Below are 269,461 nucleotides of genomic sequence, written 5' to 3'. Positions count from 1 at the left end.
AAAAAAAAAAAAAAAAACTTGTGTCTGGGCTTCACCCAAAGATTGTGTCTGGTCTGGGGTACAGCCTGGGTACTGGGACTTTTTAAAGCTCTGGCTGCCCGTTAGAGTCATGTAGGGAGTTTTTTAAAACACTGTTGTCAAGGCTCCTTTCTAGACCAAGTAAATCAAAATGTCTGAAAGTGAGACCCATGCATGGGTCATTTTTAGAAAGCTCCCTCCCTGGGCTAGTCTAATGTTTAAACAGGTTGAGAACTACTAAATAAGAATATCCGTACACAAATGTCAAATCATTGTGTTGTACACCTGAAACTAATGTTGTATGTCAATAAAAAAAAGATAAAAAAGAAAAGAATATCCTATACCTAAAAGTCTCAAAAGAGTGGGAATTTTCATTTTTATGCAGACAACTATTAGCAGCAGTGCCGTGTGCTGTCTTTATGGATGGATAGCTTCTGGTAATTATACAGTCTTACAGCTACATCACTTACCAGATCATTCCTGCGGCAGTTTTTTGTTCAGCCTCTTTACTCCTACAGCTGTTCTAACATGCCTCTTTTCTCTTTTCCTGGAGATTCATCCTCATGACATACTTTGAGGCAAAAATACTCATTGGAGCCATTTGGGGTTTGGTAGAATCACCACATCAGTAACAGTTTGGGGACATGCTGCTTCACAATCCTTTGTTTGAAAACCTAGAGCTAGTTGTGTTTTGGAATCAAAATTTTTCAGATTTTAGAAAAATGATAGGGTACCTATAAAATATTTTACTTAAAAATCCCAAAAGAGGGCTTCCCTGGTGGCGCAGTGGTTGAGAATCTGCCTGCTAATTCAGGGGACACGGGTTCGCGCCCTGGTCTGGGAGGATCCCACATGCCGCGGAGCAACTAGTCCTGTGAGCCAAAACTGTGGTGAGTATATGAATACCACCAGTAAGTGTGTGAATTAAAGACTATGAGAGCCTCAGATCAGGTCAGATCAGTTTTTGTTGCAGAATTTAGGAAGAAACTTTCTGTTTTCAGAGCATTTTTGGATATGATAATTGTAGATTTTTTTTTTAATTAAGCACTTTTTAAAAAAACATATGTATCTTACTGAAACAGTAAACAGTTTGTGTAAAAAACACTTTTCATGGAAAGAGCTCCATGTAGCTATATAATAAAATAATATGTACTACTGCCTACCTAGGCAGCTTACAGGCATATATACTACTTCTTGCTATACTGTCACACAGGAGAAAAGAGCAAGGTGTATGTGGCTCAGGGCAGCTCCCGAAGGAGATCTTTGAAGACTTGTCAAATGGAGCCAACAGAACAGTGAACTGCTACAACAGGTCATTCCATTCCTAGCTTTTCTCATTACTTGAGTTATCTATGCCTCAGCCTAGGGGCATATGTCTCTTTCTTATGTCTATCTGCTTTACATGTAGGATGCTGGCTTCAGAAGTGCCAACCTCATCCCAATTAGGTAGAGGCCTAGTATAGAGAAAAATCATGGGCGGTGACATATTGCAGACTTTGCCACATGCCTGCAATATGAACAGCTGCCTCATGTTTGCACAGTGGGTGACCTGGAGCCCCCATCATCTCATGTTCCTGATGCCATCGCAACGAGAAAAGACTGTACTTAGCTACCAAATCCCAGGTGGCTTGCACTTGGTTTAAACATGAAAACACAATTATGCAGCTTAACTATGGAGTACTGTTGCTATAACTCCAAGTGGAACATTTGGAAACCGACCTGAACATTTTTAAAATATGTAGGTGTTTAATATATGTTTGTTCGTTAAGTTGTTTGACACTAATCAGTTCTCCCTTTAAGAATCACTGAAAGTTGATAATCAGGAACATATTTCTGGAAGAAAATTTAAAAAACAGTTTAGCTACCTGAATTTCAGAGGACTGAGATGACGCCAACATTTCTCAATCATGTGATGCAGTTTTAATGGCTTTGGAACTAAGGAGGCAGGAACTGATTGTGGAAGGAGTGAGGTTGAGACCAGGGTAGCAGGGCAAGGCTCCTGAAGTTATTTTCCCTGCCAAGACTAGACATGTTAATTCTTTTTCGTTTATCATAACCACTCCCTTCAAAACTTATTTTATACATGTGGCAACTCTTGTTTTAATGTTTGGATTTTTTTCTCTTTTTTTTAAATGCGTAGTTAATACCCAGAATCTATCCTTCTTTTTAAAAAATTACAACATTAAAGGTAAAACTAAAATATGCTTTGCCTCCACTTCTCAGCAAACCTAGCTTTCTCCCACCTTCCCCAAGATAACTACTGCTAGAAATTTGAGATATTTTCCACATAACATTTGTTTTGAGTGTACTTTAACATACATTCTTCTTAATCAGTGAAATGTTGTTATAATTTGTACTATCATTTTGCTGCTTCAAGTCAGGTACTTACACCCAAGAAAAACTTGTTTCGGAAAAAAGATTAGAAGGATGTATACCGAAACATTAATGTGTTATCTGTTAAGATTACAGATGATTTTTATTTTTGTTAAATAATTTTAAGTTTATGGTATATGAATTATATCTCAATAAAACTGCTATTAAAATACTTATACAAAAATAATTTTAAATACTTTCCTAAAAAGTCTACAGTCAGGGCTTCCCTGGTGGCACAGTGGTTGAGAGTCTGCCTGCCGATGCAGCGGACACGGGTTCGTGCCCCGGTCCGGGAGGATCCCACGTGCCGCGGAGCGGCTGGGCCCTTGAGCCATGGCCGCTGAGCCTGCGCGTCCGGAGCCTGTGCTCCGCAACGGGAGAGGCCACAACAGTGAGAGGCCCAAATACCGCAAAAAAAAAAAAAAAAGAAAAAAAGTCTACAGTCAAACATGTTTCTTCTACAAATCAAAAAATGCTCAAAGTAAACAAAATAATCTCTGGGAATAACCCCTCTTCCCCACTACCCTTCCCCATTGTTATTTTAAATAGTATTCCTTCTCTTTATAAAAGACCTTATTAGCAATAAATTTAAAAGTAAAATGGGGTTTAGCGCAACATAAATCCAGTGCAACATTCTCTTGGTGTCTCTATGCCTTAGGCACTGTGTCTGAAGCTGGTGAATCAAAGCTGAATGAGGGCTTCCCTGGTGGCGCAGTGGTTGAGAGTCCGCCTGCCGATGCAGGGGACACGGGTTCGTGCCCCCGTCCAGGAAGATCCCACATGCCGCGGAGCGGCTGGGCCCGTGAGCCATGGCCGCTGAGCCTGCGCGTCCGGAGCCTGTGCTTCGCAACGGGAGAGTCCACAACAGTGAGAGGCCCACTTACTGCAAAAAAAAAAAAAAAGATGAATGAGACAAGGACTGTGCCATCCATGTGCGATAAAAGTGGGGAAGACAAATGTGTGTAGCATGTTGAACAAATATGACATGTGGTCTGTGATTTTTCAAACTGACCTTATTTTTGTCTTCTACTGGCCCTTTAAACTTCCCATAACCTTATATAAAAACTCCAGCAAGCCATGAACATTTCTTCTTATTCTTAGAAACAGGTAGGCGAACAGGTGAACTGTGAAAGAGCAGAGAACCATGTTCCCCTTTCCCACTGCAGGCTTCCAGCTAAAGCAGGTCCAAGGTGAGGGTTGGGATTTAGTTTTTTTTGTTTTTGGGTTTGGGTTTTTTTGGCTTTTGTTTTTAACCCAGGTTTGGCTATTCTAAATGCTGAATTGAGACTCAATAAACTAAAATTTTGCTGATGCTGGTTGACTGTTTGCCCCCAAAATTCATATGTTGAAATCCTAACCCCCCAACGTGATGGTGTTAGGAGATGGGGGCCTTTGGGAGGTGATTAGGTCATGAGGTGGAGCCCTCATGAATGGGATCAGTGCTTTATAAAAGAAACCCCAGAGAGCTCTCTTGTCCTCTCCACCAAGTAAGGACACGAGAAAATGGCCATCTGCAACCCAGAAGAGGGCCTTCACAGAATCTGACCTTGCTAGCACCCTGATCTTGGACTTCTAGCCTCCAGAACTGTGAGAAATAAATATCTGTTGCTTATAAGTCACCCAGTCTCTGGTATTTTTGTTATAGCAGTCGGAACAGACTAAGACACTGCTGTAGAAGTGGGAAGGGAGATAGAGGCAGGAAGAAGATAAATCTGTAATGATACTTTTGCCTCTCCAGGCATGGCAGATGGCAAAAGCTGGTGTTATTGGATGAGTCTGGTATAGAAGGTTAAAATTGGTATTAGCTTGGGGGTGCTTTTGTGGGCTATTTGGAGGTTTCCTGCTGAGCCCCTCTTTTACAGTTCTTCTTACACCAGCAGATGCATCTCTAGTTCAAATGATTGCTTGCATCAGTTATCTATTAATGCACACCACCCCAAAACTTAGTGGCTTACAGCAAAAACTATTTATTTTCTCAGTTTGTGGCTGGCTGTTTGGGTTGGGCTCAGCTGGGCAATTCGATTTTAAGTGATGTCAGCTGGGCTCACTCACCCATGTTTGCAGTCAGTTGACAGGTCAGCTGGGGGGCTAGTTTTGATGGCCTCATTTGTATGACTGGCACCTTGATGCTGACTCTTGGCTGGGCTTACGTGACCCATCTGTCATCCTCCAGTAGGCTTCTTTACTTGATGACACAGGCGTTCCAAGAAGGATAAAGTAGGAGCTGCAAGTTCTCTCAAGGCCTAGACTTAGAAGTCTCATGATTTCATTTCTGCTGCAATTATTGGTCCAAAAAGTTAAAGGGCTACTTAGATTCAAGGGGTGGGGAAATGTATTCCACCTCATCATGGAAAGAGTAGTAGAGTCACACTGTAAAGGAGAAAGGTGACAGATGTGATGCATTGGGGGCCATTATTCTAACAAACTACCACTGTTACTTCTCAGCTCCTGGGCATCTAGCCTCTTTCTGCTGTGGTGCTCTCACCTCTCAGGTAACTGTATTGGATAGGATTCAAGACAACCTCATGATAAGGTTTCACCAGGTGAACTTCATGTACTCCATGGGGAAAATGCCTTGCTTTGACAACCCCTGAAAGTGCTAGCCAATCTCAGTGCAATCTCTGGCTTTACCGTCCAAGAGGAGTCAGGCACTTTCTTGCCCCCTGGAGTCCCAGGTAGGAGTCAGCCCCCAGGATGAATGTTGACTTTAACTTTCTCAGGCATGAGTCAGGCATGGGCCATCTCTCTCTCTCTCAACTAAAGGAAACACTCTCCAAAGGTGCACTTGAAATTTCGTCCCCAGTTTGGGGACTCACAGCCCGGCTACCACTCCCTCTACTCACAGAAGCTTTCTCTTCTCTGGCCCCATTTTATAACTCTGGTCTGGCTGAGGAGCCTAGGAGTTATGCAACAGGTTGTCAGGTTCTCTATGGAAGGGTGTGTGTGTTATCCTCACTTTAGTCTCCTGATGTCAATCATAGTAGCACCTCCATCAAAACCAGGCAGTTAGAATCACTTGCATCCTAACACCGTGTTCACATATGTTATGATGTGTGGCTAGTGTATAGCAAGAGTATGACAAAGGCAGTGAGAACCCTGCCACTAGCTGCTTGGGTGACGTGGGAACACCTGGCAGAGAACATTAAGTGGGACATTACAAGATGGGTAAAAGTTTGCCAAGTCAAGATGGTGGGGACTCCCTCCCAGAGGGTATGACAAGACATCCAAATACTGAATTGCAAAGGGTGTGACATTTTTGAGGGGAAAAAAAAAGTTCACTGTGACTAGAGATTAGGTAGAGGGAAGTTGTATGAAATGAAGACTAGAGAGGTAGTTTGAGATCCATTTGTAGAGGGCCCTAATACTAGCTATATGACCTTGGGGCAAAACATAGTCTTTCTGTATGGAAAATGGGCATACTTAATAGGCATACTTCAGTTTCACATATTGTTGATATCAAATCAGTCAATGTGAGTGAAAAGCCTTTGAAGAAACCATGTGTTGTAGTCAGAATAATGGTCCCCAGAAGATGTCCATGTCCCAGTCTTTGGAGCTTGTGACAACCATACCTGGCAAAGGAGGCTTGCAGACGTGATCAAGCTTAAGAGCCTTGAGGTCGGGAGATTATCCTGGATTATCCTGGTGGATCCAGTCTCCTCACATGCGTCCTCAAAAGTGGAAAACCTTTCCTGGCTGTGATCAGAGAAAGAGATGTGACAACAGAAGGAGGGTCAGAGAGATGCCGATTTTGAAGGTGGATGAAGGGGGCCACAAGCCAAGGAATGTGGGCAGCCTCTAGAAGCTGGAAAAGGCAAGGAAACGTGTTCTTCCCTAGAGCCTCCAGAAAGGAAGGTGGCCCTGCTGACGCCTTGATTTTAGGACTTATGACCTTCGGAGCCGTAAGGTAATAAATCCGTGTTGTTTTAAGTCACTAAGTTTGTGGTAATTTTTTCAGCAGCCACAGAACTAATAGACCATGTCAGCTTTGAAAGACAGCATAATGCAGCACAGGCTCGGAGCTAGACTGCCTGGGTTCACATCCTAGCTCTGCCACTCACTAGCTGCATGACCCTGTTTACTTAACGTCTCTGTGTCTCAGATTCTTCATCCATAAAATGGGGCTATTGTTGCTGTGAGGATCAAATGAGTTCAGTCTTCTGACATATCTAGCACAGTCTCTAGCATATAATATGCAGTCCGTAAATGTTATCATTACTATTTGACACATCTAAAGTGCCATGCAAATGCAAGTTGCTTCTACTTTTATATTTGGTATTATTGTTACTATTCTCTGAAAAAGATAACTCCCAATATTATATGAATGAACTGGGTTCATGTAATTCATTTTGCATGAAGAAAAGTATATTTTTTTACATCAAAATATATTAACCAAAACCTCATTCTTAAACTTTTGGGATGATTTTTCTCCTAATGAGATAATGGGTGCCTAATAGTGAGTACAAGTCTCCCTATGCTGTTTAGACTTATTAACGGTTATTTCCCTTCTCATGCTTCATGCATCTGGGCCATCTGGACTATTAATAGTCCCAGAATATATCCTATGCTTTTCGGTATCTCCATGTTATTCCACACATTCTTACTAGAGGGTTATTGCTTCTGTTCTGGCAGGAAGTTCACTGGCATCTGTGAGAAGACATATGTACTTCCACATGATAAATTAGATCCTTGAGTGACAGGATTATGGAAAATGACCTCTGTGTCCACTTTCCAAATTCCTTTACTCTTTTACTTAATTTCCACCTCATATTCCCACCCCCAAATTCGTACCTTTAGAGCCTTTGAGGGAAGAAACAAGAACTATTACAAAAAGTAGGAGGTGCTGTCTAAATATCCAGATCACCATGGTCCCTGCTGGGCTTCCATCTGATAGAAGAAGAGAAAAATCAACTGGCTTGAGAGGAAATGTCTTTGAGCCATCTTTGTGTCATACTTGCTGTCCCACTTTCCTTAAAAACTGGATGGCTGTCACCAACTTTTACATAATGACAGGTTAAAATGTGCTCTTGGAAGATTTTTCTCACTGCCCACCTCCCACCACCAGATTTTTGTGTTCCCAGTTATAATCAGGGTTGCTAAGATGACTTAGTGTGCAATTCATAATGCAGCCTTCACACGACACAAATGCTCTTATAATTAGCACTGTAAAACAAGAGAAGCGATAAACTTTTACACAAAGCTAATTACACGAAACAGTTTGGTTTTAGGTTTTCAACTTCTACGTTTGGGATTTTCAAACACATACAAAGTAAACAGAATAATATAATGAGCCCTGGTATATCCATCTCCCAGCTTCAACAGTTATTGACATTCTACCATTCTTGTTTCATCTATACTGCCACTCACTCCCAGTCTTCACCTGATTTTTTTCTTATGGTTCTATTTTTTGAAGTAAGTCTTTCTACATTGGAACACAAATATTTTTAACTGTATAACTTTGACAAATGATACACCCATGTGAAGCACACCCTTTCAAGATATAGAACATTTCCATCACCCCAGAAATTCCCTTGCGTCATTTCCTGTCAATTCTTCCTCTTCCCAGGGGTAATAACCACAAAGTAGTTTTCCTGTTCTAGAACATCATACAAATTGCATACAGTGTGTACTCTTGTGTCTGGCTTTTTTTTTTTCCATTATAATGTCTGAGGTTTATCTATATGGTTACATGTGTATGTAATTTCTTCTCTACTAAAAAGTATTCCATTGTATGATGTCATAAACAACCTCTAAGATGGCCCCTGGTTTAGTCCCCTTTCATATTGAATAGAGTTGGCCTGTATTATCAATAGAATATGGAAGAAATGACAGTATGTGACTTCTGAGGCTAGTTCATAGAAGACATCACAGCTTCAACCTTGCTTTCTTTTGGATCACTCATTTCTGGGGAAAGCCAGCCTTCATGTCACAAAAACACTTAAGCAAGCAGTGGAGAAGCCCACATGGAGAGAAATTGAGAGCTCTTGTCAACAACCAGCACCATGTGAAGTAAATCCTCCAGTACTCTTCAAGCCTTCAGCCTGGCCAAAATTTTGGCTGCAATTTCATAGGGACTCCACCTAACTAAGATGCTTCTGAATTCCTGACCCACAGAAACTATGTTCTTGAGAGATGTTGGTCTGTAGTTTTCCTTTCTGGTTTGGTATTAGGGTAACGCTACCCTCATCGAGTAAGCTAGGAAGTGTTCCCTCTGCTTCTATTTTTTTGTAACAGGTTATAGAGAACTGGTATCTTTTGTTCCTTAAATGCTTGGTAAGGTTCACCAGTGAAACCGTCTGGGCCTGGTGCTTTCTATTTTGGAAGATTATTAATTATTGATTCAATTTCCTAAATAGATGACCTATTCAGATTATTTCTCCTTGTGTGAGTTTTAGTAGATTGTGTCTTACAAGGAATTGGTCCATTTCATCTAAGTTATCAAATTTGTGGAAATAAGAGTTGTTTATAATATTCCTCTATTATCCTTTTAGTGTCTATGAGATTGGTAGTGATGACACCTCTTTCCTTTCTGTTATTAGTAAAAGTCTTTCCCCATGTCAAAAGCTAGAGGAGGCTGGAGTTGGGTATTTCCCCATCCCCAGGAGGGTTAGGCTTGGTGAAATCAGTCACTTAGGCGCTAGTAAAACAGTTTTCCTTGAGGGACAACCTTGGTAAGGAGAACTGAAAGCTCTGGGCATATTTTAAATGGTTACTTTTCTCCTCCCCCTGGAGGGATTTTCTCTGATCTTTACAGTGAGAATTTGGTATGGCTCTTGGAGGTAAAATTCAGGAAAGTATGGGGCTTCCCTAATCCGGGGCCCCCTAGGAGTTTTTAACTCTCAAGGCAGTCTACACTGAGCTTCCAGCAGTTTGTTAATTACAGTTTAAAGTTTTTCTATTTATATTGGCTCCAGCTGCTGGCTTTTGCTCCTGGGCTGCTGCTCCCTGTTAGCTGTGATTCTTTGTATCCACCTGTCTGTCTCTCCAGTTTGGGGGGAAGCAGTTTGCCCTGTGACCTTGGTTCTTTGATAAATCAAAGAAGAGTTGTAGATTCTGTTAGTTCAGCTTTTTCCTTGTTGTCAGATGAGAAACTGGAATCCACCAATGTGGTTTTAACCCTTATGTTAACCATTTACAAACTGTGATAAGCCTAATTTTCTTTTTTAATAAATTTATTTATTTATTTTTGGCTGCGTTGGGTCTCTGTTGCTGCGTGCGGGCTTTCTCTAGTTGTGGCGAGCAGGGGCTACTCTTCGTTGTGGTGCGCGGGCTTCTCATTGCGGTGGCATCTCTTGTTGCGGAGCATGGGCTCTAGGTGCACGGGCTTCAGTAATTGTGGCACGTGGGCTCAGTAGTTGTGGCTTATGGGCTCTAGAGCACAGGCTCAGTTGCTCCGTGGCATGAGGGATCTTCCCGGACCAGGGCTCGAACCCGCGTCCCCTGAATTGGCAGGCAGATTCTTAACCACTACACCACCAGGGAAGCCCAAGCCTAATTTTCTTATCTGTGAATAGTTACTTTGCAAAGTTGCAAAGAGATTTGGAGTTCATGTATGCAAAGCACTTGTAGAGGAATTTAATGACTGGTAACTTTATTATTGATTGATGGTACACTTTTCTGAGGAACTGGGCACGTTCCAAATAGTAATCTAGTCTGAACTAAAGATTAACAAACTTTCAGAACAATTAAGCCTTTAGTCACTTATGCTTTCACTTGAAAACTGAAACTCAGTTCAGTTTCCAGTATCTTCTAGTACTCACTTTACATTATTGTACAGTAAAAATTGTTTTTCTGAATGATGACTGAATTAAACTTTCATTCATTCCATATATCTAAATTACTTTCTTGATCCTCTTGTTTTATATCTGCAGCAGCAAATCACTTAATGCTAGAAAGTTCACTGGACTGAGAAATGGGAGAAATGGGACCAAATCCTAATTCTAGCACTAATTAGCTGAATGATTTTGGGCAAGTCACTGTAATGCTTGAGTGTCAATTTCTTTATCCAAACCACAACCTATTTGAAATGGATGATCAAAAACTCCTTTCAGGACCAAATTTCATTTATTCATTTATTAAATATTTATTCATGAGCTATTGGTTGTACAGATCTTCCTTGACTTATGATGGGGTTACATCCTAATATACCCAATGAATACTGAAAATATCATAAGTTAAAATGCATTTAATACACCTAACCTACCAAACATCATAGCTTAGCCTGGCTTACCTTAAACGTGCTCAGAACACTGACATCAACCTACAGTTGGGTAAAATCATCTAACACAAAGCCTATTTTATAATAAAGTGTTGAATAGCTCATGTAATTTATTGAATACTGTACTGAAAGTGAAAAAACAGAATGGTTATCTGGGTACAGAATGGCTGTGTCAGTTGTCTACCCTCACAGTCGTGTAGCTGCCTGGGAGCTTCAGCTCACTGCCACTGCCCAGCAACACGAAAGAGTATTCTACTTCATATCGCTAGCCTGGGAAAAGATCAAAGTTCAAGGTTCGAAGTAAGATTTCTACAGAATGTGTATCACTTTTGCACCATGGTAAAGTAGAAAAATTGTAAGTCAAACCATTGTAAATCAGGGACCGTCTGTATTGTACAGTATTAAGCATAAAGCATTGAGACAAGGAAGTAGGACAAAATAAACATAAAGCTTATAGTCTAGCTAGGAGTTTAGGCATTAAGCCAATAATCCCACCAGTAAATACGTAATTACACATTGTGATAGGTGTTGTGAAGGAAACTATAATGTTGGTGAATGATTACAACAACGGGACCTAGAAGGACTGATTGTATTGGAAAGTCAAGAAATATTTTTCTGAGGAAATGATATTAGGCAATGGCCAGGTTAAAGAAATGGGGAGGGGCAGTGGGGGGAGTAGAGAGCATTCCTGGAACAAGAAACAGCCAGCAGAAAAGCCCTGAGGCAGAAAAGAGCTTGCTTGGCCTGTTAAAGGAGGACAAGGTGTCTGGCCAGGCTGGAACGTAGTGAACAGTGGGGAGAATGATTCAAGGAGGATGGGTCGAGCCCCCAGCGGACAGGGACTGGACCTCCATAGCGCCTTGCCTTGTCAGACTTTGGATTCTATCTCAATGCAATGGAAAATGACTGCAAAGTTTTTCCAAATTTCCGTGATTCTGAAATTTAGCCTTACTCTGTAGTCCTCTGTCTAAGATCTGTATTCTGCAGAGCAAAAGAATCTGAGGAAACTCATTTGCAATGACTAATACATGAGGAGATCAATCTACGAACACTGAATTTTCTTTGGTGTAGGAGTTAAGGCAATGTTTTCAGTGTTGGCTGCAGAGTGAAATCACCTGGGAAGTTGTGAAAACTATTGCCTTGTTTCTCCTATAGAGAGATTTGATCTAACTAGCCTGGGGTACAGCAAGAGAGTTTCTAAAAGATTCTCTGTGATTCAAATGTGCAGCCAGAACTGAGAACAATTGAAAGGGAACGCTAGAAAGCTCAAAGTTTTAACAGTTCTTGTTCACCACATATGCATCTATTTTCAGAAGGAATTTTAAAAAACAACCCATATGCTTGCCAGGAACTGTTCTCAGTACTTCACAAAAGTAGACTCATGATTCTCACAATAAGCCCATAAGAATACTCATAATTTTCCCCCTTGGATAAATAAGGAAATTGAAACATAGAGTGTGAATAATTTGCCCAAGACCACATCACTAGTAAACAGCAGAGCTGGTATTTGAGCTGAGGCAGTCTGGCTTCAAAGTACACATTCTTATCTGCTTTGTTGTAAGACCTCTGTGGAGTAAGAGGGGTGACAACTTGCCTGCTTTCTACACCGCCAGTGTCAACTGAAAGAAAAACACACAACTTAAAAGCTGTAGGTTAAGTTTTATTCAGGGCCTCACTGAGGACTATAGACTGGGAAATAGTCTCTCAGTAGCTCTGAGGAATTACTCCAAAGAGGTAGGGGAGTGTATATATATATATATACACATACATATACATATATATATGTGTGTGTGTGTGTGTGTGTGTGTGTGTGTGTATGAATTTGTTTTTGGCTGGGAAATATATTTGGTTACACATAATAAGATTACTGCTAATCACAAAGAACTCTCAAGTTCTAGACAGAGGAAAAGAAACACATTCAAGAGAGAAAAATACCTAATTTTGTAAATTAAAAAGGCTCCCAGAATTCCAGGGCCGGCTGAATTGATAGAAAAGACACATGCACAGTCTGGTAAAATTCCTGAACTCTAAAGAACAAATATTATTTGCTACCATTTAGAAAGAACAAGCTGCTGAAAAAAAGAATCACCTTTGCATTGGACTTCTTATCTGTAACACTAGTAGCTCCAAGGCAATAGATTAGCATCTTTAGAGAGAGAAAAAGCAAGATTCTTTACCTAGCTATGATACAATTAATCTGTCAAGTGAAAGAATGATCTTTGAGAATGTGCAATAATTCAGAGAGTAGATCATTCCCATGCCTCATCTAGAAAAATATTAAAGAAAAGACAACAAATTAATGTGCACAAATGCTTCAAAATAGAGACAGAACGAGCAATACACATTGCTATGTATATGCACAGTTACATGTAAATAGATAAGGATAGATTGGGCATGTGTAAAGTAAATTTGTAATAGAAATAGAAAAACTTGAAAGGAAACTCTAAGAATCTAGAAGTAAAAATATGAAACTCTTAAAATCTAAGAGGGTTAGTGGAAGAAGAGAGGAATTAAAAACTTCCAAGACCTCATGGACAGAGGGAAGAAGGAGGAGAGTGAAATTATTCTAAAGACCTTAACATATTGGTAAAGAGAAGGAGAGGAGAAACAGAGAACCAATTTAGCTCCACTGCTAAGATGGAACCTCTGAGATCTCTACTGAATGACCCATTTATTCAGTGAGGTGTGTTCACTCTGTCTGATGGGCACTAGAATGATCCCAAGTCTTGTGTGAGATCTAGGAATTTTCTTGCATCACAGCTCCTCTATAAATATTCCCTCCTCAGCAGTTGTTCTTTGCCCCACCTCATGGAGTTTTACCTTTCACACACAAGACTGGAATTTAGTCTGAAAGAATCAAGGAGGGACATCTGTGAAAAAATTCTGGAGTTCTTTTTCTAGTACCTTTCTCTCCTATTCACTGTCCCACACATTTTAGCTGTCTTGGCATCCCTGAACTTTAATCTCTATCTTCTCATCTTTTTTTTTTTTTTTTTGTGGTACGCGGGCCTCTCACTGTTGTGGCCTCTCCCATTGCGGAGCACAGGCTCCGAACGCGCAGGCTCAGCGGCCATGGCTCACGGGCCCAGCCGCTCCGCAGCATGTGGGATCTTCCCGGACTGGGGCACGAACCCGTGTCCCCTGCATCGGCAGGCGGACTCTCAACCACTGCGCCACCAGGGAAGCCCTATCTTCTCATCTTAATGAGACTTTCCTGCACTGTGATGAAAATCGTCCTTAGGGAGAAAGCCTGGGCATTCCTAGTGCTCACCTACTTTGTTTCCCTTTGCTGAAAGATCACAGTCCTCTGCTGCCTGTTGTCCAGTTGTTTCATATTCCCCCCCCCTACTTTTTTTATCCCTACTTTTCTAGTTGTTTACAGTTAGCGGGAGGGGAGTCCCAGAGCAGCAGAAAGCTAACCTTGACTTAATATTCAGACTCTTTGTAATAGTCCCTATGTTCTTAAAACTTAACAGTTACAACATCTGAAAATGGTTGATGAAATTTCCTTTGCCCCTAAATGTGGAAAAAGCACATGAGGATGGAAGCAGTAAAGACGCTATTAACGCTGTCAAGTCCATAGTTTACGGCAAGGTGTTTTCTAATGAAAACCACTCTGGGGACTATTACAGGTAGTAATCTTGTTAATTTCTTTTTCTACAGAGCATCCTAAGGGATCCCATTGGGGAAGAGAAGAATGCCAAGCTTCACCTCCTTCTTAATCAATCATAATAACTAACGTAGCTCATAAAAATCTGTGCCTTTGAGAGTTTTTTGTTTGCCTGTGTAGAGGTGGCAACAAATAACATACTCGTTATCAGTAAATGGTTTTCAATTATTCATTGATTTGACAAAATATTTTTAAATGCCTACAATGTGCCAGACACTACAGTAGACACTGGGCATACAAAGATAAATAAGAAACCGTCTCTGATGTCAGGGGGCTTATGAGATAGTGTGTAGACAAACTCCTGAACATTTAATTATGGTTCATTATATAACCACAAAAATGAGAATGTATACAGGGCATCACAGGGGCACAGAGAAGAGACACCTAATCCAGTGTAGAGGGGAGTGGTTAATAAAGTCAAACGCAGCAGAGAAGGCCAGACAGTTAATTGAGAAATGCCTACGGGATTTTGCAATATGGAGATCATTGTCAGTTATACCCAAGGAGTGCTATAGAAGCAGCTGGAGTGGTTTGAGTACTGAAAAAGTGGAAACAATACATGAAGACATCTTACTGAAAATGTGGATTTGAAATAGAAAACTCGTTTAAAGATAGAAAGGCAATATACTGTGAGATTAATATCTGTAGCCATACTGCTTGCATTTGGAAGCAGGCGCTAATTTTCTTTGTGTAACCTTGGTCAAGTTACTTAACCTCTCTGGACCTTGGTTTTTCTTTTCTGTACATTGAGTATAATGCTAATAGTGTAGCCACCTCATAGCATTGTTATTGGGATTAAATTAGTTAATAAGTGTAAATAGAACTCTGGTACATAGAAAGTACTGAATAATTGTAGCCATTCCCATTATTATTAAGTAGGAGTGTTAGAAGTTGAGGAAGAACATACCCATTGACCTAGTTTTTAGTGATTTAGAAGGCAAAGTCATTTACTGAGAGTACCTGTTGTAGTTGTCATTAGAACCAGGAATGCCAATTAAAAGACAGAGATTGTCAGACTAGATTTTTCTTAAAAAGCAAGACTTAACTATTCACTCTATAAGAAACCCATAGACATAGATTAAAAGTAGAAGGATGGGGCTTCCCTGGTGGCGCAGTGGTTGAGAGTCCGCCTGCCGATGCAGGGGACACGGGTTCGTGCCCTGGTCTGGGAAGATCGCACATACCGCAGAACAGCTGGGCCCGTGAGCCATGGCCGCTGAACCTGCGCGTCCGGAGCCTGTGCTCCTCAACGGGAGAGGCCACAACAGTGAGAGGCCTGCATACTGAAAAAAAAAAAAAAAAAAAGTAGAAGGATGGAAAAAGATATACCATGCAAACACTAATCAAAAGAATTTTATAAGAGCTATATTAATATCAGACACAGTAGACTTCAAAGCAAGGAATAATATCAAGAATAAAGAGGGATATTACATAATAACAAAGAGGTCAATTCTTCAAGAAGACATAAAACAGTCCTAGATGCGTATGCACCTAACAACAGAGCTTCCAAATACATGAAACAAAAACTGATAGAACTGAAAGGAGAATTAGACAAATCCACAACTGGAGTTGGAGATTTCAACATAGAAGTAGTAGACAGAAAATCAATAAAGATAGAGAAGATCAAAATAACCCTACCAATTCACTTGACCTAGTTGACATTTATTAAAAACTTGACCCAGCAATAGCAGAATATACATTCCTTTCAAATACACATAGAATGTTCACTGTAGACCAGATTCCTGGTCATGAGACAGATTTAAACAAATTTAAGGAATAAAATCATACAAAGTATGTTCTCAAACCATAATAGTTAAGTTTATAAATCAATAGCAGAAAGATATATGGCAAATCCTCAAATATTTGGAAATGAAATGACATTTATAAATAACTGTATCCATTTTCTATTGCTGCTGTAACAAATTATCACAATTTTATTGGCTTAAAATGAAACAAATTCATTATCTTACAGTTCTATAGGTTAAGACATCCAACATGGGTCTCACTGGGCTAAAATAAAGGCGTTGAAAGGGCTATATCCCTTCTAGAGGATCTAGGGAAGAGTGTGTTTCTTTGTTTTTTCTGGCTTCCAGAGGCCACCTGCATTCCCTAGTTCATGATTCCCTTCCTACATCTTCAAAGTTGGTAATGGTGGATCACATCACCCTGACCTTGTTTCTGTCATCACATCCTTTCTGTTTCCTGCTTGCACTTTTAAGGATTGTTGTGGTTACATTGGGGCCCCCTGGATAATCCAGGATAATCTCACTATTTTAAGGTCAGATGATTAGCAACCTTAATTCCATCTGCAAGCTTGATTCCCCTTTGTCATGTAACTTAACAGGTTCCAGGAATTAGGCTATAGACATTTTGGGGTTGAAAAGAGGGAGAAAAGGGACATAATTGTGCCTTCCACAATTACCCATGGGTCAAAGAAGAAATCCCAAGGGAAATGAAAAAATACATATAGATATATATTTTTTAACAGAATGAAAATGAAAATATTCAGTGTTAAAATTTATGGATGCAGCTATTATAAACACTTAAATAGAAAAGAATAAAAATCTCAAACCAGTAATCTAAGCTTCTACTATAGGAAGCTGGAGAAAAATAGAGCACATTAAACCCAAGCCAGCAAAAGGCAGGAAATAACAAAGATAAGAACTCAGTGAAGTTAAGAACTGAAAAATAATTGAGAAAATCAATGAAATCAAAGCTGATTCTTAGAAAAATAAATAAATAAAATTGATAAATTTCTTGCCAGACTGACCAAGGAAAAAACACAGAGAATATATAATAACCAATATCAGGAATAAAAGAGGGGAAATCACTGTTTATGCACAGAGACTAAAAGGATAATGAGATACTATGAACAATTTAAATTAAGACCAGAAGTAAACTGAGGAAAGTTTGTAATAGTGATAAAAGGGGGTGGGAGGAAGCTGAAGCCAGAAAAGTAAAAGAACTGACAGGTAGCCCAAGAATGAAGTTGATGACTATGATTCTGTATTGATGCACATAATCTAGGTGGCTCAGAATAATTTTCCAGAAGTTTACTTGAAGGCTAGTGCTCTGTGATGATGCAGTAGACATATAAGGATATAAGAGAACCAAGAATGCTGCTAAGAGAGAGTTTAGATGCTCAGTAAGGAGTCCAAACATAGTGATGGAGGAGAGTGGGAATATGAGGTAGCTAGAAGTAGGGGGGATAGAGAGACCAAGAGAAAGCTGATAGATGGACTGGGAAATGGGGGTGAATTTTCTGCATTACAGCTCCTCTGTAAATGTTCCTTCCTCAGCAGTTGTTCTTTGCCCTGACACATGGAATTCCACCCTTCACACACAAGACTGGAATTTCATCAAAAAGATTCAAGAGAGAGACATCTATGCAAATGGAGGTTGAGAATTGGTGACAGATGGAGGTTCAAGGAATTGGAGGTTTGTACAAAGGCAAAAAAACCTTACTGAAAATGAAGGCTTAAGAGAGCTGGTATTTGGGAGGTTTGGTCAATTTTTTTGTATCTCCCATGTTCCAGGCATTATTCTGGACACAGGATATAATGGAGAGCAAGGCAGACAGATCTTTACTACCATAGAGCTTACAGCTTTAGTACTGATAAATAAATAGGTAATTGTAATACTCAAAGATACATGCTATGAAGTATTTAGAAAGTGGTATAGAGGAATGGTAAGATTTTAAATGAGACCGTGCAAGGCAGGAATGAATAGCCAAGAGAAGAAAACACTCAAGCAAATGGTACTGAGTGCTATAATCCTCAGCATTTATGTGTACTACTTACGAATTTCCCATTAGACCATCCACAGCTATCAAAAGGCTCTCCATTCTCAACATCACAGATCTCCCATTAGAACCCTCAGCCAAATTATTTCACCAGGGCAAAACAATTTTTCTAAGAGGCTTTTCTGTCTTTACACTGATTTATTTCTCAAGAAGATGGGAAAGGACAGTCACTCAGACCTAGTTTAAGTGGACAAATCTCTTCAGAATTTCCAGTTCCATTTAACTACTGACATCTAGTTTTAAAAAGTGAGACTGACTCAGACTGCTTGCTACCTTTCTGAATGGAACTTTTTAGTAGGGTACTTTGGTACACACTGCTGGTACACAATTCTATTGCCAAGTATGTCAAACGTACACTTCCATCTGATACAACCTGGTATAACCTGGTTATTTCAAAATACACGTACAATTTATAAATAGTAATATAAAATGCACATTACATTTAAACTCTTTGACTTCTTTGTTTGCCTTCCCTTTTTAACTCGAGATTGTATATTTTTAGTATAAATTGGTAAGTTCTGAGAATCTGCAAGTTTGGCTTAAATTCCTTCTTTGACAAGAATATGTAAAGTTTCTTGAGACACTTTTTTTTTTATACAGTAAGATACATGTTTAATAAAGACTAGGTACATGGTATTAAAAGACATCTAACAAGTCTTGGGCTGGGAATAGGAGGGAAAGCTCCAGGTTGGTTTCTTTTCTTTTTTTAAAAAAAACATTTTTATTGGAGTATAATTGTTTTACAATGGTGTGTTAGTTTCTGCTTTATAACAAAGTGAATCAGCTATACTTATACATATATCCCCATATCTCCTCCCTCTTGCATCTCCCTCTCACTCTCCCTATCCCACCCCTCTAGGTGGTCACAAAGCACCAAGGTGATCTCCCTGTGCTATGCAGCTGCTTCCCACTAACTATCTATTTTACGTTTGGTAGTGTATATATGTCCATGCCACTCTCTCACTTCGTCCCAGCTTACCCTTCCCCCTCCCCGTATCCTCAAGTCCGTTCTCTACATCTGCATATTTATTCCTGTCTTGAGACACTTTTAGTTAACATTGACGCCTTAAGGATAAATGGCTCCCCTCCCTAGCCTATATGTCCCTTGGAATATTCTTGTTTTCTACAACTCAGAAGAAAATCTACTTCTAAGTCATAGTCTTGAATGTACTCTGGCCAACCTGGTAAATTTCACCGAGCTGCTTGTGCCCCTTTGTGGCCAATACTTACAATTACAGCTCGGTTTTGTTTGCCAGGGAGAATCATTTGAATTGCTGCTTCACATGCATGAACAGTGGCCTCTAAAAGCTAGAAAGAACCGCAAGGAGATGAGATCAGAACCAACCGGAAGCTAGGGGCACATGGCTGCACAGGAGAGAGTAGGTGAGCAAGGACCAGATTTTGATTGAAAGGAGAAGAAATTGTGGATGCTGGGATGGCCACTACACCTCATTGTAATTGTTTCTGTGTTGCCTCCCACACTAGAATATGAGCTCCGTGAAGGCAGAAATATCTTGCCTGGCATTCAACAAAGGTTGCTGAACAACTAAGAAAATAAAGGAACGAATGGGTTTAGTTCACAGAAGTTTCACAGTAGATGATAGCTATTTTTCTTTCTATTGCTAATTATTCTTATTAGATGCTTAACATGGAAAATGCTTTGATGATTTTATTTAACAAAGCCCCCTATGTCCAAGAGCATTTCTCAAACCTCAGTATTTTATAGGCTTAGCTTTATTTATTCACTTGCTTTGAATTAATAAATATGAATTGAGCACTACATTCCAGGATCTGGAGATACAAAAATGTGACAGACATAGTTCCAGCCCCCAGTGGAAAGTACATCAGACTATTATATTGAAAATCCCTGTCTTGCTGCCAAGCACCAAATTTCAGCTCCCTTTGCTCTGGCAGCTGCAGGAATAATATCTTATTTTTGTTTCCTCTATTTCCTTTATCTCTCTTATTGTATCCCTGTTTTTTCCTCCACTTTATCTCCTAATACTCAATATATTCTTTCTCAAATGATTGCATATTATAGTATATTAAACCCAAACTTTTTTTAAAGTTTTAAAAAATAAATTTATTTATTTAATTTATTTATTTTTGGCTGCGTTGGGTCTTCGTTGCTGCTCGCGGGCTTTCTCTAGTTGCGGCGAGTGGGGATTACTCTTCGTTGCGGTGCACGGGGTTCTCATTGAGGTGGCCTCTCTTGTTGTAGAGCACGGGCTCTAGGTGCACAGGCTTCAGTAGTTGTGACACGTGGGCTCAGTAGTTGTGGCGCACGGGCTCAGCTGCTCCGCGGCATGTGGGATCCTCCCGGACCAGGCCTCGAACCCATGTCTCTTGCACTGGCAGGCATATTCCCAACTACTGCGCCACCAGGGAAGCCCAAACCCAAACTTTTTGTATTTGTAGAAAAGCTATACAGAAACAGTGCATCTATACTAGAATTTTCTATTGATATAAGTAGTTATAGCGGTATTTTTGAATTCCTTTTTTGTCCCTAAAGAGAAACCTAATTAGAATAAGAATGTATTCCCTGTAACAGTTGCTAAAGGAAGGAATGTTCATGGAGGATTATAAATGCCTTGGGGCATTTATCTGGAAGTAAATGAAATCATGTAGAACCTTGAAAGTCATGCTAAAAATTTGGGGCTTTATCATAAAAACAGTGAGAAGTCCATTAGGACAGTATGACACAAAGTGTGGTCTGCAGACCACCAGCATCAGCTGGAAGCTTGTTAGAAATGCAGATTTTCAGTCCCCACTCTCACCCGCCCCCTTAAATCAGAAGATGATTCTACATGAAGAAATGGAGCTGAGAAAACACTTAAATGATTGTTTAAAAGATATACATAGATAATAGTGGCAAAGTTGGAAATAGTTTCCTCAGCTCTTGAGTTTCTCATTCTTTTACTACTTGTTCAGCCATGCTTTCTGTTGGCCTCAATAATATAATACACCTAGGGGATTTATAATTATGATGGGCTGCGAAAGTATACATACTCTATTAGGCTAAAGCAGGGTTTCTCAACCTTGGCATTTTGATATTTAGGGCAGGATAATTCTTCGTTGGGGCAGGGAGGGGAGCTGTCCTGTGCGTTATTATAGAATGTTTAGCCTCATTTCTAGCCTCTTCTCACTAAATGCCAGTAGCTAAAATGTCACCAGATGTTGCCAAATGTCCCCTGGAGAGCATAATTACCTCTGGTTGAGAACCACTGAACTAAATCAACTATTTTCAGTTAGTTCCTAAGCATTACAAGTTTAATTCAACCCCTACCTATTAAAACTGTTAAACCAAGATCTCTAATTACTACATTGTAGCTAAACCAGTAGGCACTCACAGGTCCTTATTTAACTTGATTTCTCCAAAGCATTTCATGATTCCTTCTTTTTTAAGACATTCTCTTCTCCTCAACATTGACTTCTAGTTTTCCCTTTACTTCTTTGGGTAGCCCTTGCAGTTCCTCTTTCTTTGCCCATCCCTTAAAAGTCAGTACTTTCAGGGTTCTGTCCTAGGCCCTGGGGCCGCTTACTTTTATACACTTTCTCTGTGTGATCTCATCCACTCCTGTGGAGTCGACGTCCCTGTCTATATTGATGACTCTCTCATCCTTGCCTCAAGCCCAGATCTCTCTCTTATGCTGTCAGCCCATATAGCCAGGTATAAATACTAGGTGTTTCTATTTGGGAATTTCTCAGAGCTTCAAAATAAAAATGCCCCAAACTAAAAGAACAGAACCAATTTTTTTTTTCTTCTACTGTGTTTCTTATTTCAGTGAAAGGCATCACCACTTACCAGTTGCCTAAGCCAGAAATGCAGGGCTCCAATTCCTCTTTGTCTCTCTTGCTTTGCTTAACCATGTCTCCTAAATCAGTGCTTTACAAACTTTAGTGTGAATAAGAATCACAAGGAGGATTTGTTAAAACTCAGATTCCTGGATCCTGCCCCCATTCTGATTTAAGGGGGTGGGTGAGAGTGGGGACTGAAAATCTGCATTTCTAACAAGCTTCCAGCTGATGCTGGTGGTCTGCAGACCACACTTTGTGTCATACTGTCCTAGTGGACTTCTCACTGTTTTTATGATAAAGCCCCAAATTTTTAGCATGACTTTCAAGGTTCTACATGATTTCATTTACTTCCTTACATTCATTTCTCACCATGGTCATCTCATTCCTGGTGCTTGTTTAATGGCATGCTGTGTCCTGAAATCTGAATGTTTATCTCTTTGCTTGGCTGATTCCTACTCTTCCTCCAATGTTCAGATCATTTATTTATTCTGTAGAAGGTACATGATCTTTGTCCACAAACAAGAAATTTAATTTTTCTAAAACTGAATTTATTTGACTTCTACTAGATAATAGAAACTAAATCTCAATGTGCGTAATCTTAGTCAGTTCAGAGTGTCCTTCACATCTTGCCCAGGTCGTATCAGTATTTGACCTACTGTTACCAAATCGGTTGACTGTACCCACGCCGGGGTCCTAGCCCAGGCTGAGACCCATTGTCTCAGCTTCTTTTTCTGCTCAGATTTGTACAGCCAATAAAGAAATTGATGCTGAGACTGGAACAGCACAAGATTTATTCAATAGCCAAAGAATGGAGAAGCAGGAACTTCGTTCTCAGATCAACTTCTCAACCCGATTTGGGCAGAGACACCATATATATAGGAGGTTTGAGGTAAAAGGGAGGGAATTGGAAAGAGAGGGAGAAATATTCATAACTTATCCAAGAACAGGGGTGTGATTTGGACCTGAAACTGATGCAACACTCCTTTTCAGTCCTGGTATGGGCTTTTCCGGTTGCTGTCATGACAATTGTCCACTGTCATGGTGCTGGTGGGTGTGTCATTTAGCATGCTAATGTATTACAGTGAGCGTATAATGAGGCTCAAGGTCTACTGGGAGTCAAATCTTCTGATATCTTGGGCCTACTTGGCTCTAACCAGTTCTTGTTTTTCTCTTTGCAACTTCCTCCTGAAATTTAGATAAGAGTAATTGGTTTCCATTCAAGGGAGGGGCAGGGGTACAATTCTGGGGCAACAGACTTGGGTAACACTATGAAATTTGGAGATGCTGTGCTTCGGGGTCTCAGTTATCATCATCCAAACATGCTGGCATCTGTCATCTATTGCATTCTCATAGCCACTTGGCCCTCAAGTACTGCTGTGTCCTCCTTGTCTTAGCCACAAAATCTCTTCAAGTAGGGTGACCAAGAATTCTGGTTTGTCCAGGAATGAGGGGTTTCCCAGGATGTGGGACTCTCAGTGCTCAAATCAGGAAAGTCTTAGGCAAACTGGGATGATAGATCACCCTATCTCCAAGTCCAACTCTATCAGTTTTCCTCAGTAGCTTGTAGAAGCATTTGAAGACTCTCTTTAATACTGGCATTGAGGAAGCTCTGTAAGTTTATTTCAGGCTTTCTCTCTAGACAGTCGATGCAGCCACCGCTACTCTATAGCTCCATGTCCATCTTAGATACAGGTGAACTTTACAAAGCTTGTTACGTTCTCAGGCTTTGTTGAGGAAGAGAGAAATTTGTTTCCTTCGGTCATAGATTCCCCAAAATTATCTGGGATGCTATCATTACGAATATATTGGGCTGCAAATAACAGATAATTATACTACAGTGGATTATATAAATTAGGTATTTGTGGATTAGGATGTCTATTCAAGACTATTTCTAACTTACTGCTCTGCCATCTTTAGTACATGATTTTGATCCTCAGAGTTGTAATATAACTCATAACTCAAAGACTATTAATTCGAGTGTTTCTCTTCTTATCTCTGTAGTAGAGGAAGACAAGACAGAAGGGGTTGGAATGTTGGAGAAACATCATTATCTGCCACAGGAATACTCACCAATGTCTAACTCCCTTGCTTTTCCTCTAATTCTCCTTGACTAATACTTATTAATCAAGCAGTGACTCTGATTGCTTATACATTCTATTTTAAAAAACAAACAAACAGGGCTTCCCTGGTGGCGCAGTGGTTGAGAGTCCGCCTGCTGATGCAGGGGACACGGGTTCATGCCCTGGTCCGGGAAGATCCCACATGCCGCGGAGCGGCTGGGCCCGTGAGCCATGGCCGCTGAGCCTGCGCTCCGGAACGGGAGAGACCACAAAAGTGAGAGGCCCGTGTGCCGCAAAAAAAAAAAAAAAAAAAAAAAAAAAAAAAAAAAAACAAAACCCAAAAAAAACCAAAAAAAACCTTTAAATACCAGTGGCTTGGGCTTCTAAAAATCAAAATGTAAAAATTAAAATCTTTGTTGTACTGTGTTCTGCTGTCCCTATCTTTCCTTGGTACATAGGAAGCCTCATGGCTTATGGAAATACTAGGGGGAAATTCCCATAGGTTAAAATATCAAGATATTATCCTACTTCAATCCATGCAACAAATGTTTATTGAGTGACCATTATATGCTGGGCACAGTGTTAGGCCCTGGAGACTCAATGGTATGCCAGTCATCAAGGTATCTGTTCTTATGGAGCTTATAAACATGGGAACTAATAAATGTTAGTAGTATGACAAAAGTATTGAAACTGAGCAGGACCTGTGGGGCCCTCCTGGGTACAAATCCTTTCTGTGTCCCCTGTTTCTTGTTTGCAGGAAAAAGGCTTCAGTCTCCTACACCTTCCTTGAGTTCCAAAGAGCATATTCAAACAGTTACTAATCAGGGAAGTGAGGGAATACAGAAGCAAGGGAGGAGCAGTCAAGAAAAAATAGTGCAGGATGGGGCAAGGTCCTGGTTCCTCCTCAAGGAATATATATAACAATATCTTTGAGTTCTTCTGCAGGAACTAAGACCCCCATCCAGGTGGAGGATGGCAACTTCAGGCTGAGGACAATATTCCTAGAGCACCACCCTGTTACCTCACCACCAACCAATCAGAAGAAACTCACACACCCTGCAGCCCTCACCCCAAATTTTGCCTATAAAAACTTCCCTGAAACTGGAGAGTTTGGGGTTTTATGAGCATGAGCCACCCATTCTCCTTGCTTGGCCCTGCAATACACCTTTCTCTGCTCCAAACAAGAGCCGAGAGGCAGGTAAGGACTAAGCCTATAAGACGATCAGAATGGAAGCATGTAAGACAGGAGCATAATGATAGGAAGAGAAGATTGGATGAGATGAAGGTGGCAAGTCAGGCAACATCCTGATTATGTAGGGACTTTATAGGTCATGGTAAGGAATTTGAGTTTGTTTGTTTATTTTTAAATTTACTCTGGCAGCTGTTTGAAGAATAGATTGCAGTGGGTAATAGGGCAAAAGTAGAGGCAGGGGGACATGTTAGAAGCCTATTGTAGTAGCCTAAGAAAAAGTTGATTGTGGGTTGGACTAGGGTGGTGGAGATGGAGAACTGATGGATTCAAGATCTGTTTTAGAGGTACAGTTGACTAGATATGGTAGTGGATTGGATGTGAAGGGTAAGAGAAAACAAAAAGATATCAGCTAGGTTTTAGCCCTAGCAAATAGATGTATAATAGAACTCTTTATCAAGACAGGAAAAACCAGGGGAGGAACAACCTTTGGAGAGAAATTGAGGGATCCATTTTAAACTATCGTGTTTGATATGTCTATTTGACATTTGAGTGATGATGTTAAATAGGAGTTGCCTATACGTATCTGGTGCACAGGGGAGTGATCGGGAGTGAAAGATGTACATTTAGGAGTGATGAAGATGTAACAGATATTTCACGCCAAAGGACTGGGTGTGATCACTTAGAGGGAGAGTTTTATTGGAGACAACTGAATCTGGAAGCCCACTAACATTTAGAGGTTGGGAACAGGTGGAGAGGCAAGCAAAGAGATGGAAAAGAAGCAGCCAATAAAGTAGGGGAAAACTGGAAGATTGTGATGACCCAGGAGCCAAGGGAGGCACACATGCCACAAAAGAGAGAGTGGTCAGCTGAGTCAAATCTGCCCAAATACTGAGAAAATTGAAGATAAAGGAATGTATCCATTTGATCTGATTTATCTTGTGGAACAGCTGGGTTAGTTGCTATTCCTATGTGGTTCCATAGCTCCTTGTACCTGTCCTATAGACCATTTACCATACTTTATTGTAACTGTTTTAATTATTTGTGGTGCCCATTAGACTATAAATTCCATAAGGGCAGAAGTCATGTCTGACAGGATTACATTTGTAGTACAGTATCTGACACATAGTAAATGCTAAATAAATATTTGTTCAATGATGAATGAATGAACAAAGAATGAATGAAACAAAGAATTCAAGGATGTACAAAAGGCCATCAACAGTCACCCTCCCTCCCAAATGAACAAATAAGCATTACCTGACTCTTCAATACTGGACAGGTCATCAAAATTCAACAATTGAGAGCCCCAGGTAGTCACACTAGAGACCATGAGGTTGGTCTTAATCCACAATATAGTATAAGAACAGGGAGAGAAAGAAGGGGCCATTAAAAAAACTAGGACTTACAGACTTTAAAAGTAGTCCATAAACTCAATCTGATAACCACAACAAAACTGGTGGGATGATTCTTCCCCTCTTACAGAAGCTGTTAGAGCTACACGTTACCTTTCTGTGGCAACTTTTCCCATATGATACTGTACTACACATTCATGGTTAAGTAGATTTCACCTGTATAATTATGCTTGGGGTTTGGGGTTTTTTTTTGGGTGGGTGGGAGAGGGAGGCAGGAAGACGATTGTTTTTGGTGAAAAGAAGCTATATGCTTTGGAATTTGCACCCTACCATGCCTCAGCCCTCACCAATCAGGAATCTATTTTGAGATACCTACTGACTGAGGAGTCCTCACATTTTTGTAGCTCCCATCTATGAAGGAACTAGAGTTCCAGTTTTTTGTGTCATCTTCTATCAAGTTTATACAGACCAATCACAGTTGACTCCAAAACTGATCTAAGTTCTTATGAGCACACAAGCTATCTCAGAATTAGCCTGAATTTCTTTCAATGCTTAGACTAATATAAGCCACTTGTGTAGCTCCAGTATACTTATGTATTAGTTTCCTATGGCTTCTGTAACAAATTATCACAAACTTAGTGGCATAAAACAACATATATTTAGTCTCTTCCAGTTCTGGAGTTCAGGAGTCCAAAATCAGTTTCACTAGGTTGAAGTGAATGTGTTGGCAGGGCTGTACTCCCTCCAGAGACTCTGGGGGGGAAATCTATTCATCTCTTTTAGCTTCTGGTGGCTGTCAGCTTTCCTTGGCTTGTGGCTGCATCACTCTAATCTCTGTCTCTATGGTCACATTGCCTTCTCTTTTGTGTGTGTAGCATCTCCTTCTGCTTTCCTCTTATAAGAATATTTGTGATAGACTTTGTGCCCACACGGATAATCCAAAAAACTTTCTCCATCTCAAGATCCTAAATTTAATCACATCTGAAAAGACCCATTTTCCAAATAAGGTAACATTTACAGGCACAAGGTATTCAAACCTGATGTCTTTGAGGGGCCATTACCAACCTGCCACAACTTACATCTATATTTACCCACTCTGTGCTCAAAATTATGCCAAACTGACTTATTATAATCTGTGAACATTTGGAACACATTCTTTAAATCCCAGTGTAAGCTAAACCTGGAAAATTGTTTTAACTTTAAACTTATTTTATTTTACAATGAAAAAATTTGCATTGTTTTTCAGTGATAAATACAAAGTACTGCGTGTAGATTCTAAGATGATCAAGCTATTAAATGATCTGGGATCCATATCATTTGAACAGTGGTTGAGAGCATTGGCTATATTGAAAAGAGAAGGGAAGAAAAAAGAAGGCTTAAAGGAAGATCAGACAGCTTTCTTCATATGTATAAAGATGTTTCACAAAGAATAGAGATTAGATACATGTTGTGTAGGTTGAATGAGGAACAATTAATTGCAGGCAGAGAGAGGCAAATTTCAATTCAATATGAAGAATTCAGAATGGATAATGGAAAGGGCCCCATTCAAAATGAAGTTTCTTCCTTATTCTGGAAGAATTCATGAATATGCAAAGACCCTGAGAGGAGGAATGCAGAGAGAAGTAGAGGCTATTTTTTTTAAAAAACATAAGGTCTCTTTAATGGCTGATTCTAAATAAATTGAAGTAGTATTATCCTTCTCCAATCCATTTTTCAAATTACAGCCAGAGCAATCTTTTAAAAATCAAATCTGATTATATCAGCCCCTTTAATTAAAACTCTTCATTTGCTGAAAGGTCCTTTCAGTATTGATTCCTGGTTTCCATGCCAGTCTCATCTGAAGCTCTCCGTGCTCTTCTTGCGCTTGTTTCTCATCTTTAGATGCTCCTTCCTACCTCAAGGCTGTAGGACATGCTATTCTCTCTGCTGGCAAAGTTATCCTTCCTTCTTGCCTAGGTTACTCCTACCCAAATGTAGCATTGGGGATATCAAAGGTAGCATACCAGGAGCTTTCCCTAGTATGCTAAACCAGTTGGGTCCCCATATACATTTGCAAAATACCCTGAACTGCTTTATCAAGATGAAAGCATTCTATCATATAATGACCATGTCTGTCTTTCCCGCTAAAGAGTAAGTTCTTGATGACAAAGACATTGTATCTTTTTTTTTTAACCTCTTTATTGGAGTATAATTGCTTTATAATGTTGTGTTAGTTTCTGCTGTATAACAAAGTGAATCAGCTATACATATACATATATCCCCATATCCCCTCCCTCTTGCGTCTCCCTCCCACCCTCCCTATCCCACGGGTCTAGGTGGTCACAAAGCACCGAGCTGATCTCCCTGTGCTATGCAGCTGCTTCCCACTAGCTATCAATTTTACATTTGGTAGTGTATATATGTCCATGCCACTCTCTCACTTAGTCCCAGCTTACCCTTCTCCCTCGCATGTCCTCAAGTCCATTCTCTATGTCTGTGTCTTTATTCCTGTCCTGCCCCTAGGTTCTTCAGAACTTTTTTTTTTTTTAGATTCCATATATATGTGTTATCATACGGTATTTGTTTTTCTCTTTCTGACTTACTTCACTCTGTATGACAGACTCTAGGTCCATCCACCTCACTACAAATAACTCAATTTCGTTTCTTTTTATGGCTGAGTAATATTCCATTGTATATAGGTGCCACGTCTTCTTTATCCATTCATCTGTCTATGGACACTTAGGTTGCTTCCATGTCCTGGCTATTGTAAATAGTGCTGCAGTGAAAGACATTGTATCTTGTTCAGCACAGTACCTGGCGTTTGGTGGGCACCTTCAAATATTTGTTGAATGAATGAGTGGACTATCTGGTTTGACATGGAAAAGGAGTCTCATGAGAAAGAATATGTTTACCTAACTGACATCACATTTCTAGTTGCAAACTTTAGAAACACTAGTATGGTTTCTTGGAAGAGTGTATTTCATGAAAGAAAGGGGAGGCAGATGAAGAAATATAAGTGATCATCAAACAAGCCAGGTCTGTCAAGGTGGAGTCAATATGGAAGGTCAGAAGTTTAAGGGTAGGGGAGCGGGAAGCTTCATGGAAGGCAGAAAAACTGGGAAACCGAGGCCTAATGGCTTAAGATGTATCCTTTACTCATTCATTCCCAAATATTTATAGAATGCCTCTTATGTGCCTGGCACTTGGAGTCAGAAAGTCAAAGCACGTCTCACCTAGTTCTTGTCCTTAACAAATCTACAGCCTAATAAGGAAAGACAAATATTCAGCAAAGTAATTTCCATGAAGCGTGGTAAGCGCCGCTAGACAAGGTATACCAGTGTTATGAAATACCTAACTTGGGTGGGGAGAGTGATGGAACGACAGAGAGAGAAGGATGGGTGGTCAGGGAAGCCTTTCCTATTTAAGCTGAGACCTGAAAGATGAGGAGTCCAGGTGGTCTGGGGAACTGAAAGAAGTTCAATAGCTAGGATTTGGGATCCCCCAGAGAAACACTGTCAAGGTACTGAAGGACACCTTGGCAGATTCAGTTTACGGGGACCCCGGATGGGAGAGGTCATTAGCCTTGTGGACAGTCCCTGGGCAAAAACGAGAACATTCTGCACTTCAATATTCCACCTGAGCTGGGCTTGCCTCTAATTATTCATTCCTTATTCCCGCAGGTTCCCACCAACTGCAGAGTGGTGGTGGCCCGCAGACGGCCTAGCTCTGCGGGAGACAGCCCAGACGAGGTCCCCGCGCGTCCAGCTCGCCCCCGGGAAGAGGCGCTGAAGCCCCGCCCACGTCCAGGCACATTCTCCTGGGCCGAGGCCCAGGGGCCGCGGCGGTCATGTGACCCGAAAAGTGTGACGTAGGAGGAAGGAGACGCCATTAGAGGGAGGCGGAGGGGGATCGCTGTTCGCCGTTCATCAGGTTCCTGACGTGGTGGCTGGGGCCCTTCATTCTCGGACTTAACCTCGGCCTTTCCAGGCTTCGCCCGGAGGCGGGAGTGGAGACGGCGCCCGGAGCCGACAGCTTCGGTGCGGAGGGGCTGCGCCGGCCGCGGCTGTGAAGGCGCTGCGGCGGCTGTGGAGAGCTCGGCGCTGCTCTAGGGCTCCGGCGGCGGGGACGCGACGGGATGGCTGCGGCCGGCGGCGGCGGGGCGGCGGCCGGGCGAGCCTACTCGTTCAAGGTGGTGCTGCTGGGGGAAGGCTGCGTGGGAAAGACGTCGCTGGTGCTGCGCTACTGCGAGAACAAGTTCAACGACAAGCACATCACCACTCTGCAGGTGCGGGCCCCGGGGAGCGGGAGGAGGCGCCTCGGGGCCCCTACTCTTCCGGGGCTCTGAGGACTTTGCTGCCACCGTCGTCTGGGTGTGGGCTCTCAGATCTCAGGCCTGTCACCTCCGCGTTCGGATTGCCTTTCCGAATTCGCCCTGGGAACACGCGTTGTTGGGGCAGCCTGGAGACGTAAGGACAGGCTGTTGGGAGGGGAGTGGAAGGGCCCTGAAAAGTCCCCAGTGTGGCTGCGCGTGTCGTGGAATCCCCATCCATGGGCTGGTGTTTCCCCTTTGATTTGCTTCCGCTTGGGCCCTCGGTGCCTTCACCCTACAGTCAGTCAATCGAGTGTCAGTCCTTTTTCTTTCTGTCGGAATTAGGAATTTAGCAGCGGATTTGATTTTGCTAACTAGGTGATTTGTAACTTCAGCGCTTACTGATGACTAAGTGTTTGTGCAAGTTCCATTTTGTCCTGTCTTCGAGTAACGTGCTGATTGGCAAGACATTCCTCTCCGGAGGGTTTTTGAAATGACCGCTTGCCCGTGTGGGTTACGCAGTTCCATTGCTGCCTGCGTGGGTCTGACTTGTGGGTCACATATTCGGCGATGTGGGTCGACCCATATTCACATGGAAACGTCATGTGAATACTGGCCAACAGTTGGTCCTCAAACTAACAGCTTAGCTTCTGCTGCTATTTATTTTCTTTGCTTGTAATGTAGGGCCGGCTTTCATCTGCAGGTACGTGATTGTTAGTCAGAAAATGTTAAAATGTAATCATTAATTGGGCGTGAAGTCAGACCTTTGAGGTTGTTGGAGTCTCCCCCTCTTCCAAAAAATCAGTTTTCACGTATTAGAAGAAATATCCAGCGAATCTGCCTTGATCAATTCAGTCAGAGGCAGTCAAGTCTAATGAGTTTTTGAGCCTGATTGTCTAGGTTCATTTCGCACCTCCATCCGTTTAAACTAGTTGTGTGATCTTGGACAAGTTAATTAACCTGTCTGTGCCAAAGTTTCTTCATCTGCTAAAATGGCCATAATAATAGTATCTAGTTCATTGGGTTGTCAGGACAAATATACATAAAAGCACATAGGAGCTGGTCCAGTGTAAGCTCTCCATCATTATTATTATCCTAAATTGCACAATAGATCTTAATTAGTGATTGTGTAGTGTTTAAGTACATGAACACTATTTAATAGAATGCACAGTCTCCTAATTGTTGTGACATTTGATGTTTGATGCTATTATTAAACCACTGAGTCTATAATTTACAAAGATGCTCTGGTTCTGATTCCATGTTCTATTTTTACACCTCTGTTTTTACTCCTATATAAAGCATACTATCTGAAAAAGTGAATGTCAGGAACCTGCATTTCCCCCCTACATTCTTATACAAGGTCATTTAACACAATTTTGATAATTACAGTTGAGTGTTATTAGTGAGATCAAGGAAATTCTTAGGGTAAATACCTATGCTCAGTTGGAAATTTAGAAATTCATTTAGGTAAAGTGATAACAATAGCTAGCATTTAGTGAGTTCTTACTGTGATGAGTATTTTACTTTTCTTCTGTCTTTTAGTTCTTATGACAGGCTTTGAGGTGGATAGTTTTATTAACCTCATTTTACAGGTGGTGAAACAGGCATGGTTAAGTTGAGTAATTTGCTGGCTATCTTATTGCCACAAGTCTTGGTGCCCAAGCTGAAATTTGAATCTAGTTATGACTTCAGATTTTGAGCAATAAGTCACACTATCTCTGGATATTGGTAAACCACCCCTTAGTGGTTTCTTTTGTGCTATAGACCTTAGAGAAAAGAGAAGACCATTGTAATTGAGCTCTTAATTTTTTAAAAGATAATTTAGCCCTTCAACCTAAAAATTACACTTTCATTATACATTCCAAAAACATCCTCGAAGCTAAAAGCTGGCTAAAGATTTTAAATATCTGAGAGGAAACCACTGAAATTTATTGATACATAGGAGAGAATGAAGTTATGGTAGATCTCTGGTATCAAAAGCATAGCATATAACTGTCATCACAAACGGTATCTGGATTATGTTCCAGAATTGAGGATTTTGCTGCGTACCAATGTATGGAAACAGCATTATATTCAATCTCCTTCTCTTAGATATCAGTTCATTTCATCTTTTTAAATAATGTTTTCAGAGAAATTTGACTTCCATGAGACCCATAAGACACAGTCTTGTACGCCTTTCATTTCCAGATGGAGAGGAGCTAATGCATCATAAGATATGAGGGGAAGAGTTTCCCTTTTTTCTTGTCAGCGGAACTACCTACTACCTATCTTTGTAAAATATTTTATGCTTTGCAAAGTACACTCTCATGCATTCCTATTTTAAAGACTGAGAGGAACCCAAGATAATTTATGGTTCACTAATTCAGTCTTTTGTTTAATATTTCAGTCAAGTGATTGTCTACTTTAGTCTGAACATCTTGGAGGTGAGATGAACTGTTATAGAAGGTGGAAAACTATGTTCTGAGGTGGCACATTTCATTTTTGGACAGATCTACTTTTCCAATTCATTTTTCTGTGTCTAGGGACAAAATCTCTTTCCCTGCCCTCTGAATCTTAGTCACACATGGCATCCCTTCTGATAGTTGAAGATGGCTGTTACATCCCCTTGAGTCTTGTCTTCTTTTGGGTAAACAGCTCTGGTTCCTTTTAGTGGATCTCTTATAACATTGTTCTAAATCATATCACTATTTTGACACTTCTTCTAGACACTCACTAATCATTGTCCACTTTTCCTAAAATATGGTACCTTGAGCTGTAGAAACGATTCCAGGTGTGGTTTGAACTGTGCAAAGAAGTGCAGGCTATCACCTCCCCTGTGGAGAATCCTTTTCTAATACTGAAGAATTACAGAAAAGATTCTTTGAGCTTTTGGGCGGCTGTCCCATTGATTAATATTGGGCCTGCTGTCTTAGACTTATTTGCTGAAAAAAAGAGACAGAGGGAGGGAGAGAGGAAGGAAGGAAGGAAGAAAGGGAGGGAGGGAGGGAGGAAAGAAGAAAGAAAGACTTTATATCTGTTCATTTTCCTTTGATTTTGCAGTTAAATCTTTTTTTCCCTAATGAATTTGATCCATTAAAGTTGGCTTTGATAAACTTGCTCCAGTGGTTAGTGTCTGTTAATATCCTTTTGAATTTTGATTTTGTAATTCAAGAAACATTGATGGAGCTCCTGTGGGTCAGCCGCTAGGTTGGGTCCTGGACATGCAAAGAAAAATAAGGCATGGTCTCTAATGCTGGATTCGCAACTCATTTTAACTGTCACCTGAAGATTTGGTAAGAATGTCTTCAGTGTTCTCATCAGTCATTAACAGACTCTGAAAGAAAGGGGAGAGAGAGGGCCAAGTACAAAGCTCTTCACAAGTCTCACTATAGTCCAGTGACACGTGACCAGAGGTTTATTTCTCTTTAAATATGCAGAATCTTAGGGTGGGGCTTTTTCCAGACCATGCACAGGCCACAGTCCTCTTTCCTCTTGCCTGAGAAACAGTTATAAATGGAGTGTTATACATATTAATGGTAATGGAAACAGGAAATAAGACTGACTGCTGTGGGCTACTACCTGGTGGACAAGAAGCCTTTAATGAAAATGGCTACTCCAGCGTTACAAATCTCCTAACTTTTTTTGCCCTAGCTACATCAATCTTGCCCATAGGGGATATCATGAGATACTTTGTCAAATGCTTGCAGAAGAACAAGATACATTGTTGTTTCTGCATTAGGAGGCCATATGATGTAGTACAAAGGGACAGGACTTTGAAGTTAGTTTGAATTTTTGGCTCCTGATTTTTAGCTGTCATGATTTTGGCAGATTATTCTACTGTTTGTAGCTGGCTCTTTATCCATGAAATGGGAGACTCTCACTCATAGGATTTTTATGTGGATTAGAGAGCCATAGTATTTAAACCTCCTGGCACAGTGTTTGTTTAAGGAATGTTTGCTGTTTGATGAATAGATGGTGCTTAATTTGTGTTGGTTTCTTTCATAGTAACCCAGTCAAAAAGGTAATGGGGTTAATTTGACATGAATTATTTTGAGAATGCATGTGGTCTGAGGGACTGCTACATTTTATATTTTTATGCATGCATATGTATTTGTTTATTATCCATTCTAGAGTTTTGTCTGGGATTGACATTTATGGAAAGTCACTTCTTTTTTGAAAATTGTGATATTTGCTATGCTTTGGTGTTTTAGTACTGCTCCCTTTTTGCAGACGTCCTCCTAGGTTACTGATAATTATGAAGTAATGTTGTAGGTGAGCTCTCTGAGAACTCAAGATCCTTTACCTTGCTTACAAAGAAAACTTGATCTTATATAGAGTCCTCAAAGCTTTCTTATGAGATTTTCTCATTGGTTTGGGGTTATGTTAAACTTGACAGAGACAAGAAAGACAGTTGGAGTGAGGGGCTTACTGCTTTTTCTCTGGAATTAGCTGCTGAACCTAAGCAGTCAAATTCAAGAATTGTTTATTTCATACCTGTTACATGTCAAACATTGTGTCAACGGGGGAATATAAAGATGAATAAGGTCCAATAAAGATGTTAAAAAAAAATAGAATTTTGGGTAACTTACCTTTTAATATAAATAAGGAATTCCCTCCTCAGTTCCATTTTTTAACATTTAATATGTAATTAATTAAAATCATAGTACCTTCACCAGTAAAAAAATAAAATAAAATAAAATAAAATAAAATAAAGATGAGTAAGGTACTTTAACCAGCTGTTAGCTTTCTTTATTCTTAAATGCTTGCGCCATTTTGATGGTCTTTGGTTTCTCTCTCTATATTTGTGCTCCTGGGTGATCACTTCCTTTTCTTTAGCTGAATCCTCTTTTTCCCCTTATTGTAAGATTATGCACTCTAATTTAAATGTCTTCTATCACTTTCAACTAGTCTCCTGTGTAAAAGTAACATTCTTTATAATCAGAACCATAAATCATCTTCTCTTTTAGAATTCTAACTGGAATTCCACCTATCTGCCTCCTGAAGTCTAGGGTAGGTACCTGTCATTTGATTAGCAAAGCAGTGCTGTAAAGTTGGCTGGGAATACAGATAGTATGCTAGCAGTTTGGCAAATGAGGAAGCTAAGACTTGGATTAGATTTCTGAGGTCCCACATATAGTAATGGTGTACCGTTTTTTCTTAAGCTAGGTCAACTACTTTTTTTTTCTTCCATACACCTTAACTTCCTGAGCAACACTTGGCGTTCAGGTTCTAGCAGTTGGTTTTATACTTGGTGTCACAGTCCCCTGGTCTAGGAATCTTAATTTCCTTATTTGTAAGATTAATGTTTTGAATGTCTGAAGTATCTTCTGAGTAGTTCTTGAAGCCACTTTAGTGTTGATTCAGCCAGTTTGATTACAATATTTTCATAAAATACAGTAGTTGAAATCTTTCCCTTTTCCCTTAGTATTTTTTTTTTTTTTTTTTTTTTTTTGCGTTACGCGGGCCTCTCACTGCTGTGGCCTCTCCCGTTGCGGAGCACAGGCTCCGGATGCGCAGGCTCAGCGGCCATGGCTCACGGGCCCAGCCGCTCCGCGGCACGTGGGATCCTCCCGGACTGGGGCACGAACGAACCCGTGTCCCCTGCATCGGCAGGCGGACTCTCAACCACTGTGCCACCAGGGAAGCCCTTCCTTAGTATTTTTACTAGAGTATGTGGGCTATAGAAGGGTGGATGATTTTTTTATTTAAGAAGGGTTTTTCTGAATTATGGCTTTGAACTCCTAATATATAAATATTCTATATCTGTCTGCTGTTTTCTGCTTTGTGTTTTGAGCTAGTCCTTAGAAGTGATTTTTTGACTCTCGTTTTCAAAGTATTTACTTGGGCTCTAAACTGATTATAATACCTCTTTTTAGAAACAAAGGACAAGAAATGAAGTATTCAAGCACCCAGCTTAGTTTTCTTTCTTTCTTTTTTTTAATTAAAATATATTTGAAGTATAACATTGTATAAACTTAAGGTGTACAATATGTTAATTTGTTACATTTATATATTGTAATGTGATTTTGCCATTGTAGCAATTCATCTTAGTTTTTTTTTTTTTTTTTTTTTTGCGTTACGCGGGCCTCTCACTGCTGTGGCCTCTTCCGTTGCGGAGCACAGGCTCCGGATGCGCAGGCTCAGCGGCCATGGCTCACGGGCCCAGCCGCTCCGCGGCACGTGGGATCCTCCCGGACTGGGGCACGAACCCGTGTCCCCTGCATCGGCAGGCGGACTCTCAACCACTGCGCCACCAGGGAAACCCCATCTTAGTTTTTTGATAGCTAATTTTTATTGCCTTACTACAGAGGACTAATTTTATGAATTATCTTGCTGAATCTTTTCTTGTCCATGTCTTAAGTTGAGAGTAGTTAATAGATACTTTTTTTTTTTTCCTGCTTGCGGGATCTTAGTTCCGCAACCAAGGATTGAACCCAGGCCACGGCAGGGAAAGCGCCGAGTTCTAACCACTGGACTGCCAGGGAACTCCCAATAGATACTTTAAATACTTAAGCCTGAAACAATGTTAGTAACTGTAGCAAAAATAATGTAACTGTTTAATTATATACACACATATTGTTATTATTATTATTTTTTCATACTGCAGGTTCTTACTAGTCATCAGTTTTATACACATCAGTGTATACATGTCAATCCCAATCGCCCAATTCAGCACACCACCATCCTCACCCCACCTCCGCTTTCCCCCCTTGGTTTCCACACGTCTTTTCTCTACATCTGTGTCTCAACTTCTGTCCTTCAAACCGGTTCATCTGTACCACTTTTCTAGGTTCCGGATACATGCGTTAATATACGATATTTGTTTTTCTCTTTCTGACTTATTTCACTCCGTATGACAGTCTCCAGATCCGTCCACGTCTCAACAAATGACTCAATTTCGTTCCTTTTTAGGGCTGAGTAATATTCCATTGTATATATGTGCCACATCTTCTTTATCCATTCGTCTGTTGATGGACACTTAGGTTGCTTCCAGGACCTCGCTATTGTAAATAGTGCTGCAGTGAACATTGGGGTGCATGTGTCTTTTTGAATTATGGTTTTCTCATGGTATATGCCCAGTAGTGGGATTGCTGGGTCGTATGGTAGTTCTATTTTTAGTTTTTTAAGGAACCTCCATACTGTTCTCCATAGTGGCTGTATCAATTTACATTCCCACCAACAGTGCAAGAGGGTTCCCTTTCTCCACACCCTCTCCAGCATTTGTTGTTTGTAGATTTTCTGATGATGCCCATTTTAACTGGTGTGAGGTGATACCTCATTGTAGTTTTGATTTGCATTTCTCTAATAATTAGTGACGTTGAGCAGCTTTTCATGTGCTTCTTGGACATCTGTATGTCTTCTTTGGAGAAATGTCTATTTAGGTCTTCTGCCCATTTTTGGATTGGGTTGTTTGTTTCTTTAATATTGAGCTGCATGAGCTGTTTATATATTTTGGAGGTTAATCCTTTGTCCATTGATTCGTTTGCAAATATTTCTCCCATTCTGAGGGGTGTCTTTTTGTCTTGTTTATGGTTTCCTTTGCTGTGCAAAAGCTTTGAAGTTTCATTAGGTCCCATTCGTTTATTTTTGTTTTTATTTCCATTACTCTAGGAGGTGGATCAAAAAAGATCTTGCTGTGATTTATGTCAAAGAGTGTTCTTCCTATGTTTTCCTCTAAGAGTTATGCACACATATTATTAATGAAAGTCTATTGAACTTAGATAAAGACAGGAAAGTATTTGTCCACAGTCAGTTACTGTGCTGCATTAGGTATTTTGCTTTGCCAGTGATTAGCAAGAACAAGTGATCTGGCTAACAAAAACAGACAAAAAAACATTAAAACATTGATGAAACAAGTTATGAAAAGACTTTCACTTGGCTAATGTACTTTGTTCTTATTTTATCTCTCCTATAATCTTACTTTTTTTAATAGAGATTAAAAAAATATCCACTGTGATTTCAGTTAAGATGTTGGGTAAATAAGCATCAGGTGCAGATGACAGATGTCTAATGAGATTGTTAAGTCTGTCAGTACCCCTAAAGTTTGGACGATGAAATCATTGGAATTAGAAGAAATAGTGGTGCTGTAGCTCCGGGTTTGGAGGAGTAAGGTGGGAAATGTACCATTACTTTGATCCTCATTACTTTGTGCCTACCCTGAGAATATTCTGGGAGATGAGTTGGTGTCCAGGAACACTTAGTGTCCAAGTGGAGGAGTGCCAAGTTAAGAATGTGTGTATGTTTTGGAATAGGCAGCTTTGTGCAATGGAAAAAGCACTGTTTAGTCAGACAGGCTTCCACCCACTGCAGTACCTGACTGAGTTGGCTGACCTTGGGTGAGTCACTGTATTTCTTTAAATCTCATGTTCACAACTGTAAATAGGGCTAATTACCTACTTCACAGGGTTGTTACAAAAAATAAATGAGAAAGCCAAAGCATGGTGGCACACAGTATGTACTATTTTTTTTCCTTCCCATATTCCTAGAACCTTTGAATTGACGTTGTTTATGCCACTCTCCCCTGCTCTTTCTAGATGGGGTTCTTCACTGAGATATTAAAAATATAAATTTATAAATCCCTTGGGAAAGTGTGTGAAAAAAATTTAATATGTGCATATGAGCAGTTTTCTTGAGAGTGAGTGGGTTCATAGCTTTCATCAGATTCTCAAAGAAGTCTATGATCATGCCTCCCTCCCACTCTTACTACCATGTAACAGAATTAAGAACCTCTGCCCCAGAGTAAGTATTATATAACCATGAATGGTATCAGTAGTCTGGCCAAATTAAGTATGCATCATAGAGGTAGTAGGAAAAAAAGACCAAAACAGATTTCAACCATTTGATCGTTTGCTGCTGTCTTGTTGTTACATAAAATCTTGCAGCTTTATTCTCAAATATAATTGTTTTTGTTTTTAAAACAGATGCTTGTTCTTTAAGAAAATATCTAGAAAATATTAAAAACTTAGGCTGTATGTAAAATGAGATGATTTGTATTACAGAAGGACTCTTTCCATATAGAGTGGGACTTAAGTTTTTTGTTATGAAGGAAAAAAAAGATACAGTGGGGACCCTTATGGTAACGTGCTTTACTAATGCATCAGATATTTGAGTTAAAATAATTTGGTTTATAAGGAAACTTTTAGGAACACATCTTTTATGTAAATTGAGTTATACGAGTCACATTGTGGATATGTTTATCTACATTAACAACATTTGCAAGTCTGCTGTGGGCAGCACTATGGTTCCCCCTGCCCCCTCTATTAGAGAAGAAGTGTTAGCTCACATCTCAATCTGGGAGGTACCATAGCGTAGTGGTTATGAGTCATGTCTGGAGCCAGACTGCCTTCATTTCAAATCCTACTCTGTCACTTGCTGTGTGACCTTGGACAATATACTTACCATTCCTTTGTCTCTGTTTCCACATCTGTAATATTTGGATAATAATTATATCTAATCACAGAGTGTTACGAGAAGTGAATTAATATGGAAAAGCTTTTAGAACACTGCCCATTTCATTATAAGCACTGTGAAAGTGTTAGATAAACAAAAATATGTACTCTGGTTAACAGAAGACTTATACCCATGAAAAGTTAACTTAAAATACAAGGTGGTATATGCTGTATATTACAAGATTAAGTTCCCTAAAGTTCTTCTGCATAGAGAAATTCACTGTGGGTTGTCTGGGTTGTATGAGAAAGCTTAAAAATTCAAGGAAGAAGAGTGTAGGTCATGAACTGGTCTTGATAGGTGAGATCCAGATAGAGAAAGAATAGGCCCAAATTAGAGAGGAATTTTATGAACAAACAGAATTGGAGGGAATGTATAATATAGACTATATGAGTTTCTGAGTAAGTAGAGAAATACTGGAAGCTTTCTTGGGAAGATAGATGTGGACAAATGGTGGAAGTCCTTGGATACAAAGATAGGCTTTGAGACTTTTATTTGTAGATTAGGGCTCCCTGACTTTTATAAAGGAGAAGCTTATGAATGATTTTGTAAAAAGTGCATAGCACAGTACTTGGTGGAAGGTAAGCATTCAATAACTGTTAGCTAGTATTAGCAATAGTGGTGGAAATGGCTGCATAGTGTCTCACTGTATGGATGGACTATATTTGTATATTTAAAAAAAATAGCCTATTGATGGACACTTAGGTTATTTCTTGTCTTTTTCTTCTTCTTTCCTTTTTTCTTTCTTTTTTTTAAAATAATCATCGCTGTAATGAGTGCTCTTTCCATAAAATTGTTTTATACATCTGTAGTTCCTTAGGAGAGACTTAACACTGTCACTGAACTTACCATGGGAGAATGATGGTAAGTTTCAGAGGGAATAGTAGAAAGGAAATGATGGAGCTTTACCAGCTATAATTCACTCCCCTCTGCTGAGAAATCCCCACAAAACTCATGACAAAAAGGCTATTATGGTATTAGCTGCCAGCAGGGATGTAGTTCAAGCATACTTATTAAAAATGATAACTTATTAGAGAGCTCAGCTATGGATATGATAATGGTTTTTTTGTTTGTTTTTAATCATGGGGGCTTTGGGAAGATAATTTAGCATGTAGACTAGAGAACCAGAGTGTGAGGTGAGACCAAGGTATTTATATTATGACATAATATGAGACTGGTGGTCACAGAACTCCAGAGGAAATATAAAAACAAGGCTTGGTAGGTTTTTTTAGAATATGGGATGACAGGGGAGGAAGAATATTCAGTGATGATATTCCTAAGATTCTAAACCTCAGTGGCTTGGAGAATGTGATCAAAATACTAATGTTGGAATGGAAAGCCGATTTTGGAGGGGAGATCACTTTAACTTTAAATATGTTTGAAAGAAGAGAGGGAGGCATTTAAGTTTACTTACCTATTAAATATTAGGATAGGAGTCAGGTTTTGAGTTTCTTTATATAACATTGATATTGAAACAGAACAAATAGTTGAGTTCAAATAAATTATACAGCTAATAAGTGGCAAAGCCAAGATTCAAATCCAAAGTTCTGCTTCAAAGTTGATATTCTTCACCCTTATGCTATGAGTGGGAAATAGTCCTTTATTCATATTTTTCGTCATAACATGTACTTGGTCTTCTCATATTGCAAGTTATTTCTTTGTCATTTTGCCATTGAATTTATTTTATACCCTTTTCTATATAACCTCTATGTTTTTTTTTTAAATCAATGTATTTATTCTATTTATTTTATTTTTCTTTGGCTGCGTTGGGTCTTCATTGCACACGGGCTTTCTCTAGTTGCCGTGAGCGGGGGCTACTCTTCGTTGCGGTGCATGGGCTTCTCATTGGGTGGCTTCTCTTGTTGTGGAGTACATGCTCTAGGCACGCGGGCTTCAGTAGTTGCGGCTCACGGGCTTTAGAGCGCAGGCTCATTAGCTGTGGTGCACGGGCTTAGTTGCTCTGAGGCATGTAGGATTTTCCTGGACCAGGGCTCAAACCCGTGTCCCCTGCATTAGCAGGCGGATTCTTAACCACTGTGCCACCAGGGAAGGCCCCTAACCTGTGTTTTATTTAATATCTTGAGTGTAGCTTGGGCTTTGAAGGCAGACATTCCTGGATTTGACCTCAGCTCTGCCATTTGTGTCTCTGTAGATTCCTTAGTTAATCACAAAATCTAGTGGCCTTTTCTGAGTTTTAATTTTCCTTGGTATACATACAGCAGAAATCCTTCCTGAAATCTAGGTTCCTTCTCCTTCAGTAATAATTCACCATCCTAGCCTTTTATCTGTTTACTTTCCATCTCTGCACTTTCTTCTATATATATATATACTTAAATGTGACTGTCTTTGCATAGCTTTGAAGTTGGCTCTTTGTTCCTTTTTTAAACAGGTCAGCTGACTCTCGTTTCTGATTATATTCCCTCTTCAATTACTTGATTCGGTTTTCTCTCTTCTATCCTCATGCACTTAGTTCAGGCCCTTTATGTTTTTCTTTCCAACTTTAAAATAGACTCCTGTCTTCCAGGTCTAGTCCTGTTCTTTCTTCCTATTGTAGTCATTCTCTTAAAATATAGATCTTGTATGTCCTCACTGCTTAGAAACCCTTCATTGATAATCCATTGTCAACAGTATTATTTCCTAACACTCCTTTGGATGAGTTAGGTGTTTCTTTAGGGAAAAAGAAGTCAAATGAGTTTGGGAAATGCTTGTATAAATGCAGTTAGTCAGTCTTCCTTTTGGCAGAATTTTAGTGTGCTAATGGGTACTGTGAATGCACAAAGGGGATATAGAGCAATATACGGCAGTCCCCAAATATACCTGACTGTAGTATACATTAAAAAACAAAAAACTTGTCTAGTGTCTTGGAACACGTTTTATTGAGACCCACAAGGTAGATTCCATAAGCTTAGATATGGAGTCAGGACTTTTTTTTCGATTAATTCAACCTTTGCCTGTCTTTGTAGTCTCATCTCCAGTGTCCACCAGACCAACTTGGAGTTTCCCATAGGGTGGGGAGTTATGTGTTTTCAGGCTTCGGTGGCTTCACCCATCTGTGAGGAAAAACCCCTACTACTCCTAAAGGGGAGATCATTACCTTCTTTCTGAAGCCTTCTGTGACTTATCCAAGCAGGCTTTACACTTCCTTCCTCAGCATTTTCCTTATAGTATACTTGGCAAGACCGTCCATTTTAACGAATATCACATGGCATTTTAATTCTTTTTATATTTTAGTTTCTGCAGTGGACTATAAGCTCCTTGAAAGCTGGAACCATTTCCTTTCATTTCTGTGACATTAGTACCTAGGGCAATTATTAGATATAGTTTAAATAATTGAACTATAAAATAATTGCAGGAAAATTTCCAATAATAATTGTATTCATACAGTTAACTATCAATAAACATTTCTTTTATCTCATCTTAGAAGTCTCTTAGATGCTTTCTATAATGAGTAGGTAGGTGGCATCAAATTAAATGGGAAGAAAATGCTGTAACGAGGAAAAAACTAAGAAAACATATTTTCCCATTTTTTTGTACTTTTCATAACTTGTAATAAAACAAAATATCTTTTTCTTAGATTAGAGTAAAGATAATGTTCTGTCTTCAGTGGAAATAATGTTTAATCATTAATAAAAACTCAGTGATTACTTTTTCTCCCAGATAACTTATTTCATATTGATCTGATTCATTCATCTGTAGTTTTGAGAATAAAAAAATGTTATTTTATGTGAAACATTGTTTAATGTATATCTCTCTTTTCTTAGGCATCATTCTTAACAAAGAAGTTAAATATTGGTGGGAAAAGAGTAAATCTTGCTATATGGGTAAGTTAACCTTTTCAACTGTATGAGTGAAGGCCTAGAGTACCTACTCCTGGTTCTCTCATAACTAAGTGACTCAAGAATTTCTAGATTTATTTTAGTTAACTGAAGTTTAGCCAAAACCTTTTTTTTTTTTTTTTTTGGCGGTACGCGGGCCTCTCACTATTGTGGCCTCTCCCGTTGCGGAGCACAGGCTCCGGACACGCAGGCTCAGCGGCCATGGCTCACGGGCCCAGCCTCTCTGCGGCATGTGGGATCTTCCCGGACCAGGGCACGAACCCGTGTCCCCTGCATCGGCAGGCGGACCCTCAACCACTGCGCCACCAGGGAAGACCCAAAACCTTTTTTAAATAAACATTTTTTTCTAAAATCTGGCTAAGAATTTTATCTTGCATACAATTGTATACATGAATAGTTCTTTCATAACTTTTCAGCTGGAGAAGGGTCAACTCAGAGGGATTCCATGTCAGAGAAAGGGGTGGACAGCCTGCCTGGCCTTTTTTCCCCCATCTCCATATTCTAATCCTCCAAGGGAATGGCCAGTGGAGAGTAGGGCAAGGATAATGCAGTAGTGTACCTGTTGGCAGCTGGTCCTGGTGCATGCTCTTTCTCCTTGTCTCCTCTCTCTGGGGAGAACCTAAATTTAGCGCAAGGCCTGTTCCTGGCTTATAACGTCATTGTGGCCCATTCTGACCCTTTGGCAACTGAAATGGTTTTTTAATGAGGGTGGGAAGATTGCTGAGGAGGAGGAAGGTTGGGGAGGGGAGAAGTAATCTTTATATACAGTAAAACATTAAATATTGATTATAACTTGACTTAAAATTTTTATTTGTAACCTGTTTTGTTTCTTTTAACAGTGTTTTGGGGTTATCTATAATTTTATACACCACTTTCCAATTAAACAAAAGTTCACTGTAGTTACAATAACATGTATTTTTTCTTCTGATCTAATAAGAGTTTATTGCTCTATTTAGGATACAGCAGGTCAAGAGAGATTCCATGCATTGGGTCCAATTTACTACAGAGATTCAAATGGAGCTATTTTAGTTTATGATATAACAGATGAAGATTCGTTTCAGAAGGTATTCTGTTTACTTATGGGTAGATGACTTAATAGAACAACACTGATTTTTTCAAGTCTGCATTAACATGCTTTTGTTTACTAATGTGATTAGCCTTGGCTTTAAAGTTAAAGTATAGTTTGTGCATAAATGATGACCACTCATATTTTTTAATGGAGTATTTAATTCTTGTTAATAATATGGATATCATTTATTAATAGTTTATTACATGGCTTTCTCAGATATTAGGAAAGGGAAATAATCTGAAGTAAAGCTTCAGAAAAATATAGAGGCTTTTTTTCTCCCTATTAAAGAAAAATCACATACATTTTTTTGGTTCCATACACACTGGCCACCTGATAACTTGGTATGGCTGCATGGGCAGGTTCCATAATTGTGGGGAGGAAAACGAAGAACTAAATCAAGTTTAAGCTCTTCTCACTAAATTTCCTGGAGGATATAATATAAATTTTAAAAGAACAATCTAGGTAGTGTTCATTTTAAAGCTTCTCCATTTTTTTTAACCCCTCTTTAAACATTCACCAAAAATAAAGAATTTTTATAGTTGTTTGGGACCAAAAATGAGTGACCGTTCAACTTACCTCTGAATTCTCATCACAATTAGGATTGTGACTAGTTACTTATTTGACCTTTTCTTTGAAAGCCCTTCTTGGAATAACTTTGTGAAGGATATTTAACTAAAGGGGGTAATTTCCAAGGTAGAAACTTTTCTTGCCTTGAGTTACAGGTTTGTACTTGTTGAAATTACTTGCCTTTTTAGTTTTATTTTATTTCCTAGTATTTAACTGATGAAGCAGATGTACAAGTTAGCCTTTGGATTATTAATGCCATGTAGAAAAACTTAGTCCAAGGAGTAGGAAAATGAAGCAATAGGTAGCTTTCAGATTTAATGACATTTTAAAAAGTTATATATTTGGGGTGCTGTTTGTTATCCCTTCCTGCCTTTTTGGCATAAAAATAAATGGTTTAAGTATTCTGTTGCTTAAAAGAAGGTGGAGTCTGTTAGGTTGAAAAGTGACCACTTATCTCTGGCTGTATAACAAAACCCCCAAAATTTGGTGACTTAAAACAACGATTTATTATTTCTCGTGGTTTTTGAGGGTTGACTGGGCAAGTCCTCTGCTCCATGTGGTGTCAGTGGAGTCACTCATGCAGCTGCATTGAACTGGGGGTTTGGCTGGGTGGGAACCTGGATCCAAGAGGGCCTGGTTTTCCTCCACATGGCCTCTCACTCCATTTGGTGTCTCATTCTCCAGTACTCTCTCCACATGCTCTCATTATTCCATATTCCAGCCAAAGCTTCTTATGTGACAGCTGGATCCCAAGAGTGTAGCTGCCTGACCTTCCTAAGGCTTTAGTCTGGAATTGGCATGGCATTAGTTCTGCCACATTCTCTTGGTCAAAGCAAGTTACAAGGCTAGCCCAGAGTCAAGGAGGAAATACTCTTGGCAAAGAATTGGTGACCATCTTTAACTTATTACAGAGTGTATGGGTGTAATGAATAGGATGCCTGTGGAGGGGGATCTGATTGCACATGAATAACAAATTTTTAAAAAATTGGTTAGATTTAGTAGGTCGTGATACTATATGTACAGGGAGTAGGGTAATAACATAATTGGATTCTGGCATGTTTCCGTTGAAGTGATGAGGATGTACATTTTATACCAGTACTGTCAGATTTTTCTTATATGAAATCAACTAAGGGTGGAAGTTAAATGCTTCTCTGAACATGTCATACATATATGTGAGTGAAACAAAAAGATGAGACTGTACTGAGAAAAGTGTAGTTCAGTGCTATTATAAATTGTTGATTACCTTTGTTTTTATACAGATTTTGTGTTTACTACAGTTCCTTTGCATTCTTGCAGAGAATAGGCGTGTGAAACTGTTACTTTGTGCGTAGGAACATATGCACAGTAAATGCTTACCACACATATTTAATGTAATTTTTGTTATTTGTAGATGTGTGTGTATTTTTTTTAGGAAGGTATATAAGTCCTGTGTCATTTGATTACATACGTACTAAATTCCATTACACAAAAATGAAAGTAGGTATCCCAAGTTGGTTCTTTATCCTGTTTTATTGTAATCAATATATTTAAAATCAGGAGTTCAAAAGATTACTTAATTTCAGGGACTTCAGTGGTTAAGAATCTACCTTTTAATGCAGGGGACATGGGTTCAGTCCCTGGTCAGGGAACTAAGATCCCACATGCCGCGGGGCAACTAAGCCTGAGCGCCGCAGCTACTGAGCCCGTGCACTCTGGAGCCCACGCACCACAACTAGACAGCCCACGCACTGCAGCGAAGAGCCTGTGTGCCACAACTGAGACCCGACACAGCAAAAGAGAGAGAGGGAAAGAAAGAAAGGAAGAAAGGAAGGAAGCCCAGCATTTAAAAAAAAAAAAAAAAGACTTAATTTCAGTTTACTCCCAACGGTGCCTGCTGCTCTGCTCCATCCGTAGTGAAGAATCAGTTTGCCGCTGGAGTCATTGTGCACCAGGGGCTCTCCACCAGGGGGCAGCAATGTCTAGAGACATCTTTGATTGTCACACCTGGAGGATGGAATTGGTATCTAGTGGGTAGGAAGCCAGGGATACTGCTAAGCCTCATACATTGCACAGGACAGTCCCTCACAACAAAGAGCTATCTCAGCCAAAATATCAGTAGCGCTGAACCTGAAGAAACCTATCCTACACCAAAGGATGAAATTTTATATTACTCTTTTTGGTACCTATGTACATTTTGTTTTTCCTTTAAATGTGTGACACAGAAGCTCCTATGCCCTCTATTTGGGACCCAGTTGGGGTACAAAAGATTTTTAATTAAGCCCATGTTTTCTTAAGTCCAAAGTGATTCTCTATAAGCATCTATTATCAGAGGCTAGAATTGACATGCTTTTGCTTTGGTGAACAGCTTTGCTTGGATTTATGGGCAGTTATGAAAGTTTGTAATTAGAGATGCTTCTGTTTATTCTTATGTGTAGGTATAGAGAGAAATCTTTCCATTGGATGTTTGTGTGTGTGGTTTGCGATATAAATGATCCTACAGTGAATCATTCCTAGTAATAACTAAATACATGGACTGTGAGACAAAATTTTGAGGTATTTTGACAGTGTTGAGTTTTGGGGTGTTGTAATGGTACTCATTGTTACAGGATTTGTTTTAATATTTACTCTTTTGTGTACACAGGTTAAAAACTGGGTCAAAGAATTACGGAAAATGTTGGGAAATGAAATCTGTTTATGTATAGTTGGTAAGCATCATTACTTTTTAAAAATGTCCTTTGTTTCCTTAACACTTTATTAAAGAATAGTAAATAAGTAATTTTCATTTTAAAGTTACATGAGAAAAGAAGAGTGGTATTTTAGTATTTAATATTTTAGTATAATTTGGGATTTGGAAGTGATCTTTCAGGAGATTCAGACATCTGTACTTCAAGGAATGCCTTTGGGGAGCAAGTGGGAGGCCCTATACGTGTAGGGCTTCAAGTCCCCCAGCCTTGCTTCAACTTGACCTTTGGTTTTTCATCATAAGATTATTTTAAAAAAGAAGAGTTCAGCAACTACTTTACAATATAATTTCAATCAATGACTTAAGCTGTGTTCTTGTTCTATATATTTAACGATACACATTTTTGAGTTAAGAACAAATTTGACTCCAAAGATATAAATAGATCATGATATACTAGACTGGAGAAATATCTTAAGAGGTAAAGTAAAACAACTCTAGAACTCACTCTTGGACTTCTGGCGTTTCTCTTTGGTTTCCTTTTTCTTTAGAGTCTTATTTCTACGATATAACAGCTAATTATTGGGCAATAAAGTGTTCCAGACACTATGCTGTGTACTCAGTGGACATTATCTCATGTAATCTTCACAGCCCTATGAGGGCTTTGTAGAGGAAGCTGAGCTCTGTAGATACTTGCTCAATATCATGCAGCTATCAGATATGGGATTCAAATTGAAGTCATTCAGTCTCCTCTGCTTATGATATTAATCCTATGAATAGCCTCAGGCTGTTTTCTCTCTTCCTTTTTATGTAACTGATAAATGGCTTGGGAGAAACCAGGGTAGTTTTAGTGGAGGACATAGAATGGAGTAGTCACCGTGGGCAAATTCTGCTTTTAGCCGTAAGAATTTTTTTGTTTTAACCTGAGTTTACATATCTTACATTTTGTCACCATTAGATTGGTAAACTTTACAGGTCCAGATCAGGGTGCAAGTTTTGGGAGAGGAACAGGAGCTGATCTGCCCTGCTTTTTAGTCTAGGTGCTAGATGTTAGGCTAGATGGTGGGAATATTTCAAACAAGAACACTGGAGTTGTAGACCACATAGGAGTTTGGGACCAAAGCTGCAAGCTAGTCATTAGTGAGTTTGGCCTGCTTTTGTCTGTCTGGTATATCGGACTTACTGGGAGTAGAAGTGGTCACAGTAGGTGAATGACTGAAGATTTGATGATTTGGGATTCTGGTTATCTCTCAGAAGAGAGGAAGGAACTAACACATTCTAAGAAACATAGCTAACATATTCTTAAGAAAGTCAAAGAAGGGATTTCCTTGGCAGTCCAGTGGTTAAGACTTCGCCTTCCAATGCAGGGGGTGTGGGTTCCTCCCTGGTTGGGGAGCTAAGATCCCCACATGCCTTGGGGCCAAAAAACCAAAACATAAAATAGAGGCAATATTGTAACAAATTCAATAAAGGCTTTAAAAATGGTCCACATCAAAAAAATCTTTAAAAAAAAAAGAGAAAAAAGGAAAGTCAAAGAAACCTCAAGAACTTGTTGCTTGACCAAGGTTACAAAGTAACATTTAAAAAATTAGCTGGGTGGGAATTCCCTGGTGGTCCAGTGGTTAGTGCTACGCACTTGCACTGCAGAGGGGCATGGGTTCTATCTCTGCTATGGGGATCTAAGATCCCACAAGCCTCGCAGCACGGCCAAAAAAAAAAAAAAATTAGCTGTGTGAATAAACTTAGGATAATTAACTTAAACTTTGTATTCTTCATGTTCATATTCTAAGAAGGTTTAGTAATATTGAATCTGGTAGCTTACTGCTCCCAAGTAGGGTTAGATACGTCTCATTTCATGTTATATAATGTTTATTAATGTTTGGTATAAAGTATAAAAAGCTCTCACTCTCCCTTTTCCGTTGGCAAGTGTGACATGGAATTCTATTTGTAATTCAGAGTTGGAAGAATTTTGAGAGCCCATTTACCACAAAAGGAAAATTTCACGAAGTTACCATATCTGTGTAACCAGTACGTTAGAAGCCCCACCAGTACATTGGAAGCCCCCTCCCTTTTTTTTTTTTTTTTGTGCTCCTTTCTCATCCCAACACTACTGCAGTTGCCTTTTCCTCACCATCCTCTACCCCCAGACATAATCCTGACTTTTACTGCAGGGACTGGTTTTGTTCTGAATTTCAGATAAATAGGATCATATGTGTATGGGAGCTTTTTTGTCTGTTTTTTGGGCTTTCCATTATGTTTACAAGATTCCTCTATGTTCTTGTATATAGTTGTAGTTCATTTTACTCTCTTTGCTATCTAATACTTAATTCTATGAATATTCCACAGTTTATCCTTTTGCTGTTGATGGACATCTGCATTATTTTTTCCACGTCTTGATTTTCATTTCATTCTATATATGTTCAGTGTTTATTTTCTCGCCTGTTTTAAAACTAACTTCAAAATAATACTACCTCATAGGATTGTGATGAAGACTAAATAATGATTTGGAAAACACTTGGTATAGAGTAGGCATATGACAAATATTTGTTCCTTTCCCTTTACACAAGACAGTCCTTCAAACATTTGAAGCCTACTTGGATGGTTCACCTAAAATCTTCCCTAGGTTTTCAACTGTTTGGGCTAACTTTCAGACATCCTCATCATCCTGATTATTTTTTCCTAGGTTTATTTCAGTGTATCAGTGTGTCTCCTACACTTGAAATCCAAACATTGTTGAGTCAGTGTATACCATAGCTCTCTCTGTTTTTAAATCTTCTTACTGTTCTTCTACCATCATTGCCCAAGATTGCATATACTTTTTAGCAGTCATGTCAACTCAATTTCTCTTTTACATAGATTATACTTAACAAAAATCAGAATTCCTTTTTTATAAGTATTGGTCTTCTGTCAGGCTTTCCCCATCTTCCTACATAACGAAATTATTTAAACCTATGTGTAGGAATTTCAACTTGTCATATGTTTCTGAATGTTTATGTTTGATATATAATCTACTAGCTTTTTCATGTGTAAATTAGATGCCAAACCTTCTAGGTCCTTATCTAAATCACTGATAGTGTGTAAAGCAGGAAGAGAGAACTCAATACTTCCGCTAGCAGAGAGACTTTTCCCTCGAGTTTTAGTTAATCCATTGATCAGCACTCTTGGCTGTGGTTGCTCTGTTTAATAGAGTATTTTGTTTCTAGTCTGTCCTTAACATTTGTATGTTTGTTAAACAAATATTTATTATTAATAATAGTTACCACTTATTGAGTGCCAGGTACTATTCTAAGAACTACACACTTATTTAAGCCTCCTGACAACACGGCAAGAAGGCATTGTTGCCATTTCCATTTTACACATGAGAAAATGGACTTAGAGAGCTTGATACTTCCCAAACTACATAGTATATAGAGATAGACCTGGGATTTTAATTTAGGTCTGTCTGCTACTTCAAGCCCATATACTTAACCAGTAATATAGATTACTGGCTATGTACCAGGCTTTGAGAATAATGTAGTGAATAAGTTAAAAAATAGATATGGTCCTTGTCTCCCCAGAGCTTATCATGTAGGGTGAGAGAGAAAAACAAGCTCTTGTTGTACATTATGATACATGCTATCAAGGGGTTGGGGGTGTGCTGTGATAGCACAGAAGCAAACCGAACTAAATTGGGGGAGGGGTGGTTAAGGGATTTCTGAAGCCAACCAGGGTTGTTAGGAAGTGTGTTAATTATCATGGGTTTAATTCTCTCATAACAGTATTGATGTTCCATTTGATCATTCACTGTGATCATTTTCCATTTGATCAGTCACTGTGATCATTCACTGTGATGGCTGAAAAATACTCTATTGAACACGTCCTACGTGCTAGGCTTTTTACATATATCTTATTTTCACATCAACCTTGCAAAGTTTATTAGCTACATTTGCACAAAGTGAGACTAAGGGGTTAAGTAATTTGCCCCAAATCTTACAGTTTTGAAATGAGCCAGGACTTAAAAACAAGTTTTATCAGATTTAAAAATTTCTTTCCACTAGGCCACACACCATCCAGTCTAAGCAAAATAAAGTTCTAGCTCTTTATTGCTATTAGGCCGTCAGCCCTTAGCAATGGGTATATCCCTTCCATGTTCTTAATTCAAATAGGTATTTTTATTTATTTATTTATTTTATTTATTTATTATTATTATTTTTTTTGCGGTATGTGGGCCTCTCACTGTTGTGGCCTCTCCCGTTGCGGAGCACAGGCTCCGGACGCGCAGGCCCAGCGGCCATGGCTCACGGGCCCAGCCGCTCCGCGGCATGTGGGATCCTCCCAGACCGGGGCACGAACCCGTTTCCCCTGCATCGGCAGGCGGACTCTCAACCACTGCGCCACCAGGGAAGCCCAAATAGGTATTTTTAAAGAAGATAAAATTTTTAATATTCTTAGCAGGATAACCTTTTCCTCTCCAATAGCTTCTGTCAGTTTTCCCCCCTAGCCTTTATTGTACTATACTTTCAAGTAGGTGCTTACTTTGTTGGTTATTCTTATTTTCAGGTGTTGTAAGCCTATTAGAAAGTTCCCAGTGTGGCTGCACAGTAGTATTGAAACAGATATGAGCCTCAACCGCAAGCTTTAGCTCTCTTGCTTTTAAAAGAACATAGCTAAAAAGGTCTTGAAAGGTGTCAGTCACTGACAGGCAGTTTTGTGACTTGGTCTGTGCTGTTAATCCATTATGAGCACTTATTGTTCAAAGAAATAGTAGTTATTTAGTAGAGGGATTTTTTTGTTTAAAATATTAATTATGTTATTAAAATAGTTAGCCATTTTAATAATAACTGGTTTTAGGGAACTCCCTGGCAGTCCATTGTTTAGGACTTGGCACTTTCATTGCCGTGGCCCGGGTTCAATCCCTGGCTGGGTAACTAAGATCCCGCAAGCCGTGTGGTGTGGCCAAAAGATTAAAAAACAAAAACAAAAACAAAAAAATACTGGCTTTATTAAAGTTTAGTTAAGTTTAAAATGCTGTTAAATAATAAAGCAGTGTCAATTATTTTCCCCAAATATTCATTTGAGGCAACAAGGTGATTGTCTACTTTCCCTATCCTCAGTTTTTAAAAATAGATGTTGGTAATTATGGTGGATTTTGAAAAAAGAGACACTAAAGCTCTAACAAACCAACTCATAGGGTTTTAGTTAATTGCAACAAAAGTCTCCTTTGATCTATAGGAGTCTGTTTTACCTTTTTACAGTGGCAGAATCTTGTGCCTGTTTGTTGGAGCTGCCTGCCACTGGGTGGTGCTTTGTGCATTCTTCATAGCATGAAACAACTTACTCCACTGGTGACTGTTGGATATATTGGTTGTAATATTTAGCAAATTAAAAATTTTATTGATAAAGTATAATGTGGGAAATCAGAACTGATATGTGTCTTCTTGCTGAGATAGGCTGATAACTGTTCAAAGAAGGAAGAGTTTATTACTGAATTTGTTAGTACCTGCTGAGCTTTAGTATGTCTGCTTCCCTCCCTCAACCTTAGGCTGTGGTGTCAGATCATTGCTTAAAGCTGCGCATGATTAGGTGCTCAGATTATTTGAGGTCTTCATATACAGAACCTCTGGGTTTGTACCTCTCAGTTCTAAGCATCTCATCTTTCATTGGGTGCTTACTTCAATGCTTTATCTGAAATTGTCTTCTAGACTCTCTAAGGTTCCGAGAAAAAATGACCTTATTTACAAGGTTTCCTTTTTCACCCCCATAGGTCATAATAGAAGAAATGAAAATATTTGTTTAAAGTGTCCTTTCTTAGGGTATTTTCCCCCTTTCCTGTATGTTATTTCCCTTGCCTTTAGCACTCTGTCCAGCCTACTTACCTTAATCTCTACTCTGTATATAATAAGGAATCTGCATTTTGCAGTTTCTACACTTTTGTCCTGGTGGCTTTATGGCATAATCTCAGTTTGGTTCCATTGTTTAAGGAGAGCTAAACTTACTTTCAGTAATTTAAAATCTGTATGATGTTCATATACTAAGTTGTCTCATGTTTTTAAAACAAACAGTAGTTTCTTCCCCTGCAGCGGTGAAGTACTTCAAAAGCCATATATTTTAATGCTTTCTTTAACCAGTTCATATCATCCAGAAAACCAAAATATTCTTAGGATCCAAGAGGTTAGCCTAATATATTTTCATAATTATTGATTGGGGACCATTTACACTTGGCTAAGACTCATAGGTTTATCCTTAGGATTCCCTAGTGAATTTTAGTCCCATTTATACCCTAAGTCAAAAATAGTGCTTATCTCTTTGGAAAAGTTATTTTCTCTGACAGAGGCTGCAGCTTCAGGAGGGATGTGCATTGAGCCATTTGAGGGAGGTTGAGGCATTCACCTTGACAGTCATGATCGGCCCTCATATCCTTATATCCAAATGTCCTGAAACCTTACAGTTTCAGGACATTTAGAAGTCTGGTGGGGATTTGTATTATTTTTCCAGATGATTAAAGTGGCAATTGTATATTTAGAATTGGCTTAATTTCATTATAAAAATGAATCAATAGTAAAGACTGGCATTTACATTTTCAAATTAGGTAATAAAATAGACTTGGAGAAGGAGAGACATGTTTCCATTCAAGAAGCAGAATCGTAAGTGTTATCCCTTCTCCTCTTCCTTCCTTCAGTCACTCTCTGTAAGAAGTCTTCCTCTTTGCACAATGTACTTTACCATTTAGTTATTACTCAAACCTCTTAATATAGATTGAGCTAGTGGATTCAGTGAAGCGTGTTTACACTGGCAATTTCTGGCTTTTGGTGACATTTAAAGTTATTCTACTTTCACTTCTCTTTCTAGTTTCAGTAAAAAGTATAAGAGTGATGCAAAAGAAAACCGTCATGGCCAAATAGTCAGTGAGTCACAAAAACTAAAGTATTTGGGTTGCAAATTAACTTAGAATAAAAGTCTTGTTTTATTCTTATTTAAAAGTTGATTCAATATATAGAGACGTCAAATGGTATATAATCTTAATTTCACTAAACCTGGGTTAATTAGTAATAAGTCACTAAAATTGCTATTGTAAAAAAAGTTCAAATAGCACTCATGACAAAAACATGAAACATATTTTTACGTCAATTACTGATGTTACTTTTTTTTTTAAGGTATGCAGAATCTGTGGGAGCAAAACATTATCATACTTCAGCCAAACAGAACAAAGGAATTGAGGAACTTTTTCTTGACCTTTGTAAAAGTAGGTATATGGCTCTTTTTAAAATATTGGGAATATTTCTGGAGTGATTTTTGTTTGTTTTTTGTTTTTAATTTATTTATTTTATTTATTTATTTTCGGCTGCGTTGGGTCTTCGTTGCTGCGCACGGGCTTTCTCTAGTTGCGGCGAGCGGGGGCTACTCTTCATTGTGGTGCACGGGCTTCTCATTGCGGTGGCTTCTTGTTGCAGAGCATGGGCTCTAGGCGCGCGGGCTTCAGTAGTTGTGGCTCGCGGGCTCTAGAGCACAGGATCAGTAGTTGTGGCGCACGGGCTTAGTTGCTCCACGGCATGTGGGATCTTCCGGGACCAGGGCTCGAACCCATGTCCCCTGCATTGGCAGGCAGAATCTTAACCACTGCACCACCAGGGAAGCCCCTGGGGTGATGTTTTACAGTTTCCATTTTGACCATATTGATGATTTGTCGCATCAACCACTATTATTATTTACTTAATATCTTTAACTCATTTTTTGAAGCTTAAATACCTTCTTTAGCCCTATTTCAAGTAGTAATCAATGGCTATGAAATCTTATGTGTAGTATTTGCTAAATACATATTAAAATATATGCATTACTATTAAAAATAAAAATGGAAGGGGAATGGACAGAATAAAACAGATTTAAGAGTTGTAACAACCTGTTGTAGTGGATGGACCTTATTTGGATCCTAATTTGACAAACTAGTGAAAAAGAACATTTGTGAAAAAATTGGGACTATATGAACACTCACTGGATATTGATGCTATTAAGAAATTAAGAAATTATTGTAAATCTTTTTAGGCGTGGTTATTGCGTAGTGGTTATGCTTAAAAAATAATTCTTATTTTTTAAAATGTTTTTATCTTTTAGAAATCATATTAAAATAATTTATGAATAAAATTATGTATACATAAAATTATGTATCTGGGATTTGATTTAAAATAATCAAGTAGGGATGATTGCCAAGTATGGATGAAATTGTGTGATGGACATACAGATTTTCATTATGCTCTTCTTTCTACTTTTATATATGTTTGAGCTTTTCCGTATTAAAAAAAGAGAAAGGAAAATGTTTATTATATACAATCTGAAAGTCATTTCTCGTATCACCAATAGAATGCACACTAAGGAAAACCCTAGTCTGTAGAATAATGGATTGAAATGATTTTGTCAAATTATATTCCTTGTAGTTATAGACCTCAGAATGATGGCTTTTTGCTCTAAAAAATGTACATATACACAAACTTTGAAGTAAATTTCAGTTTTATGTAAGCTTGAAGATCATTCATAATTCTTCTAGAGCATTAATTCTCTAAATGTGGTCCCGTAATCAGCAGCATTAGCATCACTTGAGAGTATGTTAGAAGTGCAAATTCTTGGGTCTTACCCCAAACCTACTGAATCGGAATCTCTGGAGGTGGTGCCCAGAATCTGTGTTTTAATCCCTCGTTATGATTCTGATGCATACTAAAATTTGAGAACCACTGCTGTACATATCAGTCACTAAGAGATCTTGTTAAAATGCATAATTTGATAAAGTGCGTCTGATGTGGGCCTGAGCTTCTCTTTACTAACAGACACCCAAGCGGTAATGACACTAGTCCTCAGACCATACTTTGAGTACTAAGGTTCTAGATCAGTGGCTTATAAGTGTTAAATATCATATCTTTATATAAAAGAATTGAGGGCTTCCCTGGTGGCGCAGTGGTTGAGAGTCTGCCTGCCGATGCAGGGGACGCAGGTTCGTGCCCCGGTCCGGGAAGATCCCACATGCCGCAGAGCAGCTGGGCCCGTGAGCCATGGCCGCTGAGCCTGCGCATCTGGAGCCTCTGCTCTGCAACGGGAGAGGCCACAACAGTGAGAGGCCCGCGTACCACAAAAAAAAAAAAAAGAATTGAATATTCTCTATACGTTTATTTTAAAAATTATAGAACATGTACAAGTACTTATGATTTTCCATATTGTAAAATATACATTAAAAAAATAGAAATTTTGAAAGGTTAAGGAAAAATAAATTGAACGTTTGTCTAATTTTACCTCAGCGGATTATCCCGTATACCTCAATTTGGAAACCATTGTTCAAGAGCAATCTCTGGACCCAAGTTTAAGAAACCTTACTCTGTTTTAAGGACTCTCTTTTCTTTCCTCATCTTTTCAGATATGTAGTTTGCAACTATTTACTCGTAGTCTGTGTCTTATACTCTCATTTTTCTTAACTGTCTCTCAAAGAGCTGAAGTTCTAAATTTTAATGAGGTCTGATTTATCAGGTGTTCTGTATGAGTCATGTTTTTCTGTCTTACGTGAGAAACCTTTGGTAACTCAAAGTCATAAAGATTTTCTTCTACAGAGATTTCCTCCTGTGTTTTCTTCTAGAAATTTTGTTTTACATTTAAGTCTGTAATTAATTTTTGTTAATTTTCACATATGGTGGGAGATATAGATTGAACTTTTATTTTTTACATGTAAATGTCCAGTTCCAGTACTGTCTCTTGAAAAGATTGTGCTGGACCACACAATCACCAGTATCTCACTGTCATCATTCGAGCAACTTCTGCTGTATCTTTAAATCAAATAGTGTGAGTCCTCCAGCTTTGTTCTTCCTCTTTCATCTTAAACTCTTTTGTTCTTTCAAATGTTATTTGGTTAAAAGTTTACATGACTTATTGAAGAATAAATCTTGTACCCTAAATATTGCTTGTACTTGGAACAATTTGACCTTCTTTGACGTATTTCTAAGTATACTTGGAAAATCTTAAGGATGACACTTGTATACAGTCATTTGTTTAAATAAAAAACTTTTTTTCTCTGGTGATGTCACTGTGGCTGTTATACAACTGGACAAGTACACTTGCTATTAATTTTAGCTAGTTTCCTTGTTGGTTGAAAGTCAGAAATAGCTATCATGGTGGTAAACTGAAATTATAGAAACAGAAAACGCCGATTGTGGTCCTAAATAATTTCTGCTTTCTCCCTCTCTTAGGGATGATAGAAACAGCACAAGTGGATGAAAGGGCAAAAGGCAATGGCTCCAGTCAACCAGGAGCTGCAAGGCGAGGTGTACAAATTATTGATGATGAACCTCAAGCCCAGAGCAGTGGCGGAGGGTGCTGTTCTTCTGGATAACTGGTCACCCCTAAGGAATAAAAAAACAAATAAACTGTGGATCCTTGCCCTCAACACAAAGACTGCCATATTCCAAGTCACATTATTTTACCAATGGAATTAGAGAGTTAACAGTATTTTAAATTACGTTTATAACACTGCAGAGACCTTAAGTGCTAAACTTAGTGGGGTTCGTGACCAGAGAATTGGCATTTTCTACACATGTTAACAAAGCAATTACCAATGGCCTTTTTACATATTTTTTTTCTTTAACAAGGAGTAATATGCATGTAGAAAAGACCTACTTAAAGGTTTCATTTATATTCTTTTAAATCAAATCTTTATTTAATAACTTATATATGTTGTTGGAATGGTATACATTTTTGCAGTCCTTTGTATTTTGTGGTAGTTTGAATTGTATCACTTCTAAACAGCAAACTGTTTTTGTTTTCTTTTTTTTTAAATTGGCAGATACCTGAAGTACTATTTTTGCAGGGTTTGCACAGGCCCCAACTGTCTACTACACTTTGATATAATCTATATTCATCCTGTATGCTGAGCTGATAAAATACATTGTAAATTACATATTAAATATTTTATCTGCTTTTACAAGCGCAAGGTGCAAAAATATATACAGTAGTCTCATTGATGACTGTAAAGTGAATTAACATTTGGTGATAATGTCTAAGCTTTTTGACTCTGATCATAGTTCCCCTTCACTTTTGTCTTAACTTGAAAGTGGCGTGTTTAAATTTTCTCATATACTTTACTTGAATTATTGCTGTTGTCACATTTTTTGCCTCTGTAAATCCATCTAATAATTGAGCAACAGCATTTGCCTTTTGGTTTGGGTTTTTTTGTTTGTTTGTTCTTTTGTGGGTTTTTTTGTTTTGTTTGTTTTTTGTTTTCTGTTTTTTTTTGTTTGGATAAAAGAAAGAGATGACTTCTGCTGATTTTGCTTTAGAATGGTTACCTTAGAAGTATTTAAGTGGAGCATGCTGAGTTTCACTGCTGCAAGGCTTTAGTTTTCTCTTAGGCTTTATGTGAGATGGACTCATTGGTATGAGAAGAGAGGAAAAAGTCCCAGATAGTAGCCACTCACCAAGACTCATTCATACAGCATGTTAGTGGTAGTTTCTCCTCCACAGGCAGTACTTTTAGATCCTTTGTGAGCAAGCTGTTTCTGGTCACTGCTTGCCAGAGATGAACACAGAAAGCTTTGTTTCATTTTATAAGAGCTATCCTTCTCAGTTTCTTTGAAGGGAAACATTTCATGTAATGAAGTTATAGCGAACACTGGAAAGATTTATTATAAAATTATATTCTTGTATACTTTGTAAATTAGTCTCTCATTAAGTTTTTTTTTTTTCTTTAAGCATAGGACTGATAGAATAGAATCAGGCACTGCTCATAGGAGGAACACAAATTGTGGAAATTAACATAAATTGTTCTTGTTCTAATATATATATTTTTCCATTTCTGTCATGCTTGGAAAACTAGTAAATGTTATGTCAAAGATAAAATGGAATGGTCCCTGGATTTACTTCTTACAAGATGCAATAGTATACAATAAAGTTGTTAGCATGAGCAATTAAAAGAATATAATGAGGTTATAGTTACTAAAGAAGTAACTTTCCCAAATGGGTTAAAGTTGAATAAATTGACACCTTGATGTTATGATATTAGAATTTTAACTTAGTATTAAGTATTCTATAAGGCCTCATTTTACCTTCCTTAATTATTGTCCTTGTCAAACTCAACACACTGCTTCTCCACTGTGTGTGTTTAGGGAGGGCAGGGTGGAAAAAGAGTCTTCAGGAAGATAAGCTAAAATTGTCTGTGTAGTCTCTTGGTTTCCTGTGAAGTTACTGTTTATGCAGGAGGTGGAGGGAGGCAGGGGAAATCATGAGTACAGATAAAAGAAAAAATTGTTTTTGCCCTCCTGGTAGTAAAGAAAGCCTTGCCATTTCTACTGTTGTAGATGTAGATGGGAAAGAAGCTCTTCTCCATTGGAGTGAAGTATGTTTTTAAAACTAATTAGACATGAAATTGAGCTTTATTCCAAAAAATAAAATCATAAAGCCTGATAATTGGAGAGTTGTACTCTCGATTTTTGACCCTATATTAATGATATAAAGTCCAGATAGAAACCTCTGCTCCAGAGTTGCCAGATAATTATTGATATGGTACAACCACTCTAGATGTTTTTTTTTTCTTTTTCTTTTCTTTACTCTTCTTTGGTTTCTATGTACCTTTCTTTCTTTTTTTTTTTTTTTTTTTTTTGCGGTACGCGGGCCTCTCACTGTTGGGGCCTCTCCCGTTGCGGAGCACAGGCTCCAGACGCGCAGGGTCAGCAGCCATGGCTCACGGGCCCAGCCGCTTCGCGGCATGTGGGATCTTCCCAGACCAGGGCACGAACCTGTGTCCCCAGCATCGGCAGGCGGACTCTCAACCACTGCGCCACCAGGGAAGCCCTCTATGTACCTTTCTTAACCTCAGTCATTTCATTCTTCTTTTTTTAACTTGTAATTTAAACTAATTGAGTAGCAACAATAGATTATATGGTATACCTGACCTTACTCTGAAGCCCAGAAGGTCTTTAGATAGGAATAGGGTGAAAGGGTAATGAAAGAGGACCAATCAGTTGCAGCATGTATACAAAGGAAAGATTAAAAAATGATAAACCAAGGCTGAGGAAGTTTTTCTGATACTTTCTTCACCTTTCTAATACCTACCTTTTGTGTTCCTGTCCTTATAATTGTGCTGTTAGGAAGAAGACACAAGTTATCGTGTTGTGTATTAAAAGTAGTAGGTAGGTAGAACCAATATATTTTTCAACTAGTAAGTGTATACTCTTCATATATATAATTAAAAATTGGTTTAAGATAGTCATTAAAAAGGTATCTGAATATTTAAAGTATACAATCACTGTTTCTGTAATGATGCGTATTCTGCTTCTTGTTTTGCGTTGTGATTATAGAGGAAGATTATTGTTTTTAAAAATGTATATTGCAACAATTTTGGGGTAAACAGTAATCTGAAACGAAACAAGCATCACGTTACCATATGAAATATGAGTGTTTGAATTTCTTTTCTTCTGGGGTTATCTCCTGAAAATAGCCTAAAGCTATGGCTGTTACAGCTAAATTGAAATCTTTTTAAAAACATTAGCCATATATTATTAGTGATTACTTTTTATTTGGCATTAAAATAACAGAAGAATGATATTTCATTTTTAGATTTTCAGTAAGAAAAAGTAAAATTTGAGAAATAGAGAAGGAGCGTAGTAAGAAGTAGAATGAAAGGTAGATAGGAAATTCTACAACCTGACCATTTTAAAAATCATTTAAAATACTACATTACTTTTATCAGATGGCTTCTAAATAAGGCAAGTTATGCATTGTGCCAAATATTTAGAACATTAAAAAATGAATTGTTACACTGTTTATTTCTTGTAATGCATAATTTGCAATTTTCTGTATTATAAATGCTACCAGGGGTCTAGATCATTGATCTTATATTATTTTCAGATAATATAACCTACATTTATAATTACCACTTATGTCTAGAAGGGTTCGACTTGTGTCTTTGACTTTTGAAATTTATCTTTTGACTTCTGTTTGCCATTATAGTTTTCACAGTCTTTTTTTTTATATAGTTACAGTGTGACAAAGAGGGAATACATAATTTGTGACCATTTAAAATGTTGAGATCTTCTAGAAAAGGGTTTAGATAGTAATGACCAGCAAGAGCCTTACAGTAATTTCTAAAGATATAGAGACTAAGTAGATCCTTAAGTATTCTTTTCTAAATTATAAAATGCATTACGTAGATTTTAATAATTAAAAGCTGGGATTCATTGAACATAACACATTTATTTGATTTCATAGTAGGCATTGATTCTAGTAAGTTGCTGTTCTGTAGTTTTTTATCAGCCAAACAGAGGAATATATTTGGTGTTGTGGACTAAAATTCATGCTACACATACGTCTGACTTCGATGGCTTTTCCCTTTTCAAGAAAACAAATTAATTACAATTCTGAGCAAACTTTCCTAAATGTAAGTATTTTAGTATTAATCATATGTAATGAAAAAAATTTAGAAATACTCTTAAGAGTTTCCAATTTTAAGCAAAAATACTTTGCTTCTAAACAAATATCACTTTGATAGATCTTTAGCATTGCTTGGGCTATCTGGGATTTATATATCATCTCTTTTCTAAGGAAGCTGAGTGTGCTTTTGAGTGTTAACCTTTCTGCAGTAGATAATGAACATGGCCTGTTACATGGTCCACCCAGAAAGAATCTTAAAGCATCTTGTCCTCTCCAGAATACTGCACATATTTCCAAGTACATTGCATTAAAGCCAAAGGATGAGCCTGCCTACTTAAATGACCTTTATTCCCACTGTATCAGTTCTCTCTTTGATTTTGATACTTCCTGGCAACTGAATCATTTCTTTATTATTAAATACTCAAGAAAAAGTGAATATGATTTCCTTAAATTTGAACTTACGTAGAGCAATGAGAGAAAGGTGAGGGACAGCAGGGATAAAGTATGATGATGTTGAAAAACAGAACAGTGGTATTTGCTAAACTGTATCTTCAGTGGTAGCAAGCTCTTTTAAGGAAACCATCATATGTAGTACTTCCTAGAAGTATAAAAGTTCCTCAGTTTGTGTTTAATTACCTAAGACTATATTCTAGGAAAAAATAAAAAATACAGATTATTATAGAAGTGCCCCTAGTGTACCCCCCCAAATGGTAACTATTGCTCTATAGTGTATACTCTTCAATCACCTTTTCTTTAGGCATTTATATACATATATATTTACCTATAGAAATACATACTTCTGTGCATTTAAAATTTTTACATAAATTGTGTCCTACTATGCATATGTCTTTCAACCTGCTTTTTTTCTTACCAATATGTCTAGGAGCTCTTATGTGAATATATACACTTTCATTTCTCCCAGATCTCTTTGGGTGTATTTTGCCTTTTTATATAACTTCTGACTCTCCATAAAACCTTCCCCAGGGACTTCCCTGGCTGTCCAGTGGTTAGGACTCCATGCTCCCAAGGCAGGGGGCATGGGTTAGATCCTTGGTGGGGGAACTGGGGTCTCACATGCCACGTGGCCTAAAAGGAAAAAAAAAAAAAAAAAAGCTTCCCCAAAGGAATCTGGTCAATTAGGTGGAGTTCACTGGAATCATAGAATTTAAATGCCAGTCAGTGCTTACCTTAGAGCCAGGGTCTCTCTTAAGCATGTGAATCAGGAAATTAGAAAGGCATCTGCCTACAATTCATTTGAAGTATTTTACTTTTGCCCCCCTGTTGACTGATTAATACATAAAATTCAGGAATTTAGCAGATTTTTCTTTATTCAGAATAGGTTTTTACTTGAGGGAAGAAGGAAAAAGAGGGAAGGTATAGTTGATAGGAAAAGAGGACAGGGCAAACTAAAACGAGTCTTTATACAACTTTGAGCAGTTATGTAACACAAGACTTCATGCTACCAAAAATTAAGACTTGTTTGATCTGTGCCTTTAATATATAATAAAAAATGAAAGCCCCTCTTCAGATGTCTCCCCACTATCTCACATCCCTCTTAGACGGATTGTTAACAATTTGGTATGTGTCTCTATCTCATACATAAATGTTTTATATTTAGCCTTTATAAAATTTCAATTCCCTGAAAGCAATTTCTACCCTATGTCAAATTCTGTCCTCAATCAACTGACCAACTTTGCAAGAACAAACCTGAATCATACCTTTTAAAAAAAAAATAATTTATTTTTGGCTGTGTTGGGTCTTCGTTGCTGCACGCGGGCTTTCTCTAGCTGCGGCGAGCGGGGGCTACTCTTCACTGAGGTGCGCAGGCTTCTCGTTGCAGTGGCTTCTCGTTGTGGAGCATGGGCTCTAGGCACATGGGCTTCAGTAGTTGTGGCACGCGGGTTCAGTAGTTGTGGCTCGCGGGCCCTAGAGCGCAGGCTCAGTAGTTAATGGTGCACGGGCTTAGTTGCTCCGCGGCATGTGGGATCTTCCCGGACCAGGGCCCGAACCCGTGTCCCCTGCATTGGCAGGCAGATTCTTAACCACTGTGCCACCAGGGAAGCCCAGAATCATACCTTTTAAAAGAAAGTTAAATCAGTGGTGACATTTCTTGAACTAGAAGTTAACTACCTGACTCTTAAGATGTTTTATGTTTATTGTAAATTAACCTTAAGGAGTAACTGTAGCATTCTGGGGAAGTCAAATCAAATTTTCGGTTTCTGCCCCTTATGGAAATGGTGCTGGGAAAAAGGGGTGAGGAAGTCCAAAGTCCTTGATACCCATGTAATTCTGGGTTGGCGCCTTCTCTTGGCATATTTTCCTGCTTGGGGAGCATTTCAGTGTCCTCAGCAATTACTTTATGAGTACTCTGCACTGTCAAGGCTATAGCCTAGCATGTGAGTGCTGTGACACAAAGTTAAATGTATGTGCTCCAGAACAACACATTTATTCATATTTGACTTTTAATGAAAATAATTCAGAAAGCAAGTTAAGCACAAGTTTACATGATTTTGTTAATTGTTTCCATATGGTATTTAAAAAAATTTAAAAGATGTTCTGCTCATCATGACTGTTCCATCAATTTCATTCATTAATTGAGTGCCCAGAGCATACACAGGGGAACCAGACTTCCTTTACAGTGAGAGCTTGGAGATGGGGAACTGATTACCATTGCCCATAGTCTAGGATGTAGATAGTTTATCTGTGGATATGAGGTCAGCCAAACACACATGTTCACATTCTACCATTGCCCATAGTCTAGGATGTAGATAGTTTATCTATGGATATGAGGTCAGCCAAACACACATGTTGACATTCTGTATTTGATCACATAGATATATACCAGTCAAACTTTTCAGGTGCAGTAATTAGAATGACAGTAGTTGAAATTGCTAGTGAATTTGATGTAAAGCTAACCAGACTGATTTTGAGTATTGCAAAATAATACATTTTCAAGCCAGATTAAAATAGAATAACTTGTTTTCTAGCCTCAAGTGGCAATTAAATGATCCTCAAGTCCAAATTGCTTTTCCAAATTTTGGTGTAGCACTGAAGAAACAGATGCCTTTTGCTTGTTTACATAGCTGCTTTTTTTAATCTATAAAAATGCATTTAAAAAAGCAACTATATTGTTTTCTTTGCCTTTGACAGATGTTGCCTTGTTGCCAGATAGTAACCCAGGACACAATCCATTTCTGAGTCATAGTAGGCTCATTTGGGGGAGTGTAACATGATGTAACATGTATTTCTAAAGGCACTTTCCAATTTGAGAGTATGGGTCGCCTTTTTCCTACCTGAAATTGAAGATATAGGCCAGAAAGATAGCTTAATGAATATCAGGATTTCCTAATAATCTTTCCAGTGCCTTTTAAGAATATTTTTGATATTACAGTGTATTTTTAAAGTTAAATTATCCAGGTCCCTTCTTGGTCCTTTTGGGAAGGAAATAGAGGGAAATCATTGGGTTTTTTTCTTAAACTATTCCATGAACCAGTTATCAAGAAGTAACTTCTATTCATCTGCATTAATTCATCTGCATTAATTCACAAAAGGTGAATACTTCTAATGATCTAGTGACAGCCCTTCAAAATGTAAAAAGCCTGTAAAGGAAAAACTATATAGTAAGAACAAGATGCTTTGAGGACTTTTGGCTGTCTCCTGGGTGACAAAGTTACTCCTCTTGTCCAAAAACTATACAATGTAAGCTCCCCTCTCCCCATATTGAATCCCATATTGCTGTTTTTAAACCTGGAAATGTTCTTTAGCTGAAGAAGTGGCATTTAGTAGTTCCTCCCTATCAAAGATCTTAAGGCCAACAGTAGTGGCACAAGAAATTTATTTATTAAGGACATAATCCTGGATGAGCTTTATTGAAGATTGTCAGGTATGGCATTGTTAATTTAGTGAGAACCTATCTTTGGTACATTGCCTTGAGGTTGACATTTGACAGTCCTAATTCCTCAACATTTGGTTCACTGTTTTGCCACAACTACAGTTGTGCTGCTGCCTCTTCCAATCAAAAATGTAAAAAATTATTAACTGGATGTAGAATTATTTACAAAATAATCACTATATATAAGCAGTTCTCATCTATGGAATGTTTAACAAGGTTATAATTCTAAAATATGGGGGTGGGGGAGGGGGAATTTCCTTAAATGCAGAACTAAGAGCTAAAGTTCAAGAGTTGTGGGTTGAGGGCTTCCCTGGTGGCGCAGTGGTTAAGACTCTCCCAATGCAGTGGTCCTGGGTTCAATCCCTGATTGGGGAACTAAGATCCTACATACTGCAACTAAACCCATGCACTGCAACTACTGAGCCCACGTGCTCTAGAGCCTGCATGCAGCAACTAGAGAGCCCGGGTGCTGCAACTAGAGAAGCATGTGCGCTGCAACAAAGACCCAGCAGTGCAGCCAAAATAAATAAATAAATAAATAAGAAGATTAAGAAGGTCACTGAGCTTCATTGTGGGGAAAGGATTAGAAGGGAACAATATATTAGGTAGGGAGTACAAGGCAGTTGTTGCAGTTATTCATGGGGATGACAGTGGCCTTAATTATAATGGATAACTATAGAGCTATTACTTTTCAATTGCCTAAGGGTTAAACAAAATTTTCAATCCCGCTGTACATATGGTGTTGCAGACATATAGGCTGTCTACCCAACAGCCATTTTTCCCCTTTTAAAGGGGACTGCTAACTGGTTGCTAACTGCTTTCTGATATTGAAAGCCATTTATTCAGTGCCCTACTACATTTCCAGAGCCATACAATTTAGGAATGAGAATGAGATGCAGTTCTGGCCAATATGGTTTGAGAGAATGACTCCTGAGGTCTTTTCATTAGCCTCAAAAAAGGAATCCATGAAAGAAACTTTCTTCTGGCCTTTGCATGTTTTTGTAGAAGGATGTGATTAATGGGGCTGCTGTAGCCATTTTGAGATTCAGTGGACAGTTTAGGACAAAAGCCAACATTCTGAAAATGAAAGAGCAGAAATACAGCAAGAGGCTGGGTCTTTGATGACCAAGTTGGGGTGGTGAGTTAATCAACCCTGATTATCTTTTGAATTTTTGCTATGTAAGACAAAACAAAATCCACTTATTTAATACATTTTTATTTGAATTGTTTGCTACTTGCAGCCAAAGGCATCCTAACTGATATACCTGTGAAAATAAACAACTGAATTAAAAAATATCTAATATACACTTTGGAAATTTGCAAAAAATCGTACAGGGAATTTCCATATACCTTTCACCCACTTTTTCCCAATGATAATATTTTATATAACTGTAGTACAATATCAGAACTAGGAAATTGACTGATACAATCCACAGAATGTACTAGATTTCACCAGTTTTACATGCACTTATTTGTATACATGTGTGAATAGTGACTAGAGTATGCAACTTTATCACATGTAGATTCATGTAACTATCAGTATGACCAAGATACAGAACTGTTCCATCACCACAAAGCTTCCTTGTGCTATCCCTTTATAGCTACTCCCATCCCTTTTTCCTTCCTCTCTAATCACTAACCCCTGGAAATACTAATCTGTTTTCCATATCTATAATTTTGCTATTTCAAGAATATTATATAGATGGAATCATGTAGCATGTAACCATTTTGGGATTGATTTTTTTTTCATTCAGCATAATTCTCTTGATCCATTCAAGTTGTTGCATATATCAATAGTTCATTTTTATTGCTGTGTAGTATTCCATGGTATGGATATGCCAGTTTGTTTCATCATTCATCTGTTAAAGGACACTTGGGATGTTTCCAGCTTTGGCTATTACAAATAAGGCTTCCATGAATATTAATGTACAAGTTTTTAGTTTTTTTTAAATTTTATTTTTGGCTGCATTGGGTCTTCGTTGCTGTGCACAGGCTTTCTCTAGTTGCGGCAAGCGGTGGCTACTCTTCATTGCGGTGCGTGGGCTTTTTTTTTTTTTTTTTTTTGCGGTACGCGGGCCTCTCACTGTTGTGGCCTCTCCCGTTGCGGAGCACAGGCTCTGGACGCGCAGGCTCAGCGGCCATGGCTCATGGGCCCAGCCGCTCTGCGGCATGCAGGATCCTCCCGGACCAGGGCACAAACCCGTGTCCCCTGCATCAGCAGGCGGACTCTCAACCACTGCGCCACCAGGGAAGCCCGTGGGCTTCTTATTGTGGTGGCTTTTCTCGTTGCTAGCATGGGCTCTAGGCATGTGGGCTAAGTACTTGTGGCACACAGGCTCTACAGTGCAGGCTCAGTAGTTGTGTTGCACGGGCTTAGTTGCTCCACGGCATGTGGGATCTTCCTGGACCAGGGATCGAACCTGTGTCCCCCGCATTGGCAGGCGAATTCTCAACCACTGCGCCACGAGGGAAGTCCACTGCACACGTTTTTGTATGTGCATAGTTTTCATTTCCCTGGGATAAATTACCAAGGGTACAATTGCTGGGTCATACGGTAAGTGTATGTTTAGTTTTATAAGAAACTGTCAAAGTATTTTCCAGAGTGATTGTACCATTTTATATTCCCACCAGCAATGTATTAGTGATCCAGGTTCTCCACATCCTTATAAGGTTTGGTGTTACCACTATTTTTTATTTTAGCCATTCTAATAAGTATGTAGTGATACCTCATTATGGCTTTAGTTTGCATTTCCGTAATGATTAATGAACATCTTTTAGGTGCTCATTTTGCCATCTTTATATCTTTAGTGAAATGTCTGTTGATGTGTGTGATAGGAAGAATAACTGCCTCCCAAAGATATGACATAGTCCCCAGAACCTCAAGAATATGTTAACTTTACACAGCGAAGGTACTTTGTTGATGTGATTAAAGGTCACCTTGAGATGGGGAGACTGTCAAGAATTATACAGGTGGGCTTAATCTAATACCATGATTCCTTATACGGAGAACCTTTCAGGGGGAGACGTGACTAAGGAAGAAAGGTCAGAGATGCAGAGATTGCAGAGAGATGGAATATTGCTAGCTTTGAAGATGGAAATAGGGGGCCATGAGCCAAGGAATACGGGTGACCACTAGATGCTGGAAAGGCAAGGAAATAGATTCTCCTTTAAGAGCCTCCAGAAAGGGCTGTATTCATCCTGCTGACACCTTGATCTTAGACTAGTGAGATCTGTGATATCTAACTATAAGAAAATAAAAATGTGTTTTTTTCCAGCAACTATTGTGGTAATTTGTTACAATAGCAATAGAAAAATAATGCAATCTCTTTTACCCATTTTCTAATTACACTGTTTCTTTAATGTCAAGTTTTGGGAGTCCTTTATATATTCTAGGTATTTGTCCTTTGGGATATGTGGTTTGCAAATGTTTTACCCTGTCTGTAGCTTGTTTCTTCATCCTTTTCACAGAGTCTTTTACAGAGCAAAAGTTTTAAATTTTGATAAAGTCCAATTTATTGACGTTTTCTTTATGGATCATGATTTTGATGTTAAGTCCAAGAATTCTGTTAACCCTATATCCTGAATTTTTTCTCCTATTTTTCTAATTATTTAAAAAACTGTGGTATAAAAAACATAACATAAAATTTATTATTTCAGCCATTTAAAAATGTACAATTCAGTGGCATCAAGTACATTCACATTTCTGTGCAACCATCACCACCGTCCATCTCATCATCCCAAAGTGAAACACTGCACCAATTAAACAATGATTCTTATTCTCCCTCACCAGCCCCCCACCCCTAGACCACTATACTACCTTCTGTAACTATAAATCTGACTATTCTAGGTACCGCATATAAGTAGAATCATACAGTATTTGCCATTTTGTGGCTGGCTTGTTTCACTTAGCATAATATTTTCAAGGTTTATCCATGTTGTAGTATGTATCAGAATTTCATTCCTTTTTAAGACTAATATTCCATTGTATGTATACATGACATTTTGTTTATCTATTCACCTGTTGATGAATTTTTAGGTTGTTTCAAACTTTTGGCTATTGTGAATAATGCTGCTATGAATATTGGTGTGCAAATACCTGTCTCTGCTTTCAATTATTCTGAAAATATATCTAGAAGTGAAATTGCTGGCTCATATGGCAATTCTGCTTAATGTTTTAAGGAACTGCCATACAGTTTTCTACAGTAGCTGTACCATTTCACATTCCCAACAGAAATGTCCTCTTTTGCATTAGACCCCTGTGTTTGTTTCCTGTTTTCGAGATTCCATGTTGCTCTCTTGTAATTAACTGCCTTGTTTAGGTGTGACACAGCCTCCATTTTCTTTCTGAGAAAGGGTGTGTAAGAGATACAATTTTTTTGAACTTGTGTGTCTGAAAATGAATTGTTTTGCTCTCACACTTATTTGGTTGAGTATAACATTCTATGTTAAAAATATTCAAATTGTTTACTCCATTGTCCTACAGCTTCCAGTGCTTTTACTGGCAAGTTCAAAGATATATTTATTCTTGTCCTTTTCATGCAACATGGTTCCCCCTCTGCTCCCCGCCCCCGTGCAAGTTTTTACGATCTTCTTTTGATTCCCATTGTTCTGAAATGTCACAATTATGTCCCTTGCTGTTGGTCTTTCTTTTCCACTATGCTGGGCACTTAGTGCGCTGATACAGTTTGAAAATGCACATCTGACATTTCTGAGAAAAATTTTTGATTATTTTGTTTAATATTTTCCTTTCCTCCATATTCTCTGCTCTCTCTCCTTTATTTGGATGTTAGATATCCTGTTCTGATCCACTAATTTTCTTAACTTTTCTCTTATTTTTATAGCTTTGTCTTTTTGTTCTACTATCTGGGACATTTCCTTGGTTTATCTTTCAGTCCACTTATTGACTTTTTCATTTATGTTATCATGTTTTTAATTTCTAAGAGCTCATTTTGGTCCTCTAAATATTCCTTTACATGGGCTTTTTTTGGCTGAGTTGGGTCTTCGGTGCTGCATGCGGGCTTTCTCTAGTTGGGGCGAGCGGGGGCTACTTTTCATTGCAGTGCACGGGCTTCTCATTGCGGTGGCCTCTCTTGTTGCGGAGCAAGGGCCCTAGAGTGCACGGGCTTCGGTAGTTGCGGCACACGGGCTTAGCTGCTCTGCGGCATGTGGGATCTTCCCGGACCAGGGATCAAACCTGTGTCCCCTGCATGGGAAGGTGGATTCTTAACCACTGCACCACCAGGGAAGTCCTGACATTTTATTTTTTCATGGATGCAAAGTTTTCTCTCATCTCTCTAAAGAAATTAATTATAATTAAAACATTTTCTTCTGTTCTCTGCATTGTTTGTCTTTAATTGCTTGCTGTTGGTTTGTTTATTTTAGTCTCTGCCTTTCTGCTTAAAGATTTTCTTCAAATGTGGAGTGATCCATGGTTCTCTGTTCATATCTAAGAGACTGGAATGAAAAGCTGATTGGAAGTTTTAGGTATATAGGTGGGGCTTGTTGATCTTTGTTCTTCGTGGTAGAAGGACATGCTTGGGTTATTTCAATGGAGATTCCCAACTGTCAATACTGGTCTGATTTCTTCAGCTGGTCAATTTATCCCAAGAGAACTCCAGCATTCTCTTGGCTGTCAGCAAAGTCTATGCTTTCTTCATGGCACTACCTTGTATAGTTAAGCACTAAAACAAAGTTTTTAGTCTGACTGCTGTAAGGGTTCAGGCAAGGTAGGGATCAACGAGTGGCAGCAACGTTGGGGGAATCTTAATAAATGATGTGTGACGTGGGATAAGCCCTGAAAGACAGGTCAGTCAAACTGAGGCGAGAGAGAATCAAACTGAACAGTTAATAAATGCTGTAGTTTAAAGAGGGGAGTGATCATTTTCAGATGATAGTGTAGCACAGCTGACGAAGACACGTATCTCAGTGAAGTCTCTATTCAGCCATAAAGCAGCTCATGACTTTGGCAAACCATTAATCTCTAACAGCCTCAATTTCTTTAACTGAAAAACCTGGGAGACTATCTCTAAAGTTCCGCCCAGGTCCAGAGTTTCTTTAAGGTACTTCTTGAGATTCTTTTCCATCATATGACTTTTTGAGTGATAAGTTATAATTAGTGAATGGCCATATAGTTTATGGGAGTGAACTTAGAAACTATAAAATTACTCACTTCCATGAAAACAGTCATTATTTTAAGTTACAGGTAACTTGACTTTATTTATATTAAATTTATATGCATGTGGCTTTAAAAAAGCTGTCAACTTGTTATATGTAAGTGTACTATGATTTCTTTCCTTCTATTGTAGCAAAAACCTAAAACGTGAAACAAATTACATTGAAATCCTGACCTTCTTTCTTCCCTTTGCCTATAGACAGAGGATATTATTGAAAAAGGAAAATGGTCTCTTTCCTCTTGAATGTAAAGTATAACTGTGCTATTTCTAATAGTGGGGAAGGGGAATTAGTTGACGTTAATTTGTTAAACCAACACTTATTTAATGTCTGCTGTGGGTCAGGCATTTGTGCCAGCTGCGGTGGTTGCACATATAAAAAGCATAGTCCCTGCTTTCCAATAATTCATAGCCTAGTAGGGAAAGGAAGGCAGTTCAGTAAACCACTAAGTATTTTACAGTGTGACACCATGAAAGTGCAGAAATGGAACCTCTGTAATTGATGTCTCGCTCAGCAGCCACTCCCCCTTTTTTCTGGAATGGTTCCTGGAGTTTCCCCTGGGAATTATCCTTCCTCTCATTCTGTGTATTTTGACTGGAGCTGTGGGCATATAATTCAAATCTGGCCAATCAGAACATCATATACTTTGGGCCACTGTGATTGGTTCAAGGATGGTTCCATGATCCAAGTCAAGCTAATCTGCTACAGTGAGAAGCAATCTTGGGACACAGTATGGAACAGTCAGGGAACAGCAGTTATTTGGCTATGGCTGGAGAACTGGGTCTGAGTTGGGAAGATAAAGCTAAAATGGTAGGCAGCAACAATTTATGAAGGACCTTCTATGCTACACTGGAGAATCTGTACTCTTTCCTGAAGAGATGGGGAACCATTAATGGATTTTAAGCAGGGAGTTCACATGATCATGTTTATGCTTTAGAAGGATTAATCTGGTAGGAATATAAATGATGGGGTAGGGGGGAAGATGAAGCCAAAAGCAAGAGAATGAATTAAGATGCCACAGTAGTTGTCCAAACCAGAGGTAATGAGAGACCTGAACCATAGGAGTGGCAGTGGGGATAGGAAGGAGAGACATAATAGGGATGTTCCCCAGAAGACACATCAAAAAGGGGTAACATGATAGCAACACTTTCCTGGAGAAATTGTGGTCTGACTGCATCTCTAGTTGAGCAAATGGTAGTAATTTTCAGAGAACAAAAGCAAAATTTAAGTTTCATTTAAGACCGTGTTTCTCAAACCTTAATGTGTACACAAATCACCTGGGGGTTTTGTTAAAATGCAGATTTTGATGCAGTAGTTCTGGGGTGGAACCTGGGATTCTGCATTTCCAAGAAGCTCCCAGGTGATGATGGTGTTGCTGGTCTGCAGACTACACTTTGAGTAGTAAAGATTTAGGATTTTTTGAGGTGTGAGTGGGTCATTCAAGTAAAAAGGGGCAGTAGGTGTAGGCTCTAGATTTTAGGAAATAAAGAGAGACTTGGGCTTGAGATATTTGGGAGCCATCAGCAGTTAGGAGGTGGTGATATCAGAATATGAAGATAATAGCCCAGGAATAGCTTTTGGAAAAAAGTAAAGAAGTCTAAGGATAGCCCATGAGTAGCACCAGAATTTAAGGGGCAGCTGGAGGATGAGGCTTAAGAATCTGAAGTAGCAGATGAACCTAGGGTGCCAAATTTTCAGTGAGAAACCTTTAATTCCCAAGCTTATTATATAAATAATAGCTACCATTTATTGAGTATTTTATTCCTAGTACTCTACTAAGGGCTTCAACTTTTCTCCAAAACACAGGGCATAAGAAACGTCATTAAAACTTTTCTGTAACCATACCCTGTTATTCTGAGCTGGCGGAAAATTTATCCTGAGTCATTATCATGGCTCTACACATCACACCTAAGATTGCATGAAAGTTCTAGGGGGTCATACTTAGTCCAGTACATTTGGGGAAGGCCCTCAAGTCTTCATTCAATGTTGGTTACCGCTAATATGCTCATTTCCCCAGCTGGTTTATCCTTTGCAGGTGAGCTGTTTTGCCAAGTGAATGCCAAGCTTGGGCATGGGGTCTTGGCTATGGTTGAAATCTCTGATGCAGCCTTCCTAGTAGTACTACACATCCATTCCCATCTAAGGTTTTGCCACCTCCTTCACCCATTAGGTCCCCAATATTCACAGAACCAGCAACTCTCCTCTTCTGTTATTCCCTTCGGTTGCCACTTACTCAACCAACCTCGAAAGCTTCTAACCTCTCTCCACTGTGTGAAGAGAGAAGTACTTCAATGGGCACAGGTGTTTTGGTACAAAGGGGCCTTTTATTCCGCCCTAGGGCAAGGGAAGTCCCAAATCTTGTGCCAGAGGTATCAGGGGTAGTACCAGTCATTCTTTTACAGCACTAACAAAACGAATTATTATCTTAATATATCAACAAATCATCTTACCACATATGCACTGTCCCATGAAATCTTTACAACCACTCCATGGGTAATTCTCATTTTCCATCCTGAAGCTTGGATAAATTTAGAAAACTGTTTCCAAACAGCCATTAAGCAATTGTGTAGGAACTGTGAGCTACGTGCGATGGACTCTGGAGCAACGAGGGCGTGGTATCATCACAGTTCCTATCAAAATACCTCGCTCTTGGTCATGTGTGAGTGGCAGTTACCAGACTTACGTTCAGAAACTTCACATAGATGCGAGAAGTCTCTGTGTGTGCGCCTCGGATAGAGGGCTGGGGCTTCTTTAATCTTCACCACAGCCTTATCTCAATTTCACAGATGAGACCCTGAGGCTGAAAGTGTAAGTGACTTGCCCATGGCCACAAAGCCAAGATCAGGTTTGCTGGGTCCCAATATGCTGTCCTTTCCATCATACCAAGCTGAAGGGGCCTGCGAACGGCTCGAAGTCTCGCCCCCAGCCAATCCCCAAAGCAAAAACACTTCAAATTACTTACCCTCCTAGGAAGATAAACTGGCACATGCGCAGTTTGCACCAGCGACTCCACCCGAGAGGCCTCCGAGGCGTACTCAGTGCACATGCGTCAGGCGGCTCCTTCCCGTCCCCGCCCCTCACTCCTCGCCATTCCCGCCACTCCCCGCCCCTTTCCCGCCCGGATATCAGCCTAGTTTTGCCGGATGTTGTTGTGAGTCGGGGAGACACGTGAGGCGCTGCTACGTCATCAAAGGCACGCGCAGGAAACATGGCGGCGGCGGGGGTTGTGAGCGGGAAGGTAGGTAACGGCCCCGGGAAACGTTCCTGTTTTTCTTCGGGATGGGGCTGTTTTTGCTGCTTGGAGGCCGGCCGGAGAGGGATGCGAGGGCCTTTCTGTATCAGGAACAGCCTGTGGAGGATGCAGGAGAAGATGACTAGGTGGTGTCAGCTGTTTTCTCGAGAATGCCGGCTCAGTCCGGGAATTAAGAGACCCGGCTCCTGCTCCAAGGCCAGCTAGGCCTCGGCGCTGTTCTGGTCGGTTCTGTCCCAGGGCGAGGGGCTTTTATTTGTATTGCCTTCTTAAGAGACAGGTGGTTGCCCCGTTGCTTTCTTTTTCTGGCTTGATTTTCTCTGACTGTAGCTCTTTATGTCTGCTCTTCGGACTCCAGGATTTTTTCTCTTCCTTCTAACTCGCCTCTGCCTTCCTCTGCTTCACTCTGGTGAAGGCATCTTTGTCCTCTTCGGGAAGAGCTGAAAACAGGTGCTTTGCAGCTGTGCACTTAGAAGAAGAGTGTATTGGATCCATTTTACCAGGTCGCCGAGTTGGTTGGTGATGGTGAACAGCGGGGCACGTTTCCCCTCAGGGAGCTGGAGATTTACAACATCGCACGCTTGTCTGGGAAGGCCTTAGTTACGGTATTTATTTCCTAGACAAATCTGTGATGTTCCCGTGGGAGACTCTGTGGTACCGTCTTACGGAGGTGGTCATTGACCCCGTCGTGATAGTTCGTTAGGATTTAGGATTAGGTGCGGAGGATAGTTTATCGCAGGTGCGGAGGGTAGTTTATCGCATAGTGCCTGTTCATGTTCCGAGGACACATCTTAATGCTTGTTGGGTAGGACTATCGTGGCATGCTACTGGAAGCATTTCCCATTGCGCGAGTATTTCGAAAACAGTTGGGTCGGGTAGTGACTCATCTAACACCAAGGACTATTTACTTTTTGCAGATAGCTTTCTCCGTTCCTTGAGTTTCACTCATTTTCTTTATGCTGCCCTCTCCATCCCATTTTGAATTATTTGACAGCGTTTGTGCTTTAGTGTATGGACCACTAGCCAGAATAACACAGTACTGTTACTCTGAAGGGTGACCTTGGGAAATTGAGCAAGCATGAATTATCCGTCCTTCATTTTCTTTATCCCCAGAATGGATGTGGTGCCAGTCATTATTTCTTGTATTGGAGTTGCTAAGATTACATGAAATAATAAAATCTGTATTAAAAAAATTACATACTTCTCCATACTGAGTATTTTAAATGATTGGTCATCGTTCTCAGATTTTCACGGTCTTTGGTTGTCTTGTCAGTTTTGTCTTCAGGGTGGATGCTGATCTTCTGCTTGGCTCACTACATATTTTAAGGTTATCTTGTTTGATTTTTTTATCTAGGACTTTCCAAGAAGGGATCCTTTCTATTTGAACTACACTTCACTCTTTCAGGTGTGGATTGATTTTGATAGAACCCTTGAGATGAAGCAGAGTTGTAAAATATAAGACTTTTCCCACCCTTTCCTTCCAGTCATTGCTTTTCATAATGTGACTTAGTCTTTTATTTCTTAGCTCTACTTCGTCACCTCATTTATTCTTACTCACTGCAAATTTATACCCATTCTCATCACTCCATCTAAATTATTTTTCCATGCCCAAAGCTGCCCTTCTCCCAAATAATTCTATGATGACCAGCAAAAGCCACTTATTCTTCCCTCAGCAAGTTCAGATCTAGTTTAATGGCATCATCATTCACCTGGTTGCATGTAAAACAAACCTGGAGATGTCCATTTGTATAACAACATCTAAGCAATAACCAAGCCCTACCAGTTTTACCTTAAAGAGGTTCCTTAAATTTGCTGCATCCTCTTCATTGTCAGTGCTTAGTTCATTCAGGCATTTAGTCTTGAGCTCTTGGCTGATTTTTCTCCTTCTCTGCAGTCTCTTTGCCCACCGTCTCCTCTACACAACCACTGGAGTTATTTTCTGATGCACAAGTCTGATTGTCTCTTGCTTTAAAAAACAAACAAAAAATCTTAATTTTGTTATTGTCCCCATTGAAATAATACTCAAGGCTGGTTAACATGGCATAAAAAGCCATGCTGTCTTTCTGGCTTTGTCTTATGCTTCCCTACTTCCCAGTCTTGTTTCTTTGGGACAGGGGAATAGCAAAGAACACACACACACACACACACACATATTTATGAAAGAGTGTGTATATGTGTGTGTGTGTCTCTCTGTATTTATTTATTCGTCACCCCCCACCCCAAAGGTTCAGCTAAGACCTGTCTAATTTAGAAACCTAGGGCAGTGAATGTTGACCAAGACTCGTAAGACTCACATGTGGTACTTTTAAAGATTATAGGTGCTGGGCCACAACCCAACTCTGTTGAATTAGAGCCTCTTGGTATTGAGATCTAGGATGTAGAGTAACTTTTCTACTAAGTCTACTTTGCTTGCTTTGAACTTTGAGTTTAGGAAGTGATGGGGGGAGGAAGTTAATCTCTGTCATAAGGAGAAGCAGTGTAAGATAACAGTTAAGAGCTTGGACTCTGGAGCCAAACAAGTTTCAAAAACTAACTTCACACTTGCTAGTGACTTCAGTCAAATTATTTAACCTCTCTATGCTTCAGTTTCCTTATCTGTAATATGGGGATGATAATAGTACCTACTTTATGGGATTTTTAAGGTTAATAAGTAAATGTATTAGAACAAAGCCTGGCACGTAGTAGATAACTGTGTAGGTGTTATTCATCATCTTAATTTCCCTGCAAGTCATTGGTTGGGTATGGCAGAATTTTAAAGGTTTAGAATATGGTTTTTGGTATGGGTGTGAACTTCATTTTTGAAATTACTTCAGTTCTAATTCAGTGTTATTTTAGGATTTGAAAAATACCTTGTTTTAGAAGTCACGTAGTTTTGATGAATGAAAAATCATCACAGTAGGGCAGCGGTTAAGGAGATGGGAATCTGATTGCTTGGGTTCAGAACCTAGCTCCACTGCTTTATAGCTGTGTTAATTTGGTCAAATTTCTTAACTTTCTGTGCACCAGTTTTCTTATTTGTAAAATGGGGGCTAATAATTATTTTCCATCATGGAGTTGTAGAGAGGATTAAATGAGTTAATATTCGCAAAATATTTAGAATACCTGGCATCAGGTAAGTGCTTACATTTTAGCTGCTATTATTACTAATATTAAGGAAGATCTTTCAGACGGTCTTAAAGTTGTAAGGTTATTATTGATTTGGAAATAGTTGAATGTTTATTTTTGCTGCCACTTTCTACAGAGAGATTAAGGCCGCTCACAAATATTAAAGCACTATAGTTATGTAAAATAAATTAGAGGGAAAAAACGCAAAAGGAAAGTGAATAAGGGTAAGAAAGGTAAGTGGAACTGGAAGTACGATTATTAAATAAACTGTATGCTTTAGTGGGCTACAGTTTTGCCAAAGAGGGGAACCTGATCAATAATAAGAATTACAGGATCTACAATAAAATAAAACCAGGAGCAAAACCCCAAAAAACTAGTTTCTGAAGATTAGATCCGAGGATAAAATCTTATGTAGATTCTTTATACTATGTACTGTAATGAATTTGATTATATAGCCTATTGTATCCTTACGGTTAAAAACCCCCACAGCCCTATAATGCCCATTATTAGTATTCTGATGGTTTTATACCAATGGCTAGCTAAGTAGTTCAGTAAATACAGGGTACCGATTTGATGTATTTAGGTCTCTGATGATTTGACTGAATTCAGGGGTAGGTTGTTGTCAACATGAGTGGATGGATTCAGTGTTTCATATATGTATATTTTTCTTAGCTGAGCCTGTGAAAGTGGGTTTGAGTTTGGTTATAAACCCTGATTAGTTCTTGGAGTTCAGCTATTCTTTGTTGCTATGTATATATAGAACCATATGTTTTAACAGTCAACCAAATGGGGGGAAAGATTGACATTCTGTTGTGAATTTTTTTTTTTACCTGGCTGTGATCTTTATTTCCCGCAGTTTTATTGAGAAATAATTGATGTACATCACTGTATAAGCTTAAGGCGTACAGCCTATTGGTTTGATTTATATATATTGTGAAATGATTATCACAGTAGGTTCAGCTAACACTCATCTTCTCATATAGATCCTCCTGTGAATTTTTAGGGGAGAAATAGGGACACTGACTGCAAAGGCTATCCTGCTTTACGATAATTAATGGAATGAGTTGAATTAATGGAATGAGTTGACTTACTGCAGAGAAGGTGGGAGAAAAGAGGTAGTCTGAAATAGGTTTTGGCCTTATACCCAGTGCCTCTGATGGTTGCAGTTTACTTTTATTCATTTATTCAACAAATATTTATTAAGCATCTGCTTTCTTCCAGGCACTGTTTTAGGCACTGGGGATACATCAGATAGCCCCTCACTTTGGAGATTACAGACTTCAGTTCTTCAGAAGGAAAACATTCACTAAAAACCACTCCCTTGTTTAAATAAGAAAGTAAATATGAGTTTTAGGTCCTTGAAGTGGTGCTAATTTTAATGAATGTTCGTTTTCTTGAGACTTGTAGACTGATCCTCATGAGGGCAGGGCCTGAAATGTTTTACCTGTGTCTGGCAGACATTCTGGCATATAGTAGGTACTCAGTGAAGAAAAAAGAGCAAGAAAGTGGGAAAAAATGAAGGGAGACTAGAGGAAGAGAGGTGTGTTCACTAATAGCACTCTTGTTTTGGAGTTAAGAAGTCCTGTTTTAGTATATTTGCATTTCACTCTAGGTCTGTGTTTTTACTGTGGCTGTGTTAGAATTTGGTTCTATTGAAAATAACTTGAAACAATTGGGAAATGACCTGTTATTTTTCCTTTGAGTTTTTTTTATGGCATTTTTAGTAAGAATTTATTTTGTAGCTTAAATTTGGTCCCTTCCAGTTCCTTTTAGATATGCTTGTAGTCCTGTGAAACCCCTTGCTTAAGAAAGATGATTAGTATCTAGCAGATTTTCCTGGAGAATTTTCTTAGACTAGATCTTGTAACATGGTAGTAACCTTCCTCGTGTAGGATATAATATGAATATGTCTTCTTTATTTTTCTAGCATTCTTTAACAAACATTTGAGTACCTTCTGTGTGCTGAGTCCTTTATTCTTGACACAGCACAGTAGTCTGCAACAAATCATTTCAATTTGTGATTTAATAAAAACATGACTTTTTGGGGAAGAATTCAAATATTGTTTGCTTTGATGGGACATAATGAAAAATGCTGCTGAGACTAAATGAAAAGTTGTAACCCAGCCTTTTAATTTTCACTTTTTGGTGGAAGGAAATGCTTATGAAATCCATTTACTGTTTCTTGTGCAATCTATGGTGTGTCTGTAGTCGTTGGTGTAAGAGAAGTCATTTGTTTAATCCTTGTTATACCTTCCATACTGCCCTCCTGTCTGACATTGTTTGGCACACTGATGCCCTTAAGATGCAGTAATAGTTCTGCTGCCTGCTCTTTATTGAGAATTGTACCATCCTCAGTATCTCAGTATCTCCCTGTCTTCACTCTCAAAATTTGTGTGGTTTGTTACCCTTAAAACCACCTGTGTTCTACATTTCTTTGAGTTACGCAGTCATTACTGATTAACGCACCCCAAATAAAACTCATTGTTTACTTTCTTCCTTCTGTATTCTGTCTCTCGGTGAATAACCGCATACACTCAGTTTTGTCCTTGACTCCTTTCCCTTCACCTCCCACATCTAATCAGTCACAAAGTCCTATCATTTTGACCTTCTAAATATCATTACAAGCCATCTGCCTTTCTTCATCCCTCTGCCACTGCCTTGGTTCAAGCAGCCATGAATCGCTTCCTCCCTGGATTACTGCAGTTGTTCATTCTTGGCTCTGCAGCCGGTGTGTTGGCTTAGAAAAGGCAGGTCTGACATAACCATTCCCGTGCAAGAACTTTCTAATGACTTTCTAGTGGCAAATAATCGTCTTCAGGGTAAATTCCAAACCCCCAAATTCCTGAGCATGGCTTAAAAACCCGGTATGATCTGATCTGGTCTCTACTCTTGTCTCTAAACTCTTAGTACTGTCTGATCTGGGTTGCAGCCATGCACTGAACTACTGCTCTCTGTATAGAACATACAGCTTCTTCCAAGAACATATACCCTCTCCTAGTTAAAATTGCCATTCTTCAGGTCTCAGGCTATATGTCACTCTAGTTAAAGTCTTCCTGATTTCTCATCCTGCCTGAGCCCCTTACATCTAGGTTAGCTATAATTTATTAGGGTCTGCTGTGGCAGCCTTTTCAACCTCCGTCATATGTTGTAATTGTCTGTTTTCTTGTCCTAATCCCCAATTAGATTGCTATGAAGGCAGTGACTGAGTCTTATTTATTTATACCTAGAAGCTTACTCTGTGCCTGGCACATTGTTAGGCATTCACTGTACATCTATTGAAGAAATAACTGAAATTGACATCTCATACAGGATCCTGTGCATACTTCTATCACACTCTTCTGTGACCATTGATTTACATGACATTACTAGTTTAGTTAGACACTTTTTATGATGTATGTTTTTCCACTAGCACCTTTTACTCCCCACATCTAGTTGGTGCTTAGTAAATGTGTATGAGTAAAGAAACTTCTAAATCAGATTAGGTGGAATGGGGGTGATTGGAAGTGTTTGGATGGGCTGTTACTTGTGTTCTTTTGAAGGACTTCATAGAAGTTGTTTGCAGAGAGAAGGTATAAAAGGGTGTTCTAGGTAGAAGGAACAGAATGTACACACACAAAAAGGCACAGGGTTTTGAGGGAACAGGTGAGTTCACAGGGGCCCAAGGCAGGAAGTATTGGGGAGTGTCAGGTGTTGCATAGCTGTAGATGTAAAGTGTGGTGTCAGAAGGATTTTAAGCTCAGGTGTGGTATGGTCAGATGTACATTTTATTAAGATCATTTTTGGCAGTGGTTATACATTATACAGTTTACACAGATTATTGGAAGGTGATTAGATTGGGAAGAGAGACCAGAATGTTATTTTAGTAACCCAGGCTACCTATGATGAGGGGTCAGTGTCAGAGAAGATTTGAGGGATTTAGGAGGTACGATGGGTATGATGAAAGAGGCGTTTAGGATACTGCGTGGATGGAATGTCTTAGAGTTGGGAATATCAGAAGAACAGATTTAGGATAAAACGTACTGAGTATAAGATGCCTGTGGATTATTCAAGTGGAGATATCAAGTGGCTGCTTAGATATTTGGGTGTAGAACTCATTAGAGTTTCAGGGCTTACACTGGCATTTCCTGGTGATACTGTCTCTAACCCAAAGTTTAAATTATTTATGTGCTGAATGATTTCAAAGAAACTGAATTTTTGTAACTTTCTTGTTGTTAAATTTAGCATATAAAGTTCACAGTTCCTAAGGTTCAAGCATGTATGTTGTGTATGGTAGGTGTTGGGTTTCCAGGTTTGGACAGAGATTTAAGGCAAGAATTTTATCCCTAAGCCTAAGAGTAAATTTCAAATATTTGGGTTGAATGTTTTCATTTATCTTTAGTTTTTGAAAATATTATAATAATTATAACACAAATAAAAATCCAATCCCACTTAAGTGTAGGAGCAATATAAAAAATTATCTGCTACTATATTGTGCAACTTCATTCTGACTTTTGCTAAATTAGAGGTCAGTAAGTTTATTCTAAAACATTTGCTGTGGTCCCCAGAGCACCTTTAATGAGTTATGTCGGACATGGTTCCTTTGGGAAAAAAACAATCTGCATTTTCTATTGCCATCAGCAGGCTGTCATTGGAAGTTTTATAAATATAATTACCTGCTTATGCATCTTAGCAAATATTTAAGAATAAAGGAGAACTTGAAGGGCCTGAGACAATTTTATTCCAAATGGAGAACTTTTTTCCTTTCTTTAGTACCTTTACACATTGTTCTTTTTTTTTCCTCCCAAGAGGGTGGGGAGCAGTTTAGAATATTCTAGCTTGTGTAAAGATTTTATCCTTTTTATAACATTGCCAGATACATACAGGCAAGGAACTTTATCTTATTTATTTTTCTGTTCTCCATGGTGTGGCGCATAATAAGTGCCTAAAAAAAGTTTGTCGACTCAAGTTTAGATAATTAGTTTAGCACCACCAAGTGGCAAGTGTTTGAATGTCCTTGATAGTTTTTGCTCCCTATGGACACTTAATCCACAATGAAAAACAGATAGAGTGTGATTTTTAAATTTTTTTGAGGCAGAATCAACTTCTTTTTCTTTTTTCTTTCTTTTCTGCTATTTTTTAAGTAAAATATCTTTACTTAACATATTTACTTTTATACAGGGTTTTGCAGTTTAAAAAAATAGAGTTTTCCTGTAAGTTATTTTTTATACAGCTTTATTGAGGTGCCACTTGACAGTAAGTTGCACATAGCATGTATAATGTGCCAACTTTTGATGTATATGTACACTATGGAACCATCAACAGAATCGAGATAATGACATGTCTACCACTCAGAGTTTCCTCCTGACTTATTATAATCTATCACTACCTTCATCCTGTCCACAGACAAACACTGAGCTGCTTTTTGTCACTATAGATTAGTTTGCATTTTCTACAGCTTTATATAAATGAAATGATATGGTATGTACTCTGTTTTTGGTCTTTCTTCATTCAGCATAATTATTTTGAGGTTCATTCATGTTGCTGCATGTATCATTAGTTAATTCCTTTTTATTGCCACGTGGTATCTTGTCGTATGGGTATACCACGATTTGCTTATCCATTCACCCATTGATAGACATTTGGGTTTTTTCCACTTTTGGCTGTTACAAATACAGGTGTTGTGAACATTGATGTATAAGTCTTTGTATGAGTATGTGCTTTCTCTTTTCTTGGGCAAATATCTAGGAGTAGAATAGCTGGATTGTAATGTTAGTTGCGTGTTTAGCATTTTAAGAAACTGCCAAACTATTTTCCAAAGTAGATGTACCACTTTACATTCCCACTGGTGGTGTATGAAAATTCCAGTTGCTCCACATCTTTGTCAGCATTTGGCATGTTGGGCACTTCCCTGGCAGTCCAGTGGTTAAGACTCAATGCTTTCACTGTGGGGGGTGTGGGTTCGATCCCTGGTTGGGGAACTAAGATACTGTATGCCACATGGTGCCCAACCCCCCCCCCCAAAAAAACACTTGGCACGTTTGTTTTTAAAATTAATAGATGGCTTCAATTTGCAGTTCCCTAATGACTTATGATGTTGAGCATCTTTTCATGTGATTTTATGTCATCCCTATACTTTCTTTGGTGAAGTGTCTGTTCAAACCTTTTGCCCACTTTATTTTATTGAATAAATTGTTTTCTTCATTTTCTTGTCACTGAGTTTTGAGAGTTCTTTTTATCTTCTAGATACAAGTCCTTTATTACATATACAGTATGGTTTGCAAATATATTTTCTCTGCCTGAGCCTTGCCTGAGCCTAAATTCACTTAGTTTTAGTAGCTTTTTGGTAGATTCCAATGGCTTTTCTACATAGAAAGTCATGTCATTTGTAAATGAGTTGTTTTACTTGTTCTTTTCTAATCTAGATGCCATTTATTTCTTCTTTTTTGTAGTGTCTGAAACCTCAAGTAAAGTGTTGAGTAGAAGTGGTAATGGTGGACATACTTACTTTGTTCCTGATCTTAGGAGAAAGCATTCAGTCTTTTAAGTATATGATGTCAGCTGTACTAAGTGTTTCATAGTTGCCCTTTATTAGGCTGAAGAAGTTTTCCTTCTATGCCTAATTTGCTGAGAGTGTTTGTCTGAAATAGATGTTGGATTTTGTTAAATGCTTTTTCTGCATCTTTTGAGATGATTTATATGGTTTTTCTTTTTAAAAGTTTTCATTGTGGTGAATTATAGTGAGTGATTTTTTAATATTAAACCAACCCTAAGAGTAAACCCCACTTGGTCATGAAGTATTTTCCTTTTTACATACTGTTGGATTCAATTTTTATTTAAAATTTTTGTACCTAAGTTTATGTGAGATATTGGTCTATAGTTTTATTTTCTTGTTTTTGTCTGATTTTAGTGTCAGGGTAGTACTGGGCTCCTAGAATGAGTTGGGAAGTATTCCTCCTCTTCATTTTCCTGAGTTTGTATAGGATTGGTATTACTTCTTTCTTAAATATTTGGTAGAGCTTACTAGTAAAACCATTTGGGCCTGGAATTTTCTTTGTGGGAAGGTTTTTAACTAAAAATTCAGGGAATTCCCTGGCGGCCCAGTGGTTAGGACTCCGTGGTCTCACAGCCAAGGTCTCAGGTTTGGTCCCTGGTCGTGGAACTAAAATCCCACAAAACCTCGCGGTGCGGCCAAAAAAAAAAAAAGTACAGCAGAAACTAACACAACATTGTAAATCAACTATACTCCAATAAAAATTAATTTAAAAAAATTGAATTTCCTTAATTTATATTGGGCTACTCAGATTATCTTTTTCATCTGTGAGTGTTGGTAGCTGTGTCTCTTAAGGAATTTATTTGTTTTGTCTAAGTGGTCAATTTTTTAAAATAAACTTATTTATGTATGTATGTATGTATGTATGGCTGCATTGGGTCTTTGTTGCTGCACGGGCTTTCTCTAGTTGCATCGAGCAGCGGTTACTCTTGTTGCGGTGTGCGGACTTCTCATTGCAGTGGCTTCTCTTGTTGTGGAGCACGGGCTCTAGGCGTGCCAGCTTCAGTAGTTGTGGCTTTTGAGCTCAGTAGTTGTGGCTCGCGAGCTCTAGAGCACAGGCTCAGTAGTTGTGGCGCACGGGCTTAGTTGCTCCGTGGCATGTGGGATCTTCCCAGACTAGGGCTCAAACCCGTGTCCCCTGCATTGGCAGGCGGATTCTTAACCACTGCGCCACCAAGGAAGTCTGAAGTTGTCAGTTTTATTAGTCTAAATTGTTCATAAATTTTCTTAGTATCTTTTTTACTTGTATACATTTATAGTGATGTTAAAGTTCTAATTCCTAATATTGGTAATTTGTGTCTCTTATTTTTTCCTCATCTGTCTGGCTAGAGTTTTACCAGTTTTATTCTCAAAGAACTAGCTTTCAGTTTCATTGATCTCTTCTGCCCTCCCCCATTTTTCTTTTTTCTATTTTATTGATTTCTACTCTGATTTTTCTTTCTGCTTACTTTGGGTTTAATTTGCATTTCTTTTTCTAGTTTCTTAAGGTAGATGCTCAGGTCATTAATTTGAGGCCTTTTTCTTTTCTAATACAGGCATGTAATGCTATGTTTCCCAGTAAGCACTGTTTTAGTGGCCCTACGCAGATTTTAATACGATGTGTTTGCATTTTCATTGAGTTCAAATACTTTCTAATTTTCCTTTGATTTCTTCTTGACCCTTGGGTTATTTATAAATATGTTATTAATTTCCAGATATGTGAGAATGTTCTGAAGATATTTCTATTACTGATTTATAACTTACTTCCGCAGAATATACTTGAATTCTTTTAAGTTTATTGAGATTTGTTTTATGGCCCAAGTTTTGATCTGTCTTGGCAAATGTTTTGTGTACATTTGAAAGAATGTGTATTCTGCTGTTGTTGGGAGGAACGTTTTGAGTGTAAATTAGGTCCAGTTGGTTGATGGTGTTATCAGGTCTTCTGTGTTACTACTGATTTTCTGTCTATCGTTTAATCAGTTATAGAGAGGGGTTTGAAATCTCTGACTGTAATTGTGGACTTGTTTATTTTTTCTTGCAGTTCTATCACTTTATGCTTCATGTATTTTGAAGGTCTGGTATTAGGTGCATAAACATGTAGGATTGTTAGGTCATCTTGAGGCACTGACCATTTTATCACTATGAAAATATCTTTCTACCTAGTAATATTTCTTTGCTCTGAAATATATTTTTGTCTGATAGTAATATAGCCATTCTAGCTTCTGATTAGTGTTGGCATATCTTTTCATCTTTTAATTTTTAACCTATTTGTGTCTTTATATTTAAAATACTTTTCTTATAGGTAGCATAGATTTTGGGCTTTTCTATTCAGTCTGATTATCTCTTTTTAGTTGGAGTCTTTAGATGCTTTATATTTAATGTGATTACTGATATGGTTAAGTTTAAGTCTATCATCTTGCTATTTGTTTTTTATTTGTCCCATCTCTCCTTTGTTCCATTTTCTTTTTCTGTCTTCTTTGTGATTAGTCAAGTAGTTTTCATTATTCTGTGTTTATTTTTTATTTCCTTTGTTGACTGATTCACTCTAACTCTGCTATTTCAGTGATTGCTTTAGGGCTTACAGAGTAGTACATCTTTAGCTTATGACATTTACATTCAAGAGTTGTTATACTACTTTACATAAGGTATAAGAACCCAGAACAGTATACTGTCATTTCTCTTCTGGCTTTTGTGCTATTTTTGTTACTTTACTTTTGCATATATTACAAACCCCACAAAAAACATGTATTCATTTATCTGCTTGTTTATGCTTTAAAGAAGGGGATTTGATTAACAAGAAAAATATATTTATCCACATAGTTACTGTTTTTGGTGGCATTCATTTCTGTATGTAGATCCAGATTTCCTTCTAGTGTAATTTATTTTGCCTGAAAGACTTACTTTAATGTTTTTTGTAGTGTAGGTCTGATAGTAATGAATTTTTTTAGATTTTGTATGTCTAAAAAGGTCTGTATTTTACCTTCTTCTTTGAATGTATTTTCTCTGGGTATAGAATTGTAGGTGAACAGTATTTTTCTTTTGTTTTGTTTTCATTACTTTAAAGATGTTGCTCCAAAGAGGAAGGAGGAAACTTTGGGAGGTGATGGATATGTTTGTGGCTTGATGGTGATAGTTTCATGAGTGTGTACTTACTCTCAACTTATCAAGTTATATATATTAAATATGTATAGCTTCTTATATGTCAATCATACCTCAATAAATTAGAAAAGTATTGCTCCATTGTTTTCAGCCTCCATTGTTTCTAAAAAGGAATCTGCTGTTATCATTATATTTAATGTTTATTCCTCTGGCTGATTTTCAGATTTTCTGTGTATTACTGATTTTGCATAATTTGATTACAACGTGCCTGTATCTAGTTTTCTTTGTGATTCTTGCTTTCATTTTGGAGTTCATTGGTTCATTGGTGTTTATATCTATGGGTTTATAGTATTAATCAAATTTGGAAAAACTTCTGCAATTATTTTTTCAAAAATGATTTTTTTTTCTGTTTCTTTTTTCCATCAACTGTTTCAGGTACTTCAGTTATACATATACTAGACCACTTGAAATTTCCTTGCAGCTCATTTGATGCTTTGTTAAATTTTTTCTCAGTCCCTTCCCCCTCCTTTTTGTATTTTGTTTTATATAGTTTTTATTGCTGTAACTTCAAGTTCATTATTCCTCTGCAATGTCCAATCTGTCATTATCCAATTCAATGTATATTTCATCTCAGACATTGTAGTTTTCATCTCTGGAAGTTCAATTTGGATCTTTTTTATGTTTTTGATGTCTTCTCTTAGCAAGTTCTAACTTTTCTCTAGTGTCCTGAACATATGGAATTCAGTTATAGTAATGTTTTAATGTCTTTCTCTATTAATTTTATTATTTGTGTCATTTTGGGTCATATTTAATTGGGTGATTTCCCTCCTCATTATGAGTCATATTTTTCTGATTGTTAGCATGTCTGTTAGGTTTTTTTTTGTTTTTGTTTTTAAGCCAGATGTCAGATATTGTAAATTTTATCTTTTTAGGTGCTAGATATTTCTGTATTCCTATAAAATGTTCTTGAGTTTTATCCTATAAGGCACTTATGTGGAAACAATTTGATACTTTTGGGTCTTGCTTTTAAACTTTGTTAGATGGGATCAACACATCATTCATTTATTTATTTATTTATTTATTTATTTATGTATGTTTTGATTGGCATATAGTTGATTTAAAAACTTCTATTAGTTTCTGGTGTACAGCAAAGTAATTCAGTTAATGTGTATATATATATGTATATATATATGTATATGTACTTTTTCTTTTTCACATTCATTTCCATTATGGTTTGTTACAAGATATTGAATATAGTTCCCTGTGCTCTGCAGTAGGACCTTGTTTATCAGCACAGCATTTGATGTGAAGCTAATTTTGCCCCACTGCTGAGGTAAGACAATTCTGAGTACTCTACCTAGTGCTCTGTGAATTATGAGGTTTCCCACACTGATGGGAACAGCTCTGTGTGAGCTGCAGATTGTTTCTTCTAATAATTTCAGGTGGTTTTCCTCTGGCCTTAAGTAGTTTACTGACGCACGTGCATTGATCAGTACTCTGCTGAATACTCGGGGATGTCTGCAGATCTCTTGAGTTCTATCTGTGTACTTTTCTCTGTCTGGTACTCTGTCTTGGCCTTGCCCAGTTCCCAGCTCTGTGTCCTCAACTCAGGGAGACCACTGGGCATCTTCTGGGTTTTCTCTCCTTTGTCACAGCAGGGAACTCTCTCAAGACAATAAGCTAGGGCAATAGTATGACTTACCTCATTTGTTTACTTTCACTCAGCAGTCACCTTCCTTCATTACCTGATGAAAACCATTGTTTGGCCTTTTTTTTTTCCTTGCGGGAGGGTAAATCCAGTCTCTTGTTAATCCATCTTGGCTGGAAGCGTTAGCTGTTACAGAGTTTTTTTCTGCTCTCTCTCTCTCTCTTTTTTTTTTTTTCCCTTGGCCCCACTGCGCTGTGCTGGATCTTAGTTCCCTGACTAGGGATCAAACCTGTGTTCCCTGCAGTGGAAGCACAGAGTCTTAACCACTGGACCGCCAGGGAAGTCCCTTTTCCTCTGTTTTTGGTGGGATTCTTGGCTGGAAGTGTAAGCTGTTACAGGGTTTTTTTCCTCTCCAATTTTGGTGGGATTCATACCTATCTCTTCTGTATGCATCTTTTATTTCCCCCTCCCTTCAAGATCAGGCTGAATGTTTTACCTTATTCCAAATTTGTTTCCTTTGTTGTTACAAACTTTGAGATGTTTTTTTTTCTTCCAGAGTTTTTTTTTTTTTCCTTCGGTACGCGGGCCTCTCACTGCTGCGGCCTCTCCCGTTGCGGAGCACAGGCTCCGGACGCGCAGGCTCAGCGGCCATGGCTCCCGGGCCTAGACGCTCCACAGCATATGGGTTCTTCCCGGACCAGGGCACGAACCCTTGTCCCCTGCATCGGCAGGCGGACTCTCAACCACTGCGCCACCAGGGAAGCCCGTCTTCCAGAGTTTTTGTTAATAAATATTTCTTTCTTGTTGGTCTGTATTCTCTTCTTTACCTTCTGAGAGGTGACATAGTTAGCAAGACATTCAAGAATTTTATGAAATGCTAAGTATTTAGAGAATTCCAATAGATATTTGGGTAGCTGAAGGTAGTCATCACATTTATAGAATGGGTTATACCAGTTTGTAATTTATATTAAAGTTTCTTTTTTCCCTGTTCCATTGGTAGTCTCTACAACAATAGCATTCCTTCCCCTGTCCCTGCCACCACCCCGCCCCCCACCAATTTTTTTTGGGGGGAGCGGCAGAGACACTTAGTAATAGTTGTGCTTTTCCCTCAAATCTTCTACTTGATCTATCCTTCTTCTCTTTCTTCTCCTCAAGACCTGTCCTTCCATTGTTGAATTCATGTCATGATTTGCATCTGACAGTATCCCTCTGTTATCTTTGAGATATGGTTTAAATTCTGTTTAAGACTTCACATTTTGTGTTTATCACCAGTAATTTTTGGCATTTTGGTTGTGAAACAAAACTTATATACAGAAAATCACACTCACATAACTTAATGACTCATAAGGCAAACGTCCTTGTAACCACCATGGTGGTCAAGAAATAGACTTTTGCAGGTACCCCTCTTCCCCTAAGTAACTACTACCCAACTTTTATAGTACTTACTTTCTTACATTCCTTTATTAGTATTAGCATTTTTTTTAAACACTGCTATCCTGTTTTTTTTTTTTTTTTGTCCTCCTTCTCTGTCCTCCACTTAGTATTACTAGGTACTTCTTCCAGTTTTGTTTTTCTCAGTCAGTTGCACCTTTGTCTTTCATGGTATTTGATATCTTATTTTTCCTTGAATCACGTTTGAATTTAAATTCCTTGTATCAAACACAGTACTTTTTGATTTCAAAAGATTGGACATACAGGAATCATCAAAAAAAATAAACCAAACAAAAAGCACACCAAACCACCCAAATCCTGATTTTTGACAACAGCTGTATGTCATGTTGTGTACAGTTTTCATACTGAGCTTTCTCTGCCATATGAACGGGAAGATAAAATGAAAACACATTTTTGTTTCCATTAGAGATATACTCCAGATATGTTTTTGCCATGTAATTTGTTCCCTTGTAAAGTATCACAAATTAATAAGTTGTTAGGGTTGGAGAATTTGACATAGACTTTTAGTAATATCTTGGGTATATATGCTAGAGAATTGTTTAGACTGTTTTATTTTTACAGTTAGTGCCTTTGTATCCCTAAAGTAACAATCATGGGAAGTCTTTACTGCCTATACATTGTCTTGCTATTTGGGATGTTTGGTGCTGATAACTCACAGAATCTGGATTGTTCGCAAAAGGAGTCTCAAACAAGTTGTACATCTCTAGTAGTGCAGACTTTCATTTCAGTCTTTTTCTTCTCATAGCTTTCCATTTGCCAACTTCCTGACATTAGTTTTTATTGCCCTTGACCCCCTTGGAATATAATTTTTTTCTTGTCTGTCTTTCTGACTTACATATTATTTTCCTGTTATGCCTATGAACTCTTCGTCTCCCCTCAAATCTTAGGTAGTGGAAAGAAAGAGGCATTACTGATGCCCTTTCTTTGCTTCCTGTAGCACAGAGGACCTACTCATGTAGCTAATTGGTGACTGCTTTAGATTGGAATCTGAGCACATAGGATACTGGAACAATGTTGTCAGTTCCACATATGCGAAGCCTTAAGTTGATGGCCTTTTACATTATGTACTGTTTGGACAAATAAAACTTATCAGAGCAGACCTGAGTCTGAACCCCAAAGTAATGGGAGAACCTTGATCAAATCACTTAACTTCTTTGCATTTTTTCCCTCAATTAAAAGTGGGAATGATATCACATATCTAATTGAGTTTTGAGGATCAAATGTGATAATGTAGAAATGCTTTGTAGAGTAATGCATTATAGAAATATTACATGGCCAGTAATAGCATTTGAACCTTTCTTTTTATTTTGCATTAGAGATTATGAACAAAACCAGAGTAAGGAAATTGGAAGCCTGTTTTACTGAAAGTATTATCATAGATGAAATTCCTGATATCATAATTGTTCCCTGTAGCAAAATAATTTTTCATTTCAAACAAGCTTGGAGATAGCTTTTCAAGTATTAATCGTTACCATTGATAAATGTAAGAAGCAGAATGTCCTATGGAAGAATGATACTCCTTAGGAATCAATTCACTGTAGAGTTAGTTTAATGAAGAAATATTATCTTCATGCTATTGTTATAAGATCAAATTTTTTTTTTTTTTTTTTTTTTTGGCCTGTGGGAATAAGGATCGAACCCGGGCCCTGGTGGTGAAAGTGTGGAGTCCTAACCACTGGATTGCCAAGGAATTCCCTGAGATCAATTTTTTTTTTTTTTGCGGTACGCGGGCCTCTCACTGTTGTGGCCTCTCCCATTGCAGAGCACAGGCTCCGGACGCGCAGGCTCAGGGGCCATGGCTCATGGGCCTAGCCGCTCTGTGGCATGTGGGATCTTCCCGGACCAGGGCACGAACCCGTGTCCCCTGCATCGGCAGGCGGATTCTCAACCACTGCGCCACCAGGGAAGCCCCTGAGATCAAATTTTTAATTGGACTTATGTTTCTATATTTTGAGCTGTTTCAAGTAGTTGATACAATTGTACTTTATTATATACATGTATCCACAGACTGTGGTGATGAACATATATATGCTATGAATAAAAAATAAGTAAAATCATTCCCTGTAGTATTAAAATGAATTATTCAAACCAAGATGCTATAAAAGGGACTAAGCTTTTTCTGTGGAATGTTTAGGAGTTCAGATGGGGGAGAAATTAAGGATTTTTGTTGAAAGGCCAAATTGTTAAATAGTTAGCTGCTGTATTGATTTATAAATTAAAGCCACTTAAAAATTGTTTTTAGGGAATTCCCTGGTGGTCCAGTGGTTAGGACGACTCGCTCTCACCGCTGAGGGCCTGGGTTCAGTCCCCGGTTGGGGAACTGAGATCCTGCAAGCTGCGTGGTGCAGCCTAAAAAAAAAAATTGTTTTTAGTCCTTGAAGCAGCATTATTTTGTACATCTAAGCAATTTCAGAAACCACTTTCCTCTAGGGAAGCCATGTAGAATTTTTCTGGTAGTTTTTGAGACAGTTGAGACTTAATGGGTGAAGATGCCAGGAAATATGAAATCCATTCCTTCCTTTGATGTAAAGTCACTGAACAGGTCTGTGTCTCTGTATTTTTCTGTAAAATGGACGTAGAGGTAATGAGATCTATTCTGACTCATTCAGTTTGGCTGTGAGGATTTAATGAGATCAGAGTGCTTTGAAAACAAAGTACTATTCAGTTAAAACTTATTATTATCTTATATTTGAAATGAATTATGTACTAATACAGCTAGTGTGTGTGTGTGTGTGTGTGTGTGTGTGTGTGTACCTGTGCGCCTTTAAGTCTTACAAGACTTCATAAGGTTTAGTAGCACATGAAGGTAAATTTACAGATTTTATTCCTTCTGCAGAATTAATTTGTATTGAGCATGTAATATCTCAAGTGTGTAATATTGTAAGAGCATGTAATATCACACTCTTCAAATCAAAAAGCTGAACATGACCGCTTTCTAAGGACAGTACAAGTCTGGGTTTGGGATTGTGAAATTTTGGCCATGTAATTTGTCCCTCAAAAAGTGCTAAAAAGTTAAGAACACAGAACGTGAGATGAGTGCAGTTTTGACTTTTTGTGAGGTACCTCGTACTTTAATACTTTTAAAGATATTTTCCCACCTAAATTACTTCAGAAACTCAACTTTTTCTTAAATGAAAAAGAGAATAAGGCAACACTTCACTAACATATGTATGGGGAAGGAAGAGCTGCTTCATGTGCTTCAGTTACGTGAAGTGTTTCATTTCCTTTAGGGTTCATTTATTTCATAAAGGCTCTGGAATCTCTTTAGTATTAATAGTACCACAGAATCTTAGATTGTACTGTTAATGATACCAAGCTTTTCTTGGCAAATGAGTGTCCCTTTTTCAGCTATAGAGCTCTTGATTGTTCTGATAGCTGAGTATTAGGTGAAAATATGCTAAAGTGAATTTTCTGGATATCTTTTGTCAAAGAAGCTTGAGATTTTAAGGGATTTTTTTCCCCATAGCCTTTTCATACTTCTGTTTTGTGGCCCCTGTTTTATACATGGATAAACGAAAGTCCAGGGCTTCCCTGGTGGCACAGTGGTTGAGAGTCCGCCTGCCGATGCAGGGGACACGGGTTCGTGCCCCGGTCAGGGAAGATCCCACATACCACGGAGCGGCTGGGCCCGCGAGCCATGGCCGCTGAGCCTGCGCGTCTGGAGCCTGTGCCCTGCAATGGGAGAGGCCACAACAGTGAGAGGCCCGCGTATCGGGGAAAAAAAAAAAAAAAGAAAGTCCAGAAAGGTTATAGTTTATACTTCTGGAATTCCCTCTTTTTACTTTACTCATTAAAATTAATTTTTAATTACTGAAGTAATATATAACTATATATTTGTACTTCGAAATTTTCAAATAAGTTCAGCATTAACATAGAAAGTTACAGTTCCTCTTTCAACCTTTCCCCATCCCATTATCTTTTTCAGAATTAGCCTTTGTTAACATTAAAGTGTGTCCTTCCAGAGCTTGTTCTCTGGATTTTACACAGATATAGAGAAACTTTTAAAAGTATAAGTGTCATCATATTATGTATAATTGGAAGGTTTTTCCATGTATGTCTGTCTGTTTAATCTACCTCTTAACTTCTGAATAGTATTCTCCATAGAATGAATATTGCAGAATATATTTTATAATTTTCCTCTTTGTGGTCATTTAGATTCATACCTTCCTTTTCCTCCTTTCCTACTCTACCACCCACCATGTTATAAATAATACTGTTGTGAATATTCTTATGCATATCTTTGTGCATATGAGTGAATAAATCTGATTTTTCATTTCTATACAAACAGTATAGAATTGTTTCTCACCACTCCCCAACTCATACTGTCCCCAGTCTTTGCCTTCTGCTTAATGCTAGTCTTGTGTTTAACAACTATTGCATTGAAGGCCATCTTAGGTTTTTGAGATCAGAACTTCTCTAGTGATCTTGATTACTGGAAGGACTCTTTCTTGACATGATGTAAGTCTATATCACAAGTGGTTAACATAACAGGAGAGGCAGTAAAAGTAATGTGGGAGCTTTGTAGTGCAGTGGCTAAGAGAACAGTTCTCTGGTGTCAGACTGCCTGGGTTTCAAACTCCACACCATCCCTTACCATTTGTATCATCAACCTTAGGCAAGTTATTTAACTTCTCTTTCAGTTTTCTTGTTCACACAGATGGGCTCCTCATCCTAATGATGTAGTTATAATGATATAGTTATAGAACCTATGGTCTTGGGTTATTGTAAGGATTAAGCTATAACGTGGAATTCTTAGTGCATAAGTGTTCCACAAATGTCAACTGGGGGGCGATAGTGATGGCCTGTGCTGCTTGTCCTGCGTTCTTGGTCCCCATGCTATTCTGAATAGAGATGTGATTGTATTAATAAAAGGTTTACATAAATAGAAAGTACACTGTATTCCAAACTTATGTCAAAATTACATAAGTTTGTAATGTCTGGAAGTGACTATTTTATTTCCCTTTTACTTATTTTCATAATGAAAAAAATTTTTTAATAGTTTGAAATTGGTCCCAGGAGTAGAATCTTTTTTTTAAATGTTTATTATATATGTTACAAATATTTCTTCCCCATTTGTTCCTTATATATATATATATATTTGTTGTTGTTATTATTGTTGTTGTTTAATCCCTTGACCACGCCGCACAGCATGTGGGATCCTAGTTCCCCAACTAGGGATTGAACCTGTGCCCCCTGTGTTGGCAGCGTGGAGTCTTAACCACTGGACCACCAGGAGAGCCCCCTAGAATCTTAATATATAACATGATGCCTTTAGAGCATAAGGCTTAACTTTATAAACGTTTCAGTTTACTCAGGAATTTACTTAAGTCTCCCCTGTATTCCCATAGGACATTGTTCAGGGACCATGTCTTAGTCATATTCTTACACCTACAGTCTTACATGCTTTTACATATAGAAGCACTCAGGGTTTGTGAGCTTGAACTAGTTTAAACTAGTTTTTCCAAGAAGTCCTCATCATTACTTTTTAATATTCCCATCTTATTTTCAATGCCAGTGAGCTACAAAAGCACACCAAAATAGACTTACGTGCTGTTATGAAATAGTTAGAAATCATTAGTTTTTCATTATATTTCATCTGTTCTTATTTTTGGATATTTTCAGTTTGAACCCAATACTTTGCTTAATGTTTGTTAAAAATATATGTTAAGTGGAATTTGCATATATGGTCACATAACAATTAGCCTGACATCTTTGTTTAAGGAGAAGATCAAGATCATGATTATCACTAAACCAAAAAACTTGCATGCATAACAAAGCAAATTTACTTCTAGTTTACCTTTGTTTGAAGTGCTTTTAAGTCTGAATAGTATTTTTAAGATAATACATTTTTATATGAAATAACCAGAAGCTTGGTTCAGGCATTATAGGAAAACATCTCTTAATTTTTTTTAAAACGTTGAAATAGTATTGAATAAAAATGGTGTGATTAATCTTATTTTTGCCATTCCAGATTATATATGAACAGGAAGGGGTGTATATTCATTCATCTTTTGGAAAGACCAGTGACCAAGACAGCTTGATTTCAGGAATATTACGTGTTTTAGAAAAGGTATGTTTCTAGTAAATGACTTTATTTAATAATTGTTTATGTTTAAATAAAAAATAATTTGTATTTAATAATTGTTTAAATAATTTAATAATTAATAATTGGGACATTATCAGCAGGCTTGAATTTCACATGTAAGATAATTATGTAATTGAGCAGTGGTTGTAAATTTAACTTGGAAGTGATGCTAGAAGTAAAATACTTTAGATAAGCCAGTAAAATGGTGTGGAATATTTTAAAACTTATGTAGAAGTTACAGTAATATAATTTTTTTATAATGAAAGGCAGAGTTTAAAAATCTATACATTGTTGTCAAATAGTGGTTTACATATGATATTCCATATTTAACGTGCTGATAAATTTAAGGGGTTAAAAATTTCATTTTCAGTTCAGGGAATTAAGTATAGGTGACTAAAAATATAAGATATTGCTGAATAGTAAATATGGTTAATAATTTCTTTCTCTAGGATGCTGAAGTAATAGTGGACTGGAGACCATTGGATGATGCATTGGATTCTTCTAGTATTCTGTATGCTGGAAAGGTATTTAAGAAAAAAATGTATGACTGAAGGAATGCCATTTTTTTAAAATAAAAGCTTTATTGAGATATAATTCATATACCGTAAAATTCACTCTTCTAAAGTATATAATTCAGTGTTTTTAGTATATTTACAGAGTTGTGCAACCATGTGACTGGCTTCTTTCACTTAGCATGATGTTTTCAAGGTTCATCCATGTTATAGCACCTGTCAGTACTTTGTTTCTTTCCTTTTTTTCTGAATAATATTGCACTTATGGATATGTACCACATTTTGTTTATTCATTCATCGGTTGATGGACATTTGGGTTGTTTTCATTTTTAGGCTTATGTAAATAATGCTGCTGTGAACGTTCATATTCAGGTTTCTGTGTGGATAAATTTTTCCTTGAAAACCCAGGAATGGAATAGTTGGATTAACTTATGTTTGACGTTTGTATCATGTGTTGACATCTCACTATGGAAGGTAGAGATTTAGCTCTATCTTTTCTCTAATTCACCTTGAAACTATGGCCCAGTTGTCCACATTTCTTCTCAAAATATTTAATCACATAGATGATCTTCCAGTGTCATCATCTTAGAGACTTTTCTTCCAGAGCCTTCTTACAAGTTCCTTCTGAACTGGTTGCTCTTTTGGCTTGCTGTGCAGCAATTATCCTGGGGATTCTTTGTGCCTCTTTCCCATATTTTAATCCCCATTTCCTGTATCCTCTGCTATCTTATATTTTGGTTTACTCCCTAGTTTTGGTGCACCTTCAGTGCTTCCTGAGAAAAAGGGTGTATGAGAGCAAAAACATTTCTGTTTTCAGACTTTTCTATCCTTATTCTGAATTGATAGCTGGCTGGCATAGAATTACACTTTGAAAATAAATTTCCCCTCGTAGTTTTGAAAGTTACTGTCTCAGGTTTGACTAATTTCCTTTATTGATGTTAAGTCTGCTGCATTCTAATTCCTGATCCTTGCTATGTTTTTTTTCCTCTTTAGAAGCTTTTAGAATTGCCTTTTTGTTTCTAGTGTTCTGGATGTTCTGGAAATGTTGTGCTCTTGTGGTCTTTTTTTATCCACTGTGTTGGGTGCTTGATAGGCTTTTTTTTAACGTGAAAACTTGTGTCCTTTAGTTTTTAGGAAATATTCTTGAATTATTTTAGTGATGATTTCTTCTTCGTCTCCATTTTCTATTTTCTTTCTTTCTGGAACTCTACATGCTTTGGACTGGTCCTGTAATATTTTAATACTTTACTATTTTTTAATTCTTTGTGTATGTGTATATTATTTTCTAGGAAATTTCTTCAGTTTTATCTTCCAGTTCTTCTATTGCCTTTTTCATTTTTGCTGTTTTTTAGATTTCTAATACATTTTGTTATGTGTCCCCTTTCCCCCCTTTTAAAAAATAGCATCCTGTTTTTCATGGATGTACTATTCTTCCTTATTTCTGAGGAGTTGAAGGATAGTTTTTTAGATGTTTTCATCTCTGTATATAGTCCACCTCCTCTAACTGACTTTTTTTTTCGTATTTCATTTGGACTTTATCTTTTATGTAAATACTTGCCTTTGACATTTGGTGATCTTTGTATTGTGGTGCTCATATTTAACAGCAAATACAAAAAACTGATTATACTCTCTCTATGTATGGGTAGGTTTGTTAATAGTTGGGACTCAGGGTGACTTGGCTAGGCTGTTTCCTTGGGGAATCCCCGATATTGAAACCTGGGTCTTTTTTTGTGGACTAGTCATTTGTCAGAGAAGAATCTACAGATTCCTGCCTGGAGAGGGAAAGCTGGATTCCACTGTTCTGGGAACTGAGTGGAGGAAGAGAGCTGGGAGTCTTGCCAACTTATAATATAGATGAACTTTCAGTTAATTCTCCTGTTTTCAGTGTATTATCTCTTTGCTCAGTGTCCCTGGTTTCTCCTAATCCGCAGATAATCTGTTTTACCTTTTCCAATGAATAAACCTTCAGTCTTCTAGACTCTTGTTAGTAGTCCTGTTTTCAGCTTAACCTTTATCCTAGTTTCCAGAAGTACCTGATTTACTAGTTCCAAGCCTTTGTGTGGCGTGGGGTTCTGTAAATGCTGCTTTGCTTTCCCTGCTATTGATGGGAAAGTTGGTAGTGATGGTGGTAAGGGTTGGTTTTTTTTTTTTTTTTTTTTTTTGCGGTACGCAGGCCTCTCACTGTTGTGGCCTCTCCCGTTGCGGAGCACAGGCTCCGGAGGCACAGGCTCAGTGGCCATGGCTCACGGGCTCAGCCGCTCTGCGGCATGTGGGGTCCTCCCAGACCGGGGCATGAACCCGTGTCCCCCGCATCGGCAGGCAGACTCTCAGCCACTGAGCCACCAGGGAAGCCCGGGTTGCATTTTTTTAAATTGGGCAAACGAGGAGGGCTCCCTGAGAAATAACATCAGAGGAAGGACTCAGAGGAAAAAACACTCCACTTTATAATTTCATTCATTCAGTTTTTCCCCCTATTCTTCAGTCTGTTTCTATTTCTTATTAATTTCTTTTGTTTATAATATATTCCTTTTCCTATAAATCTTCGTTTTTCCATTTTTAAAAAGAATTACACTAGCAATATATGAATACATTCTTGTTGTAAAAATTCAAATAATAGAAAGTTGAAGTCCTCCTTGACTAGAACCCTGTCCCTAATCTGTCCCTGTTTAATGTATATCTTTCCAGACTTTTATCAGTACACATTTCCTATCATATCTATCTATCTATCCATCCATCCATCCATCCATTCATCCCTGGTTTTCTCTAGTGTGTTTCTAATTACATATGTTCCATGTAGTTGTTATACTGCATACATTGTTTCTTAACTTCGTTTTATTTACTATTACATATTGAACATATATACACATGAACAGATATCAGTCTTTAAACTTCTGCCTAGTATTTTATTGACTACCCTCTAGTTTATTTACTTATTCCTTCATTGATGGATGATAAGATATATTCAGCTTTTCACTTTTACAAACAATTCTGTGATGAAAATTCTTGTATCTGCCTCTTTGTATACATATGTGAGTATTTCTCTAAAGCAGATGAGAAGAGAGTTATTGTGGTGAAACACATGCATATTTTGAATTTTAATAACTATGACTCAATTGTACATTTGAGTCAGTACTAATTAGCACTGTCATCAACAGTGTGAGATACAGCATTTCCTCACACTGTCTTCCATATTTTTATTTTTTAATTGAATGGGCCAGAAAAATTTAAATTCATCTTTACTTGCTTTTCTTGGGTTGTTTCTGAAGTTGGACATCTTCCTTTGTTTGTCACTTCATATTTCTTTGATTTGCTTGTTCATACCATTTCCTTATTTTTCTCTTTTGATGTTTGTTGATTTCTCAGTAAATTGGTAGGAGTTGTTTTTATATTCTGGATGTTTTTCTGTCATCTTCCATATGTTTTGGAAACATTTTCACACAGTTTTGCTTATCTTTAACTTATGTGTGGTATCTTTTGTTGAATAGAAGTTAAACTTTTTGATTTAGTCAGATTATTAACATAGCATTTTAGACTTTTGGTTTTATTCTCTTTTAAAATAGAAAGTTCTTTAGAACTGAACATGTAGGTATGGTATTTGTAGCTTTTAGCTAATTTTGATTAAGAGACATGTGCAACCAATAGTGGTTTAAATAAGTAACCACCATTGGGTATGTTCCTCAAATAACCAGAAACCTGGAGGTTTGGAGCTATTTGCAGTGTTTGTCTTTATGATCATAAGGTGGCTATTATGTTTTTAGGCAGCATAGCTGCATCAAAAGCAGGAAATAGAGAAAAAGGGATGAAGCTTTTATTAGGGGAAGCAAAAGCATTTCCAAGGCCCTACTGTTGACTTATGCTTATATTTCATTGGCAACCCTAACTGCAGGAGAATCTGGACAAGGTTTTCTTGTCTTTTTGGTCAGCTGAGCAAGGGAGAAAAGGATAGGAAATAGTGTTTGGCTTTCCCACCAGTGATATCTGCCACAGCCTACAAACTTAATTTATATAGAAGCTGAGAAGACATTATTGATTGAAATGAAGTTCTACTCTTAGTCCCTAAATATTTTATATGTTATAATTATTTTAGGACTCCAGTTCAGTCGTGGAATGGACCCAGGCCCCAAAAGAAAGAGTTCATCGAGGATTGGAACATCTGAACAGTTACGAAGCAGAGTGGGACATGGTTAATACAATTTCATTTAAAAAGAAACCACATACCAGTGGAGGTATGAATTAAATCGTTTGAAATCTTAAACTGATTTGCTACTATGTAATATAAACAAAAGTGCACAGAAAATTCTTTAATGTTTCTTAGAAGAAGGATGAGTTGGTGCTTTGATTAATATGTATAATTCCCATTTTATTTATATTCCTTTTTCATCTTTTTGTTGCTTTGTTGGCTGTGACCTCATAAAAAGGCTTTAAAAATATTTGTTCTGTTTTGTAGTTATTAATGGCAGAAAATAGAAGCACTTAAAAAAATTGCTTTGGCTATCTCTCATGCACATTTTTCTTAATCCAGTAGAATAAAAATAAAAAAATCATGTTATTTCATCCTAAAGCACCAGGGGGAGATGAAGTATACCACTAAACCATGCCGTTCTAATTTCAGTGTTTACTGGTATCTTCACAGCTCATTGCAACTCCCCTTTGTATGTGTTCTGCGACTGTTCTCCTTTATATGTACATTAAATTTATGTTTGCTGTGTGGTGACTATCTACATGTAGATAACAAAAAAGAGCCAACCTAGCAATCTGATAGAACACGTGTACTACCCCAGATATGATCTAGCTAGCCCACCTGTGATGTGGCCAGCCTATTTGCGATCTCTTTAAAAAATATTAAACACTGTATAGAGTTAAAATTTTTTTTCTATTGATTTCTTTGTGTTTTATAACTAATAGGATATTTTATCTTTCAGTGATTTTGATCTCAGTTTAGGATTTATCCGCATTTACCAGATTCAAAAAGTCTAGCCTAAATTGACTAGAATATGTATTGCTACGTTTATATAGCATTGTTACTAAGTAAAATTGATTTTCATGTGTAGCCTGGGGAATCATTCTCATACAGTAGTTATACTTTGTACTGTATCATTTCTTGGGAACAGTGGCAATTAAGAAATAGTAAGTCACAGACTTTGGATAACAGTCAGCTCGTGCATATATGTGTTTTTTTTGCTGTTTTGCATTCCCATTCTAGGGAAGGTTCTTAATGAGAACAATGCAAAAATGTTAAGAGGAAGGATAACCACAGGATTTTAGTATTTTAGCATGTGAGGGATTTTTTTTTTTTTTTTTTTTTTTGCCATATGCGGGCCTCTCACTGTTGTGGCCTCTCCCGCTGCGGAGCACAGGCTCCGGACGCACAGGCTCAGTGGCCATGGCTCACGGGCCCAGCCGCTCTGCGGCATGTGGGATCCTCCCGGACCGGGGCACGAACCCGTGTCCCCTGCATCAGCAGGCGGACTCTCAACCACTGCGCCACCAGGGAAGCCCAGTGAGGGATTTTTAACTTCTCTAGACTGGATCTTCAGGATTGGTTTATGTGAATTGCTATTTTTTGTTTGCCTAATATTGTTAAATCCTTGAAAATGAAAAAGGTTACAGAAATGAGCAAAAGGAGTGAGTTTTCAAAATTTCATAAAAGAAGCATTACATGTTTGAGAAAAGCATAATCTGACAATAAAAGTCTTTTTAGATTAATGGTTTTTAGCTGGCTGCACATTGAAATCACATGAGGAAGTTAGGCTTTTGAAAAAAGTACCAGTGCCTGGATTTCATCCAGCAAATTAAATCATACTCTGGAAATGGAGCCTGGGCATCCCTATTTTTCTGTATTTTTCAAAAGCTCTCCTGGTTATTTTAGTGTACAGAGTTGAGAACCTCTGTGTAGCTGCATAGCTTAGCAAAAAACCCACAGATCTAAATACTGCTTATGTATCTTGGCATTGCATTATGCCTTGTAAAGAGCCTTTATTTAGTAATTATTAAAAGTTAAGGACACATTTCTTTTTCTTTCTTTTCTCCACTGTTTAAAAAATTTTATGATAGCAGTAAGAAACACATTGCACAGTATGGCCCAGTGTGCATACACATGCACATATTTAACACAACAAGGAGTTAATGAAGTACATTTACTCTGTTTCATCTCATCCCATTCCATCCCATCTTATCCTAGACTGTCTACTTCATCCAATCATATTTCATCAAAACTCCTTAAAGAAGACATCTTCTAAGCTTGATGTTTCAGAATTTAAATTTCTGCCATAACTTTTTACATTTTTGAAAAGCATTTTTTCAAATAAAATTTTTATTTATTATTATAAACTTCACATTTTTAAACTTTTTACCTTTTTTGTGATTCACAGAGCAAAATGGGGACAAACCTTTAAAAAATTGACTATTGAAGACCTTTTAAACTTTATATTTCTTAAATATACTGCTAAGTCCTTTTTTTTATATATTAGATCAGATGTTTTGAAAATATATCTTCCCGGAACAGCAGACTGCCGTGATGTTCTGTAAACCCATTCAGATAAAATGTCATGTCCTTGCTGTTAATTCTGTTCAAGACACATGTAGACTTACTGAATTGTTTTGTTTACTTTTTTTGTTTTTACTTTTTTGCTGTTGTGGCCATTTTTCCCACGTCAGTTGGAGTTATTTTTTACATATATTGGGTAACACAGTAAGTTCATCAGAACTAATTAGCTTTATTTACCTTTCCTTAAGGAGAAAGAAGGAAATTTTGAGTTAACTGTTGGATTCTGTTAAGTTTTCCTTTGTAACAATTTCTAGTTCTGGTTAGCTATTATTGGTAGACCAAATTGCAGATTACTTTTCTGTTGACTTGGTTAGTAGATTATTCATTTATTTAACACATCTTTGACTACCTACTATGTGCTAGTCACTCTTCTAGGCACTGGGGATATAGCTGTGAACAGAATTAAGTTCTTGTTCTCATGAAACTTATACTCTAGAAAAGGGACTTTTGGGATTGACTTGTAATGTTTGTGTCATTGTTTATCAGAGCTTTAAGTAGGAAATGTGTGAGGAATTTTCTTTTGTATTTAATATGTTACATGTCTCTTTCATTAACAAGGGAAAAATCTGTGTAAATTTTTTACATTTGAATATGCACAAACTTCTGATATGCCTGCATATATTATTTAATATTCTTCATATGAATTTCTTGCATTACTTTGATTAAATACTTTTTGTGGAATTTAAGATAAAAAAATTGTATCTGGTTTTTCATTGCTGTTTTGCTGTGAAAATATTTTTGGTCTTTGCAGATAATCTAGTAGTATGTATCCTTTCTAGGTAGTCCAGGTGCATTCACACTTAAGTGATTCATAAAATGTTGGAATTCTAGAATTGTTCTCACTTTGATATTAGCTTGTAATGGTGTTATGAGCTCTATATTATAAATTGCAGTGAAACATGATGTGTTGTAAAGTGAGCACGTGGTACTTAATCTGGTACCAGCCTTAGATATGAGTTCACCATCTGAACCGGTGTGGAAGTAGGCAGGGCACTGCATAGATAAGTTACTTAGCCTTTCTGGACTTTGTTTCAAATGATAACTTGTTAGTGTCCATGAAAGAGTAATGGTGTCTGCATTCCTTGCAGTTAGAGGTTTCTGTAAACTGTAGGTTTCTGTGTCAGTTTAGGAGATTTTGTTGGAGGAGGTGATGGAGCTGTAGTGTTCTGACTATATAGGAAGGTGACATACATGCAGGTCAGTACTGACTGATATACCCTTTGAGTAAGTTCTATAAGCAGATATTATCTATGCAGTTTATCTTTGTGGAATTGATAGTGTTGGGACGGAATTAATAAAGATTTTCAATAACAGGATAGTATGACACTTCTTAGGAAACAACATTAGAGAAAAGGTCTTTTAGAATTTCAGAGACATGACATGCTTAAGTCTGCGTTAATATGTTCAAGTAAAATAACATTTTTAGATTAGAAATTAAATATAAGTATTAGATAACTTTTTTCCCTTGTTCTTTAAATTTTTATTTAAATAGATAATCTTTACATTGCTTGTTATCAATTGCAACATTATTCACAAACCTAGGATTTTAAGCTTCTGTAAACAGCCCACACACACTAGGAAATGCTTTATTTTACATAGCTATAGTTTGGTTTGAACTGAGGTCTTAATTTAGTAGAAGGTTGATTTAGCAGGAAGATTGAACGTATTCATTCTCTTTGAAGCATTCACAACTTAGTTACCTTTTCATCCTCAATTCCCCAGTGTTCTTTGGGTTTTTGCAAATGTCTGTGTACTCACTCTAATGTTACTTTTTTAAAATTAGTTTTTATTGGAGTATAGTTGCTTTACAGTGTTGTGTTAGTTTCTACTGTACAGTAAAGTGAATTGGCTATACGTATACATATGTCCCCTTTTTTTTTGGATTTCTTTCCCATTTAGGTCACCACAGAGCACTGAGTAGAGTTCCCTGAGCTATACAGTAGGTTCTCATTAGTTATCTATTTTATACATGGTATTAATAGTGCATATATGTCAATCCCAATCTCCCAGTTCATCCCACACACCCCCCCGTTCTCCCCTTACTTTTTATACTGGTATACCTTTACCTTCACTCAATGTAATCTAGTAAAAATAATTCCAAAGGGAAGTGAGGAATAAAGGTTGGTTTTGTTTTTTTTTTGTTTTTTTGTTTTAAATGACTCTCCAAATGCATCATGCCATTTGTATTTGAGGGAAGTGGAAAAGATGAATATTTATTGAATATTTACTATATACTTGGCACTGTACTCATTAGTTGACAAGTATTATCTCTTTTAATTCTTAGAATAACATTGGGAGGTAAGTATAATTATCTCCATTTTACAGATGAAGAAACTGAGGCTCAGAGAGATTCAATTATTTGCCCCAAATCATTCAGTTAGTAAAATGGTGGTTCTGCAGTTTGAATCTGGCCTGCTTGCTTCCAAAGCCATGATCATTTTGGGGCAAAGCTGATATTTTAAATAAGGGTAGTATTTTTTCAATTTGTATTCAGTAAGATAATTATTTTAAAAACTATTCTTTTAAGAAAATGTATGTTGCCATTTCTAATACAGATGGAAGCCATAGTAATATCAGTGCTGTAGTTGTTCCCTAGGTTCAACAAATATCTGTTAGGCAGTCATGAAGAGTGCTGTCAGTACCTTTTAAAAAGGTGAACAAAAATATTTTGCCCCACTTTCTTGTTTTTAAAGATGCTCCAAGTCATAGAAATGGGAAAAGCAAATGGTCATTCCTGTTCAGTTTGACAGACCTGAAATCAATCAAGCAAAACAAAGAGGGTATGGGCTGGTCGTATTTGGTATTCTGTCTAAAGGATGACGTCGTTCTCCCTGCTCTGCACTTTCATCAAGGAGATAGCAAACTACTGATTGACTCTCTTGAAAAATATGTGGTATTGTGTGAGTAAGTATCAAATTATTTCCTACTTATCGAAACCGGATTGTTGTGTTGGTCCCAAGGCAAACTATTTTTACTTGTCATTGGGTATCAGTGACCTATGTGCATATTAGGGCTCAAGCAGCTTTGTTTATTCTGGAATATTGACTACTTTTGATGAGTGACTGAACAAAATTTTGCCATTTTAGTAATTTGGAACTGCAACTTATCACCTTATTACTGTTTTAAAGAAAAGAATGAATGGTTCAGTATTTTAATACACATTCAAATGAATGATGATACATCAATAATTTATGGATTATATATTTACCAATTTTATCTTTTATTATGTAGTTTCTGTTAAACATAGAGTTTCATTTGTAATGTTACAAATTTAAGTCAGGGAAATCTAAATAAAATTATTGTAAGTGTGGAAGTTAGGGCTTTCTCACTTTCCAGAAATCTTGTGTCTTCCATTTATTTACCCATGTGCATTTGTACACACATACTCTTTCTCGCTTTCACTCTCAACAAATACGATTGTGGTATCTATTAAGTTCTGAGCACTGTGCTGGTTGTTTGATATTTAGTAGTGAACAAAACAGGCATGTTCTTGGATATCTGAGAGTTTATGGTCTTGTGAAGGATGCTGACCAGTAAATAGCAATAAACTCAAGAAATAAGGTGGAGGCAGTACAAGGAAGGGAGGAAGGTACTTCATTCAGACTGGGGGTTGGGTAGGGGTCAGGGAAGACTTTCTGGAGGAGGTAACATCTAGGTTGAGACTTGACAAATGTGTGAACGTTAGCATGAAAGGGAAGGAGATATTTAGACGGAGAGATGTTTTAGATAGAGGGAGGTATATAAAACATGATGTAATCACAGAACAGAGTAGTTCAGTATCACGGGTCTGCATAGTGGGGGAAGGGAGGGTACAAGACTTAAAGATGAAGCCAAAGAGCTGAGTAAAGGCCAGAGCATGAAGGATCTTGTAAACCATGTTAGCAGGTTGTTCCAGTCATCTAGATGAGCTTGTAGTAGCATGAACTAGGGGAGTGACAAGAAAGAAGTGTTGGAGGAATATTTAGTGTTAGAGTTTGTGATTGATTGGATACGTGGAGGAGAAAAGAAGGGAGAAGTTGAGATTTTTAGTTTGAGGAATCGTAGGGATGATTGTTAACTTCATTAATAATGTCCTCACTTTAATAGAGTAATGTCATACCTAAATGTAGATTATATAAAGCTAGGAGTAATGCAAAGGTTGAAAGATATTGACTCTATGTTTTTCAGCATGAAATTCTCTTCCCTTACCATGTTGACCACCTCTGGCTGGCACTAGGCATGCTGATTATTACCTGTAATCATAAAGTCAGATCTGGTTGGTAGTATGTGGGTCTTGGATCTTGAAGTGAGAAGCTGTGAATAGGCTACCACCTACGGGGTTAAGTAGATTTCAATAGGAGCATTTATCATGACTGGGGCATAAGGCTTGGCTGTTGAATAGCAGCTGTTAAAGACTTGGGGGTCTTAGCATCATAGCAAGCTCAGTATCGATCAGTGTTGTGATGTAACTCTTACAGAAGAGCTCATTTATTCTGAGACTGTTGATTAAAGCATAGTATCTAGAATGAAGTGGTAGTCCCTCTCTACTCTTTACTGATAAGATCATATTTTGGAGAACTAGGCTTAGTTTTAAACACTGCATTTTAGATGTGTTAGACTAACTCTACTACATGGAAAAAGATGGCTAGTGTAATGAGAGGGATCAAAATGGTATCATGAAAAACATGTGGGGATGTGGCGATTTAACTTGAAGGAGTTGTGGTGAACCATTAAATAAAACCCAAGCTGGGCTTCCCTGGTGGCGCAGTGGTTGAGAGTCCGCCTGCTGATGCAGGGGACATGGGTTTGTGCCCCGGTCCGGGAAGATCCCACATGCCGCGGAGTGGCTGGGCCCGTGAGCCATGGCTGCTGAGCCTGCGTGTCCGGAGCCTGTGCTCCGCAACGGGAGAGGCCGCAACAGTGAGAGGCCCGCGTACCGCAAAAAAAACAAACAAAGAAAACCCCCAAGCTTCTTACAATGGTCAGTGAGGGCCTGCCCTATCTTAGCTCTGTTTATTTCTTAAACCTCATCTCATGCCATTCTCTTCTATATTCTAGCCACATGGTTTTCTTTCAGTTCCTGAAATGCCCTAAACTCTTTCTTGTCTTAGGGTCCTATATGTATTTCTTTTGTCTAGAATATTCTTCTCCCTTTCTTATCCCTGAGGTCTCAGTTTAATGTCACTTCCTCAGAAGGGCTTTTCTGGATGCTTAGTCTCCCATTTAATGTAGGTTCCCACCCCCATTCCTTTTTGCTTTCTCATTCCTATTTGCTTCCTTCATGGCCCTTAACAGAATAAAATCATTTTGTCTGTTTACTTCTGTTACGTTTTCCTCTAGAATATAAGCCCATAAAGGCAGGGATTGCATCTATCTTGTTTACACTTTCTCCTAAATTCCTAGCCAGAGTGCCTAGCACATAGCGTTTGTTCAGTAAATCTTAGTTGAATGAATAAATGGCATGGTACTTATCAGTTCTACGAATAATTTCAAAAGGATTGTTAAAAGAAATAGACTAGATTTGTTTTGTATGACTCCAGAGATAAATTAGAAGGAAATAGCTCGAGGGGTAGAAATTACAAGGAATTAGCTCATTAGGTAGAGAGTTTTTTGTCTTGGATGGGTTCAAGGATAGACTCAACAATTACTTAGGTGCTTATAAGAGACTATGTACCTTAAATATGTGTTGGTGATGTTTTAATGAAGGTTGTAAGTGAAACTGTTTCCTTTTCTGTATTGGTGAGGCTTAGATATGTAGCATCATAATAATTCAGCCCAAATTAATGTTGAAGTCATCCAGTTATCATTTTTGGACAACCACAGGTCTCCCTAGTGAGGGCAGACCACTTAGGACATGCATGAGAGCATACTAGAAACCACCTTCTCTGTTGGCAGGCAGATCCAAGAGATAAAGAGAGCCTGGAAGGGGTTATGCCATGCATGCACCTTACTCTTTCCTGATCTCAGCAGTCAGATGTGTCCCTGTGAAGATTTCCTTTAATAAGAGTGCATATTTCCGCCTGGAAACAAGAAGCCATGGGAATGGTGTTCCCCTCTCTCTACTTTTTCATTCAACAAGTATTTTTTTTTTGAGGACCCACTATGTTCTAGACATCATACTAAGTGCTGGAAAGGAGCAGTCAAAAAAGATATGGTGTCTGCCTTCATGGAGTTTGTACTATTGCAGAAAAGAAAAAGATCACTTATACAAATAATCATAAGTTTTCAGCTGTAATAAGTGCTATGAATCAGGGATATAGCACCACGAGAGCATATAATAGGATAATATGTAGGTTTGTGTGTGTATGTGTGTTAGTAGTAATTGAAGCTCTGAGAGAGAATGAGATTAACTAAGAAGAGGATAAAATGGGGTAGAATGTAAGCATGTGATTAATTATAGCCTTTAATGACGTGGTCAAAGAGAAGAACCTAGCAGAGGAGTCTGACTTCCTACACTTTGTTTCCTCTCTTCCCACTAGGCTTAATCACATTTATGGTCAACCAAGGATGTGGCTGTTTCTGGGGGGGAGGAGATAGCTGTGTAAAGTGAGCTTTAAAAGCTTCATCCTTAGTACCAGCCACTTCTCCATTGTGTATTCTCCTGTGACACTGAGGGGCCAGTTTATTCTTTGCCCCCTGAGTAGTCTGAAATGTGTAAGAATAGTACATCAAATATTTTATCCCCAAGGCCCCTCTGTACACTAGGCAGAAAATAAGCACCCCCCCATCCTCTTTCCCATCATAAATTATGCCCAACTACATGGTGTCATATATGCTGAGTCCAGGTGGTAGAATATAGATATTCCAGATAAACAGTCACCAGTATAAAAATAAATCCCATATTTGTATAAACCATCTTCCATTATCAGATTCTTAGGGAGATGTTAAAGGTTCTTGTTTTTTATGTTCATTACTTATGATCTAAATAAATGGAATTCACAACTAAGTCCAAAGAAATGAAAAGTCCCAAATATTCCCCATTTTTTACTTTATTAGGTATCATTTCCTGTCTCGGGAGCAGTTATCCTAAGCAAAATGGTACTTCCAGAGTCATGTTCCTATGGTTGCAGATAGTTGTGGAGAACAGAAGAAGGGTAGACCAGGAAAACCTTGGCGTCAGCAGCTTCGCTGGGATCTCAGCCACTCTGTTCCTGGGTCATCCTTCTTGTGTTTTCTGAGTTCAAAACATCAATAGAGGGAGATTCAGACCACATTATCTTTTTTTCTCTGATTAACCTAAATTGAAGAATGTGGCTTGCATCTGTGGCCATGATGTCTTCTTAACACTCCCTGTAACGAATTAAGGGTTTTACCATACAGACGAACAGAAATTGCAGATTTGCTAGGGATGTGCAGCCTTGAAAGATCGAGGTAAAGGTTGGGTAACTATGCACAGTTCCTTCTTTCAGTCTCATTAACTGGATTAGTCAGTGCAAAATAGGCCAGCTTCTTGAGGCTTATTATTTCTCAAATGGTTTTCTTATCTACTGCGACAAACAAATTGTCCTATTCATTGATATTCTTTAGTGTTCTTTGACTTATCACCATTTAGAACATGGTATTCAGTTGGGTAAAAGAATGAGCCACAGATACATTTTTGTTACATTTCTGGAACCAAGTTGGTTGCTAGGATATGAATGAAAGTTATTGGTTCTGTTAAAATTATTTTATATATTGGGCCATTTTAAAACTAATACATAAATATCCAAGCAGTAAAATATTTCCTTAAAAAGCCAAGTTGGTTGTATCATTTTATAGCACTAGTCATTTATGAGATTAGGTCCTAGACCCTCATTTATTCCCTTTGTGAGATACATATATCCACACACACATACATATATACATACACATACACACATATATATATGTGTAAGTTATATGGATGGGAATAAACTATATAGTTTTGTTGTAAATATTCTGTACTTTTTATTTTTTATTAACCTTTTTGGCTTTATATCTTTTGCAATGATATTTTTATTTCTTTAGCTTCCATATTGGTCTTCTCGGTAGCAATATAAAATAGTTACTATTACATCTCAGTGCACAAAAATTCTTCAACTGTTATAATTTCTGAATTCTGAAGCTTTTGGAAGAGGCTCACTCCAAAGTACTTCTGAATTTTTAGTAGTTATGTGTCTGTAGTTGTGATATTAGACAATGGTTTTCTTTAAGCACTTTAGTAGGATCTAATAGAATTGCTGATGTTAGCATCATTAAAAGTTCTGTCTTACTGCTGCAATGAGGTTTTTTTTTTTTTTTTTTTTTTTTTGTGGTACGCGGGCCTCTCACTGTTGTGGAGCACAGGCTCCGGACGCGCAGGCTCAGCGGCCACGGCTCACGGGCCCAGTCGCTCCACGGCATGTGGGATCTTCCCGGACCGGGACATGAACCCGTGTCCCCTGCATCGGCAGGCGGACTCTCAACCACTGTGCCACCAGGGAAGCCCTGCAATGAGTTTCTGAAAGCCTTGAATAATGTTGTCATGAGTGATCAACTTCCCAGAATCCATAATATCCCCAGAATATATAAATATAATATTTAATCTTCCCAGATTAAATCAGTGTGGTAACCTGGCAGGTGGAAATGTAACAATATTCTGGAATGCCAGCCCTCCTTTTGGTGAGCAACATTATTACCTGTCCTCTTACTGATATACTTTAAAAAATGTTTTGTTGATTTCTTCAGTGCCAACCAAGTCTAATGTGACTTCCCCTAGCCCCTCATCACAGAGCATTAGATACAAAAAAAAGAAATCCTTCCTTTTTAAAAAAGTATCTGTGGTTCTTTGTTGGTTGAGCAGTCATTTCTTCTTCCCATCTCCAGCTTTGTGACCATAGTCTTAGATCTGAAGCCATAATATTTGTCTGGGCACAGATAACTGAAGGTTGCATATGTGTTCCCCTTTAGCATGCATAGCCAGTGTTTTGACTTTCATGATCATTTTTTAATTTGTAGTTTAAAGAAAAAATTTGACTTAATCTATTTTTAGAAACAAAAAATAATAACCATAGCACCAGCAGCAAGCACTGTGTTAGGAAAAAAATATGTTTCTATACTAGTTACTTTTCTTTTTCTGGTGCTATGTTTACAGGTTGACCTATCATTAAGAAATGCCTTGTGAGAACCTATAGGTTTTCATGTTAAGCAGGACCCCCAGAAGATGTTCAGAAAAATGGTGATTAATGAAAATTGAACTTTAAAAAGTTATTTTCTTCCTACTTCAAATGACTCAACCTTAGCTCTTTTAAGAAGCTAAGGGGCTTATTCAGCTACTGTTGTCTTCAATGATCGAGTGCTGTTTCTAAGTAAGAATAAGATCCTGTTTTGGATTTCATATCCCCCCAGCATTGCTGTTGCATCCTGTTATGTTAGAATTGAGAAGAGATAACTGTTATTAAAGTTCTTATCTCAAACATTTATAATAAACTAGAAGTAGATAGCAGCAAAATAATGCATTTAATTTTTGTTTTTAAACACAAAAGTTGTGGATTTATTACAGCTGACTTACTAAATTATAAAACTTTTTGAACAGAAAAAAGACTGGATAATTCATTTGATTACTTCAAATTAGATGTCTATTTGGAAAGCATTTTGTTTATTCTGTAGTTATTAGGAAGTGTGGAAAAAAACATATCTGGAGCTCAATAAGCAAGAACTAAAAATATACTGTACCTGAACTGTACATTACAACCATGTGTGTTTATAATAATGGTTAGCATAATTAATGATCTTTAACAAATAATTAAGACATTGTATCTTGTATTTTTAACATCTTATATTGCAGTACTACCAAGCTGTGGAGTGAAGTTGGAAACCATTTCAAAATAGGACATTTTCCTGTAGTGTACATATTATATATACTGATGAATCCTAAAGTGTGTTTCAACTTTCTTTATAAGAGAAGATATATTCTTATAATGGAAGATATATTTGTAAGAATTTTCTACTATAATTCTAAACAAAAGTTTGGGTTCATTGTAATTTAGTCCTCTTGGCTTTACCTAGAATAAAAATATACTTCATCCCTTTTATATTTGTTAATTTAATATTTAATGTTTCATGTAGTTTTGGAACTCAAGATAGTTACTAAGTACTTGCTAATATTGAATTAATGGGAAACAGTTCTAGAACTGGACATTTAAGGTTTTTTGTTGTTGTTGTTACGGAAAAATAACTGCATTAGTAATTATTTAGGTAGTCATTGATGCAGAGTGCTACTGTTTTCTACAAATCCCTTCTTTTTATTACAGATCTCCGCAGGACAAAAGAACACTTCTTGTGAATTGTCACAATAAGAGTCTTTCACAGTCTTTTGAAAATCTTCTTGATGAACCAGCATATGGTATAATACAAGTATGTTTCTTTAGTCTATATTATATTAATCTGTTTGTCTGACCCCATTATTTTATATGCATCCTACCTCTCACTTTCTCAGAGATTATACAGAATGAGGCAAGTGCCTCTGCATGTGTAAACCTTATGGAACTATTCCCTGTAATTTTATAGAAAGAATAATATGTGTCATATTATTTGTAAGACTCAGAAGCTTCCTTGGTTCTTAATTACTCTTACAGCAATTTTCCCCTTTATCATAATTGAAATTGGACATCAGATTTTTATTATCATCGCTTGCACTGATTAGGTGAAAAATCACTGGGTAAGCCACTTCGAATTAATCAGTGATAAGCTGATGCAAAAATCTGGTTTGAATTTTTATTTTATGTTTTAAGTTGGTTCATTTGGGGTCAGTTTAGTCTAATTCCTCTTAAAGTATTCGGGTATATTCTTGCATTTGGCTAAAAATGTGCCCTTAACACAGGCAGAAATAAAGATAATTTATTTTTCACTCAGGTTGCTATGTAAACTAATGACATTTTTGTTTACTCATTCATTTATTCACTTATTCATTCAACAAATGTTTGAGTGCTTCTTTGTTCCACATGGTATCTCTTTTTGGTTCTGAAGATAAAGAGGGAACTTTTTAGGAAGGAGGACAAAAGAGCTAAATACTGATTAAAATAAAAAGTGAGGGAACTGTTTTTCTTATTGTGAAAATAATCATTTTAAAGATAGACCCTTAAGAAGTAACTATTTTTGCTAAATATGAATAAGCAGGCAGTTTGGGATTTAAAAGTAACTCTAGCAGTAGAAAAACATTTTTACTGTTTTCTAGGACAGCATTGTCCAGAACAAATTACTCTTGTTGGCATGATTCACCAGTTATATAATTAGATTAAAATGTCAGCTAATATTTAAATATTGTGAGCGTTTAAACTTAGCTATCAAATATTTTGTGTTAGACTAGTGTGGTACTACCCACTTCAGGAAATATTTTTTTCTGTGAAGGCAGGACTGTTAGAGAGAAGAAAGCTGTTGTGGGCCGTCCATCAGTGGAAAGTAAGCACTGCAGATATTTCTGGTGTGTGCAGATTGAATGAAGCCTGCAAATCATGTGTTTATCTGCAATTCAATCAGTAGCATTAGCTTGCTATTTAATGTACTATTTTAACCAAATGAAAAAAATTGGCTTAGAAAATTTAAATTTTTCTTCCCAGAAAAAAATAAAATTTTAAAATAATCTTAGAATGCTCTGTTTTAGTTCTGATCTCCCCCCTTTAAAAATCTTTGCCCTTTTGCCTGTCATGAGGTATTTTTATTCTTTATCTGAATTAATTTTGCCAATATTTTTCTTTCTACTGCATAGAAGATTAAAAAGGACCCTTATACAGCCACTATGGTAGGATTTTCCAAAGTCACAAACTACATTTTTGATAGTTTAAGAGGCAGCGATCCTTCTGCACATCAACGACCACCTTCAGAGATGGCAGATTTTCTTAGTGATGCTATTCCAGGTTTGAAGATAAATCAGCAAGAAGAACCAGGATTTGAAGTCATCACAAGAGTGAGTGGGGTTTATATTAATATAGCTCTTGTATTTTAGCAGGAGAAATGCTTTTTAAAGTGTACTGAATGTTATAGAAATAGAAACTCAATTTTGGTCGTACCTGCCTCTTTCTCACAATCCTTCATAACTTTTGCTCACTAATATATCTAACAACTAATGCTTGTCGTGCCACCAAATTCCTGGTTTCTTCTTCATCAACTACTACTTACACTTCTCTGTTCATCAGTGTTGGATCTCTTTTCTTTGATTACCTTTTGATAGTAATGAACAGGTTTTTGTTTCATTGAGTGTATAGCAGTGAGTAAATAGTAAGCCTTGCATGTTGCCCCTAGTTCTGTTCCTAATTTTTGTTTTCTCAGACACTGCACAGGCAGCTAGTCAGGACACTACTCGTGGGCTTTTATTCTTATGTGAATCTTTTCTTTTTTAAGTAAGATGGATTTTGGCCTTGAATTATGGCAAATCTTTATATATGCTCAACAAGACTTGAATTTGCTACAATTCTAGGCTGCATATAGTTAGAACATAATAAAATATCTAAATTGTAGTACTTAATTAAAGGGCTTATCTTGCAAATGGCATTTTAAAATTACCAACATCTGTTAATTGAATGAAAACCTGTAGAAAATGCCAAGTAGAGCTAATGGATCATGAATCAATTCTGAGAGCTACAAATTTTAGATTGGAAGAAAAGCTAATTTTAAATATGATTAATGGAATAATACTCTTTAAATAATACGGCATACCATTTAGTGTGAAGGGTCTCTTTTAGAATTTACATGTTGAATGTTCCGTACTTATGTAATTGAAACCCAAAACAACAAATGTTTTTTTGTTTCTGAATTTATAACCCAGTTATTTGTGTGTTTAGTAGGAGGGTAAAATGTATGGAATGCTATTGCAGTTTATAAACTAAACATTGGAAACTAAGGAAAAATATTAGAAATGTTAGAACTTATGTCTGAGTAATAGTATTTTAGTTTTAGTTTCTATATACCTTGATTTCATTTCACTTGTTAAAGGTGTACTCTTTATTGCTTATCTTTTTATTTTAGATTGATTTGGGCGAACGACCTGTTGTTCAAAGGAGAGAGCCAGTATCATTGGAAGAATGGACTAAGAACATTGATTCCGAAGGAAGAATTCTAAATGTAGATAATATGAAGCAGATGATATTTAGAGGGGTAATTACTTCAGTATATTAAACTGTTGGTATTCAAGTTTTTGTTTTCTTTTGGGAGGTGGGAGAGATGAACTCCTTTTTGATGAGTGTTGCCTTAAAATCCGTGTAGGACAGAGTGAGGTGTTTGTGATGTCCCCGAGGGTTGGGTTGGAGGGATATACCACTAAGCCTATGGAAGGGTATTCTTTCTTACTTGAAGTTCTGTGCATTACATGAAGGAGGCATTTGTGTTTCTCAATGGTAGTTCCCTTACCTAGTAAGGATTGGGTTTAGAAAGACTAATCAGTTCCACTGTCTGCTATACAGTCTACTCTTCGTTGTTTACGCTTTCTGGCAGCTGCTTACATCTTCAGAATCTAGAAGTCAAAAACAAGGTAGTTTTTACTGAATTGAGTTATTTTTATGTACAGGCATACCTCGGAGGTATTGTGGGTTCGGTTACAGACTACTGCAGTAAAGTGAATATTGCAAATAAGCGAGTCACTCACACATTTTTTGATTTCCCAGTGGATATGGAAATTATGTTTGCACTATACTGTATTAAGTCTATTAAGTGAGAAATAGCGTCATGTCTAAGAAAACAGCATATGTATTTTAATTAAAAAAATAAAAAACCAAAAAAATAATAATAACATCAAAGATCACCGATCACAGATCACCACATCAAATACGATAGTAAAGAAAAAGTTTGAAATATTGCAAGAATTACCAAACTGACGTGGAGACATGAAGTGAGCAAACGCTGTTATAAAAATGGCACTGGTAGACTTGTTTGGTACAGGGTTGTCACAAACCTTCAATTTAATAAAACATGCAATACCTGAGAAGTGCAGTAAAGCAAAGTGCAATAAAATGACGTATGCCTATATAAAACTATCTCTTAAATAGTAGTTTTTCTGTTTATGTATGAGTTTTGTGAACTTAGTATTGCATTCATTTTTTACAAATGTGTTTAATATGCATGTTTTCTTCAGGGACTTAGTCATGTATTGAGAAAACAAGCATGGAAATTTCTTCTGGGTTATTTTCCTTGGGACAGTACCAAAGAGGAAAGAACTCAATTACAAAAACAAAAAACGTAAGTAATGGTCTTTTGTGTGCTCAGTAAAGAAATCCAAGTAACTCACCCATATAAAGTGGAATAGACTAGGGTAAGGGAACATATTTTTATTTTCATCTTTTTAATTTAAATATTGTGAACACTGTAGTTAATTTCAAACCAGAAACACTTATTAGAGGGACTTCATTGCAGTTACATTGGTGAATATGTAGAATGATGGTAAAAAAATTCTAGTCCCCTTGTATAAACATTTTAAGCATACTAAGATATAGATTTTTAAATATATCTCATCTTGATTCATTTTTACAATTTATTATGAAATTATAAAAATGGCTCATAAGTGTATTTGCTATTTAGGTTAATTACCTTTAAGTTATTTTCCTGGTGCTCTTATAACATAAACTGGCCTTTTTTTTGGAAATGTGTTTCTATTTTTAAGTAATTATCAGACTTGAAAAGAAACAGACCAACTTCCCAGGTATACTTATTCCCAGTTTGTCAGTCTAACCTTTTATTTAAAGCTCACTTTCAATCATTATGTGTATATTCAAACTCAGACAGTCCTTTCTCTTTTCAACATGTTTGCCAGTCCTTCTAAGACATTTTCACATCAACAAGTTTCTGTAGTAAACTGGTTGGAAAATGTTACTCTTATGTCACATTAAAAAACAAAAAATCTCATAGGTTTGTATTTGTAATTATTCAGAAACTTTAGTGGCTAAAGTATTTAATGACTGGAATAATTTTAGGTCTGATATTAAGGACTGAAGTAAATGTTTCCTTAAAATCGTACCTAAATTATTCTAGTAGTTTAAATAAAGTTTATGACATGTATAAGTTTATTTTATTTTTCCTTTGATTATAACTTCAAACATTTCACTATCATATTTATAAATTTATGTCTCACTAGCACCATAAATGCTTTGATACATTAAATTTGTTTTTTAGGTGTTCGAATAACCTTTTTTGGTATAAAATTGTTTTCTATAGTGATGAATACTTCAGAATGAAACTACAGTGGAAGTCTGTCAGCGAGGAACAGGAGAAGAGAAATTCGAGGTTAAGAGATTATAGAAGTCTTATTGGTAATTTTTTCTTAATTTTGACAATGCATGAGGGTTGCATGAAAGTGTTGATACGATTTAAGAAATGCAGGTATATACTACAGAGTTAGGGCCCAAATGAAAAATCAGAGGCTGGTGGCAAAGATTCTTACCACGAAAATACCTAGAACCTCCTAGGGCAGCCTTCAGAATGTGATTTGGGCACTCTTTCTAGCTGCAAAGCCTCTATCTGGCTCTCTAGCCCTCCAAGAAAGCTGACATTGTTGTGAACTTGGGCCAGATAATAAAAGTTGTAAAACTTTCTCTCAGAGAGGAGGAGATCAAGATGGTGGAGTAGAGGATGCAGAGCTCACCTTCCGCCACAAACACATCAAAAATCATCTACATGTGGAACAATTCTCACTGAAAACTAACTGGAGACTGGCAAAAAGACTCCTGTACAGTAAGAAAGATAACACATGATACTGAGTGGGAAGGAAAGAGAGGTGATGAGGTGGGGACCTGTGTCCCTGGGAGGGGACTCAGAGGAAAAGGGAGATTACATGGGTGGAGAGCCTCCTTGGGGAATGAATGGTCTGAGCCACATATTGGACACCCCAGTCCTGGGGTCCAGCAGAGGGAAGACAAGCCCTCTTGGCTGGTTGGAGGGCTGTGAGACTAACAGGAGGGCTGTGGGAAGCCTGGACTCTGCTCTTGAGGAATGTGCACATGCTTTCTTGCTCCTGAGGCAGGGTGGAGGGGGTGGATTGAAGACTGTACAAGTGGCTGGTTGGTTTCCTGTGATCGCCCCAGTGCACACCCTGGCTTGAGCTAAGCAAACACCCCAGCCCCGCTTGGGAGATCGGCTGTGAGACACAGAAGCAGCTCAGACCTGAAGCAGCATATGAGCAGGGTGGGGACAGCCATTACTGGCACTTACACAGGCAGAACATCAGAAGCAGTGTGAATGTCTGACCCTTGCTGGACCACCGTAGCCCATGCCCCTACACACTCGGAATGCCCACACCAGCCCTTCCTGTTCCAGCACTGTCTCTGGTGCAGGAGATACATGGGGGTGCACACTCAGAGGGAAGGAAGCGAGCTTGGACCTGGCCCTGGCCCTGAAAGGGAGGTGACAGCCACCAAGCAGACGGGAAGCCCCAGGTCACACCTGGCTCTGGCCCTAGGCCCTTCATCTCCAACCACACCTCCTACCAAGGTGATAGCTACCAGCATGCTCTCAGGAAAGATGTGACCTGTGTTCAAGTCAAATCCAGCTCTCCCTCCAAAGCCACTGGGCACACGCTAACTCTATAGGGATTCTCCCACATAATGACACCCTTAAACGATTTCTCTATGAAATTAGGTGAAAGTTAAGCAAAATGAGAAAACACAGGAATTTGTCTCAGTCGAAAGAGTAAGAGAGAACCCCTGAAAATAGTCATGAAATAGAAATAAACAATTTACCAGATAAAGAATTCAAAGTATTAGTAATAAGAATGCTAACTGCAGTAAGGAAAGTAATAGATGAACATAGTGAGAATTTTAACACAGAGCTAGAAAATATAAAAAAAGAATCAGAACTGAAGAATACAGTGACTGAAATGAAAAACACCCTAGAAGGAATTAATAGCAGACTGGCTGATATAGAAGAACACATAAGTGGTCTGGAAGATAGGATAATGGAAATCATCCAATCAGAACAGCAAAAAGAAAAACAAATTTAAAAAATGAGAACAATTTAAGAGACCACTGGGGCAACATGAAGTATACCAACATTTGCATTATGGGGGTCCCAGAAGGAGGAGAGAGTGAGAAGAGGTTGAAAATGTATGACATTTTTTCACAAAACTAGAACAAATAATCCTAAAATTAATGTGGAACTACAGAAGACCCCAAAATGCCAAAGCAATCTTGAGAAAAAAGAATAAAGCTGGAGGTATTATGCTCTCTGACTTTAGACTATACTACAAAGCTACAGTTATTGAAACAGCATGGTACTGGCACAGACACAGACACGTAGATCAGTGGAACAGTATAGAGAGCCCAGAAACAAACCCATGCACTTACGGTCAGTTAATCTACAACAAAGAAGGCAAGAATATACAATGGAGAAAAGACAGTCTCTTCAATAAATGGTGCTGGGAAAACTGGAGAGCTACGTATAAAACAATGAGATTAGAACATTTCCTCGTAGCATATACAAAAATAAACTCAAAATGGATTAAATACCTAAATGTAAGGTGTGAAATCATAAAAATTCCTAGAAGAGAACATAAGCAGAGTACTCTTTGACATAAATTGTAGCAATAATTTTGAATCTGTCTCCTAAGGCAAAGGAAACTAAAGGAAAAATAAACAAGTGGGACTAATTAAACTTGAAAGCTTTTGCACAGCAAAGGAAACCATTGACAAAATGAAAAGACAACCTACTGAATGGGAGAAAATATTTGTAAATGATGGGATCGATAAGTGGTTAATATCCAAAATATATAAACAGCTCAAAAAAAGCAGGCAGCCAATTAAAAAATGGGCAGAAGACCTGAGTAGACATTTTTCCAAAGAAGACATACAGATGGCCAACAGGCACGTGAAAAGATGCTTAACATTGCTAACCATTAGAGAAATGCAAATCAAAGCCACAGTGTGATACTACCTCATACCTGACAGGCTATCATCAAAAAGACCACAACTAACAAATGTTGGTGAGGATGTGGAGAAAAGGGAACCCTTGTACACTGTTGGTGGGAATGTAAATTGGTGCAGCCACTATGGAAAACAGTATGGAGGTCCCTCAAAAAACTGAAAATAGAACTACCGTATGATCCAGCAATTCCACTTCTGGATGTATATCTGAAGAAAATGAAAACACTAATTTGAAAAGATACATGCACCCCAATGTTCATAGCAGCATTATTTACAATTGCCAAGATATGGAAGCAACCTAAGTGTCCATCAACAACAACTGAATTGGTAAAGATGTGGTATGTGCGTGCACACGCGCGCGTGCACACACACACAGCGGAATATTAGCCATAAAAAAGAATGAAATTCTCCCATTTGCAACAAAGTGAATAGACCTAGAGAGTATTACGCTTGGTGAAATAAGTCAGATGGAGAAAGACGAATACTCTGTTATCGATTATATATGGAATATAAAAAAATACAATGAACAAATGTGTGTGACAAAACAGAAACAGACTAATAGATATAGAAAACAAACTAGTGTTTATCAGTGGAGAGAGGGAAGAGAGGTGGGCCAAGATAGGGGTAGGGAACTAAGAGACACAAACTACCATGTATAAAATAGATAAGCAACAAGGATACATTGTACAGCACAGAGAAATATAGCTGTTATTTTGTAGTAACTTTAAATGGAGTGTAATATATAAAAATTTTATCACTATGTTATGTTATATACCTGAAACTAATGTGATACTGTAAATCAACTATACTTCAGTTAAAAAAAAAGAAATCAGAATGGAAAGTACATTAAAATGTGTGTTTAATATTCTTGGTCGTTCCTCTCCCAATAGGAATATGAGTTCAGTCAGTATAAATACTGATATATTTCATTTTGAGTTCTAAAACATGAATTAAAAAAGAAGTGTTTAACCTTAGTTGTTAATTTTCATTAAGAAATTATTGTATTCCCCTTTATAGAAACATCTTGTGTTTATTATAGAAAAATTAGAAACTATAGATGAGCAAAAAGAAGAAAATAAAAATGTTGTTTCTGTCATTCAAAGATAACAACTATGGTTAAGAGGCTTTGGTTTATATCCCTCCAGACCTTCTCTTAATATGCATATATTTTATTTTTAATTAAATAAATGACTCCAGATAGTAAATTTTTTATCAGTATTTAAGAATTGAGTAACTATTTACCTGGGAATATCTATTCTCTAAAAAAGAGATACTTGATAGAATTTTACTTTAAAAGAATTAGACTTATTACTAAATAGTTACTGGGTTGCCTGGCTCTTATGATAAAGGCCAGGTTGGCATAAGTTACTGAAGGTATGCATAATTACTGCTGTGTATGTCTACCTGATAACCTTCATTAAACAGATAAGAAAATTGAAGCATTGAGAGCATAAATGATTTGTCCAAGTCACATGGTTAATAAGGGCAGTACCCAGTATTAACGCTGTTAAGTATTTTACATAGCCTCCATATAATTTTAGGATAGTTTTTGATAGTAGTGGAACTTATTTGTAAAATTCTTATACTGTATTTGGTTTTGTATATCTATAGCTTTATAAATAAAGATAGAGGGGTGTTTTTATCACCACGGTCATCACCACCATCTTATGGAAGAAAAAATTCTGTAAATCATAGTTAGAAATCCTAACATAACTGAGTGATTTGGCAGCTTTTGTGTAGACATAAAGACAAATTTCAATTTTCAGTAGAAAAATAACTTTTTTTCCTGAAAAATAAATTAGACCAGAATAAACTATGTCCTTCCTCTGGTTAAGACAAAAGGTTGGGGATCTTGAGGCATGGGGTCATCTGAAGTTTCCAACTGAAACCTCCTGTTATTTTCTGTTTCAGTAGGGAAAATGGTAATGGACTGTTTCTTCCTGCTTGGAAGTATTGGGCTTAAAGAGATCTTAGAGATAAACTAATCCAGTATTTTAAGCCTTTTCCTTCCACATTCCATACTCTCTTTCCTTTTTGTCAAGCAACAGCAGTGATGACTCTGATCTCAATCTTTCTTGTGTCCTATTTTCACTGTTTCCATGAGATTGGAAGAAAAATTTAGATGTTTTATATGCCCATTTTATAATTTGAATTGAGACAAAATTAAGTCCAATTTTCTCAGTTTTAGCAGATAATAAACTTGAAGCTCAGAAAAGGTTAGTAAATTGTCTTAAGTCGTCTATCTAGTTAGTTCCATAGCGTAGACTCCTTCATAATCAGATCTGATTATTAAGTGGCCTTTCAACTATACTGTGCTTTCTACTAATAGAAGTATATATACATTCATTTTAAAACATTTTTTTCCTGTAATATTTTTTCCCAAAAGTATTCTTCAGGAAAAATTACCAAAAGCTTTTTGTTGCTGTTTTTTTGTTTGTTTGTTTTGGTATAAATTCTCTGTATTGAAAAAAAAATACACAGATAAGCTGTGTATTTTGGATCATGCCAAGAAGTTGACTGTTAAGTATGAAGAGGAACTATTGGAGTATTTTAAGTAAGATCATTATATTTTAAAGTCATTTTTTCTGCTCTGTGGAAATTGGATTGAATCAAGGTAAGAGTAGGAACAGGGAGACCAATTAGTAGGAATGACTCCAAAGCAAGAGATGGTGGTGGTGGAGATGTAGAGAAGTAGATGGATTCAAGTTATATTTTGGTGATAAAATTGATAAGACTTTCTGATGTATTAAATGTGGGTTATGAAGGGGAAAGAGAAATCAGGGATGGGACTACATTTCTTGGCTTGAGAAATTGGTCATTTGGTGGTGCTACTTACTGAGACGCCTGAGGTATAGTGAAATTGAATTAGATGTTATATATATACATATATCGTAAGGTGAGATATACAAATGGAATGTCAAGTAGCTAGTTGAATAATCTGGAGTAGTCTGGGTAGGATATATAAATTTGGGTATTATCAATATAAACATCCATGGGAATAGATGATGTCACCTAGGGAAAAAAGAGGTAGATAAGAAGGCCCAGGAATCCAAGTCTTTAGAGCGCTGTTTCCTAACTTTGGCTGCATGTTAGAGTCACCAGGGGTCTTTTTGGAAATCACATTGATTATTTTAATCATATTTTCATTCATTTAATAAATATTTACTTAGTGCATATTATATACGAGGCTCTCCTTTAGGCACTGGGAATTCATCAGTGAACAAAACAGACAAAATTCTTGTGGGGAAGAGCAGACAGTAAACAATATAAGTAATATCTGTGGTATATTAGTGATAAGTGCTAAATAAGAAAAATGAGGCAGGGAAGATGGTTAGGAAATTTAATGTGTGATGTTGCAGGTTTAACTTGGTGACGAGAGAAGGCTTTTACTGAGGATGTTATATTTGAGTAGAAACTTGAAAAGGGGAATGAGTGAGCCATGCAGATATCTAGGTGATGGGCATTCCAAGCAGAAAGGAACAACACGTGTTAGACTTGTTTACATTACATTCCAGCGTCTCTGCATGTTTGAAGTACAGCTGGGAGGTGTGGCTGGAGTGAGTTGGGGTAGAGTATAGAAACTGATGAGGTCAGAGAAGAAACAGTGGAGGCATAGGTACAGATCACATAGAGCCTTGTAGTGTATTGTAAAGACTTGAACTTCTACTATGAGAGAGATGGGAAGCCAGTGGAAGATTTTGAGCTGAAGAGTAACCTAATCTGACTTGTTTTTAGCAAATCACTCTGGCTACTATATGGAGAATAGCTCTGGGGGGCAAGGTGAAAGTAGAAAGACCATTTGAGGCTATTGCTGTAATTTAGATGAGAGATGATGGTTGCTTGAGCCAGGTGGCTAGCGCTTGAGTGAAATTTGAATAGAGACTTAAAGAAGCAGAGGGTGTATGCTCTACCACTATCTGGGTGAAGGACATTTTGGGCAGAGGGGAACAGCATGGTCTAGACTTGTTTCTGCTTTAGGACCTCCACATGTTAGAAGAAGAGCAAGGAGACCGGTGTGGCTAGAGTGGAGTGAGTCAGGGTAGGGGGTGGAGTGAGTGGGTGGGAGATCTCAGTGTTGGTTTCTTCATGTATTTTGGAGGTTTAACAGATACATCAGTGTCAGACAAGAGAAGCAAATACTCAAGAATGACAGAGTTTTTAAGGTGAGCGACTGGAGGTATAGAGTTGCTGTTTTTTATGACAGGGAAAACTATGAGAGAAGCAAGTTTGGAGGGGAATATTTGGAGTTTAGTTTTGGACATATTAAGTTTGAGAAAGCCTATTGAATGTCCTTAAGAGTAGGAAGTGGATATATAGGGCTGGAATTCAGAGGAGAGCTAAGGGCTGGGGATAGAAATTTAGAGCTGTTATCAACATATAGATGGTAGGAGACTAGATGAAATTGCCAAGGGAGCGAGTGCATTTAGAAAAGAAGAGGTCTGATAACTTGAGCCCTCAGGCACTTTAACTTACAAGTAGGAACAATTAGGAAAAGAGACTGAGAAAAGAACCAGAGAAAAAGGAGAGAAAACATGAGAGTTTGTCCTGAAGTCAAGTGAAGAAAGTATTTCAAGAAGGAGTGACTGGGATGTCAAGTAAAATGAAAACTCGGATTGACTGTTGAACAGAGTAATAAGGAGATCACTGAAGATTGTGATTAAAAAGGAGTTTTGGTGGAGTGGTGGATGTAACAGCCTGACTAGAGTGAGTTCAAGAGGGAATGGGAGTAGAGGACATGGAAACAATGTATACAGCTCTTTCAAGAAGTTTTGCTGTAAACAGTTGGGGAGAAAATGGGGCAGCAGTTAGAGGGAAAAGTGAGGTTAAGAAAGTTTTTTATGATGATGAGAGAAACAATGGTATGGTTGAATGCTGGGTGGTAATGGTCCGGTAGGAGGAAAAACTTGTGAAACTAGAAAAGGAGGCAAGAATTAACTAGAGCAGTGTCCTTGAGTAGCCAATAGGACATGGATTTCATGCACAAGAGGAGGTATTTGATTGTAGCCACAATCATGGAAGCTCATGTATAATGATAGGAGAGAAGGGAGACTTTGGGTACAAGTGCAGTTATGTGGTTAAAATAGTGGGCATCTGTGGAAGTTCTCTTTGGATAACTTCTGTTTTCTCAGAAATAGGAAGCAAGATGCTCAGAGCTAAGGTGTGGGAGAAGATAACATGTTGGAGGCTTGAGGAGAGAGGAGAAGATGTAAAACAGCTATATGAAAAGAGAGAGGGAATGCTGAGGGAAATAGAGCATGATTGCCAGGCAGCATTAAGGATCCGCTTGAGGTTAGTGATAGTGAATATAAAATGTATCCGTCAGCATGGTTGTGCTTTTCTTCAGTCTTTTTTAGCTACGTCAAGTTAGATAGAGAGTTGGATTTAATAAAGACCTTTAAAAAATTTCAGTGCTCCTTTTCTTTCTAGGAATAGTTTCTAGAAATATTACTTCACTTATTAAGATTTTTTTAAAATTTATTTTTGGCTGCGTTGGGTCTTTGTTGCTGTGCGCGGGCTTTCTCTGGTTGCGGCGAGCGGGGTCTACTCTTCATTGCGGTGCACGGGCTTCTCAGTGCTGTGGCTTCTCTTGTTGCGGAGCACGGGCTCTAGGCGCATGGGCTTCAGTAGTCGTGTCTTCCTGGTTCTAGAGCACAGGCTCAGTAGTTGTGGCGCACGGGCTTAGTTGCTCCACAGCATGTGGGATCTTCCTGGACCAGGGATCGAACCCTTGTCCCCTGCATTGGCAGGCGGATTCTTAAACACTGCACCACCAGGGAAGTCCCTTTATATCATTGTTGATACCTTTTTGTTTTCTGCCTGGCATGTCAGTACTAAATAACTATACAAGAGGAAAGAGAGACAGATAGTTCATGAGGGCACAAATAACTTTTTACTGTGTTTAAAACACCTATTAAGGCAGATATTCTATATTGGCATTATGACTATATAAATTGTGCTTGAGTTAATAAAAAATAACTTATCATGTACCTCTATCAGCTATGATATGAGAATGAAACATTTTGGTGTTTTTAAATAAAATTTGACATTTATAGCATGATTTTTTTGGTATTGCTTTTCCTTGTTTGAAAAATATATTCACAGTTCTGTAGATATATGCTATATTTATATTTATTAAGCTATTTTAAGGTAGCTTAACAAAAAGCTAGAAAATTGTCCTGCTGATTTTTAAAATGCTCTTATAGAATCTAAACTCATGTCATGTTAGATTTTGCTTTGTTGTAAAATACCTCCTCATCTCTTCACAACAATTATTGAGAATGTTTTCAGATTATTCAGTTTAATGGGGGGAGAGGACAGTTATAACTTTTAAACAAAATTGATTATAGAGTAAATTAATCACTCTAAATTTCTTTAAGTTATTTTTTCGTAATTTACTGAGGGATTGAAGTTTGGGGAATGCCTTTTTAGTTGTAAAGTCTTTCACAAGATGCATCTAGCAGGTATCAGTGTTTGTTAATTGAATTGTCAGTATAACTTGAGATACACTCCTGGTGATGTTTCTAAAACTGTTTTTAATGTCTTAAAATCATTTCCAGAAAAATGTGGATTTTCTTTTTTTTTTCAAACTTAAAATAGATTGCTTATTTTATATGTAAACTATTTATTTATTTATTTTATATGTAAACTGAATAATGTCTATATGAGAATGAAGAAGTAATTTGTCCTGAAGATGATTATGGAACATGACAAAGAAGTTGACAGTACTTCTCATAATGAATGAAACAATTATGAATGAAACAAATCTCTTTGATTACACTTGATTGCATAGTAACTTTTTTCATTACTGTTTTCAAATAATACTGCCAATCACATGTATTCATGACTGGCATTTTTTTATATATAAATAAATTTATTTTATTTATTTATTTTTGGCTGCTTTGGGTCTTCATTGCTGTACAGGCTTTCTCTAGTTGCAGTGAGCAGGGGCTACTCTTTGTTGCAGTGCCCGGGCTTCTCATTACGGTGGCTTCTGTTGTTGCAGAGCACAGGCTCTAGGCACTCAGGCTTCAGTAGTTGTGGCTCGCGGGCTCTAGAGTGCAGGCTCAATAGTTGTGGCGCACGGGCTTAGTTGCTCTGCGGCATGTGGGATCTTCCTGGACCAGGGCTCAAACCCATGTCTCCTGCACTGGCAGGTAGATTCTTAACCACTGGGCCACCAGGGAAGCGCATGACTGGCATTTTTATTGCTAACTAATGTGAACTATTACTTGATGTTGGTTTTAATTAATTGAATGTATTTCCTGCTATTCAATTAAAAGATTTCTATGTTTAGATAAAAATTGAAAAATATTTAAAAATATACCCAAGAGGAGGTTGACTGACTTTGGAAAAAAATTCCAAAATGGTACTTTATTGCATATCTGAAATGGAATTTGATGAATTTTTTTTTCATTTTAAAAGCTTGGCAGGAGAGTAAGATTAATAACAAGAAGAATAACTCTGTACTTGTAAGATGTGAGCTTTATAAAAATCTGTTATTCTAAAGGTTTTCAAATATGTGATGATTTTCTTCCTCAGAAAAAGATGTTAACAGAACAGATCGAACAAACAAGTTTTATGAAGGCCAAGATAATCCAGGGTTGATTTTGCTTCATGACATTTTGATGACCTACTGTATGTATGATTTTGATTTAGGTAAGTTCTCCTCTAACATCCTAATTTAAAGATATTATGTATGTTTATTTTAGAATTTAAATTTATTAACCTGTTAGGCACATGTAAATAGTTCTGTGGCCTAGTTTTTATAGGGGTGTTCCACAGGGGACTGGAAACTTAAAAGGCTGTGGTTCCCAAATTGTGCACCAAGGAGCACTGGGTTGCTGCAGCAAACTCATGGGGACAGTGTGGGATATTTTAAATATTTGAGGGAAATATAGTGACATCTGTAGGACACTGCTCTAACTACTAGCTGGAGTAGTTCAGGGTTTCATCATTAGATCACCAGACTCCTTCTGATGAAGTTACATCTTTACAAAGCAGAGTTTTTGGCCTTGCTATGATAAGCAAGTACTGTGTGAAAATAGATGAGGATGGTGGTATCCAGTTGGATTCCAAGGTTTGAGTAGTGTAGTGCCCAACAGGTGCTAAGTTAAAGAGGATATAAATATTAATTAAGTTGTTTGGATCTGTTTAATAAATGGAAATTGTTAGTAATACTTTTGAGCCTAGGGATGCCTTGGAAAACACTTCCTGAGGCTCTAAGGGTACTGTGAATTGAGAAAGTTTGGGAACCTTTTTTTTGATAGGCTTTATCCTTTGTGAAGAAAAATGCTGATTTGATATTATAGACAAATGGTGTAGATAATTATCTAGGGCGTGTGGAGCTTTGCTCTCTTTTCTTGGTTAGTCTGTTTTCTACCAAGAATAGGTTGGAAAGACTGGGCTTGGTGGTGGGAGTGGGGGATTGTGTGGGGAAGTGATGCTAAGGGATAGAAAGCCTAAGGAACCAATATTTTAAGGGACAAGAGAACTTGAGCTGTTTCTTTAAAGGACCAATAAAATCCCTAAGCATCAACCTTTAAATAAGTATAAAGAATGGAAAAGTTTGCGTTACCTACTGATGTTAGTGACTCCCAAGTAGAGGATAGTGAAAGTAGATGTTTTCCAGATTACCTTAATAGAGCTTGATACATCTTTTGGGGCAGGTAATTGGGTATTTGTCATATTAAATCCAAATGAAACTTGAATTATGGGTACATTTTCTTCACTGTTTGTATCTATGTGAATTCATTTTGTATTCTTATACGTAAGTTAGGGGAAGATGTAAACTCTGTTGTGGATCTTGAGGCATCAGCCTCTGGTGACAGTAGTTGAATATCACAGATTTCTCTTAAAATGTGAAATGTAGCCAGTCCTGTCTATCACACGTATAGTGAGCCTCAAAGTGGATTGTTGAAAATATTAGTAGAGTGCTTCTCATGTTACAGAGTGCTGTTTTTACTCAATTTTGATTTCAATTTTGATTCTCTTAGAAGCCTTTTGAAGAAGTGGGAAAATAATCCCTACTTTATAAGTAAGGTTATATTGATTTAGACAGTGACTCAGGGTTGTACAAGTAGTAAATATTGGACTGGGGGTAGAGACCCAGGTCTTTATTGCAGCCTGGCATTCTTACCTCTACACATTCAGCACCCTGACCCATTGCCATTTTCGTTTCTTTTAGCCACTGTGGAGAATAGGGCTGTCATCCTAGGGAATAAGAGGCATTTCCCTGTACTCTCAGTTGGTAATTTTGAGATAGGAATTAATGCATATTCTCAGAAGGAGTTCCTGAATGCTCAGTTTTTTCAGGAACTGAGTCCCAGACCAGCTATTTGGATAAATTGCTGTTTCCGTTTGTCTATATTAACCCCACATTCTTTCCAGTCAAATACTTTAAGTTATTTGAAACATACCCAGGGATTTTATTAAGAACTCTGGCCTTGGGAGAAGCCAGGGTAGTTTTCATAAAGCACTGGACCAAATTTCTTGCTTTTTACTCATAGCAGAGTAATCCGGGCTGTAAATTTACTCTTATAGTTGATTCTTTCCTATTGAGTTGTTTGGCTTCTTAGCCCATAGATGAGGTGTAGGTGTATTTGTGTTGAATATAGTTTCATTAATAGTGAGGAAGAAGATAAAAATTAACAAAAGCAGCCAGAAGAACTCAAGGAAGAGTAATTTTTAGTTAGTGCAGACATGCAGACATATCTAAGTTGTTTCTATGGGAGGTATCTTTTTTTTTTTTTTTACAGTGTATGTTCATAATCTGATCCTGAATAAGCAGTAAAAGGTTAAATTATACTCAAAATGTGGTATGTAAGAAGGCAGGAGAGTGTCTAGTTAAAAAAAAATGATTTTCACCTCTTAAGATTTAAAAAATTAAATTGATCCTCTAATAACTGAATAAGCTTCAGTTAACCTGGAATGTTGACCTGTATATAGATGAAATTTTTCTTTTCTCTTTAAGAATGTGTACACTAGGATGGTAAGGAGTTCATTTCTCACACCTCCACACTGAAACAACTTTGCTATGAAAATAATTTTGGGGAACTACCTCAGAAATTGTAGTAGTGCTGATTAAGATGTACATCAGTCAGCACTAGTGCAGAATCTGAGCATCACTGAATGCTAATTTAAACAGCTTTAATCTTTCTTTAATTAAAAGGAATTTGTACATTAATTCCACACCCACAACTCATGACATACCCCAAAGAACATCATGTATAAAATAAAATAGATTAAAAGCAACAAGAATATGAAGATTAATTTGACTGCTTGCTTTAATTAAAACTTTATGGTAGTGATCCCGTATGAAAGCTGAAGACTTAAAGGATTAAATTAGCTTCTTAGAAATTTTTATTCATTATAACTTTATAATAAAGCACTTTTTCCCCCCCAGAGGAAAGGTGCTTTGTAAATCTTTCGAACAGCATGCTTTGAAATATTTCTGTTACAGACTATATGTGGTCAGACCCAGGAAAGTGGTACTCTTTTCCACTTCGTTGAATTCACATAAATTTCCTTCATGCTTTAATTGGTTTAGCCTTTATATTTGTTAGTGCTTTCACTGTGTCATTGCCATGTAGGAAAGTTCTGATGATAACAATCTAGTCTTCCTTCTAACCTACTTATTCTTTCTTAAAAGTGTTGTATTAGTCAGGGAAAGAAGTAAAGAAAAAGAAAGATTTCTTATAAGATACTGGCTTATGTGATGATTATGGAGACTGAAAAGTCCCACAGTCTGCCATCTATAAGGTGGAGACTCAAGAAAGCTGGTGGTGTAGTTTAAAGACCTGAGAGCAGGAGAGCCAGTGGTGTAGTTGCTAATCCTGAGTCTGAAGGCATGAGAACCAGGAGCATTGAGGGCAAAGCGCTGTCTCAGCTCAACCAACCAAGCAGAGAGCAAATTCAGTCTTCCTCCGTCTTTTTATTCTATTCAGGTCCTCAGTGGATTGGGTGACGCCTACTCACATTGCTGAGGGCCATCTGCTTTAACCAGTTCACCAATTCAAATGCTAATCTCTTCTAGAAACACCTTCACAGCTACTCCCAGAAATAATGTTTAACCAGACATCTGGGCATCCTGTGGCCCACTCAAGTTGACACAGAGTTAATCATGTCGTATGTACTATTTTAAAAACATCTGCAATAAATTTGTATAAATGCTTACATTTAGATATCATGTCATATGCCATTTTTTCTAGCACTTTTCTCTAAATGTCTTGGTAACTCCATTGTTTGGTACTGTAATAATTGGATACCTGCCATGGGAACCTAAGTTTTTTTGTGTGTGTGCTAACGTGCGTAGAGACATACTTTTCCGCAGGGCGTAGTGTAGACACAGTGAGGTTGGGAGGGATTGGGCGTAGCAGTAGATGATAGTATAACTGAAAGTGGGGTCCGGCTGCTCATCGCTCAGAAGCCACTAAAGAGGCCAGGTTGACGGAAGGGAAAGTTTGTTTTGCTTTGGATGCTGTCAGTGTGGGGGTCGGGGCTTGGGTGGTAAGGGCTGACATCTGTCCAGAGGCCGACTCCCACCACTGACAGTCAGTGGGCAAGAGCTGTTATAGACGGAGGGAGGGGCTACGTGCAGAAACAGCACAGTCAGCTCTGACTGTCTTGAAATTGGTCATCAGTGGTCTGACCAGCATCATCTTGATCGTTTTAGGTACAGTTAATCTTCAGTTCTAGGGTCGGTTTGTTTCCATTTCTTTGAGGCCAGTTCTCGGAATTGTGGCAGCTCATGGCTGCAGCCTGGTCATCATGTAGTTAACTTCTTCCACCTGCTGGGGGTTTTAGTATCTTTAAGACAGCTCACAGGATATGGCTCAGAATATTATCTACAGCCCTTAAGAAGGAACTAAAGGGGCTCCCCTGGTGGCGCAGTGGTTGAGAGTCCGCCTGCCGATGCAGGGGACACGGGTTCGTGCCCTGGTCCGGGAAGATCCCACATGCCGTGGAGCGGCTGGGCCCGTGAGCCATGGCCGCTGAGCCTGCGCGTCCGGAGCCTGTGCTCCGCAACGGGAGAGGCCACAACAGTGAGAGGCCCGTGTACTGCAAAAAAAAAAAAAAAAAAAAGAACTAAAGGTCCTTGACTGTGCTTAATGACTAAACTATTATTATTTGGTCTCCTTTGACTGTTTTCCTTTGTTTCTGCATTTTCTCACTTCTCTGATTAAACTTATTCTTTGGCTAAAGTTTTTCCACAGACAAAAGGCAGGTTGAGGATGTGGGTGGCAAGGACCGTAGGATCCTGCTCCATTTCAACAGGGTAGAGGCTAAGAGCAGATAGAGCTAAACTTTTATGTGTAAGGAGATCCTGAAGTGAACTGTCTCTTTCTGTTATACTTTTAATCTGAGTTTTCTCAAGAGACTTTGGCTTACATGCTTCCTGGGGTCATTTTTAAAGTTGTCTTCCAGAATAGGAAGAGTGATGTAAAATTGTGTATAACTGCAGGCAGAAATATCCCCTCCCTTTTAAAAATGTATACTGTTTTAAATGGCTTCATTGCACACAGATATTGGTGAATGATAAGAATGTAAGTGTTGGTTCTGCAAATAAAAGACTGTATGTTTTCCACAGACTTCCCGAACTATCACTGGGGAAAAAAATCTCTATGTAACTTTAATGAATGTACAGAAGTTACCAAAGTTGAATGATATGTATGTGAAAAGGCTTAGTAAGAGCTCTTGTCCTTTTGTTGATTCAAGAATCTGTATCTTAAGTCTGAAACCTAATTGTAAAACAATTAAGAAAATTGAGGATTTTATAAGATGGAACTAAAAAATAAGATGTTTGACATGGTCAGGTGAAAAGCAAAACTAAGATTTTTTGTTTGTTTTTTAAGTGAGGGGCCTGATTCTTTAACTTTCCAATGTTTCTTTTAATCTAGGGCTGCAAATTAGTGTCATGATGAGAAATTATAAGAGCACAAGAGAAAGGTGGTTAAGATGGTAGTTTTAGGTACAAAATATTGATTGGATTAAATAAGCCCATTTGCTAGCATTGGTTGGGTCTAGAGTAACAGCAAAAGGAAAAAAAAAGAGAGAACATAAATACAACCACTTAAAAGAGGTAATTTTATTGTGATTCCTTTTGGGTAAATTACCAATGTCTGGTTGCTAAAGCAGTTGGACCCTTTTTAGTTCTTATTTTACTGGGCTTATTCATCGTAGTTTGGTGGTGGTTGACTACTCTGGCCTTGCAACTTTCTTCCCTTTGACTTTTTTTTTTTAATTATTAAATTTGATATTCCTCTGGGTTTCCCTTCACCCCTCTTCTTTATCATAATGCTTTTGCACATTATTTTTTAATAATATTACCCTCTCTTGATAATGATATCTACACTAAGACACATACTAGCAGTTATGTATCTGTTGACATCTCGGTACAAAACAACTCACCTTTCTCACCTGATTGATAGATTTCCTCCTCATTGTTTACAAACATCAGTATCGACCAGTTTCTGAAACCAAGAAAAAAGATGCAGTTTTAAGTGAAATGGTGGTGATATGCACAAATGGATACATAAAACTTAGGTTTTTAGAGATATGATTAGTTTTTTCTGTTCTTCTTAGGATATGTGCAAGGAATGAGTGACTTACTTTCCCCTCTTTTATATGTGATGGAAAATGAAGTAGATGCCTTTTGGTGCTTTGCCTCCTACATGGACCAAATGGTAAGGTTCCATTCCAAACTAATTCTGAAAATTTTAGTTGTATAATAATCTTATTATATAAGATTGATGTTTATATTTAGCCAATTATGGTAGAACTTAAAAAAAACTGCTCTATGTTGTTTGTTCGTTTGTTTCTTTTTTAAATAGCCTTTTCAAGAGGCTTGGAAACGCTGGTATTGTTTTTAATACAAAAAGTAGATAGTAAGTGCCTATAGAACAGGAATAATCAGGATTTAATATTGGTAAATTCTTATGATCTGCAGGAGAACCATGAGTCATTACAGAATATTGATGAAATAGATGATTTCAGTTCTTGTGAAGTAGTTGAACTTTCATATCATCTGTTTCAGAGATAAAGCTTAGTCGTGCCAAGTAATATCCTTACCTTTTGTGAACATTTTGTATTTTGTCATTATAGTGGCTGATTTTTCTCCAGATGTGTTTGAACTATTTGTAATGTTGACAGCTTCTTAGCTTTTTCCTAAGCATGCGATTATTAGAGTTGAACTGTGTCTATATATACATATTATTATAAGGAACATTTTATCTATTATCATTGATATATCTTGGAGACAGAGTTCTAGGACAATAGTACAGTATTAACAGGAAAACAGTCCTCTCAAGTAATCTATTAGAAAGGGGAAAAAAGAAGCAAAGGGGCTAAGAGCATATAAAAGCATATGAAATCCAAAGACCTGACTACATAGGTCACTGTACTGTTTCAAAATAAAATAAATATACTTGATGCTGGGCCTTGATGGTTGGATATTGAAATGGCTTGCTTGCAAGGGAATAAAGATTTGAATATGTAGTCATATAAAATGTTTCCCTGTAGTGGAGAGTCTGTGATACAGATGTGAAATTTTTTGATTACTTCTATTTTTTGATTACTTCTATTCTTCCTCTCTTGCTTGCCTATTTTTTATTTCCCCTTGTAATTTGTCCCAATTTTATCTGTTTCCTCAAGTCTCTTATCCATGGTTCCAACTCATCCTCACTTCTCCTAGTTCTTTTCCATACTTGATAAGATACCATGAATTAACGTTTTTGGATTATTTGGAAAGATTTTTAATTGCAGTAATATGGTAATACCATAGTTTGCATTCCTTACCTTTTTGATTGATTGATTTTACCTGCCTTCTTAGTTCCATTTACTCCCAGGTGCTCTAGAAACCTGAGGCATTTGTTATAAAGGTCTGTACAACTGATAACTAATTGTGTACAAACTGTTGTCTGCTTTCCTTGTGTTTTTGTTGTTTATCCTCTTTTCACTAGAGCTAGTATGCACCTTGATAAAGGGGTCATGTCTTTGTTTAACTATTCTCTGATATGCTTCCAGAATTTTCCTAATGCCTGCCATGAGGTTTTTGTTCAACAGATTTTTGTAGAATAAACACATGAATATTTCCCCAGTGCTTAGTTTAGACCTCTACTTACAGTAGGTGTTCCAAGAATTAGCACAAACATATGGCATTTAGTGTTTTACAGTAATAGTTTTCATAAAACTGAGCTAACATTGGCATGTTCAAATATATTGGCTTGTGGTGCCAAATACATACATACATGCATACGTGTGCATGTATTTAGGTGTCAGATGTAAAGACTACTTTCTGAACATCTGCAGTGTACCACTTCACAGTCTATTTGTCATTTTTGTGTATGAAGGTTCAAGTTCTTTTTTCTGTCTCGTTCACAGTAAATGTTCTCTGTTTGCCTTTTCCATTGAGAATGGTCTGGGGATTTTTCTAGTCTTTATTCTAAAAAGATCTCTTAATATATTGTCTACTAACATCTTTTGCTTCATAATATTTGAATGAAAGGGCAATAAGTTACAATCAAAATAATCCGCACAATTATTTTTCACTGCATTGCTATTGTTTTGGTGTCCTTGAATCTATGCTGCTGTTTGACTCCTTTTTGTTTTATGGATTTATTTAACATAAGTTTTAACTAGTGAGGCTGAATTCAGTGTCTGTAGATTTACTTTTGTTGATATTTACTCACATCTAATGTAGGTCTAGGCATAGACTTTGTTTTCGAAATATAGAAATATTTGCAAAATGCCCTGATGAGCTTTCTTATAGCCACCATTCATTTTGCCATATAGTTTTGTCTCACCCTTCCTTCTCACCCGCATCCATATATATACACACACACACACCTGTATAAATGTACATGTACATATATGTATACATGCATATGTGCATACCTATGTATATGTATGCACACACATATTTATTTACAGTTACACTTGATGCCCTTTGTATATCCACTGTTGACCTCATTTCCCTTTCTCCAGGAGTAGCTACTTTTCTGAAGTCAGCTTCTGTCATTTTGGGAGTGCTGCTTTTTATAGCAGAGTGGGTAGCAGTGGCTATGCCATGTTGGTACTTCCAAACCAATTTTAGCTTTTGGTCATGTCACAACAAAAATTATGCTGTTAATCAGAGAGTTAATTCTGCCTTTCCCTTACAGTTCCATGTGGGGAATGTGAAGAAACTATATCCCAAAGGCTTGCGTTAGTCTGTTAAACTATTTCATTCACTAATTAAACTATTTAAATCACTGAAGAGAAGCCATTTTATTGAGAATCAGTAGCCCTTAATTTTCAAAATTTTTTTACCAGGAATGAATGGTTTCTAATCAGATGGATACTTCTAATAAAGCACTATTATTGTCTCAGAAACGAAAAAAGAAGTGTGAGGGAGGGGGTGTTGTTCTTAGGCTTTTCACAAAGGTTAGGGCAGTAGTTCACCATAAAGGGGTTAGAACACTAGGGTTAAAGGGATCAGAATCATCTAAGAAGCCTTTATTTTGGTGCACTCCCCATCCCCAAACCTTGACTGAAGTGTTGGTAGGGAATCTATTAAACTTCAAAGATTATTTAAAACATGTAACCACAGTAGTTCTCAAACCGTATGATCTCAGGACCCCTTCACACTCGTAAATATTATTGAGGATTCCAAGAGCTTTTGTTTATGTGGGTTATATCTATTGATGTTTGTCATATGAAAAATTAATGCTAGGAAATTTATAAATATTTATTTATTCATTCATTTAAAAATGAGAGTAAACCTGCCACACCTTGGTATACATACATTTTTTTAAATGAAAAGTAACTTTTCCGAAACAGTTTAGTGAGAAGAGGGATTATTTTCCATTTTTCATTTTCTTTAATGTTTAGTTTAGTAGTTTAGTTTAATAGAACACAGCTGACTTGCATATCTGCTCCTGTATACAGTCTGCTGCAGTATCACACATCATATAGCCTTTACATTTATGGGGGAATTTAAAGTGCAAAATGCATAGATTGTTTTAGTGTTGTTATGAAAATGGTTTTGACTTCATAGATTCCCTAATGTCATCAAATCTAAGAAATAATTAGCTAATTCTTTAACATGATATGTTAAAGCTAAAATTAATTTTATTTCATATGTTAATTTGAAAAAAATATTTAACAGTGAAGTGATTTGATAGAAGTCTATTTTCCAATGTGTGTTCCATTCACCAAGTCTCTTACTTGACGTAAGAAATAAGTATTGATATATCAGTCAGTCTGCCCCTGCTGTTTCTGCATTATTCTTTATCTAAAAAAAAAATGAATAGAGGGAAAAAGTAATTCTTAGTTTGAGACCAGAGATTCTCTTTCTTCCTTTTTAATGTTGCTTTAGCATTTTAATTAGTTGTGATTTTAAAATATAACCAGTGTGGTATAAATCCAGCATTTGTCATTATATTCATGGCATAGTTATCAGTGATTATGTACTGTAAAATATTTATTAAATATAACTTATGTGATAACATTTATTTTTTTAAAGCATCAAAATTTTGAAGAACAAATGCAAGGCATGAAGACCCAGCTAATTCAGCTAAGTACCTTACTTCGATTGTTGGACAGTGGATTTTGCAGTTACTTAGGTAAGTTTAATGAAACAAATCTATACCCAGCGAATTGTAAGGTAATACTAACAGAGAAAAAATGTAAAGAGCTCTTTTAAAGATGTATATACTCTACCAATGTTGCCTGGGTTCCTCTGAGGAATAAAAGTGTGGGACCAAACTGTCCTTGTATAATTTTGCCTTAAAACAGTTTGTTTATAAAGTGAATTATAGTTGTCCCTCATTATTTGTGGGGGATTGGTTCCAGGACCCACCCACCACCCCTATACCAAAACCTGAGGATACTCAAGTCCCTTACATAAAATGGTGCAGTATTTGCATATAACCTATGCACATCCTCCTGTAGACTTTAGATCATCTCTAGATTATTTATTGTACCTAACACAATATAACTGCTGTGTGAATAGTTGTAAATACAATGTAAAGACTATGTAAATAGTTGCTAGGCAAGGCAAATTCAAGTTTTGCTTTTTGGAACTTTCTGGAAATTTTTTTTTTTCCAAAAATTTTCCATTCATGATTGGTTGAATCCACGGATGCAGACATGCAGATATGGAGGGTCAACTGTATTTGTTGTTATTTGGTGGTTTTCTTTTAAAGAAGTTAGCCTGCAAATTTAAATTGTTTCCTTGAATTAGTAGAAAGCAATTAAATTTATAGGACTTTTAATAGCCTAAGATGAATAGAAAAATTTGAGTTTGAAATAGGTCACTGTATTCTGAGATAATTAGCATAAGAGTAAGCCATATATATATTTTTTTCTGTGTAGAATCCCAGGACTCTGGATACCTTTATTTTTGCTTCAGATGGCTTTTAATCAGATTTAAAAGGGAATTTAGTTTTCTAGATATTCTTCGATTATGGGAGGTAAGTTCTTAAATTATTGTAAAAATTAATATTTTTTATGGAAACATTTTGTATCTGTAGAGTGTAAATGGATTATAATATCTTGACTGAAATTTCTAAAGCGGTTACATTCTGAAAATTCTAATGGTTTGTGGTCTCTCCTTAAAAATTAACCATCTTGAACCGAATGTGTGGTCTTTGGAGCTTTTTTCTGTAAATCAAATCCTTGTGCGATTGGGTGCCAGTGGGTTTCCCAGAACCAGTTCTCTGGACCACTTGTGCCTGTGTTCTTTCCTTGGAAGGCTTGACTTTATGTGAGGCTCTGCCACATTTGGGTGTAGATTTGAATAGAGCTAAGGAAGTTTTGGCAGGCCAGTCAATTGAGATAGTACTTTATTTGTAGTCTGAAATATTGGGAGGGAACTGACTTGTGTTTTGCTTTTTTAAAGAAATTTAAGTTAGAGCAGAATACTAAGAATAATATAACAAATATCCCACTATCCACATTTAACATATATAAATATTTTGCTGTATTTACTTCTTGTTTCTTCTCTTTCTTTCCAAGACAAAAAATATTTAAAGATATAGCTCATATCTTTAATCACCACCCCAAGCCCCATTTCCCTCTTCCCCCCTCTAGAGGATATTCATGATCATGTTTTTGGTTTATATCCTTTTATTCCCTCTTGCACCCAGGGCAACTCTTGATGAAAAGCAGAAAATTATTATTTTCTTCTTATACATCTGTTAATTGTTAAGTTAACAGATGGATGTGCTTTTGAAATAGAATATTGGCATAATGATTGCTTGATGCCTTATCTTTATAAAAGTAAAGATGGCAGAAATATTCCCAAGGAAAGAATGGGGGAAATAATCTGTTTGGATAATAAATAGGCTTGTATACAGTGGACACCCTGAGGCTTTTGCACCTGGAAATTGATTCCTGTACTTCTGGTGACTGTGCTGCCATTAGAGAAGGTGATGCACCGATTGAAGGATCACCGCTTTATGGAGGATCACTTTCTTTGTTTGAAATTAGAAGGAAAACTCACATGTTCTTGACCTAGAATCATATTTTAAAGTTAATCAATTTTATTAAATTGTTATCTCAACTTTTTAAAAAAATTACCAACATAGCTGTAATAACTCCTTAGTCTGTGTTTACCAAATAAATAGGAACTTTTAATGAAACTTTTGAGGTTAATTGCATTGTAATTAAACTTCAAGAATTGGATTTAGTCTGAAACTTATTCTACTTAATTTACTTCTGGTAAAAGCGTAAAAACATTAAAGGTATGCTTTAATAGTAGTGTTTACATGGCTCTTTTGATCTTACTAAAAAAGATATTAGGTACATTAACCAGGGGGAAATTAAGAACTTAAGTTTTAGGGCATTGGCTATACTTAGGAAGAAGTGCAGCTATTGATCAGATGTTTTATACATTTGGGTATAAATTTTGGGTGGTCAATTCAGTTTTTGTCAGGGATATTCTGAGTTATATAATATGATGTTTAGAATGTAGAGCTACCTCTGGGTGTTTTTAATTTCATGCAGTGTGTAACTGAATCTTTATTCCCATGATTTAGCTCCCCTGTACCCTTCCCCTCCCCCCACCGAGACTGAAGATGATTTAAAAGTGAAAAACTGAAGGTTCAGAAAAATACTGAAAATGCCTCTGACCCTTACAGTTTAACCTCATGACTGTGGCTCCTTAGTTAATACCATTTATCATACTGGTTTCGCTCAGTGTTACTGTAGTTACCTAAAGAGCCACATTTGGAACTCATCATATTCATATAATAGTTAATATTATATTAACTATTAATATAATAGTTACTTCGTAGGTAAAAGTAAGACTTTCCTTCCCCACACCTCATTTCTTAACTAGAAAAAGAGTAGACTACCCCATCTAGGCAACTCGTGCTTTGCACAGAAGTCATTCAGAGTTCGGCATTGTATCTGTAAGGAAAATATTTTAGAATTGATAGAGTTTACTAAATAGGTGTTCTATTTTTTATAGGTAATGTGGACTGAACTACCATGTAAAAATTTCCATCTTCTTCTCTGTTGTGCTATTCTGGAATCAGAAAAGCAGCAAATAATGGAAAAGCATTATGGCTTTAATGAAATACTTAAGGTAGTTATTACTTTAACTTAAATTTTAATATTTTGGCTCTTTCCTCTTTTTGGTGGTATTGATATATATACATTTCCTTGGAGCATTATTGAATCCCTCAAGTAACTTAAATTTTATCAAAGACAGTCAGTACTAGGACTGACTCTCTGAGAATGACAGTTCAGCCAGTACATATTGCCAGTTATTTTTCCTAGCTAATTAGGAAGAAAAGGAAATTCAACAAGTGCTCTTTTATATAGTTTAATTTTCTAAAAAAATAATTCTTTTGCTTATAACTTGAGATAGTAGACTTGGGACAACTGCTGGATTTAATGTTCTGTAAGCTTATTAACTATTCTTTAGCTTTAAAACTTGAAATGATCTAATGAAAGCTACATTAAATTTTCGGTTTACTTGAAGTATGAGGGTGTTTCTATTTTAAGGATTTTATCTACAGTGTAATATAACTGGTAATAAGTTGTATAGTAGAATATAATAGTGTTTCAGTTATTTTATTTTATTGATTTATTTTAGCATATCAATGAATTGTCCATGAAAATTGATGTGGAAGATGTGCTATGCAAGGCAGAAGCAATTTCTCTACAGATGGTAAAATGCAAGGTATACAGTGTTTTAAGTAATTGCAAGATTTTTTTGTTCGTATGTTTTTGGTGGATTGAGGTCAAGAAAGAATTTTTCCTTTCAGAAGTAAAATTGGCAGCAAGTTGAAGGCAGACACAAGGCATTGGCTAGCATTTGTTTACCATTATAAATTTACAGCACTTAATTGAAAACAATTGGTTAATATGCTAGATAGGAAACATATAATAATAAGGCAAAATGACAAAAGTAATGAAAACAATAAAGAAGCTGCAGAAGCATTGATAAATTACCTAATCAAAGAACACAGAATAGGACCTCATATTAAATATGTAGTATCTTTAAGTAAAGACAGATGCTAATCAGAAATAATTAAATGAAGAATATTTGGTCTATGTCATTACATTTGTATCAGTCAAACTCTTAAAAATTTCTAAAAACAAGACAAAGTTGATGTGTTATGTTCTGAATTTAAACCAAAGTATTCTTCTAGGGAAGCCCTAGACTTTTGATGTATTTTGGTTTTCATATTTTTTATGAGAATTCTTATTTGGTCTTTGTGTCATTTGATCATGGTTCCAAATATTTATTTTGGTTCAGTTTTACACACAGTTATTTGATAGCTGTTCTGTTCAAAACCTGCCAGTGAGGGCTTCCCTGGTTGCGCAGCGGTTAAGACTCTGCCTGCCAATGCAGGGGACACGGGTTTGAGCCCTGGTCCGGGAAGATCCCACATGCCGCAGAGCAACTAAGCCCGTGTGCCACAACTATGAGCCTGGGCTCTAGAGCCCGCATGCCACAACTACTGAAGCCTGTGCGCCTAGAGCCCGTGCTCCACAACAAGAGAAGCCACCGCAGTGTGAAGCCCATGCACTGCAACGAAGAGTAGCCCCCGCTCGACAGAATTAGAGAAAGCCCGTGTGCAGCAATGAAGACCCAATGCAGCCAAAATAAATTAAAAAAAAGACAACACAAAAAACCTGTCAGTGAGATACTTCTCATGTTTAAGGAACTTCTGTGTATTGAGGGAGAAAGATGGTGTCAATAAGGAGAATGAAATAAATGCAAAATATTAGAAAACAATATGCTTGTGGGAGTGGTGGGATGGGGTAGAGAGTGGCTAATTCAGAATAGAAGGTCAGAGAACCACTTACTAAAAAGAGTGGTTAGGGTTTCATTTGGAGTGAAGAAGGATGGTTTGAGAGGGTGCATAACAATTACACTGTTAAAGCAAATGCTTAGATGTAGTATTAAATAGAAGTGTTAATTTGTGATTACTTTTCCTCTATGGTGAATGATGATTTTATATTTGATTTTTCTTATTCAGGAGTTGCCACAAGCGGTTTGTGAGATCCTGGGGCTTCAGGACAGTGAAGTTACAACACCAGATTCAGACAATGGTGAAGATGAAAATGTTGGCATGACTAGTTGTCCGACATCTGCATTTCAGAGTAACTCCTTGCCTGTACTTGCTGCCAGTGGAGCCAGAGATGACAACCCAACAGAGATATCCATGTCCCCAAATGTCAGCAGAGTAACACCTGCATGATCATTCTTCATGCTTTTTGAAGAGACACTTAGTTGCAGCTTCTTTTCAAGTACTGGAAAGGTGGAAATTTAAAATCTTGTTATTGATCATGCTTTAAGGTTTATGGAAAGAAAGTGTACTGATGTTCTTGCATTAAAGCTTTACGAAGATTTAAACTAATTATTTTTGTAGTTACTTCTACCAAATAGCCTTTCCTTTTCAATAACATTCCTTAGTATTTTTATAGCTAAGTACATTTTATTTTCTCGCTGATGAACTGGAATTGGATAAATATTACAAGTGGATGAGTTAGAAATTATGCACTTGGAAAACATTCACTTTGTTTACTCCAAGTTCAGTGGGTTTGGATTTGATTAAATGTTGAGCCTTTCTATAGCATTCTAAGTTGAGAAGTAGATTGTTACCCAGTGACGAAATAAAAGAATTTGTTTTTCTCTTTTGTTTACAACAGTACAGCTTAAATATTTATGCTGGTTGAATGTGATATAAATTGGACATTTTCATCAATGCAGTTTAATGTGTAGATAAAGAGCTATTTCAACCATAAGAAGTGGATTGGCAGTATATTTTTTACACTGAATTTTTCTTCACTTGTATATAAAGACTGTATAAGTACTTATTTATGAGTATAAGAAAGGATAGGCATATTTTCTTTAACTGAATAAACTTGACTATTGATTTATATAACCTGATTTCACAAAGTTAATACATAGCTTCAATATGAGATCTTTTTCAAAACTATTTTCTTAACCAAACATTTATTTCACGAGACTACATCCAACCCTGTATCTGGTATAATTTTCGAGTTAATTGCTTGTAGTCTCACTTTACTAGTAATGTTTACTATCTTTCCTAATAATGTATTAACTGATTAATCAGGTCTTTAAATTTTTATGAAATACTCTTTACAAAAAGCTTATGTCAAAAATTTCAACATACTGTCATGAGTCTCAAAATAATACTTTTTTGTATATGAATGAAGCTGTTGTTTTTACCATGCAGTGTTGCATGATATTAAGTTATGTGTAATTAACATAACTGATTCCATTTTAATTGTAATTTGTTAAGTTCTGTACATATCATTAAAATAAATTTGAAGTTGAAGTAGTGTTTTCAGTTAAATTACACCTAGAAATAATCTGCTAGTTTTTCATCAGAAGAAAAAAATCCAAGATGGGCCCCAGTGCATCTTATATTTTTATGTGATAGAAACAATCATTTGAAAGAGTTGTGGAAATAAGCAAGAAACATGACCGTTTATAGAACTAAAGAAACTTTTCATTAGCATGAAATTGGGCATAGTGTTGCCTTGGAGGATATAATTATCTGAATCAGTAAATCAGCTTCCTACAATTGATGTTAATAATGTAAAATAAAAGCTACACAGTTCTAAAATGGTCCAGTAGGTAGATTTTTTTTTTTTTTCCCCAAAGAGCTAGGGAACCAAAAGAACTTTTTTCTTACTTGAGCATTAACTGACAGTCATGATAGTAGAACCATTAGATTTTTAGTTTTTAATATCATATGTGTGTTATCTTTCATCAGTTAATAATGAGTAAGCCTATTCAGAGAAAAAAAAAAGTAAACTGATCAAAACCTTGGCATCTCCAGCCTTTCATTTCCTGCTGTTGAGGAAATTGCTGAGAACATCTTGATGTCCTTCTTGTTCTTCCTGGACAGGGGCTTTTGGGGAGTTTTTTTTCTACTACGTAATATAATATCTACTTCAGAGTTTTAAAAAATCTTAATACATTTAGTAAGTTGAACTTTTGTCAAGTTCTGTTATTTTAAAGCTACTTGTTAAAAACATTTTTACTAAACAGTCTGAATTTCTCTTTAGACCATTTTTTATATGGAAATGATACTAATGTAGTGCTAAGTAAAGTCTTACTTTAATTAGAGTCCTCAAAATCCAGTTAGCAAATACCATGTGAACTTGAGCTGTTTGATATTGCTAAAATAGATAGTCAAATGTCTTAGTTTAACTTTTTAAAGATTTGTTTCAGTTTTCACAAGATGCTCTGTCCATGCCGATAACATGTAAAATATTGTGTGCTATATCATGTGATATTTAAAGTTAAAATTCAAGTAATTTAGCTGGAAAACGTATTTTCAGTTCTGACAGGAGTCTATGGGAAACCTTTTTGCATTGGAGATCATTCCTATTTTGATTGTTTCATGTGCCGAGGACTCTTCACCTCTTTATAATGCTAGAAACTTGGTGATGACTAAAGCTTTTTTGAGTAAGGAAAACAACTTTTTGAGAATGATAGTGATTCTTGCTGAACCTGACCTTTCCAAAGGTTTTTATGGATGCCAACTAATTCTTATGGGAAATTGATGTAATTATGCCCATTATCAAAGATACTTTGTATAAAGTAACCCAAAATGTTTACTGAAGAACCTAGAATTTCACTTGACTTTGTGTGTAACTATGTAATAGGTAACATCATTCCAGCTTGCATTTCTTTACTTGGGGTTTCAGAAGATGCATGAACCTCTTACTGTATTTGAAATCTTGTGTGTATACATGCATATTTTGGTGGAAAGGTCATATAGTTTCTCAAAAGGTTCTCTGATTTTCCCCAGAAGTTGAAAACCATTGTTACAAATTGTATAATGTGAAGATAATGACGTAATTTGACCCACGCTAATGATTTCATGTGCTGAACCTCCATTAATTAAAATATGTTTAGAGTGCTCATTTCCAAATTCTTGGTCTGTATTGTCAAAATACATGTCCAGGCTCTACTTCAGAGCTACAGAATCAGAATCTTTGGAAGTGAGGTTAAGGAATCTGCATTTTAACAGGCTTCCATGTGGTTCCTGAGCCTCCCTGAAGTTAGAGAACTGGCATTATATAGTGTATTTTATAGTTTAACATTTTGACTTATGGTCAGGTAGGCAAGTCCTTAAGTTGTTAGAAAGTAGTTCCTTGATTTTTCTCAGGTGGAATTTGCCCTAGTTCTGGTCACCATTTTTAGTAAAAAGTGATGACAGTCATCTTAGCCCATAGGTTCCCCCTCCGTTCTTACATTTTGAAGACAAACTTTCAGTGTCATTTTATTTCTGAACATGAAACAGGATTAAATTTGAGATGAATCTGAAAGGTTTCCATCAGTATCATAATGTGATTATCTAGTACTAAACATCTGTACTTATTTGTACTTTCGATGTGAATACTGCCATTTGAATGATACAATGTATTTGGCCTAATCTCCCTTTCGGTCCTTATAATATGTGAGTTTTAAGTTGTAGATTTTTGAGGATTGCTCTGATTGCAAGTATTTTTCTCACTGTTTTATAAATAGACTCCTATTTTTCAGGTTATGTCTTGACTTAGGGAAAAACAGTGTGTCATCCTTAGATGCAAAGGTGGGGTGGGGTAGGGCAGTGCGATTGGACATACTTCTATAACTTTTGGGATATCCAAAAGCACTCTTTTAGCCCATGGGAAACTATATTGTTAACAAAGTCACTGTAAAGAAAAACTGATTGTAATCTAAGTCTCTTCTTCAAGAGCTATCCGGAATCAAAAATATCATATTTGCCTAATGTAGTTCAATCCCTAAAGTTAGAATTGAAGTGTTAGAATAATAGGTCAGCTGTTAAATATGTTTCTCCTCAAATATCTATGTGGTGTATTGTTCCTCACATCTCTCTCTATGTGAAAAAGTAGACAGAGTGAAAAGAACAAATTCCAGTAAGCTTAGCTGTGATCAGTGAGCAGTCCAGTTCTCTTTCAGCTCTTTTTAATTAAGAAGACTATTAACTTCAGAAATGGGCTTTTGCTGTAATAGTCAATAATAGATATTTCCAACACCACACTAGTCTGGAGGTACCAGACCCAATGGGTTAGTAGATTGCTTTAAAAAAAAAAAACTAGAGCTGTTTTTAGATTGCTTTAGATGTTGTATGGCCAAATTGTATATCTCTTTTCCATAGGTGTTGCAGGCTCACTTTCATCTGCTGTAGTACGGGTTGAAGTGGTGGAGGCCACTTGAGTTGATATAGTGTGGAGATATTCTTCATGTGAGCACAGGCTCATCCCTCACTCTGACTATCATGGCATAATCAATTTTATGAAGACTTCTCATTCAAAGAGTGGTATCTTCTAAGGTCTCAGGTGAGCCTAAGGCTTTTTTCCCCGTACTGCTGCCTTTTTTTTTTTTTAATTCATTTGTAGATACTTAAAGTTACAGGATAAATGACAGCTTCATTAACTATGTACGTGACATTGGTTTGTGAATATGTTGAAAAGAAAATGCTGTTATGTAGAAGCCTGCTTGAGTTTCTTAAAAGTTAGTCATGGCAGGCTCATTTCATTTCCTTTTATTGATAGTGTACTACCAAATCAAGAAAATACTTTAGCCATGGCATAAATTTATTTTGGTATGGTATCCATGTGGTTAGGTTGGAGGAATTAGGAGTGGATGGTAGTAATAGTGAACAATTCCTGCCGAAGAACCTAAAATGTACCCTGTAAGCTCTAGGAGTCAAATGTCAATGGGAAAAAAAATCCAACCAAACTGATTGTTAGGTTGGTTTTGTGCTATAAAGTTCAGCCTTTTCTCTTCTCCTATTCAATGTAGTTTAAGCATAGAAGGCGTACATATCAAATCTGCTTGTGACACAAACTTGATAGGCTGGAATGATGGCTTAAAACCAGAAAGACAAGCTACTTAAGGGAAAGAGATCAGACTTTTTGTTGATTCCCAATCTCAAAGTAATCACTATTGATTTTTTTCCAAATATCTGCATACTCTCGCATCCCATATCTATCCTTTAATAACTTCACCTGCCTTCTCTGTTCACCTTGGGGAATGACCAGGAGAATTCTTTCTTACTTTCAGTTTATTTCCTTTTATCCTTCCCCTCAAACACATTTCTTTACATCTCTGAAGCTTAGCTTTCCTTTGATGACATTTTATTCCCAGTTGGATTTTTATTTGGCCAGGGTGGTGAGGGTGAGTGGTGAGGGAGGGAGGGAAGAGTAAGAAGTCCTCGGGGTCTCTCATCTTTTGCCTACAAATGGAAGTATGTGTGTGTAGTGGGGGAAGTTGATAGGAGTGGAAAGATTGGTCTGACCTAATTGTGCACTGTGGATACTCCTTTGTTTATTTATATCACCTTTTCCATATCTTTTTTCCTAGAAGTCTTCAGCCTCCTAGGATCTACTTCCATTTTCCAGGTGGTTTAAGGACTGGCTTATATTATTTCTCTCTTGTTTTTACAACTGTCTTCAGTAGGACAGATACCTACGTTGAGGACTCATTGATGTCCTTAACATAAAACTTCCCTAATTTCGTGGACCTTGTCTCATCTGTCAGCTGTTTATCAGCATGGCCATTCACGAGCACATGTCCCTCTTTCATCGGTAAGATCTTGTGTTTGAAGGTCTCCTTATCTGGCAATATCTCACCTTATACTTTCCTACTTTCTGACTCTTGGGCTCTGTAACTGCTTGGTCCAAGCCAATTCTGTAGGCTTTTCTTATGGCTGTTGGCTGCCTGGTTATCATGGACTATAAGGACAGTCACTTCATCGAAACCTAGGTGTACGTATCTCTTTAATTTCTGCCAAAGATTCCAAACCAGTTCCCCTATTTATATCACTCTGGCTTCAGAATCAGTGAAGGATAGGGAGATAACTAACACTTTGAGCATTTAATATCTGCCAGACACTGTGATAAGCACTTTATACACATCCAATTTAATCGGCATAATAGCCCTATAAGATGTAGGTATTGAGACTTCCCTGGTGGCGTAGTGGTTGAGGATCTGCCTGCCAATGCAGGGGACACAGGTTCGAGCCCTAGTCCGGGAAGATTCTACATGCCGCGGAGCAGCTAAGCCTGTGTGCCACAACTACTGAGCCTGCGCTCTAGAGCCCACGAGCCACAACTACTGAAGCCCACGTACCTAGAGCCCGAGCTCCGCAACAAGAGAAGCCCCCGCAATGAGAAGCCCACACACCGCAATGAAGAGTAGCCCCTGCTCGCTGCAACTGGAGAAAGCCCATGCAGCAACAAAGACCCAACGCAGCCAAAAATAAATAAATAAATTTATAAAGAAAAAAAAATGTAGGTATTATCGCCCTGTATTACAGAAATGAAGGCTGAGAAATGTGATGTAACATGTCCTCAAACACAGCTAGGTAAGTGGCAGAGCTAAGATTTAAACTCAGGTTTATCAAAACCAGTGCCCTATTTCTCTGCAGTATAGTTTATTTTTAAAAGTTTTAATTTTTGTCATCAACATCACACATGCACATGGTTTCCACAAGATTTGTTATGAGAATTTTTTTTCCTTTTCCCTACCCTCCAGTTCCTCCTCCCAGTGGCAAGACTTTCCACTTTCAGCTGATTCTTTTGGTGTTAATTTCTATATCTCTCAATGCTGTGATATGCTTGTATTGCTCCTACTTTAATTTCCAGTTGGAGGAATTATCCATTGACTCCTTGTCTTCAAAGATGGAGACTTAGCTTTCTTCCCCTTCCCCTCAGTTCCCACAATATACCCTTCTTTATTGTTCCATCTTCCATATAGTTGATATAATATTGGTTAGGGCAATGCAGTTCTTAGCTGAGACATGTCTTTCTTTGGCCCTTTCATTTTTCTTTGGGGGTTAATTCTTATTAAGGTTTTTTGTTTTTGATTTTTGGGGGTGTTTTTTGTTGCTGATTTTATATATAATTGTCACTAATCCAGTCTACCAAATGTTTAAATTGGGGCTTGTCAACTATGGGGGCTTTACCATAGGGTAATCTGATTGCTCCATTTTGTTCAGAGCTCTTAATGTATTTTTAGGTTTTTCCTTTTTTCCTGGTCAGAGTCTCCACGCTTTTCCTATTACCTGGCTGCAGGGTAAATGCCTGGTTCTCAGCCTCTTGTGGTTTGAGTCTCAGTATCCAGGGCATACATTCATTTAATCACTTTCCTTTCAGAGTGATACTATTCTCAACCACGTCTAGTGCCCTTCAAACCAGAGGCCCTCTGTTTTACCGTTCCCAGAGAATAAGCTCCATTCATCTACCTGGGGGCAGGAGGGGAAGTGGCTTGGCTATGTAGAATAGAAGGGAATATGGGGTTTTAACTGCCTTTAAAAAAAACAACAGTTTCATTAGGATATAATTTATGTGCCATAAAATTCACTCTTTTAAAGTGTGCAGTTCACTGGTTTTTAATGTATTCACAGAGTTGTGCAACTATTCCAATATCTAATTTTAGAATATTTTCATCACCGTCAGAAGAAACTGTATGCGGAAGTAGTCATTCCTACCTCCCGAGTCCCTCCAGCCCCTGGCAACCACTAATCTACTTTCTGTCTGTCTGTCTGTCCTCTCCCCCATCCCTTTTCTTGTTTCTTTTTACCTCTTCTAGACATTTTATATAAATGGAATCATACAATATGTGGTCTTTTGTGACTGGCTTCTTGTACTTAGTATGATGTTTTCAAGGTTAATTTATGTCCTAACACATTTCAGTTCTTCCTTTATATTACCATTTATGGACATACCATGTTTTGTTTTGTCTTTTCAGTAGTTAACATTTGAATTACTAGGAATTTTGTTTTTTGGTTATTATGAATAATGTTGCTATGAACATTCACATACAAGTTTTTGTGTGGACATATGTTTTCATTTTAGGTGTATACCAAAGAGTAAAATTGCTGAGTCATGGTAACTCTAGGGTTAACTTTTTGAGGAAATGCCAAACATTTTTCCAAAGTGACCACACCATAGTAACATACATCTAGGAGTAAGATTGCTGGGTCATATGGTAACTTGATAGTTAACATGTTGAAGGACTACCAAACAAAGTGGCTGTATCATTTTTCAATCCTGGCAACAATGTATGAAACTTGCAATTTTTCCACTTCCTTCCAGTACTTGTCTGTCTTTTTTATATTAGCCATCCTAGTGGTTTATAAAGTGGTATCTCTTTTTGTGTTTGATTTGCATTTTTCTAATGACTAATGATGTTGAACATCTTTCCGTGTGCTTATTGTCTGTGTAGTCTTTGGAGAAATGTCTGTTCAAATGCTTTGTCCATTTAAAAATTGGTTTACTTGTTTTTTCATTGTCGAGTTGGTAGAGTTCCTTATATATGCTGGATACTGTCTTCTTTGAGATACATGATTTATAAATATTTTCTCCAGTACTGTGGGTTGTCTTTTAATTTTCTTGATGATGTCCTTTGAGGCACAAAGTTTTTAATTTTGATGAAATCAGACTTTACATTTGGTTGCTTATGCTTTTATCATATCTAAGAAAAAATTGCCTAATCCAAGGTCATGAAGATACTCCTATGTTTTCTTACAAGTGTTACAGTTTTAACTCTTAAATTTAGGTCAGTGATCCATTTTGAGTTAATTTTTGTGTATGAAGTAAGGTAGTGTAACTGAAAGCGGGGCCCGGCTGCTTGCCGACTGCTCTCTGCTCAAAAGCCAATAAAGAGGCAATCTTCAATAAGTGGTTCCGGGAAAACTGGACAGCTATATGTAAAAGAATAAAATTAGAACGCTCCCTAACACCATACACAAAAATAAACTCAAAACGGATTAAAGACCTAAATGTAAGGCCAGACACTATAAAACTCTTAGAGGAAAACATAGGCAGAACACTCTATTACATAAATCACAGCAAGATCCTTTTGGACCCACCTCCTAGAGAAATGGAAATAAAAACAAAAATAAACAAATGGGATCTAATGAGACTTAAAAGCTTTTGCACAGCAAAGGAAACCATAAACAAAGACAAAAAGACAACCCTCAGAATGGGAGAAAATATTTGCAAATGAAGCAACGGACAAAGGATTAATCTCCAAAATATACAAGCAACTCATGCAGCTCAATATCAAAAAAACAAAAAACCCAATCCAAAAATGGGCAGAAGACCTAAATAGACATTTCTCCAAAGAAGATATACAGATTGCCAACAAACACATGAAAGGATGCTCAACATCTCTAATCAGAGAAATGCAAATCAAAGCTACAATGAGGTATTACCTCACACCAGTCAGAATGGCCGTCATCAAAAAAATCTACAAACAGTAAATGCTGGAGAGGGTGGGGAGAAAAGGGAACCCTCTTGCACTGTTTGTGGGAATGTAAATTGATACAGCCACTATGGAGAACAGTATGGAGGTTCCTTAAAAAACTAAAAGTAGAACTACCATACGACCCAGCAATCCCACTACTGGGCATATACCCTGAGAAAACCATAATTCAAAGAGTCATGTACCAAAATGTTCATGGCAGCACTATTTACAATAGCCAGGACATGGAAGCAACCTAACTGTCCATTGATGAATGGATAAAGAAGATGTGGCACATGTATACAATGGAGTATTACTCAGCCATAAAAAGAAACGAAATTCAGTTATTTGTCGTGAGGTGGATGGTCTTAGAGGCTGTCATAAAGAGTGAAGTAAGTCAGAGAAAAACAAATACTGTATTCTAACACATATATATGGAATCTAAAAACAAAAAACAGAAAAAATGGTTCTGAAGAACCTAGGGGCAGGCCAAGAACAAAGATGCAGACATAGAGAATGGACTTGAGGACGTGGGGAGGGGGAAGGGTAAGCTGGGACGAAGTGAGAGAGTGGCATGGACATATACACACTACCAAATGTAAAACAGATAGCTAGTGGGAAGCAGCCACATAGCACAGGGAGATCAGCTTGGTGCTTTGCGTCCACCTAGAGGGATGGGATAGGGAGGGTGGGAGGGAGACACAAGAGGGAGGGGATATGGGGATGTATGTATGTGTATAGCTGATTCACTTTGTTATACAGCAGTAACTAACACACCATTGTGAAGCAATTATACTCCAATAAAGATGTTTAAAAAAAAAAGACTAAAAAAATTAAAAAATAAAATGAAGCAAGGTCAGTGGAAAAGAAACTGCTTTATTTTGGATGCTGGCAACTGGGGGGTGGGGGTGGGGTGTAGGATGGACGTCTGTCCAAAGGCCAACTCCCCCCCACTGACAGTCAGTGGGGAAGAGCTGTTATAGGTGGAGGGAGGGACTACATGCAGAAACAGCACAGTCGGCTCTGACAGTCATCTTGAAATTGGTCATTGGTGGTCTGACCAGCATCATCTTGATTGTTTTAGATACAGTCAATCTTCAGTTCCAGGGTTGGTTTGTTCCCATTTCCTTGAGGCCAGTTCTTGGAATTGTGGCAGCTTACGTCATGGCTGCAGCCTGGTCATCATGTACTTAACTTCTTCCACCTGCTGGAGGTTTCAGTATCTTTAAGACAGCTCACAGGATATGGCTCAGAATATTGTCTACAGCCCTTGAGGAGGAACTAAACGTCCTTGACTGTGCTTAATGACTGAACTATTATTATTTGATCTCCTTTGACTGTTTTCCTTTGTTTCTGCATTTTCTTACTTCTCTGATTAAACTTATACTTTGGCTAAAGTTTTTCCACAGACAAAAGGCAGGTTGAGGATGTGGGGGGCAAGGACCATAGGGTCCTGCTCCGCTTCAGTAGGAGTCTGACTTCATTGTTTTTCATGGGGATATCCAAAGTTATTCGTTCGCTATTGAATTGCCTTAGCACTTTTGTTGAAAATCAGTTGACCATAAATGTAAGAGTTTATTTCCGAACTCTAAATTCTATTCCATTTACCTGTATGTCTGTCGTCTTGTAGTACCACACTGTTTTGATTAGTCTAACTGTTGTTAAGTCTTGAAATTGTTTCATAGCTTCTTAAACAGTCTTTGAGCCATTCTTTTTCGGTCTCCTCCATTTACCTCAACTTCTAGAGGTATTTGATCCTTTAGGGGATTCGACAGTGTTAGCTGAGTTGCTTCTCAGTCTTCATTGATAGCTTCGGGTTCAGCTTTCTCATGTCTGCAAAGTCTTTGATCACTTGTTCATCTCCTTTTAAGCTTTCAATTTTTTGTTGCTATTGTTTCTCCAATTTATGCTACTCTTCTGTGCCTTAAAAAGGAAAGGAAGTCTTTTACTGTTGCTTTAGTAGGATTTCTGGAGGGAGCAAAAATAGTGAAATCTACACTCAATTAGAAAGAGTCCTTTAAAATCTCATACACATGATCTAGACCTATTGCCTACACCCCGGCACGCACACCCTTTAACTCCTGTAATCTGGGTTTTATTTTCTCTCTCTTGTTAAAACTGCACTCTTTAAGGTCACCAGTGACAGTTTCATCACCGAATCTAGTGGTCTTTCTGTAGTTCTCATTCTTTTCCTCTCCTCTGTTCTAGTTGAAACCGTTGACCACAAGTTTTATCTTATCTCCTTTCTATGTTTCACCTCCTTTAATCATCTTTTTACTTTGATGACTTCTCTTATTCATTCTACCTTTAATTGTGAGCATCTTTTGTGGTTTAGTTCCTGGGTTCTCTATTTATATATTTATTATTTGAAAAAATTTAGATTGTGGTAAAATGCACATAACATAAAATTTACCTTCTTAACCAATTTTAAGTGCATGGTTCAGTGGTGTTAAGTACATTCACATTGTTGTGCAACCAACCTCCAGAACCTTTTATCTTGCAAAACAAACTCTGTACCCCATTTTCCGCTCCCCCCAGCCCCTGGCAAGCTCCATTTTGCTTGTGAGTTCAACTACTCTAGATACTTCATATAAATGGAATCATACGGTATTTGTCTTTTTGTGACTGACTTATTTCACTTAGCATAATGTCCTCAAGGTTCATCCATGTTACAACATTTGTCAGAATTTCCTTCCTCTTTATGGCTGAATAACATTCCATGGTATGTATATACCATGTTTTGTTTATCCCTTCATTCATTGATAGACACTTGTGTTGCTTCAACCTTTTAGCTCTTGTGAATAACAATGCTATTAACATGGGTGCAGAAATATCTCTTTGAGTCCCTGCTTTCAATTCTTTCAGAAGTGGGATTGCTAAATCGTACGGTAATTCTGCTTTTATTTTTTTTAAATAGATTTATTTAATTTATTTATTGGCTGCATTGGGTCTTCGTTGCTGTGCGCAGCCTTTCTCTAGTTGTGGCGAACGGGGGCTACTCTTCGTTGTCTTGCGAGGGCTTCTCATTGTGGTGGCTTCTCGTTGCAGAGCACAGGCTCTAGGCGCACAGGCTTCAGTAGTTGTGGCTGGCGGGGCTCTAGAGTGCATTCTCAGTAGTTGTAGCGCACGGGCTTAGTTGCTCTGCGGCATTTGGGATCTTCCTGGACCAGGGCTCGAACCCGTGTCCCCTGCATTGGCAGGTGGATTCTTAACCACTGCGCCACCAGGGAAGCCCCATGCTTTTACTTTTTTGAGGAGGCGCTTTACTGTTTTCCACAGTGGCTGTACCATTTTATGTTTCCCTCAATAGTGCAAAAGGGTTCCAATCTCTCTAGAGAGGGTTTTTCTCTCTCTATATTCTTTTATCTGGAGAGTTCATGTCCTGCATCAGCTAACATCACTGAATTACTCTCAAATTTCTGTTCCCAGCTCTATTTCCCAAATTCCAGTCTCACATTTATAATTGCATGCTATTTAAAGTCACTTGATAGTACTGCAGTCAACTCAAATTCACTGTCCCTAAAACTCCTGGTTTTTTCCCAAAACGTATTCCTTCTTCAGAAATAGTGGAAATACTACTGTTTACAACGTGAAAGCTTGATAATTTAGTCTGTTTCTTATATGGGAATTCACCTATTTCAGAAGTAATTGGTCCTCGCCCCGCTCCCTCCCGCTCCGCACCCCCCACCCCCCCCCCGCCTTTGCCCTGCGCTCCCCGGCTGCAAAATGGTGGCGCAGCCGCAGGACCGAGAGGGTAGTAGTGTGTCGCTGGCCAGGCCCGGGCCCATGGTGGAGGCCGAGCCCCTGGGCTGCTTCCAGTGTCCCGTGTGGCTAGAAGCCAGTTCAGGTGCCGCGTGAACACGTCCTTTGCTCTGCATGCCTGCAGGAATGCCTGAAACCAAAGAAGTGTGGAGTGTGTCGCAGCACTCTAGCACCTGGCTTCGGAGCCCTGGAGCTCCAGCGACAGATTGACAGCACAAGCGCAGATACTTCTTGCCATGACTGCCCTAAAAACGTCTTCCCATCCAAGATCTGGGCGCACGTGGCTACATGTTCCAAATACCAGAATTACATCATGGAATGTGTGAAGACCACAGCCAAGGATGCATCCCTTCAGCCAAGGAATGTCCCAAACCGTTATACTCTCCTTGTCCTTACTGCCCCGAGAAGAATTTTGATCAAAAAGGACTTGTGGAACACTGCAAGTTATCCCATAGCACAGACGCCAAACCTTTGGTTTGTCCAATATGTGCCTCGATGCCCTGGGGAGACCCTTTTGTTCCACTACTTTCTGCCGTTTTTTTCAGGCAAATTCATAGTTCTGTTTTCCCAAAACTTTTTATCTTTTTGAGCAAAGAACTGTTCCAGGTGCCATTTAGTCTTCCAGGGAATTGAATTTTTTTCCATTAAGAGAATTTTGTAAAGACCGAAATAAATGGAAATCCGAAGGTGCAGTGTCTGGTGGATACGGCGGATGAATCAGAACTTCCCAGCCAAGCTGTGACAGTTTTTGCCTGGTCATCAAAGAAACACGCGGTCTTGCGTTATCCTGACAGAAGATTATGTGTTTTCTGTTGACTAATTCTGGATGCTTTTCGTCGAGTACTGCTTTCAGTTGGTGTCACTGGGAGCAGTACTTGTTGAAATTAATTGTTTGGTTCTCCGGAAGGAGCTCATAATACAGGACTCCCTTCCAATCCCACCATATACACAACATCATCTTCTTTGGATGAAGACCGGCCTTTGGTGTGTTTGCTGGTGGTTCATTTCGCTTGCTCCACAATCTCTTCCATTCCGTATTATTGTACAGTACCCACTTTTCATCGCCCGTCACAATTTGTTTTAAAAACAGAATGTTTCATTACATTTATTCGTTTTGGTCTTTTAAAATTTATTTATTTTTGGCTGCATTGGGTCTTTGTTGCTGTGCGCAGGCTTTCTCTAGTTGCAGCGAGCGGGGGCTACTCTTCGTTGTGGTGCATGGGCTTCTTGTTGCAGTGGCTCCTCTTGTTGCGGACCACGGGGTCTAGGCACGTGGGCTTCAGTAGTTGTGGCATGCAGGCTCAGTAGTTGTGGCTCGCGGGCTCTAGAGCGCAAGCTCAGTAGCTGTGGCACACGGGCTTAGTTGCTCCGCGGCATGTGGGCTCTTCCCGGACCAGGGCTTGAACCCGTGTTCCCTGCATTGGCAGGTGGATTCTTAATGGCTGCGCCACCAGGGAAGCCGTAATTACATTTAAGTAGAGAATCACATGCATAAATACGGTCAAGGAGGGGTTTTTTTTTGCTTATGTGGAACCCAAACATCAAAGCGATTTAAATACCCAAGCTGGTGCAAATGATTTTCAGTGCTTGATTTGGATATTTTTAGTATTTTGCAGGCTATCTCCTGCATGGTATAATGTTGATTGTTCTCAATTAATGTCTCAATTTGATCACTATCAACTTCAGCTGGTCTACCTGACCGTGGAGCATCGTCCAGTGAGAAATCTCCAGCACAAAACTTCGCAAAACACTTTTGACACATTCAGTCAGTCACAGCACCTTCTCCATACAATGCACAAATCTTTTATTGCATTTCGGTTGTGTTTTTACCTTTCTTGAAATAATAAAGCATAATATGCCGAATATGTTGCTTTTTTCTTCCATCTTTAATGTTAAAATGGCTACACAAAAATCCACCAATTTTGATGTCTTTTTAAAAATACATGCTGATATGACAGCTGTCACATACAATCTAACAAAATTGTTTTGAATGAAGTTAAAGACAACTAAGTGCTACTACAGCCATCTTGTAGAAAAAAACCGAATGAAACTTTTGGCCAACCCAATACCTTAGGGGAGTTGAAAGAGGCTTCTAGGGGGTGTTGCCCGAGCTGAATATTTAAAAATAAGTTTGTATTTGTTAACTGGAATGGAATGGGAGATAGTAAGGAGGTGATTCCACGTAGGGAGAATTAATATAAGACAATATATAGAGAACTGTTGTTGCTCAACAATGATGGAGTGTGGGTTTGGGGCAAGGGTGCCAGTGAAAGATAAGACTGAAGAGGAAAGTGGGATCCAAATCCTGATAAACCTTGAATGGCATTCAGTGGGCTTTTCACTTTATCACCTTATCCTGTAGGGGAAAGAGATCAATTGGAAGGGCTTTGTGCAAAGCAATAGCATAACCATACTGGTATTTTAGAAAAGTAGCAGCTCAGAGGAGGACTTTAAGACTGAAGGCATAAACCACTTAGGGGTTAAAATATAGCCAGGAGATTATGACCTGGATTAAGGCAATAGCATTAAGCATGCAGTGAGAAGAAAAAGTGATGTTAAGGTGTAAAATCCATAGGACAACATGTCTACTTGGATGTGGGAACAAATAAAAAGGTGCCAGAATAACTCCCAAGTTTCTGACTTGGGGGACTGGTTAAATTATTGTGTCATTCATTGAACCAGACCACACATAAATAATAGCAATTTAAGAAAAAAAAAACTCTTCGAAGTTAGATCTTATACATATTGCCTGTGACTGGCCAAGTGAAGCTGTCCAATAAGCATTTGAGTATATGGGTTTAAAACTTGATATGAGACCTAAGCTGGTTATAAAGATTTAGGTATTGTCAAATAACTGAATCTATGTGCTATAGCTTCACTCACAATATATTGTTTGAGAAGAGAGTCAAGAATAAAACCCTGGGGAACACCAAATTTAAGAAGCAATTTAAAAGAAAAACAAACAAAAAATTTTAAAAATTTCAGAGAGGTGGAAAAAGGAACACCAAGGGAAGAAAAGTTTTTGGAAGACAACTATTAAACTTGAAAGACAGATTGAAGGACTGATTATTTGGAAATTTGAATGCCAGGATAACAAATTTATATTTTAAAAGGAAGCATTTATTATTTTTGTATTGGGACTATAGCCTAATGAAAATGATGCCTTAGTAGGATGTAGTCTAGGCAGGACAGTCTGTTAGAGGGAAGAAAATTGATAAAGGCTTCAACTAGAGTGGTGGCAGTTATGACTAGAAAAAGGAATGTCAATAAGAATCAACAAGGATTTGGTGACTCACTGAATATTATTTATTTTTTTGGATAAATTATGAAATTTATTTATAAAATTTTTCCTTTTTTTTTTTTTTTTTTTTTTTTTTTTGCTGTACGCGGGCCTCTCACTGCTGTGGCCTCTCCCGTTGCGGAGCACAGGCTCCGGACACACAGGCTCCGCGGCCATGGCTCGCGGGCCCAGCCGCTCTGCGGCATGTGGGATCTTCCAGGATAGGGGCACGAACCCGTGTCCCCTGCATCGGCAGGCGGACTCTCAACCACTGCGCCACCAGGGAAGCCCATTTTTCCTTTTAAAAGCCATAACAGGGCTTCTCTGGTGGTGCAGTGGTTGAGAGTCCTCCTGCCAATGCAGGGGACGCGGGTTGGTGCCCCGGTCCGGGAAGATCCCACATGCCGCGGAGCGGCTAGGCCCGTGAGCCATGGCCTCTGAGCCTGCGCGTCCGGAGCGTGTGCTCCGCAACGGGAGAGGCCACAACAATGAGAGGCCCGCGTACCGCAAGAAAAAAAAAAAAAAAAAAAAGCCAGAACATAACAAATACCACTTTCTGGAAACTCATCTTATTAGAAATATCAATAACATTGAGCACTGTGTCCTCTGTGCTTCTAATGTCTTCTGCAGAGGATTCAATGTATTTTATTTCACTTATTTATTTGCACGTATATTTCTTTCAGCTAGTCTGTGATTTGCTTGAGGGTAGGTACTGTATCTCATTTATCTTTGCATCCCTAGGCTAACAGAGTGAGTGCTTAGCAAATCTTTACAGCTTCCCCAAATTACACAGCTTCCCAAATCCTGTTCTAGCTGAAGTAATCCATGTATGGTTTCTTGAGCCTACCTTGAGGGACCTTGTTACCTACTTTCTTGAAAGTACTTTTTGAAAGTTACCTACTTTCTTGAGTTACCTTGTTTGGCATACTCAAGGGGCTGTGTAATGTAATAGTTGAGAGCATGGATTTTGGAGCCAGACTGCCTGAACTTAAATCCTGCCTCAGCCACTTTTTAATTGTGTAAACCTTTGGCAAGTTACCTAAATTCTTTGTGCCCCAGTTTCTCCTTATATCAAATGGAAACAATAGTTACTGCATTGTAAGTGTTGTTGTGATGATGAATCACATTTTTATCTAAAAAAGTGTTTAGAATAGGAATTGGCAAATACTAAGCACTCAGTAATATTAACTATTATTATTATTACTTCAATCAATGTAGTTATTTATTTATTTTTGGCTGCGTCGGGTTTTCTTAGTTGCGGCACGCGGGATCTTCATTGAGGCGTGCGGGATGTTTCGTTGTGGCATGAGCTCTTTGTTGTGGTGTGCGGGCTTCTCTCTAGTTGTGGCGTGCCTCTTCTCTAGTTGTGGTGTGCGGGTTCCAGAGTGCGTGGGCTCAGTAGTTGTAGCACGCGGGCTTAGTTGCCCTGCGGAATGTGGGATTTTAGTTCCCTGACCGGGGATCAAACCCTCATCCCCTTCATTGTAAGGTGGATTCTTTACCACTGGACCACCAGGGAAGTCCCAATCAACGTATTTAAACTTCACTTTCCTATTAGGTTATCAGAGCTGATTTTTAGAGGAAATTCAAGCCAAATATTTAATATTTCAAAAATTAGATCAAGTAATAATTATGTCCCCTCCAGACTCCAGAAACAATTAAAATCCAGTTAATTTTTGTTCATCCATTCCTGTTTTGAAAAAGTTTCATCCTGTTTTCTATGTAGACAAGTACTGCCAGTCCTAGGTTTTGTTTAGTTTTACAGTCAAACAAGTCCACTTGGTCAAGAGTCTTCCATCCTTCAGGAGGCTAGTAATATTTTCCATGGTTATTTTTTGGCTCACTAAAGTTTGAATAGTAAGTACATCAACTAATCTGTGCATTTCAAATTGTTGGACTTGTTCTAGTTTCAAGTCATCAAAGGAATGACTATATGGGCATTTCATTTCCTTTTCCTTCCCACTTAGGAAGATTCTAGGGTTAGTGTCTCAACTGTACCTATATGTGGCTAAATCACAGCCTCACATTTCCTTTACAATACAGTTGCCTGAACATCATTGCATAGTGGCATCACATGATTGGAAAGCAGTGCATTTTATGAACGCCATCACACACACAAGTGCACACACACAGTCATAACACATCAGATCAGAAAAAGCTTATTAACATAAAGTAAAATGGCTTAGGGATTCTGCATTGCTGATCTTTCTTGAATTATTTTCCTTGGAAAACTTTGAATTCATAGTTACCTAAAGGCTGAGGTTAACTTGCCAGTAGCAGGTTTGAGAGATGAGAGCTAATGTCAGGGGATAGATGTTTTCTTTTACAAATAACACAGTTAGATATTGTTCTCCACCACCCATGCCCAAACTGCTACTCGACCTATGAAACAAATAGCACCACAAACACAGATAACCCCAGGCTTCAGGTCTGTAATCTGACTGTGGCCATCGGCAGCCAGAAATGAGTTCCTTTCTAATCAGCCTTCCATCAGTGCGCAGTCACTCATATAAAGGAGCCTGAGGAGGGGAAGATTCACATTGCTTTTTCTTCAGCACCAGGGTTCTGGGCAGCGCCCTGAGAGGTCCACTGCTCGCACGCCTCTTCCTCTCAATCTGCACCAGCGCTGCTACTGCCCCTCTAGTCCCCCCTGCTGCAGAGAGAGAATTACATCGGAATCCATGCAGCCGGCAATGATGATGTTTTCTAGTAAATACTGGGCAAGGAGAGGGCTTTCTCTGGATTCAGCAGTGCCCGAAGAGCATCAGCTGCTTGGCAGCTTAACAGTGAGTACTGAGTAGCTGGCACTCTCTAGAGGAGTGTTTTCTAGGGTAGCAATAGTTATCCTTGCCATTTGGACACCTGCTGTAAACACCTCAATTCTTTCCTCTATCATCTGTCTAACCTGCCTCCACTCTTCCTTCTCTCTCCATGAAGTAAAGCGTGTGTCCTGATCGCTACGTGCTAAACTTCCTTTCCTCAAAGTTTATAAGTTGAAAGTAAAGAAGTTCCCAAACATTATGAATGAGAGGCTGTATAAACCAATGTCTTATATCAAAACTGAAAAAAAGTGTGCAGAATTTTGTAAGTCCATTTATTATGAGTTGGAACAGGGAGAAGAAATTAAATAGATTTCTATGGTTCCTGCAAGATTATTGTGTCTTCTGTACCCCCTTCCATCTACAAAACCTGGTCTTTAAACACAAAGTAATATTTTCTGTTTTTGTCTGTAGGTGCTGGTTATTGGAATAAGAGAAAGATCAGATTCCTCTCAAAAGTTTTCCTGTGTTCCTTATTACTCCATTATTTTTCGGTTTAACTGATGGAGTAATGAAAGCAATGCACCACTTATTTCAATGTTTAAGGCAGTTTCTGTGTTTAAATAATAACAGAATAAAAAAGTAATATTTTGCAGGATTTTAGATCCTGATATGGGGTAATAGTCATAGGATTTAATAAAAAAGATAGTGAAAGAAAAATGTATTCAGATTTCTAGTTATTAAAAATATTAAATGATATTTCATTACTGTCTACCAGAGTTTATCAACCAATTGCAATTCAGTCTGTATCATAGAAAAATCTGTTTTAGTATTGTAGCTCCGAATATGTGCCAGAGGGTTGTATTGTATTGGTATATTATTACTCCTAAAAATGTTGAAAAGTAATCAGGGCAAGTTTTGGAGAACTGTTTAAATCAGTTTGCAAAAATGAGTCTAAAAACGTACGTAGGTTTTCTAACATTTAAATACCATGTATATTTGAATGCGATATTACAATGAGGAATTCTGAAGCCATAATGAACTGCTAGAAGGAAAACAAGGAAAACTCAGAGTTATGGTTAATGTATAATAATACTTTCATATAAAAAATGCTACTTAAATATATAAGATCTGTGGCAGATGTTGAGAGTACTACATTTGAGCTTTTAATGACTAAACATACTGTCAAGTGCCAATGCCTATATAAACTTCTTGTCTCCCTCAAGTCATAAATTATAAAATATTTATTTCTATGACATATAAATCTAGTGAATGAGGCAATAGTAACTGTGTGAAAATAAAGCCAGTAGAGAAATCAGAGGAAGAAAATGGCAAAGCACTATTCACTGGGTTCCATATCAAATAAACATTTTTCAGTTTCATGAGGAAGTAATAGATTGGAATGACTGCATTCTATTACTCTCTGCCAGGGAGAAAGTTCTGTTTGCCCAGTTCTTCATTTGCGTATAAAGAACACGAAAAAGTACACTCTAATTTGATTTGTCTGTTAAGTAAAAGTTTCCAGCTTTTTAATTGTGTATTTCTGGCAATGCGATCTGAGTTTCTGGAATCTGCCGTTTTTGTCTTTAGCCAATAGACTAAGAGTCATTACTTAGTCATGTATTATAGTATTTGACTGGCCAATGAAGTGGTAATCTTTTCCAGTTTCTCATTTCTACTCTTGGATCCTGATGATGAGCTAGTTCTTTCTTTCTTTTCTTTACTTTTTTCTTGTGGCTGAATTTTAATAGCCACTTTTCAGATATCATCTGCTGACACAGATGGCCTTAATTGAATACACTCTGTGTGGCGAACTTCTGCAGATAGATTCACATTGACAGTGTGGATCTAATTACAGAATGTAAGGTGATCAGTTTTAGTGCCTGTCCTGACATATTTCAGAACAAAACGAATATTTTGTTTTTAAGATTTAATCGAAACAAAAATTATTGTGAAAAATATATGTTTAGTCTTAATTTTGTTACGTTTAGTAATTAATATAACTTCTATATGATTCAGCTAGGCTAACATCAAATTTCATGCTGTAAAATAAACCTAGAAAGAAAGACAGGAATTATTCATACATGATACTTTATACTTTATGATGATGAGATTTTTGTTGCTCTTAAAGTGAAGCAAGTATGATTCCCCTTTAATTTCAACCACTGGTGATATCTTTCAGCATTGGAAAATACTGTCCCTGAGTAAATTAGACTTGTACTTACGACTGAAAGTTATGAGTGACTTGGCAACTTCTCCTCGAGCTTGTGTGATTGCTGGGGCTTCCAGCGTATGAATGGAATGTCTGAAAAAGAATCTAGTTATAGAGAACTCTGGAATCCTAACTAATACTTTTGTGTGTGTGTTTCTACGTTCTTGAAGCTAAATAAAACCAACACTGGCAAAAATGATGATAAAAAAGGCAACAAGGGAAGCAGCAAAAGTGACGCTGCTACCGAGAGCAGCAAGATGGCAGTTGTATTCTCCTTGAAAAATGAAGTTGGTGGATTGGTCAAAGCACTGAAACTCTTTCAGGTGAATGTAAAATATCATTATCTAACTTTAAAAGCGTCTGTGTGCCGGGTTACAAACTTGTCACCTGTTATGAAATATTACTGAACTATTTCTGGATAATGTGTTGCAAGTTTCAAAGAAACCAAGCTTCATGAGGCTTTACAAGACAAGTTGGTCTGTCAAACAATGAAATAAGCAGATTTGTGGAAACCGTGTTTTATTAATTCAGCGTCAGCCTATTAGTAGTTCTGCAGACTGTTGCCAGGTGAGGAAGTCAGTAATTAAAAAGTGAGACTCACACCTGGAAATGCAAACACAAAAGCGGTCAAAGAGCGTATCTTTAAACATCAAGAGCCTGCAGCATGATTTGATTTGTTCACATTTGAATCGTGCACATGTCCTAGAGCACATTTATTGCATAAAATGAGATATATTAGTATAGGTACTCGATATTCCCTGAAGCCTCATTGTTTCAAGAACTTAATGTGTCTTTTGTAAAGATGAGTCATTCTCCGTATGTATGAGCTAGGGCTAGCTCTCTTTTTATCTTGTAGAAATGTAGTAGCCTTTTCCTAAGCCCAGGTGGGTGGTTTGTAACCTCAAGAAAGAGCCCCGTTGAGGGGGAGGTTATAAAAGGCCAGGAAAACTGTTGCCTTTTTGCCAGGGCACACCTGATGGCTCCCCTACCCTTCAGCAAGCGCCTGCTTTGCCAGTGCATTTTGTTTGGGGGCACGGGCTGTGATTAGAGCTGTAGGATAGGGAGCCTAGCTCTGCATGGTGCCTTGGGCTGCTGGTGCAATGGAAAGAGGGTTGGAGTTGCAGTCAGAGGATTCAGACCTGTGTTCTCCTGGCTTGGCTAATCACTAGCTGCTTCCTAGATTCAATTGCTTCATTTGTAAAATAGCAATAATAATTCCCACGTAACAGGTTGTTGTGATGAGATAATATGAGTGGAAGTGCTTTGTAAAGTGTACAGATATGAGGCATTATTGTGATGCCTCTCTGATGACCATAGAGGGGGAATTAGCAGCCTGTTTTTGCAAATATTTCCTTGTTCTCTTTTGACCTTGAAGAAAGGATCAGGCACCATAAAGAGTGGTAATGGAAATCTGGGGAAATATTTTACACATAATTATATCATCCAGCACTGTCTCCATACAGTTCCCAAAGGCAGGGCAATTCAATTAGACAGCTGGGTGAAGTGCAAAAATCCCTGGAGAAGGAGTAAGCAGCCATGAGTTTTCACTCGGCCATCAGCTAGTCACGGGGTCTTAGTTACATCACTTAACCCATCTGGACCTCAGTTTCCTTGTCTAAAAATATCCACTTTGCTTTAAAAGTCCAAAGTGACACAGTGTGTGAGAAGACTCTTGAACTTTGAACCTAATGTTACCTTTATTATCTTACCTTTAGTCTTACCTTTATTATCTGCCGATTTAGAAAATATGGCATTATTGCAAAAGTTATTAAAAACAGAAATAGAGCATTTAGTGTCCTGGTCAAAAGACTAGTTTCTTTATACTGAGAAGGATGCCATCAGATTTTATCTTAGTCTGGTACCGGAAACTACCTATCTGCTGCTGTGCTGAAAATTCTGAGGTCATCCAGGATTGTATTTGGAATTGTGCTGATAATCAGAGTGTACCATGGAGTGATGGGGAGAGATCTGCTTATTTGGGGGTGGGTTAGGGTGGAGAGGAGAACTTAGTCTTCAGTTAACTCAGGACAAAGGAAGACTGTATCACTGGGAAAATTTAAGCCTGAGATTTAAGTATTAAATTGCTGCCCTTCTACAAACTCCTTATTGTAAGGAGATTTTACCCATGGAATCCATCACGATAGTTGCAGCAGCACATCCTTGGGCATGGAGCTAGCCTGGAGGTTGCTGAAAGAGACCAGTTACTAAGTGGTTCCATTAGGGATTCTTCTTCTTCTTTTTCTTCTTTTTTTTTGCCTGCAGAGATCCTTTCTTCGCTACTTTTCTTGCTTCCTTTTTTTTTGTTCCCCTACAATGGGGCCACACTTTGGCCAGTGTTTCCCAAACTTCAGTCATTTTCATATCACCTTCCCAGTTTCTGCCTCATTTGCCTGCTATTCATACTATTAATTATTTTTCCAAGATTTTAAGCTTTATTTCAGAAAGAGATGTTATACTACCAGAAAATCAGTAGTTTGAGTTTTAGGGTTTTTTTGAAAATATATACAAATAAATAAATAAATCTGGGGATTACATGACAATAAACTAATTTCCTCCCAAACAGTCATGCATACCACCAGTGGGATGTGGACCGATCTGGGAAATGATAAAAGTTCATAATTATCACACATTTTATAGGGCCCTTTATATATCTTAATGTCCTCCCCTTGTTAAAAATGAGACAGGAAATCCTACACACAGTTACTGTTCTTATTAATAGAGACAATGGTTGGAAAACATTTCCATGTTTTAGTCAAGCAAACGGTGAGAAGGTTGTCTCTTCCTCTTTTGTGGGCACTTGGTACCTTTTTGCTTATGAGTTGAACAAGAGCAGCCCATGGCATCCCTTTTATTGTGCCATGAATGTGATTAAGAGATGTTGCTTATATTTCCACAGGAAAAACATGTCAACATGGTTCATATTGAGTCCAGGAAATCCCGGCGAAGAAGTTCGGAAGTTGAAATCTTTGTGGACTGTGAGTGTGGCAAAACGGAATTCAATGAGCTCATTCAGTCACTGAAATTTCAAACCACGATTGTGACGCTGAATCCGCCAGAGAACATTTGGACAGAGGAAGAAGGCAAGGCCAGTTTTTGCTTGTCGGGTGATTTTGCAATCTGACAAATGTTGCAAAGGGGAAAATACAATCTGTGAGCTAATATTTTGAACCTGCACTGTGTTTCCAGCAGAGCTAGAGGATGTGCCCTGGTTTCCCCGGAAGATCTCTGAGTTAGACAAATGTTCTCACAGAGTTCTCATGTATGGTTCTGAGCTGGATGCCGATCACCCAGTAAGTGTGCAGTAAAATCCATTCCACATGTGCTCCTCCAGCTCTGCCCGTCTGCCAGGCAGTGTGCCATATTCTGTGCTGTAATGCTGTATTATAGAGCAATTTATTATTTATTCCCCATAACTGAGAGCAGACTTTTAAGTGATAGTTTCCCTGTACATATGCGTTGGCTGGAAGCAGGTTAGAAGGATGGCATTTCCACCTAGCATTTATTTTTAAAAGGGTTGGAGAGAGGAGGGGCGTATAAACCTTGGAGAATATTTCCGTAGAATTAGACAACCTGAAATATACTTGAAGATGGTGACCCTTGGAAAAACAATGAACTGAAATTGATCACCTCGTTGGGAAACTGGGGAGAACTAGGCATTATGGGGCTCAGTGAGAGAGTAAAATTCTCCTTGCTATTTTCCTTGATTGGAGGTAGCAAGGGGTAGAGTAATGTGGCGGACTTCAGTCTCAGTGGAAAGGCAGAGGGTGATAGAATAAGACCATAATGGAAGATGCCTCTCTTTCCCCATCTACCCTGAATCTATTTATGGCCATCTCTCCTCTACTCCAATAAAAATGACCACCTTTAAAGAAATATGATATGTAGTAAGCATTTCCCATTATTCTCTCTCTCCCCCTTTACATCAGTTTTTATTTAATACACGAGGCCTGGAGCCTCTTTATGGTCGGAATGAAGTACAGTTAATAGTCTGGGGGAAGCAATCAATATACTCATTTGTTACAAGCAACTTTCCCCCCCACCCCCGGTGCCCCTTCTCTAAAAATGAGCATATTAAAGGGTGAAACCCAAGCAGATTGGTCATGCTTATAGGAGACTTTGTGGTCTGCGGGTAATGGTTTTCAGATATTCATTTTACTTAAATGGAGGATATCTGGAAATCTGATAGTGAGACGGTATGCAGTGGTTCTCTAAGTGTGGTCCTGGGACCAGCCACATCAGTATCACCTGGGAGCTGGTTTTAACAAGCCCACACTTCAGTTTGAGAACCATTGCTTTAAAGGAAACTGACAACTTCAGCAAGAGGGAATTTCTCAGTCAAACCAGTCTTTTGGCATAAAATACAAATTCAAACCAATTCATAGCATACCATTCAAACAAATGGTCAAAAAAACCTGATTCAATTCCACGATTTTCAAAAAGCTGAATTCGCTCAAAGACACAGTGTGTTATATTTGCCAGCATAATTCCCAGCAGTTCACGTGTAAGGCTCCTGAACTTTAGAAAAATACTCAGAAGTGTCTTAATGATCATCCATTTGTCTATCTTCCCCTTCCCCACCTCAGAGGAGTCAGAATTAGCACAGAAGCCTGATTTAAGAGCTTAGCAGTAACAGGACTGCCCAGATACCAGCTGTTAATTTGCAGGATGACCTTGGGCAAGTTCCTTTACTTCTGCAACTCAAATTCTTTATGTAAAAAGTGGAAATAAAATGCTTATTGAGCTCAAAGGGGGTGTTTGAAAAGCCTAGTTAATAAAACAACTGGAAAGCATTTTGGCAAGAGTGAATGCTTAATTCCAAGAAAGGAAATGCTGTATTAAATCATCCTGATCAATGCCTGGACAGTAAAGGATTTTTTGCTAACCTCTTATTTCTAAATGCTCCCCTTAGTCTAGTTTGGAAATTACTTAGCCTGGAGAAGGGGGTCAGAACAACCACAGGAACCACTGACCTTGCTGTGAAAAATTTATTCTAATACCCAGCATAAATTTTCCTGGGCTTAATTTTGTTCCATTACTCCTAATTACACCCACCTTATGATACCTTCTCTTATTTTCTATGCAGCCATTTGAAATAATTGCGAGTACTTAGCAATCTCCTACCTCATCATCATTTTTTTTTACCATATGTATTTCTTTTATAAGCACACCAAATATTCATTATGCACAATTTGATATTGGTAAGTTAGTGGTTTTTTATGAGTTATTATTTGATGAAGATAGAAAAAAGTCTCTAAGGAATTTTTGTGCTTGGGAATAATTCCAGTCCTAAGGCAGGGATTATTACGTTAGGATGGCACTCTTGTGCTGAGATGGCTCAGAAGGGGCTTGGAATGTGTCAGGCTGCTGAGGCTCCCTAGAAAGGGTTAAACATGTAGGTCCGTCCATCTTAAACTTTAATGGACAAGCAGATCACGTGGAGGATCTTTGCAAAATGCAGATGGGTGAACCTGAGATTCTGCATTTCTAGTGAGCTCCCAGTTGAGGCTTACAGTGGAGGTCTGCGGACCACAGTTTGAGTAGCAAGGATCTACACTGAGAGGGTCTTTCAAAGTGTGATTCAATGTCCCTGCATAAGGTGCTTATTAAAAATGCAATATGTTGAGGCTCATCTGAAGCCTACTGAATGAGAATTTCCAGGATGGACCCTGGAATCTGCATTTAAACAGATTTGCCGGAGATTCTGATAACTCTGAAGTTTGAGAACTGATGTCCTAACTCAGTGATTTTCGGCCCTAGCTTTCCATTCAGATAATCTCTGGAGGACAAAAAAATTTCCTATGCCAGGGTCTCACCTCAGAGTGCTTAAATCAGAACCTCTGGGAATGTGTCCAGGTTTGGAGTGTTATTTAAAGCTCCGCAAATGATTCCAGTATTCCCCCAGGTTGACTTTTTGGGATAGCCAACGTAGATTCAGCTGAGCACTTTTGGGTGCCAGCTGGGTCTTGATTTAAATCAAGTTCCTCTTGATTTAAATTGAGAGAGGAAGGGTGGTGTGCAGCAGATACTCTCTGAGTGCTAGTGTTGCCAGATTTAGCAAATAAAAATATAGGATGCCTAGTTAAATTTGCATTTCACATAAACAACAAATTTTTTTTTATAAGTATGCCCCAAATATTGCATGGGTGTTCTCTCTTTTTATCTGGTAACCTTATCCCTCGCATCAATTTAGAATGGCTGGCCAAGGAATGCTGTGTCTCTGTAATCGCTAGTGTAGCTAGCATCCCTGTCTTGTTTTGCCAGTCCACAGTTCAATGCTGGAAGCTCTGGTTCACCCATAGCACTTGTGTAATCACCGCCACACTAAGCTGATGAGGCATGATGAGTAAATCACTCTCTTTCATGCCTGGAAAAGGTGCAGGTGTTTGCCAAGGAGAGATACTCGAGATTCCTTAGGAAGCCCAGCAGATTATGGTGCTGTTACCATGGTGTCCGGTTTGGCAGGAACCAGGGAACAGATGCTGAGCTTTTCACATAACTCTTTTCCTTTTGTCACGGGCTGCTTTCTTTTTGAGTAATCAAGGTGCTTGGAATTCTTGTTTACCACCACCAGGTTGCTTGTTGTGACTAGTGAGTGTTGAAATTCATTCTTTCTAGCGACCATGTCTACCCTCTATGGCATAAGACCTTTTCTTAGCTCACATACCCATTTGTAAAGGTGGTCACACATTTTGTAACTATGGTCACAAATTTTGCATATACACATCTGAAGGCTCCGCAAGCCTGCCTATGAACTCCAGTTTAAAAACTCCCAATTTGTAGCAGAAGAAAGAAAGTTCTAGCTTTAAGGGCAGGGGTACTTCACTTCTGCAGGGCCTTTGGGTGACCTCAGGGCACTCGCTCTCTCCCTCTGTTAGTGACCTTTTGTCTTTCCTGAGAGAAAGGCTGTTGGCAATGGACGTTCTTTGTTTCTGTTCAGCATACGGTCCTGTGAAGATTTCTGACCTCAAGGCCAGTTCTCCTTCAGCTGGAAGAGAGAACAGAACGAGTTTCTCTGAGTTGAGGTTCCTCTTGAGCAGCACCCTTGCGTAAGTGTCTGAGTGGACACTGGGTGAGCAGAGGTAGTCCGGGCCTTTGTGGGCCTGTCCCAGTTCTCCTCCCAGAGCCCACGACCCCTGCAGCCTGTCTCCTTGCCTGGCCTCCCTTCTCAGACTGGTCAGCATGTCCTGGTTTCCCTTCGGGTTTTCAGGGGTTGTGCAGGTAAGAAGTTAAATTGAAACAACTCCTGCTGGGCTTCCAGCTGTCTGAAGAAACAACCCTGGAAAGGACTGATTGTCTGAAAGTACCTGAAGGAAAGGAAAATGGAAAGTCTGTTGACAAGAGGAGATTCTTGAGTAAACCAGGAAGTCCTTTTAGAAGGATTCCACTTGATGGGAGAATGGCAGACAGGATGTTTAATTTCCCAAGTGCATGATGATGGGTAAAATCTTGAACTTGGCTGAAGACTAGTCAGAGCCATAGGAAGTCAGAGGGGAATGGAGCTAGCCTGCTATCTTGTGTGGATCCCTTGTAATCGATTTTGCATTGTGTGGCTGTACTCATAACATACAGCAAAACCTCTTTATTCATCCTAATTTGGGGTGTTGATGATTATTCTGAATGATAGAATTTTAACACATGTACACTTATTGGTAATTTACACAAAGCAATTAAATTTAGGTTCTTAGTGGAAAATCCATGTTAAAGGGACCTATTTTAATGAACAGATAAGATTAATTTGTAATAAGATCAATTACATGTAAATGATACTTGAAAATCAAAGGATATTTTTCACAATATCAATTTGCTTAACTAAGCCATTCTGCCTACTCCATGGAAAGGTTAACTTTAGTCTGAATTCCCACACATCCCGAATTAAGACAGCCCAAATTTAATGAGGTTTTACTGTAAGTACAATTGGCTTCTGCCTGTGTCATCAAGGCGGTTATCCAAGGAAACAAATTTACATTTGAATTGGACACTCAATAAACATCACAGTGATTTTTTTTTTAGGTCTTCTGCAGCTAATTTTTTTGGCAGACTGTTAAATAACTTAATCTCTTTTCTGTTTAAGGGATTTAAAGACAATGTCTATCGACAGAGAAGGAAGTATTTTGTGGATGTAGCCATGGGTTATAAATAGTAAGTACCTGTGTAACTCTTTACTGTGACTTGTTGCTGGCGAGTTAGGAAAAACACATGCTGTGTTAAACAGACCTGTCTTCTCTTCACTGTAACTTTTGCAGAAAGTAGACATGAACCATTTTAAACACTCACCAGCTCTGTAGGCTTTAAATGCCAACACGGACATTTGACATCCGGGATATAATTGTAAAATATATGGTATGTGGCTGCGGGCCACATACCAAGTGCTACGTTTTCACCATTGTACTCATAGCTCAGCTAAGGCAAGGAGCCATTTTTGTACACTCTGCAGGGCCTGGAAAATGTGTTTTAATTTTACTTTTGACTTGAATTTTTAGTAACCCCCTTCCATGTCCAGCTTCCCCAGTGAAAGTAGAGGATTCAGCAAGAATCGTGAAAAGACTCATGTAAGCAGCCATAATAGAAATGTGTTTGCTTTACAGGAAAAGGGAAGCTTCCTATAAACTGGAGGGTTTATGGAAGAGTTTCATATCCAGTCTGGGATCAGTGTTGGGATGGAACTGGAGAGCCTCAGGACTGGGCTGAGGACTGTGCATAGTGCGTGGTGCTAAGTGGTAGTGACAGGAGGTTTGTGACCAGCAACAATGCAGTGGTCGTGACCACAGGCCACATCTAGAAAGCTGGAATGGATGTTAGGCCTCTGTTTATTCTGCTCACACTAATAAAACTTACAGACCATTGTACCATAGTCACTGTCTTTCCTTTGGTATGTGATCAGCTACATGAATCTTCTGCTCAGAACAAAACGTTTGCTTTTTTTTTTTTTTTTAAAGGAATCTGACGTATAGGTGCTTAAAGCAAAGTGAGACGATTCCCAACCACGCCTTTGACTGCCAGTCATTTGCTCATTTCTAACCTCCTTTGATGCTTTGTTGCTCTTTTCTTCCTCCTCCCAAGCCCCAGGCATCCCTCATTCTTTCTCCACCATGCTTATTAGCATGAAAACCAAGATTCTTTGGCACACGCTTTTCCACGTGTGTCTACTCCAGTCCCATCTCCTCTGTTCCAAGCAGGTTCTCGACCCTCTTTAGACAACTGTGACTTTCTGCCCCCTCACAACGTCAGCATGCTCACGGCTTGTCCTGGCCCGAGCCCAACCTCATGCCCCCTTTTTACCCTCAGCACCATCACTCACTAGATCCATCTCCCAGTGTTTCCCAGGCAAATACCAAGAGAGGACTCTGATAGGCCACATTCACATCAGGCCCTGATAAGTGGTTGTGAGCTTTAATACTGGTACCCCTTGGTTCATAGATCCTCCCTGTGGAATCAGGTCATATCTGAATAGATGGGTGTAGGCAGGACAGGCCTTTGGAGCATGACCGGCCTAGGACTTGGTAAAAGCTCAGTTCTTGGCAGAGACTTTCTCTTTAGATAAAACAGATAGATAAAAATGTATTTTGTACATAGGTGCTGTATGTAATGTATTATATATATAAGAACAAAATACGTATGTATGTACACAAAAGATTTTGTTAGCATGGTGATCAGGGGACTACCTCAAATATTAGTTATTTCTTCTTACTGGAGCCAAGAAACTGGACAAAGACAAGCTGATAATGTGGTGGCACTAATAAAACTGGTATGTATGAGTCAACCAGTTTCAAGGAACATTGATAATGGGGGGTCTTATGGTTTTAAAGAAAACATACTTACGTGGAGAGGAGAGGAAAAGAGCATATAGTTAAAATGATGGAGGGTGAGGCCCTCAAAGTCTTAACAAGAGTTTGCATTTGCCATTTGCCCTTAGCTAAAGCGTGAAATTGAGGTGTGGTGTCTACGGAAGACAAAAGTAAAAACTGGAGGTTGGACGTGGTGGAGGTTTTATAGAAAGGAGGGCTGCATGCAGGTAGAGCATTCCAGGATCTGGTCCCGGTTTGGAGGGGCCTGACTCTTAGTTCAGGAGGCTGAGGTAGGCAGGGCACCACCAATTCATCATTACACAGGGAGAAACCACTCTCACAGCACTCACAAAACTCCCCCTGTCATGACGCCAGAGAGGCCAAAGTACACTATTCGGTGGATACAGAGTCAAAGCAAAGGGCGTTTAGCTAAGAGAGTTTGGAATCCAGGGACATTAACCCTCTCCCCTGGACAATGCTGACTACATAGAATAACAAAGTGAGTAAAACCTAGGGTTTTGGAGTCAGACAATGTGGGGTTCGAGTTGTAGCTCCACTACTTCCTAGCTGGGTGAGCAGCCTCACTCTGCCTCTCAGGTCCTCCATCTGGGACGTATGTCAGGATTACGAAAGAGAATGCACGTGCTGTGTTGAGCACGGAGATGGCACATGATTTGTGATCATAAGTGCCTGTTACTACTATTACATCCTCCCTCTCCCTTTCCTCAGGCTGTCTTCAGTTTCCTGTTGATCTACTGGTTTATTCTTTAGCTATGTTAACGCCATTGTTTATGCTCCACCTTAGCAAATACTATAGCTCAAACGTCCCTAGAAGTAATCCTTGAAAGAAAACTCCTCCAGTTTCTCACTTAAAGGCTGCTCATATACTGATACTTTTCGTGCTGACCAACCTCGCTCTTTATGGAGAGATTTCATAGAAAGCGATCGTATTCCCATTTGGGTGTGCGGGAAGCTGCCAAGATACTGAGAACAGATCGCCCGTTGCCTTAGGTGCTTCTTGTACGTGGACAGTGTGAGGAAAGTGCCTGAAGGAGTGCTTAACCCTGGAAAACACAAACCTAAGACCTGAGGAAAGTAGAGAGAAAAGGATCGTTCCTTAATGCCCCTCATGCCATCATTGCTGTGGCTTCTCTGAGTATGACCTTGAGAATGGATAAGGGCTAGCCATTGTGTGTGTGTGCGTGTGCGCACATGCGCGTGCAAGCTCATGCAATAGTGCTGGTGGGGTGGGGCACAGGTGGTGCTCACAAATCCCAAGAGGGTCTGAGCCACGGTCTCCAGTGTGCCATGCAGTAAAGAAGGTTTCCTTTTGGTTTAACAGAAAATAAAGATGCAATTTCTAATTGCAATACGTATTTTTCTAGTGCTGATGGCTTTCCGAGTGAGCAAAGGAAAAAGACGTCAATACAATAATTACTTAAAATAAGCTCATTTGTGTGGCTTCTGGCAGCGTGCTGCGATCTGATTTTCCAAACCAAAGCTTGGAACCACAGGCTTGAAGAGAAGAAATTGGGGTGGTCCTGAAAAATCCAGCATGTGCCGTCTCTGCAAATATAGTTTGGTAATACTAAAATTAGGGACTGTTTGGACATGGGGAGAATAACTCAGTTCCCTGTTGGTAATTGGTTCAGGTTTATGGGCACTGAGAAGAAGTCAAATGTATGGTGGTGTATTTGGTGGTGTTGTAGCAATTGGCAGGATAGAGTCTGAGGTGTCAAAAGATCAAGAGAAGGAAAAGAAGAGAAATACAGGATAATGTATATTGAAACCACGGCCAAGAAGCCCTCTGGGGAATTCGTGTTGAATTCTGTATTTTCTATGATAGTCTTGAGAGGATAAAGCAGGGGGAAAGAATCAACACAAGCAGAGAAAAATGAAAACAAATTCCACTCCATGATGGAAACACAGCAGGCTCAAAGTCTGTGTTACCATGAAACCTTAAAGGGGAGAGGGAGTGGGGACGTTCAACCTGCTGGGAACTGTCGCTAGGTGCCACTCAGGGGAGTTTCTGATTGACAGCGCTGCCAAGAAACAGGATTGATTACCCAGAGGCCCGCAGACAGACCTGAGCTGCGGGGCCACGAGGGTCTGGTAGGCCTAAGTGCCTGACCAGTAACAGCAGAGGAAACATTCATTAATGCAAATATCATTCTCCATAGCAGACCTGAGAAGGAAGGCTGTGGATGGGGAGGGCACTGTTTCTAAAATAATTGGTGAGACAACGGGCAGATCACACCTAGTCCTCCTCCACCCGAATAAAAGAAATCCTAGTATAAACAGAAAAAGAAACCCTCGTGATTAGACAGTGTGAAGGGCCTATAGACATGCAGTTCAGATGAAATGGAAGTGCTTGGGGGAGGGGGACAGATGGCATGAGGAGGAAGAGAAAATTATGACTGTGATAGTGTAGCTGTTAGGTTTGTCTGAAACTCTCCAGTTCTCTGCCATTGGCACCTTCATATTTTAAGCCTGGCATTAGCTTTGCTATGTTTCTGTAGGTTTCACAATTGCTGTATTGTTGGGGAAGAAAACTCAGTAATATATATTTTTTCAACTGACTAGAAATAAACACCTTTTTCTTTGGGAGCTACTGTAATGATTATTCCCCAACAATGGGCATGCATATTTAATTTAATTATATCTTTGGTGGGGGTAGCCGTAGTTATTTCAATCCATCTTACTGTCTTGGAAAGAGGCCCCGAGCTCTTTAATTTTGCCAGTTTAATTTTGACTTTAATTTTGCCACTCTTGTTTGCTTAAATTGAATACTACTGTGATTGTGTTTTGTTATGAATGTGTTTTCTTCTGGTTGAAATTGAGGTGGTATATGAATTTCATGTTCTTTTCATGGGGTTGCTTCCTCTTTGATTTATTATTTTGTTAGTCCATGGAATCTGAAATGTAAACAGGTAAATGCAAATATCAATGAGTAAGGTAAACAAGGCAGTTCCAACATATCAGAATTTGCTTAAAGTTGAAAAATTCCCTAATTTGCCAAGAAAACTCATTTGATTTCAGATTGAGGGATCCAAGTGATTCCTTAACATCGCTCAGCCTCAGTAAAATAGAGACAATAGTATCTCCTCCGTAAAATGGAGATAATAGTATCTCTTCTGCCTCTCTCCCGGGAGTGTTTTAAGGGTAAAATGAAATCAGTGGAACATTGCTCTATGGTGTACTTTATTATTACCTTTATCAAAACAATAATGAAGGAATCTAGACCAAAAGCTTGGGGTTTACTCAGACCCCTGACCCACTTGGAGGGCTTTTGTTGCTTTCTCCAGTTTCTCTTTTGACCTGAGAGACAGTGTGTGGAGTGGTTAAGAGTGCAGAAATTGGAGCTGGACTGCCTGGGGTGAATTCCAGCTTCACCACTTACCAGCTGAATGACGCCTGCAAATTCTTCTGTGCCTCAGTTTCCTTATCTGTAAAGTGGGTATAACTCTACCACTGCTCTATAGGATTGTTGTAAGGATTAAATGAGCTAATATATCAACAGCACTTTGAACACTGCTCAGGAACTGCTGTATAAGTATTCGCTACTACTATTACAATATTTTTCTCACTTCAACCCATCTCTCCTTTTTGTCTATCCTCATACACCAGATCTTTTTATTACCCTTTGGTGAATACCCTTCTTCATTCCCCTTGGCCAAGGCTTTCTTTTTTTTTTTTTTTTCGGTATGTGGGCCTCTCACTGTTGTGGCCTCTTCCGTTGCGGATCACAAGCTCCGGACGCGCAGGCTCAGCGGCCATGGCTCACGGGCCCAGCCGCTCCGCAGCATGTGGGGTCTTCCTGGACTGGGGCACAAACCTGTGTCCCCTGCATTGGCAGGCGGACTCTCAACCACTGCGCCATCAGGGAAGCCCAAGGCTTTCTTTAAGCCCCGACTTCTGTCTGATTTTTGTACTGTATCATTCATTGCTGTGTAACAAATGACCCCCAAATTGGGCAGCTTAAAACAACAAAGTTATTATCTCACAAAGTTTCTGAGGGTCAGGAATTAAAGAGCAGCTTGGCTGGGTGGTTCTGCATCAGGGTTTCTCATGAGGCTGGAGTCAAAGTGTAGACCAGGGAAGCAGTCATCTGAAGGCTGGACGGGGGCTGGAAGATCTGCTTCCAGTATAGTTATTCACATGGCTGTTGACAGGAGGTCACAGTTTCTTGCCTGAGTGTCCTTAAGATATGGCAGCTGGCTTCCTCCAAATCAAGTGGTCCAAAAGAGAACAGGGCCGAGTCTACCATGCTTTTTATAGCCTAGCCTCAGAAGTGACTTACCATCACTCCTGATATACTCTGTTGGTTTCATAGCCCAACTCTGATACACTGTGGGAGGGGACTACACACAGGCATTGATACCAGGAGGTAGGGTTCATTGGGGACTGTCTTGGAGGCTGGCTACCAAATACATTTAAATTGTGTTTAATTTTATTTCTTTAAGACCCTCCCTAACTGCTCTACCACAGTGGGTACTAATGCATTTTCTGCAGAACTAATTCTCATGAAAGCAGAGGTAGCATGGTGTAGCGGAACATGTGGCAGAATGTATAGGCTTTGGAGCTAAACAGAACTGGGTTTGAATTCCTGCTCCATCACTTACAAGCTCTGTGGCTGTGAGCACTGACCTAGTCTCTGGGTCTCAGTGCCCTCATCTTAAAATAGGCACAATATCTACCTTGTATGGTTGGGAGGATTATCAGTGATTACAGGGCTGACTGGTACAAACTGGTGTTGAATCTGTGATAGATATGATTATTATTATCAAGTGTTAAGTAGCTGATGGTTCTTCGATTCCATGTAATCGTCTGTTAAGCTCACCTAAAATGAACAAAGTATCTTAAGGAGTGAACGAGTTAGGGAATTTCAGGCTCCATGATGGACTGGGTTAAAAGAGCTTTTAAAACAATATGTGGGGTGTGTGTGTGTGTGTGTGTGTGTGTGTGTGTGTGTACACTACAGTTTCAGGTAACTCATGCACACAGCTTGCTTCTTCAGTCTGAAAAATTGACTCTCTCCAGTGCCTTCGCAGGCCAGTGAGTCTCAGCTAAGGTTAGAGGGAGCGGTGGCTGGGCTGTGTTGGACTCATTTCTGAATGGCTGATGGTGGTAGAAATGTTCACCGAAGCTGGACTTCTCAGCCGTCAGGCTCAGGTAGTTTTAGCTTCCTTTTGTTAAATTCCTGCCACGTGCTGGACATTGTGTTAAACACATTGCTTATGGTCTCTCATTAGCCTCACAATAAGCCTTTGAGATAGGTGCCATTACTGCTCTCATTTTGAAGGTAAGGAAACTTGAGGTTCAGAGACATTAAGAAACTTACTAAAGGTGACACAGCAGATTGTGTCACCTGCATAAACACCAGTTGCTGATGTTTTAATTTCTCTGAAATTGAGTAGTAAATTGAAGAGTAGAATGAACGTAAATACTTTATAGTTCTAGGTTTATTTCCCAGTGACCAGAATAGTTTCTGAATAAGATCACTTTCACGGGTACCTCTCTTATAGAACCTAAATGTCTTTCTTTGCTCAAGAAGGCACATCTTTTCTTTCCTTCTTCTCCTTTTTGGTCTGGAAGTGGCCATAGCACTTCCCTTTGACATAGGTGGCATCATACACAGGTTGAATTTAACAGTGACAGAACGAAGGGACTTGGCATTTTAAAAAGTCATTCTTCTCTTTACAGAATTCAGCATATTTGAAATGCACATTTCTTGTGTGTACTTAATACACTTCAGACTCTATGGAGCCTGTCTGGCTTCAAGGCTGTGCTGTCTCTCTGAGGCGCCCAGGACAGGCGCCCAGGACATCTGCCCGGCCCTGGCGTGTTAGAGCCACGTCCTCGCCCTGCACAGCGACTTTGGTCTGCTCTCTCAGGCCCTGTGCTCATCTCCTCCTGCCCGAAGCCTGACCCTCGTGGGATATATATCGGCTGGAAATAAACACAGCTGGGCTGAGGCTTGAAAAACAATTGCCAGGGATTTGTCCCTCTCTGGCTTTTTCTAGTTGCTAGCCTATTTATTTCTTGATTTTTTGATTTACAGAATTGCACCCTTTGTGATTCATTTGCTTCGAGTGTAAGTACACAGCTAAACAGAGACTCTAAAACAAAATAGCCCCAAATGGGGACTAGCATATTTGAAAAGTGCAGTCACCCAGCCCAACAGGCTCATTCAGTTTGGGTGAGCTTGTGAATTTTCTACTCAGCGCCATCGGGGAGAGAGAGAGAAAATTCTGTCATTCAACATGGAATAGTGATGATTCTAACCTCCTCTCCCCATCAAAGCAGAGAGGGGCATTTTCTTACCACCTTCTTTCCTCCCCCCCACAGCCCCAAATACCACGTGTTGTCGAATGAAACCTCCTGGGGCTAAGATTCATTAATATGCGGTGCATTCTAAGACGTTGAATAGATACGTAATTGTGGAATGGATTTGCCTTGGAATAAACATATTGGACTTCCAAGCCAACATCTCACTTCTCAGGAGGTCTCCTCAGTTTTCCCTTCACTAGGTGACTCAGCAGGAGTCAGCCATAGGTTTGTACAGAAAAGGAAGGAGATGGATGATCAGAGACAAAGGCTCCAGACAGATACGGGGTAGAGCTGTTTGCTGCCCCTCCTCTTACCTCCGGATGCCCAATGCTGTGCATACTGGGGTTTCCCTGCTCATAGGTAGCTGTGATGATTTAGCTTACGTGTGAGCTGGAGGATTACTGATGCTGAGTTTTTCCTAGGAAGCATTTGCAATTATTGCAAATTGCAGAAAAATAACTGGGGTGGCTCCACCTCTCCACCTTTCCAGAAATTTCAGTTGACCGTAGCATTTCTCATTTCATGCAAGAAGAGGCATGATTTATGGATCCTGCTTCGTTTTAGAATGTAGCTTAGAGGAATACATTACTAACAGGGCTCGTGAGTGCCACATTACCGATTTTTAGATAGACAAATCTTAACTGGAAACATAAATAGAAGGTAGAGGAAGAATGAAAGGGAAAAGTTACGCTTCCTTAGTGGGAAAAACACTTAACGGGGGTTGCAAGTTTTACCCTTAACATTTTCCTTATCAGTTTCATTGGCAGATGGTCACCTTGATGAATTGTAGGCTTTATCGTGATGGGGGAACAAGTTTTAATTTTTTCTCTTCTCTGCCCGTTTGAGGAGAGGCACCTGAGAAGGCAAATATGTTTTCTCCCCGACTGAGCTAGTTTTACCCCATTCCATTATCCTCCATTGATTTGCTTTCCCAGCTTTTGAATGAAGCTGAGATGTATGCGGCTGTTGAGGTACTTTGTGAGTCCTGCATAAACACCAGTTGTTGATGCTTTAATTTCTTTTAAATGGAGTGGTAAATTGAAAAGCAGAACAAACCCAAATATTCGTCGTGCTGGGGTCATTTCCCAGATGACTTGAATAGTTTCTGAGGAAGGTCACATGAGGGATTTCAGGAGTCCCTCTCTTGCAGAATCTAAATATTTTTTCTGCCCAAGAGGCAACCCTTTTTTCTTTTGGTTTTCTTAAAAAAAATCTGCGTAGCTACTTCCATTTGACATAAGTGGTATTATACACAAGTTGAAAACAAGAGCAACAGAATTAAATGACATGGGTTTCTAGACAGTTATTCTTTGTATAGAATTCTCTGCATATTTGAAATGCACAGTTCTCGTAAGTATTTAAAAGACGTCAGGCTTTATGGGAGAATCATTTTCATGCCAAATGTTTCTCTCTACCTGGAGTTCAACTCAATGGCTGAAAAGGAAGGGAGCCTGAGAGTCGCAAAGAAAGACAAAAGGGAAAATTGATTTGGAAAAGGTTTCTCCGTTCCATTTTCGGGGCTTGGTGGGTTTTTTAGATGTGCGTCAATGCCTCAGTAGGATGTTGTCTGATTATAGCACGGCTCCCACAGCTGTGGAAAACATTAACACAATACGCCTTACTGACAAGGACAAGCTGCACCAAATTCTAATGTCTTTCACGGAGAATGAGGTGTGAGTATTTTTACTTTGAAATGATTTCCACAAGCATGAAGGATTAAAATTACTTTCACAAGAAATGTCTCAGAGGTGAATGGATTTATACGGAAGAATGTGGTTTTTTATCTCCAGACCTATTCCCGACCCTGCAAGGAAGTGATGAAATTTTTTTTTTGTTTGTTTCTATACACCTGGGGGAAGTGAACCAACTATGTCGAGTACCTGTTAGGTACTAGGCATTGTCCCTGGCACTTTGCAGATGATGTCTCATCTGATACTCTGTGTTGTGTGGTTGTCTTACTTCCCTCAGTTTCAAATGAGGAAACAGAGGCCAAACTCAATGCTAGGTACTCAAGACCTTGCTCTGAGGTGTGTTGGTTTAGAGTGGGGTCTCTAGAGCTTCCTGAATCCAAGTACCTGCTATGCCACTTACTAGCTGTTTGATCTTGGATAGATGACTATGTCTATAAGCCTTAGTCTCAACCATAAACAGTCATTTAATTGCTGTATAAGGTGAGCATTATATGACAAAATCCATGTCATGTGCTATTATATTATTGTTACTTGCTACAGTTAGATGGATGGATGAATGGATGCTATTATTAGGCCTATGAACTGTAGAATAACTGCATTCCCTCATCTACTGCCGAAAGAGGGAGATCAGGGCCCAGTGGTCAGCAACATTTGGTCCCTGTTGATCAAGATGCAAGATATATGGGATTGAACTTGGAGTTCTTGGAGACCCTAGCCTGTGTCCCTTCATCCTAGTGGCCTGAGATTGTTGGCTGCTCTTAACTTTTAGTTCTTTTCTGGATTGTGTTCCCCTTGTATATGTTGAGCATGCACGTGTTGGTGGGTGTTAGACCCACTGTTGCTGCTGTTCATATTTAATTTCATGGTAGTTTTGGCAGAAGAAAATCACTCCTCTAGAATGTGACAAGGGCTTTCTGCAAGGTGAGAAAATGGTGAGAAGCCCTATCCTGGGGTGCACAGGACAAATAAAAACAAATAATTTCCAGGAGTTAAATCTTCCCCCTCCCTGAGGCTCCCTAGGTGCAGTAGTTTATTTTCATTATGTCTCTTGTAAAGGCAGCACCAATATTAACAATGTGAACAAAACAAACTAACGTTTCTGTTTGCTACCATCTGAAAGTTCCTTAGGGCCCATAGACTCATTTATGAAAATTCATGTGTGCAAAACTTATTTGCAAAAGCAAATAAAATATGTGATCACAAATGCTCTTTACCTGACTAGCCTAGGGGACTTACTGAAAATGAGTTTGTGCCTTTACAGTTTTCTTTCTTGTGTAATTTAGCTGTCCCAGTCTGCCCAGTCTCCTCATCAAATGAACCCCTTATCAAGCCACTTAATGTCAGATGACTTGAATGGTTTCAAATCTTGGTATAACTCAAGATTTGGTTTGTGAGTTTCCTTTTTGAAAAATAGCATTTAATCATCGTGCCTGTGGCTTTGAGTGTTCATTCATTAAGATATCTAGCCAAGGAAACATCTCTGTGTTTATTTATGTCCCTTTGGGTTTGCATAGGCCGCTTTCTTTCCAGGTGAAAATTTTGGCTACAAGTGTGATGGGTGACAATACCTAGAAAACCTGAGTGAGAAAATTAGAAAAGAGGAACCCCTACCCGTAAAGTAAGCAGGACATAAGGTTAATCGGAAGTTACCAGAAAACTTCTTAAAATCTCAGTCTTAGAGTTGCTTTTTCCATAGCAATTAAAATACATGAGGTAGGGGTGAGGTAAGACAAATGCCTATCTGCCAGACTTCCTGATAAACAACTACACTTTTTTCTCAAACTTTAAGTGCGTGGCTTGTTTTGGTCTGATTGGTTGATTTACATATTTAACGAATATTATTTATTGAACACCTATCTGTTCTAGGCTTAATTCTGCGGGTCAGGGATATAAAAATGAACAAAGCAAACAAAAATCCCTGTCCTCAAGGAGTGTACATGGTAATGGGGGGATAGATTTAGCAGAATAGTAATTTTAGATATTTTACTTATTTTTTCCCCTGAGTATTACTGGTACTATTTTTTTTTAATCAGCTTTATTGAGGTATAATTACATACAGTATACTGATAGTATTTTATCATAAAGTTATTGAGTGTCCTCTATGGTCTGAATTCTGAAGTGTAATTTTATCAAATTCGAGAGCCTTAGACTTTTCTCACTGACTCTTAAAAATCAGTAGATAAAAATGGCATTTGCGGGCTTCCCTGGTGGCGCAGTGGTTGAGAGTCCGCCTGCCGATGCAGGGGACACGGGTTCGTGCTCCGGTCCGGGAAGATCCCACATGGCGCGGAGCGGCTGGGCCTGTGAGCCATGGCCGCTGAGCCTGTGCGTCTGGAGCCTGCGCCCCGCAACGGAAGAGGCCACAGCAGTGAGAGGCCCGCGTACCGCAAAAAAAAAAAAAAAAAAAAAAATGGCATTTGCTTTCTGGTTAAACTTTAACGGAATTCATGCACTCTACTGAGGACTTTTTTGTTTTTGGCTTGTAGCAACATTTTTTTCCGGTCTCAAAGGCATCAGCCGTCATCTTGTGGAACACTTATTGACTATATGGCTCTACTCTGGTGTCACCTGGCTGCAGATGATACTATTTATGAAGGGGGTACCAGCCAGCATAGTACTAGGTGACATTATGTCACTGGCTATGGGTGAGAGTCAGTACTCAGTACTGATTGAAATTTCTGCACATTGGTGTGTCACCTCAGTTGTTAGAAGTATAACAAATGCTGGGTAATAATTAATAATTAAGTTTTGTGAATGATGAATGTTTCCTTTTTAAAATTACATTAGATCAAAATCAAGATTATTCTTAGAATAATGTTGGAATAATGTCAGTCTCACTTTTCTGTATTCTTATGTGCTTTCTTGAATGAGGAGAGAGGGTGAATTATAGATAGCTCCCTGGAAATGATGCAGAATTCAGGGTATGCCCATTGAGGAGTGCAGCACACACATCTCATAATTCCAGGAAGGACAGAGACCTCCTGCCTTCATGTTCCAATAATCGTTCTCCGAAGGCTTTGTCCAAACCCTTAGAGAAGCCGCTAATTGCTAATGAGTTGCAAAGATGGTGGATTTTTACATATTTCCTGTTCTCATTTCCCTTCGGCACCCCCAGGTAGAAGTGTCAATCACAAGAGAAATGCCTAAGGTGGGGAAGAGGAGAGAAAAGATGAGGCGGAGATGAAAGGGACGGTTTAGTCCAGGCAGATAAACAGGTCTTGAATAAGTGAGGCATCTCCAGCTCGGAGGAACAAGTAATGAAATAAAATAGAAAATGAGTTCATTCCTAACTGTTTCTATGAGATTCACTGGTCCCCCCTCAACCAATTCTCGGTTTCCCTTCTGCTCTGTTTAGTCCTTGCCACTGAGGAAATCCAACTGTTTCCAAAGGACACAGTCTGCACTGTGATTCAGTCAGTCTTGCCATCTTGATGTAAATACTATCAACTTCAGCCTGTCTCGTCTTCCTCCACTGAATAGGGGAATTGCTTCTCCACACTGGAGTTCCTTTAAATATAACACAAGCAGAGAAACTGCATCTCACATTAGGAATTCTAGCAGCAAGGACTCCAGGAGGTAGCCAGGCTGTACCACCATAATCAAAGGTTTTCCAATTCCCCAAATTAAAAAAATATGTATAAGAAAAGGAGCTTGCTGTTGGACCTGCTGGAGGAGAAGATCAAACAAATAATTAAAACAAAAGCATTATTGCTTATTCATCTGGCTGGAGAGAGAACTCCCATAATTTCAGCCCCAGTGGGGTTTATGTCCCTGCATTTCAGTGTAAAAATGTGTTTGTTAAACAGCATTGTTCTAACGAGCTCAGGACTTAACATAGAGTAACTCTATCGGTACCTGCCCCCGGTTAGGTTTGTCTATGCACTTTCTACTTTCTCCTCTCTGCAGGGAATGCGCAGGTTTTTCAGAATCATCGTCCTGCCTCTAGGAAGAGTGGGATTTAACCTTACAGGCAGAAAGATGCCTCCCACAGTCTTCAGTATTTCCAGAGAAAGTTCTTAGTCATCTCTGTCATTCTTCTCATTTATAATTCACAAAAAGCCCACTAACCCAGGAAGCTTTTCCTATTGTCAAGCTAAATCCTGACAGTGACGGTTTCAGCCCTTTTCCTTGTACTGTCTTCACTGAGCAATGGTTCCCTGTCGTGTTTGTAAAGTCTTAGTTTGCCATTCTTTGGCAAGAGGGCAGAATCTGCACTGAGTGGAAACTGCTGAAAGTCACATCTGTTTTTCTCCAGTAAATTAGGAATCTGTGAATAATAATTTTGGTGGGTGTTAAGAATTCCGGAAGCCCAACTAATTCCACATAAGTGGGGGAGATTTCCTAGAGATCTAGTGATAATATTCACTTGTAATTAGTTTGTTGAGGAGTCTCATCTTGTTGGGGTTTATACCAACGTAAAATGGTTTTATTTTCCCTACTCACTGCTTTCCACTGTACTGTGTTGAATCTTACTTTCCTGCTGGGAAGCAAGTTCCTTAGGCAACAACTAATTTCCTTTCATTTTCAATTATTATTTCAATTATTTCCAATCATTTTCAATTAATTTCCTTTCATTTTCCTTTTATTTTCAATTATTATTATGAGACTCTTCTCATTGGGGTATTTAAGACCTAGTCCCATTCATTTAAAAAAAGATTAATCTTAAATTTGATTCAAAGTGTATTCTCCTCCTCCTCAGTTCTTTGGAGTGTGTGTGTGTGTGTGTGTGTGTGTACGGTTCTGAGATACCTTTCCTTCTCTCTTCTAGGACCTAGTTCCTCGGGAGTTGGGAGCTGAGAGGAGGCTGAGGGCTTTTTGCAGGATCGTTAGAATGTCAGGGGTGGGCAGGCCTCTGGCCACTCTCACCCTGGTTTGGACAGGTTCTTTCTGATGCGGTGGTCTCTGTTGAAATGGTCTCTGCATAGTGTTGTGTGTAGTCTTCTTGGGGTAAGACCATTTCCTCCACTTCCACCCCTGCAGATAAGCTTCCTGTCCTCCTTTGGCCTTTCAGTGCTCACAACATCATCCTTTTCTCCAGGTTGGCCACATCGTAACTTGGGTACCCCTCATGCACCTGGCCTTTAGTGCTTCCTCTCCAGGGATGAGGGGAACCCCTGGAGCATTCTTCTATCTCCTGAGAACTGAGCAGTCCTGGATTGGGTGGGGCTTCCCCATCTTCCTACCAGGCACACCACATTGGGTCCCATGGGAATTTCTAGATTTCACTGGGCATCAGGCTCCATGTTCACACAAACCTCAAGTTTCAGAGGACACCTGTCAAGGGTCCCCTCATCTCCCCCATAGCACGTCATACTCCTGGGCTTCCAGACGCTCTCCCAGGGCCCATCTCTATTGCTCCAGTCTGGTGACAGCACCAGGGGGAGCAGGGCATCCTGCTGCCATGCAAGCGTCCAGATGGGAAAGGAGAGGCCAGACCCTACTTCTTGAGGGCGCCTGCAGTCCTTACAAGTGATTCTTGTGGCACAGCCTGCCCTCCTCTCCTAGGGAAGGAGAAGGAACGGGGCCTTTCCTTCTCACACCAGCCTTCCCCACAATCCTGCATGTCTGATTCCCTGTTGGACTGGTAGGTGAAGTTTGGGAGTGGGGTGGGAAGGGTAGTACGAGGGGGGTTTGTTGGCGGTAGAGCCATTTCTGCCGCCTCTTCAAATGCCCTGCAGGGAGATGGTTGGCTCCAACTGCTGAGAGCTTTCTCTAGAACGTGGAGTACTTAAGTGACTTTAGTTGTAGGCCAGAGCAGAGTTTTAGGGCACTGGGATATGATGCTTATTACATACATGTTATGACATGTACTCAGAGATAGATGCATAATGATATGTGGGTATATGTCCTAGGCCCTAGAAAGATCAGGACACCCCTCTGTCATTCTTCTCATTTATAATTCACAAAAAGCCCACTAACCCATAACAAGGACAGAGAAGTGCAGCACATTTTGATTTTTCTCATGACAATTTTTATTTTTCCAAATGTCAAATCTCAAAGTTTAAAAAAAAATAGGTGTCCCTGTGTTCCTGGTGCCCCAAGCACTACCTACCGGTCTTACTGAGAAGGTTAAATGAGTGAATAAATATGAAAGTATTTTATGTGATCTATACAAATATATGCGAGTATCATGATTACATGATTGTATATGAGATTTTCTATATATAACTACATATACCTATAAACCTTATTTTAATTTGGTATGTGAAAATAAGCTGGTACCTGGGATACATTTTTTATTTCATTGGCGTACACTAATCAGTTAAGACCACAGCCGGTCCTGAGCCTGACAGACTGGGTTTTAAGCTTGGCACCATGAGCTTAGTCAAATGGCTTAGTTTCTCTGAGCCTTAATATCCTTATCTCTAAAATGGGGGGATCTACCTCAATGGAGTTGTGAGAATCAAATGGGCTAAGTTATATAAAAACACTTAACTTTAAAAAAGTGTCTGGCCAATAGTAAGTTCTCAAAGATGAGCTATTATTATATACCTTTATTAACTACATGGAAAAGTGGGAAATTTCTTATTTTTTCTGTATTTGGGATATTTTTTAACAGAAGTTAAATGGATAAAAGTAGCCTTGGGCTTCCCTGGTGGCGCAGTGGTTGAGAGTTCGCCTGCCGATGCAGGGGACACGGGTTCATGCCCCGGTCCGGGAAGATCCCACATGCCATGGAGAGGCTGGGCCCATGAGCCATGGCCGCTGAGCCTGCGCGTCCAGAGCCTGTGCTCTGCAACGGGAGGGGCCACAACAGTGAGAGGCCCGCATACCGCAAAAAAAAAAAAAAAAAAAAAAAAAGTAGCCTTTACTTTGTGTGAAGTTGATTTTTAAACATTTACCTTAAATAGTTACCCGGGATATGGGGGTCAGAGCGGTGTGAGAAATATCTTGGCGTGACCAGTCAGACTGACCGATACAGGGTAGCTGCGGGGCACTGCACCAGCTATTAACTTAAAGAGCAGGCTCATTAGTTACCCAGGCAGAACAGACAAGTGGAAACAGATGAGACTGTATGCGTGGTCATTTGTATTCCCAAGGTTGTGATGCTAGGAATTCATTATTAAGTAACAGGTACGTACTGACAGGCCCGACTTAGGATGATTCCACTTTGCCATGGTGTGAAAATGAAATGCGTTCAGTAGAAACCGTACTTCTAATTTTGAATTTTGATCTTTTTTTTCAGTGCAATATGCGGTGTAATTCTCTCTTGTGATGCTGAACCGTGGCAGGGAGCCATGGTCAGCCCCCCTCAATCGCCAGGCTGAACAACCGATACACCTACAATCATTCTGTAGCTAGGCAACCATTCTGTTTTTCACTTTCAGTACAGTATTCCATAAAGTACATGAGATATTCAACACTTTATTATAAAATAGGCTTTGTGTTAGATGAGTCTGCCCAGCTGTAGGCTAATGTAAGTGTTCTGGGTACGTTTAAGGTAGGCTAGGCTGAGCCATGATGTTTGGTATGTTAGGTGTATTAAAGGCATTGTCGACTGATGATATTTTCAACTTACATTGGGTTTATCACAAGGTAACCCCAGTGTAAGTGGAGAAAGGTCTGTATAACTCCTTTTCCCTACCCAGACTCACACTTGTCTTTCTTCTGCAGCTTCCTGTTGGCTACAGTCAGTTCCCCTTTGAAACGCTGCATATTTACAGACTGATATCGAAGGGAAAAGTTTGACCTAATGATTCTTTTCAAATGGCTTCTCAGTATTTCATTTATTGTTTCAGCCTCATTGCTTTCCACCTTCTGATTGTTCACAGCCCTTATCAGCTTTATTGGCTTCCCCGACTCAAATTGATTTTGTTGAATTTTCTGGTATCAGAGGCAGACCATTCATGTTTTTATTTCCTTACATCCTTTCTATTTTTATCTTTCCATTTCAAGCTTTCTTCTAAATTCATCACAGCGGTTAAGCCTTAACAGTCTTGATCTTCTCAGCAAATATTTGTCGGGTTGTAATTTTTTATTTGTTATCAACAGTCATATTTAAACAAGCTAATCTTGTTCTAATTTGGCTTGTCATAAGCCCTAGTCTTGGTACTTAGAGAAAATAAATGTTAGTTTCTGTTTTTTTCTTCAGTGTGTGTTGTTCCCTCATCCCTCATGTACCGCAGTTAATTTTTTTCAGTAAAAATAATTTGAGGCAGGTAGGAATCACATTTGGACCTGAACCTTCAACAGAAAAGATTTCGGTAAGAATACTTGGAAGTACGCAGAGGGCTGGGGACAGGGCTCTGCTTATGAGCCTGCTCTTGTTACTGTCCTCCTGCCCTTTTTTCTACCTAAGGGGGCGCTTCTGAATGACCCCAACTTGCTGAAGGTGCCTGAGGCTGCAGCAGCCCTGAGGGCCAGTTGCTGCCTGTGCAGGCTGGGTTACTGGATTACATAGCTCACAGGGGCAGAATCCCTAGGTTTATGTGTATATATTGGACTTCCATATGTTGTGTGGGTCTTTGCTGACTGCAGGGGCAGAATCTGTGACAAGTGGCCAGGGAGGGCAGTGGGGGACTGCTGCAGGTAACTGTCGAGCAGGTCATGAGAAGTTTTCACTTTCAGGATAAGTTTCTTAATCAGAGGCTAAATTCAGATTCTGGCTCTTCAAGCCATAGTTTGTAAAAGCACGTGTACATATTCCCTCCTTTCTCCTGACCTCTCGTGGCCTCAGGAGCTATGGTCCCTGCTCATGGCTGCTGGCTGCTGTTAGAAGAGCATTTTTAAACTCACCTTTCTTTCTGTCAGGGCACCTGCAGATCCTACCTGGCCAACAAGTCTCAGCTTAAGTTGTGCCTTCTCCGAGGAAGCTCTCCCTGACCACCCCAGTCCAGGGCTGCCTCTCAATATTCCAAACCAGGCATCGGCTCGCTATGACTTACAGGCTGAATCTGGTCTGTTTTTGTAATGCAGGTTTTATTAGAACATAGCTATGTTCGTGTGTTTACATATTATCTGTGGCTGTTTTCAAGATACAGTGACAGACCTGGGCAGTTTTGATAGAGACTGTATGGCACACAAGCTTAAAATATTTACTTTTTAGACCTTTATGGAAAAAGTTTGCTGACCTCTCTCCTAACTGACAGGGCTTAATGTGTGCACTTCTCAGCATGATGTATAATAAATGTTCCTATTTTGCAGTTTGCAAAACTCTTGCTTAAGTTTGGCCTAGGCTTTTAGTATTTCCCAGACATTTCTCTCACTGAACAAATAACCTCAAAATGACACTAGGAGATTGGGGTGAGTTCCCTGCCAAAGACAAAGAGGACCCACAGGCAATTTTATTTTCAAAAGACAACATCCATTTATTACTGTTGTCAGGTGATTGCAGAAAAGGTTCTCAGAGCACAGCTTTGGACCTAAACCAGTTCCTTCCAACCCGGAACTCTTAACTCGTTACTGATCACAGTGTCAGAACAAAAATCTTATCAAATGTCCATAAGGATGTGTGAAGACATAACTTAAATCATTTATATGAAAGTTTAAACACATACACAAAATTAGAAGGTTAGCATTTTCTTCAAAAAGTAACACTTCGTGGGATCCTTTCGGACACTCAGGCGTCCCACTTTACAGGAATCTGACTCACATAGGTATGAAGGTGAGAAAACACTTAGCCCAGTGACCCAGAGCTAGAATCATTCATTTCTCTTCTCTCCTGCCTAGTGGTCAGCCCATCCCCAGAGTGGAGTACACAGAGGAAGAAACTAAAACTTGGGGCGTTGTGTTCCGAGAGCTCTCCAAACTCTATCCTACTCATGCTTGCCGGGAGTATTTGAAAAACTTCCCTCTGCTGACTAAATACTGTGGCTACAGGGAGGACAACGTGCCCCAACTTGAAGACGTCTCGGTTTTTCTGAAAGGTAAGCTTCACACGGGCTCTCTCTTCCTACCCCACATCCTCATGGGCCGTCTAAGGACACACGTGGCAGCAACGCCCTTTTTCCAAATAAGAGCTCCCTTTGATTTAAAAAGAGGAGCACTGCGCCAACAGTTACCTGGGCCACCTGTGGGAAGCACAGCAGGGCCTCTGAGCAGGGAGATGGACTCAGCTCGTCACCCAGCCCAGGGCCTTGGTGAGGGCTCTCTGGTGGGCTGTTTTATACAGCGAACCCCAACCGACATTTGCAAGTTCAGCTTTGAGCTTTTTCTGATCCAGGAACGACTCTGTTGGGCTACATAGGCATGGAATGATCTCAAAGGTAGCTTTGTATTTGCTTTGCTAAGAATTATGTACTGGATGAAGAAATATCACGGATAATGTCGAGTGTAGTGACTTTCCTCTGGGGAGGAGGTCAGTCAGTGAATCAGATCGCTATTGTAAAGTATAAATCGTGCCCGGAACAGTAGTGCTGGGGTGAGAGCAGGAAGCGAGGTGAAGCAGAGTCCCCTGGTGTCCACGTTCTCTGTGTGGTCACTCTCCTCACTGACCCTCCTGGGACAGCAACTGGGAAAACTTCAGGCTTCTGCGGGGATGGGGGTGGAGGTGAAGTTTTACAGTGGCCGCACTTCCTTCTGTGTCCTTCGCTGCGGGTAAGTCCTCGGGTTCTGCTCTTTTCTCTCTTCCCCATTTCAAGCACAACAGTTCTAAAAGCTAAAGCCTTGCCGCCTACCTCTTTCCCTGGAACTCCCTTCCTCACCTGTCTTCCCTGTTTCTATCGGTGATGATAGATTCTCTAGACTCATCAGGCTCTAGGGATTCCTGTTGCCGAAACTTGGCCTCTGTTCACTGGTGCTGAATAGAAACGCGGAGACAGGGTTTGGGGTGAAGTAGAAAAGAATAGGTTTATTGCTTTGCCGGGTAAAGGGGGCCACAGTGGGCTAATGCTCTCAAGACTGTGTGCCTGCCCTGGAGGGGGTAGTGAGCAGTCTTACAGTGTTCAAGGAGCAGGGCGTGGTCGGCTCGGGGACGTTCTTCTGATTGGTCGGTGGGGACGTAATTGGGAGCCAGCATCATCAACCTTCTGGCTCCAGCCGGTCTGGGGTCTAGGGCTTGTGGGCAGCATACAGTTAACTTCTTCCACCTGGTGTGGGTTTCAGTATCTGCAAAACAGCTCAAAGGACGTGGCTCAGAATATTATCTATATAGTCCTTGAGGAAGAACTAAAGGTCCTTGACTTTGTTTAATGGCTAAGGTATTATTATTTTGTCTTGCTTGACCGTTTTCCTTTCTTTCTGCATTTTCTCACTTCTGATTAAATTTATTCTTTTTAAAAAATTTAATTAATTAATTAATTAATTTTTGGCTGCGTTGGGTCTTCGTTGCTGCGCGCGGGCTTTTCTCTAGTTGCGGTGAGCGGGGGCTACTCTTCGTTGCGGTGCGCGGGCTTCTCACTGCAGTGGCTTCTCTTGTTGTGGAGCACGGGCTCCAGGTGCGCGAGCTTCAGTAGTTGTGGCTTGCAGGCTCTAGAGCACAGGCTCAGTAGTTGTGGCGCACGGGCTTAGTTGCTCCGCGGCATGTGGGATCTTCCCGGACCAGGGCTCGAACCCGTGTCCCCTGCATTGGCAGGCGGATTCCCAACCACTGCGCCACCAGGGAAGCCCCCTCATAGGGTTCTGCTCGGTTACACTCCTCCTCTGAAGTCCTACCCCTGCTCGCCTCCCTGCCACACTTAATCAGCCTTCATATGAGCTTCTTATTCAGCTGTAACACATTACCGCAAACTTGGTGACTTAACATGAATGTATTATCTTACAGTTCTGGAGATTAGAAGTCTAAAATCAAGGAGTTGGCAAGGCTGTGTTCTTTCTGAAGCCTTCTGTTCCCTTGCCTTTTCAGCTTCTAGAGTCTACCACATGCCTTGCCTCGTGGCTCCTCCCTTACCTCACTCCAGCCTTTGCTTCCATTGTCACATGTCCTCTGACTCTGACCCTCCTGCCTCTCTCTTATAAGAATGCTTGTGATTATATCAGCCCCACCTAGATAATCTAGGATGATCTCCCCAGCTCAAGACCCTTAACTTAATCACATCTGTAAAGTCCATTTTGCCATCTAAAGGAACATATTCCCAGGTTCAGAGCATTAGGGTAGGGACTTATTAGGAGGGCCTAATTAGGACTGAGCTTACCCCAGTCCCCAGGTATTGCCACTTCTAGCTTTGTGACCCATGGTGAACCTGTCCTCTTCTTTCCATTCCGCTGCTACCATCCACACTGAGGTCCCCATCACTGTATCCTTGACATCTGTTTCTTCTCCCCTCTACTCGCCTGCCTGCTGTTTCTGGATGAAGCTTCCTAAAGTATCTCTTCGTTCCTGACATCTCTGCTCAGAAGCTATCAGTGGCTCCCCCTCCTTTTTTTTTTAATTAATTAATTAATTAATTTTTTAAAGAAGATGTCGGGGGTAGGAGTTTATTAAGTTATTTATTTATTTTTGCTGCGTTGGGTCTTCGTTTCTGTGCGAGGGCTTTCTCTAGTCGTGGCAAGCGGGGGCCACTCTTCATCGTGGTGCGCGGGCCTCTCACTATCGCGGCCTCTCTTGTTGCGGAGCACAGGCTCCAGACGCGCAGGCTCAGTAGTTGTGGCTCACGGACCTAGTTGCTCCGCGGCATGTGGGATCTTCCCAGACCAGGGCTCGAACCCGAGTCCCTTGCGTTAGCAGGCAGATTCTCAACCGCTGCGCCACCAGGGAAGCCCCAGTGGCTCCCCTTTGATTTTACTGGGGTTGGCAAACTTTTTATTTTTTTGTAAAAGGCCAGATAGATAGTAAATATTTTAGACTTTGTGGGCCAAGAGGCAAAATCGAGGCTATTAGGTAGGTACTTATTATAACCGTTTAAATGTGACCATTAAAAAATGTAAAGGGAGGGCTTCCCTGGTGGCGCAGTGGTTGAGAGTCCACCTGCCGATGCAGGGGACATGGGTTCATGCCCTGCTCCAGGAAGATCCCACATGCCGTGGAGCAGCTGGGCCTGTGAGCCATGGCCACTGAGCCTGCACTTCCAGGGCCTGTGGTCCGCAACGGGAGAGGCCACAACAGTGAGAGGCCCGCGTACCGGAAAAAAAAAAAAAAAAAAAAGTAAAGGGAGTTCCCTGGTGGCCTAGTAGTTAGGATTCCGGGCTTTCATTGCCATGGCCCTGGATGAAATCCCTGGTCAGGGAACTGAGATCCCACCAGCCGTGCGGCGTGGCCAAAAAAATTGTAAAAACTATTCTTAGCTCACAGGTATACACAAACAGGCGGCAACCCGGATTTGGACTACAGGCCATAGTTTGCTGGCCTCTGGTTTGTACACGCAAGTTCTGAACTGCTCAGGCCCTGACTCAGCTTTCCAAGTGTGTCTGCTGCTATGACTGCACCGCACAAACCCTCTGTTCTAGCTGTGGGTCTTCATACCACTGCTTAGGCTCTGTGCCTTGCTAGAAAAGTCATTCCTTCACCTGCTCAGATTCTACCTGTTCTTCAAGGCTCAGAGCAAGTCCTGCCTTCTTTATGAATCCTCATCATAAGAGCCACCACAGTTTCATCCTAGCTCATGTGTGTATCAGGAGAGAGGTAGGCATGGCCTGACAGCTGGTCCACTGAGAACCACACTTAGCATGATGAGAGGGCCCCATGCGTGGATGTCATCCATGATACTTGTTACCAAGAGAAAGAGATTGAGGACCAGTGATCAGTGTCATTTAATTAGCGCCTCAATGCATAATGCCGTATGCCGTTGTTTAACTAGATTATATTCTCCCTAACGGCCCTGCCTCTGGCCTGTCCCTCTTTGTTTCCCATGGAATTATGTGCATATTATATATTTACCATGGTCTTGATTATTCCTATGTGGGGATGCTTTTTACTGCTTTGTTCCTCAAACCCCAGGAATTAGATTACCATCTCATAAGTTTTGCCATATCTGTCACCCAACTTAATATTTTTATGAGGGGCAGTATAGTACAGTACAGATTCTGGATGCAGAACGCCTGGGGTTGAGTCACGGCTCTGCCGGTTCCTGGCTGTGTGACCTTAGATAGATGAATTACCTTAACTTCTCTGTGCCTCAGTTTCCTCTTGGCAAACAGATAATAATTTTATCTACCTTACAGTGTTGGGAGGGGAAACTAATTGATATACCTTAAAGCCCTAAAGTTATTGCTTGACACACATTAAGCATAGCAGAGTTTTAGTTACTATTACTACTATTATTGTTATTGATTTTCACACCTTTGATGAGCTGGGTACTGGGCACTCAGTTTGCATCATTCATTGGTACACAGCAAGCACAATGTAAATGTGTGTATTTTTATTTCTTTTAATTGACTCACTTTTAAAATACCAAATTTATTTTAATAGGAAACTTTTAAGCAATGGTAGTCACAAATTCAAATTTCTTGATGTGATAGATACATATATATATATATATATTTATTTATTTATATTTATTTATTTATTTATTTTAATTATTTTTTTACGGTACACGGGCCTCTCACTGTTGTGGCCTCTCCCGTTGTGGAGCACAGGCTCCGGACGCGCAGGCTCAGCGGCCATGGCTCACGGGCCCAGCTGCTCCACGGCATGTGGGATCTTCCTGGACCGGGGCACGAACCCATGTCCCCTGCATCGGCAGGCGGACTCTCAACCACTGCGCCACCAGGGAAGCCCCTATTTTTAAATTTATAAGAAAATAAAATACATAACTATTAAACTAAAGGATGCTCCCCCTGTATCCCACATGTGGGATACTGGCTTAATTGACATAAAATTCAAAAAGAAAAAAAATACACTTATCTTTTTGATTTTCAGTGGAGAACAATCAATCCACCTGAGAACTTTTGGAATGAACTGAACACTGTTAGAATTACAGGTCTGAGGAGGCCTGAGAACAGGGTTATTTCCTTGTAGGTACCCAGAATCCCAGAGTAGACTTGTTTTATACGCTTAATTGGTTTTTATCTTTCAAAACCATTTCTAACCATTCGGAGATGCTCTTCTAATGAGCTGAATTTTTCAGAATGGGGGGCTTTACAGTGCTGATATCAGAAGAAGAGCCCCTCCTGTTGAAATTTTCTGGGCCTTCATGAGCAGGAAGTATTAAGCAGTCCTTAACTGGGTTAGCAGTCTAGGCTGATTTCAGAGATTTTATTGTATTCTGCTTATTTTGTTTTTTTCCTCTTACCATAAAACAACAAAGCATGCAGAGCTTTAGTGTACCTTTTCAAACTGTGGTAATTAATATAATTGTTTTCATAATATCACAGAAATGGGGTATTGCAACGTGGAATGAAGGGGTTAGGTGGTTTTGACAATAGAAAGCTGTCATGTGGACTGATTCCAGGATGCCAGTCAAGGGGGTGAATTAGCTTTGTGTTCACTGACCACATACACGCAGAAAGAATCCCTATCTAGGTGTGTCTTTAGAAAGATAACAGATAATCTGTAGTAAGCATCACTTTATTTATTTATTTATTTATGTATTTTGGCAGCTTCATTCATTGAGGTATAGTTTACATAACATAAAATTTACCCACTGTATCTGTACAATTCAGTGATGCTAGTAAATTTATCGAGTTGTGTAACCATCACAGCAATTCAGTTTTATAACATTTCCATCACTGCAAAAAGTTTTCTTTTGCCCCTTTATGGTCAATCCTTGTTCCTACCCCTAGCCCTGGGCAACCACTGATTTGCTTTCTATCTATAGATATTCCTCCTCTGGACATCATATAAATAGAATCACAAAATGTGTAGTCTTTTACATCTGATGTATTTAAAAAAAATTCTTATTGAGGTCACATTGGTTTAGAATATTATATAAGTTTCACATGTACAACCTTATATTTCTACTTCTATGTACACTACCTTGTGCTCACCACCAAAAATTTAGTTTACATCACTTTAGATTGTATTCTTCTCCTGTGTATTTGAGCTGTCTTATCCTAATTTGGCCTCTGAATTTAAATCCTTAAAGTTTTTTTGCCTTTCCATTTTATTGAATGTCTTATTCCCCTGGAAACCATCATTCGTGAGTGTATTTTAGTCATCCGAAGACACAAACACGATAGCTGTTAACAGTGTATGTCATTCAATTGTCAAGAGTTTTAGGACGTTGATTACTTTGTTTCTAAAACAACCTTATAAATAATAGGAAGCCCTGCTTGGACCATCAAGTCCTGTCGGGTTAATATTTAGTTGACTCTTTCTGTTGCCTCTTTAGAAAGGTCTGGCTTCACGGTGAGACCAGTGGCTGGATACCTGAGTCCTCGAGACTTTCTGGCAGGACTGGCCTACAGAGTGTTCCACTGTACTCAGTACATCCGCCATGGCTCGGACCCCCTCTACACCCCGGAACCGTGAGTACCCATACTGTAAAGCTGGGCTGGATGGAGACTGCCACATTGGAAAGTGGTCAGGGCTCACTTTACTTGAGAGTAAATTGGGTCCAGGAACGCTAAAGACCACGGTTCCTTAGGCCACCGAGGTTATCACTTTGCTTATCATGCTGTTTTACCTGAATAGTCTTGTGATTAATGGATAATGGGCTGCCAAGGTCTTCACTGGGGAGCAGAGAGCAGTAAAGTAGCTGATGGTGACAGAAGTGGGCGGGGATTAGAGCAGAGTCTCCGAAGCCCCCTTCTCTTCCTAGGGGACAGAGGCTTACTGACCAGCTGGGTACCCGGCTGGGTCACTACATTGTTTTTTTCTTTTTTTAGCTCCTTTCAGCATCCCTGAAAGTGTTTTCAGGGTAAACAGAGGTTACTTATAGGACTCCAGACATTTGGGAGAGAAATGCTTCTTAGAGTGGATGAATGCTCAAAGGAGAGCTGTCAGAGCTAAGAAAGGCAATCTCTAAATCTAGCCCAGAGGGTTTACAAATAGCAGGCACTTTGTTAGTTGCCTTTGAATAACTGGCCCTCCTGAGACCCGTGGTAGCTGCCAAAATGTATGCAGAGAGAGAGGGCAAAGAGATGAGATTTCAGCCACAGAGGTCTAAAAAATTGGGGGAATAATGTGTTCCATTTTTACCAAAGTACTTTCAACCAATTCATTCAGCAAACATTTATGTGCAATGCTAGCAGGGAGGTGCAGCGGATTCAAAGATGAATAAAATGTAGCAGCTGTTTTTTTAAAGCCTCTCCCATTCTGGCAGGGGAGTTAGAAACATAAATAATTATGAAAGAATGTGTTTAGGGCTGTAAGGGTGTGTGTGTGCAGAGTATCAGAGGAGCAAAGGGGAGGGAACAGTCCCGAAAGGCATTTCAGAGAAAGTGAAAAATTAGTGGGGGTCTAGAAGGGTGGGTAGGAATTTCCTTTTTGGATAAAGCCAAGTGGGGAAGGAGGGGAAAGCTTTCAAGTCAAGGAAAACAACCAGTACAAAGATGTGGAGGCACAAAAGAGGCATAAATGAACAAGGCTTGTTACTTTAGAGGGGCCAGAACATAGGTATGTGTTAGGGATGAAATGACTCTTCTGTCCACCATGTAAACAGTCATTTGTCAAAACAGGACCTTTGGGCTTCATTCTGTAGGCAGCAGGGAGCTGTCCAAGGTTCCTAAGCATGATCAGATAATCGTCTTTGAGGAAGATGATGAGGGTGGGGACTGGGAAATACGGAGAATGAACTAGCTGGAAAACCAGCAGGAGCTCCCATTCCAGTGAAGGAATACAGTTTATAAGCCATCAGTGGGATAGGACGAGAGGTCACCTCGGAGAAACATCATCAAGATGGAATTAACAGTATTTGGTGACTATAATGAGGACCAGGAGATGAGAGGGTCCCTAAGGCAATGCTAAGGTTTTTATCAATAGATTGGGAAGCTGAATGGGTAGTTTTTTCTAATAATAATTGAAAATATTGGAGGGGGATTAGGCTTGGAGGCAAGAGGGAATAAAAGAGGGAGCAAAAGAGGAGGATTTGGGTTTGGAGCATCCTGTCTTTGAGGAGCCCATGGGTGGGACCTCCAGCTGGAGAAGCCCCTGGTAGTTGGAAATAAGGGCTGAGAGTTCAGAAGTGAATTAGGGCTCCTCCTATCGATCTGAGTGTTTTCTTCTTCCATGACTCCTCTGACCACACAGGCAAGAGGAAGCTAAGTCTGAGCATGGAAACTTGGGATTCACTACCTTAGGGTTGTTTTGGCAGGCTCCTTTTTTGTGGGTTTTATATCATTCGTTTCTTAAATTATTATTATGATTTTATGAGTAGGTAACACATGCACATGATTTAGCATTCAAAGCTTACGAAAGGGCACACTCTGGACAGTGACTTTTTTCCCTCCTCTGCTCCCTTGACACCTGTTGCATCCTCCCCAGGGGCAACCACTGCTACCAGTTTCCACTGCGTCCTTCCAGATATACAATGTGCAGACACAATTCTCTGTAAAGGTCCCTTTAATCCTTATGTATAACAAAATCCCAAGTCTCTTCCCAGCCACATGCTGTAGTTTGAATCTATGAAACACTAGATCGGGAGTGCTGTTTCCTGCCCAAGCACTTTCGCAGGCATTGTCTTTGAAATGCAGTCCCATTTCCTCGACTGAGAAGCAAGAGGGAAGCTTCTCCAATTCGTGAAGTTCAGCTTGGCTCCTGTGTTTGGTGCTTGTACGCTGCTTCCAAGTAACTGCTTCTAATTGCTGAACAGTTGTAGTTGACGCAGCACTAATGAGACAGAGGTGGGCCCTGAAGAGGCAGCTAGAAATGAGAGTGAAAGCAGCGAAAATACATTATCCGAAAAAAAGAATTTTGTTATTTTCCTCTTCAGTCTGGGAAGACTGTATTTTGATAGCCTAGCTCGCAACACATATTGGGTGTTAAACATAGGTTGTTTTACCATTTTACATTTTAAAACTGGTCAGGTACTAGGGCTTGAATTTATTTATTTTTTATTATTTTTTTCACATCTTTTTTTTTATTAGTTTCTTCTTTATAACAAAGTGAATCAGTCATACATATACATCTGTTCCCACATCCCTTCCCTCTTGCGTCTCCCTCCCTCCCACCCTCCCTATCCCACCCCTCCAGGCAGTCACAAAGCACCGAGCTGATCTCCCTGTGCTATGCAGCTGCTTCCCACTATCTATCTACCTTACGTTTGGTACTGTATATATGTCCATGCCTCTCTTTCGTTTTGTCACAGCTTACCCTTCCCCCTCCCCATATCCTCAAGTCCATTCTCAGTAGGTCTGTCTTTATTCCTGTTTTACCCCTAGGTTCTTCATGACATTTTTTTCCCTTAAATTCCATATATATGTGTTAGCATACGGTATTTGTCTTTCTCTTTCTGACTTACTTCACTCTGTATGACAGACTCTAGGTCTATCCACCTCATTACAAATAGCTCAGTTTCGTTTCTTTTTATGGCTGAGTAATATTCCATTGTATATATGTGCCAAATCTTCTTTATCCATTCATCCGATGATGGACACTTAGGTTGTTTCCATCTCCGGGCTATTGTGAATAGAGCTGCAATGAACATTTTGGTACATGTCTCTTTTTGAATTATGGTTTTCTCAGGGTATATGCCCAGTAGTGGGATTGCTGGGTCATATGGTAGTTCTATTTTTAGTTTTTTAAGGAACCTCCATACTGTTCTCCATAGTGGCTGTACCAATTCACATTCCCACCAGCACTGCAAGAGTGTTCCCTTTTCTCCACACCCACTCCAGCATTTATTGTTTCTAGATTTCTTGATGATGGGCATTCTGACTGGTGTGAGATGATATCTCATTGTAGTTTTGATTTGCATTTCTCTAATGATTAATGATGTTGAGCATTCTTTCATGTGTTTGTTGGCAGTCTGTATATCTTCTTTGGAGAAATGCCTATTTAAGTCTTCTGCCCATTTTTGGATTGGGCTGTTTGTTTTTTTGCTATTGAGCTGCATGAGCTGCTTATAAATTTTGGAGATCAATCCTTTGTCAGTTGCTTCATTTGCAAATATTTTCTCCCATTCTGAGGGTTGTCTTTGGGTCCTGTTTATGGTTTCCTTTGCTGTGCAAAAGCTTTGAAGTTTCATTAGGTCCCATTTGTTTATCTTTGTTTTTATTTCCATTTCTCTAGGAGGTGGGTCCAAAAGGATCTTGCTGTGATTTATGTCATAGAGTGTTCTGCCTATGTTTTCCTCTAAGGGTTTGATAGTTCCTGGCCTTACATTTAGGTCTTTAATCCATTTTTGAGCTTATTTTTGTGTATGGTGTTAGGGAATGATCTAATCTCATACTTTTACATGTCCCTGTCCAGTTTTCCCAGCACCACTTATTGAAGAGGCTGTCCTTTCTCCACTGTACATTCCTGCCTCCTTTATCAAAGATAAGTTGACCATATGTGCGTGGGTTTATCTCTGGGCTTTCTATCCTGTTCCACTGATCTATCTTTCTGTTTTTGTGCCAGTACCACACTGTCTTGATTACTGTAGCTTTGTAGTATAGTCTGAAGTCAGGGAGCCTGATTCCTCCAGCTCCGTGTTTCATTCTCAAGATTGCTTTGGCTATTGGGGGTCTTTTGTTTTTCCAAACAAATTTTGAAATTTTTTGTTCTAGTTCTGTGAAAAATGCCAGTGGTAGTTTGATAGGGTTTGCACTGAATCTGTAGATTGCTTTCGGTAGTAGAGTCATTTTCACAATATTGATTCTTCCAATCCAGGAGCATGGTATATCTCTCCACCTGTTTGTATCATCTTTAATTTCTTTCATCAGTGTCTTATAATTTTCTGCATACAGGTCTTTTGTCTCCTTAGGTAGGTTTATTCCTAGATATTTTATTCTTTTTGTTGCAGTGGTAAATGGGAGTGTTTTCTTGATTTCACTTTCAGATTTTTCATCATTAGTGTACAGGAATGCCAGAGATTTCTGTGCATTAATTTTGTATCCTGCTACTTTACCAAATTCATTGATTAGCTCTAGTAATTTTCTGGTAGCATCTTTAGGATTCTCTATGTATAGTATCATGTCATCTGCAAACAGTGACAGCTTTACTTCTTCTTTCCCAATTTGGATTCCTTTTATTTCCTTTTCTTCTCTGATTGCTGTGGCTAAAACTTCCAAAACTAAGTTGAATAAGAGTGGTGAGAGTGGGCAGCCTTGTCTTGTTCCTGATCTTAGTGGAAATGGTTTCAGTTTTTCACCATTGAGGATGATGTTGGCTGTGGGTTTGTCATATATGGCCTTTATCATGTTGAGGAAACTTCCCTCTATGCCTACTTTCTGCAGGGTTTTTATCATAAATGGGTGTTGAATTTTGTCGAAAGCTTTCTCTGCATCTATGGAGATGATCATATGGTTTTTCTTCTTCAGTTTGTTAATGTGGTGTATCACATTGATTGATTTGCATACATTGAAGAATCCTTGCATTCCTGGAATAAATCCCACTTGATCATGGTGTATGATCCTTTTAATGTGCTGTTGGATTCTGTTTGCTAGTATTTTATTGAGGATTTTTGCATCTATGTTCATCAGTGATATTGGCCTGTAGTTTTCTTTCTTTGTGACATCCTTGTCTGGTTTTGGTATCAAGGTGATGGTGGCCTCGTAGAATGAGTTTGGGAGTGCTCCTCCCTCTGCTATATTTTGGAAGAGTTTGAGAAGAATAGGTGTTTGCTCTTCTCTAAATGTTTGGTAGAATTCGCCTGTGAAGCCATCTGGCCCTGGGCTTTTGTTTGTTGGAAGATTTTTAATCACAGTTTCAATTTCAGTGCTTGTGATTGGTCTATTCATATTTTCTATTTCTTCCTGATTCAGTCTTGGCAGGTTGTGCATTTCTAAGAATTTGTCCATTTCTTCCAGGTTGTCCATTTTATTAGCATAGAGTTTCTTGTAGTAATCTCTCATGATCTTTTGTAGTTCTGCAGTGTCAGTTGTTACTTCTCCTTTTTCATTTCTAATTCTATTGATTTGAGTCTTCTCCCTTTTTTTCTTGATGAGTCTGGCTAATGGTTTATCAATTTTGTTTATCTTCTCAAAGAACCAGCTTTTAGTTTTATTGATCTTTGCTATCGTTTCCTTCATTTCTTTTTCATTTATTTCTGATCTGATTTTTATGATTTCTTTCCTTCTGGCAACTTTGGGCGTTTTTTGTTCTTCTTTCTCTGATTGCTTTAGGTGCAGGATCAGGTTGTTTACTCGAGATGTTTCCTGTTTCTTAAGGTGGGATTGTATTGCTATAAACTTCCCCCTTAGAACTGCTTTTGCTGCGTTCCATAGGTTTTAGGTCGTCGTGTCTCCATTGTCATTTGTTTCTAGGTAAGTTTTAATTTTCTCTTTGATTTCTTCAGTGATACTTCATTATTGAGTAGTGTATTATTTAGCCTCCATGTGTTTGTATTTTTTACAGATCTTTTCCTGTAATTGATGTCTAGTCTCATAGCATTGTGGTCAGAAAAGATACTTGATACAATTTCAATTTTCTTAAATTTACCAAGGCTTGATTTGTGACCCAAGATATGATCTATCCTGGAGAATGTTCCATGAGCACTTGAGAAAAATGTGTATTCTGTTGTTCTTGGATGGAATGTCCTATAAATATCAACTAAGTCCATCTTGTTTAATGTATCATTTAAAGCTTGTGTTTCCTTATTTATTTTCATTTTGGATGATCTGTCCATTGGTGAAAGTGGGGTGTTAAAGTCCCCTACTCTGAGTGTGTTACTGTTGATTTCCCCTTTTATGGCTGTTAGTACTTGCCTTATGTATTGAGGTGCTCCTATGTTGGGTGCATAAATATTTACAATTGTTATATCTTCTTCTTGGATTCATCCCTTGATCATTATGTAGTGTCCTTCTTTGTCTCTTCTAATAGTCTTTATTTTAAAGTCTATTTTGTCTGATATAAGAATTGCTACTCCAGCTTTCTTTTGATTTCCATTTGCATGGAATATCTTTTTCCATCCCCTTACTTTCAATCTGTATGTGTCTCTAGGTCTGAAGTGTGTCTCTTGTAGACAGCATATATATGGGTCTTGTTTTTGTATCCATTCAGCCAATCTGTGTCTTTTGGTGGGAGCATTTAGTCCATTTACATTTAAGGTAATTATTGATATGTATGTTCCTATTCCCATTTCCTTAATTGTTTTGGGTTCGTTATTGTAGGTATTTTCCTTCTGTTGTGTTTCTTGCCTAGAGAAGTTCCTTTAGCATTTGTTGTAAAGCTCGTTTGGTGGTGCTGAACTCTCTCAGCTTTTGCTTGTCTGTAAAGGTTTTAATTTCTCCATCAAATCTGAATGAGATCCTTGCTGGGTAGGGTAATCTTGGTTGCAGGTTTTTCTCCTTCATCACTTTAAGTATGTCCTGCCACTCCCTTCTGGCTTGTAGAGTTTCTGCTGAGAGATCAGCTGTTAACCTGATGGGGATTCCCTTGTGTGTTATTTGTTGTTTTTCCCTTGCTGCTTTTAATATGATTTCTTTGTGTTTAATTTTTGACAGTTTGATTAATATATGTCTTGGCGTATTTCTCCTTGGATTTATTCTGTATGGGACTCTCTGTGCCTCCTGGACTTGATTAACTATTTCCTTTCCCATATTAGGGAAGTTTTCAACTATAACCTCTTCAAATATTTTCTCAGTCCCTTTCTTTTTCTCTTCTTCTTCTGGAACCCCTATAATTCGAATGTTGGTGCATTTAATGTTGTCCCAGAGGTCTCTGAGACTCTCCTCTGTTCTTTTCATTCTTTTTTCTTTATTTTGCTCTGCATCAGTTATTTCCACTATTTTATCTTCCACCTCACTTATCCGTTCTTCTGCCTCAGTTATTCTGCTTTTGATCCCATCTAGAGTATTTTTTATTTCATTTATTGTGTTTTTAATCGATGCTTGATTCATCTTTCGTTCTTCTAGGTCCTTGTTAACTGTTTCTTGCATTTTGTCTATTCTATTTCCAAGATTTTGGATCTTGGAAATAGAATCTTGGATCATCTTTACTATCATTATTCTGAATTCTTTTTCAGGTAGACTGCCTATTACCTCTTCATTTGTTAGGTCTGGTAGGTTTTTATCTTGCTCCTTCACCTGCTGTGTGTTTTTCTGTCTTCTCATTTTGCTTATCTTACTGTGTTTGGGGTCTCCTTTTTGCAGGCTGCAGATTCGTAGTTCCCATTGTTTTTGGTGTCTGTCCCCAGTGGCTAAGGTTGTTTCAGTAGGTTGTGCAGGCTTCCTGGTGGGGGGGACTAGTGCCTGTGTTCTGGTGGTTGAGGCTCAATCTTGTCTTTCTGGTGCACAGGTCCACGTCTGGTGGTGTGTTTGGGGGTGCCTGTGGCCTTATTATGTTTTTAGGCAGCCTCTTTGCTAATGGGTGGGGTTGTGTTCCTGTCTTGCTAGTTGCTTGGCATAGGGTGACCAGCACTGTAGCTTGCTGGTCGTTGAGTGAAGCTGGGTGCTGGTGTTGAGATGGAGATCTCTGGGAGATCTTCGCCGCTTGATATTATGTGGAACTGGGAGGTCTCTTGTGGACCCGTGTCCTGAAGTTGGCTCTCCCACTTCAGAGGCACAGCACTGACTCCTGGCTGCAGCACCAAGAGCTTTTCATCTACCCGGCTCAGAATAAAAGGGAGAAAAAGTAGAAAGAAAGAATTAGTAGAAGAAAGAGAGAGAGAAAGAAAGGAAGAAGGAAAGGAAGGAAGGAAGGAAGAAAGAAAGAAAGAAAGGAGGGAGGGAGGGAGGAAGGACGGAAAGAAAGAAAGAAAGGGAGGGAGGGAGGAAGGAAAGAAAAAGAGAGTGAAAGGAAGAAGGGAGGGAGGGAGAGAGGAAGGAAAGAAAGAAAGACAGGAGGGAGGGAGGGAGGAAGGAAAGAAAGAAAGGGGCAGAGGGAGGGAGGGAGGAAGGCAAGGTAGGAAAAAAAGAGAGGGAAGATAAAGTAAAATAGAATAAAGTATAAAATATAGTAGCGTTATTACAAATAAAAAAGTAATTATTGAAAAACAACAACAATGACAAAAAAACGGATGGATAGAACCCTGGGACCTATGATGGAAGCAAAGCTATACAGAGAAAATCTCACACAGAAGCATACACATACACATTCACAAAAAGAGAATAGGGGGAAAAAATCGGAAATCTTGCTCTCAAAGTCCACCTCCTCAATTTGGGATAATTCGTTGTAAAAAGAGGAAAAGGGGAAAAAATCTTAAATCTTGTCCTCAAAGTCCACCTCCTCAATTTGGGATGATTCGCTGTCCATTCATGCACTCCACAGATGCAGGGCACATCAAGCGGACCGTGGAGCTTTCGTCCGCTGCCTCCGAGGCTGCACAGAGAGATTTCCCTGTCTCTTCTCTGCTCTCACAGCTCCCAGGTCTCAGCCTTGGACCTAGCCCCGCCTCTGCACGTAGGTCGCCGGAGGGCGTCCGTTCTTCACTCAGACAGCACTGGTTTAAAGGAGCCGCTGATTCGGGGGCTCTGGCTCACTCAGGCCGAGGGGAGGGAGGGGCACGCAGTGCGGGGCGGGCCTGCGGCGGCAGAGGCCGGCGTGACGTTGCATCAGCCCGAGGCGCTCCGTGCGCTTTCCCGGGGAAGCCGTCCCTGGGTCCCGGGACCCCGGCAGTGGCGGGCTGCACAGGCTCCCCGGAAGGGGTGGTGGACAGTGACCTGCGCTCGCACACAGGCCTTGTGGCGGCGGCGGCGGCAGCGGCAGCAGCAGCCCCAGCGTCCCACGCCCGTCTCCGGGGTCCGCGTCTTCAGCCACGGCTCGCTCCCGTCTCTGGAGCTTTTTTAAGCAGCGCTCTTAATGCCCTCTCCTCGCGCACCAGGAAACAAAAGGGAAGAAAAAGTCTCTTGCCTCTTCGGCAGCTCCAGACTTTTCCCCCGGACTCCCTCCGGGCTAGCCGCGGCGAACCAACCCCTTCAGGCTCTTCCTGCCACCAGCCCCAGTCCTCTCCCGGCTCTCCGACCGAAACCCGATACCCGAGCCTCAGCTCCCAGCCCCGCCCGCCCCCAGCCCCGCCCGCCCCGGCGGCCGAGCAGACAAGCCTCTCGGGCTGTTGAGTGCCGGTCGGTCCCGATCCTCTGTGCGGGAATCTCTCCGCTTTGCCCTCCACACCCCTATTGCTATGCTTTCCTCGGCTACTCCGAAGCTTTCCCCCTCCGCCACCTGCAGTCTCCACCCGCGAAGGGGCTTCTAGTGTGTGGAAACCTTTCCTCCTTCACGGCTCCCTCCCACTGGTGCAGGTCCCGTCCCTATCCTATTGTCTCTGTTTATTCTTTTTTCTTTTGTCCTACCCAGGTATGTGGGGAGTTTCTTGCCTTTTGGGGGGTCTGAGGTCTTCTGTCAGCGTTCAGTAGGTGTTCTGTAGGAGTTGTTCCACGTGTAGATGAATTTCTGATGTATCTGTGGGGAGGAAGGTGATCTCCGCGTCTTACTCTTCCGCCATCTTCCTCCGGACTCTGGGGCTTGAATTTAAAAAGCAGTGGCAGATTGGGTTGCTTCCCTAGGGAGGTTCTGGCCTGGAGGACAGTAGAGAAAGTCCTGGAGGATCAGTGACTCCTGATTTTCTTGGTGGGAAGAGTTGCTTTTCCATGTGTTTCTATCTGGATTGAAAGGTCACTGATTCTGCTAGAAGTGAGGCTCTTTCTCCCTTGGAGCCCTGCCTGAGGCAGGGATTCTGCACACTGTTGTTGCATAGCTACTTATGTTGATCAGCTGTGATTGCAAGCAACTTTGTCGCTATAATCGAGTACTGAAGTTTACAAATGACTTCTTTTAAAAAAAATCAATTGGGTCAAATTCAAGGTTATTCCAATAAGAGCATCCCTCTCACTCAGTGGAATGACAGGGAAAGAGACAGAGCTCTAAGTTACATGGGTGTGCGAGCGTCACCTGGCATGTGAATAGTGGCAGGACAAAAATTTGAGAAGCCATCCCCCCAATCTCCTGCTCTCCTCTTTGCTTCTCTGGGAAGTCCATTGTGGTCTGTGTCATTTTGCACCCTCTGGCCACTTTATCTTTTAGAACAGGGTTTCTCAACCTTGGCACTATTGATATTTTGAGCCAAATAATGCTTTGTTTTGGTAGGATGTTTAGCAGCGTCCCTGGCCTCTACCTGCTAGCTGTCAAGAGTACACTCCCACCCGTGCCAGATGTGACAACAAAAGATGTCTCTAGAAGCTGCCAAATGTCCCCGGGGGAAACGTCTTCCCCAGTGAGAACCACTGTTTGAGAAGAAGCAATCTGGCAGGTCATTGTTGTTCTGTCTGACAATTATTTTTCTCTTAGAAGCAATCTTAGAAGCAAAAGAAGTAGACTTTGTTTCCTTTCTAAAACACCAATCTGACTGTAGCATTCCCTTGTTTGACCTCTGTTGGTTCCCTGTTACATACAAGGAAAAGATAAAAAATGTTTGATATCATCAAATCACATCTTCTGTCTCCCTTCCAAAACCTTATTCTCCATAAGAAGTCCATACTGGACTTCTCACCATCCTCATGAGCCTGTTGGTTCATGCCTTTGCACAGGCATGAGCCAACGCAGGTGGTTCATTTGGCCTGGAATGACTCTTGTGAAATCATTTTAATTCTCAGGATTAAAGCTCAGTAGCAACCTTTTCTGTGACGACTTTCCCAGGCAGAGCTAGATATTCCTGTAGTACTTTTCCTTACTTCTATTTGAACACTTACAACACTGCATGGTAATTATTTGTTCATGTGTCAGTCTCCTTCATCAGACTGTAATTAACTCAAGGCCAGCTGGCAGAGGCAATACAGGAACAAGAAGATCCAGACTGAGGTTGGAGTGGATCCCCAAACCTGGCATATAAAGTAAAAACTGAGCCCACAGTGGGCTGAAGCCGTGAATGCCACTGCCACCAGAATGTGCCGGGTCTGAGACATGCACAGAGTCCCAGGCTCAGTCTGAGATCTGTGGAGTGAAGGGAACAGGGGAAGTCCCGGCTGCACCCTGTGTGGTGGTAGCACCTCCATCTTCAGGGCTGCAGCCCCTTCACTCCTTCCTGCAGCTTTACTTTGATTTCAAGAACTGCTGCTGGACACCCCTCCATCAATAAGGCATTTTTATATATTCAGTGTCTTCAGGCAAAGTCATGAACCATTAATGGTGGAATTTTAGACACCAGTTGAGGCTGTGAGGATAGGTCACTTAGACCAGAATAGTCTTCTCTCCAAATCACACCCAGGAGGGGCAACCTATTTCGCTCATCTGTTTTGCTTTGGCAGTGAAGATCATTTCAAAAGAAAAAAGTGGTTGTTCACTATGAAGCTGAAGGAGAGGAGGGAAAGGAAATGTGAAGCTTGTTCCCACCTCCCCCTTATGAAAATAAGAGAGAGAGAGAGACAGAGGCAGAGGGAGGGAAGGAAAAAGAGAGAGATCCAACTGCACTTCACATGGTGCTAAGAAGACATTTTCCCCCTTTGGGTAACAAACCCTGAATATAGTCTCACCTTAAAGGTAGGACAGGTCATTGCCCTCTCTTCAAAAACAGTGTCAGTCTGTGACGTGTTCTGAGTTATATTTGAACTTCTTAAATGTGACATCAAGAAGATACGCTCTGAAACTGGCAAGCAGTGCTGCAGGACCCTGCAGGACTGTCCTGTGTGTGGGCGTGCTGTGTGTGTATGAAGTGAGGGGGAGGACAGTGGACCAGACCAGTGGTAGGAACATCTCTGGATTTGCCTCTAGAAGATTCTTGCTGGAGAGGGGCGGTGGAGATCCAGTGTGTTTCCTAAACTGGTCTTGGGCACACTGCAGGGAGAAGAGAGTTGGAAGGAGGTATCTTTCCCTCACTCCTTGGTCTTGTCTGGCCTGGTCTCGTCTCTGATGTCAGCCTTCTGGTGTTCAGAGGGTGCTTTGGATTTTCAGCTGTCATATGCATCCCACCCGCCCACCCCCAGTTCCTCTTTAGTTCGTTTGGCTTTTCCTCCCCGGACACTTCCTTCTAGGAGATCTGTGGTCTCTATTCTTCATAGTTTCAACAGACTTCTTGAATGTGTTTTATGCAAGGTGGATGTTAAATACGTGCTCACTGAATGTGCATGTGCACATGTACTTGTGTATATGACTTTCAATTTTATCTGTAGTCCTGACGGCCAGTGGTATCTTGGAAATGCAGAGCTCTTTAATAAGAAATACGGTTTAATAGAACCATATTTTCCTGGGGCCAAATCTCATGCTTTTCTTCAGAAGCTGTGTGGACTGACAGAGGTCTTGGAAATGAAGGAGGGTAAGGCAAGAAGGTCTTATTTTCTAAGGTGTTATAATCCAGTCTTGTTCTCTCCAATATAGGCCAAACCCACCCATCCCATCTAGATTTCTGGATGAAGACCAGAGGTGGCCAGAGGCCTCAAGGTTCTGTACCTTTGGAACATAAAACATTGCCCAGAGCAGTGTTGAAACACACATCCATAGCACAACCCTCTTACCCCTTGTCCTCTGCTCAGGGAGAAGCAACCAGGCATTTCAATATAAACATACATTCTTCAACATCAGTTCTTGGAGGTCAAGCCAGTACAATATCTGTCTTTCCAGTAGAGCTATTGCCAAAGTAATAGTGCAGTTTTGCACCAGAAATCCCTTTTAAAAAATGTTTTAATGAAAACATTTAAGAATATGCCTCCTGTTTTGTTTTTCAGATGTTGTGCTTAATATACTAGTAACAGAAATACCCTTTGCACAGCATAGCATAAGCTTATTCAGTCAGGGAGTTTCGGATTCAGGGCGGCATTGGGATGATTGATGATTCAGTACAGACTGATGCGGGTCTGTCTTCTGCTCTTTCCTCCTGTGTCACTTTTCAAATCAGAGAGCAAACTTTCACCACTAGGAAAAAAGTCATGCCACCATTAACTCGTATTTCAGTGCTTACTGCCATAATGCAACTAAATGCATCTGTGTTGAGGAAAATATTTCTTGTCATAGTTGGACACTTTAGGGGCAATTAATGTTATTATTTTTTTTTTTTGCGGTACGCGGGCCTCTCACTGTTGTGGCCTCTCCCGTTGTGGAGCACAGGCTCTGGACACACAGGCTCAGCAGCCATGGCTCACGGGCCCAGCCGCTCCACGGCACGTGGGATCCTCCCGGACCGGGGCACGAACCCGTGTGCCCTGCATCGGCAGGCGGACTCTCAATGACTGCGCCACCAGGGAAGCCCTAATGTTATTTTTAAATATAACTTTTAAAGTTTAAAAAAGGTTTTACAGTCAGGTGATTTTTCTTATCATTGCTGCTGTGTCCCACTTTTACAAGAAAAATAAAAGTGAATTATTTCTAACTTTAGTTTTCATCTATTTCTAAGCCAAGCAAGTGAATTTTATGCTTAGCCCTTGCTTATTAGAACAGAACCCTCTCTAAAACTGGCAGATGTCATTCATTTCCTTTTCCTGTGGCTCAGTCAATAGTCCTGACATTATCTGTTAAATAACAATACCAGCAGGTGAAGACACAGGCTTTCAAATTTATAAGAAACATTGACTGCCCCTCTCTTGATTGAAGAGATGCTTTTTACTAGGTCTGTAGTGAGAGGGAAGATAGGACCTTTCCTTCTGCAGCTTTCCCTCCTTGCTGCCATCTGAGGGATTCTGGGTCTGTGAACTTGTCTGATTTAAGCACTAACCGTGATGGGTGTTTTTAATATTGGGCCTTGCTGAAGTCACATCTGGGCAAGGTCTTACTGAAGAGCCAGGAAGATAAGCCAGAGCTTTATAGAGTTTAACCTTCATTCCTATGAGCTCTGGTTTAGCTTAAACTCGCTTTTTCCCACAGATCACCCTCATCCCTGCCAAGCGCAGTGCCAAGCTTCCTGCCCAGCCAACTGGCTTCCTCCATGGTTCTATCATCATTTTGCTGTTCAGGAGAGCAGAGCGGCATTGTACCAGCGATTCTCAGAACACGGCATGTTCTCGGAAAGCTGATCCCATCTGGCCTCCCTTTCCTGAGTTTTAACCCGGAGCTCACACTCCAAGCTTAGCAGCCGTTGTCTCCCTCGGGAGAAACTTGGTTTGGGCTACACCCAGGGTCAGTTAAGACGTTAGAGGCCCTAAGCCGAGTATATTTTCACCCCTTCCATTCTCCAACATAGATAAGTTCAACAACAACAGCAGCAGAAGCAATAATAATATTTTTTTTTTACTACTAATAGCCAACGTGTATATATCAATATGTGCAGGTACTATTTTAAGTATTGTATGTGGATGAACTCAATAATCACAACAGTCCTCTGACTTGTGAGTTACTATTATTATTCTGAATTTATGGATGAGGAAATTGAGACACAGAAAGTTTAATGAACTTGCTCAAGGTCACACAGCTGGTAAATAGGGGAGTCAGGATTTGAACTCAGGGAATAGTGCCAGCATCTTTTGGATTAACCACTCTTCTATATTAAAAAGTAACACTATAGAGGAAAACTCAAAACTTGTATATGTGCTGAAGTTGAAGAGCTTCTTTCTTGATTTTCCAATTATAAATTTTATGTAAGACAGTTGAGAGTGACGCTTTCTTTCTTTAATTTGGTGGCCCTGCTTTGCCAGAACCCTAAGTACTGGATGTGCTTATTGGATGGTCTAGTGCTGTGCTGTCCCATCCAGTGTTCGGTCCAACTACCAGGCGTTGTCAGAAGCCTGCTCTCTCCTTTGATCTTCACAGGGCCACCGTTAGTCTGCCCCTTTATCAAGAGGAGGCATCTTTTATTTCACTGGGAAAAAGAAGGGGAAAGTGCCTCGCTACAGAGCAGTGATGCATCCTTCTGTCTGCATCCTCAGGCAGAAGGCCCTATGGACCGCATGCCCAAACTCCTGGCCCCACTATCAGCTCTCAGTGTGACTGTTGGTAAGCCACTTAACCTCCCTGTGTGAGGGCTGATGAAATAATGCTTTGATCTTTGCAGAGAAAAAGGCTTTATATAAATACCAAATAGGTCTACTCTTCCTTGCCACCTCTTAAATTCATGTGGAGGCTGAGGTGCCTTGTAACATTCCAGAGCATCCTTAATTACAAGAACAACGTTCCTAGACCTGGACTCCCAAGTTTTCAATCATAATACTGTGTCTAGTTTTATGAGGTGCCTCAAAGCAAAAATAACCCCTAGGACTTTTTATGGGAGCCTTTTGTCTCCAAAGCTCCAAGCACTCTTAACAATAGACATTCTATAAAAACCCCTGCACACAACCCTATACATTATTTAAAACCTGTGCATTTTGAAACCACATTTGTACCTAAGTGCCTGCTAGAGCCCTGTTGTTCTCTTAGGCTGTTAATGGTAGTGACTTGGATACAGCTTTCAGCTTGTGTATGTATATATTTTAGCAGACTCAAAGCAGGTTCCCTTTTTTCCCACCGCTCCACCCTCGCCAAGGTTTGCCTTCCTTGTGTGGTGCCTGGAGCCCAAAATTAGCACTCATAAGCATCCACATCTGAGTCACAATTCATAGTCCCTCAGTGCCATGTCATCAGGGAGAAGCTCACTTGGGTACTTACAGGTGTGGAAGACGGAGGTGACCTGGGAAAAAAATTATTTTAGGAATATTTGCTTTTTAAAATTGCAAGTTCAGAAGAAATTCAAAGTGACTGAGTTTTAGGCAAGGAAGAGGTAACCACTGGCTGTACCTCTTCACCATCATGTGAGAATTATATCTATTGACAGGTAGAGAAGCCACCACAGGAGAGAAGGAAAAATGTCCTCTCTGACATTTCCCACATGTGCTCTGTTCTGCTGACGTCATTCCACTCATGGCTACGAGGTAGGCAGGATTGTCAGCATTTTACAGATGGCAGTTCCAAAGATCAATGAAGTCAGGTCATTTCCCTATGGACACACAACTAGAAAATACCAAAACCAAGAACTAGTCCAAGCCCTTATGCTACACTGGAAATTAGGAAAGCTATGCTTGGGATTCATTTAGATTTACCTCTATATGGTACAGTAGAGCCCCACCATCTCTGTTTGATTCTGTTGAGTTCAGAAAGCAGTTACTGAACATCTATTATGTGCCAGGCTTTCCTAAGCACCAGAAACCCAGAGATGAACATGGCATGACCTGTGTCCTGGAGAAACTTACTGCTGCTTATTTAAGTGATAAGATATCTTCCAAATGGGCAAAACCTACTGAAGTACAATAGACTTAGGTGTAAGTATAATTTAATGTGTAATAATACCTAACTTGTTGGCAATTTATGTTTCTAATGCATTATCTTACAACATTGTTTAAGAACTCCATGAGATAAGGACCCTTATAATCTCCAGTTTACAGATGAAAAAACAATACATCTGTGCTGTCCAATATGGTAGAGATGTGACTATTTAAATTTATTAAGTAAAATGAAATAAAACCATAAATTTAGTTCCTCAGTAGTGCTGGTCACATTTAAGATGTTCAGTAATCACCTGAACCAAGTGGCTTTACCATATTGGACGATGCAGATACAGAATATTTCCATCACTACAGGAAGCCCTATTGCACATCACTGCTCGAAGTAACTTGCCTACACAGGAATGTGCAACATGGACTTAGGGCTGACTCCTGACTGTATACAGTTCTTATAACCCTTACGTTATATTACCTCCTTAATACCTAGTGAAAATTTGGGGAGGGGGAGCACACAGGGAAAGAGTTTAAAAATCTCTTATTTATTCAAGAGATAAGAAATATCTGAGATGATGGGGAGCTGGAGACCTATGGACAGTTTCCCTTGAAGCCCTTTTGTGGTACTTGTAAGAACTGGAAACTATTTCTTTCACTAGCTCAGGAAAGTTAGTACTTGCTGTTTGCTCTTTTATGGAACCATGAGGTAACTTTTGCTAAGGGTTATTCTAGGATTGTGTCTTATTTACTTTTAAGTCTCAGTTCCTAACATAGCACTTGGTATATAATAGGTACACAAAAATACTTCTTGAACTAAATTCCAAAATAAAAAATAAGTGTAACATCTTCTGCTGGTCTTAATAGAGCTGTACTGAAGAAGAGTAACATTAATGGCCTTCCTTATGATTCCTAGGGGAAAAAAAGGAAAGAAGATTTCCACCAGGGCAATATCCAGGTGCTTGGCTTCATAAAAAGAGGGCCACATATGTATTTATCTATAACCTGACAGGGACATAAGGTGGAGTGATCATCAGAACTGCCTAAAATCTTATCGACCAGATTTTACAGTATGCTATTTTAAATCTAAAGAAACTCTGTATATGGCTCTAAAACAAGCACTGAAAACAATTGCCTCAGTACCAAATTAATTCCTGTTATTATCTCCTCAGTGAAGTGAAAACAAACCAAGTCACCCCCTTTTCAATGCGTCCCAGTGTGTTATCCCAGATTACTTGCACTTGCCCACCAAAGGTTGCGTGAAAGCTGAAAAAATACCCTATTTTGGCTTCCAGGTCCTCCTCCAGCTTCTTTTCATCAGTGCAACCTCCACCCCCCATCCCCCAACCCCATCTTCCTTTTCCTCTCTTCATGATTTAGCTAAAGTGTTGGCTTCCGTGTTATTTAGAACAAACAAAACCTATAGCAATAGGGTTTCAAAGACAGGTGTGAAAGGATGGGAAGCCAATGCTGCATGCCCACTCACTGCTTCTTAAAAGCTTTAATTTACAGCCAAAATAAAAAGTTGTTCAATGCGGAGGAGTCAGCTTTGAAAGCTGATAAGAGGAGAAGAATGCCAGACCCATTTTGAATTTGAACTTAACAACTAGGACCCTTCTTTTCCCAGCAGCAAAGTGATTGCAGCTTCCTTAGAATGATTTAAGAATTCCCTGGAGGCATTTTGCCCCAGTCCCTTTGTAAGCTTTAAAATCCTCCTAACAGGGCTTATCAGAGAAGATTCCAATTTAGAGCAGCAAAAAGTTTAGTGGCTGATATCAACTCTAGCTTTTCTTTTTCTTTCTTTCTTTCTTTTTTTTTTTTTTTTCCAAAAGGAGACATGATGTTTTACAGTGTTAACAGTTTTGAAAGGTCCTACATTTCCAGTGAACAGAGTGCTTCTGTGAAAAGGGCTCTGAGAAGCATTATTCAGGCGAAAAATGCATCAAAGGGATGTGAGTTAAAAAGAGAAAAGTTTGCCGAAGTGGATGGAGATTGGAGGCAGCATGTGCTGACAGGTGCAATTATAGCCAAATAATTGCATCTTTTAAGAGAGATCTGGTGAGATAAGGCAGTAGTTGTGGACTCATATCGGAAACCTGTTCATAATTAGATATTCAGGGTTCCAGCTGTGGATGAAACACCAGCATAGGGATCTGAACTACTTTACAGGCAGAACATAATAACTATTGCACTTTGTGAAGCGGTGTGAGACAGCATGACATCAGTCCCACGGAAATTAATTGATACAAAGTTTGGAGACGAGGCTCAGGCTTCTCCTGCAGATTCCCAACAGTCTGGAATCTCTTTCAGCCCCTGAAAGCTAGTCAACCCAGCTTCCAAGTCCTTTGGTCTCAAAGAAACTAAAAAAAATGTCAACTTTTCAAAGTTAATTAATTGCTTTAATTAGCAACATTAAACATCTTTCTTTGTTGTCTGAAGAGTTTCCAGGCACTTCAGTTTCCTTTGTCTATACCACGTGTCTTAGCCAAAGACACTGGGATGAGAACACTCCAGTGTTTATTTCTGAGAATGTTCCACCAAAGTCATAAACGATAATAACGTTACTTATGGTCTTGAAATATAGGTGCTTGAGCCTTGACTCAGTGAGAAGTGGGGTTCCTGTAGGAACTGCATCTCTACTTGCTCAGAGATCTGAACAGCAGTTCCTTCTTAGGGTCTCTACGACCCTAGCCCTAGAGACTAGGGTACCTTCTACCCTAAGAAGGTACAAACTAGAGCAATCATTTCTACTTAGAACAGGGCAAAGGCATCCCGAGCATTCCATTAGTAATTCTGTTAGACTTCTTGCTTCAGGCTTTCATTCTTAATGAAGCAATATAACTTATTCTGATGTGTTGTATGATTTTTTTCTTTCAAATTTATAATTTCTCTTCTATGTATGGTTGGATTACCTTGTAATGCTATTAAAGGTTCTTAAGTTGGCTGCGGGTTATAGGTTTCTGATAATTACACCTTAACTTAAATTTCAGGTGATAGCTCCTTTTCTACCACAAAGAATTGACTCAGAGTCTTTGGATCTCTCGTATTTTCCTTCTTCTTTCCTTTTTAACTGCCAACTTTTCACTTTCCCTTCTACCTATAAGCCTTTGGACTCCATTGGTACTTAGGCAGGTAGAAGACTGTCTTCTTCAAGTATTTAACAAGCTCAAAAGTAAACCCAGTTTTGCAACAAGAATCCACCACTGTAACCATGACCTATCCCATTCTCACATTGGGAAGCACCCAGCACTGTGCCTGGCCCATCGGAAGCATTCAATACATGTTGGCCACAATAGTTGTTCTTTTAGCTACTGTTTAATTTATTTATTCATACCATGAGCTAATACTCACCATCTTTAGTATTTCCCTGGAGTTTGACATCTGGTCTAATTTTGAAAATATTGTTGTCATATTTTCTGCCTGGTTCAGTTAGGGGTGTTTTAGTATTTACATCATAAGCTACAGTGGGGGTACTCCGATTTATCCATGGTGGGCCCCTCAATTCCAACATTGGTGCAGACTGCACGACCTTTAAAAAAGTGAGCACAGGAGTGAGTCTACAGGGTCCACTCTCAGCGTAGAAGTATGCTGAATCAAACACCTTTAACTGATCTCTGAGTCAAGTGCGTGTGGAGGAGTAACTTGCTACCTAGTGAGCTTTCCTTACCACCTTTCATTGTTCCTCAGTATGTATGTATGTTTGTATGATGTAATTTTAGTGGCATTAAATTTGGGCAGCTCAAAATTACATAATCACATTTAGCTTTAGTTTTAAGTACTAGTTGCTTGAAGCCTGTTCAGGGTGTTCCGAGCATCGTCTGTTACGACAGGAGATCTCCACCCTGCCTGTGTCTTATGATCACCCTGTGAGCTTTTAAAACAATATAGCTGCTCAGGCCTGTCCCAGAGAGTCTGACTGCATTGCTCTTATGTAGCACCCAGTCATTGGTATTTTTAAAAAGGCTCCCCGGGTAATCTGGAGGGTTGAGGACTGAGTGGCAGGAAAAGAGACTTAGGACACACTGGCTACATTTTTACCTGTGCTAACCAGCTTGGTTAAACGTTCCCCACAACTGAAGCTGTGCCCCGCCCAGCCCTTCTCGTTTACTCCACCTTGTAAGTTAATAGAACAGAAGGAGCACAGCTTTGAGTCAGAGGAATTTGATTTCAAATCTTGTCTCTGTCTCTTATTAACAGTGTGTCCTTGGAAAAAAAAATGCTTAAATTTACTGAATGTTAGTTTCCCCATTTATCAAATGGGAATAATAAGACTTCTTTGTAAGTGAAGATGAAATTACTAATAGGATATGAAAACATTTAGCCCAGTACCCAGCACATAATAAGAGCTCAGGATATGTTAGCTTTCTTTTTTAATAGATTTATTTATTTATTTATTTATTTATTTATTTATTTTTGGCTGCGTTGGGTCTTCATTGCTGTGCACGGGTTTTCTCTAGTTGCAGCGAGCAGTGGCTTCTCTTGTTGCGGAGCACGGGCTCTATGCACGCAGGCTTCAGTAGCTGTGGCTCGAAGGCTCTAGAGTGCAGGCTCAGTAGTTGTGGAGCACGGGCTTAGTTGCTCCGTGGCACATGGGATCTTCCTGGACCAGGGCTTGAACCCATGTCCCCTGCATTAGCAGGCGGATTCTTAACCACTGCGCCACCAGGGAAGGCAGTATGTTAGCTTTCTATTTTTCCTCCTTCTGTCTTTAATTTCTTCATAAGTAAAATGAGGGGCTCTGATAACATTTAAATTCTCCTTATGCCCTAAAATCCAATGAGTCTGATTCACCACCTTAAGGAGTATGACTGGAGAGTAAACACCACATATGCTCTTCCACAAATTCAATTTCTATACAAAAAGGAGGCTGTTGGCACACAGTTGATAGAGAATGAATCTGGAGTTTCTTTCAGTATCATGTCCACGTATTCTCATTTGGCTGCTTTTTCAACCTGATGTGTCTGGGAAGGGGCTGGCCAGGGTTGGGCATGTGGTTTGAGCTGTGGGAACAGAACTTTTTGACCAAGTAATGCCATATGTCTTATGTTGGTACCCATCGTCTGCCCTTGACCACCATTCCCTTGCTTCAGCCTCATGACCATCCAACTTAACTTTATACTTGTGATATTGGTGGTAGTACCTGGCATTTATGTTATAGTATCTATTTGAAGTGATACACTTACGAGGAGCCCAGGTGAAATTAGGAAACATCTTTCAGTTACTACCTGGCTCATTAGTTTTTGTCAAGAAAATAAAATATTGTTGCCTGCTGATTCATTTCCAGAGAGTCATATATTCCAGGATAGCTTGGTATCAGGAAATGGTTTGTGATTCATGGCAATGACACAGGAAGGCATCCGCCTTGCTTCATTGTGACACATACCTGCCTTTGCCTGGTCTCTGGCTCCAAGTGGAAGCACAGGCAAATGAGAGAGGATGTAAACTTCTATTATTGCCTAGTTCAGGCTAGTCAAAGCAGGGGACTTGGAGGGTCTTCCAGTGTGAAGGCTCAAAAGAGTTGCTTGTGTTATAGACGGATAAACGGTCCACGGGAAAAGACATCTGTTGATGACAATAGGATCTTCTGCTGTTTCCCAGTGCCCTGCAAAGTGTAACGTGGGATGCAGTGTAACTTAAGGGTTGAGAGCAAGAGTTTAGAAATCATGATAAGCTGGATTCAAGTTTTGGCTTTATCACTATCTGTAGCAAGAATCGGCAAACTTTTTCAGTAAAGGTCCAGCTAGTAAATGTTTTAGGCTTTGTGGGCCATATGGTCTCAGTCACAACTACTCAACTCTGCCGTTTTAGGCAAAAGGAGCCATAGACAATACATTAATGAATGGGCATGGCTGTGTTCCAATAAAACTTTATTTACAGAAACAGGCAGTAGGCCAGATTTGACCTGCAGCTGTAGTTTGCACACCCCTGGTCTATAGAATGTTGCACCAATAAGTTACTTTAATTCAAGTTTCTCTTGAGTATTCAAAGAGACAGTGCATGTAATAAAATACTTAACACATGTTTGGCATATGATACGCTCTTGAAAGTAGTAGTCACTATTATTTTGTTAACATATCGTATATCATATAATTTAAGATGCCATGGTTGTAAGATGTATCTGGATTTCAGAGTTGATAAAAAATCTTAGGATTGGTGAAATTTGGTAACATTAATTACAGTAGCAAGGTTATAATTAGAATTTTAGGTCTTGTTCTGCCAGTGATAGCTTAACTTGTCTAACATTTCTCTGTGATGTTTTTCTTTTCAGAGACACATGTCACGAACTCCTGGGACATGTCCCTCTACTTGCGGATCCTAAGTTTGCTCAGTTTTCACAAGAAATAGGCCTGGCATCTCTGGGAGCATCAGATGAAGACGTTCAGAAACTAGCCACAGTGAGTTCATTTTCAACCTAAAAACCCATTCTGTTTATGTCCATTCGTAAGGTAAAGAAAGTTTTAGAGTTACTGACTATGAGTGATAAGGCAAACACTCTGGAGAGGGCATGGTGTCTTTACTTTTCCCCATGTGTGTTCCTTTGAAGCACAATGTGTTCTTGGCCTATTAACTGTCAAAATCTTTGTACTTTATCCTTCTCATTCAGGGATTGGCTAGATTGTAAATATTTGAGGTTTACATGTCATGAGGTCTCTGTCATAACTACTTAGCTCAGCCAGTGTGGTGTAAAAGCAGCCACAGACAGTACATAAATGAATAAGTGTGGCTGTGTTCTGATAAAACTTTATTTATTAAAGCTGGCGGTGGGCCAGATTTGGCCTGTGTGCTGCAATTTGCCAACTCATGTTCTAGTTCAGTGTTTATTTCCTAGAAACATTTGTAATACTGAAAATTATGCATTTATGGTAAAGTAGAGGTTGTACTTGGGATTATTTCTGATTAGTCAATATGGGTTTGGGCAGACAGAATTTGAGGCAGCAATAAGCAGCTCATGCTAAACAATTATTATAAGTGCAAAACCAGAAAAAGATTTTTTTTTTTTTTTTTTTTTTGCGGTACGCGGGCCTCTCACTGTTGTGGCCTCTCCCGTCGCGGAGCACAGGCTCCGGACACGCAGGCTCAGCAGCCATGGCTCACGGGCCCAGCCGCTCGGCGGCATGTGGGATCTTCCCGGACCGGGGCACGAACCCATGTCCTCTGCATCGGCAGGCGGACTCTCAACCACTGCGCCACCAGGGAAGCCCCAGAAAAAGATTTAATAGATACTATGGTCTCAGCAAGGTTCTTCTCAAAACAATCGGTATGAGAGGAAAGGTGTAATGTTGACGGCTACCTTTAAGCTGCTGAAGAGCCAGCTCTAGCAAGCTCATATGCTTCATCCTAGCCCCATTTCAAGGAACCCCGAGTAAGAAAGAGCAGGTTTAGCAAACTCACTTACCTACAGGGTCCAGTCTGTTAGCCTCAATGAGCAAAGGTACTAGAGGAAGAAAATACAGGATCCTAAATTGTGTGTATTTGACACAGACACACATTGATGGCGTATTAGGCATGTAGGAATATTCTTCACTCCCACCAAGAAACAAGTGTTCTCCTAGATTTCTTAAGATGCAAAGCCCTTTCAGTATACCTTTTGTTTCCTAATTTTGATAGACATACAGGAACTGAGAAGTATTTTTCTACTAAAAGAGAAATAGCAGTGCAGAAGCCATGCTGTTGGCGTCAGTGTGGGGATGAGTAGGGTTGAGTGGGGACTGAGGTGAACTCAGGAGAGCATCCCTCTTCTACAGCAGGAGCCTGCCAGATGGGAATGTGGGCCTTTGTGTGGCTGGATCTCCAAAATTTTGAGAGAGGCTGGAAATCTAGATTTCTAAGCGAAATTTAATGATTTTTCAATGTTGGCTCTTAAAAAGAAATCTACCATTACAAGCTGAGGAAAATATATTTGTAGACTGAATTAGGAGCTAGGCTTCCAATTTGTAACCTCTACTCTAGGGATTGTATCTCACATATATTGGCTATCTATTACTGTGTAACAAGTAATTCCAAAATTTAGTGGCTTAAAACAATAAACATTTATTATCTCATAGTTTCTGTGTTCGGAGATTTGGGAGCAGCTTAGCTGAGTGGTTTTGCCTTAGGGACTTTCCTGTGGTTGGTGTTAAGATGTGGGCTGAGCCCGTAGATGTCTTCAGATTTGGGAAAGTTCTCCCAAGATGACTCAGTCATGTGGCTGTTGGCAACAGGCTTCCTTCAGAAGAGAGAGAGAGAGAGAGACAGGGACAGAGAGAAAGAAAGAAAGAAAGAGAAAGAGAAGGAAAGAGACAGACAGACAGAGATAGTTACTGAGGGAGGAAGTTGTAATGCCTTTTGTGGCTTGATCATATGCTGATCACATCAGCCACATTTTATTCATTAGAAGGGACTCACTCCAGCCCATACTCTAGGGGAGGAGGATTCATCTCCACTGTTTGGAGAAAGGAGCATCAAATTATTTGTAGATGTATTTTAAAAGCACCACAACATAAATCCTGTTTTTGGGGGTTTTTTTTGTGTGTGGTATGCGGGCCTCTCACTGTTATGGCCTCTCCCGTTGTGGAGCACAGGCTATAGACGCACAGGCTCAGTGGCCATGGCTCACAGGGCCAGCCACTCCGCGGCATGTGGGATCTTCCCGGACTGGGGCACGAACCCGTGTCCCCTCCATCAGCAGGCAGACTCTCAACCACTGCACCACCAGGGAAGCCCCTGACGGTTGCTTTTAAGGACTGATGTGGGGTCTACCTGGATAATTCAAAGGTATCCATTCAAAGTCTATGTCTGCAAAGGTGACATATTCACAAGTTCTGGAGATTAAGACATGGATATCTTTGGGGGACCATTATTGTTTCTATTTTTACACTTGCAAGATAAAACTAATAATTGAACCTTGAAACCTGTTTTACTAGGGCCAGTGACTTTGGAGGATGAGTAAGTTTTCTTTTGGAATTTATATTCTTAAGCATGGTTCCAACACCCTTGGCCATGGATTGCCTTAGCCCCAGTAGCCAAAAACACTTCCATCTCTTCGAGATCATTAGATCATCAATCTTGTTTCTCTCACTTTCTTTTGTCCTCTTTTTCAATTGTTCTTTGCCTAGAATGTACCTGCTTTTCTGTAGAAGCCAGTTCAAGTCAACAGATATTCTTTAAGTGGCTAAAGAATCCTAGGTACCATGAGGTAGGAATAGGGAAAAGACAAAGAAGTTGTACTTACTTCAAAGAACTCATGATCTAGTACACAAAAATACAGAAAACCCAGAGTCAGTGTTAACTTTTATTTACATACATAAGCAGATATGTAGGAGAAGTGGATTTAAGGTCAGTCTTCTAAGTGTGTGTGAATTCTGAGTTCATTGTTGGAGACTGGGGCTCAGAATTGGGCAGGGACCAGCAGAGAGGTTCTTCTCTGTATAGAAATAATTGGTGACAGGTTAGGGAGGATCAAGGGTCTCCCAAGGGAGCCAACATGTCTGGAACCTCATAGTGGCTTTGACTTTAAGTCTTTTGAAAGTTTATACTAAAGAGAGTATAAACTTTCAAAAGACTGAAAAGATTTTGAGTCTCTTCTAAATGCAGTGGAGAAGTTCGGGCTAGGGATGGTGCCTCACCAAGGTCTTGCCTGATCTACTCATTTCTCTTTTCCTGATGTTGCATGTTGCCCCTACCTCAGCTCTCTTTGATTTCCTGTCTCTCACAAGCCTTGCAGGTCCAATATTTTCCAATGTTATAGACTGCTCACTTACTTGGAAAAGCGTTTTGCAGACCAAGGAGAAATTTGGAAAGCTTCTTCCATGTGATGAGGAGAATATGGAGGAAGATGGGCTCAGTGTGAGGAAGCTAGGGAGGTTTTTCTCTGAAATGATACTGTAACTGCCATTGACTTCTAGAACCACGTCCCAGTCCTCAGTTAAAAACAAAGTGAACAGAAAACTGCTGGAAGTTGGTTTTGAAAGAAAACACAGATTCCAGCCAGGCAGTTTCACAGTAAACCCAGGAATAAATAACCTACTGGATGGCATGCATATTAAAGACTGTCAAGCCATAGACTAAAGCCAGAAGACCAATTTAAGGACCCCATTGCAAGGACTAAGAGATTAAGAGATAAGCCCTCACTGGGAGGGGTAAAAAGTCCAATGGTAGGGGAAGCGTGGTGGTTAGCAAGGCCTCTTGGCTGTCCAGATGAGAAATGGAGATATTATTAGCTGATTTCCTTGGAGTTGTGTTCATTAAGTCCCCTGAAAAAGTACTAGAATAAAATGAGAGATGAGATGCACCAAAGGAGAAAAATCCATAGAGAGGACAAATGGAAAACCACAGAAATCACTATTTATGCAGAACAATGAGATAGCCCATATTATTCCTTTATTCTAGGTGAGATTTATATTGTTAATGACTCTGTTTGTATAGTGCCTGCTTTTCCTTGTTTAGTGAATTTAAGCACTTATGAAAAAGAGAGTCATGCCTGGTGAAAGTAGACACTTAATAACTTTCTGTGATGTGCTGTCAGCCAATCCATCTAAGGCAGAAAACAGCCTCCCCTAAACATCATGGGCGCCGCCAAACTCTTGTTTTGTTCAAAGCTGCTTCTGAACTTCTGGGTCTGATTTCAGAGGGACTAGGTGATTGCCTATACCTACTGCCTCTTCTTGCTATATTTCTGCATGATATTTATTTTGACATTTTAATAATGCTCATTTTTGAGAATGAAGCTATCTCTGCTGTTTTATGTGGGTATGGTGTCTACTCCCTGAGAACCGTTTAAATGAAACTCTTTTGTATCTGAAGAAATTGATGATGATGCTTGGTAACTGTATGTGAAATGCATTGTTATACATGTAAATAATTTGCCCTCTGGTGGATAATGGATAAGGCCGCTGGATTTGGCAGCTGCACCCTTTTCATACTCATCATAGCTGTCCAGGGTCTGTGCATGATAGATATGCAAAAAGATGCCCCAAAAGGGTTGCATAGCGTGTGCTGTAATTTTCGGACCAGCCATTTCCCACTGTAGTACTGGTTTACATGGATTTAATAGATTAGTGTCTTCTTTAAGGACGGTGATCGTAAGTGCCTTCAGGGGCCAGACAGGTAGCCAGTATGTGTGAAATAGCCTGATAGAAGATAGCAAGGAGTACTGGAGCCTGTGGAGAACTAGAGAATACACATTACATTACACCTAAAGGCCTTCAAATTCAAAAGTGAAAATAAAACAAAATGTTCTTTGGCTGCAAATCATGTTTGCAGGCTGAACCAGAATTCTAGGCCCTCAGTTGCCAGCCCTTGTATTTAAAGTTAGATTATACATTATACTATACCATGCTGAGTGACCAGCCCATGCTAGATTCATCTTTATATCATATTGGAGGTTCTCAATTACTGCTTACTGGATAACTGACTATTTTTCCCAAGAAAGGACGGCTATTACCATCTTCATTAGAAATAAGTATCTTATTGCTATTGAGAGGTGACTGGTTTTGAATTACAACTTTAAACAGTCACAAGCATGACTGTCATACATGTATGCTGAACATGTGTCAAAGATTTATTTAACTCAGTCATGAGGGAAAAGCAAGATGGTAAATGCAGCTCCAAGAAGAATTTGAGAGACAGACCATCTAGTCACTGGAAGAAAGAATCCTGGAACAAGGTGCAAAATGTTTTATGTTCTACAGGGCAAAGAACTGTAACCTTGAAGTTGTCTTTTCTACCAGGCAGAAATCATTTGCATGTCTAGTGGACAAAAATAACTTGCAATTTATCAGTCTTCATAAAATTAACAGCATCTGGGCCTCAATCAATATAAATAGGAAGTCAGACAAAGGGTATATTCCCTAGACCAGTGTTTTTCAGATGGTAATGTGTATAAAATAACCTAGGGATCTTGTTACGAGTCAGATTCTGGCCAAGTAGGTCTGGAATGGGGCCTGAGAGCTGGCATTTCTGATAAGATCCCAGGTAATGCTGATGCTCCTCATTCAAGAGAAGCGGGTGACCGTTACACAGGTGCACCTGTTAGACAATGCTTGAGTATGTCTTTCAAAAGGCATGTGGTAAGCTTTTAGCTTTATTTCCATATTCAATACTTTTGCTAAAAACTAAGCTAATAGGGTATTGCTAGATAAATATTGTGCGGTGTGACATGAGTTTATTTAGGACTTATTCTGGGCCTGAAAATGGACCCTTGTATCTCTGAGTGCCATGTCACTGCTTCCATTTTGTGTGTCTGCTCTCACACTCTCCTGCCACCTGCTGTTTTGCCATATGACTTATATCATTCAATTTTACAGGAATGCACAAACGGAAACTTGCTGATCAGGTAAATTTAGGAACTAGTCCTAGAAAATTATTGATTTATCTTTCCCCAAATGTTAGGAAATGTAAAGGGACTCCTTTCACCAAACACTGTGTGCCATCCTATGATGCAGATGGCTTCAATTCAGTCTATTCACTTCTCACATCATAAAGGCATTTGAAACAGACAACGCTGTGCATCATTTGTTGGAGAAAGCAATCAGTAGGAATACACCACAGATGTTTCCCAAGCAGAATAAATCGGCCTATGGCCCATTTGGAATTTTCCCTCTACAGAGAGTTTTAGGTTATCCATTCAGTTCTGTCAATCCCAAAACATGTTTACCTTCACTTCCTGATGAAGGGCTTCTGTCACTGGGTCTTGGTAAAGCTGATGAGCAAAGCGTCTTGGCCAAGGGTAATGAAGGAGTAACCAGAATGTGTTACCAGAACATTAGTCTCATGAAATGTTACTATGAGTTCTATGCCAGAAGGGATCAATGGGCAAATATATTTGGGAAAAACTGGGTTAAGTGAAGTAAACAGCTTTGTTTTCAAAGTATAGGATTTTCAGGCCCTTTAATAAGATAATGTGCAGAGCGAATCATATAAGTGATAAAAATTTTATTTTTACAAACTGACCATGTTCCCTCCATTTTAAGATGCCATTAAATTAATTTAATAGTTTTTTTTAAAGGGGAAAAAGATTCAACTAGCAAAATTTTTTGACATTGTTTGTGAGAAGCTCCATTTTAGAAATGTTAAAATGTGAACTTGAAAATTAAGAAAGTACGTTATATGGTCGCCGAAGTCTCTTTTTATGGAAGACATATCCCAAGCTATTAATATTCCAAGGAGCACAGTTTAAGAGATACGAGTCTAGAATGTTTTTTAAGAGGGTGAAATTCACTGTGAGCAGAGACCTGATCACCAGCTAATTTTTTTGAGGAAAGGGCTGTCAAAAAATTAGTAATATAGGGTTCTGTTTGTACTTTATCAAAGCAAATAATTTATTAGTTCCAAGTAAAAAGTTTGCTTTGTTTGGGGTTTTTGATGGCCATGAATAAAGTGTGTTTGAATTTCCAGGTATAACCAGGACTTTTTTCATGCTGAGAGCAGTAATGAAATATACAGTCAGCCTTAAACTAACAATTGACTATAATTCACATTAGAAGTATAATTGTAAAGGTAACCTTAGTTTATGAATTCCTAATTAATGTTTTCCTGTCTGTGGAGGACCTTAGCTTGTTTCCCAGTCTCTCATGACCTTGCCTACCTGGCTGGGAGTGGGGAACTTTTGGCTTTTAAAAGACTTATGCCCAGCTCTACTTCTTTCTGAAGATGGATGACATTAAAAATGACCATTTTAGGGCTTCCCTGGTGGCGCAGTGGTTGAGAGTCCGCCTGCCGATGCAGGGGACATGGGTTCATGCCCCGGTCCAGGAAGATCCCACATGCTGCGGAGCGGCTGGGCCCGTGAGCCATGGCCGCTGAGCCTGCGCGTCCGGAGCCTGTGCTCCGCGACGGGAGAGGCCGCAACAGTGAGAGGCCCGCGTACCGCAACAAAAAAAAAAAAAAAAAAAAAAAGACCATTTTAGTATCTCTACAGAAAGCTCAAAATGAGCCCCAGGCTTATTTATTCCATGTAAAGTCTTTGAACTAGTTCAGCTATTTGAATCATTTGATACAAAGCTGACAAAAAGCTGGAAGGAATGCACTTTTATACATTCTTAATTGAGATGTTTGGGTGGATGGTGAGTTTGTGTGTTGTTTGCAAGAGTAACTTAATTAAAAGTTAATAATATCTATTCCAACTCATCACTTTCACTTTTATGTCTTCTGTGCATATAGAAAAGTGGTCTTGCCTTGCAAGGAGCGCTGTATTTCTTTAACTAGCCCCTTAGAACTTCACTTGTGTCCTTTGTCATTGTTTTCACTACCCCCTCCCTTGGTCTTTTTCTACCTGAGTGCTCCAAGGCCACACTTCCTTCTGACTATACTGTCTTTTGAGATCTTTGATATTGGAACTAAGGGTATTTTGCTCTAGCTGTATGTTTCACTTACAATATTCATCGTTGACATTACAGGTGCTTGTCATCTATTTATATTATGATGAGAATACCACCGTTATTTGGAATTAAAAAGTGAGCTCTACACTGCTCACTATATTTAGAAACAAATCTATTTGCAATCCGGAATAGTTGTACATTTTTTGCAACTCAAACTTTTCTTCATCATTTGTAACTGTATCCTATGGGCCTCAGAGAGCTATCATAATACTGCAGATGACAGAAAAAAAAAAAACCCAACAACCTATTTTAGATATTTGGAAACTCATAAAAATAGAGCTGCTTTGGTAACTGTTCATTCTCTGTTTGTGTGCTAAGCTCTGTGCCCACTTGATTTTATCCTTACAGTAGCATTGCAAGTCAGCAGTTGGAGTCTCAGAACTTGATGAAGATGCTAGTAGGATGTTTTGATGGGGAGTATGGGGTGTGGTGTAGTGTGGTGTGGTAGGAAGGGTCTGAACCTGAAGTGAGCCCGGCGGGGTTTGAGTGCCAGCTTTGTTTTTTTCTAGCTTTATTGAAAGAGAACTGACTTAACAACATTATTTAAGTTTAAGGTGTACAATATGTTCATTTGATATACTTATCTATTTTAGAATGACTACCACGATAGCGTTAGCTAACACCTGCATCACCTCATATAATTACCATTTCTTTTTTGGGGTGAGAACATTTAAGATCTACTCTTTCAGTAACTTTCAAGTATATAATACGGTGTTATTAACTATTGTCAGCATGCTGTACGTTAGATCCCCAGAACTTATTTATATTTTAACTGGAGGTTTCTATCCTTTGACCAATATCTCCTCTTTCCCCCCAACCCCCAACTTCTGGTAACCACCATTCTAATTTGTGTTTCTATGAGTTCAGCTTTTTTAATAAATTTATTTATTTATTTGTTTGTTTATTCATGGCTGCGTTGCATCTTTGTTGCTGCGCACGGGCTTTCTCTAGTTGCAGCGAGCGGGGGCTATTCTTCGTTGCGGTGCAAGGGCTTCTCACTGCGGTGGCTTCTCTTGTTGTGGAGCACGGGCTCTAGGCACGCGGGCTTCAATAGTTGTAGCACGCAGGCTCAGTAGCTGTGGCTCATGGGTTCTAGAGCGCAGGCTCAGTAGCTGTGGTGCACGGGCTTAGTTGCTCCGTGGCCTGTGGGATCTTCCCGGACCGGGGCTCGAACCCATGTCCCCTGCCTTGGCAGGCAGATTCTTAACCTCTGCACCACCAGGGAAGTCCAAGTTCAGCTTTTTTAGATTCCACATATAAGTGATATCAAACAGTATTTGTCTTTCTCTGTCTGACTTATTTTACTTAGTGTAATACCTTCAGGGTCTATCCGTGTTGTCGCAAATGGCAGGATTTCCTTCTTTCTCATGGCTGAATAATATTCCATATATATATATATATATACCAGGTTTTTATCCATTCATCCACTGATGGACACATAGGTTGTTTTCATATTTCAGCTATTTTGAATAATGCTGCAATAAACATGGGAGTGTAGATATCTCTTAGAAATAGTGTTTCATTTCCTTTGGTTATATACCCAGAAGTAGAATTGTTGGATCATATGCTAGTTCTGTTTTCAAGTTTTTGAGGAACCTCCATACTGTTTTCCTGAGTGGCAGCAATAATTTACATTCCCACCAATAGTGCACAAGGGTTCTCTTTTCTCTGCATCCTTGCCAACACTTGTTGTCTCTTGTATTTTGATGATCTGAGTGCCAGCTTTTTTACTTCTTGATCTTGTACTCAGGGACAAATTACATTCCCTATTTGTGCTTCAAATGTCTTCTTTAAAATGGAGATATTCTTCTACCACTTGATGCTGAATGAGCAACAAATGAGATGAAATACTTTTGTGATGTATGCTGTGCCATTATCATTCCCACGTTTGAGACTACTCGATCTCACCATCACCCCTCAAATCCTAACTGCAGTAAAGGAGTTATATTGTTGATTAAATAATTTCAAAGTCATTTCAAGCCCCTAAATCCTCTGGATCCTCATCCAGAGCTAACTTCTTCCTGTGATTCAAAAGCCCTGACATTGAATCCTCCTTACTTTCTCTTCTCAAAGTAAGATGGATTGCATTCTTCAAGCACAGAAGATTTGTGCAGTCATTTTAATTTCCATAAAGATGTACAAAAGAAGGAATTTTCTGGTTTAACTAATAAATTAGGTTTTCAAAATCTTAGACTTGTATTAACAGAAGTATCTGTGGTGTAATTCCATTTCTATCAGAAGCAGAGAGAGATGGTTGAAATATTTTTTATGAAGAATAGCGGAGGTAATGTTATATCGAACTATAGGAATTTAATTACCCCATTCCACAAATGTAGTTTTCAAATAAAGGAGTTGAAAGGATTTCCAAAGCTATTCTTCTGAACTGTGATATAAAAACCCAGAACACATTTAGTAGATGTAAAATGTATTACTGTACATTATGAGCCACAATGAATGAAAGAATAATAAGAAAAGCGACGTGAGATTGAACACACACAGTGATTAAAAATCTCTTTGCTCCCTTTGTAGAAATATTGTAATTTGCTTAGAATTTTATGTATTTGTCACTGTAAGGATGGGCATTTCTGGAATATTTCTGATGGGTGGATATCATACTGGGGAAAGGTCTCCCAGAAAATGGAAATGCTCTCATTTGAGGGCTTCGGTACAGACTACGTGTAAGTAAGAAATGCCGGGGGGTTGGGGAGGAGTACATCACCTCGGGCCCTCATCATTCTTTTCAGAGTCTAAAAGTCTGTCCTTTATAGTGTCCATATAAAATCATGGAAGTTGTTAAGAGAGTAAATCCTAAGAATTCTCACCACAAGGAAACACTTCTTTTTTTTTGCTTTTTCTTTTTTATTGTATCTATATGAGATGATAGATGCTAACTAAACTTGTGCAGTTATCATTTCACAGTATATGTAAGTCAAACCGTTATGCTGTACACCTTAAAGTTATACAGTGAGGTATGTCGATTATACCTCAATAAAACTGGAAGAAAACCTATTCCCTTAGCAACGAAGAGACGGCAGGGTGAATTAGGGACTCCTTTACTGAGAAGTCTTTACAAATCTGTACAAAAACCTTCGTTTCTCTTCCTTATTACAAAAATGACACATATTCATTGTAGAAAATTTTTAAAAATGGATAAGCAAGGAAAAGAGTATAAAGATCATTTGTAACATCACAGCAGCAATAACCAGTGTTAACATTTTGGTATAGAGCCTCCTAGTTTTTCTGAAAGGTCATTTTGCCACGTCAAATAAACTTAGTAAAGGGGAGTCTTGGCTTTGTTCCCCGAAGCAGCAAGATGTTCATCCATTTATCAAACACTTGTGCTGTCAGGAGAGACTTTATCTTTTACACCAACAGAAGAAAGAATAAATTGGAAGTATTCTAGAAATATGGGGTTTATGACTTTTCACTCAGGTAAGTTGCAAAGTGTTTTAGTGAACATCAGATGTAGCTAATGAGTTTTGTTTGCTTTTCCTTTTATTTTTTTGAGGAAAAAGTTAGCACATAGAACTTTTTTTTTTTTTTTTTTTTTGCTGTACGCGGGCCTCTCACTGCTGTGGCCTCTCCCGTTGCAGAGCACAGGCTCCGGGCGCGCAGGCTCGGTGGCCATGGCTCACGGGCCCAGCCGCTCTGCAGCATGTGGGATCTTCCCAGACCGGGGCACGAACCCGTGTCCCCTGCATCGGCAGATGGGCTCTCAACCACTGCGCCACCAGGGAAGCCCCCGCACATAGCACTTTTTAAAATTAAAGTTTGGTTTTCATATATATTTTCATCTTCAGTCTTCAAATTTTGCATTTTTCTTGTCCCCATTAGTGAGTGCTACTTTTGTCTAATGAATATTCACCCCTCTTACTGTTCTTTTTTTGGGTAAGATCATGAACATCCTTCCCCATAGTACTTGATCTCAGATAATCACACGGGTAGGGAGGAAAAGGGAAAGCTGGAACGAAGTAGAGTGAACCCTCCTATATACGACACTAGGTGGTTTTCCTTGAGCCTGTGCACTTTAGGGACTTGCTAGCGAGGCAGTATAATGTAGTAGGTATTCAGAGTGCAGGCTTTAGAGTCAAATTACGTGGCTTCACATCCAGCTCTATCACTTACTGGCTGGGTAACCTTGGATAAGTTAGTTAACCTCTCTGTGCCTTAGTTTCTTCATCTTTAAAATGAGAAAAATAAGATATCAGGTCTTGCACAGACCTACTTGAGAATGGACTTGAGGATATGGGGAGGGGGAAGGGTAAGCTGTGACAAAGCGAGAGAGAGGCATGGACATATATACACTACCAAATGTAAGGTAGATAGCTAGTGGGAAGCAGCCACATAGCACAGGGAGATAAGCTTGGTGCTTTGTGACCGCCTGGAGGGGTGGGATGGGGAGGGTGGGAGGGAGGGAGACGTAAGAGGGAAGAGATATGGGAACATCTGTATATGTATAACTGATTCACTTTGTTATAAAGCAGAAACTAACACACCATTGTAAAGCAATTATACTCCAATAAAGATGTAAAAAAAAAAGATATCAAGTCTTGTAGCTCTATTGGGGATTAATGAAATAATGCATTGTAAAGCTGCTTAGCACAGAGATGTGTTCAATAAATGTGAGCTAGTGTATTTGACATGATTGCACTCATAGGCATCTAGGTGGCCACATCAGTAAGACTCAAGTGCAGGAAAGGTCCCTGGAGAGTATTTCTACTCTTCAGGTGACACTGGTTAATTCTCTAACTTTCAACAACTCAGGTTTTCCCTTCTGAAATGCAGACTCTGCAGTTTATATTACAAAGGGGTTTCAGATGGAGCCAGCATGCTGCTTTGCAATGTAAAATGTTTTAACCATAAATAATAAAGGCAAGGCCTCATCTAAATGATGTCAAGCTTCTGCCTAGAGATGGAGGAGGCCTCCCCTGAGTTAATAGCATACCTCCCCTGAGTGAACATAGAGAAAGGCAGGTTGCAGGAAACCGCCAGGGAGAACAAATGAATAGATACTGTTTGTGCCAGTGAGAGCACATGAAATAGGAATTCCTGACTAAACTTTTCAAGCAGATTAGGAGTGATGCTGTTCATTGGTACATGCAGCACTCCCTGAATAACTCAAGAAAGCCATAAATTTGGGGTTTCAAATGTTGGCTGCCCACTCCTTATGAGTTCAAGTTCCTGAGAATTTAAGCCAGCTTGGCTGTAAGATGGCTGCATTAACACAAAAGTATGTAAGGAAGTTATTGGAAGAATTCCAGAAGATGTTGTTTGCTCTAGTTTTGAATGTGTCTCCATATTTATACACAGAGGTCCTAAGCTGGTGTCTAACTAGCAAGGCTTGAAAGTTCTCTGTAATAAAACAAGGGGAGATACCTTAAAATAACATACTTCAGAAACGTTTAAACGTTCAGCTCTCATAAACACTGTTTTTGCACTGTTCACATTTTCTTCTCTCAAATCTAATTAAGAAGAGTTCTTCCAAGATAAAAGTCATGGCTATAACTGGCTAGAAAGGGGCATTGGACTCTGCTTCTTTGCACAGATGTTTAGCAAAGGCATGACCTTGCTGGATTTCTACTGCATATCTTTTCCATAGCTCTGATAGAATCAATTATGGCCCGTTCATTTATTCATTCAGTGAATGAGCATCTACTATGTGTCAGGCATCAGGAATTCAACTGTAAAACAGGTAGGCATGGTCCTGCTTCTTGGGGACTTGCAGTTTAGTGAGGGATACAGACAAGGATTTATTTATTTATTTATTTATTAAGTTTTTTTTTTTTTTTTTTTTTTTTGATGTGGACCATTTTTAAAGTCTTTACTGAATTTGTTACAATACTGCTTCTGTTTCATGTTTTGTTTTTTTGGCCCTGAGGCATGTGGGATCTTGGTTCCCCTACCAGGGATCGAACTCATACCCCCTGCATTGGAAGGCGAAGTCTCAACCATTGGACCACCAGAGAAGTCCCACAGATAAGGATTTAAATATAACTTAAGTGCAAAGACAGGGAAAGGAAGGCGCTTGGGTCAGGTTCAGAGGAATGGATGATCAAAAGTGGTTTCCTGGGGGAATACTTTCTCAGCAGTCAAGTTATTATTTTTAAATTTGCTGTTATATATGCTTACTGAGAGAATAGATGTTAATACTTCAGGGAACATTTGCATCTCAACAGGCTTTCTTCATATTGCAAAGTGGCTTAAATTGGGTTTCAGGAACTGTTGACTTGTAATTAAGCCTGCCGTCGCCTATCCAGAAGGGGACTCTGTAGAATCAGAGTCCTGAGACAGGGGATAAGTCAGCCATGAACATGACTATGGTCTTAATCACCTCAGAGCAGGGAACCTTCACCTAAATTTCAGCTCTTACATTAATTTAGCATTTGACATGTGTTTATTCATTTGAGTCTCACAATGGCACTTCAAGATAGGCAGGACTCATATTATTATCCCCTGGCACACTCCTTGGTATCCACATGGTGCTATACACAAAATTGGTGCCCAGTAAAAATTTGGCAAGAAAAGGAATCTCCATTTTATAAATGAATAAAAGGAGGCTTAGACAAGTGAAATGACTTGCCCCAAATCATACAGTACAATAATGGCAGAGACTGAGCTACTAGATTTTCTGCATCCTGACCTGGTGCACCAACCCACTTCTCAGGAGTTTAGGATGTCAAGGCAACGTGTGATAGCTGAGGCAGCAGAGACATGTGCTTGGTGTCCTGGAGGCAAGTTATTGTGACAGAAGTGGGATTCGGGCTCCTTAAATCACGCTCCCCTCTAAAGGGATTACAAATTAGAGTCCTCTGCTCTGGTTAATGTCTGTGAGAAAAAAAAAATAGAGTCTACACCTTGATTAAACTTAAAACATGGCCTGCATTTCCACTTCAGAGGCCATCACATGACCATCTAGATTCCTAGCTTCTCGTGAAAAGACCAGCGCCTCTGGCAGTCAGACTGCCTTTACCCAAGGACACACTTGGCAAGCACTGAGTCGCTGTCCCCATTAGATGGGATACATGATACTGAGTTGGGAAGTGAAATTTCATCTCCAATCACCTGCCCTTTACTGATCAGGGAACTCTATTGATCAGGGGACAGTAGAGAGAACAGAGGGAAGGGCGTTGTAGCAAACATACCAGTTCTCTTGGTAGCCAGAGCCAGAGGGTAAGTTTGGTTAAATAGCTTCTCATGAGACACCAAAATATTTCAAGTTTACTGTCTCGTGAATTCTCACTATCCTTTACCAAATCTTTTTTGGGCCCATCAAATAATGCATCTGTATCCAATGTAAGTAGATTGCTGTAGTTTAAAGCAATACTATGTAGTATTTGGTTTTGTGCTGTGTAATATGTCTTTAAGATGTTGGGGGTAGGAGTTTATTAATTTTATTATTTATTTTTGCTGTGTTGGGTCTTCGTTTCTGTGCGAGGGCTTTCTCTAGTTGCGGCAAGCGGGGGCCACTCTTCATTGCGGTGCACGGGCCTCTCACTATCGCGGACTCTCTTGTTGCGGAGCACAGGCTCCAGACGCGCAGGCTCAGTACTTGTGGCTCATGGGCCTAGTTGCTCTGCGGCATGTGGGATCCTCCCAGACCAGGGCTCGAACCCGTGTCCCCTGCATTAACAGGCAGATTCTCAACCACTGCGCCACCAGGGAAGCCCAGGTGGTCTCCTTTGAAGTTGAAAATGCTCTCAGATAAGCTGTAGAAGGGGCAATAAAACTGAAATGGCCAGAGGGCACTTAAACAAAACATCCATTTGTTCTTGAAAGCAACCAAAAAGATATAGGAAAGGGTAGTTAAGAAACACACAGGAAAATCCTGACTAAAACAGTGCTGCTGAAAATCGCCTGTGTCAATGTATTCTTCACTAAAAGTTGTCTTCTGCTGAGGCTTCTTTTTCTCCCTATGGATGTGCCTTTTATATATGATGATCAATTTTCCACAAGGTTTGCCGTAATGTTTCCTTAGAGCTTAGGTTTTTACACTTTAATTCATTCCATGGCTGTTCTTAATTGTTCTTTTCACAATTCAGGGTCATTGTTTTCTTGCAGACAGAACATACTCAAATCCCAACCCTCTTCTTTTTCTCAACTTGTTTTTGTCTCTACCATTCAAGTGGAGCCTGTGATCTGGTCCATTCTATACTTTGATTTACCTTTAACTTCCTACGATTTGCATTTTGGGTTCCCAGAAATCACTCCCCTCCTCCAGCCCCTCGATATTACTCTTTCCAACAACTTCCTCTCTTCCTGAAATCCCTCTGAGATCCCACTTAGCCTTCAAAAAGTCCAACATAAACTTCATATTCCTCATCTTCTGAGACAGATAAGCACACTGCAATTTGACAGAAGTTTATGGTAGGATTAAAACAGCAGGACATTATGATTACTGTTGTCGCTGTTATTTTTATATTAGTCTTGTCTACCCGTTTGTACTGTACCTTTCTTGAGCATAGAGACCATATCTTTAGCTATTTTTGTAATCTCAAGTAGAGCTCGGCACAGTAGAATTGAACAAGTATAAATTTTAAAAAGGTATTAAGTTGTGACCTGCCAAGAGCTATAGTGGTTTTCATTTAGAGGCTCGTGGAAAATATGAGTGTAGAGACAATCCTGCAAGGCATCTGAACAATAATCCCTAGGATCTAGACAGTGACTGGCCCTCGGATCTGTGAACACAGAGCGGGTGGCTTCCTTTGGCCAAGGGGAGGCTTCGAGATAGGGTGCGAGGGGCCAGTGGTTACAGAGCGGCTATAGCCCAGGTCTGCAAAAAACCAATGTCTTCCAGCTCTAAGTTTCTAGCATTTCTTACACTTTTGTTTCACACAGGAGTAGCCCAGAGTAAACTAATGAAGCCTGCAAAATCCCCCTTTCTGCTCTCCTTTGAAGCCCAGTTCCAGAGAATGTCTCTAGCCAGTAACCCTTGCTCTGCAAACAAAGCCCAGCGGGTAATCGTTGCACCCTAGTGTGATTTGGCTTTATGTGTGACTCCTGGCAGTTTAAATGGTCAAAGAAACAACAACAAAAATTGATGTCTGGTGAGAAGTTTTCTATCTTGTGACATTTGAGTGGTGACCTCCATGGCTTAAGCAGGGCAGCCTCCGTTTTCACTTTCGTTTCCCAGTGTGGAATTTGTACAGTATTGCCTTAGCAGTTCTATTTCAAAGTTTCCCCTTTAGCTATCAAGCCTCATTTCTGTTTCAATCCTGTTATTATTTGCAGTTTAATCAAGATTAAGGGAATTGTGGCCAGAGGTGAGAAGGTACTTGCTGCTTGTAAGCTGAAATTTGATGGGGCTAAAATCCAAACTCTAGTAGCTGGGGATTCATGGTAGAGGAGTGAGTGGGTTGGGATCTTGGACCCTCTTCACTGGTTCAACAATTTTTCAAGTGTATTCTTTGACATGCTAGTTGTTTGATGGAAAGATGTTAGAGAAAGGAAGGCTGTGAGACACATGGCTCTTTTGCTGTGTTTTTATCTGCACTTACTGAGGTTCAGATCCCTGGTGTAACAACATCTTTGCAAAGCATTCTTCCTTTCTGGGACTGATCCTCTTGTTATGACATGGGTACCAAATAGAACGATGCTCGTCACACTTGTGTGGGAGTCGGGTCCTCTGGGCCCCAGCTTCATGGGTGTTGAGACCTTATTTTCTCGATCATGAAGAAGTGGTGGTGCTGGGGAGGGGAGGGGGAACAGAACCCAGGAGAGGGCTGGGGCAGTGTGGCTGGCTGGGGGCACTTGGGGAGTGTGGAGTCATAGCTATTTATACCCATTCTGGAAGTAGTTCAGTATTTCAGCAACAGGGACCGTTGTGCTAGTTTGACGGGCTGGTAGTGGCTCTGCACCTGTAAGTGCACTTGCTGGTGAGGAAACAAGGCAGGATCTGAAGTTAGGAAACTGGAGTTTGACTCCTAGCTCTGCCAACCATGGGTCGAGGAATCTGGGCAGATCCCTTGATCATTGAGACTCAGCCTTCCCATCAGTACAATGGAAAAAATAGTAACTACTCTATCAAGTTAGTAGGAAGGGAGCGGATGTGCAGTAAGATGACATATGTGCGAACACTTTGTTAAACGGCAGCTCTACTGGCTGAGTTTTCCTATTATTTTGATGTCTTGCTGTTGTGATTGAATTCTGTTGTTTAGTGAAAACTTCAAGTATGGAAGTGTTTAGGGTTGTTTAGTCAAACACCAAATATTGTATTTCTGTGCTTTTTGAGTTGTTGGATCTGCTTTTGGTATATTTTTCTTGTTCCCCTCTCATGTTAGGGTGTGGGCTTAGAAGCTACATAACTGAAGTTTATTTGAACTGTGTACTAGATAAGGATAAATGGGGTCTGGGTGAGGACCTGAGGGATTCTTTTACGTGTAAAGCAAATCAGATTTAGCACATAACCTTTTGTTATGTTTAGCACATCTCAGTTAGGGCCGTTTCGGACATTCTTTGCTAACTTCTTGGTTCCTGTCTGTCCTGCATATGTGGATGATGGAATTCTAGGTGTGGAATGATGTATGCAATTACTTAGAAGTATATATTATCATTTTGAAAAGATCATATTTTTAGTGAAGGCAGTAGAGAATATACATCACTCACTGACTCACTCACTCACTCACTCAGGCATTTATTAAATGATGTGTACAGACGATTTTCCCGGACAAAGTAAAAGAAGTAGGATACCTGGCTGTCTTCCTAGGACTTTGCGCACCATTTAAATCCAATTTAAGAATACAGACTGACTCTCAGTAAGAGGTTATACAATTATTTCAAAGGATGCAGAGAGTTGGGGAACTGGGATGCAACAGGGCCCTTCCAGAGGAAAATTGGAACAATAAATTTCTTTTTCACCAAGAATTTGAAAAAGGTGTACATCTCTTTAATTGGAGTATGGTATGTGCCTTAGCAAGAGCTTCAGGTACCTAACATCAAATGTAAGAAGGATGTTGCATCGTGTCCTTTTGTAAATCACTATGGGGGACCAGGTGGATTTTGTTGGTGTGTTCAGTGTCTCTGGACGATGTTCCTTCCCGCTCTCACAATGCCCTTTTGGCTAGGCCAGAACTGTTGCGAGAGTGAGCACTACCAGTAGTGATCGGAAGATGGCAGCATTGGGCGACCTATCTCATTTTCTTAAGCACACTCCCTGCTAGCTCATCCCGTGGAAGCCGTGTTTGGATCTCAGATCGTCACTCAGACCTTCTTCTGCTTAATGACTGTGTATGTAAATGACTCTGCTTTTCTTCTAGGGAAGAGGTCCGATATATAATTCCTGTTTTGGTTTTCAGTTAATGATTATATGTAATTATATTCGAATAAAATATTTATAAATAATTACTTATAATTAGTGGTATGTAGAACTTGGAATTCATGAACATCAGCTTTGATGAAAGGTACCCTTCAATTTGGGAGGTGTTAGTCTTAGTATTATTGTTTGTTTCTGTTTAAAAGACATTAGTGACCAAGACTTTGCAATCCTCTTTTACAGGAATTCTTATAGGGCTCAGGTGTTTGTTTTTTGGGTTTTTTTGATAATAGGTAGGATATTTATTTGGTAAATCTCTTGGGAATATATTACAGATCCACATATGGCAAGTGCTCTGATGAAAACAAATTATATTTTCTTAAAATTTCAAGAAGCAATTAGACACCCTTGAATTTTGAAGGGTCTCCAGGGGTCGTCCAGTCCAACCCTAAGTAGGCTTTGCACTTCAAACCAGGCAGAAGACACGTGCAATTGCCCCTTCCTCCCCACTAGTGATCGTGCTCAGGTTCTTCTGCATTTTGAGGTCTATACCTTATGCATTTTGAGGCATTAGAAACAGAAAGAGAAAAATTATCCTGAGCAAGTCCATAATTCAAATTTTGCCAACACCTGAGCTTCAGGTACACTTTATCATCCCTCTTTATCAGTTAGCCACACATGGAGCTGCAAATGGAAAGCTATCTCAAGGTGAAAGGTCTAATTCTCTGGTGAGAGGAGGCTGTAGAAGCAGCATCTAGGCTCATTCCTTGGTCGAGGACAGCAGGAAACCAGAGGGAAAGGCAGCTAGGGAATGAGCAGATGGAACTGTGTAAGGTCAGAGTTTCTGGAAGGATTCCCAGATGAGGGATGGGGCCAGAGAGCATTCTAAGCAACAGGAAGGAAGACGCCCAGTGGCTCTTCCCTCTGAGGTTACCCTGATTCTAGAAGCACAAGGATCGAAGACACACTTATAGATTTAGCTTGGAATTTTTAGCCGAGTTGATGCAGACCTTTTAATTCCTGCCTCACACTAGGACAGGATGCCAGATCTAGGTGAAGACTGTGAGAATGGTGCACCAGATTTTCTCAGGGGCTCTCTCAGCCTGCTTTGATTTGGATCATAACCATGACTGTGCATTATGTGTGCATTGATATAACGTAAGGAAAATTAAAAATGCACATAATAGGCTGACGTAAATGCTCCTGTAGCTGGCTCCATATGTGTACTATTCTGGAGGCTTTTGAACATGAGAGCACATTTTTTCACAAACTCTTCTGTATTCAATGTTAAGGCTCCAAGGATTTCACATCATGTGCTATAAATGCAATACAAATTAGAGAAATCAGCCAAAGACATACTAAGAAGATGTCATGAGATTCTAGTTTTCCTGATTTAGCCTTTCATTTCCCCATTTTTTTGGTTGTAAGGAAAAAATCATGCATCTATTAATCTTTTACCTGGAAACTTTAAAATGTGACAGATGTTGAGCTCATAAAACACTGAGCTCTAAATCTCTTAAATATCACCATCTAGACCGGTTCTGGGTAAATCACTTCATCTCCTTAAACTTGAGTTTTCCTTTTGGTAAAGTAAGAGGCTGAACTTCCAGGCCTCCTGTTCTATGACTGTATGATCACTTCTCCACCATGCCCAGGACTGTGCAAAATTTTTTGGAGGACAGACTTGAGGGCTGTATTTTAACATTTCTTTCTTTTTTGTAATTGAAGTATATTTACTTAGCATATTATGTTACTTTCATGTGTACAACATAATGATTCATTGTTTCTGTACATTACAAAATGATCACCATGATAAGTCTAGTTACCATCTGTCACCATACAAAGTTATTACAATATTATTGACTGTATTCCCTATGCTGTACATTTCATCCTCTGTATTTTAACTTTTCAACACATCTTCACATCTCTTATTTTGGTTCTTCTCATGAGGCCTCTGTGATACTGAGTTCTCCCAACCCCCTGCTACCCCTGGCCCAAGTCATCCTCTAAGTCGCTCATCACCCTTGTCTTGACTGCCACTGCCTTCCAACTGGTCTCTCTGCTTCCACTCTTGTCCCCTATAATCTATTCTTTACCGAGCACCAGCGTGATCTTTTGGAAATGAAATCAGAACGCATCTCTCTCCAGCCTAAAACCTTCCAATAGCTTCCCGACACCCTTGGAAATACACATCTATCCATGCCTCAGGGCCTTTGCATTTGCTATTTCCTTTGCTGGGAACACTCTTTCCCCTGGGTCTTTGTACAACTGGCTTGTTCATTTTCTTAAAGAAAGGGCCATTTTCAAGTAGGTTGCAGCTTAAAGATCACTCCTGCAGAGAGGCTTTCCCTGATCCCTCTATCTAAAACAGCCGTATCCTCTGCTTGCTCTCTGACAGTTACATGATATTATTATTTATATAGCAGATTTCGCCTGACATTCATCCTGTATGTTGATTTTTGTTGTTATTGTTGTTACTCATCTCATCCCAGGAGCATACCTGCTTCATGGGTTGGGGAACTTTGTTCCCTTGTTCTCTGCTAGAGCGGAGTCCGGCATATAATAGGTTTGTAAGAGTGTCTGTAGAATAAGTAGATGAATGAATAGACGTCATAGGCAGGAAAACTACAACCCAGAGAGGTTGTGGTCACAGAGCTAATTAGAAGCAGGGGTAAGACTAGGACTCAGGCCTCCTTGTGTGTGTCTTTCCTCCAGGTTCTGCTGTCACACAAAAAGCCTAATTTAGAAATACTTCATTCACTGTTTGTTCATTTATTCACCGGACACTTATTGAGCTCTTATTATGTTTCTGGCACTAGTCTGTGTCAGTTGTTCTCAGCCAGGAGTGATGTTGCCCCTCTGGGAACATTTTTCAATGTCTGGAGACATTATTGGTCGTTGCAAATGGGGTGGGGGTGCTACTGGCATCTAGGGGACAGAGCCAGGGATGCTGCTAAACATCCTCCAGTGTACAGGATAGCCCCCTGCAGCAAAGAGTTATCCAGCCCAATGTGTCAACACTGCTGAGATTGGGAAGCTCTGTTCTAGATGAACAGACAGTGATACTGCTGTCATGGAGGTGATGGTTTTGTGGGGGGAGACAGATGACAAACAGTATATTTCATACATAAAGACCCTGTCAAAAAAGGGATGTGACAGAAAAGAAAGACAAGTCAGAACAGAGTAAGAGGGGGTGCCGGTGGGTGCTGTGGGTGGTGACAGGGTAGGAAGGGCTGTAATTTTTGCCTCTTTGGGAGATGAATCAAGAAAGGAAATTTTGCCTCTAGAGGCTCAGCTCCATGACCTGGAATGACCAGGCCTTCGGGTCCAGCCCAGGGCTACAGAGCATTGACCACTCAACTTCAGAGATCGTCCACACATAATAAAAATATAAAACCCTCCAGAACCAAGGGACATCTTAACCTCTAGATAAAAATAGAGCAAATAGCCATGGGCTAGAAATAATTAGTATTTTCTGCTCCTTTTCAGGGATGTTTACATTCTCTTTCTCAACCCCTTCATTGCTCCATCATCACTAATGCAGGACAGTGTTAATTTGATGAAATTTTTTATTGCTCATTGTCAGCCTCTCACTTTCCTCTTGGAGCACAAATAGTGTAATTTCAGCTCCTCTCAGGAACATCGTGAGTTTTTTGGTTGTACGGAGATTTCTGTCTGTCTAGGTTGATTTCCTAGGAACTCAACAGAAGCAAGTGTAGATTTTAATATCTTGGGGAAGCTGTAGTAGTTGATGATGGTAAAACTCGGGCCAATTACTATATGTATTTAATGTATATGTATATAAGTATGTATACATGTAAGTGCATACATAGGTATCCATTTAAGATTTCGCTAAGAAAATGGTAATTTGGTAGGTATATACTTGTTTTCTTGCTCTTTCCTGGTTTCTTCACCACAATTCTTTACCAAGCATTGGCGCATAGTAGGTACTCAACAAATGTTTGTTGAATGAATAAACAAACTGCAAACATCAGTTTAGGATTACTGAATTCCAAGTTATTTTTCCACATTTACACGGTGCTACTGAACCACAACTTATTAAATATAGTAGCGTATTCTTCTGGCATTATCACTGTGACATATTCATTCTTTCTAAATCTGTGGTTTTTTTAAATTTTAGAGTCATTGCAAGGACTATGATTTGACTCATAGGGTTTCTGAATCTACGAAGCATAAGACTCTTAGTAGTTAATACTTTTTCCATTTACCTTTAAACTGGGGAGGGATTATTAGGCAATAAATGTCAAGAAATCTTCTTGACTTAAATGCGTTTTAATTGACAGTGCTGAAGAAATTATGCAGAGTGCACCATTTTATTTTGGGTGCCATTTTGTTTTACAGAAGAGCTTATTGCCCAGTTCACTGGCTGTGTGTCCACTTCTTTTTCAGTGCTATTTCTTCACTATTGAGTTTGGCCTTTGCAAGCAAGAAGGGCAGCTGCGGGCATATGGAGCTGGACTGCTTTCCTCCATTGGAGAATTAAAGGTATGAAGCTGTAAACGTAAATATCCTTCCTGAGCAAACTGGTTCAAGGTCATGGAAGATATTGATTTGTCTGAGTCTCTCTACTCGCAGATACCCCATAAATATTTAGTACAGGGGATTTGGTACCTCATATGTGGGTGCTGACCTAACTTTTTGCACTTCTGAAAATGGGTCATGCCTTTCTGGGTTTGTGGTGTGACTCAAATGGATGAGCAGCCATGTGCACGAATCAACAGGAATGACAAATGTGTGCTCAGATGTTGGGTAACAAATGACTGGCCTAAGTTTAGTGCTGAAAAGTGGGCACTGAGCTAGCAGTGATCCTACTGATTGAAATTCCCTTGTAAGGGTGGCTTGGCCTCTCTCATTTCTGTCATCCCCATGGCTCCCACGGATTCTCCAGCATCTGCTTCCCAAAGGGGAATTAGAGTTTATTTTAGCTTCTTCAGAATTAATGTAAATTAAAACATTTATGGGCATATACAATAAAAAAAAAACACCTAAATAAATATGTGGTCCAAGAGGTATCTAGTATGTGTAGTGATGCCTAAGGGATGCTATTTTTTTTTTTTTGCCTTAAAATACAGTTTAAAAATCATTTATTCAGAAATGTTGGAGTCTGGGGCATTCTGATCATTTAAATATTCTGGTTACTAAAGAATTGCTATCTGTATACCACGGGGGGATAGCAAGTTTTGATGAATTTAGAATGCATTGTGATATCTAATCTTTGATTATTCAGACTAAGGTCAGGATTATGGACAATCCTAGGATTTTTATTTTGAGTATTTATTATCCTTACGTAATGTAACTGGGATATATATGATTACTGGAACTTTTTAGATGTTTATACTATTGAAAGATGCAATTTAACTGTAGTTTCATTGAGTCCGTTCACTTTATGACTTCATTCATTCATTCCACAAATATTTGATTGAGCATCTACTATGCGCCATGTACTATGCCAGGCACTGAGGATACAAGGACAAATAATGATGATGAAGAATAAGAATATGAAGAAGATAACAACTGCCTCAAAAGACACTTAAATAGACTTTAGTATTTTAGGGGCTTTAAACATATTAACCCACTTAATTCTCATAACAACCCAGTGGGATAAGTAACACCATTATCACAGATGAGAAAACTGAGGTATAAAGACATTAAGGAGCTTGTTCAAGGTCACACAGCTAATAAGTGTTGGAGGTGGTCCCAAGTCCAGGCAGTCTAGGCTCCAGGATCCAAGCCCTTGACCATTAGGCCCTATTGTCTGGGATTCCTGTTATCAAGGAGGTTACATTCTAGTGCAGGAGATAAATGACCAAGATAATACAGACAGTGTGACAAATGTGCCTGGCACATTTTAGCCCATGCCTGGGAAGGCTTCCTGATGAGGGTCCTGCTGCCCACGCTGATTCTGGAGGAGTGGGAAGGAGGAATAAGGGACGGATGAGATGCTGGATCAATCAGCAGATAGCAGTGTGTGTGCTCTACTCAAAGCCTGGCCCACTAAGGGAGCTGCCTGAGGCCCTGCCTGGCTGGAAGAGATGATAATATTTAATGTAACAAAAGCCTGATGTAATGTGTTAAATTTTTCTTTTCTTTCTTTTTTTTTTTTTTTTTACTAAATTCTCAACAACAAAAAAATCCATTTGGGGTTAATCTCAAAGCCCACAGCAATAGCATGATGTCATATGTCTGTAAGACCCATGTCTTCTATAGATTGTTTCTTGATTTCCCTGAAAAAAGAATTAGTCAGAAAATTATATAGCTCTTGAGCTACATCTATTTACATTCTCTTCAGAGGGCTTATAAATGATACCAGAAACAAAAGAAACAAATCTCTCTTATTGCCCCAACTTTCAGCAGGGTCCTCTGGTCTGGTTAATGAGGCATGTGTAGGCAGCACTGGGGTGAATCTGTTGTTTTTGTTCCTATTGGTATGGACCGAATTGTCTGGAAATGGAAATCAGCCAGAAACATGTGAAGGGCATTGTCTGCCGTGAATCTTCTTGTTCTGGCCCATCACCTCTGGTCATTAGCATTCTTCCATTCCCAAATTTCAACACTCCCAACATCCCTATGATTGCTACTTTAGACCAGTTTTACAACTCAGAAATTCCTTCTATATGAAATGTCTTCTGACTGTTCACAGAGAATACGTAACATGAGACCTTTCCTTAGAGTCTTAGCTTTACCCTCACCCCATCCCTGCCCCGCTCGACACCGTCCAGAGCCTTCCCCCAGCGCTTGCGAATACATCTGTCCAACTTTTATTTGGAAGAACAAATGATAGTTCTGAGCCCAGGTGGGAATAACTTTATTAATAGCATTATAATAATTCCTGTGCAAACCCACTTACCGTTTTGAATGCAGTTGCCTTTTGTGGCAAAATGTGTTTTTGCTGTTCCACTTATAGCCCATATATAGGTCTCGGGTAAGTTGTTGGAGGTTTTGGTGTAGGCCTTCTAATTTTACATAACTATGCACAGTTCATCTTCTTTCCTTGAACTGAACACATTTTAAAATGTGTGCTTTAAGAGGCTAAGTTTTCAGAGTGTAAATGTTGCACGTTAGAGCTGGCCAAGCACTTCCAAGTAGTATATCTATAGTTTGAAGGATAGCTTTCATTTTTCCTTCTTATTTTTTGACAGTGCTTATTTTTTATCTTTGAAGAGAGAAAAAAATAAGTATGGAAATGCTTATAAAAACTAACATAAATCTGATAACTATAAAGACAATTTAAAAAAAATCTCAACAATGATTGCTCTCTCTCTTGTTCTAATTATTTTTTCTGTGATGTACTTTTATGAATTCCAAAAATGTATTTGGGAAGGGCCTTTCCATACCTTCATCACTGTGGGGGGCAGTTAATAATGAGCTAGATCATCTGGAAAACTGACTTTAAAAAAAGGTTGAGAATAGAATAATTGCTTACTGTTCACCCACAGTCTAGTATGTGTCTTTCCTTTAATGTTCATTTTCTCTCTGTCTCAGAGTTGACCTAACTATGTAAGTCTCTCATTAAAGATTTTTTATTCACTCATTCATTCATTAATTTTATTCAACAAACTCAAAATTGAAAGTTCAATTTCAAGAAACTTGGAGTCTCTAGACGGGAAGGTCTAAGAAAGTGATGAATATGGGTCTTTGCTGAATCCAGTTCCCTTGGAGAAGCAACAGCAGGGAGATCTTGTTCACAAGAGGTGGTAAGCAACTGATTATGAATCGGTGAGCTGGCTGAGTCTTATCTCAAAAAGTTAATCCATCTCAAAGCAAAAGGCAATCTCTCCTTCTTTTTCATGGGTAAGGGTAAAGTCTAGTTCTTTGTTTCCTTAAGGGCAGAGATTAGATTTTTTTTGGTAAATGGCCTTAGCACCCACCCCATAGGAGTTGCTGGAATATTACATACAGATACATCTGTTCTGCTTTTCAGGTTTTGACAAAGCTGATGGTTTTTAAAATTTTAATTATTATTATATTTTGGCTTTAGTTTTAGGATATCCTTGTATGGTGAATTTATTGTACTGCTTTTATAGAGCTATTCATCAGCCTTCACAGAACAGCCTTATATTTATTACAATCATTTGTATTTACGACCACTTGCAGCAACTCTGTGAGGTGGTCAGAATTACTGCCAGGCTGTAGAGAAGAGGCCCAAGGCTCCCGTGGGTTCCCTGAGGTCATCCAGTATGTCAGCGGGTGGCAGGAGTTGGGACTCTGAGAGTGTCTGAGCTCTCACACCTTTCCCGCATTCCGATGGCTCACAGCTCCCCTCCTCTTGCCTCTTCCTTTCCTGCAGTAGCACTGTTAGTAATAACAGAGCAAATGCCAGACACTGGGAGCCGGGGAAGTGTCTTTGGCTTTTACACAGGGATTTCTTGAAGAGGGAGTTTGTTCCCTCCCCCCTGCAGCTTATTCAAACTGCTGAAACTTTCAGCATCACTGATGAAAAGAAGTGTGATGCCATCATCACCCAGTTTGGCAATAGGGATGTTGCTACCGCACTGTGCTCGGTTAGCAGGAAGAACATTTGAGGAAGGTTCAAAAATTTAATAGACACACATACGTACATACATATACAAATGTATATATTTGTTGTTCTGACCTGGGAAAGGATGATTGTAATGTGAGTGTAGGGGTGTTTGCAAATTTTTATTCAGAATCTAGGGCCCAAACTATCTAGACTTCACACTTGAGTTTTTTCCTAACTTTAACCAGTCCTAATATAGAGGGTGAGGATCACAGGTTTACATCTAGAAGAGGTGAGATAATAACTCTGTGTCATTGCAAAGGCAGGTGGCTGGAAGGAAGGAAGATTTTTGAGGTGATGAACTCAGGACAGGCACTGTTGCAGTCTAGGACCTGGCAGCCTCATAGCTAGGGCCATGCTTCTTTTCTCCATGGGTTCCAGAGGAGCTGTACCAATGGTGGAAGGTGTGGCTGGTTGCATATGTACACCAAGCATCATCTGGAGACTGAAGGAGCAAGGATAACATAATTTACTGAACACTTGCCATGTGCCAGGCTCTTTGCATGTATTGCCTCCTTTAATTCTCACCATATTCCTGGATTATAGATAACTGTAAGTATTTCCATTTTCCAGATTAACACTGGAATAGGCTGACAGAGGTGAAATAATTTGCCCCAGATCATGTAGAAGCTAATTGGGTTCTGGGAAATTTTTGATGTTGAAAGAGATTTTTTATTTAAAAGACTGGAACTGGCAAATAAGTCTTAATTTGTGCACTAAAGCCAATTAATTGGTAATGGTCACCTCTGCTGGGAAGGGTGGGTAGGCCATGCCCAGGCCCAGTGGGAAAGGCTGCTATGGTGAATTTACACTGGTTGGGGTGGAGGGAGGGGATGGTGGTATGAGAGCTGTGTATTTGCAGGCCCTGTTAAAATCGTATTGCAAGAAGAGCTTTAGAATTCATATAGATATAACCTTTTCAGTTTATCAAAGAGGAAACTGCAGCTTAACCTGCGGAATTTTCACTCATTTGATAAACCTGTGGGACAGCTACGTTTAGAATCTAGGTCTCCTGGCTCCAAGTCTTGGGTTGTTGTCTTTGGCCCTATGGGTAAATACAAAACAGTCCTTTTAGAGAGCATGTAGACGAGAGGTGATTCTCAGGTATTCCTGCACTTTAAAAATGGCTTGAGAGTAAAAGACTGTCAGCCAGATTCTCTCAGCATTATAAAGCCTCTCTCTGCAGGAAGTTGGATTAATTCTGGCAGACTTCAGGATATCAGACTGTTAACACTTTGGAAAGGATTCACCATGGAGCTCTCTGGGGACATCAAGCAGTTTGGCTCTATGTTTACAGAGAAGCTACTCTGGACACAGAGGAGAGGGCATGATAGCTGCTCCCCAAAACCAAGGTCACTTAGAGAGAGACATGGATAGGAGCTGAGAAGCAAACTCAGTAGGACTTTGCTCCACTGGACAGTGGAATCAATAAAGACATGAATGCTATTTTATGGCCCTTGAGCTATGCTTCAGTGTTCAGAAACAGGGGCCCTCATGGGCTGCATGGATGTTGCTGGCAGTCATCACACAAGAGAGCTCCCCATCAGTAAATGAGACCACTTATAGGTGTGATCACCACCTCATTTGTTGGCCTCACTCCGTGGCTGCTCCCCCAACTCTGGGCTCTTTTCATTCTCCAGGCTAATCCTTGGGTGCCATTATCATTTCCATATTTGTAATAGCCAAGGGATAGAACTGGTCCCATACTCCATGGATGGAGAGGTCCCCAGCACGTAACCAGGTATTGGACGCAGCAGGATCTTGAGGATAGACTGCATTGTTGAGAGCTTAGAACAGTGAGCTTCCAGTTTTCCTTTTGATTAGTACATTAAGCAAGTGCGAGATATATTACCTGATGGTCTTTGCTTCAAATCATATGCTGTGAATCCACTGACTTTTCTTGAAGTCTGGCGCAGAGCACCCTGCCCTCTGGGCTTTTTCTTGATCCACTCTCATCCCATTTACCTGTTAAAAAAGACGAAATGAGCTCATTTGAGTATCCAGTAGAATCATGACATGATACGTTTTTCTAAAACTACACTGATTTCGGTCTCTGTTATTACATACACATCTTCTGGAGGCATCCTCTACACAGGGTGACTGCTGAGGGTGCTAATGTCCTATCACAGCATTCCAGACCTAAGCAGACAAGTTTCACCCTCTTCCTGTGCTTGTCCTTGGCCTAGTGAAAAGTCTGGCTCAGCAGGAAAGCCCTGAGGGAGCCATGGCTTAAACGTTCATATAGTCTATATTGCTACCACTCTGCCATGCCCCTGAATGCGGGGGTGAGAACGTGGAAACATCTAGGACACTGAGTCAGTCACTGTCCTCCTTTTCATACGTACTGATGGATAAATGGACAATTAGAGCAACATACTAACTAAAATGTACCCAGAGTGTATGGCTGCGAAGAAAGGAACTTCTAGTTCTGAAAACCCTGGTGAGCCAATAGGGGGCCTATTCTTTGCAGAGGAGCAACAGCTCTCATCAAAGCACATTTTGTTTCTTGAAACTGTGAAATTGTTTTAAAAATGTGGACAGAATTATTAGTCATGTGGAACCCCAAATCCCTTGATGTTCACTGCACTGCACTGAACCTAGCACAAATGCATTTGCTGGTGTAGTGACCTTCCGCTTACAGTGAAGTTGTTCTGTGGGCCAAGAAATATGAGTCCACTCCAAGAGGCCCTCTGCATTCCCTGATTCACATATGCATTGATCTGGACAACGGAACTTTGTGGGAAAGCAAATCAAACACAGGGCAGGACCATGTGCCCTTGCCTGTCAGTCCTTGGGTTCACAATTACATTTTCAAACTTAGGGAACGATATAGCCTTCTTCATGGAAGGCTGTAAATCATTCCATGCATTTTGAAATTGTTGGGGGAATGTACCAAGAATACTGAACAGGAAAGGTTTTTCAGCGTTTCTCTAGGAAATCTTAGCAGTTAGAGATTGAAAAGTGCTTTGGGTGGAATCCAGAGACTGGAATAGAGTGTCTTCAGAAATCACCCATCCCAAACCTCTCACTTACACTTGAGGAAACCGAGGCCTAGAGAGGTGAAATCATTTGCCAATGTTATCCAGTTAGTAGCAACGCCTGGACTAGAGCCCGAGTTTTCTAATTCTCAGTTCAAGGCTGTTTCTGCTACCCCTTTCTCTCTTTGCCTCTCTCTCCCAACTAATTTACCCTTTAAATTAAGAAAGAGAGAATCTAGAGGGGTATTTCTCAAAATATAGTTCACAACCATCTGTGTGTGAATCACTTTGGATGCCTTTAAAATGCAGACTTCTGGGATTTATCCAGACCTACCAAATAATATTGAGGCCTGGGTATCTGCATTTTCTTTCCTTTTTTTTTTTTTTTTTGGCTGCGTTGGGTCTTCGTTGCGCACAGGCTTTCTCTAGTTGTGGTGAACAGGGGCTACTCTTTGTTGTGATGCTTGGGCTTCTCGTTGCGGTGGCTTCTCTTGTTGTGGAGCACGGGCTCTAGGCGTGCAGGCTTCAGTAGTTGTGGCCTGCGGCTCTAGAGCACAGGCTCAGTAGTTCTGGCTCATGGGATTAGTTGCTCTATTTAAGACATTTAAATGTATTACAATCTTTCATACAATGAGTGGTTATCTGTCATCAGGTTCTTTATGGTGTTTCATACATTATCACAGTAAGTTGCAAGTAGGTAGAAATATACAGAATTGCATGCTTACTAGCCAAGCCATGACACAGAAAGCTGTTGGTGTTATATGACATTGACTGAATTGCTGCTAAGCCCCAAAAAGATCAGGCTGGCAATGACACAGGTCCCAGACATCAAATTCCCAGATATTGGATGTGAGATCTTCCCGGACCAGGGCTCGAACCCACGTCCCCTGCATTGGCAGGCAGATTCTTAACCACTGCACCACCAGGGAAGTCCCATATCTGCATTTTCTACAAGCTCCTCAGTGATTCTTAGGCATATTCTGTGTGAGAACCGTCAATCCAGGGGCTATAAATAGTCAGGTGGCACGTGGCAGGAAATGAGCGCTAACTTTTAGCATCTCTGAATACAATCATTCATTGTTCCTTGCTCTTAGTGCCAGTCATGTAGTGAGCTGTAGTAGAGAGTCATGTAGTAGCTCTTTTTTTTTTCCCACCTGGCAATATTAATTTGCTGTATATTTCTCTGCTGTGCTTGGGGGAAGGTAAACGAATGCTTCGCACGTATCCTTGAATATACAGGCCCACTCCAGCCTCTGTTGGTACACAGTACCTGGCCTCAAAATGTCTCACAATGAGTCCACAAATAGTTCAGTCAGAGTCCCCATCACCTCTCCATGCAGGTAATTATTACTTTTGCCATTTAAGGGAAATTTCAGTACATTGCTTATAGCAATAAATTTAGGACCATATTTGTGCTCTCCTGCTTCTATTAATAGCATAGACTTAAAATTCCATTTCTATGGGGTTACAGCTCTGAACTGTCCTTCAGTGTGAATTTTGTTGATAATAAATAAAATAATACCATGTCTCATTTTTTTCCCTCAGCAACTAACAGACTTAAACAAACAAACAAACAAAAAACCCCTTAACACTCAATTTCCCCTGCATATGGGAGAGTTCCATATGTCATGGTAGATGAGTAGCTGAATAGTTCTATAAAATGATTGAGCTGTGCTGTAGGAATGTGACATGGTGGCACTTTGGAAAGCCTCATTCTGGAGTTTAACGGGTTTTGCGGTATGTTTTGCAGCATGCTCTTTCTGACAAGGCATGTGTGAAAGCCTTTGACCCAAAGACAACTTGCTTACAGGAATGCCTTATCACCACCTTCCAGGAAGCCTACTTTGTTTCAGAAAGTTTTGAAGAAGCCAAAGAAAAGATGAGGTAAATTTATTTTTCTTCCATCTGGAGAAAATAACTTTTTATTTTTCTGGCTCTGTTCTTTCCTTCTATCTGTCTCTTGAACCAGTGAGGATTGATCCCATATCCTTCTCTTTGCTGTTTATCTTGCAGGGACTTTGCAAAGTCAATTACCCGTCCCTTCTCAGTCTACTTCAATCCCTACACACAGACTATTGAAATTCTGAAAGACACCAGGAGCATTGAAAACGTGGTGCAGGACCTCCGCAGCGATTTGAACACCGTGTGTGATGCCTTGAACAAAATGAACCAATATCTGGGAATTTGATGTCTGGGACCTGTGTCATTGCCAGCCTGATCTTTTTGGGGCTTAGCAGCAATTCAGTCAATGTCATATAACACCAACAGCTTTCTGTGTCATGGCTTGGCTAGTAAGCATGCAATTCTGTATATTTCTACCTACTTGCAACTTACTGTGATAATGTATGAAACACCATAAAGAACCTGATGACAGATAACCACTCATTGTATGAAAGATTGTAATACATTTAAATGTCTTAAATAGATTTGACATTCCAGCTTAGTGTCCTTAACCAAACTGCAGCTATTGAAAATTGGTAACAAATAGCCCTCTTATGATTGTAGCTCCTGACCTTTTCTTTATCAGACCTGAGCCTTTCCTCTGTGTTCATTAGGTAAAATGAAAATAGCAGTGAAACTGTTTCTATTTTCTTTAGTATCAGTGTTTTCACAGCACTATTTGAGATAAACCCAGAATTGTATGAAACTTCCCATCACATTAACAAAAGATTCAGTATTCTGTTTCAAAAATTGAAAGTAGTGAACACACTAGTTGGAATGGTTTTTAGGTTGATTATTTATACAATGTAAGAAAAGAGAAATTTCCACAAATAGAAAATATATGTTGCATTGACCTTGTAGAAACTGAGTTGTGACATGCTTCCCAAAGTATTTTGGAAGAAAATACTTCCAGAAAGGGCATTAGGAAAGACTAAACAATGGGGAAAAATTTTGGGACTATGAATTTTATGCTGGAATAAAGTGATTATTATTCTCAGCTAGTTAACCCATTTCTCTTGGAGAATAATTGTATCATAGAGCTTTGATTTCAATGACATAGAAATTGAGTCTCAGAGAGGTTAAGTGAATTGCTCAAAGTAGCACAGTTAGTGGTGCACCAACATTTACAGCCCATCACATCTCACTTTTGGATTGCTAAGACATTCAACTTGGTGTATGTATGTATTTATGATGTGTAGTCATAGCAGGGAAACTAATGCTTATCAAAACTAAAGTTTATTACTAAATAGGACTTGGTTTGTGATCAAGGGTTGACAGCAGTACAGAAATTTCCTCTCACACCCCCCAACCAAGCTAGGTCTCTGGGAGTCTGTCCACTTGCCTAAAGTTTGGGCAAATTTGGGTAAACAATAGTGATGTACCACAAATTTCAGTCATCTTTGCTATAAGAGGTATAATCAGGTGATTAAGTGAACAAATAAAAAATTGCTGAATGAGCGAATGAATTTTAGCTTCTGATTCCCTTAACACATGCAATCACTGTTCCTCTAATTCTGCTTTAGTAGCACAGAATACTGGGTGGAGGAAAGAGGGGACGAGAAAAAGTAGAGAAGAATAAGATGACGAAATGACTTTTAAGTTAGCAATTCTAAAATATTTACTTGAGCAATTTCTAAGGATGTTCTTTAAATAGGAAACTACATGTGATTTCAAACTAATTTATACAGTTGTATGGCCCGTTATGAGTCAGAAATTTTTGAATTAAATGTATTCAGGAAGAATATGAGAAAGAGTTAAAATATATATCAGAGAGAGGTGAAATTACAATGAAAAATCAGAGGCTTGACCATCGGTTATCTTAATGATTGAGGCTCTTTCATTTCTGAAAGATTCTCAGAACAAAGGACTTTTTGAGAAGGGATCTGGTGCGTAGAATGTGAGAGTCATGCAGTTTAAATGCTACGTTAGGTGAATGAGACAGTGCCTTGAAGAATTATCTGTGGTAGAGAAATGATGAGCAAGCTGAACCCAAATAAAAGGATCTAGAATGATCAAGTAGTTGTAAAATCCAATCATTTAATAAATCCATAAATACATAGTTTCTTACATCTTGCTTTGCTAGATCTAGATGACCCTGAGTAATTAGCTATTTATAAATATTAATCTAGAAAAATAACCCAGAAAAAATGAATCCAGAAATTTCCAATGAACAATAACAAGAGACTAAGAACAATAATTTAGAAATTTCCAGAACTAGTTGCTGAAGTTTCTCAAAGGAGAAAATGGGCTAAGAAACTCTTAATGTCTGCTTTCTCTGTTGTTCCCATAATTTGGTGTTGCTCTAGATAACATTTTGTCTTTTGTAACAACATGGATGGACTTGGAGGGCTTTATGCTAAGTGAAATAAGCCAGATAGAGAAAGACAAATACTATATGATATCACTTATATGTAGAATAAAAAAATACATCAGACTAGTAAATATAACAAAAAAGAAGCAGACTCACATAGAGGACAAACTAGTGATTACCAGTGGAGAGAGGGAAGAGGGGGACGGGCAAGATAGGGGTAGGGGATTAAAAAGTACAAACTATTAGGTATAAAATAAACTACAGGATACAGGGACAACATGGGGAATATAGCCAATATTTTATAATACCTATAAATGGAGTATAACCTTTAAAAATTATGAATATACTGTACACCTGTAACATATAATATTACAGCCACTATAATTCAATAAAAGAGGAAAAAAACCCATGTGTAGCCATCAAGCTTCCCCCTTCTAGCCCCAATGAAAGGGGAGCTTCTTAGTTAAATGTACTGAAGGAGAATTATATTTAATTGTAGACAAATTTTCTCAACAAAAAATGACATTTGAGCTATCTTCTGATTGACTATAGAGGCATCTTTAGTGTTCTTACATGTGCAAAATCTATGTTGTTTCAAAAATAGAAGCGCTGCAAAGTAAATAGGCTTTCCCACAGAGCTTATATAGGTGTCATACAAGGAGGAGGAATTATTTGATTCTTTTTAGATTTGTTCTCCATTTGGAATAGCATAGTTTTCGCCATATGAAACAATGGAATCATGGTTTTCATTTGTTGTGAGCATTTAACACGCAAATGCCATTACAACTAATAATAGTGGGAAAAGTCCTATAAAATTTAACAGCCATCATAGGAAAAGTGTTGGCAGAAAAAGTCCCCAAATGGAAGTAGTACAACAAAATAATCACAGCCAGCTTCTTGTCGTATCTGATACCTGCTCAGTGTAACCATTTGTCTCAGTTATGCCTCCTGACTTAGAGCTAAATTAAATAGATCCAAGGGCAATTATAAATTTAAAGACACTTGCTCACTGTCATCTCACTGTGAATTGCTACTTTATTTTGGCTTTGCTGCTGTCTTCTGTAATGAGCTAATCAGAAGTCAACCCAAGGTTCTTAGCAAGACCAAGTTTCTTATGTATCACACCTTGCAAAAAACAGCCGGAATCTGATTAGTCCAGTTTTTTCTTAAAGCATTCTTGTCTGTTATGAGTTGGGGTCAGGCAACCAGTATATTCTTGGATGATCGGTTTGTATGGCATAGCAGATTGTTCATAAATCGCATGTTTTAAGAGTAGGGAACTCTGACCCAGAGTGGTTAAAAAAAAATTTTTTTTTTTACATTAATGTTAAGGGTTGTGAAACTTGGGTGTCCGGCTTAGTCTCATTTATTTACTGTGTAATTTAGAAATGATGCTTTATGGGGAAATGATGCTTTATCTGTGCTTGTCTTGCTTGCATCGTAAATGGGCCTGGGCCTAATGAATGTAATGTATTGCAACATTTACCAACATGAAAAGTTCTCAAATGAAAAACAGTATGCTTTAACATGAAAGCAAATAGAAATACAAAGTTTCACTTTCAAATGGAGTCATGGCTCACATCATTTTCTTCATTTGAGGAGGAAAACATTAACACAGGATGTAGTTGTCCTCCTATTCATTTGATCTAATTTTCACCTTCTAAAGAATCAAGTGCTGATGCTTACTCTCATGAACCTTGTCTTACTTATAATGAAAAGGAAAGCAGCCCAGAGTTTTCCAGTATGTCTTGAGTTTTGTTTTGTTTTGTTTTTTTTCTTCTTCAATTTCCAAAGACATTCTCTTATTTGGGGAAATGATTGTTATGCAGATTGACTTTTTCTGGGAAGAGGCAAGGGAATTAATAGAGACATATTCCTTCTTATATTAGATTTGCATGTGTTCAAAATAAACCAGTTCTGAAACATTGAATGGTGAGTCTTTATAATGTGACTTGAGGTCTCAACACATTCATTCAATGGCTTAGACCATATCAGGGACTGTATCAGGCACTGTTCTAAAAACTGAGGCTATAGTGGTGAATAAGGCAGAGGAAGTTTATGCCCACTTTGAACTTACATTCTAGTAGACAGATACCAGCAAAAAAAAAAAAAAACCCAGATTATTTGAGATTGTGGCAATTTTATGAAGAAAATAGTTGGGGTGATGTGATAAAGAGCAGTGGAGAGGGGAGGGATTAAGGTGGCCAGGGAAAACCTTTCTGAGCAGATAGCCTTTGACTAAGAACCATGGGATGAGCAGAAGCCAGGCATGAAGAGAGCCATGGAAAGAGTGTTTCTGGAAGAGGGGACAGCATGATCAAAGTCTCTAAGGCAGAAGATTGATGTGTTCAAGGAAGACAGATTGATTGCCAGTGGGCTGGAGAGGAAGGCTAAGATGGCAGCATGGGAGGCAAGGATGAGGTAATACAGGGTTCCAGAGGGGGTCAGGTGGACCCTAAATGCAGTGGAGTCACTGGAGGGCTGTAAACAAGATCTGATTTACATTTTCAAAGGTTACTCAGGGGCTTCCCTGGTGGCGCAGTGGTTGAGAGTCCGCCTGCCGGTGCAGGGGATGCGGGTTCGTGCCCCGGTCTGGGAGGATCCCACGTGCCGCAGAGCGGCTGGGCCCAGTGAGCTATGGCCGCTGAGCCTGCGCATCCGGAGCCTGTGCTCCGCAACGGGAGAGGCCACAACAGTGAGAGGCCCGCGTACTGCAAAAAAAAAAAAAAAAAAAAAAGTTACTCAGGCTGCTGTGTGGAAATGAATTGTAGGGGGATTGGAGAGTGCTGTAAAACCAATTAGGAGACCATTGCAATACTGAGACTCTATAAAGTCAATATCTTACTGGATCATGGTGGACACCACTAAAAAATAGTTGTAATCAAATAACTTACAAAGTTAAGTAGGTGGCTCAGAACTGTCAGACGAAACACCAGGGGAAACTGTAATAACCAGTACCTGGGTTGATTATCATTGGGCTGGAGAAGCAGACATCCAATGATATCCTGTGTCTTTTGCAAATACGTAAAGCTTCCTTTGACAAAACAACATCATGTGAAACTTTTCCTGGACACCTTTTAAGGATAAAAAGCCAGACTGGAAAGCAAATGCAATTTTTTTTTCTAGAGACGCATAGATATTCACTGCATAAGCAAAAATGAAATAGAGAATGGGACATTATTGGTGAACATTGGTAGTGCTGACAAGGTGATTCAGGACCAAAAAGCTCCCTCACCTTCAGGCAAACTGAATAGTTGTGTTCACTGGCTCTCTGGCCATTTCTATAGGAATAGGTCATGTGTATGTAAGTGAATTAGTTAAGTCTATTTCCACTCTTCTCGCTGCTGTCATCTCCCCAAATGTATATTTGAGAGATACACCAGCAAGGTTCACTTGCTGTGATTTCTTCCTCTCTCTAAGAAGGATGTGTCTGGTGCAGCAGCTGGAAGTCTATTTCCTTCTTTGGGAGGATCGTAGTGAGCCTGATGTTCAACCCAAGGGCACCTGTGGTTATGATGCCTGCAAACAGCATTCTCATAATCCAGTCTAGATACAGTTTTTATAATTGAACAACAAAAACATCTGACAGATGTGGGCAGGGTAATTTGAAAGCTAGTGGCACAAATAAATCAAGTTCATTTTCTGTCAAAATCAAATCTTGAAAAACACTGCAAAGGTAACCCTCATTTTATAGGTTGAGAAAGGTAATATTAATTATAAGAAGGTGGTAGGACTTTCCTGGTGTCTCCTTCACTCCTTCCCGATCCTTTGCAGTCTCCTTACTTTTTAGCTTGTTAATTTTCATGGAACTCACAAGATGCTGATTCAGTAGGTCTAATATTCCCAAAAGTTTGCAAACCACTGAACACATCTAATGTACAGCTCGCTCGATTTTAGTGAACAGCTAACTCCACAGACGTTAATGAGGCCAATTATTGGCAAGTGAATTTGAAGTGAAGAGCGCATGAGGTTTGCAACTATAGTTATTTGTTTATCGGGATTGATTGAGGCAAACTTCCTTTTGATCATTACATCTGATCACTGCACGTGACATTATGAAAGAATGAGGTTCCCAAATCAGGTAACTTGGAAGAAAAATCTCTACCTTGCCAGAGCAGAACATGTCCCCCTGTCCATTTCCATGTGAAAGCCTAGCCATTAAGTTGGAATAGATCCGAATTAGCCGCCTTACAAATCTCCAGAACTTTTTGGTCTTTCCTGTTGAGCAGAACTTAAAAGAAGCCTAAATTCCTCCCTTGCCCACGTATGGTCAGTATCAAAGCAAATAACTTGCAGGGTTATACTTACTGTTGAAAACAAGTGCAGACATAGCAGTCCTGATTTGAAGTGACATTGGAAAGTATAATTTGATTTGCCCAGCCAAATGATTACTGCAAGCACAGATCATCAGCACAGCCCACTCCAGCACATTTGAATTGGTGATCAGCTGACAGCTAATTGCCAGACTGAGTCTGCCTCTTGAGCTTCTGCCTGGGAACAGAGGGAAAAAATCACCATGACTCCTACCTAGCCTGGATGGAGGTATTTTTCCCATGTTGGAAATATGCCTTGGAGGGTGGTTGTCACTCTGCTTATACTACCAGCTGTTGTTTGCCCAGCATCCGTACCTTTTTTTGTCCAATAACTGCACCCTCTTTTTTTCTTTTGTGAACACTCTCCTACTTTTAATCCATACCTGGGATGAGGCTGACTCCCCCTCCCAGTTCCAAGGTTTGGGCTTCTGACCAAGGCTTCCATGAGATATAGATATATTCCCCTGCCCTAAATGATTGGTGCCGGGCTGGGTCATGCTCTGAGGTGGGCCAATTAAGGTCAACCCCTGGACTTTTCTGGAACCATTGAGAAAGAGGTGTGTTTTCTTCTGTGGTTGGAAAGTGTAGCATGTGAGTCTGGAACTTCTGGGGGGCCTCTGGGTAGGGAATGCAGGACCAAGAGTAAGAGATGGGACAGAGTCTTAATGTCATTGTCAAATTCATGGATTTAGCTGTGCTGAAGCAACTTGTATCTTTGGACTTTCCAGGTCTGGGAGCTAATAAGTGGCCTCTCCTCCCTTGCTGTCATTTTCCTTTACTGTCCCTGGCACCAAAAAAGTGCTAATACCCAGGATAAAACACAAGAAGAGAGGCAGGAGATTTTACGCTTGCTTTTTTCACATTTTTCCTCTTGGTTTTAGAAATCACAGCTTCCTAAAGAAGTACTATTTATGTCCTTTGGGTTTAGCCCAAGCTATAGCAATTTGGGATGCCTGACCTCTTTATCCTCCTCTAATTCTGGTAATGGTATGACTTCTTCCAGTGAGATGTAGCCAGCAAAACTGCTCAGTAGAAGGTTTTAATTGGGTTCTAGGTGACCATCTGAAATTCAATCTCTAAGCCACTGATTTCGTCCGTGGGAAAAGGATATCAAAGCAAATTAAACTTAAGATAACTGGATAAAACTTTTTCTGTTCCAGCTTTTAACTGTAGCTAGCATTAGGAGGATCTGATTTTCATTAGAATTGGGCACTTGCAAACAAAAATTCTCAGAGTATAGCAAAGAGAACATGGGCTTTGAAATCAGGTAAACAGAGGTACAAATTCTCATTTTTCTGCTTACAAAGCTGGGTGATTTTTACAGAGTTACTGACATTTTCTGAGTTTTAGTTTTGTTTTCTGTAAAATGAGAATGAAAATACTTCATTTACATAATTATCATGAAAATTAAACATTATACATGCCTAATCATATAAATTACTTAACAAATGTTAATTTCTTTCTCTTTTTATTTTTAAATCTAAATGCTCTTAACCATCTCCAGCTTTTCCCACACTTTTAAATGATAAAATCATTGTACCTTAATGGCCCAAGGAAGTGTTATACCATGTTACGGGCCATTGTTTTTATTTCTATGACTTTTCATATTTTTATTGGACCAGATTTTAGTAGAACTGACTGAATCTCATTGAGCTGTGGATCTGTAGGACTGTGGTCATTTGCACTATGGCCTTAAATCATTACCTGGAAATTCAAAAGCAGTGGATACTAACTGATTCAGTGACCTCAGAGATGGTTTGCATTTCTATCTGGACATCAAAATTTATATCTATGAAATGGGAATAAAAATAGAAAAACCTGTTCAAATTAATGAAACAATATAAAGGCTGGAACTTTCTAGGAGAATGACACTAAGCAAATAGAACTATTATTCATAGTTCATTGGATTGTGGCAAGTTGACTCTGAGCCATCCCCCAACTGTCCATCTCAGAAAAACTGAAATAGAAGGCAGAGTGGTTGGTAGGTATTTGTTCCAGTCACCAGTCCAGGTACTGAAAGGCAGGCCCAGCCAAGCCCCTCTAGGACAGAGGTACTGCACTCCCAAGGCTCCCTTTCAGAGAGCAATTGAGCTTAGGGTTGTCTCTTATGAAAATAAAGTCCTGGTCAGAGGGAACAAATTACATCCAGAATATAAATGCATTTTATTTGCAGAGCCGGAAAGGACAGCGCTGAGTGAAAATAGGAAATGGGAATATTATGTGTTAGGAGAGCAATTCCTTTCATCCCTGCAGCTAATGGACTGAACAAAAAGTGAACAATTTTTTTCATGTGATAATTCACTAACTAACTGACAAGGTTTCCATTTCTGAGTCCCTTTCCACATTCAGCTGCTTGTTTTGTAGTGCAGTACTACAATTATCTGCCTATCTCTTGCATTGCATACATGGGATGGCTGAAATATATGTGAGGAATAACCACAACTGCTTAAGCTCTTCCTGTTAAAGGAAGGAGCAAAGGAAAGGCAATATGGAGCGTCTTCTCCTTGCCTTAAAATAGCCATCTGTTCCCTTTGTGATGTTCTCTTCTCTGGAGAGAAGAATTTTAGAGAAATACTGTATTCTAAAATGGGAAGGAGAACAGTAGCTGGGTTTAATTTCACTTTGCCTCCTTTTCAACTTTGTTGTACATTGACCAACCTTGAATGGAGGGCTGGTTCTAACCACCAGCCTAGACACCGAGCAGTTACCCCCTTGTCGTGCCTTTATGAGGGGACCTGGATTAGGGATGAGGAGAACTCACGTGATAGCCCACCCTCACTTCAGTAAAGATTATCATCAAAGATCGATCAACTATTAGCTTTATTTTCTATTCCTAAACATTACGTTGTTGACTTTTATTTGTGTATCTTTCATATATTTTGGGTTTGCTTGGGAGCGTCATTACTTAGGACTCATGAATCAACACGCAGTGATGTAGAGGGCTTTCAAAAGAGACTGGAGCTGATAACCAGGAGGGCTTCAGTTTCTGTTGTCACTTCTGCTTCTCTGCACATCTGTTCATTCTACTCTCTGGAACTCCGTTTTATTCTTCCTTTTTCTCTGCAGATGGGATTTTTCTACTTATGCATCTGCATGGTGGAATATGGTTGGCTCTAAAACTCCAGAGTTTTATGTGTTATAGTTTTAGCCAAAGACAGACTCGCTGCCTCTGAATTCACATTTCAAATTCTTGGGAAAGAGAATCTGATTGATCCAGTGTGGGTCAGCTGTTCATTCCTGGTCTGATTGACTGAGGTCAGAGTGGAAGGGTAAGGTGGTTTAAATATGGCTGCAGACACCCTGTCCTGTGGGTGGGGAGGCAGTTCTGGGAGAAGACGGGCTGGGCAGAAATCCAAATTATAGTCCAGGGACTTCCCTGGTGGTCCGGTGGCTAAGACTCCGCACTCCCAATGCGAGGGGCCCGGGTTCCATCCCCGGTCAGGGAACTAGATCCCGCATGCATGTCACAACTAAAATCCCGTGTGCCCCAATGGAGATCCTGCGTGCTGCAACTAAGACCCCATGCAATCAAATAAACATTAAAACAAACAAACAAAAAACAAATTACAGTCCAGACTACAACTCTTGTCCCATTTAAAGAAGTCATGCTTAATGGATGATCCTATGCTTGTCCTTGGATCCTAAATGGTCAGGCTTGGAGTGGGCCTTTACCTGCTGTGTTTCGTTTTTATCACTCTTTTTTGGACTTGCTGGCTTCTCATCCAAATGTCCCGGTTTGCGGAGTGCATGAAGTGAACTCATGTTAGTGGTAAACACCACCTTTGGTAAGTCCACTCTCCCCCAGCTTTGCCCCCTAACAGCTCTGTACCTGATGTCATCTCACATGCAGGCTGGAAGGCCCCTTGGGAGGCTCTTACAGAGAAGCGGTGGGCAGAGAGGAGAGACCATGAAACAGAGGAGGAGCATCAAGAGAGATAGGAGAGTCAGGAATGTGTGGTCTCAGAGCCGAAGGAGAAGAGCTTTAAGGGTTAAGGAGCTGTGGACTCCAAGGGGCGGAGCCTCAAACTCCCCTGTCTATCCCTCCCTCCCTCCCTCTCTCCCTCCCTCCTGGCCCAGTCCTCAAGTATCTTCAGTGCACCTGTGCACTGAAGAAAATCACTGGCAAAGCCAGAGAAGTTCTACGCACATGGACTATATGTTCCTCCTGTGACCCCTGCCTCATTCTGACAGTGGTATTTTTCTTTCTTTGGGAAGAGAGGTGAATGTTACTGTGGCCTAGTTTCTATCAAGTATCAAGATACTACCTGAAAGGCAGGCTGACATAGCAGATCAAATCCCATTTGACAACTGAGATGCCACATATGTGAGAGGTTGTGGTACCCACTATGGGAAAATTTCATCCTGCTTCCTTTTTTTTTCTGTCTCAAACTTTCCCAGGATTTTTTTTTAATTTGAATACTGTGAGCTGTGATGCTTTGGGTTATATAACCTAGAAAAATAAGGGCAGAGGGTCAAGCCTAACAGGTCTATAAGTGTCAAGTGCCTCCTTTAATCATAGAAAGAAGTTGACTATTAGCTTCACTCATGCTTCAGAGTGGCAGACTTTACCTTTACTTAAAATGTTGCCTTTGAATGACTATACTCGATTTTTAATGATATTTATAGCTTCCCTCTCTTTCTTTTGAGATATATAATATATTTTAAAAATGAGTCCATGTTTCACTAGCTAATCATAGTTTATCATTTAGAATTACCTATCTCAATCCAGGGAAAATTAGATAACTGTGCACTATTATTAATCACCGCTTTTTGTCAGGATTAGTTTAATAGCCATTATTTTTAGTATAATTGTTGTACATAAAATGAAATCAAAGAGAACATAATGGTGGATTTGTCTGAACATGACATCACATCGCCCTATCTTTTAGAGGCACACATACAAAAAAATTTAAAAGGTCTCTCTTTTATTTTATAGACTCATTTTCCTGGTTCTTCTTCCTGAATCAGGTTGAAAGCTTGTAAGACAGTCAGTATTCTTTAAATGTGGATGAGGAAACAGGTTTGCTTAGGCCTAGCAGCTATGTAGATTTACTTTCCTCTACTCAGTGGTTCAGAGTGTAGAGGCTGTGGTCAGATAATCCAATTGTGTACCCAGTTTTGCTACTAATTAGGATAATTGACTTAATCACACTAGTGTACCTGTGATATGGGAAATAATAATAGTGCTGACCTCATAGCATGACTGTGGACATTACATGAGATGATACATTTAAAGGCCACAGAACAGCATCTATCACCCATCTCACAGAGTTCTTCTGAATCAAAAAAGGTATGAAAAGCATTTGGCTCAATGACTGCCACATGACATTTGTAAACACCCAATAAACGTGAACTATTATTATTTTACACATTGTTCTTTTTAAACTATCTGGTTCTATCTTCATAACCTTTATTACACAATAAATATAATACATCAGTACATTGAAACAATTGGTTAAGAGTCTAGAATGCAAAGGAGCGAAGAACAAAATATAAACATTCCGCTTTGCTCACCACCCCCATGCCTGCCCTCCACAAACTCAATTGTCAAGCTTTCGTTTAGGGAGATTTTGGTCCTCTCATAATCTTGGTCAATCCTCCACACCATACTTTTTTTTTTTTTTTTGCGGTACATGGGCCTCTCACTGTTGTGGCCTCTCCCGTTGTGGAGCACAGGCTCCGGACGCGCAGGCTCAGCGGCCATGGCTCACGGGCCCAGCCGCTCCGTGGCATGTTCCTGGACCAGGGCACGAACCCGTGTCCCCTACATCCACAGGCGGACTCTCAACCACTGCGCCACCAGGGAAGCCCCACACCATACTTTGATAGTGACACTTTCTATTTTTTCAGTTTTTGCAAAGTTCCAAGCAAACAAAACTTGGAGCTCAATAATACTTTTTGATGGAAGGTCAGGATAATGCAGGTTTGGAAACTAGTGTCACAGGAGCAGTACCTGAAGGAACAAGGAGATTTACCCAAAAGAACATCTACTGGTGGGTAGAACTGTCTTCAGCCATCTGTAACACCCACTGAGGGAGCAAGATTAGTTCCAGGGTCTCACAGAGGCTCTCCTTCCTTACCCAAAGGTAGGTAGATGAAGGGACTTCATTTGGGAATATTACTGGTGTTTTCATGGTGCTTAGCTACCAAAATTCTGAAATGGTTGCTTTTCTCCCAAGGGTGTGGTGCTTTTCATTCTTAGAGTGTCTCCTTCCTGACCAATATTAGTATCCCATTTTGGCTGGGATTTAGAGTAATTTAAGTTCTCTCATTATCCAGAGACAACTATTTTGCTCCTATAGTTTACTTTTAGAGCTTATCAAGAAATAGAATAACTATGGAGTTGTAGCCAGATCCTATACTTCTTAGGCAAATCTGCTGATTTGGAGGGCTGTGTTCTTGTATTGGCTGTGGCATTAACTACTTTGGGCAAGCCATTTCATCTCACTGAGCCTCAGTTTCTTTCTAAGTATAAAAAGAGGATTGAAAGGGTTGGCGAGGATGTG

The 269,461-nt window shown here is 39.3% G+C and overlaps 3 protein-coding genes and 1 pseudogene across 6 annotated transcripts; all 4 read left to right on the top strand.

Annotated features, from left to right (window-relative positions):
• Positions 1–30,333: 30,333 nt before the first annotated feature.
• Positions 30,334–59,302, top strand: RAB21 (RAB21, member RAS oncogene family). Its single transcript, XM_081250278.1, has 7 exons — positions 30,334–30,741; positions 43,953–44,012; positions 44,984–45,091; positions 48,284–48,347; positions 54,891–54,945; positions 55,456–55,544; positions 58,522–59,302. The coding sequence occupies exons 1-7, from the start codon at positions 30,592–30,594 to the stop codon at positions 58,662–58,664; spliced, it is 669 nt and encodes a 222-aa protein (XP_081106404.1). The 5' UTR covers positions 30,334–30,591; the 3' UTR covers positions 58,665–59,302.
• A 16,598-nt stretch (positions 59,303–75,900) lies between these two features.
• On the top strand, positions 75,901–145,633 carry TBC1D15 (TBC1 domain family member 15). 2 transcript variants are annotated; one of them, XM_081248852.1, is made up of 18 exons: positions 75,901–75,996; positions 97,792–97,890; positions 98,355–98,429; positions 102,505–102,643; positions 107,658–107,868; positions 115,194–115,296; positions 116,290–116,340; positions 116,648–116,845; positions 117,904–118,032; positions 119,006–119,109; positions 120,082–120,176; positions 130,320–130,436; positions 136,362–136,462; positions 140,281–140,380; positions 141,132–141,229; positions 143,230–143,346; positions 143,860–143,946; positions 145,253–145,633. In XM_081248852.1, the coding sequence occupies exons 1-18, from the start codon at positions 75,967–75,969 to the stop codon at positions 145,472–145,474; spliced, it is 2,076 nt and encodes a 691-aa protein (XP_081104978.1). In that variant the 5' UTR covers positions 75,901–75,966; the 3' UTR covers positions 145,475–145,633. The 2 variants fall into 2 exon arrangements, with proteins under 2 accessions (XP_081104978.1, XP_081104977.1); XM_081248851.1 differs by lacking the exon at positions 116,290–116,340.
• A 3,299-nt stretch (positions 145,634–148,932) lies between these two features.
• Positions 148,933–260,600, top strand: TPH2 (tryptophan hydroxylase 2). 2 transcript variants are annotated; one of them, XM_081248855.1, is made up of 12 exons: positions 148,933–149,600; positions 164,110–164,340; positions 166,696–166,848; positions 169,422–169,605; positions 169,715–169,815; positions 174,597–174,664; positions 194,001–194,197; positions 200,477–200,612; positions 223,537–223,663; positions 247,284–247,379; positions 256,141–256,274; positions 256,404–260,600. In XM_081248855.1, exons 2-12 carry the CDS (start codon positions 164,236–164,238, stop codon positions 256,576–256,578), a joined length of 1,476 nt encoding a protein of 491 aa, XP_081104981.1. In that variant the 5' UTR covers positions 148,933–149,600; positions 164,110–164,235; the 3' UTR covers positions 256,579–260,600. The 2 variants fall into 2 exon arrangements, with proteins under 2 accessions (XP_081104981.1, XP_081104980.1); XM_081248854.1 differs by lacking the exon at positions 148,933–149,600 and having other exon boundaries at positions 164,082–164,340.
• LOC308625294 (E3 ubiquitin-protein ligase RNF114-like) lies at positions 158,239–159,043 on the top strand (annotated as a pseudogene). Its single transcript has one exon. The product of its transcript is annotated as an E3 ubiquitin-protein ligase RNF114-like (transcript).
• Positions 260,601–269,461: the final 8,861 nt, after the last annotated feature.

The sequence above is a fragment of the Mesoplodon bidens genome (assembly GCF_964165515.1).
Source record: "Mesoplodon bidens genome assembly, chromosome: 11".
Lineage (NCBI taxonomy): Eukaryota > Metazoa > Chordata > Mammalia > Artiodactyla > Ziphiidae > Mesoplodon > Mesoplodon bidens.
The sequence above is the reverse complement of the archived record's forward strand: the minus strand, read 5'-3'. Positions and strand labels throughout refer to the sequence as shown.

Bases quoted from the DNA above. Each gene is read 5' to 3' on its own strand.
- RAB21 (XM_081250278.1), top strand. From the start codon at position 30,592: ATGGCTGCGGCCGGCGGCGGCGGGGCGGCGGCCGGGCGAGCCTACTCG. The intron at 44,013-44,983 runs GTAAGTTAACCT...TGCTCTATTTAG, and splicing joins GAGTAAATCTTGCTATATGG to GATACAGCAGGTCAAGAGAG. The intron at 48,348-54,890 runs GTAAGCATCATT...TTTTCAAATTAG, and splicing joins AATCTGTTTATGTATAGTTG to GTAATAAAATAGACTTGGAG.
- TBC1D15 (XM_081248852.1), top strand. From the start codon at position 75,967: ATGGCGGCGGCGGGGGTTGTGAGCGGGAAG. The intron at 97,891-98,354 runs GTATGTTTCTAG...TTCTTTCTCTAG, and splicing joins TATTACGTGTTTTAGAAAAG to GATGCTGAAGTAATAGTGGA. The intron at 119,110-120,081 runs GTAAGTAATGGT...TGTTTTCTATAG, and splicing joins CAATTACAAAAACAAAAAAC to TGATGAATACTTCAGAATGA.
- TPH2 (XM_081248855.1), top strand. From the start codon at position 164,236: ATGCAGCCGGCAATGATGATGTTTTCTAGTAAATACTGGGCAAGGAGA. The intron at 169,606-169,714 runs GCAAGGCCAGTT...TGTTTCCAGCAG, and splicing joins CATTTGGACAGAGGAAGAAG to AGCTAGAGGATGTGCCCTGG. The intron at 223,664-247,283 runs GTGAGTTCATTT...CTTCTTTTTCAG, and splicing joins ACGTTCAGAAACTAGCCACA to TGCTATTTCTTCACTATTGA.